At 41.9% G+C, this 288,358-nt stretch overlaps 1 protein-coding gene across 1 annotated transcript; it reads left to right on the top strand.

The window, feature by feature from the left end:
- The first annotated feature begins 62,844 nt into the window (after positions 1 to 62,844).
- LOC128654739 (zinc finger protein 37A) lies at positions 62,845 to 193,532 on the top strand. Its single transcript, XM_053708835.1, has 6 exons — positions 62,845 to 65,224; positions 78,132 to 78,258; positions 92,884 to 92,991; positions 114,267 to 115,414; positions 143,210 to 143,389; positions 191,310 to 193,532. Exons 1-6 carry the CDS (start codon positions 65,216 to 65,218, stop codon positions 192,156 to 192,158), a joined length of 2,421 nt encoding a protein of 806 aa, XP_053564810.1. The 5' UTR covers positions 62,845 to 65,215; the 3' UTR covers positions 192,159 to 193,532.
- Positions 193,533 to 288,358: the final 94,826 nt, after the last annotated feature.

Below are 288,358 nucleotides of genomic sequence, written 5' to 3'. Positions count from 1 at the left end.
TTTCTCTTTCTTTCCAAGGTAATAATTTATTTGGTTCTCTATTTGGTTCTCTATTATTTCAACTATCACTGGGGGAAAAGGAGTTTTTCTGCCTCAGGATAAAAAACCTAAGGGTAAATCTAAGGCTTCTAACCGTTTTCGTTCCTTTCATCAGAATAAGGAACAAAAACTTAATCCTCCCCCCCAAGGAATCTGCTTCCAATTGGAAGCCTTCCTCAAATTGGAATAAATCCAAGCCATTTAGGAAACCAAAGTCAGCTCCTAAGTCCGCATGAAGGTGCGGCCCTCATTCCAGCTCAGCTGGTAGGGGGCAGATAAAGGTTTTTCAAGGATTTTTGGATAAAATCTGTCCAAAATCATTGGATTCAGAGCATTGTCTCTCAAGGGTATCAAATAGGATTCAGAGTAAGACCTCCTGTGAGAAGATTTTTTCTCTCACTTATCCCTGTAAATCCAGTAAAAGCTCAGGCTTTTCTGAAGTGTGTTTCAGACCTGGAGTCTTCAGGGGTAATCATGCCAGTTCCTCCTCAGGAACAAGGTTTGGGGTTTTATTCAAACCTATTCATTGTACCAAAGAAAGAAAATTTATTCAGAGTATTCAGAAAATTTATTCAGATGTAAGAGTACCAACTTTCAAGATGGTGACTATAAGGACTATTCTGCCTTTTGTTCAGAAAGGACATTATATGTCCACAATAGACTTGCAGGATGCATACCTTCATATTCCGATTCATCCAGAACACTATAAGTTTCTGAGATTCTCTTTTCTAGACAAGCATTACCAATTTGTTGCTCTTCCATTTGACCTAGCAACAGCTCCAAGCATCTTTTTCAAAGGTTCTGGGTGCCCTACTCTCTGTAATCAGAGAACAGGGTATTGTGGTGTTTCCTTATTTGGACGATATCTTGGTACTAGCTCAGTCTTTACGTACTGCAGAATCTCACACGAATCAACTAGTGTTGTGTCTTTGGAAACATGGTTGGAGGATCAATTTACCAAAAAGTTTCTTGATTCCTCAGACAAGGGTCACCTTTTTAGGCTTCCAGATAGATTCAGTGTCCATGACTCTGTCTCTAACAGACAAGAGGCGTTTAAAATTGGTTGCAGCATGCCCGCACCTTCAGTCTCAGTCATTCCCTTCAGTGGCTATGTGCATGGAAATTTTAGGTCTCATGACTGCAGCATCGGACGCGATCCCCTTTGCTCGTTTTCACATGAGACCTCTACAGCTTTGTATGCTGAATCAATGGTGCAGGGATTATACAAAGATATCACAATTAATATCCTTGAATCCCAATGTACGACACTCTCTGACATGGTAGATAGATCACCATCGTTTGGTTCAAGGGGCTTCTTTTGTTCGGCCAACCTGGACTGTGATCTCAACAGATGCGAGTCTTTCAGGTTGGGGAGCTGTTTGGGGATCTCTGACAGCACAAGGGGTTTGGAAATCTCAAGAGGCGAGATTACCAATAACTATTTCTTTCATGTAATTAGCAAGAGTCCATGAGCTAGTGACGTATGGGATATACATTCCTACCAGGAGGGGCAAAGTTTCCCAAACCTTAAAATGCCTATAAATACACCCCTCACCACACCCACAATTCAGTTTAACGAATAGCCAAGAAGTGGGGTGATAAAAAAGGAGCGAAAGCATCAAAAAAATAAGGAATTGGAATAATTGTGCTTTATACAAAAAAAATCATAACCACCACAAAAAGGGTGGGCCTCAAGGACTCTTGCTAATATGAAAGAAATGAATTTATCAGGTAAGTTCTTACATAAATTATGTTTTCTTTCATGTAATTAGCAAGAGTCCATGAGCTAGTGACGTATGGGATAATGACTACCCAAGATGTGGATCTTTCCACACAAGAGTCACTAGAGAGGGAGGGATAAAATAAAGACAGCCAATTCCTGCTGAAAATAATCCACACCCAGAATAAAATTTTTAATGAAAAAACATAAGCAGAAGATTCAAACTGAAACCACTGCCTGAAGTACGTTTCTACCAAAAACTGCTTCAGAAGAAGAAAATACATCAAAATGGTAGAATTTAGTAAAAGTATGCAAAGAGGACCAAGTTGCTGCTTTGCAAATCTGATCAACCGAAGCTTCATTCTTAAACGCCCAGGAAGTAGAAACTAACCTAGTAGAATGAGCTGTAATCCTTTGAGGCGGAGTGTTACCCGACTCAACATAGGCATGATGAAATAAAGATTTCAACCAAGATGCCAAAGAAATGAAAATTGAGAAAATTGAGTTTTAAAAAATCCAGAGAGTGCAAGTTTTCTTTACTGCTGTTGTATATATATACCAGTCTTTTCTTTCATGTAATTGGCAAGAGTCCATGAGCTAGTGACGTATGGGATATACATTCCTACCAGGAGGGGCAAAGTTTCCCAAACCTTAAAATGCCTATAAATACACCCCTCACCACACCCACAAATCAGTTTTACAAACTTTGCCTCCTATGGAGGTGGTGAAGTAAGTTTGTGCTAGATTCTATGTTGATATGCTCTCCGCAGCAGGTTGGAGCCCGGTTTTCCTCTCAGCGTGCAGTGAATGTCAGAGGGATGTGAGGAGAGTATTGCCTATTTGAATGCAGTGATCTCCTTCTACGGGGTCTATTTCATAGGTTCTCTGTTATCGGTCGTAGAGATTCATCTCTTACCTCCCTTTTCAGATCGACGATATACTCTTATATATACCATTTCCTCTACTGATTCTCGTTTCAGTACTGGTTTGGCTTTCTACTACATGTAGATGAGTGTCCTGGGGTAAGTAAGTCTTATTTTCTGTGACACTCTAAGCTATGGTTGGGCACTTTTTATATAAAGTTCTAAATATATGTATTCAAACATTTATTTGCCTTGACTCAGGATGTTCAACATTCCTTATTTCAGACAGTCAGTTTCATATTTGGGATAATGCATATGAATAATTCATTTTTTTCTTACCTTAAAAATTTGACTTTCCCTGTGGGCTGTTAGGCTCGCGGGGGCTGAAAATGCTTCATTTTATTGCGTCATTCTTTCCGGCGTCATTTTTGACGTTCTTTTGCGCCAAAAGTGTCGGCGTTCCGGATGTGGCGTCATTTTTGCCGCCAAAAGCATTTAGGCGCCAAATAATGTGGGCGTCTTTTTTGGCGCGAAAAAATATGGGCGTCACTTTTGTCTCCACATTATTTAAGTCTCATTGATTTTTTGCTTCTGGTTGCTAGAAGCTTATTCTCTGGCATTTTTTTCCCATTCCTGAAACTGTCATTTAAGGAATTTGATCAATTTTGCTTTATATGTTGTTTTTTCTATTACATATTGCAAGATGTCCCACGTTGAAGCTGAGTCAGAAGATACTTCTGGAATATCCCTGCCTGGGGCTGGAGCTACCAAAGCTAAGTGTATCTACTGTAAACTTATGGTATCTGTTCCTCCAGCTGTTGTTTGTACTGTTTTGTCATGACAAACTGTTTATGCAGATAATATTTCCTTTAAGTACTGTTACATTACCTGTTGCTGTTCTGTCAACATCTAATACTCAGAGTGTTCCTGATAACATAAGAGATTTTGTTTTTTAAATCCATTAAGAAGGCTATGTCTGTTATTCCTCCTTCTAGTAAATGTAAAAAGTCTTTTAAAACTTCTCATTTTTCAGATGAATTTTTAAATGAACATCATCATTCTGATTCTGATAATGGTTCTTCTGGTTCAGAGGATTCTGTCTCAGAGGTTGATGCTGATAAATCTTCATATTTATTTAAAATGAAATTTATTTGTTCTTTACTTAAAGAAGTTCTAATTGCATTAGAAATTGAGGATTCTGGTCCTCTTGATACTAAATCTAAACGTTTAGATAAGGTTTTTAAATCTCCTGTAGTTATTCCAGAAGTTTTTTCCTGTCCCTAGTGCTATTTCGGAAAGTAATTTCCAGGGAATGGAATAATTTGGGTAATTCATTTACTCCTTCTAAACGTTTTTAAGCAATTATATCCTGTGCCATCTGACAGATTAGAGTTTTGGGACTAAATCCCTAAAGTTGATGGGGCTGTCTCTACTCTTGTTAAGCGTACTATTCCTACGGCAGATGGTACTTCCTTAAGGATCCTTTAGATAGAAAAATTGAATCCTTTCTAAGAAAAGCTTACTTGTGTTCAGGTAATCTTCTTAGACCTGCTATATCTTTAGCGGATGTTGCTGCAGCTTCATCTTTTGGTTAGAAGCTTTAGCGCAACAAGTAACAGATCATAATTCTCATAGCATTTTTATTCTTCAACATGCTAATAATTTTATTTGTAATGCCATCTTTGATATCATTAGAGTTGATGTCAGGTATATGTCTCTAGCTATTTTAGCTAGAAGAGCTTTATGGCTTAAGACTTGGAATGCTGTTATGTCTTCTAAGTCTACTCTGCTTTCCCTTTCTTTCCAGGGTAATGATCGTTTTCATTCCTTTTTTCACAACAAGGAACAAAAACCTGATCCTTCATCCTCAGGAGCGGTATCAGTTTGGAAACCATCTCCAGTCTGGAATAAATCCAAGCCTTTTAGAAAATCAAAGCCAGCTCCTAAGTCCACATGAAGGTGCGGCCCTCATTCCAGCTCAGTTGGTAGGGGGCAGATTACGTTTTTTCTAAGAAATTTGGATCAATTCCGTTCACAATCTTTGGATTCAGAACATTGTTTCAGAAGGATACAGAATTGGCTTCAAGATGAGGCCTCCTGCAAAGAGATTTTTTCTTTTGAGATTGTGTTTCAGATCTAGAGTTGACTGGAATAATTTTGCCAGTTCCAGTTCTGGAACAGGGACTGGGGTTTTTATTCAAATCTCTTCATTGTACCAAAGAAGGAAAATTGAAAATTGAATCGTTATGTAAGGATACCAACATTCAAAATGGTAACTGTAAGGACTATCCTGCCTTTTGTTCAACAAGGGCATTATATGTCTACTATAGTTTTACAGGATGCATATCTGCATATTCCGATTCATCCAGATCACTATCAGTTTCTGAGATTCTCTTTCCTAGATAAGCATTACCAGTTTGTGGCTCTGCCGTTTGGCCTAGCTACAGCTCCAAGAATTTTTTACGAAGGTTCTCGGTGCCCTTCTGTCTGTAATCAGAGAACAGGGTATTGTGGTATTCCTTATTTGGACGATATCTTGGTACTTGCTCAGTCTTCATATTTAGCAGAATCTCATTCAAATCGACTTGTGTTGTTTCTTCAACATCATGGTTGGAGGATCAATTTACCAAAAAGTTCATTGATTCCTCAGACTTAGGTAACCTTTTTAGGTTTTCAGATAGATTCAGTATCCATGACTCTATCTTTGATAGACATGAGACATCTAAAGTTGATATCAGCTTGTCGAAACCTTCAGTCACAATCTTTCCCTTCGGTAGCCTTATGCATGGAAATTCTAGGTCTTATGACTGCGGCATCGGACGCGATCCCCTTTGCTCGTTTTCACATGCGGCCTCTTCAGCTCTGTATGCTGAACCAGTGGTGCAGGGATTACACAAAGATATCTCAATTAATATCTTTAAAACCGATTGTACAACACTCTCTGACGTGGTGGACAGATCACCATCGTTTAGTTCAGGGGGCTTCTTTTGTTCTTCCGACCTGGACTGTAATTTTAACAGATTCAAGTCTTACAGGTTGGGGAGATGTGTGGGGGTCTATGACAGCACAAGGGGTTTGGGAATCTCAGGAGGTGAGATTACCGATCAATATTTTGGAACTCCGTGCAATTTCAGAGCTCTTCAGTCTTGGCCTCTTCTGAAGAGAGAATCGTTCATTTGTTTTCAGACAGACAATGTCACAACTGTGGCATACATCAATCATCAAGGAGGGACTCACAGTCCTCTGGCTATGAAAGAAGTATCTCGAATTCTGGTTTGGGCGGAATCCAGCTCCTGTCTAATCTCTGCGGTTCATATTCCAGGAATAGACCATTGGGAAGCGGATTATCTCAGTCGCCAAACGTTGCATCCGGGCGAATGGTCTCTTCACCCAGAGGTATTTCTTCAGATTGTTCAAATGTGGGAACTTCCAGAAATAGATCTGATGGCTTCTTATCTAAACAAGAAACTTCCCAGGTATCTGTCCAGATCCCGGGATCCTCAGGCGGAGGCAGTGGATGCATTATCACTTCCTTGGAAGTATCATCCTGCCTATATCTTTCCGCCTCTAGTTCTTCTTCCAAGAGTAATCTCCAAGATTCTGAAGGAATGCTCATTTGTTCTGCTGGTAGCTCCAGCATGGCTTCACAGGTTTTGGTATGCGGATCTTGTCCGGATGGCCTCTTGCCAACCGTGGACTCTTCTGTTAAGACCAGACCTTCTGTCGCAAGGTCCTTTTTTCCATCAGGATCTCAAATCCTTAATTTAAAGGTATGGAGATTGAACGCTTGATTCTTGGTCAAAGAGGTTTCTCTGACTCTGTGATTAATACTATGTTACAGGCTCGTAATTCTGTATCTAGAGAGATATATTATAGAGTCTGGAAGACTTATATTTCTTGGTGTCTTTCTCATCATTTTTCCTGGCATTCTTTTAGAATTCCGAGAATTTTACAGTTTCTTCAGGATGGTTTAGATAAAGGTTTGTCCGCAAGTTCCTTGAAAGGTCAAATCTCTGCTCTTTCTGTTCTTTTTCAAAGAAAGATTGCTAATCTTCCTGATATTCATTGTTTTGTACAAGCCTTGGTTCGTATTAAACCTGTCATTAAGTCAATTTCTCCTCCTTGGAGTTTGAATTTGGTTCTGGGGGCTCTTCAAGCTCCTCCGTTTGAACCTATGCATTCATTGGACATTAAATTACTTTCTTGGAAAGTTTTGTTCCTTTTGGCCATCTCTTCTGCCAGAAGAGTCTCTGAATTGTCTGCTCTTTCTTGTGAGTCTCCTTTTCTGATTTTTCATCAGGATAAGGCAGTGTTGCGAACTTCTTTTGAATTTTTTACCTAAGGTTGTGAATTCCAACAACATTAGTAGAGCACTTGTAGTTCCTTCATTATGCCCTAATCCTAAGAATTCTAAGGATAAATCATTGCATTCTTTGGATGTTGTTAGAGCTTTGAAATATTATGTTGAAGCTACTAAGATTTTCCGAAAGACTTCTAGTCTATTTGTCATCTTTTCCGGTTCTAGAAAAGGCCAGAAAGCTTCTGCCATTTCTTTGGCATCTTGGTTGAAATCTTTAATTCATCATGCCTATGTTGAGTCGGGTAAAACTCCGCCTCAGAGGATTACAGCTCATTCTACTAGGTCAGTTTCTACTTCCTGGGCGTTTAGGAATGAAGATTCGGTTGATCAAATTTGCAAAGCAGCAACTTGGTCTTCTTTGCATACTTTTTCTAAATTCTACCATTTTGATGTGTTTTCTTCTTCTGAAACAGTTTTTGGTAGAAAAGTACATAGCAGCTGTTTCAGTTTGAATCTTCTGCTTATGTTTTCATTTAAACTTTATTTTGGGTGTGGATTATTTTCAGCAGGAATTGGCTGTCTTTATTTTATCCCTCCCTCTCTAGTGACTCTTGCGTGGAAAGATCCACATCTTGGGTAGTCATTATCCCATACGTCACTAGCTCATGGACTCTTGCTAATTACATGAAAGAAAACATAATTTATGTAAGAACTTACCTGATAAATTAATTTCTTTCATATTAGCAAGAGTCCATGAGGCCCACCCTTTTTTGTGGTGGTTATGATTTTTTTGTATAAAGCACAATTATTCCAATTCCTTATTTTTTATGCTTTCGCGCTTTTTTCTTATCACCCCACTTCTTGGCTATTCGTTAAACTGATTTGTGGGTGTGGTGAGGGGTGTATTTATAGGCATTTTGAGGTTTGGGAAACTTTGCCCCTCCTGGTAGGAATGTATATCCCATACGTCACTAGCTCATGGACTCTTGCTAATATGAAAGAAATGAATTTATCAGGTAAGTTCTTACATAAATTATGTTTTTAGAACTCTGTGAAATTCTCAGGGCTCTTCAGTTCTGGCCTCTGCTAAAGAGAGAACTGTTCATTTGTTTTCAGACAGACAATATCACAACTGTGGCATATGTCAATCATCAGGGTGGGACTCACAGTCCTCTGGCTATGAAAGAAGTATCTCGAATTCTGGTTTGGGCGGAATCCAGTTCCTGTCTAATCTCTGCGGTGCATATCCCAGGTGTAGACAATTGGGAGGCGGATTATCTCAGCCGCCAGACTTTACATCCAGGGGAGTGGTCTCTCCATCCAGATGTGTTTTCTCAGATTGTTCATATGTGGGGTCTTCCAGAGATAGATCTCATGGCCTCTCATCTAAAAAAGAAACTTCCCAGATACCTGTCCAGGTCCAGGGATGTTCAGGCGGAAGCAGTGGATGCGCTGACACTTCCTTGGTGTTATCATCCTGCTTACATCTTCCCGCCTCTAGTTCCCCTTCCAAGAGTGATCTCCAAGATCATCATGGAACAGTCTTTTGTGTTGCTGGTGGCTCCAGCATGGCCACACAGGTTTTGGTATGCGGATCTGGTTCGGATGTCCAGTTGCCCGCCTTGGCCACTTCCGTTACGGCTGGACCTACTATCTCAAGGTCCATTTTTCCATCAGGATCTCAAATCATTAAATTTGAAGGTATGGAAATTGAACGCTTAGTTCTGAGTCATAGAGGTTTATCTGAATCAGTGATTAATACTATGTTACAAGCTCGTAAATCTGTCTCTAGAAAGATTTATTATAGAGTTTGGAAGACTTACATTTCATGGTGTTCTTCTCATAAATTCTCCTGGCATTCTTTTAGAATTCCTAGAATTTTACAGTTTCTTCAGGATGGTTTGGATAAGGGTTTGTCTGCAAGTTCCTTGAAAGGACAAATCTCTGCTCTTTCTGTTTTATTTCACAGAAAGATTGCTATACAGGTGGCCCTTGTTTTACAACGGTTCAATTTAAACCGTTTCAGAATAACAACCTTTTTTTCCAGTCATGTGACTGCTATTAAAAAGCTTTGAGAAGCAGTGCATTTATTAAAATAGCCAGTAGGTGGAGCTGTCCGCTTGTGTTGCAGTAAAGCCAAGCAAGCTGAAATTAATCAGTTTAACCAGACCTGAGCTATCGAGCAGATTTCAAAGGAACAAGATCTTCCTGTCTATAACTCAGTCCAGATTGGAATGCATAGAAAGAACTGTTTGCAGAAAAATGTGAAATCTTTGTTGTGTGATTATTTTATTAGGTTTATAATGCTGTTTAGCAAATGTTTTTGTTCATTTAACTTAGTTTAATTATATATTTTGTGTTGTGTGATTATTTTATTAGGATTATAATGATGTCTAGCATTTAAAGTCTTCATTTCAAAGCTTTAAAAAGAATGTATTAAGTGTTACTTATGACAATTTTGAGAGGGGGCTGGAACCTATCTCCCTCACTTCCCATTGACTTACATTATAAACTGGGTTTCAATTTACAACGGTTTCGATTTACAACCATTCCTTCTGGAACCTAACCCCGGCGTAAACTGAGGGCTACCTGTACTTCCTGATATACACTGTTTTGTACAGGCTTTAGTTCGTATTAAGCCTGTCATTAAATCAATTTCTCCTCCTTGGAGTCTTAATTTGGTTCTGAAGGCTTTACAGACTCCTCCATTTGAACCTATGCATTCTTTGGACATTAAACTACTTTCTTGGAAAGTGTTGTTTCTTTTGGCCATATCTTCTGCTAGAAGAGTTTCTGAGTTATCTGCTCTTTCTTGTGAGTCTCCTTTTCTTTCATGTAATTAGCAAGAGTCCATGAGCTAGTGACGTATGGGATATACATTCCTACCAGGAGGGGCAAAGTTTCCCAAACCTCAAAATGCCTATAAATACACCCCTCACCACACCCACAATTCAGTTTTACAAACTTTGCCTCCTATGGAGGTGGTGAAGTAAGTTTGTGCTATGCGCTCCGCAGCAAGTTGGAGCCCGGTTTTCCTCTCAGCGTGCAGTGAATGTCAGAGGGATGTGAGGAGAGTATTGCCTGTTTGAATGCAGTGATCTCCTTCTACGGGGTCTATTTCATAGGTTCTCTGTTATCGGTCGTAGAGATTCATCTCTTACCTCCCTTTTCAGATCGACGATATACTCTTATTTATATACCATTACCTCTGCTGATTTTCGTTTCAGTACTGGTTTGGCTTTCTACAAACATGTAGATGAGTGTCCTGGGGTAAGTAAATCTTATTTTCTGTGACACTCTAAGCTATGGTTGGGCACTTTATTTATAAAGTTCTAAATATATGTATTCAAACATTTATTTGCCTTGACTCAGGATGTTCAACTTTCCTTATTTTCAGACAGTCAGTTTCATATTTGGGATAATGCATTTGAATCAATTTTTTTCTTACCTTAAAATTTGACTCTTTTTTTCCCTGTGGGCTGTTAGGCTCGCGGGGGCTGAAAATGCTTCATTTTATTGCGTCATTCTTGGCGCTGACTTTTTTGGCGCAAAAAATCTTTTCTGTTTCCGGCGTCATACGTGTCGCCAGAAGTTGCGTCATTTTTTTTTTGACGTCCTTTTGCGCCAAAATTGTCGGCGTTCCGGATGTGGCGTAATTTTTGGCACCAAAAAGCATTTAGGCGCCAAATAATGTGGGCGTCTTATTTGGCGCCAAAAAATATGGGCGTCGCTTTTGTCTCCACATTATTTTAGTCTCATTTTTTCTTTGCTTCTGGTTACTAGAAGCTTGTTTTTTGGCATTTTTTCCCATTCCTGAAACTGTCATTTAAGGAATTTGATCAATTTTGCTTTATATGTTGTTTTTTCTCTTACATATTGCAAGATGTCTCACGTTGCATCTGAGTCAGAAGATACTTCAGGAAAATCGCTGTCTAGTGCTGGAACTACCAAAGCTAAGTGTATCTGCTGTACACTTTTGGTAGCTATTCCTCCGGCTGTTGTTTGTATTAATTGTCATGACAAACTTGTTAAAGCAGATAATATTTCCTTTAGTAATGTACCATTGCCTGTTGCAGTTCCTTCAACATCTAAGGTGCAGAATGTTCCTGATAACATAAGAGATTTTGTTTCTGAATCCATCAAGAAGGCTATGTCTGTTATTTCTCCTTCTAGTAAACATAAAAAATCTTTTAAAACTTCTCTCTCTACAGATGAATTTTTATATGAACATCATCATTCTGATTCTGATGACTCTTCTGGTTCAGAGGATTCTGTCTCAGAGATTGATGCTGATAAATCTTCATATTTATTTAAAATGGAATTTATTCGTTCTTTACTTAAAGAAGTACTAATTGCTTTGGAAATAGAGGATTCTGGTCCTCTTGATACTAATTCTAAACATTTAGATAAGGTATTTAAATCTCCTGTGGTTATTCCAGAAGTTTTTCCTGTTCCTAATGCTATTTCTGAAGTAATTTCCAGAGAATGGGATAAATTGGGTAATTCATTTACTCCTTCTAAACGTTTTAAGCAATTATATCCTGTGCCGTCTGACAGATTAGAATTTTGGGACAAAATCCCTAAAGTCGATGGGGCTATTTCTACCCTTGCTAAATGTACTACTATTCCTACGTCAGATGGTACTTCGTTTAAAGATCCTTTAGATAGGAAAATTGAATCCTTTCTAAGAAAAGCTTATCTGTGTTCAGGTAATCTTCTTAGACCTGCTATATCATTGGCTGATGTTGCTGCAGCTTCAACTTTTTGGTTGGAGACTTTAGCGCAACAAGTAACAGATCATGATTCTCATAATATTATTCTTCTTCAGCATGCTAATAATTTTATCTGTGATGCCATTTTTGATATTATCAGAGTTGATGTCAGGTTTATGTCTCTAGCTATTTTAGCTAGAAGAGCTTTATGGCTTAAAACTTGGAATGCTGATATGGCTTCTAAATCAACTCTACTTTCCATTTCTTTCCAGGGTAACAAATTATTTGGTTCTCAGTTGGATTCTATTATCTCAACTGTTACTGGTGGGAAAGGAACTTTTTTGCCACAGGATAAAAAATCTAAGGGTAAAAACAGGGCTAATAATCGTTTTCGTTCCTTTCGTTTCAACAAAGAACAAAAGCCTGATCCTTCATCCTCAGGAGCAGTTTCAGTTTGGAAACCATCTCCAGTCTGGAATAAATCCAAGCCTTCTAGAAAGGCAAAGCCTGCTTCTAAGTCCACATGAAGGTGCGGCCCTCATTCCAGCTCAGCTGGTAGGGGGCAGGTTACGTTTTTTCAAAGAAATTTGGATCACTTCTGTTCCCAATCTTTGGATTCAGAACATTGTTTCAGAAGGGTACAGAATTGGTTTCAAGATGAGACCTCCTGCAAAGAGATTTTTTCTTTCCCGTGTCCCAGTAAATCCAGTGAAAGCTCAAGCATTTCTGAATTGTGTTTCAGATCTAGAGTTGGCTGGAGTAATTATGCCAGTTCCAGTTCTGGAACAGGGGATGGGGTTTTATTCAAATCTCTTCATTGTACCAAAGAAGGAGAATTCCTTCAGACCAGTTCTGGATCTAAAAATATTGAATCGTTATGTAAGAATACCAACGTTCAAAATGGTAACTGTAAGGACTATCTTGCCTTTTGTTCAGCAAGGGCATTATATGTCCACAATAGATTTACAGGATGCATATCTGCATATTCCGATTCATCCAGATCATTATCAGTTCCTGAGATTCTCTTATCTGGACAAGCATTACCAGTTTGTGGCTCTGCCGTTTGGCCTAGCTACAGCTCCAAGAATTTTTACAAAGGTTCTCGGTGCCCTTCTGTCTGTAATCAGAGAACAGGGTATTGTGGTATTTCCTTATTTGGACGATATCTTGGTACTTGCTCAGTCTTTACATTTAGCAGAATCTCATACGAATCGACTTGTGTTGTTTCTTCAAGATCATGGTTGGAGGATCAATTCACCAAAAAGTTCATTGATTCCTCAGACAAGGGTAACCTTTCTGGGTTTCCAGATAGATTCAGTGTCCATGACTCTGTCTTTAACAGACAAGAGACGTCTAAAATTGATTTCAGCTTGTCGAAACCTTCAGTCACAATCATTCCCTTCGGTAGCCTTATGCATGGAAATTCTAGGTCTTATGACTGCTGCATCGGACGCGATCCCCTTTGCTCGTTTTCACATGCGACCTCTTCAGCTCTGTATGCTGAATCAATGGTGCAGGGATTACACAAAGATATCTCAATTAATATCTTTAAAACCGATTGTACGACACTCTCTAACGTGGTGGACAGATCACCATCGTTTAATTCAGGGGGCTTCTTTTGTGCTTCCGACCTGGACTGTAATTTCAACAGATGCAAGTCTCACAGGTTGGGGAGCTGTGTGGGGATCTCTGACGGCACAAGGAGTTTGGGAATCTCAGGAGGTGAGATTACCGATCAATATTTTGGAACTCCGTGCAATTTTCAGAGCTCTTCAGTCTTGGCCTCTTCTGAAGAGAGAATCGTTCATTTGTTTTCAGACAGACAATGTCACTACTGTGGCATACATCAATCATCAAGGAGGGACTCACAGTCCTCTGGCTATGAAAGAAGTATCTCGAATTCTGGTTTGGGCGGAATCCAGCTCCTGTCTAATATCTGCGGTTCATATCCCAGGTATAGACAATTGGGAAGCGGATTATCTCAGTCGCCAAACGTTGCATCCGGGCGAATGGTCTCTTCACCCAGAGGTATTTCTTCAGATTGTTCAAATGTGGGAGCTTCCAGAAATAGATCTGATGGCGTCTCATCTAAACAAGAAACTTCCCAGGTATCTGTCCAGATCCAGGGATCCTCAGGCGGAAGCAGTGGATGCATTATCACTTCCTTGGAAGTATCATCCTGCTTATATCTTTCCGCCTCTAGTTCTTCTTCCAAGAGTAATCTCCAAGATTCTGAAGGAATGCTTGTTTGTTCTTCTGGTAGCTCCAGCATGGCCTCACATGTTTTGGTATGCGGATCTTGTCCGGATGGCCTCTTGCCATCCATGGACTCTTCCGCTACGACCAGACCTTCTGTCGCAAGGTCCTTTTTTCCATCAGGATCTCAAATCCTTAAATTTAAAGGTATGGAGATTGAACGCTTGATTCTTGGTCAAAGAGGTTTCTCTGACTCTGTGATTAATACTATGTTACAGGCTCGTAAATCTGTATCCAGAGAGATATATTATAGAGTCTGGAAGACTTATATTTCTTGGTGTCTTTCTCATCATTTTTCTTGGCATTCTTTTAGAATTCCGAGAATTTTACAGTTTCTTCAGGATGGTTTAGATAAAGGTTTATCCACAAGTTCTTTGAAAGGACAAATCTCTGCTCTTTCTGTTCTTTTTCACAGAAAGATTGCTAATCTTCCTGATATTCATTGTTTTGTACAAGCTTTGGTTCGTATAAAACCTGTCATTAAGTCAATTTCTCCTCCTTGGAGTTTGAATTTGGTTCTGGGGGCTCTTCAAGCTCCTCCATTTGAACCTATGCATTCATTGGACATTAAATTACTTTCTTGGAAAGTTTTGTTCCTTTTGGCAATCTCTTCTGCCAGAAGAGTTTCTGAATTATCTGCTCTTTCTTGTGAGTCTCCTTTTCTGATTTTTCATCAGGATAAGGCAGTGTTGCGAACTTCTTTTGAATTTTTACCTAAAGTTGTGAATTCTAACAACATTAGTAGAGAAATTGTGGTTCCTTCATTATGTCCTAATCCTAAGAATTCTAAGGAGAAATCATTGCATTCTTTGGATGTTGTTAGAGCTTTGAAATATTATGTTGAAGCTACTAAGTCTTTCCGAAAGACTTCTAGTTTATTTGTTACCTTTTCCGGTTCTAGAAAAGGCCAGAAAGCTTCTGCCATTTCTTTGGCATCTTGGTTGAAATCTTTAATTCATCTTGCCTATGTTGAGTCGGGTAAAACTCCACCTCAAAGGATTACAGCTCATTCTACTAGGTCAGTTTCTACTTCCTGGGCGTTTAGGAATGAAGCTTCGATTGATCAGATTTGCAAAGCAGCAACTTGGTCCTCTTTGCATACTTTTACTAAATTCTACCATTTTGATGTATTTTCTTCTTCTGAAGCAGTTTTTGGTAGAAAAGTACTTCAGGCAGCGGTTTCAGTTTGAATCTTCTGCTTATATTTTTCATTAAACTTTATTTTGGGTGTGGATTATTTTCAGCAGGAATTGGCTGTCTTTATTTTATCCCTCCCTCTCTAGTGACTCTTGCGTGAAAAGATCCACATCTTGGGTAATCATTATCCCATACGTCACTAGCTCATGGACTCTTGCTAATTACATGAAAGAAAACATAATTTATGTAAGAACTTACCTGATAAATTCATTTCTTTCATATTAGCAAGAGTCCATGAGGCCCGCTCTTTTTTTGGGGTGGTTATGATTTTTGTATAAAGCACAATTATTCCAATTCCTTATTTTATATGCTTTCGCACTTTTTTATCACCCCACTTCTTGGCTATTCGTTAAACTGAATTGTGGGTGTGGTGAGGGGTGTATTTATAGGCATTTTGAGGTTTGGGAAACTTTGCCCCTCCTGGTAGGAATGTATATCCCATACGTCACTAGCTCGTGGACTCTTGCTAATATGAAAGAATTGAATTTATCAGGTAAGTTCTTACATAAATTATGTTTTCTGATTTTTCATCAGTATAAGGCAGTTTTGCAGACTTCTTTTCAATTTTTACCTAAGGTTGTGAATTCTAACAACATTAGTAGAGAAATTGTTGTCTCTTCCTTATGTCCTAATCCTAAGAATTCTTTGGAAAGATCTTTACATTCTTTGGATGTGGTAAGAGCTTTGAAATATTATGTGGAAGCTACTAAAGATTTCTGGAAGACTTCCAGTCTATTTGTTTTATTTTCTGGTCCTAGTAAAGGTCAGAAGGCTTCTGCTATTTCCTTGGCTTCTTGGTTGAAACGTTTGATTCCTCAAGCTTATTTGGAGTCGGGTCAGGCCCCGCCTCAGAGAATTACAGCTCATTCTACTAGATCGGTCTCCACTTTGTGGGCTTTTAAGAATGAAGCTTCAGTTGTTCAGATTTGCAAAGCAGCAACTTGGTCCCCTTTGCATACATTTACTAAATTCTACCGTTTTGATGTATTTGCTTCTTCGGAAGCAGTTTTTGGTAGAAAAGTTCTTCAGGCAGGTTTCAGTTTGATTCTTCTGCTTTTGATTTAAGTTTTTTTCTTTCAGAAAATAAACTTATTTTTTTGGGTTGTGGATTAATTTTTCTTTCATGTAATTGGCAAGAGTCCATGAGCTAGTGACGTATGGGATATACATTCCTACCAGGAGGGGCAAAGTTTCCCAAACCTCAAAATGCCTATAAATACACCCCTCACCACACCCACATTTCAGTTTTACAAACTTTGCCTCCCATGGAGGTGGTGAAATAAGTTTGTGCTAGATTTCTATGTTGATATGCGCTTCGCAGCAGGCTGAAGACCGGTTTTCCTCTCAGAGTGCAGTGAATGTCAGAGGGATGTGAAGAGAGTATTGCCTATTTGAATACCATGGTCTTCCTCTAGGGGATCTATTTCATAGGTTCTCTGTTATCGGTCGTAGAGATTTCTTCTCCTACCTCCCTTTTCAGATCGACGATATACTCTTATATACCATTACCTCTACTGATTCTCGTTTCAGTACTGGTTTGGCTATCTACTATATGTAGATGAGTGTCTTAGGGTAAGTAAGTCTTATTTTATTCATGACACTCTAAGCTATGGTTGGGCACTTTATATGTAAAGTTCTAAATATATGTGTTAAACTTATATTTGCCATGATTCAGGATAATCAGTATTCCTTCTTTCAGACTGTTTTTGGGAAAATACATATGAATTTATATTTTTCTTACCTTAAAAATTTTCAATTGACTTTTTTTCTAAATTGCGGGCTGTTAGGCTCGCGGGTGCAGAAAATGCTTCAATTTATTGCGTCATTTTTGGCGCGAGACTTGGCGCAAAAATGTTGTAATTTCACGTGGTTGCGTCGTTTTTTACGTATGTGTGTTGCGGACGTTTTTGGCGCCAAAAAAATATGGGCGTCATTCTTGGCGCCAAAAAATGTGGGCGTTATACTTGGCGCCAGTTTTTTTCACATTATTTCAGTCTCACTTTTTAGTTGCTTCTGGTTTCTAGAGGCTTGCTTTGTTTTGCATTTTTCCCCATTCCATTAATTTAAGGAATTTGATAATTTTGCTTTATATGTTGTTTTTTCTATTGCATATTGCAAGATGTCACTACCTGACCCTGGATCAGAATCTACTTCTGGAAAGACGCTGCCTGATGTCGGTTCTACCAAAGCTAAGTGCATTTGTTGTAAACTTTTGGTAACTGTTCCTCCGGCTGTAGTTTGTGATAGTTGTCATGATAAACTATTAAATGCAGATAATATTTCTATTAGTAATAATCCATTACCTGTTGTTGTTCCTTCAACATCTAATGTTCAGGATGTTCCTGTTAATGTAAGAGAATTTGTTTCTAATTCTATTCGAAAGGCTCTGTCTGTTATTCCTCCTTCTAGTAAACGTAAAAGGTCTTTTAAAACTTCTCATATTTCAGATGAATTTTTAAATGACCGCAATCATTCTGACTTGATGAGGATCTATCTGGTTCAGAAGATTCTGCCTCAGATATTGACACTGATAAATCTTCATATTTATTTAACATGGAGTTTATTCGTTCTTTACTTAAAGAAGTGTTGATTGCATTAGATATAGAGGAGTCTAGTCCTCTTGATATTAAAACTAATAAGCGTTTAAATTCAGTTTTTAAACCTCATGTAGTTATTCCAGAAGTTTTTCCAGTTCCTGATGCTATTTCAGAAGTTATTTCTAGGGAATGGAATAGTCTGGGTACTTCATTTACTCCTTCTACAAGGTTTAAGAAATTGTACCCTTTGCCATCTGATAGATTAGAGTTTTGGGTCCCCAAAGTTGATGGGGCTATCTCTACTCTTGCTAAACGTACTACTATTCCTATGGCAGATAGTACTTCTTTTAAGGATCCTTTAGATAGGAAGCTTGAATCCTTTCTAAGGAAGTCTTATTTATGTTCAGGTAATCTTCTCAGGCCTGCTATTTCTTTGGCTGATGTTGCTGCAGCTTCTACCTTTTGGTTGGAGGCTTTAGCGCAACAAGTGTCAGACCATAATGCTTATAGCATTGTTAAACTTCTTCAACATGCTAATAACTTTGTTTGTGATGCCATTTTTGATATCATTAGAATTTATGTCAGGTATATGTCTTTAGCTATTTTAGCTAGAAGAGCTTTATCGCTTAAGTCTTGGAATGCAGATATGACTTCTAAGTCAACGTTGCTTTCTTTCCAAGGTAATAAATTATTTGGTTCTCAGTTGGATTCAATAATTTCAACTGTTACTGGGGGGAAGGGAGCTTTTTTGCCTCAGCACAAAAAGTCTAAAGGTAAATATAGGGCTGCTAATAGTTTACTTTCCTTTCGTCAGAATAAGGAACAAAAACCTGACCCTTCCCCTAAAGGAACAGTTTCCGTCTGGAATAAATCCAAGCCTTTTAGAAAGTCAAAACCAGCTCCCAAATCCGCATGAAGGTGCGGCCCTCATTCCAGCACAGCTGGTAGGGGGCAGGTTACGATTTTTCAAAGATGTTTGGATCAATTCGATTCAAAGTCTTTGGATTCAGAACATTGTTTCACAAGGGTACAGAATAGGTTTCAAGGTAAGACCGCCTGTGAGAAGATTTTTTCTCACGCATTTCAGTAAACCCAGTAAAGGCTCAGGCGTTTCTGAAATGTGTTTCAGACCTAGAGTCGGCTGGGGTAATTGTGCCAGTTCCAGTTCTGGAACGGGGTCTGGGGTTTTACTCAAATCTGTTCATTGTACCAAAGAAGGAGAATTCCTTCAGACCAGTTCTGGATCTAAAAATATTGAATCGTTATGTAAGGATACCAACATTCAAAATTGTGACTATAAGGACTATTCTGCCTTTTGTTCAGCAAGGGCATTATATGTCTACAATAGACTTACAGGATGCATATCTTCATATTCCAATCCATCCAGATCACTATCAGTTTCTGAGATTCTCTTTTCTAGACAAGCATTACCAGTTTGTTGCTCTTCCGTTTGGCCTAGCAACAGCTCCAAGGATCTTTTCAAAGGTTCTCGGTGCCCTTCTCTCTGTAATCAGAGAACAGGGTATTGCGGTATTTCCTTATATGGACGATATCTTGGTACTTGCTCAGTCTTTACATTCTGCAGAATCTCATACGAATCAACTTGTGTTGTTTCTTCAAAGACATGGTTGGAGGATCAATTTACCAAAGAGTTCCTTGATTCCTCAGACACGGGTAACCTTTTTGGGTTTCCAAATAGATTCAGTGTCCATGACTTTGTCTCTAACAGAAAAGAGACGTCTGAAATTGCTTTCAGCTTGTCGAAACCTTCAGTCTCAATCATTCCCTTCGGTAGCTTTGTGCATGGATATTCTAGGTCTCATGACTGCTGCATCGGACGCGATCCCTTTTGCTCGTTTTCACATGAGACCTCTCCAGCTTTGTATGCTGAACCAATGGTGCAGGGATTATACAAAGATATCACAATTAATATCCTTAAATCCCAATGTTCGATCTTCTCTGACTTGGTGGTTGGATCACCATCGTTTAATTCAAGGGGCCTCTTTTGTTCGTCCAACCTGGACTGTGATCTCAACAGATGCGAGTCCTTCAGGTTGGGGAGCTGTATGGGGATCTCTGACAGCACAGGGGGTTTGGGAATCTCAGGAGGCGAGATTACCAATCAACATTTTGGAACTCTGTGCGATTTTCAGAGCTCTTCAGTTCTGGCCTCTTCTGAAGAGAAAATCGTTTATTTGTTTTCAGACAGACAATGTCATAACCGTGGCGTATGTCAATCATCAAGGTGGGACTCACAGTCCTCAGGCTATGAAAGAAGTATCTCGGATACTTGTATGGGCGGAATCCAGCTCCTGTCTAATTTCTGCGGTTCACATCCCAGGTATAGACAATTGGGTAGCGGATTATCTCAGTCGCCAGACGTTACATCCGGGCGAATGGTCTCTTCACTCAGAGGTATTTCTTCAGATTGTTCAAATCTGGGGACTTCCAGAAATAGATCTGATGGCTTCTCATCTAAACAAGAAACTTCCCAGGTATCTGTGCAGATCCAGGGATCCTCAGGCGGAAGCGGTGGACGCGTTGTCACTTCCTTGGAATTATCAACCTGCCTATATCTTTCCACCTCTAGTTCTTCTTCCAAAAGTGATTTCCAAAATCCTAATGGATCATTCGTTTGTACTGCTGGTGGCTCCAGAATGGCCACACAGGTTTTGGTATGCGGATCTTGTTCGGATGGCCAGTTGCCAACCTTGGACACTTCCGTTAAGGCCAGACCTTCTATCTCAAGGCCCATTTTTCCATCAGGATCTCAAATCATTAGATTTGAAGGTATGGAGATTGAACGCTTAATACTTAGTCATAGAGGGTTCTCTGATTCAGTGATTAATACTATGTTACAGGCTCGTAAATCAGTGTCTAGAAAGATTTATTACTGAGTTTGGAAGACTTACATTTCTTGGTGTTCTTCTCATAAATTCTCTTGGCATTCTTTTAGAATTCCTAGAATTTTACAGTTTCTTCAGGATGGTTTGGATAAGGGTTTGTCTGCAAGTTCCTTGAAAGGACAAATCTCTGCTCTGTCTTTCTGTACTTTTTCACAGAAAGATTGCTAATCATCCTGATATTCATTGTTTTGTACAGGCATTGGTTTGTATTAAGCCTGTCATTAAGTCAATTTCTCCTCCTTGGAGTCTTAGTTTGGTTCTGAGGGCTTTACAGGCTCCTCCGTTTAAACCTATGCATTCTCTGGATATTAAATTACTTTCTTGGAAAGTTTTATTACTTTTGGCCATCTCTTCTGCTAGAAGAGTTTCTGATTTATCTGCTCTTTCTTGTGAATCTCCTTTTCTGATTTTTCATCAGGATAAGGCGGTGTTGCGGACTTCATTTAATTTTTTACCTAAAGTTGTGAATTCTAACAACATTAGTAGAGAAATTGTTGTCCCTTCTTTGTGTCCTAATCCTAAGAATTCTCTGGAGAGATCTTTACATTCTTTGGATGTGGTAAGAGCTTTGAAATATTATGTTGAAGCTACTAAAGATTTCAGGAAGACTTCTAGTCTATTTGTTATCTTTTCTGGTTCTAGGAAAGGTCAGAAGGCTTCTGCCATTTCTTTGGCATCTTGGTTAAAGTCTTTGATTCATCATGCTTATGTGGAGTCAGGTAAATCCCCGCCTCAAAGAATTACGGCTCATTCTAATAGGTCAGTTTCTACTTCCTGGGCTTTTAAGAATGAAGCTTCTGTTGATCAGATTTGCAAAGCAGCAACTTGATCTTCTTTGCATACTTTTACTAAATTCTACCATTTTTATGTTTTTTCTTCTTCTGAAGCAGGTTTTGGTAGAAAAGTACTTCAGGCAGCTGTTTCAGTTTGATTCTTCTGCTTATAATTTCATTTTTTTCATTATAAGATTAAAACTTTTTGATTTGGGTTGTGGATTATTTTTTCAGCGGAATTGGCTGTCTTTATTTTATACCTCCCTCTCTAGTGACTCTTGCGTGGAAGTTCCACATCTTGGGTATCTGCTATCCCATACGTCACTAGCTCATGACTCTTGCCAATTACATGAAAGAAAACATAATTTATGTAAGAATTTACCTGATAAATTCATTTCTTTCATATTGGCAAGAGTCCATGAGGCCCACCCTTTTTGTGGTGGTTATGATTTTTTTGTATAAAGCACAATTATTATAATTCCTTGTTTGATGCTTTCGCTCCTTTCTTATCACCCCACTTCTTGGCTATTCGTTAAACTGAATTGTGGGTGTGGTGAGGGGTGTATTTATAGGCATTTTGAGGTTTGGGAAACTTTGCCCCTCCTGTTAGGAATGTATATCCCATACGTCACTAGCTCATGGACTCTTGCCAATATGAAAGAAATGAATTTATCAGGTAAGTTCTTACATAAATTATGTTTTTGCGGACTTCTTTTCAATTTTTACCTAAGGTTGTGAATTCTAACAACATTAGTAGAGAAATTGTTGTCCCTTCCTTGTGTCCTAATCCTAAGAATAGTAGAGAAATTGTTGTCCCTTCCTTGTGTCCTAATCCTAAGAATTCTTTGGATGTGGTAAGAGCTTTGAAATATTATGTGCTACTAAAGATTTCAGGAAGACTTCCAGTCTATGTGTTTTATTTTCTGGTCCTAGGAAAGGTCAGAAGGCTTCTGCTATTTCCTTGGCTTCTTGGTTAAAACTTTTGATTCGTCAAGCTTATTTGGAGTCTGGTCAGGCCCCGCCTCAGAGAATTACCGCTCATTTTACTAGATCAGTCTCCACTTCGTGGGCCTTTAAGAATGAAGCTTCAGTTGATCAGATTTGCAAAGCGGCAACTTGGTCCCCTTTGCATACATTTACTAAATTCTACCGTTTTGATGTATTTGCTTCTTCAGAAGCAGTTTTTGGTAGAAAAGTTCTTCAGGCAGCTGTTTCAGTTTGACTCTTCTGCTTTTGATTTCAGTTTTTCATTTGTGAGAATAAACTTATTTTTTTGGGTTGTGGATTAATTTTTTCAGCGGAAAATAGCTGTTTTTATTTTTATCCCTCCCTCTCTAGTGACTCTTGCGTGGAGTTCCACATCTTGGGTATCTGCTATCCCATACGTCACTAGCTCATGGACTCTTGCCAATGACATGAAAGAAAACATAATTTATGTAAGAATTTACCTGATAAATTCATTTCTTTCATATTAGCAAGAGTCCATGAGGCCCACCTTTTTTATGGTGGTTATGAATTTTTGTATAAAGCACAATTATTTCCAAATTTCTTTTGTTGATGCTTTTTACTCCTTTCTTTATCACCCCACTGCTTGGATTTTCGTTAAACTGATTTGTGGGTGTGGTGAGGGGTGTATTTATAGGCATATTGAGGTTTGGGAAACTTTGCCCCTTCTGGTAGGAATGTATATCCCATACGTCACTAGCTCATGAACTCTTGCCAATATGAAAGAAATGCATTTATCAGGTAAGTTCTTACATAAATTATGTTATAACGATAAGGCTGCCCAGACGGCAGTCTATGTTTAAAAACTACAACCCCCCAAGCTAAAGTTACAAAAAATAAAAAAGTAAAATTTAAACCTAAACTAATACCCCTAATAATGCAAACGAAACAGTACAATAAAGGAAAACTGGCCAAATAGTGACTCAAATGCAATCTGCGGATAACACATCAGTGTATACTAACCTAGCGTGGCAATCACAAGAGTAAACTGCTGAAAGGTTGTGTGCTGACCGATACACTGAGGGACTGCAGACTATCCACTCCCACCCTCCACTACGTGTATGCATTTCAGCTATAGCGGTCATCCACACACCAAGCCAAGATCACATCCATACTAGTCACCTCCTGTGCAACGGATTAAGCCCTCTTTATGTAATTCACTCACAGCAGATATCATATGCCCAGACCTGCTCTGCAAAACTTCACACAAGACCCTACCTGCAACTGGTGAAGCAGACAGATGTTCATAGGCCATATTTAAGTAACTTTAATGGACATGGAAATAAATCTCATCTCAAGATGAGCAATACGCTATCTGAAGCCCTCTGTGAATAATGTTTATTCAAGGACTCGGAATATAGAAGGCACTGTTATGTTAGGTGCAAGTATTTAATATCCTTAACTGCAGGACCACTCAGTCTCACACCAAACCTTTAGGTTCATTAGATGTAATCAAGAACCTAGTTTTTGCTCATAGATCTGAGGGTCACTGCTGCATGGATGCAGAGTGAAAGAAATGAGATTTAAAGGTATATTATCCCGATTGCAAAACCAGGTTGCAATATGCAGATAATTATAGAGATAGTAGATAAATGAAAGATATAGGTAAGATTAAGTATTAGTAGGTGAATGTCAGCCTCAAATAACACAGGTTGCAACCAGGAGGTGTTTCTATATAAAGTAAGCAGGAGAGCTCTATAACAGGTTATGTTGTTTTTAGTTAACAGGCAGTCCTTAGTTAGTCTATAACGTTGTTACTATTCATATAAACAGCAGGCAGTCTTTCACAACCAACAGTATGATTATTTGATAAAGCACATAGAATAATTAAGCACAGTTCATCAAGCTGAATCGAAAGATATTACAGGCAATCAGAATGTTAACGGTAGCTGTATTTGCATAAGCGTCACACTGTAAAACATGCAGGAAAGTCCTTCAAAGTAGTAAGTGAATTAAGGTGTAATACGTTACCAACTTCAGAGAGTAAGGAATAGTAACGGTTACCGCAGCTTCAAGGTGAGTTGCTATTAAGCACAGGAGTTGGTTGTTTGCAGCCAGAGTGAGAGAGAGCTCCAGAGACTTACGGTGACGTCAGACGCCGATACACGGCTTCAATGTAGAAGCCGGGAGAAACAGTAATAACAAGTAAGAGATACTTTAAGGATTCCGGACAAAACAAGGAAACCTGGTATATGACGATCCAAAGTTGAAAAGCACACAGCAGTTGTAGTTATTATGAGTAAATTCCTTGGTTAGGAATATCAGCAAGGTGTCTTCGTTGTTGCTCAGCTTATAGCTAAGTGAATACAAATTACCAAGCATAGGTAGACTGGAGGAGGGGCCTTATATAGGGATGTGAATACCTGAACATCCTGATTTAAAGGGACAGGAACATAACAGGCACACACGTAACTCAATTGCTCTCACACAGACTTGATTGACAGCTTCAAAACATCATTACACTACTATGTGTTTTTAAAGCGCTCAGCTAAATCTCCCTGGGTTTGATAGCTTTTGTGCAAAGAACAGTTACCTAGGGTGAAAAGAGTAATCTGCTTCAGTATCTCATTCCTTCAATGCCTTAACTGAGCCGTCAACCATTCTGCTGGGTATAGCTGCATCATTCTGAACCACTCACTGTGATATACAGATAACCAGCGCCATGGCATTAAGAAGAAATAGTAAAGCTGATAAAAATATAAAGCAAGGCAACACCGGTAACCCTATGAGCACATTCTTTAAGAACACAGATCGGGCTAAAAAAGCCGAAACCATGCAGGCGGGATGCGATGAAGAATGACTGCCGGAACACCCAGACAATTCGCAAGATCTCCAGGTGACTCCTACAAGACAAAATCACGATGAACCTGTGACTCTCAAAGCAATGGAGGCACTTATAAATCAAGTAAAATCATGCATTAAGTCCGAATGCGCAGACCTCAAAAATGATATAAATGACCTGGGTCACCGAGTGGGATCCTGGAAGAAAATCGAGAGGAAATATCTCAAGAAGTTACAGACATGGCCCACTCGATTGAGACTCAACAAGCACAGATCCTGGAGCTTGAGAATAAGTTAGATGACATTGAAAATAGAACACAGAGATGCAACCTCCGATTCCGAGGAATACCTGAATCCATTAGCAGAGAAGATATACCAGTACATCTACAAAACCTCTTTCAATCCCTGGCCGTAGCAAATCAGAGAGTTATCGAAGAGATACCACTAGAAAGAGCCCATCGGGCCCTGAGACCTAAGCCTAAAGACAACCAACCCCCCAGAGACATCATTGCATGCTTCCAGAGCTTTAAAGATAGAGAGAGGATCTACCAAATGGCTAGAGCACAATCATCCTTCTCTTTTATGGGGGCCAAAATCCAGATATTCCAGGACCTCTCAATACGCACCCTACAAGGCCAGAGAATTTGCATTTCTCACGCAACATCTTCGCTCGTTAAAAATCCCGTACAGATGGGGATTCCCAGTGTCAGTACAAGTCATCAAAGATGGAAAGAGGCATGAATGCAACACTCTGGATAATGTTCCGACCTTCTGCGGACATCTGGACATCCCTCTTCCTGAGGCGCCTGAAACGTCCCTCTCAAAGAACACAAACACACCTGCAAGACCTCAAAGTAAGCTGTGGTCAGAGATTGCTGGACAACAAACAAGGAAAAGACATAGCCCAGTTCCGTTAGCTCAACAAAGTACAACCGGCCCCCAGACTTGAGATGTTGCTCCCAAAGGACTCCGTGAGTAAGACCGCGAGGTATAACCTTGTGTAACCCACAGTTTAAAGACTAGAATTGCTTCTCATATCAAGAGACTGTTGTTTGCATGGTCTGGTAGACTCAGGACCTCTAAGTACTCTCATACACACTAGGTCAAACTTTGCTATATATGACTCTATTTAGAATCATTTTAGAATATACTGCCCCGAACAAACTTAAGGACTGTGGTATGATGTCAATAATTGTAGACCTATAAGGAAACTGTCACCCTATCTAGGTAGAGTGCTTTTTTAGACGCTCTTTCTGACACACATATTACTGAGTTACCTTCGGCCCGAGATTGCTCATTAAGAGCGGTTGCAATAATAAAAATAATGTTAACTTTTTGCCCCAGTCAGGGATTTAGATATCTGAAGTTTTTTGAGGTTTCAAAGTTTTAAGCTTGCCTTATGTTATGTATTTTTCTCTTTTTTAAATATGAACGACTGTCCACCAGTCCTTGGGTGGGCAATCATTACAAATGAAAGACATGTCACAGTGATGTTTATTATAATGTTAACTTTTGCTTTAATTTAGGTATGTGATGTTTATGAAGGTTCCTGAAAGAGGTTTTTTTTTTTCCTTTTTTTTGAATATATATAGTGTTCATTTTTAAAAAAAGTCAATGGTCGATCTCCACCCAATTAGATCATAGTTTGAACTCTCGATCACCATTGCACAGTTCTCCCCTTTATTTTCTCAGTCTTATACATGTTGGGGAGGGCTCCGTTGAGCCGAACTCCTCCGCTCTATTCTCATTCTCTGAACTTGTTCTTAAATCTCCTCTTTGGACTCTGTTCCATTATTGTTTCTCTTCCTCTCTCTTTCCCCTTGCCTTTTCTCCCACTTTCCCCCTTCCCCTTTTTTTTTTTCTTTTTTTCTCTTGATTATTGTTTTATTCCCCCTCCACATACAAACCGTGTTTTAACCAGCACAGAGCTTATAACAGCAGCAACTGCATCAGTTACTTTCGATCATATACGAAAGACACTTTTCACACTCAGATTATAAGGTAACCTAAGGATATATGGCAAATCACTCAGTAGCCGGTCAATTTAGGATTGCCACACAAAATGTTAAGGGTTTTCTAACTCCCCAGAAACGTTCTATTGCGTTTCATGATTTTTTCAAAAAACAAATAGACATAATAATGATACAGGAGACACATTTTAAAAGGTCTAATGAACCCGCCCTTTCACATCTATACTATGACCAGCACTTCCTGAACTCAGGGCCAACAAAACATAACAGAGTGGGTATCTTTTTTAGAAGGAATTCCCCCTTCGCTCTCTTGGATAAATACCAGGACCGCGAGGGTAGAATACTAATTTTAGTTGGCCTGTACTATGGTAGACCTCTAACGTTAGCCAACATATATGCCCCTAACCGCCCATCATCTTCTTTCTTCCGCACAGTAGCCAATAAGCTCTTAGACATCTCAAAAGGCCCAATTCTACTAGGAGGCGACCTAAACTTCCCAATTAACCCAGCAATAGACACTTCGACAGGTACATTTTACATGCGACACGCCCAAATAAAAGCTAACTGGCAGGAGCTTAGGACAATCCCTTTCTTTGATACGTAGAGGATTACCCACCCCTCCACTAAAGATTTCACCTTTTTCTCCCACCCTCAACACTCCTCCTCTCGTATTGACTACATCTTCTGTGATCAGAGCACCCTCTCTACTCTAATTGACTCTAGGACACACCACACGTTGTCGCCCGACCATAGCATGGTCAGCTCCACTTTCTCTTGGCACTCTAGACCGCATCACCAGCAGCACTGGAAGCTTAATGATCACATATTTACAGAGTCACTACAGACATAACAGAAAAGACTGTTGAATTCTTCACTTTCAATGACCCAGACTGTACTTCAATTACCAATAATTGGGACGCCTACAAATGTTATATTAGAGGAGTGATAATGGGCCACACACACAAACTCCGCAAACAGAAAGCGGCACAGTACACACTCCTCATGACCAATTTTCAAGATGGTGAGGCAGCTCTGAAACAGAACCCCCATTGCCCACAAAGAATGGCACAGGCCTAACTAGCTAGAGAAGCCCTCAATCAATACCTAATTAAGAACGCTCAATTACGAGGACTAACATCTAAGTCCAAATTCTACACTGAAAGCAATAAAGCAGGCCGCTTACTGGCCAGATCTCTAAAAAAAAAAGACATAAGGCCTTTATCCCCAAGATTTCAGACTCTAATGGGACTCCCCATTCCCAAAATGCAGCAATAGTCAACCAATTTGCAACCTATTATTCCTCCCTATATAATCTCCCAACTCCACATCCCGACTCCAAACCGGACAAAATCAACGACTACTTCTCTCGAGTTCAGCTACCCACCCTTACAAAAGAGGAGGGGGAGTCACTTGACTCGCAATTCACCCCACAGGAGATTCTTGTAGCTATTAAGAATCTCCCCCAAGTTAAAGCTCCAGGCCCAGACAGGTTTACCCCCAAATTCTACCACCTATTTAAAACCCTACTGAGCCCCCACCATCTCAAATTGTTCAATTCCCTAGGTAAAGACAGCCCCCTCCCTCAATCCCTTTTAGAAGCTACTATAACAGTCATCCCTAAACCAGGAAAAGACGTAGAAAAGGTTTCCAACTATCGCCCCATTTCCCTAATTAATGTTGACATTAAACTTTACGCTAAATTAATAGCCTCCAGACTTAACAAAATTCTCCCCAGCCTCATCCATACGGATCAAGTTGGTTTTATTTTTCAAAGAGAGGCCAAAGACAACACTATTCGGGTCCTCCAGACCATACATACAGCAAATGCCACTAAAACCCCGGTAATCCTGCTCTCCACGGATGCGGAGAAAGCCTTCGACAGGGTGGACTGGGACTTACTATGGGCTGCCCTGTCAAGGTTTGGATTTTCAGAAGTATTTGTCTCCCGTATTAAAGCACATTACAATGACCCAGTAGCTAGAATTAGCGCTAATAGCACCTTGTCTCAAAAGATTCCTATTAAAAACTGTACGAGACAGGGATGTCCCCTCTCTCCCTTGCTGTTTGCCCTGACGGTAGAGGTTCTGGCCAACAAGATTAGGAGTAATGACCAGATTAAGGGTATGACCATGAACATGTCCCAGCAAAAATGCCTTTTATATGCGGACGATATCATATTCTCGGTCTGCTCCATATACACTTCACTCCCAGCTCTGCTTCATGAACTAGAGGAATACAAATTAGTCTTGAACTTCTCAATTAATATGGAGAAGTCCAATTTAATGCCCCTGCATGTCCCAGAGGATGAGATTGAGTTTATTAAAATGCAAACCTCCTTTCATATCACGAACAAAATACGCTACCTGGGAATAGATATCTCACCTTCGCAAACAGATCTATTCGACTTTAATTATACCCCTCTCCAAAGGGAAACCCAAATGACCCTTGAGACATGGCATAAAAGAGGCCATCTATCCTGGATGGGCCGGATAAATGCGCTCAAAATGAACCTCCTTCCCAAATTTTTATACCTGTTCCAAGTCCTCCCACTAGATATACCTAGCTCGTACCTGATACGACAGCAAAAAATGTTCGACTCCTTTATCTGGGCTCAGAAGCGCACAAGAGTAGCTAAAAACACCCTGTTTCTTTCATGTAATTAACAAGAGTCCATGAGCTAGTGACGTATGGGATATACATTCCTACCAGGAGGGGCAAAGTTTCCCAAACCTTAAAATGCCTATAAATACACCCCTCACCACACCCACAAATCAGTTTTACAAACTTTGCCTCCAAGGGAGGTGGTGAAGTAAGTTTGTGCTAGATTCTACGTTGATATGCGCTCCGCAGCAAGTTGGAGCCCGGTTTTCCTCTCAGCGTGCAGTGAATGTCAGAGGGATGTGTGGAGAGTATTGCCTATTGAATGCAGTGATCTCCTTCTACGGGGTCTATTTCATAAGGTTCTCTGTTATCGGTCGTAGAGATTCATCTCTTACCTCCCTTTTCAGATCGACGATATACTCTTATATTTACCATTTCCTCTACTGATTCTCGTTTCAGTACTGGTTTGGCTTTCTACAAACATGTAGATGAGTGTCCTGGGGTAAGTAAGTCTTATTTTCTGTGACACTCTAAGCTATGGTTGGGCACTTTATTTATAAAGTTCTAAATATATGTATTCAAACATTTATTTGCCTTGACTCAGAATGTTCAACTTTCCTTATTTCCAGACAGTCAGTTTCATATTTGGGATTACGCTTTAAATTATCATATTTTTCTTACCTCAAAAATTTGACTTTTTTCCCTGTGGGCTGTTAGGCTCGCGGGGGCTGAAAATGCTTCATTTTATTGCGTCATTCTTGGCGCGGACTTTTTTGGCGCAAAAAATTCTTTTCCGTTTCCGGCGTCATACGTGTCGCCGGAAGTTGCGTCATTTTTGACGTTATTTTGCGCCAAAAATGTCGGCGTTCCGGATGTGGCGTCATTTTTGGCGCCAAAAGCATTTAGGCGCCAAATAATGTGGGCGTCTTATTTGGCGCCAAAAAATATGGGCGTCGCTTTTGTCTCCACATTATTTCAGTCTCATTTTTCATTTGCTTCTGGTTGCTAGAAGCTTGATGTTTGGCATTTTTTTCCCATTCCTGAAACTGTCTTATAAGGAATTTGATCTATTTTGCTTTATATGTTGTTTTTTCTCTTACATATTGCAAGATGTCTCACGTTGCATCTGAGCCAGAAGATACTACAGGAAAACCTCTGCCTGCTGGATCTACCAAAGCTAAGTGTATCTGCTGTAAACTTTTGGTAGCTATTCCTCCAGCTGTTGTTTGTAATAATTGTCATGACAAACTTGTTAAAGCAGATAATATTTCCTTTAGTGATGTACCATTGCCTGTTGCAGTTCCCTCAACATCTAAGGTGCAGAATGTTCCTGATAACATAAGAGATTTTGTTTCTGAATCCATAAAGAAGGCTTTGTCTGTTATTTCTCCTTCTAGTAAACGTAAAAAGTCTTTTAAATCTTCTCTCTCTACAGATGAATTTTTAAATGAACACCATCATTCTGATTCTTTGGACTCTTCTGGTTCAGAGGATTCTGTCTCAGAGATTGATGCTGATAAATCTTCATATTTATTTAAGATGGAATTTATTCGCTCTTTACTTAAAGAAGTACTAATTGCTTTAGAAATAGAGGATTCTAGTCCTCTTGATACTAATTCTATACGTTTGGATAAGGTTTTTAAAGCTCCTGCGGTTATTCCAGAAGTCTTTCCTGTTCCTAATGCTATTTCTGCAGTAATTGCTAAGGAATGGGATAAATTGGGTAATTCATTTACTCCTTCTAAACGTTTTAAGCAATTATATCCTGTTCCGCCTGACAGGTTAGAATTTTGGGACAAAATCCCTAAAGTTGATGGGGCTATTTCTACCCTTGCTAAACGTACTACCATTCCTACGTCAGATGGTACCTCGTTTAAGGATCCTTTAGATAGAAAAATTGAATCTTTTCTAAGGAAAGCTTATCTATGTTCAGGTAATTTTCTTAGACCTGCTATATCATTGGCTGATGTTGCTGCAGCTTCAACTTTTTGGTTGGAAACTCTAGCGCAACAAGTAACAAATCGTGATTCTCATGATATTATTATTCTTCTCCAGCATGCTAATAATTTCATCTGTGATGCCATTTTTGATATTATTAGAGTTGATGTTAGATTTATGTCTCTGGCTATCTTAGCCAGAAGAGCTTTATGGCTTAAGACTTGGAATGCTGATATGGCTTCTAAATCAACTCTACTTTCCATTTCTTTCCAGGGAAACAAATTATTTGGTTCTCAGTTGGATTCTATTATTTCAACTGTTACTGGTGGGAAAGGAACTTTTTTACCACAGGATAAAAAGTCTAAAGGTAAAAACAGAGCTAACAATCGTTTTCGTTCCTTTCGTTTCAACAAAGAACAAAAGCCTGATCCTTCGTCCTCAGGAGTAGTTTCAGTTTGGAAACCATCTCCAGTCTGGAATAAATCCAAACCTGCCAGAAAGGCAAAGCCTGCTTCTAAGTTCACATGAAGGTACGGCCCTCATTCCAGTTCAGCTGGTAGGGGGCAGGTTACGTTTTTTCAAAGAAATTTGGATCAATTCTGTTCACAATCTTTGGATTCAGAACATTGTTTCAGAAGGGTACAGAATTGGTTTCAAGATGAGACCTCCTGCAAAGAGATTTTTTCTTTCCCATGTCCCAGTAAATCCAGTGAAAGCTCAAGCATTTCTGAATTGTGTTTCAGATCTAGAGTTGGCTGGAGTAATTATGCCAGTTCCAGTTCCGGAACAGGGGATGGGGTTTTATTCAAATCTCTTCATTGTACCAAAGAAGGAGAATTCCTTCAGACCAGTTCTGGATCTAAAATTATTGAATCGTTATGTAAGGATACCAACGTTCAAGATGGTAACTGTAAGGACTATATTGCCTTTTGTTCAGCAAGGGAATTATATGTCCACAATAGATTTACAGGATGCATATCTGCATATTCCGATTCATCCAGATCATTATCAGTTCCTGAGATTCTCTTTTCTAGACAAGCATTACCAATTTGTGGCTCTACCGTTTGGCCTTGCTACAGCTCCAAGAATTTTCACAAAGATTCTCGGTGCCCTTCTGTCTGTAATCAGAGAACAGGGTATTGTGGTATTTCCTTATTTGGACGATATCTTGGTACTTGCTCCGTCTTTACATTTAGCAGAGTCTCATACGAATCGACTTGTGTTGTTTCTTCAAGATCATGGTTGGAGGATCAATTTACCAAAAAGTTCTTTAATTCCTCAAACAAGGGTAACCTTTCTGGGTTTCCAGATAGATTCAGTGTCCATGACTTTGTCTTTAACAGACAAGAGACGTCTAAAATTGATTACAGCCTGTCGAAACCTTCAGTCTCAATCATTCCCTTCGGTAGCCTTATGCATGGAAATTCTAGGTCTTATGACTGCTGCATCGGACGCGATCCCCTTTGCTCGTTTTCACATGCGACCTCTTCAGCTCTGTATGCTGAACCAATGGTGCAGGGATTACACGAAGATATATCAATTAATATCTTTAAAACCGATTGTTCGGCACTCTCTAACATGGTGGACAGATCACCATCGTTTAATTCAGGGGGCTTCTTTTGTTCTTCCGACCTGGACTGTAATTTCAACAGATGCAAGTCTCACAGGTTGGGGAGCTGTGTGGGGATCTCTGACGGCACAAGGAGTTTGGGAATCTCAGGAGGTGAGATTACCGATCAATATCTTGGAACTCCGTGCAGTTTTCAGAGCTCTTCAGTTTTGGCCTCTTCTGAAGAGAGAATCGTTCATTTGTTTTCAGACAGACAATGTCACAACTGTGGCATACATCAATCATCAAGGAGGGACTCACAGTCCTCTGGCTATGAAAGAAGTATCTCGAATTTTGGTTTGGGCGGAATCCAGCTCCTGTCTAATCTCTGCGGTTCATATCCCAGGTGTAGACAATTGGGAAGCGGATTATCTCAGTCGCCAAACGTTGCATCCGGGCGAATGGTCTCTTCACCCAGAGGTATTTCTTCAGATTGTTCAATTGTGGGGGCTCCCAGAGATAGATCTGATGGCCTCTCATCTAAACAAGAAACATCCCAGGTATCTGTCCAGATCCCGGGATCCTCAGGCGGAGGCAGTGGATGCATTATCACTTCCTTGGAAGTATCATCCTGCCTATATCTTTCCGCCTCTAGTTCTTCTTCCAAGAGTAATCTCCAAGATTCTGAGGGAATGCTCGTTTGTTCTGCTAATAGCTCCGGCATGGCCTCACAGGTTTTGGTATGCGGATCTTGTCCGGATGGCATCTTGCCAGCCATGGACTCTTCCGTTAAGACCAGACCTTCTGTCACAAGGTCCTTTTTTCCATCCGGATCTGAAATCCTTAAATTTAAAGGTATGGAGATTGAACGCTTGATTCTTGGTCATAGAGGTTTCTCTGACTCCGTGATTAATACTATGTTACAGGCTCGTAAATCTGTATCTCGAGAGATATATTATAGAGTCTGGAAGACTTATATTTCTTGGTGTCTTTCTCATCATTTTTCTTGGCATTCTTTTAGAATACCGAGAATTTTACAGTTTCTTCAGGATGGTTTAGATAAGGGTTTGTCCGCAAGTTCTTTGAAAGGACAAATCTCCGCTCTTTCTGTTCTTTTTCACAGAAAGATTGCTATTCTTCCTGATATTCATTGTTTTGTACAAGCTTTGGTTCGTATAAAACCTGTCATTAAGTCAATTTCTCCTCCTTGGAGTTTGAATTTGGTTCTGGGAGCTCTTCAAGCTCCTCCGTTTGAACCTATGCATTCTTTGGACATTAAATTACTTTCTTGGAAAGTTTTGTTCCTTTTGGCCATCTCTTCTGCTAGAAGAGTTTCTGAATTATCTGCTCTTTCGTGTGAGTCTCCTTTTCTGATTTTTCATCAGGATAAGGCGGTGTTGCGAACTTCTTTTGAATTTTTACCTAAAGTTGTGAATTCCAACAACATTAGTAGAGAAATTGTGGTTCCTTCATTATGTCCTAATCCTAAGAATTCTAAGGAGAAATCATTGCATTCTTTGGATGTTGTTAGAGCTTTGAAATATTATGTTGAAGCTACGAAATCTTTCCGTAAGACTTCTAGTCTATTTGTTATCTTTTCCGGTTCTAGAAAAGGCCAGAAAGCTTCTGCCATTTCTTTGGCATCTTGGTTGAAATCTTTAATTCATCTTGCCTATGTTGAGTCGGGTAAAATTCCGCCTCAAAGAATTACAGCTCATTCTACTAGGTCAGTATCTACTTCCTGGGCGTTTAGGAATGAAGCTTCGGTTGACCAGATCTGCAAAGCAGCAACTTGGTCCTCTTTGCATACTTTTACTAAATTCTACCATTTTGATGTATTTTCTTCTTCTGAAGCAGTTTTTGGTAGAAAAGTTCTTCAGGCAGCGGTTTCAGTTTGAATCTTCTGCTTATGTTTTTTGTTAAACTTTATTTTGGGTGTGGATTATTTTCAGCAGGAATTGGCTGTCTTTATTTTATCCCTCCCTCTCTAGTGACTCTTGTGTGGAAAGATCCACATCTTGGGTAGTCATTATCCCATACGTCACTAGCTCATGGACTCTTGTTAATTACATGAAAGAAAACATAATTTATGTAAGAACTTACCTGATAAATTCATTTCTTTCATATTAACAAGAGTCCATGAGGCCCACCCTTTTTTGTGGTGGTTTTGATTTTTTTGTATAAAGCACAATTATTCCAATTCCTTATTTTATATGCTTCGCACTTTTTTTCTTATCACCCCACTTCTTGGCTATTCGTTAAACTGATTTGTGGGTGTGGTGAGGGGTGTATTTATAGGCATTTTAAGGTTTGGGAAACTTTGCCCCTCCTGGTAGGAATGTATATCCCATACGTCACTAGCTCATGGACTCTTGTTAATATGAAAGAAATGAATTTATCAGGTAAGTTCTTACATAAATTATGTTATTTGGACAGAGAGCACGGTGGACTGGGGGCCCCGAATCTTATGGCATACTATAAAGCAGCCCATCTAGCTAGGATCATTGCCTGGCAGTACTCCCCTCAAGAGAAACCTTGGGTTTAGTTGGAATCTTCCTTAACCTGGAGGACATTATTTAGGAGATGTGTGTTGGGTCATGCCCAACCACAGACCTCCAGAGGTATATACAAATTACTATGTGGCAGCTACGCTACGAGTCTGGGATAAAACATTATCCCTCGATAAACTTATCTCGACCATACCCTCTCCTCTCACACCTCTTCTTAACAATCCCCTTCTGTTGCATCGGCACTTCATAAAAACGCCGATAGTTGCAAATTCCCCTTCCAATATCCCGGCACATCTAGTACTCAATAAAGGACAAATTCGCCCTCAATTAGAACTCTCCCATCTACTGGGTCCCCCGTTTCATCTCTGGTTCCCCTATCTACAGCTGAGACATGCTATAACGAGCAGTCCAGTCTCTAAGGATCTCTCCAGACCCCTTACCCCCTTTGAAATCCTTTGTACAACCCTCACTATGTCAAGATCCCATATCTCCTTTCCAACTAAGAGACCCTCATATATATCTAAATGGGAGATAGAACTAGATACTGTCCTCTCTGAAGCACAATGGAATCACATCTTCACTGAAACTAAAAAGTCATCCATCTCGTTGGTCTTTGCTGAAATGAATTATAAGCTATTATCGAGATGGTACCTAACCCCACAGCGACTCCACAGTATCTTCCCAAACTCCTCCTACTCTTGTTGGAGGCGCTGAGGTGAAAGGGGAACTCTGTCGCATGTTTGGTGGCAGTGCCCTCGCATTAAGACATTCTGGACAGACATCACAAAATGCATAAACACGATTTTAGGGCTTAATATCACACTCACTCCTACTATGGTCCTACTACAAGACACTCCCCCCATTCACTGCTCCTACCGTAAATACTTATTTCGTTGTCTACTCAACTGCGCTAAGCGTCTAATACCTAGACTTTGGAAGACAACACAAACCCCCAGCCTCCAGATATGGCTGAGAGAAGTAGAACACATTTTAGCGATGGAACAGATTCATTACACCTATTTAGGTAAACAAGATTTTATTGCAGACATCAGGTTTATATGGGATCAGGGGAAACCCTCATTATAAAGAGGTGTTGATATGAAAATATCATACGACTAAGATAGCTCTGAATCAGTTTGCTGCAACTAAGGCCGGGACCCTCGTACATTTGCCATTAATGAAGAGATTTGCAAGATGAATATAGATCTTCCGCTAAACAAACAATAACAGATCAAAGTGCTGATGCAGATAACTATAACTTTTACCGCACCTTTTCATTGATGTACCTCTATTGCTAATCCGATGTAAATTAAGCTTCGTAATGTTTGTATGTATGACATCTTTGTATTTTTGTTTGTAAAACTTTCAATAAAAACAGTTGATTTAAAAAAAAAAAAGCTGTTAAAGGGACAGTTCACCCAAAAATGTTCTCCCCTTTAAATTATTCCCAATGATCCTTTTTACCTGCTAGAGTGTATTACATTGGTTACAAGTAGCTCATTTACTCCTATTTCAGCATTTGAAATAACTGATTTAGCCTGTGGTATGGCCACCTATACTGAAAGTTTTTATACTGGAGTATATGCTATTGACAAGCCTCGGTAAACACAGCCAGCAGAAGAAGTTACACTCTCAGTGGGGTGCAGGATAGTTAAGTAATAAAATGATAATTTTCCATTGTTCTCTCTATGTATTGAGCTTTGGTGTTCCAGACAAATATAAGATAAGGAAGCAAGTCTATGTACACAAAGTGATAACATAATGAGATCTGATATCACCTTTAAGTTCCACCCATTGTAATAGGCTGTGGTTTCAAAGCACAAAATCAGCTACTTGATTTTTGATATGTGAGAAATTGTATTTTCATGCTTATATGTGTATATGAAGTAGCCTACTTTATACACATATAAGCATAAAAATGCAATTTCTCAAATATTTTATACTCTGCAGTTGGTATAACAAGTTATTTAAAATACATTAATGGAAAAACAATTTTACAGTGTACTGTCCCTTTAGTTTCTTCAATCAAGAAGTTTTTTTATTTTAAATGGTACCGGTGAGTACTATTTTCCTCAGGGGGATATGGAAGAAGATTTCTGCCCTGAGGTTGATGATCTTAGCAGCTGTAACTAAGATCCACGCTGGTTCCCACAAGACTTCTGAAGGTAACCATGAGACATCTTCAGTGTGGAGACCGGTTTCATGCTACAAGCAGCATTGAGGTATGTGCAGCCTTTTTTTCTGAGGAGACTTGATATATCAGAACTGGCTGGCATTTATTTTCCTGTAAGGGAATGGGGTAAGCAGTAGACCTATTATACAGAGGGGTGTTACTGGAGACCTAAGTTTTTCTTTGCTGTTGACACTTTATAATGGGCATTATATGACACTATGGGAGAGGCAAAAAACTGCTGATCGGTTTTTTTTTTTTATTATTAAGATAACTGGTATGGCTTTGCTGGGATGTGTTTGGGGGTTACGTTCCACTTAGTTTTTGTTGCAAAACCGCTTCACCATGCAGTTGTTTTAGGCCTACTCCGGCTTTGGCCATAAGGGGCGGGGCTTGTTTTCGCACGCTTAGATGCGCACTTCCTCCTAGCTGAGAAGCAGCAAGCAGTAACTCCGGTTGCTCCTGGACAGTGATTCTCTGGTCCGGAGTGTTGCGAGTCATTTCGAAGTACCCTAGGGGCAGGTAGGCGCCACAGCAGAGCTGTGGCGAGGTGCAGGGGGTATTTTTGTGAAAATTGACATTATTATTATTTAAGTCAACTTTAGAGGTTCATTTCTCCCCTTACTAGTGGGGTGCAATAATTTTTGGAGCCATTAATAGGTTTCAGTCGATTTTTAAGGCTATTGTGATATCACCAGAGAAATTGTGTAAAATGGACAAATAACTAGAGGTGCCTACTTACACTGATGTTTTTCCGGTTCCTAAAAGAATTTCGGAAATTATAAAAAAGGAATGGGATAGACCAGGTATACCGTTTTCTCCCCCTCCTAATTTTAAGAAAATGTTTCCCATATCAGACACCATTCGGGACTCGTGGCAAACGGTCCCTAAGGTAGAGGGAGCTATATCTACCCTGGCTAAGTGTACAACTATACCCATCGAGGACAGTTGTGCTTTCAAAGACCCTATGGATAAAAAGTTAGAGGGTCTTCTAAAGAAATTGTTTATTAATCAGGGTTTTCTTTTACAACCTACGGCTTGCATTGTTCCAGTTACTACTGCAGCAGCCTTTTGGTTTGAGGCTCTGGAAGAGTCTCTAAAGGTTGAGACTTCGTTAGATGACATTTTGGATAGAATTAAAGCTCTTCAGCTAGCAAATTCTTTCATTACTGATGCTGCCTTTCAAATTGCTAAATTAGTGCCGAATAATGCAGGATTTGCTATTCTAGCGCGTAGAGCGTTGTGGCTTAAATCTTGGTCTGCTGATGTGTCATCAAAAACTAAGCTTTTAGCTATTCCCTTTAAAGGTAAGACCCTTTTCGGGCCTGAATTGAAGGAAATAATTTCTGACATTACTGGAGGCAAAGGCCATGCCCTACCTCAGGATAAGTCTGTTAAGATGAGGGGTAAACAAAATAATTGTTGCTCCTTTCGGAATTATAAAGGAGGACCCTCGGCTTCCTCTTCCTCCACAAAGCAGGAAGGGAATTTTGCCCACTCTGTCAGTCTGGAGACCCAACCTGACTTGGAATAAAGGTAAACAATCCAAGAAGTCCGCTGCTGCTACAAAGACAGCATCAAGGGGCGGCCCCCGATCCGGGACTGGATCTAGTAGGGGGCAGACTTTCTTTCTTTGCTCAGGCTTGGGCAAGAGATGTTCAGGACCCCTGGGCACTGGAAATCGTGACCCACGGGTATTAACTGGAATTAAAGGACTTTCTCCCTAGAGGGAGATGTCATCTTTCAAGATTATCTGTAGACCAGATTAAAAGAGAGGCGTTCTTACACTCTGTAAAAGACCTCTATACCATGGGAGTAATTTGTCCTGTTCCAAAACTGGAACAGGGACAGGGGTTTTACTCAAATCTTTTTGTGGGTTCCCAATAAAGAGGGACTTTTCAGACCCATTTTAGATCTCAAGTGTCTAAACAAGTTTCACAAGAAAAACACCCAGCGCCTGTTGGTTTTAACCCCTAGCTCGGATAAATTGACCCCTAGTGGTCAGTTAACAAACAATCCAAATTTAAAATTATATATCCAAGCGCCAACTAAAAGAGGCAGGGTCTTAGCTAAAATAAATTACTTAACAATGTTTATTTCAATATCCATTCCATTTCTGGATGGAAGTACAAAAATTGACAAGCAGTAAAAAGTGATAATAACAGTGTACTGTTTCCTATGTTCTACCTTGGTGTTTCCAAGTAAATAAAGTTGTTACGTGGTGACACTTGTTATTTATAAGGATTCAAGACAAATATCACATATAAATCAATATTAACCTTTCATTCCCTCATGGATCCATGTTTACAATCTAAAATAAGCTCACAATAAAAAATTTTTAGCAATAAAATGGAAATTGGGCTTTCACCTATTTCCTTATAAAAATAGGATTTTAAGCTCACCCGTTAAGGTGATAACAGGGATTCTTTGTACCCTAAATAATGTCTATGACTGACAGTATTGATTAATAACAACCTATTATTCAAATAGCTTTGATACAAGAGTGACTTTGAGATACAGCAGAATGAGCACAATTAGTGCTAACCTATAAAGTCTTTAGTGTCGACCTTTACATGAAGTATATGTGATTTGGTGATGTCTGGCGATTGCTCGCTCCTATTACCATATATTAATGTGATTTGGTGATATCTGGTGATTGCTCGCTCCTATTACCATATATTTATGTGATTTGGTGATATCTGGTGATTGCTCGCTCCTATTACCATATATTTATGTGATTTGGTGATATCTGGTGATTGCTCGCTCCTATTACCATATATTTATGTGATTTGGTGATATCTGGTGATTGCTCGCTCCTATTACCATATATTAATGTGATTTGGTGATGTCTGGCGATTGCTCGCTCCTATTACCATATATTTAACACTCAAAATCGCAAATCTCAAAACTTTGTGGTAACTGACAATTTCTAGTAGAAAGGTTGACAGCCACTAAGAAATCAGCTTATCTCATAAACTATGCACAATAACAAACACTCCTAAGATCTGAGCGAGTGCCGCTAGATCACAGCAGCTATCGCCACTTGAGTATGCTACTTATGATTATATATAATCAAAGCCTAGGCTCATTGGTGGAGCCTCAGCTCAGTATCTTTGCTGCTGACGGATACACCAGGGTTACCAGCGGGCTATTATTTAAATAACCGTGATACAGTGGTGACTAAACAATATTAATCCAGTGTGTCAAAATATAAAACAACAAGATGAACAAAATTGTGCTAACCTCTTAAAACTTAGTGTCGTGCTTTACAAAAGACATGTGATTGGGTGATTTCTAGTGATTGCTCACTCCTATAACCAGGTGTTTAACATAAAAAATATACAAAATCTCAAATAACTCAAAAAATACACAAATCTTATAGCTCTAAAAAACGCTATTATGTGAAAGAATTCGTAATCAATACAATCCAGGGGTATTATTATGCCGTGAAAAAAGTGAATCTAAAACTGGTAATAATACAACAACCTAAAAAATCTATATGCAAGTCTCTTCAGTGTTATGTGCGGCTAGCCATAATGCCTTAAACTTTCAAATGATACCAATGTCAGGTGATTAGACCTTAGTCCCCAGTTAGTTCGGTGTATCCCCAAGTGCTGTTAATTCCCCAGGACCAGTGAAGATGCCAATCCTCCTTCTCAGTTTGTCTAATGTGTGTCTGCAGTGGTGTGCGGCTCAGTTCCTTAGTTTCCAAAGTAAAAAACACGCTGCATGATTGATCCCTCTGTCAAAACAGATAAAAACAATAGTGTAGATTGCTAATGTCAGTTCTAATATAAGAAATATACTCACCAGCCAACGCGTTTCGGTCGTAAATCGACCTTTCTCAAGACTGGTTTTTGATCACAAACAGAGGTGTTCTTATACCTCTTTCATCCTGACCTTAATTTTGGTCCCGGAAGTGTTTGTCATAATCCCTTCGGTTTTAAAAGTTTTTTATTTATCGCTTTGTCTATTGTCTTCTATTACTCTCTACATTTGCCTTTATTTATTCTACTTATTTATTGTACTTGTTTCTTTTCGTATTTTATTGTATTTAAGACTTTGTTTCTTGTTCTACGTCCCGTTTTTCAGTCTTTTCTATTGGCTAGTCGGAGTTCCTTTTGTATTACGTAATTGGCCAGTTTTTTTGTGGGTGTGTGGTTTTCAATACTCCCTATTGGTTGTGGTGTGTAGCTTCAGTAGGTGATGTTGATTGGCCAGTTTTTTGTGGGTGTGTGGTTTTCAATACTCCCTATTGGTGGTTTACATCTTCAGTAGGTGATATTAAGCCTTTCGAATAATTTTAATTATTTTATCGATCATTTCTTATTCTTTTGTTTTCTTTTAGTTTGTGTAATCCTAATAGAGATCTTATCCGAGCTTTGAAAAACCTTTTCAACTACAGCTGTTATTTTTTCTGCAGGTATATTAGTACCCTCCGAGTTTTCAAAAATCCTTTTGACTGAAGCCGTTATTTTTTCTGCAGGTATATTAGTCCCCTTATATATCCGTTTATGATTTTTATCACCGCTTTTTCTTACAAGCTTTCCTTCCTCTGCCTCACTATGATTATTATGTTCAGATGCTTCTCTCTTTATTTTTGATATATAACAATTATCTAGATGAAAAAATGGTAAAAATGAAAAAACTACATTGTACTTCACTTTTCTATTGGAAATTTAGTGGGTGGCTCTCTTATATTTGCTTATATGTCTAAGCGAATCTTGCTCAGTTTTACTTGGTTAATACCTATACTTTTCTGTATTGCTAACTCCTTCTCTATCGCCCTACTTTGATCATCATTGGTGTTACTCTATTCCTTGTTGTTCCTAACTTATCTTATTCGTTTATTATAACATATTCCCAATATAATTCCTTTTTTCTAATATTTTCTTATTCTGTGGTATACAATGTAATATAATATATGTTATGTATTTTTTCATGGTAATTTCCCAGGGGCACGAAAGCAATTCCCATTGTCCTGGTGAATTAGCTTTTGAGGTTTTCCATTTCTGGAAAAAAATTATTATTATTATTGGTTTATCATTTTTAGAGGATTAAAAATTATGGATTTGTCATAAGTGTAGACTGCAAATTGGAAACTATTATTTAAAATGTTTTGGAATATTTATATAGGGACAATATATCCATATATATATATAACACGATGGATTCCTAGTGAAAATACACTTTGCACAGCTTTTGTTGTAATTTTTCTGTGCAATTTCCACTATTCTGTTATTATTGCTCTGTTATGTTCAGTCTTGTATTTTCTATATAGAGACTAGACAAGGCCACTAATCCTCATAGAGCGACCATATTTTATAAGTGATTCTTTCTTACAGTTCTTCTATAACATGTTATATATCATGTTTAGATATTACACTGTTTGCCTTAAACAGACTACTATGATTGAATCATATTCTTCTAATTTCAGAATCTTCTTGTAGTTCTTGTCCGGAAAGAATTTTTGGGATCACATTTTCTATGTAACGTTTAGGTCAGATCTTATCTTGTGGAGACTTTCCTTTTTATTCTATTTAGAGACAAGTTTGTTGGTTTAAAGTATGAGGGTTTTTTCTGTTCAAATTTTCTGGATATCCTTCCTGTATGGATATCTACATTTCAAAATTTCTTCAGTGAAGGTATTTTGTCGATGTCTTTTTTGTATCGGTATCTGCATTTCAGGTTTCTTCAGTGGAGGTTATAAGATCAGTTCTCCCTGTTTTTTTCTTTTTTCAAGAATTTTAGACCATTGGCATTCTGTATTTGAGGTTTTTTAGGTTTTTTAAAAGTGTTAGGTCAATTCTCTTTTTTCTTTTTCACAGAGGTTATTATGTTATTACATCTAGAATTTGTGTGTTTTAGGTTAGATTCCAAAGATGGGACAAGTCTTCTTTATTGTTTAACCCTCTTGGGTATAGACAGTCCATATGAAAGATCCATTTCGATTCTTCTATCAGAAGTCTTCTTTCGTGATCACCTCCTCTCCAATTTTTGTGAACCTTTTTTATTCCCATGTATTTCACAGATTTTACTTCTCCATGGTGTTTTTCAAAGAAATGGTTATATAGGGGGGTTTCTTTGCTTAACTTCTCAATACAGAGAAGGTGTTCACGTATTCGGTCCTTCAACTGTCTGGATGTCTGTCCAACGTATTGTAATCCACATGGGCATTGAAGTAGATAAATGACATTCCTATCATGGCATCGGATCAGTTCTTTTATTTTATACTTCTGTGTGTTGTGATTGGATTGAAATTCTGTAGTTTTTACTCCATTTTTACATGCTTTACATGTATGACATGGAAAAAATCCTTTCACCATCTTCCCAAATGGATCTTTAATCGTTGGCAGTTTCTTCTTTTGCGTGCTAGGTGCCAATCTGTTTTTTAAATTGTTGGCCCTTCGGTATACAAAAATTGGTTTTTCTGGGAGTTTTTCTCCTAAGATGTCATCATCTTTCAATATACCCCAATGTTTCTTGTAGATGTCTTCAATTATTCGGCAATTCTGACTGTATTCAGTAATTAGTGGAACCTTTACCATATTTTCATCATTTGTTGTTGACCTCTCTTTGTATTTAGTGAGGTTTTTTCTTTCCACTGTTCTTACTTCTTTATTTTTTGATCTAATACTTCTTCGTTGTAACCTCTGTCTAGAAACTTGGCCTTAATAGTCTGGGCTTGTTCCTCCCACTTCAAGGGATCGGAGCAGTTCTTTTTCATCCTAAGGAGTTGCCCTTTCGGGATGTTCCTTTTCCAGTTGTTGTGGTGACAACTCTTTTGGTGGACATAGTTGTTACTGTCCACCTTCTTGAAAAATGTAGATGTCTCAATCTTCCCTTCCTTCACTTCTATGTTTAAATCCAAATATGTTAGTGTTGTTTGACTCCATTCATACGTGAAATGTAAATTGGCATCATTCTTATTCATGATGCTGATGGTATATTCCAGATCTTCTTGTGACCCTCTCCATATTAAAATGATGTCATCAATATATCGGCGGTAGAGAACCAAGTCCGCGCCCGCCGGACAAGAGTCCCAGAATATCTCTTCCCATTTGGCCATATAGAGATTGGCATAGCTGGGCGTGAACCTGGTTCCCATCGCCGTACCACAAACTTGTCTATAGAACTTCCCATTGTTGCAAAAGTAATTGTGATTTAATATATAATGGATACTATCCAAAATAAAATCACATTGATTCGATGGAATTTCTGTGTCCTTCTCTAAAAAGAATTTTACAGCCTTCAACCCCTCATTATGGGGTATGCTGGTATATAGTGCGGTGACATCGCATGTTACCAGGATGAAGTTACTTTCCCATTTTAAATCTTCAAGAAGATTAATTATTTGAGTAGAGTCCCTTAAATAGGAAGGGCGCTCTTTGACATGCCGTTGTAGATGTCTGTCTACATATTCAGACAGATTACTGCTTAAAGAGCCAATCCCTGATATTATTGGTCTTCCGGGTGGCTTATTGAGATTTTTGTGGATCTTAGGAAGATGGTATATGATGGGTGTTCTTGGAAATTTGACATTTATATAGCTATATTCTTTATCATTTAGAATACCATCTTCCTTAGCTGCCTTCAGTAGATCCACTTGTTCTTTCTTGTATGTGTTTATTGGATTTTCACTCAATCTCTGGTACGTGTTTTCATCGCTTAAAATTCTTTCAGTTTCCTCGTTGTAATCTGACCTATTCATTACCACGATCCCTCCGCCCTTATCCGCTGATTTGATTGTGAGATTGTGGTTCTGTTCTAATTCCTTGATGGTTTCAAATTGTTTAGCAGTTAGGTTCTTGTTTCTCAATCTTAACTTTTTTGAATTGATGTCACGTATATCCCTACATACTATTGTTTCAAATGTCTCCAATGCATTTCCCTTGTGTGACAGGGGGTAGAATGTTGATTTTGGCTTAAGCTCAGTGTGTCTGTAGCCATCTTCCTGTTCTTTATATTCAAAATTACTTGATCCATACCCCATTTTTTCTAAGGGAGATTTAAGAAAGAACCTTTTCAGAGTCAGTTTCCTTATAAACTCCTTTGTATTCACAAAGGAGTTGAACTTATCCAAACTTTTGGATGGTGCGAATGATAAACCAAGTCCTAAAACTGATTTCTCGTTTTTACTTAACTCATAAGAACTTAGATTGAATATCCCATTTTCAATCACAGTGTCTTCTTCTTTTTTCTTTATTTTTGCCCCTCCCCTCTTCCCTCTGTGTTTCTTAATTTTGATCTCACTATTGGCTGGTTTTCCTCCCATTCTTTGTGATGGTGGCGGTCCAATCCTAAAAAAGTAGCAGAAGAAGAAGAGGGGGATTGTGATGGTTGGCTATCTTGCAATTTAAGCAATTTCTGTTCATGGTCTCCCATCCCTTTACTCTTCATGGATGTTTCTTCGTTGTTCACCCCCTTTTTTACCTCTTTTGGTCTTTCCATGTTCTGGTTATTTGATGATTTATGTTGTTTTCTCATCCTCGGTGTCTCAAATTCTTCCTCGTCTCTTCTGTTATATGTTCTTTCATTTTCGTAACCCCTCTTTTTATATGATCTTTCTTCTTCATAATTCCTTCTATGGTAAAATTGTCTCTCATCTCCATAGTTTTGTCCCCCTGTATACCCTCGATCTTTCCAATTTCTCTCTGGGTATTCGGGTTGGTTCCAATTCCTTTGTTCATATTTTTCCTAATGTTGGTGGCCATACTGTCTCTCTCCATATCCATATGGGGCTTGTGCATACTCTCTTCTTCCTCTTCTTGGTCCATTGTATTCGTTCCCCCTTCTTTGATCATTATATTGTCCATCATAGTGGCTCCTTTGGAATCCGTTATAAGCATATGGTCTCCCATGGTTATAATTCACTCGCTCATAGTTGTTCCTTATTTGTCTATTCTGGGTGTGTGAACCCACATAGTAGTGGTTATCATAACCATTTTCATTATATCTAAAATTCCTCGATCTTGGGTCATACGATCGAGTTTGAAATTCTTCCCTGGGATTCCTTGCTTTAGATGATATTTCTTCTTTGAAATTTCTTTGTGTAGTATTCTTTTCCAGATTTTTGTTATTTCTATGATTTTCTATACCTTTCTCATTCCTATTTTCCCTCCCATTTTCACTTTGTATTCCCTTGGCCCCTGTATTATGTTCTATATATGTGTTTCTTTCTCTAACTTCTACATCTTCCCCGACTGCCAAACCATTTTCTTCTTCTTCCTCTTTCTTTTTCTCTATTTCTCTCATTAGCTTTTTAGTTTTCTTCCTTATAATATCCTCCTTGGTCTTACTTACTTTTTTAATTAAAATTTCTTTCTTTTCTGCAATCTCCTTACTTTCTGGTCCTGAATTTTCTAGGTTTACTATAATAACCTCATTCTCTTTAATTCCAACATCTAAGTCAGTAATCAGAGTCTCCCTATATTCTATTATTAGTTGTATTAATTGTTTGGAGGTTTCGATTAGCACATTCCTCCATTTGGCTGCTATATTGTCTGATAAAGGAAAAGCACAATCTTTATGTACTAATAAACCTTTAGGAATCACTTCTAGTTCCAAACATTTCTTAAGGAACGAAATTTCTCCCTTGTATTTGACCTCTGAAGTTAAGAGTTTCTCAAGTTCTTTAAATATTAGCTGTACATCAATGGTATCTGTTCCTTCTTCTGACAAACTAACCTCATTGGCATTGTGAATTATACCAATATCAATTGGTTATCTTAAATTCTGGATCGAATTCATAATACTTGGTATATCCAACAGCTGCTTGGTGAATACTAGGCAGTGTTAGAAATTTCACAAGAAAAACACCCAGCGCCTGTTGGTTTTAACCCCTAGCTCGGATAAATTGACCCCTAGTGGTCAGTTAACAAACAATCCAAATTTAAAATTATATATCCAAGCGCCAACTAAAAGAGGCAGGGTCTTAGCTAAAATAAATTACTTAACAATGTTTATTTCAATATCCATTCCATTTCTGGATGGAAGTACAAAAATTGACAAGCAGTAAAAAGTGATAATAACAGTGTACTGTTTCCTATGTTCTACCTTGGTGTTTCCAAGTAAATAAAGTTGTTACGTGGTGACACTTGTTATTTATAAGGATTCAAGACAAATATCACATATAAATCAATATTAACCTTTCATTCCCTCATGGATCCATGTTTACAATCTAAAATAAGCTCACAATAAAAAAATTTTAACAATAAAATGGAAATTGGGCTTTCACCTATTTCCTTATAAAAATAGGATTTTAAGCTCACCCGTTAAGGTGATAACAGGGATTCTTTGTACCCTAAATAATGTCTATGACTGACAGTATTAATTAATAACAACCTATTATTCAAATAGCTTTGATACAAGAGTGACTTTGAGATACAGCAGAATGAACACAATTAGTGCTAACCTATAAAGTCTTTTGTGTCGACCTTTACATGAAGTATATGTGATTTGGTGATGTCTGGCGATTGCTCGCTCCTATTACCATATATTTAACACTCAAAATCGCAAATCTCAAAACTTTGTGGTAACTGACAGTTTCTAGTAGAAAGGTTGACAGCCACTAAGAAATCAGCTTATCTCATAAACTATGCACAATAACAAACACTCCTAAGATCTGAGCGAGTGCCGCTAGATCACAGCAGCTATCGCCACTTGAGTATGCTACTTATTATTATATATAATCAAAGCCTAGGCTCATTGGTGGAGCCTCAGCTCAGTATCTTTGCTGCTGACAGATACACCAGGGTTACCAGCGGGCTATTATTTAAATAACCGTGATACAGTGGTGACTAAACAATATTAATCCAGTGTGTCAAAATATAAAACAACAAGATGAACAAAATTGTGCTAACCTCTTAAAACTTAGTGTCGTGCTTTACAAAAGACATGTGATTGGGTGATTTCTAGTGATTGCTCACTCCTATAACCAGGTGTTTAACATAAAAAATATACAAAATCTCAAATAACTCAAAAAATACACAAATCTTATAGCTCTAAAAAACGCTATTATGTGAAAGAATTCGTAATCAATACAATCCAGGGGTATTATTATGCCGTGAAAAAAGTGAATCTAAAACTGGTAATAATACAACAACCTAAAAAATCTATATGCAAGTCTCTTCAGTGTTATGTGCGGCTAGCCATAATGCCTTAAACTTTCAAATGATACCAATGTCAGGTGATTAGACCTTAGTCCCCAGTTAGTTTGGTGTATCCCCAAGTGCTGTTAATTCCCCAGGACCAGTGAAGATGCCAATCCTCCTTCTCAGTTTGTCTAATGTGTGTCAGCAGTGGTGTGCGGCTCAGTTCCTTAGTTTCCCAAGTAAAAAACACGCTGCATGATTGATCCCTCTGTCAAAACAGATAAAAACAATAGTGTAGATTGCTAATGTCAGTTCTAATATAAGAAATATACTCACCAGCCAACGCGTTTCGGTCGTAAATCGACCTTTCTCAAGACTGGTTTTTGATCACAAACAGAGGTGTTCTTATACCTCTTTCATCCTGACCTTAATTTTGGTCCCGGAAGTGTTTGTCATAATCCCTTCGGTTTTAAAAGTTTTTTATTTATCGCTTTGTCTATTGTCTTCTATTACTCTCTACATTTGCCTTTATTTATTCTACTTATTTATTGTACTTGTTTCTTTTCGTATTTTATTGTATTTAAGACTTTATGTTTCTTGTTCTACGTCCTGTTTTTCAGTCTTTTCTATTGGCTAGTCGGAGTTCCTTTTGTATTACGTAATTGGCCAGTTTTTTTGTGGGTGTGTGGTTTTCAATACTCCCTATTGGTTGTGGTGTGTAGCTTCAGTAGGTGATGTTGATTGGCCAGTTTTTTGTGGGTGTGTGGTTTTCAATACTCCCTATTGGTGGTTTATATCTTCAGTAGGTGATATTAAGCCTTTCGAATAATTTTAATTATTTTATCGATCATTTCTTATTATTTTGTTTTCTTTTAGTTTGTGTAATCCTAATAGAGATCTTATCCGAGCTTTGAAAAACCTTTTCAACTACAGCTGTTATTTTTTCTGCAGGTATATTAGTACCCTCCGAGTTTTCAAAAATCCTTTTGACTGAAGCCGTTATTTCTTTCATGTAATTAACAAGAGTCCATGAGCTAGTGACGTATGGGATATACATTCCTACCAGGAGGGGCAAAGTTTCCCAAACCTTAAAATGCCTATAAATACACCCCTCACCACACCCACAAATCAGTTTTACAAACTTTGCCTCCGATGGAGGTGGTGAAGTAAGTTTGTGCTAGATTCTACGTTGATATGCGCTCCGCAGCAAGTTGGAGCCCGGTTTTCCTCTCAGCGTGCAGTGAATGTCAGAGGGATGTGAAGAGAGTATTGCCTATTGAATGCAGTGATCTCCTTCTACGGGGTCTATTTCATAAGGTTCTCTGTTATCGGTCGTAGAGATTCATCTCTTACCTCCCTTTTCAGATCGACGATATACTCTTATATTTACCATTACCTCTACTGATTCTCGTTTCAGTACTGGTTTGGCTTTCTACTAACATGTAGATGAGTGTCCTGGGGTAAGTAAGTCTTATTTTCTGTGACACTCTAAGCTATGGTTGGGCACTTTATTTATAAAGTTCTAAATATATGTATTCAAACATTTATTTGCCTTGACTCAGAATGTTCAACTTTCCTTATTTTCAGACAGTCAGTTTCATATTTGGGATTATGCATTGAATTATCATATTTTTCTTACCTCAAAAATTTGACTTTTTTCCCTGTGGGCTGTTAGGCTCGCGGGGGCTGAAAATGCTTCATTTTATTGCGTCATTCTTGGCGCGGACTTTTTTGGCGCAAAAATTCTTTTCCGTTTCCGGCGTCATCCGTGTCGCCGGAAGTTACGTCATTTTTTGACGTTATTTTGCGCCAAAAATGTCGGCGTTCCGGATGTGGCGTCATTTTTGGCGCCAAAAGCATTTAGGCGCAAAATAATGTGGGCGTCTTATTTGGCGCTAAAAAATATGGGCGTCGCTTTTGTCTCCACATTATTTCAGTCTCATTTTTCATTTGCTTCTGGTTGCTAGAAGCTTGATATTTGGCATTCTTTCCCATTCCTGAAACTGTCTTATAAGGAATTTGATCTATTTTGCTTTATATGTTGTTTTTTCTCTTACATATTGCAAGATGTCTCACGTTGCATCTGAGCCAGAAGATACTACAGGAAAATCACTGCCTGCTGGATCTACCAAAGCTAAGTGTATCTGCTGTAAATTTTTGGTAGCTATTCCTCCAGCTGTTGTTTGTAATAATTGTCATGACAAACTTGTTAAAGCAGATAATATTTCCTTTAGTAATGTACCATTGCCTGTTGCAGTTCCCTCAACATCTAAGGTGCAGAATGTTCCTGATAACATAAGAGATTTTGTTTCTGAATCCATAAAGAAGGCTTTGTCTGTTATTTCTCCTTCTAGTAAACGTAAAAAGTCTTTTAAATCTTCTCTCTCTACAGATGAATTTTTAAATGAACACCATCACTCTGATTCTTTGGACTCTTCTGGTTCAGAGGATTCTGTCTCAGAGATTGATACTGATAAATCTTCATATTTATTTAAGATGGAATTTATTCGCTCTTTACTTAAAGAAGTACTAATTGCTTTAGAAATAGAGGATTCTAGTCCTCTTGATACTAATTCTATACGTTTGGATAAGGTTTTTAAAGCTCCTGCGGTTATTCCAGAAGTTTTTCCTGTTCCTAATGCTATTTCTGCAGTGATTTCCAAAGAATGGGATAAATTGGGTAATTCATTTACTCCTTCTAAACGTTTTAAGCAATTATATCCTGTTCCGCCTGACAGGTTAGAATTTTGGGACAAAATCCCTAAAGTTGATGGGGCTATTTCTACCCTTGCTAAACGTACTACCATTCCTACGTCAGATGGTACCTCGTTTAAGGATCCTTTAGATAGAAAAATTGAATCCTTTCTAAGAAAAGCTTATCTGTGTTCAGGTAATCTTCTTAGACCTGCTATATCATTGGCTGATGTTGCTGCAGCTTCAACTTTTTGGTTGGAAACCCTAGCGCAACAAGTAGCAAATCATGATTCTCATGATATTATTATTCTTCTTCAGCATGCTAATAATTTTATCTGTGATGCCATTTTTGATATTATTAGAGTTGATGTTAGGTTTATGTCTCTAGCTATCTTAGCCAGAAGAGCTTTATGGCTTAAGACTTGGAATGCTGATATGGCTTCTAAATCAACTCTACTTTCCATTTCTTTCCAGGGAAACAAATTATTTGGTTCTCAGTTGGATTCTATTATTTCAACTGTTACTGGTGGGAAAGGAACTTTTTTACCACAGGATAAAAAATCTAAAGGTAAAAACAGGGCTAACAATCGTTTTCGTTCCTTTCGTTTCAACAAAGAACAAAAGCCTGATCCTTCGTCCTCAGGAGCAGTTTCAGTTTGGAAACCATCTCCAGTCTGGAATAAATCCAAGCCTGCTAGAAAGGCAAAGCCTGCTTCTAAGTTCACATGAAGGTACGGCCCTCATTCCAGTTCAGCTGGTAGGGGGCAGGTTACGTTTTTTCAAAGAAATTTGGATCAATTCTGTTCACAATCTTTGGATTCAGAGCATTGTTTCAGAAGGGTACAGAATTGGTTTCAAGATGAGACCTCCTGCAAAGAGATTTTTTCTTTCCCGTGTCCCAGTAAATCCAGTGAAAGCTCAAGCATTTCTGAATTGTGTTTCAGATCTAGAGTTGGCTGGAGTAATTATGCCAGTTCCAGTTCCGGAACAGGGGATGGGGTTTTATTCAAATCTCTTCATTGTACCAAAGAAGGAGAATTCCTTCAGACCAGTTCTGGATCTAAAATTATTGAATCGTTATGTAAGGATACCAACGTTCAAGATGGTAACTGTAAGGACTATATTGCCTTTTGTTCAGCAAGGGAATTATATGTCCACAATAGATTTACAGGATGCATATCTGCATATTCCGATTCATCCAGATCATTTTCAGTTCCTGAGATTCTCTTTTCTAGACAAGCATTACCAATTTGTGGCTCTACCGTTTGGCCTTGCTACAGCTCCAAGAATTTTCACAAAGATTCTCGGTGCCCTTCTGTCTGTAATCAGAGAACAGGGTATTGTGGTATTTCCTTATTTGGACGATATCTTGGTACTTGCTCAGTCTTTACATTTAGCAGAGTCTCATACAAATCGACTTGTGTTGTTTCTTCAAGATCATGGTTGGAGGATCAATTTACCAAAAAGTTCTTTGATTCCTCAAACAAGGGTAACCTTTCTGGGTTTCCAGATAGATTCAGTGTCCATGACTCTGTCTTTAACAGACAAGAGACGTCTAAAATTGATTACAGCTTGTCGAAACCTTCAGTCACAATCATTCCCTTCGGTAGCCTTATGCATGGAAATTCTAGGTCTTATGACTGCTGCATCGGACGCGATCCCCTTTGCTCGTTTTCACATGCGACCTCTTCAGCTCTGTATGCTGAACCAATGGTGCAGGGATTACACGAAGATATCTCAATTAATATCTTTAAAACCGATTGTTCGACACTCTCTAACGTGGTGGACAGATCACCATCGTTTAATTCAGGGGGCTTCTTTTGTTCTTCCGACCTGGACTGTAATTTCAACAGATGCAAGTCTCACAGGTTGGGGAGCTGTGTGGGGATCTCTGACGGCACAGGGAGTTTGGGAATCTCAGGAGGTGAGATTACCGATCAATATTTTGGAACTCCGTGCAATTTTCAGAGCTCTTCAGTTTTGGCCTCTTCTGAAGAGAGAATCGTTCATTTGTTTTCAGACAGACAATGTCACAACTGTGGCATACATCAATCATCAAGGAGGGACTCACAGTCCTCTGGCTATGAAAGAAGTATCTCGAATTTTGGTTTGGGCGGAATCCAGCTCCTGTCTAATCTCTGCGGTTCATATTCCAGGTGTAGACAATTGGGAAGCGGATTATCTCAGTCGCCAAACGTTGCATCCGGGCGAATGGTCTCTTCACCCAGAGGTATTTCTTCAGATTGTTCAAATGTGGGGGCTTCCAGAGATAGATCTGATGGCCTCTCATCTAAACAAGAAACTTCCCAGGTATCTGTCCAGATCCCGGGATCCTCAGGCGGAGGCAGTGGATGCATTATCACTTCCTTGGAAGTATCATCCTGCCTATATCTTTCCGCCTCTAGTTCTTCTTCCAAGAGTAATCTCCAAGATTCTGAGGGAATGCTCGTTTGTTCTGCTAATAGCTCCGGCATGGCCTCACAGGTTTTGGTATGCGGATCTTGTCCGGATGGCATCTTGCCAACCATGGACTCTTCCGTTAAGACCAGACCTTCTGTCGCAAGGTCCTTTTTTCCATCCGGATCTGAAATCCTTAAATTTAAAGGTATGGAGATTGAACGCTTGATTCTTAGTCAAAGAGGTTTCTCTGACTCTGTGATTGATACTATGTTACAGGCTCGTAAATCTGTATCTAGAGAGATTTATTATAGAGTCTGGAAGACTTATATTTCTTGGTGTCTTACTCATCATTTTTCTTGGTATTCTTTTAGAATTCCGAGAATATTACAATTTCTTCAGGATGGTTTAGATAAGGGTTTGTCCGCAAGTTCCTTGAAAGGACAAATCTCTGCTCTTTCTGTTCTTTTTCACAGAAAGATTGCTATTCTTCCTGATATTCATTGTTTTGTACAAGCTTTGGTTCGTATAAAACCTGTCATTAAGTCAATTTCTCCTCCATGGAGTTTGAATTTGGTTCTGGGAGCTCTTCAAGCTCCTCCGTTTGAACCTATGCATTCATTGGACATTAAATTACTTTCTTGGAAAGTTTTGTTTCTTTTGGCCATCTCTTCTGCCAGAAGAGTCTCTGAATTATCTGCTCTTTCTTGTGAGTCTCCTTTTCTGATTTTTCATCAGGATAAGGCGGTGTTGCGAACTTCTTTTGAATTTTTACCTAAGGTTGTGAATTCCAACAACATTAGTAGAGAAATCGTGGTTCCTTCATTATGTCCTAATCCTAAGAATTCTAAGGAGAAATCGTTACATTCTTTGGATGTTGTTAGAGCTTTGAAATATTATGTTGAAGCTACTAAATCTTTCCGAAAGACTTCTAGTCTATTTGTCATCTTTTCTGGTTCTAGAAAAGGCCAGAAAGCTTCTGCCATTTCTTTGGCATCCTGGTTGAAATCTTTAATTCATCTTGCCTATGTTAAATCGGGTAAGACTCCGCCTCAGAGGATTACAGCTCATTCTACTAGGTCAGTTTCTACTTCCTGGGCGTTTAGGAATGAAGCTTCAGTTGATCAGATTTGCAAAGCAGCGACTTGGTCCTCTTTGCATACTTTTACTAAATTCTACCATTTTGATGTCTTCTCTTCTTCTGAAGCAGTTTTTGGTAGAAAGGTACTTCAGGCAGTGGTTTCGGTTTGAATCTTCTGCTTATGTTTTTCATTAAACTTTATTTTGGGTGTGGATTATTTTCAGCAGGAATTGGCTGTCTTTATTTTATCCCTCCCTCTCTAGTGACTCTTGTGTGGAAAGATCCACATCTTGGGTATTCATTATCCCATACGTCACTAGCTCATGGACTCTTGTTAATTACATGAAAGAAAACATAATTTATGTAAGAACTTACCTGATAAATTCATTTCTTTCATATTAACAAGAGTCCATGAGGCCCACCCTTTTTTGTGGTGGTTATGATTTTTTTGTATAAAGCACAATTATTCCAATTCCTTATTTTATATGCTTCGCACTTTTTTCTTATCACCCCACTTCTTGGCTATTCGTTAAACTGATTTGTGGGTGTGGTGAGGGGTGTATTTATAGGCATTTTAAGGTTTGGGAAACTTTGCCCCTCCTGGTAGGAATGTATATCCCATACGTCACTAGCTCATGGACTCTTGTTAATATGAAAGAAATGAATTTATCAGGTAAGTTCTTACATAAATTATGTTTTTTTCTGCAGGTATATTAGTCCCCTTATATATCCGTTTATGATTTTTATCACCGCTTTTTCTTACAAGCTTTCCTTCCTCTGCCTCACTATGATTATTATGTTCAGATGCTTCTCTCTTTATTTTTGATATATAACAATTATCTAGATGAAAAAATGGTAAAAATGAAAAAACTACATTGTACTTCACTTTTCTATTGGAAATTTAGTGGGTGGCTCTCTTATATTTGCTTATATGTCTAAGCGAATCTTGCTCAGTTTTACTTGGTTAATACCTATACTTTTCTGTATTGCTAACTCCTTCTCTATCGCCCTCCTTTGATCATCATTGGTGTTACTCTATTCCTTGTTGTTCCTAACTTATCTTATTCGTTTATTATAACATATTCCCAATATAATTCCTTTTTTCTAATATTTTCTTATTCTGTGGTATACAATGTAATATAATATATGTTATGTATTTTTTCATGGTAATTTCCCAGGGGCACGAAAGCAATTCCCATTGTCTTGGTGAATTAGCTTTTAAGGTTTTCCATTTCTGGAAAAAAATTATTATTATTATTGGTTTATCATTTTTAGAGGATTAAAAATTATGGATTTGTCATAAGTGTAGACTGCAAATTGGAAACTATTATTTAAAATGTTTTGGAATATTTATATAGGGACAATATATCCATATATATATATGACACGATGGATTCCTAGTGAAAATACACTTTGCACAGCTTTTGTTGTAATTTTTCTGTGCAATTTCCACTATTCTGTTATTATTGCTCTGTTATGTTCAGTCTTGTATTTTCTATATAGAGACTAGACAAGGCCACTAATCCTCATAGAGCGACCATATTTTATAAGTGATTCTTTCTTACAGTTCTTCTATAACATGTTATATATCATGTTTAGATATTACACTGTTTGCCTTAAACAGACTACTATGATTGAATCATATTCTTCTAATTTCAGAATCTTCTTGTAGTTCTTGTCCGGAAAGAATTTTTGGGATCACATTTTCTATGTAACGTTTAGGTCAGATCTTATCTTGTGGAGACTTTCCTTTTTATTCTATTTAGAGACAAGTTTGTTGGTTTAAAGTATGAGGGTTTTTTCTGTTCAAATTTTCTGGATATCCTTCCTGTATGGATATCTACATTTCAAAATTTCTTCAGTGAAGGTATTTTGTTGATGTCTTTTTTTGTATCGGTATCTGCATTTCAGGTTTCCTCAGTGGAGGTTATAAGATCAGTTCTCCCTGTTTTTTTCTTTTTTCAAGAATTTTAGACCATTGGCATTCTGTATTTGAGGTTTTTTAGGTTTTTTAAAAGTGTTAGGTCAATTCTCTTTTTTCTTTTTCACAGAGGTTATTATGTTATTACATCTAGAATTTGTGTGTTTTAGGTTAGATTCCAAAGATGGGACAAGTCTTCTTTATTGTTTAACCCTCTTGGGTATAGACAGTCCATATGAAAGATCCATTTCGATTCTTCTATCAGAAGTCTTCTTTCGTGATCACCTCCTCTCCAATTTTTGTGAACCTTTTTTATTCCCATGTATTTCACAGATTTTACTTCTCCATGGTGTTTTTCAAAGAAATGGTTATATAGGGGGGTTTCTTTGCTTAACTTCTCAATACAGAGAAGGTGTTCACGTATTCGGTCCTTCAACTGTCTGGATGTCTGTCCAACGTATTGTAATCCACATGGGCATTGAAGTAGATAAATGACATTCCTATCATGGCATCGGATCAGTTCTTTTATTTTATACTTCTGTGTGTTGTGATTGGATTGAAATTCTGTAGTTTTTACTCCATTTTTACATGCTTTACATGTATGACATGGAAAAAATCCTTTCACCATCTTCCCAAATGGATCTTTAATCGTTGGCAGTTTCTTCTTTTGTAAATAACAAGTGTCACCACGTAACAACTTTATTTACTTGGAAACACCAAGGTAGAACATAGGAAACAGTACACTGTTATTATCACTTTTTACTGCTTGTCAATTTTTGTACTTACATCCAGAAATGGAATGGATATTGAACTAAACACTCTTTTTGTTGGCGCTTGGATATATAATTTTAAATTTGTCTAAACAAGTTTCTCAGAGTCCCATCATTCAAGATGGAGACTATACGAACAATCTTACCAATGATCCAGGAGGGTCAATATATGACTACCGTGGATTTGAAGGATGCCTCATATTCCTATTAACAAGGATCATCATCAGTTTCTAAGGTTTGCCTTCCTGGACAAACATTATCATTTTGTGGCTCTTCCCTTCGGGTTGGCCACAGCACCCAGAATCTTCACAAAGGTTCTAGGGTCACTTCTGGCGGTTCTCAGACCGCGAGGCATAGCAGTGGCGCCTTATCTAGACAATATTTCGATTCAGGCGTCAACTTATCAACTGACAAAATCTCACACGGATACAGTGTTGTCTTTCCTGAGAACTCAGGGTTGGAAGGTGAACATAGAGAAGAGTTCACTAGTTCCACAGACAAGGGTTCCCTTCTTGGGAACTCTGAAAGGCTCGGTAGACATGAAAATATTCCTGACGGAGGTCAGGAAAGCAAAGATTCTAAATACTTGCCAAGCACTTCAGTCCATTCCTCGGCCATCAGTGGCTCAGTGTATGGAGGTCATTGGATTAATGGTAGCGGCAATGGATATCATTCCGTTTGCTTGCTTTCATCTCAGACCACTGCAGCTGTGCATGCTCGTTCAGTGGAATGGGGATTATGCGGATTTATCTCCTCGGATAAATCTAGATCAGGAGACCAGAGACTCTCTTCTTTGGTGGTTGTCTGGATGCAGTCTGGAATTCCCTGAAGACTCAATGCACTTCAGGTGTGGCCTCAGTTGGCTTTGAACAAATTAATCAGATTCCAGTCAGACAACATCACGACTGTGGCATATATCAATCATCAGGGAGGAACAAGGAGTTCCTTAGCGATGATAGAAGTATCCAAGATAATTCGATGGGCGGAGGCTCACTCTTGTTATCTGTCAGCAATTTACATCCCAGGAGTAGAGAACTTGGAAGCGGATTTTCTAAGTCGACAGACCTTTCTTCTGGGGGAGTGGGAACTCCACCCGGAGGTGTTTGCCTCACTGATTCTCCGATGGGGCAGACCGGAACTGGATCTGATAGCATCTCGACAGAATGCCAAGCTTCCAAGATACGGATACAGGTCGAGGGATCATCAGGCAGAACTGATAGATGCCTTGACAGTGCCTTGGTCGTTCAGCCTAGCTTATGTGTTTCCACAGTTTCCTCTCCTTCCATGCGTGATTGTGCAAATCAAACAGGAGAGAGCTTCAGTAATCCACGCAGGACTTTGTATGCGGATCTAGTGGACATGTCCTCTCTGCCACCGTGGAAACTTCCTTTGAGACAGGACTTTCTCATTCAAGGTCCTTTCCAACATCCAAATCTAATTTCTCTGCAGCTGACTGTGTGGAGATTGAATGCTTGATTTTATCTAAGCGAGGATTCTCTGATTCGGTCATCAATACTTTGATACAGGCTAGAAAAATCTAACAAAACATATGGCGTAAATATCTTTTTTGTTGTGAATCCAAGAGTTACTCATGGAGTAAGTTAGGATTCCCAGGATTCTATCTTTTCTCCAAGCAGGATTGGAAAAATGGTTATCAGCAAGTTCCTTAAAGGGACAAATTTCTGCTTTGTCAATTTTGTTTCACAAACGTTTGGCAGATGTGCCAGTTCAGTCTTTTTGTCAGGCTCTAACTAGAATTAAGCCTGTATTTAGACCAATTACTCCTCCCTGGAGTTTAAATTTAGTTCTTCAAGGAGTTCCGTTTCTCGGCCACAAGCTCCTGGCCGTTTCATCAAGTACAAAGTATTATGTACTTGATGAAACGGCCAGGAGCTTGTGGCCGAGAAACGCGTCTAAAGCTCAAACAATAAATATTTTTAAAATATTTTAATACCACAGCCTGACTTGTTGTGGCGTTTTCATTCACATGCCAAGCCATTCTGTCACGGACAGATTATTTTTACTGTGAATTGTTTATTTTAAACATCGACCCGGGTGCCGAGTGTTACACACGCAGGGGAGAGTTGCTTGTCTTCTCCCACACAGCACGGCTCCATAGAATTCTGCCTCAGATTGTGGGGGAGAGTCCACGGCTGCATCGGCGGTGACCTGTTTGTCCATTATACAGCGTACTGACTGCTGAATAAACGTCAGCCTGCACATTTGCACCTTCTTCTTTAAGGGTGCCAATGCTCTTGTGAGTATATCTACATTTGACGTCCTCTGATGTGATTGCACACCCCTTTTTCTTTTGAAATTTATTTGCGCTATGAGGCGCTGTCTTCTCTTGTTCCATCTTTAGATTTGTTCTGATCAGACACCATTAAAGACCAGCTGCCTGCTGCACATTGAACACCTATATTGTGATAAGAACTCTCTATTCTCTTTACAGAGACTTTGACGGTTTAAGTCATTTTCTTCTGCATTACCGAATTGGGACTCAACTAAACGATAAGCACTTTTTTCTTTTATTTTTCATTATCATTGTTGCTTTTATATTTTTTTTCACCAATTTGTCGATATATTTTTTCACCAATTTCTAATGGAATATTGTTATTATTATTGAATGGGTTCACATATTATTTGTCTTTCTAATTTTGATGCCGTGTTGTAAAAATAACCATATGCCCAGAATGTGTTCCAGAGACTGGGTAGGTGCAAGAGCTTGGTGCTGTAATCTGTATAATAAACTATGGATAAGTCTAAATTATACTATTACTTTCAAATGGGTGTGTTTTGATTGTAGAACTGAGTGGGCGGAGCAGTTGAACAGTAGGTCGTCAATACTCCAGTAACCCGCTTGCTTGCTCTGCTGCAAAGTGTCCCTGGATTTTTTTTTTTAAATGTTGGCAACTATGAACTCCACGGGCGTGAGCACAGTGTTATCTATATGATACACATGAACTAGGACCCTCTAGTGGTGAAAAATTGTCAAAATGCCCTGAGAGAAGAGGCGGCCTTCAAGGGCTTAGAAATTAGCATATGAACCTCCTAGGTTTAGCTTTCAACTAAGAATACTAAGAGAACACAGCAAAATTGGTGATGAAAGTAAATTGGAAAATTATTTAAAATGACTTGCCCTATCTCAATCATGAAAGCTTATTTTGGACTGACTGTCCCTTTAATACTAAACAATAATGAATGAGTTATTCAGTAATACAAAGGCAATTATCTCATGCACACGAGTTACAATAAGATAAACACCCTGTGCACAGGGGTTTGCTGTAAATACTATGGGGCCACTGGTTGTCTCGGGATATTTCTAATTGCTACTGATGACTTCCCCATTATCAGCACATGGTCTCTCCCAGCCCCTCCCCCCCGCTCACTCTCACAGTGGTCTCTCCCTGCCTGCGTCTGAGTTTGCCGCAAAGCACTACTGGGAGATGGAGGGAGACTTGGGCTGGGAGGGTCTGAGAAACTGAGTGAAACATCTGTGTAACTGGGAGACTGCAGGGCTTGTGTGAGACGGCTGCTTGACTGTGTGTGACAGGGGGAGTGTAATGTGACAGCTGCAGGGAGAGGCTGAGAGCAGCAGGGAGAGACAGCACTGAGAGCTGCAGGGAGAGACAGCACTGAGAGCTGCAGGGAGAGACAGCACTGAGAGCTGCAGGGAGAGACAGCCTGAGAGCTGCAGGGAGAGACAGCCTGAGAACTGCAGGGAGAGACAGCCTGAGAGCTGCAGGGAGAGACAGCACTGAGAGCTGCAGGGAGAGACAGCCTGAGAGCTGCAGGGAGAGACAGCACTGAGAGCTGCAGGGAGAGACAGCACTGAGAGCTGCAGGGAGAGACAGCACTGAGAGCTGCAGGGAGAGACAGCACTGAGAGCTGCAGGGAGAGACAGCCTGAGAGCTGCAGGGAGAGACAGCACTGAGAGCTGCAGGGAGAGACAGCACTGAGAGCTGCAGGGAGAGACAGCACTGAGAGCTGCAGGGAGAGACAGCACTGAGAGCTGCAGGGAGAGACAGCACTGAGAGCTGCAGGGAGAGACAGCACTGAGAGCTGCAGGGAGAGACAGCACTGAGAGCTGCAGGGAGAGACAGCACTGAGAGCTGCAGGGAGAGACAGCCTGAGAACTGCAGGGAGAGACAGCACTGAGAACTGCAGGGAGAGACAGCACTGAGAGCTGCCGGGAGAGACAGCCTGAGAGCTGCAGGGAGAGACAGCCTGAGAGCTGCAGGGAGAGACAGCACTGAGAGCTGCAGGGAGAGACAGCCTGAGAGCTGCAGGGAGAGACAGCCTGAGAGCTGCAGGGAGAGACAGCCTGAGAGCTGCAGGGAGAGACAGCACTGAGAGCTGCAGGGAGAGACAGCACTGAGAGCTGCAGGGAGAGACAGCACTGATAGCTGCAGGGAGAGACAGCCTGAGAGCTGCAGGGAGAGACAGCACTGAGAGCTGCAGGGAGAGACAGCACTGAGAGCTGCAGGGAGAGACAGCACTGAGAGCTGCAGGGAGAGACAGCCTGAGAACTGCAGGGAGAGACAGCCTGAGAGCTGCAGGGAGAGACAGCCTGAGAACTGCAGGGAGAGACAGCACTGAGAACTGCAGGGAGAGACAGCACTGAGAACTGCAGGGAGAGACAGCACGGAGAGCTGCAGGGAGAGACAGCACTGAGAGCTGCAGGGAGAGACAGCACTGAGAGCTGCAGGGAGAGACAGCCTGAGAACTGCAGGGAGAGACAGCACTGAGAACTGCAGGGAGAGACAGCACTGAGAGCTGCAGGGAGAGACAGCACTGAGAGCTGCAGGGAGAGACAGCCTGAGAGCTGCAGGGAGAGACAGCACTGAGAGCTGCAGGGAGAGACAGCACTGATAGCTGCAGGGAGAGACAGCACTGAGAGCTGCAGGGAGAGACAGCACTGAGAGCTGCAGGGAGAGACAGCACTGAGAGCTGCAGGGAGAGACAACACTGAGAGCTGCAGGGAGAGACAGCACTGAGAGCTGCAGGGAGAGACAGCACTGAGAGCTGCAGGGAGAGACAGCACTGAGAGCTGCAGGGAGAGACAGCACGGAGAGACAGCACTGAGAGCTGCAGGGAGAGACAGCCTGAGAGCTGCAGGGAGAGACAGCATTGAGAGCTGCAGAGAGAGACAGCACTGAGAGCTGCAGGGAGAGACAGCACGGAGAGACAGCACTGAGAGCTGCAGAGAGAGACAGCACGGAGAGACAGCAATGAGAGCTGCAGGGAGAGACAGCACTGAGAGCTGCAGGGAGAGACAGCACTGAGAGCTGCAGGGAGAGACAGCACTGAGAGCAGAAGGGAGAGACAGCACAGAGCAGTAGGGAGAGACAGTACTGAGAGCTGCAGAGAGAGACAGGACTGAGAGTAAGAGAGACAGCTTGAGAGGGGGAGAGACCGCCTGAGAGCAGTAGGGAGAGACAGCACTGAGAGGAGAAGAAACAGCTTGAGAGCTGCAGGGACAGACTCTGCTAAGTTAATGTAAAGTGAGTGCTGAAGGAGAGAGACTGCAGTAACATCAGAAGGACAGGGATATCCTGTGTATTAAACTCTAACAGAGACACTGCTGGGCCTGTAATTGTTTTTTTTTTAGGACAGATTGAAACCCAGGAAGTGTTCAGAAACAGGAGAGGGGGAGAGACTGCACAGTTTGTAACGTGGGAGAAACTACAGAGTGTATAAGGTTTGGAAGATCTGCAGGAAAGGGTTAGTGGTCGTTGACTGAAAGCAAGAGTGAGACCTAAACAGAGAGAGTGATACCTAAGCTGAGAGAGAGTGAGACCTAAGCTGAGAGAGAGTGAGACCTAAGCTGAGAGAGAGTGAGACCTAAGCAGAGAGAGAGTGAGACCTAAACAGAGAGAGAGACCTATACAGAGAGAGAGAGAGTGAGTGAGACAGACCTATACAGAGAGAGAGTGAGACCTATACAGAGAGAGTGTGAGACCTAAGCAGAGAGAGAGAGAGACCTATACAGAGAGAGAGTGAGACCTAAGCAGAGAGAGAGACACCTATACAGAGAGAGAGTGAGTGAGACAGACCTATACAGAGAGAGAGTGAGACCTAAACAGAGAGAGAGTGAGACCTAAACAGAGAGAGAGACCTATACAGAGAGAGAGTGAGTGAGACAGACCTATATAGAGAGAGTGAGACCTATACAGAGTGAGAGATAGTGAGACCTAAACAGAGAGAGTGAAATATAAACAGTGAGACCTAAACTGAGATAGAGACCTATACAGAGAGAGATTGAGATCTATACAGAGAGAGAGTAAGACCTACACAGAGAGAGAGTAAGACCTACACAGAGAGAGAGTAAGACCTACACAGAGAGAGAGTAAGACCTACAGAGAGAGAGAAAGACCTACAGAGAGAGAGAGTAAGACCAACACAGAGAGAGAGTAAGACCTACACAGAGAGAGAGTGAGAGGTATACACAGATAGAGACCTATACAGAGCTATAAAGAGAGAGTGAGACCTAAACAGAGAGAGAGTGAGAGCTATACAGAGAGAGAGACCTATGCATTGAGAGTGAGACCTAAACAGAGAGACCTAAACAGAGAGAGAGAGTGAGAGCTATACAGAGAGAGAAACCTATGCATTGAGAGTGAGACCAAAACAGAGAGAGAGTGAGACCAAAACAGAGAGAGAGTGAGACCTAAGCAGAGAGAGAGTGAGACCTAAGCAGAGAGAGAGTGAGACCTAAGCAGAGAGAGAGTGAGACCTAAGCAGAGAGAGAGTGAGACCTAAACAGAGAGAGAGTGAGTGAGACAGACCTATACAGAGAGAGAGTGAGACCTAAACAGAGAGAGAGTGAGCGAGACAGACCTATACAGAGAAAGAGTGTGACCTAAACAGAGAGACAGGTGCAATTAGGCATCATAGTGCTCAGAGGGTGAGAGAGGAATCTACAGGAAAGTAACAGTCTGCTCAGTGCACAAGAGAGGAAGAAGTGCAGGAAAGAGACAGATTAAGCAATGAGATAGTTACAAGAAGGAGGTTTGGGAAAGAGATATCATTTCTGGAGTGAGAACTAAATTACAAACTGACATTAGCAATAATAAAGCAGTTTGCAGGAGAGCTAGTGCTAGACAGAACTACTGAGGAGTAGAGTGCCCTGAGGGACATGTGACATCTCATCTGTGACAATACTATGAACATGGGCAGTCAGGGATTTAATAGCAAGAAACAGGAAGAGCACAAACTATGTGTGGTGACATTATTGAGTGTTTGCAGTCTGAAGAGATAGCGTGTGACTGTGTATGAGACAGACACAAAATGGAAAAAGTGAAATAAAGACTTCTGGAGGAGCTGAAGAAAAATTGTGCAGTTTTATGCAAATTCACAAAAGGACTAGAAGATCCTGATCAGATTTGGACATCTGGAGAAGGTTGTCAGAGACTGCTCCATATATACAGCCATGCTGCAGGTGACTGGGTATCTGAGACTGCTGCGCAGAGGTTACACGCACACACATGACTTTATACTGCCCAATAGTTCCACACCACAATATACAAAGATACGGCATGTGTATATTCTCTATGCTAAATATATAATCCAATTCTCATATACTCATGGCCACAGTGCCATATAAATACGCTGTCGCATACGCTTGTTGCTGCATACACAGCGGCACAAACTGACACTGCCCCACTGATACTGTTTGCTGCATCTGGTTTGGCGCATGCCTCCCTACATTATTGTTAACTTAGTTCCCCAGAACACAGACTCATTTGTTCATGTAGTTTACGTTCCTGACGTTGCTGCCTCGTGCATGTGCATTTTGCACCTGTTCCGTGTAGTCTGCTCTTCTGTACCAGTATGGTCTTCCTGGCCACACGTTATGATTGTTGCTGTCTTTCTCACCTGGTTTCACCTTTTCCTGTCTCTACCTGCTGATTAGCTTCTTTATATTGCCTCCATCTTTGTCTCTTGCCGCAATCTTCAGCTAGACATTCACTAGGCCTTCACTCTGAGCCTACAGAAGATTACCTGCAAAGATGCATCTGCTTCTTCAGGGTCCCTTTTTCTTTTCAGGTTTTGTGAAGGCTTCTGATGTGCAGATGTCTGAGGCTGTGACTGTGTGTTCCTCTACCTGTTTTTTCTAAGACTTGTTCCCAATAATGAGTTAATTTCCTACCAACACTTTGCTGGGGGGTCACAGTCATTTTTACACACTATGTCACATTTCTTAAAGCTATGGTACTTGACTACAGTGATCCCCTTTGTATTCTGCTCTTGGGTTGATGGACAACTGTATACTATTGGACTGCTACTAATACTGTAAGATAATATTTTCTTGCTATGTCCTTACCAGCTTGAATTAGACCACACTATAGTGTCAGTGTCACCTGAAAAGATGAGCTTGTATGAATTCAATTTCCCACATATGAGTTTGAGATGTTCTCCATCCAGCTTTACTGCAGTCTTTGAGGAAGAATATTAAGGAGAATACTTGATCCACTGGAAAGAAAATTGTCCTGTAAAGCTTCCCTGGACACATTTATCAAATTGAGCACAGTTATTTGTCTGCCTCCTGTTGATTGTGTTTTGGAGCTGCCAGAGATTATTATTATTCTTTATTTATAAAGCGCCAACAAATTCCACGCTTTATAAATAAAGAATAATAATATTGCAATAAGATTACACATTGTAGTGCGGTTGATATTTGTATTAATCTACAACTTAAAATGGTACAATTCTGTTTCTTACACATTTTTGGTAGCCTCTTTTTGTTGTTTTGTTCTTCTCTGAGTGTTTATCTAAGGTTATTCTACTGTACTTTCTTTATGGTTTCTGAAATTTTCCTTGCTATGATCTTTGACACTTTCTCTGAAAATTGTTTTTTGTTTAAACCTATCTTTGTTGATTTGATTTATATTTTGCTTTGGAATTTTGGCTGCTTTTATCTTTGTTTCTGCCACTCAAGTTTATCATACAGTGCTTGATATATACACTGCTATATGCAACGTGACACACATGTAAAACCAGGAGCTCAGTCAGTACAAGCTGCAGGTCTTCAGGCAACATGTATCTAGGAGCTCAGTCAGTACAAGCTGCAGGTCTTCAGGCAACATGTATCTAGGAGCTCAGTCAGTACAAGCTGCAGGTCTTCAGGCAACATGTATCTAGGAGCTCAGTCAGTACAAGCTGCAGGTCTTCAGGTAACATGTATCTAGGAGCTCAGTCAGTACAAGCTGCAGGTCTTCAGGTAACATGTATCCAGGAGCTCAGTCAGTACAAGCTGCAGGTCTTCAGGCAACATGTATCCAGGAGCTCAGTCAGTACAAGCTGCAGGTCTTCAGGCAACATGTATCTAGGAGCTCAGTCAGTACAAGCTGCAGGTCTTCAGGCAACATGTATCCAGGAGCTCAGTCAGTACAAGCTGCAGGTCTTCAGGCAACATGTATCCAAGAGCTCAGTCAGTACAAGCTGCAGGTCTTCAGGCAACATGTATCCAGGAGCTCAGTCAGTACAAGCTGCAGGTCTTCAGGCAACATGTATCCAGGAGCTCAGTCAGTACAAGCTACAAGTCTTCAGGTAACATGTATCCAGGAGCTCAGTTAGTACAAGCTGCAGGTCTTCAGGCAACATGTATCCAAGAGCTCAGTCAGTACAAGCTGCAGGTCTTCAGGCAGCATGTATCCAGGAGCTCAGTCAGTACAAGCTACAAGTCTTCAGGTAACATGTATCCAGGAGCTCAGACAGTACAAGCTACAAGTCTTCAGGTAACACGCATCCAGAAACTCAGTCAGTACAAGCTGCAGGTCTTCAGGTAACATGTATCCAGGAGCTCAGACAGTACAAGCTGCAGGTCTTCAGGTAACATGCTTCCAGGAGCTCAGTCAGTACAAGCTGCAGGTCTTCAGGTAACATGTATCCAGGAGCTCAGTCAGTACAAGCTGCAGGTCTTCAGGTAACATGTATCCAGGAGCTCAGTCAGTACAAGCTACAAGTCTTCAGGTAACAAGCATCCAGGAGCTCAGTCAGTACAAGCTGCAGGTCTTCAGGTAACATGCTTCCAGGAGCTCAGTCAGTACAAGCTGCAGGTCTTCAGGTAACATGTATCCAGGAGCTCAGTCAGTACAAGCTACAAGTCTTCAGGTAACATGTATCCAGGAGCTCAGTCAGTACAAGCTACAGGTCTTCAGGCAACATGTATCCAGGAGCTCAGACAGTACAAGCTGCAGGTCTTCAGGTAACATGCTTCCAGGAGCTCAGTCAGTACAAGCTGCAGGTCTTCAGGCAACATGTATCCAAGAGCTCAGTCAGTACAAGCTGCAGGTCTTCAGGCAGCATGTATCCAGGAGCTCAGTCAGTACAAGCTACAAGTCTTCAGGTAACATGTATCCAGGAGCTCAGACAGTACAAGCTACAAGTCTTCAGGTAACAAGCATCCAGAAACTCAGTCAGTACAAGCTGCAGGTCTTCAGGCAACATGTATCCAGGAGCTCAGTCAGTACAAGCTACAAGTCTTCAGGTAACATGTATCCAGGAGCTCAGTCAGTACAAGCTGCAGGTCTTCAGGCAACATGTATCCAGGAGCTCAATCAGTACAAGCTGCAGGTCTTCAGGTAACATGTATCTAGGAGCTCAGTCAGTACAAGCTGCAGGTCTTCAGGTAACATGTATCTAGGAGCTCAGTCAGTACAAGCTGCAGGTCTTCAGGTAACATGTATCCAGGAGCTCAGTCAGTACAAGCTGCAGGTCTTCAGGCAGCATGTATCCAGGAGCTCAGACAGTACAAGCTGCAGGTCTTCAGGTAACATGTATCTAGGAGCTCAGTCAGTACAAGCTGCAGGTCTTCAGGCAACATGTATCCAGGAGCTCAGTCAGTATAAGCTGCAGGTCTTCAGGTAACATGTACAACCAGGAGCTCAGTCAGTATAAGCTACAGGTCTTCATGTAATATGTATCCAGGAGCTCAGTCAGTACAAGCTGCAGGTATTCAGGTAACATGCTTCCAGGAGCTCAGTCAGTACAAGCTGCAGGTCTTTAGGTAACACGCATCCAGGAGCTCAGTCAGTACAAGCTGCAGGTCTTCAGGCAACATGTATCCAGGAGCTCAATCAGTACAAGCTGCAGGTCTTCAGGTAGCATGCTTCCAGGAGCTCAGTCAGTACAAGCTGCAGGTCTTCAGGTAACAAGCATCCAGGAGCTCAGTCAGTACAAGCTACAGGTCTTCAGGCAACATGTATCCAGGAGCTCAGTCAGTACAAGCTGCAGGTCTTCAGGTAGCATGCTTGCAGGAGCTCAGTCAGTACAAGCTGCCGGTCTTCAGGCAACATGCTTCCAGGAGCTCAGTCAGTACAAGCTGCAGGTCTTCAGGTAACAAGCATCCAGGAGCTCAGTCAGTACAAGCTACAGGTCTTCAGGCAACATGTATCAAAGAGCTCAGTCAGTACAAGCTGCAGGTCTTCAGATAACATGCTTCCAGGAGCTCAGTCAGTACAAGCTACAAGTCTTCAGGCAACATGTATCCAAGAGCTCAGTCACTACAAGCTGCAGGTCTTCAGGCAACATGTATCCAGGAGCTCAGTCAGTACAAGCTACAGGTCTTCAGGCAACATGTATCCAGGAGCTCAGTCAGTACAAGCTACATGTCTTCAGGCAACATGTATCTAGGAGCTCAGTCAGTACGAGCTACAGGTCTTCAGGTAACAAGCATCCAGGAGCTCAGTCAGTACAAGCTACAGGTCTTCAGGCAACATGTATCCAGGAGCTCAGTCAGTACAAGCTGCAGGTCTTCAGGTAACATGCTTCCAGGAGCTCAGTCAGTACAAGCTGCAGGTCTTCAGGTAACATGCTTCCAGGAGCTCAGTCAGTACAAGCTGCAGGTCTTCAGGTAACACGCATCCAGGAGCTCAGTCAGTACAAGCTACAGATCTTCAGCTGCATGTATCCAGGAGCTCAGTCAGTACAAGCTGCAGATCCTCAGGCAGCATGTATCCAGGAGCTCAGTGAGTACAAGCTACAGGTCTTCAGGCAGCATGTATCCAGGAGCTCAGTCAGTACAAGCTGCAGGTCTTCAGGCAACATGTATCCAGGAGCTCAGTCAGTACAAGCTGCAGATCCTCAGGCAGCATGTATCTAGGAGCTCAATCAGTACAAGCTGTAGGTCTTCAAGCAGCATGTGTCCAGGAGCTCAGTCAGTACAAGCTGCAGATCCTCAGGCAGCATGTATCTAGGAGCTCAGTCAGTACAAGCTACAGATCTTCAGCTGCATGTATCCAGGAGCTCAGTCAGTACAAGCTGCAGATCCTCAGGCAGCATGTATCTAGGAGCTCAGTCAGTACAAGCTGTAGGTCTTCAAGCAGCATGTATCCAGGAGCTCAGTCAGTACAAGCTGCAGGTCTTCAGGCAACATGCTTCCAGGAGCTCAGTCAGTACAAGCTGCAGATCCTCAGGCAGCATGTATCCAGGAGCTCAGTCAGTACAAGCTACAGGTCTTCAGGCAGCATGTATCCAGGAGCTTAGTCAGTACAAGCTGCAGGTCTTCAGGCAACATGTATCTAGGAGCTCAGTCAGTACAAGCTGCAGGTCTTCAGGCAGCATGTGTCCAGGAGCTCAGTCAGTACAAGCTGCAGGTCTTCAGGCAGCATGTATCCAGGAGCTCAGTCAGTACAAGCTGCAGGTCTTCAGGCAACATGCTTCCAGGAGCTCAGTCAGTACAAGCTGCAGGTCTTTAGGTAACATGCTTCCAGGAGCTCAGTCAGTACAAGCTGCAGGTCTTTAGGTAACATGCTTCCAGGAGCTCAGTCAGTACATGCTGCAGGTCTTTAGGTAACATGCTTCCAGGAGCTCAGTCAGTACAAGCTGCAGGTCTTTATGTAACATGCTTCCAGGAGCTCAGTCAGTACAAGCTGCAGGTCTTCAGGTAACATGCTTCCAGGAGCTCAGTCAGTACAAGCTACAGGTTTTCAGGCAGCATGTATCCAGGAGCTCAGTCAGTACAAGCTACAGGTCTTCAGGCAGCATGTATCCAGGAGCTCAGTCAGTACAAGCTACAGGTCTTCAGGCAGCATGTATCCAGGAGCTCAGTCAGTACAAGCTACAAGTCTTCAGGCAACATGTATCCAGGAGCTCAGTCAGTACAAGCTACAGGTCTTCAGGCAACATGTATCTAGGAGCTCAGTCAGTACGAGCTACAGGTCTTCAGGTAACATGCTTCCAGGAGCTCAGTCAATACAAGCTGCAGGTCTTCAGGTAACATGTATCCAGGAGCTCAGTCAGTACAAGCTGCAGGTCTTCAGGCAGCATGTATCTAGGAGCTCAGTCAGTACAAGCTGCAGGTCTTCAGGCAGTATGTATCCAGGAGCTCAGTCACTACAAGCTACAAGTCTTCAGGTAACATGTATCCAGGAGCTCAGTCAGTACAAGCTGCAGGTCTGCAGGCAGTATGTATCCAGGAGCTCAGTCAGTACAAGCTGCAGGTCTTCAGGTAACATGTATCCAGGAGCTCAGTCAGTACAAGCTGCAGGTCTGCAGGCAGTATGTATCCAGGAGCTCAGTCAGTACAAGCTGCAGGTCTGCAGGCAGCATGTATCCAGGAGCTAAGTTAGTACAAGCTGCAGGTCTTCAGGTAACAAGCATCAGGTCTTCAGGCAACATGTATCCAGGAGCTCAGTCAGTACAAGCTGCAGGTCTTCAGGCAGCATGTATCCAGGAGATCAGTCAGTACAAGCTGCAGGTCTTCAGGCAACATGTTTCCAGGAGCTCAGTCTGTATAAGCTGCAGGTCTTCAGGCAGTATGTATCCAGGAGATCAGTCAGTACAAGCTGCAGGTCTTCAGGCAACATGTATCTAGGAGCTCAGTCAGTACGAGCTACAGGTCTTCAGGTAACATGCTTCCAGGAGCTCAGTCAATACAAGCTGCAGGTCTTCAGGTAACATGTATCCAGGAGCTCAGTCAGTACAAGCTGCAGGTCTTCAGGCAGCATGTATCTAGGAGCTCAGTCAGTACAAGCTGCAGGTCTTCAGGCAGTATGTATCCAGGAGCTCAGTCACTACAAGCTACAAGTCTTCAGGTAACATGTATCCAGGAGCTCAGTCAGTACAAGCTGCAGGTCTGCAGGCAGTATGTATCCAGGAGCTCAGTCAGTACAAGCTGCAGGTCTTCAGGTAACATGTATCCAGGAGCTCAGTCAGTACAAGCTGCAGGTCTGCAGGCAGTATGTATCCAGGAGCTCAGTCAGTACAAGCTGCAGGTCTGCAGGCAGCATGTATCCAGGAGCTAAGTTAGTACAAGCTGCAGGTCTTCAGGTAACAAGCATCAGGTCTTCAGGCAACATGTATCCAGGAGCTCAGTCAGTACAAGCTGCAGGTCTTCAGGCAGCATGTATCCAGGAGATCAGTCAGTACAAGCTGCAGGTCTTCAGGCAACATGTTTCCAGGAGCTCAGTCTGTATAAGCTGCAGGTCTTCAGGCAGTATGTATCCAGGAGCTCTTTTAGTACAAGCTGCAGGTCTTCAGGCAGCATGTATCCAGGAGCTAAGTTAGTACAAGCTGCAGGTCTTCAGGTAACAAGCATCCAGGAGCTCAGTCAGTACAAGCTACAGATCTTCAGCAGCATGTATCCAGGAGCTCAGTCAGTACAAGCTGCAGGTCTTCAGGCAACATGTATCCAGGAGCTCAGTCAGTACAAGCTGCAAGTCTTCAGGTAACATGTACAACCAGGAGCTCAGTCAGTACAAGCTACAGGTCTTCAGGCAGCATGTATCCAGGAGCTCAGTCAGTACAAGCTGCAGGTCTTCAGGCAGCATGTATCCAGGAGCTCAGTCAGTACAAGCTGCAGGTCTTCAGGCAACATGCTTCCAGGAGCTCAGTCAGTATAAGCTGCAGGTCTTCAGGCAACATGCTTCCAGGAGCTCAGTCAGTACAAGCTGCAGGTCTTTAGGTAACATGCTTCCAGGAGCTAGTCAGTACAAGCCGCAGGTCTTTAGGTGACATGCTTCCAGGAGCTCAGTCAGTACAAGCTACAGATCTTCAGGTAACATGCTTCCAGGAGCTCAGTCAGTACAAGCTGCAGGTCTTCTGGTAACATGCTTCCAGGAACTCAGTCATTGCAAGCTACAGGTCTTCAGGTAACATGTATCAAGGAGCTCAGTCAGTACAAGCTACAGGTCTTCAGGCAACATATGCCCAGGAGCTCAGTCAGTACAAGCTACAGGTCTTCAGGCAACATGTATCTAGGAGCTCAGTCAGTACAAGCTACAGGTCTTCAGGTAACATGCTTCCAGGAGCTCAGTCAGTACAAGCTGCAGGTCTTCAGGTAACATGTATCCAGGAGCTCAGTCAGTACAAGCTGCAGGTCTTCAGGGAGCATGTATCCAGGAGCTCAGTCAGTACAAGCTACAGGTCTTCAGGCAACATGTATCTAGGAGCTCAGTCAGTACAAGCTACAGGTCTTCAGGCAACATGTATCTAGGAGCTCAGTCAGTACAAGCTACAGGTCTTCAGGTAACATGTATCCAGGAGCTCAGACAGTACAAGCTGCAGGTCTTTAGGCAACATGTATCCAGGAGCTCAGTCAGTACAAGCTGCAGGTCTGTAGGCAACATGTATCTAGGAGCTCAGTCAGTACAAGCTACAGGTCTTCAGGTAACATGCTTCCAGGAGCTCAGTCAGTACAAGCTGCAGGTCTTCAGGTAACATGTATCCAGGAGCTCAGTCAGTACAAGCTACAAGTCTTCAGGTAACATGTATCCAGGAGCTCAGTCAGTACAAGCTGCAGGTCTTCAGGTAACATGTATCCAGGAGCTCAGTCAGTACAAGCTGCAGGTCTTCAGGTAACATGCTTCCAGGAGCTCAGTCAGTACAAGCTGCAGGTCTTCAGGTAACATGTATCCAGGAGCTCAGTCAGTACAAGCTACAAGTCTTCAGGTAACATGTATCCAGGAGCTCAGTCAGTACAAGCTGCAGGTCTTCAGGTAACATGTATCCAGGAGCTCAGTCAGTACAAGCTGCAGGTCTTCAGGTAACATGCTTCCAGGAGCTCAGTCAGTACAAGCTGCAGGTCTTTAGGTAACATGCTTCCAGGAGCTAGTCAGTACAAGCCGCAGGTCTTTAGGTGACATGCTTCCAGGAGCTCAGTCAGTACAAGCTACAGATCTTCAGGTAACATGCTTCCAGGAGCTCAGTCAGTACAAGCTGCAGGTCTTCTGGTAACATGCTTCCAGGAACTCAGTCATTACAAGCTACAGGTCTTCAGGTAACATGTATCAAGGAGCTCAGTCAGTACAAGCTACAGGTCTTAAGGCAACATATGCCCAGGAGCTCAGTCAGTACAAGCTACAGGTCTTCAGGCAGCATGTATCCAGGAGCTCAGTCAGTACAAGCTACAGGTCTTCAGGCAACATGTATCTAGGAGCTCAGTCAGTACAAGCTACAGGTCTTCAGGTAACATGCTTCCAGGAGCTCAGTCAGTACAAGCTGCAGGTCTTCAGGTAACATGTATCCAGGAGCTCAGTCAGTACAAGCTGCAGGTCTTCAGGGAGCATGTATCCAGGAGCTCAGTCAGTACAAGCTACAGGTCTTCAGGCAACATGTATCTAGGAGCTCAGTCAGTACAAGCTACAGGTCTTCAGGCAACATGTATCTAGGAGCTCAGTCAGTACAAGCTACAGGTCTTCAGGTAACATGTATCCAGGAGCTCAGTCAGTACAAGCTGCAGGTCTTCAGGGAGCATGTATCCAGGAGCTCAGTCAGTACAAGCTACAGGTCTTCAGGCAACATGTATCTAGGAGCTCAGTCAGTACAAGCTACAGGTCTTCAGGCAACATGTATCTAGGAGCTCAGTTAGTACAAGCTGCAGGTCTTCAAACAGCATGTATCCAGGAGCTCAGTTAGTACAAGCTGCAGGTCTTCAAACAGCATGTATCCAGTAGCTCAGTTAGTACAAACTACAGGTCTTTAGGCAGCATGTATCCAGAAGTTCAGTCATTAAAATCTGCAGGTATTCAGGCAGCATGTATCCAGGGCCTCAGTCAGTACAAACTGCAGGTCTTCAGGCAGCATGTATCCAGGAGCTCAGTCAGTACTAACTGAGCTCCTGGATACATGCTGCCTGAAGACCTGTAGCTTGTACTGACTGAGCTCCTGGATACATGCTGCCTGAAAACCTGCAGTTTGTACTGACTGAGATCCTGGATACATGCTGCCTGAAGACCTGCAGTTTGTACTGACTGAGATCCTGGATACATGCTGCCTGAAGACCTGCAGTTTGTACTGACTGAGATCCTGGATACATGCTGCCTGAAGACCTGCAGTTTATAAAGACTGAGCTTCTTTCATAAGATAGTGAGAGTCCACAACCAATTACTCCTGGGATTCAACTCCTGGCCACTAGGAGGAGGCAGTACAAGCTACAGGTCTTCAGGCAGCATGTATCCAGGAGCTCAGTCTTTATAAACTGCAGGTCTTCAGGCAACATGTATCCAGGAGCTCAGTTAGTACAAGCTGCAGGTCTTCAGGTAACGTATCCAGGAGCTCAGTCAGTACAAGCTACAGGTCTTCAGGCAACATGTATCCAGGAGCTCAGTGAGTACAAGCTGCAGGTCTTCAGGCAACATGTATCCAGGAGCTCAGTCAGTACAAGCTGCAGGTCTTCAGGTAACATGTATCTAGGAGCTCAGTCAGTACAAGCTGCAGGTCTTCAGGCAACATGTATCCAGGAGCTCAGTCAGTATAAGCTGCAGGTCTTCAGGTAAAATGTATTCAGGAGCTCACTCTTTATAAACTGCAGGTATTCAGACAGTATGTATCCAGGAGCTCAGTCAGTACAAGCTGCAGGTCTTCATGCATCATGTATCCAGGAGCACAGTCTGTACAAGCTGCAGGTCTTCAGGCAGGATGTATCCAGGAGCTCAGTCAGTAGTTAGTACAAGCTGCAGGTCTTCAGGCAGGATGTATCCAGGAGCTCAGTCAGTAGTTAGTACAAGCTGCAGGTCTTCAGGCATCATGTATCCAGGAGCTCAGTTAGTACAAGCTGCAGGTCTTCAGGCAGTATGTATCCAGGAGCTCAGTTAGTACAAGCTGCAGGTCTTCAGGCAGTATGTATCCAGGAGCTCAGTCAGTACAAGCTGCAGGTCTTCAGACAGCATGTATCCAGGAACTCCGTTAGTACAAGCTGCAGGTCTTCAGACAGTATGTATCAATTAGCTCAGTACAAGCTGCAGGTCTTTAGGGAACATGTATCCAGGAGCTCAGTCAGTACAAGCTACAGGTCTTCAGGCAACATGTATCCAGGAGCTTCAGGTAACATGTATCCAGTAGTACAGTCAGTGTAGATCTATGGGTGTCCAGTAGTACAGTCAGTGTAGATCTGTGGGTGTCCAGTAGTACAGTCAATGTAGATATGCAAGTCAGTGTAGATCTCCAGTATTGTCTGCAGGTCTCCAATAGTACAGTCAGAGTAGATCTGCAGGTCTCAAGTAGAGCAGTCATTGTAGATTTCAAGCAGTACAGTCATTGTAGATCTACAGGTCTCCAGTAGTACAGTCAGTGCAGAGCTGCAGATCTCCAGGAGTTCTGTTTAGGCTGCAGAACTACTGAAAATGATTGTAGTTACAATTTATGCTAAAACTTCCAGAACCTATGCACACCTATGCATTATTTCCAGAATTCAACCCTTCCTTACTCAATAAACTACAAAAATACTAATTAATTTCCTCATTTAGTCAATCATTGACTACTGCAATCTCTGCCCTCCAAACTATTATGAATGCTTCAGCTAAGCTGAACTACATGAGATTCTCCACTCTGCCGTTCTCTACTCTGGCTTCCCATATACTCCCAAATACAATTCAAAGTATTTATGCTAACCTTTAAAGCACTGAACAGCCTTGTTCCCAATTATATTTCCTCTCATCTCCAAATACTCCCCGAGTCGTCCTCTTCAATCAACCTCTGACCTATGTCTCTCCCGCTCCTGTCCTCTGGAACTCTACCCCGCTCCATATGACTGTCTCCAACCTTGTATATCATCAGACGCTCTTTGAAAACCCACCTATTCAGAGAGGCTTAACATCTCTTCTCTGTTTTTCATCCTACCCAAAATAAATCTTGAACTGCTATGACTCACTGCTGCAAATCCCCCTCTTGTACTAGATTTATTTAGTCTGTTACCTATTTGTATCTTATCACATATCCTTGTCATTGTATACCTGTATCTCCGGTACACAGCGCTACTTTTTTTGCAGTGCTATACAAATAAATGATACTAATAACCTTGTGTGCAGAAAACATCAGTTCAGAACGACTCCCAGTTAGAAGTAAGGATAAGACTCATTCACTTTCAGATAGATAAAATTATACAGTTTAAAGGGACAGTTCACCCAAAAACTTTCTCCCCTTTAAATTATTCCCAATGATCCTTTTTGCCTGCTAGAGTGTATTAAATTGGTTGCAAGTAGCTCCTTTACTCATATTTCAGCATTTGAAATAGCTGATTTAGCTTGTGGTTTCCCAACCTATACTGAAAGTTTTGATACTGGCGTATACGCTATTGAATAGCCTAAGTAAACACAGCCAGCAGAATAGATTACACCCTCAGTGGGGGGCATGATAGTTAAGTAATAAAATGATAATTTTCCTTTGTTCTCTCTATGTATTGAGCTTTGGTGTTCCAGACAAATATAAGATAAGGAAGCAAGTCTGTGTACATAAAAGTGATAACATAATGAGATCTGATATTACCTGAAGCTCAACCCATTGTAATAGGCTGTGGTTTCAAAGCACAAAACCAGCTACTTCAGATACACAAATAAACCCGAAAATGCAATTTATCCAATATTTTATACTCTGCAGTTGGTATAACAAGTCATTTAAAATACATTTATGGAAAAACAATTTTACAGTGTACTGTCCCTTTAAGCTTCCAGTGTCCTGAAGGTCCTAAAGTGGTCTGTTAAGGTGGCAGGTATCTACAGTAGAGTCGGTTTTGTATATGGGGAAATTGGTTTATTTTATAAGCTTAAGTTACAGGTGAAAAGTTAACTCTGTGAGGTAGGTCTATGTTACAATACGAGTTTCTTGACGTGTTACCTGACCGCTATTCATCAGAAACAAATGAATCAGTTTATGGTAAAATTCTGTGGGACCAGTCAAGCCAAGTGTATACTGAATAGGGCTCCGGATCACCTGGAGTTTAAACCATATGTATCAAGAAGGGAAGACAATTTTGTAGACAAACAAGTCAGTTTAGGTTGCTGAGCCTTATGAAATGTGTTTATTGACCACATAGCTTCTATAAGTCAGATAAAGTCCTCCTGTTCAGGTTGCTAGGCTGCTTGAGGTGTGACTTGAGCAAGCATACTAAATGAAGGTTCATGTTTCAGGTCCCAGTAACGTTTGATGACGTTGCAGTGTGCTTCTCTGAAGAAGAATGGAAAGGTTTACAGCAATCACAGAAAGATCTTTACAGGGAGGTGATGAATGACAATTATCAGAATCTGACTTCGCTAGGTGAGAAATCCAAAGACTTTTCTCTATCAGTGCAGAATAATTGCAGAATGACAAGAGTAACTTGTACTTAGTGGGGTATTAATAGAGTTAATTTATAATAAAGTAGCAGGATTACTGCTGATGTATTGTTCAGTTCTGGGGTCCACATATGCAGAAGGACATAACAGGTTGGGAAAGGTACAAATATGACACACAATTCTCCTGTGTCCTACATTACAAAACAAAAAAACCTATCCTATTCCTTTGGGTAGTAAATTGTAATTCTTGTGATATCCCCTAAGTGCGCCACTTTGCTGGAGCACAAAACAGGGCTCATTGAAGTTGGAAAATCTGTGTCACAAAGCACATCTAGAAAACCTTAATATGACATGTCAGGGGAAAGAAAAGAACAGAGATTCTATCTTATTGAGAGCTCCGGAATCGGACAGTAGTCTTTACAAGTCATAGACAGGGTGTGGGTAATCTTACTATAAAATGTATTGTTGATTTGTTTGTTAATAATAACAATCAGTTTGTATTCTATTTCCTAGGGGCTGCAGAGGAGCATCTGGTGAGCAGCTTAATTTTTGTTTATTTTAATTTTAGTAGATAGTGCTAGTGCTACAAGCCAGCAGCAGAGCAAAAACATATATATTTTTAAATTATTATTATTTTAATAGGGGGCAGGACTGGCTAAGAGCAAAAGTGAACCTACATATTCCTTTCTTTCTAATGACACGGCGAGTCCACGGATCATCATAATTACTGTTGGGGAATATCACTTCTGGCCAGCAGGAGGCGGCAAAGAGCACCACATCAAAGCTCTTAAATATCTCTCCCCTACCCACAATCCCCCAGTCATTCTATCTGCCTGTTTTGCAAGGAAGTGGTAAAGTCTAGGTGTCTGAAAGAAGTTTCTTCTATAAAGAGTTTGTTATTTTGAAGCAGGGCAGGTTTGCTCTGTCTTCCTGGGGGTTTAGCCATAGTCCATGTCCGTCCCTTCACTAGGGCAGTGGTGGCTTTTAAGCATCTGGGAACTTGTGGGGTATAATCCTCACTGCACCTCCCAATTTGTTGTTGCTGCCCTTTTTTTGGAAGCCTGTGTAGGTTTATTCAATCTTCCTTTTCTTCCACAGGTCCATGAGAGGGTGGAGGTCTCTCAAACCGGGTGTGCTGCTGCCGGGAAGCTGTAAATTCAGGTAAGTGCCTTACTTTACTTTCTGGCTCAGGAATTTAGGCACTTGTACTTTTATGTGGGACACGTTTTGGAATCCTATTTTTGGTAATAGGATGGATGGCAGTGAATGGATGCAGGCACTGGGGATTTAGGAGATTGTGGCTCAGTTTTTATGTATGTTAAGGCAGCCTGTGTTTTTTTTTTACTGTTTGTGCTGCTGTTGGAGGGACTCAGTTGTTCCGTTGCCGGCTTCTTTGTAATGGCGGCCGTGTTTGCTATGCTAGGAGACGCCCACGACGGGCGGGCTTTTGCTGTGGCGGCAAGTAGTTTGCACGCCTTCCGGTTTCTCTTCATTTGGCCAATTCCTTTATTACGGATGCTTCCTTACAGGTCATCAAGTTGGGAGCAAAAATTTCTGGATTTGCTGTTCTGGCACGCAGAGCCTTGTGGTGGAAGTCTTGGTCTGCGGATGTGTCATCTAAGTCTAAGCTTTTGTTAATTCCTTACATGGGTAAAACCTTGTTTGGGCCTGGTTTGGCTGAAATTAGTTTAGATATTACGGGAGGAAAGGGTCATTCTCTCCCTCAGGATAAGAGAAATAAGCAGAAAGAGCGTCAGAGTAATTTTTTTTCCTTTCAAAACTTTTCAGGTAAGCCTTCCCTCTCCTCTTCCAAGCAGGTACAGTCCAAGTCCTCCTGGAAGTCCAATCAGTCTTGGAACAAGGGGAAGCAATCTAAGAAGCCTGTTACTGACTCAAAGTCAACATGAAGGATCTGCCCCCAATCCGGGAGCGGATCTTGTAGGGGGCAGACTTTCCTTTTTGCTCAAGCCTGGATTCGGGATGTTCCGGATCCCTGGGCGGTGGACATCGTTTCCCAGGGGTACAAATTAGAGTTCAAAACCTTTCCACCCAGGGGCAGGTTCCTTCTCTCAAGGTTATCTGTAGACCAGATAAAGAGAGAGGCGTTCTTACGTTGTGTCAAGGATCTTTCCGACCTGGGAGTGATAGTTCCTGTTCCAATACAGGAGCAGGGTCTGGGATTCTTTTCCAATCTGTTTGTAGTTCCCAAAAAGACCTATTTTAGATCTCAAGAGCATAAACAAGTTTCTCAGAGTTCCATCTTTCAAGATGGACACTATTCAGTCTATTCTTCCTTTGGTTCAGGAGGGTCAGTTTATGACCACAGTGGATTTAAAGGATGTATATCTGCATATTCCTATCCACAGGGACCATCACAAGTTTTTGAGGTGTGCGTTCCTAGACAGACACTTTCAGTTTGTGGCTCTTCCACTCAGTCTTGCAACAGCTCCCAGAATTTTGGCAAAGGTCCTGGGAGCGTTGTTGTCAGTGCTTAGGTTGCGGGGTGTTGCAGTGGTGCCTTATCTGGACGACGTTTTGGTTCAGGCGTCATCTTTTCAACTAGCAAGCTTCCACACAGAGTTGTTGTTGTCTTTTTTGCGCTCCCACGGATGGAAGGTGAATTTAGGAAAACGTTCCTTGATTCCAGCTACAAGGGTGGTGTTCTTGGGAACCATAATAGATTCTCTGGAAATGAAGATTCTTCTGACAGAGGCCAGAAGAACAAAGATCTTCAACTCTTGTCTTGTCCTTCAGGCCTCTCCTCGGCCGTCAGTGGCTCAGTGTATGGAGGTTATTGGTCTGATGGTGTCAGCTATGGACATCATTCTATTTGCTCGGTTCCATCTCAGGCTTCTGCAGTTATGCATGCTCAGACGATGGAACAGGGATTATGTGGATCTGTCTCCGCAAATTGTTTTGGATCAGGCAACAAGAGATTCTCTTCCGTGGTGGTTGTCTCAAGATCCCAGAGGCAGAACTTTTTTTCATTTTCTGCAATGAGATTTTTTTTTAGTGAAAAATTTTCTGTAGTGTCTGAGGAGCCAGTGTTGCGTTCTTTGCCCTTACTCGGTGTGCATGAGGACAGTGTCAATCTGCCTGGGAACCTGCCCTACTGTACTGCTGGGGTCTATATGCTTATTTTGGAGGGGCTGCTGCTCCATGTTTATACTGCTGATGTAAAAAAAAAATATATATATATATATATATACATACACACACTAATACAGATACACAACCACAGATTAACACACACACGCATTAAAACACACATTCACACACAAACACACACACACACACACATTAAAACACACATTCACGCACAAACACATACACACAACACACACACATTAAAACACACATTCACGCACAAACACATACACACAACACACACACATTAAAACACACATTCACGCACAAACACATACACACAACACACACACATTAAAACACACATTCACGCACAAACACATACACACAACACACACACATTAAAACACACATTCACGCACAAACACATACACACATTAAAACACACATTCACACACATATTAAAACACACACACATTAACACACACACATACATTCTAACACACTAACACACATTAACACACACACACATAAAATAACACACACACACACACATTAACACCCACACACATTAACACACACATATTAAAACACAGACACACACACACACACATTAACACACACACTAACACACTACACACACACATTAACACACACACACTAACACACATACATTAACACACATACATTAACACACATACATTAACACACACACACTAACACACATACATTAACACACATACATTAACACACACACACTTCTATATATTAACACACATTTATTTAAAAAAAACTAAATCTGTCTGCTAAGTATTTTGGTTGGCTCCTTTACTGCTAGAATACATTTGTTAAGCCCTGACTTACCTTTTCTGCAATGGGCTGTTTCCCTGTACCGCACTGGAGTTCAGGAAGTGATAGGAATTTGAAAAGAGAGGAATGTAGTAAATATTAACACTGTGATAGAACGGAACAGTGACACCTGAAATTAAAAGTGCAGCCATTTTTGTTTTTTACTGTCACGGCCGGTCTTTCTGCAGACACACTACAGTTTCTGCAATGACATCGCAGATCGCACACTGTTCTGCCTTGGGGCTCAAGATCTTCTCTCCCAGGGAACCTGCTTTCGCAGACCTATCTGGGTGATTGTGACCACGGATGCCAGTCTGCTGGGATGGGGAGCTGTCTGCGGTTCGTTAAGGGCTCAGGGTTTATGGACTCAGGAGGAGTCGATTCTTTCCATAAATATCCTAGAGTTGAGAGCAATCTTCACACACACATTAAAACACACGCACATTAACTCACACACTAACTCTCACACATTAACACACATACATTAACACACACACATTAACTCACACACATTAAAACTCACACACATTAAAACACACACACATTAACACACATACATTAACACACACACATTAACTCACACACATTAAAACACACACACATTAACTCACACACTAACTCTCACACATTAACACACACACATTAACTCACACACATTAAAACACACACACACATTAACTCACACACTAACTCTCACACATTAACACACACACATTAACTCACACACATTAACTCACACACTAACTCTCACACATTAACACACACACATTAACTCACACACATTAAAACACACACACATTAACTCACACACTAACTCTCTCACACACACACACACACACACACACACACACACACATTAACTCACACACTAACTCTCACACATTAACACACATACATTACACACACATTAAAACGCACATTCACACACATTAAAACACAAACACACATTAAAACACACAAACACACATTAAAACACACAAACACACACAAGCACACACACATTCACACACAAACACACACACATACAGACATTAACACACACATTAACGCACACATACACATTAACACACACACACACATTAACACACACACACATTAACACCCACACACATTAAAACACACACACACATTCACACACACACATACATACTAACACACACATTAACACACATTAAAACACACACACACTAACACACACAGACAAACATTAACACACACAGACAAACATTAACACACTCACACAATAACACACACACACACACATTAACACCCACACACATTAACACACACACACACACACACACTCATACATACACACACACACACATTAACACACACACACTAACACACACACACATATTAACACACACACTTCTATATATTAACACACATTTACAGACATCCCAACTCTCCCTGAAGGGAATGCCCTTGGAGACTCACAACTGCTGTCTGTCTGCGATCCACATTCCAGGGGTGGACAATTGGGAAGCAGATTTTCTGAGCAGACAGACTTTTCATCCGGGGGAGTAGGAACTTCATCCGGATGTGTTTTCCAGCTTGATTCTCAAATGGGGACAGCTGGAGTTGGATCTCATGACATCTCGTCAGAATGCCAAGCTCCCGAGGTACGGGTCGAGGTCAAGGGATCCTCAGGCTGTACTGGTAGATGCTCTGGCAGTTCCTTTGAATTTCAGTCTGGCATACGTGTTTCCTCCATTTGCTCTTCTTCCTTGGGTCATTGCTTGGATCAGACAGGAGAGGGCATCAGTGATTCTCATTGCACCAGTGTGGCCTCGCAGAATCTGGTATGCAGATCTGGGGGAGATGTCATCTCTTCCACCTTGGAGACATCCGCTGAGGAGGGACCTTCTACTTCAGGGGCCCTTCCTTCATCCAAATCTCGTTTCTCTGAAGCTGACTGCTTGGAGATTGAACGCTTGATATTATCTAAGCGGGGGTTTTCTGAGTCCGTAATTGAGACTTTGACCCAGGCTCGCAAGCCTATAACTAGAAAGATTTACTATAAGATAGGGCATAAATATCTGTATTGGTGTGAATCCAGAGGGTTCTCTTGGAGTAGAGTTAGGATTCCTAGGATTTTGTCTTTTCTCCAAGATGGTCTGGAGAAGGGTTTATCTGCAAGCACCTTGAAGGGTCAAATTTATGCTTTTTGTTACACATGCGTCTGGCGGATGTGCCAGATGTTCTTTTTGTCAGGCCCTAGTCAGAATCCGGCCTATGCTTAAGTTACTCCTCCTTGGAGTCTTAATTTGGTTCTTAGAGTTCTTCACCAGGCTCCGTTTGAGCCTATGCATTCTTTGGATATCAAGATGTTATCCTGGAAGGTTTTATTTTTGGTTGCTATTTCTTCGGCTCAAAGAGTTTCGGAGCTTTCAGCGTTGCAGTGTGAAACTCCTTACCTTAGTTTTCATTCTAATAAGGTAGTCCTGCGTACAGCCTTAGGTTTCCTTCCCAAAGTGGTTTTGAATAGGAATATTAATCAGGAAATTGTTCCTTCTTTGTGTCCTAATCCTTCTTCTCATAAGGAGTGTTTGTTGCACAATCTGGATGTGGTTTGTGCGTTGAAATATTATTTGCAGGCGACTAAAGATTTTCATCACTCTTCTTCTTTGTTTGTTGTTTTTTCTGGAAAAAGCAAGGGTCAGAAAGCTACGGCTATTTCTCTTTCTTTTTGGCTGAGTCGTATTCGCTTGGCATATGAGACTGCCGGACAGCAGCCTCCTAAGAAAATCACAGCTCATTCCACAAGGGCTGTTTCATCTTCTTGGGCCTTCAAAAATTAAGCTTCTGTGGAACAGATTTGCAAAGCTGCCTCTTGGTCATCTTTACATACTTTTTCTAAATTTTACAAGTTTAATGTTTTTGCTTCGGCTGAGGTTTCTTTTGGGAGAAAGGTTCTTCAAGCAGTGGTGCCTTCTGTTTAGGCCAACCGTCTTGTCCCTCCCTTATCATCCGTGTTCTCTGGCTTGGGTATTGGTTCCCAACAGTAATTATGATGATGCGTGGACTCACCGTGTTATTAGAAAGAAAATAAAATGTATGCTTACCTGATAAATTTATTTCTTGACTCAGTGAGTCCACGGCCCGCTCTGTATTTCTCAGACAGTTTATTTTTCTATAAACCTCGGGCACCTTTGCACCTTATGTTGCTTCCTTTCTCCTTTCCCTTTGGTCGAATGACTGGGGGATTGTGGGTTAGGGAGTGATATTTAACAGCTTTGCTGTGGTGCTGTTTGCCACCTCCTGCTGGCCAGGAGTGATATTCCCCAACAGTAATTATGATGATTTGTGGGCTCACTGTGTCAATAAATAAATACATTTATCAGTGAAGCATAAATTTTCTTTTTCTGACACAACGTACAAGGATATTGCTAAATCGATATAAAAAGTGTATAGTTGAACTTTTTGCCTTTCTCATCTGCAAGAAGACTTTCCCCCTGTAGAGTAACAGTTTTAACCGTGGGAATGGAAATGATATCTGCATGCTTAAATGATTCTGTCTCTTTGTCTCTAGATCTTACTCTCTCTTAGGCATGAATTTGTTTTTGGAGGAATGTAAAAAAGAAAGAATACATTTTCCATATTTATTGCATTAGTGTGAAAACGATAAACTGCCCTTTAATAATGAAAAACATAAGAACTGAATAAAATCAAAACAAAAAATTTGATTTGTTTGTTATTAAAACGGTTGCTCTAATGGAGGTAAAGTTAAAATATACACTATACAATTAGGATTAACCAGTTGGTTCTGTCAACTATGTATGTAAGCTTCACTTTATTCTTGGTTTCAATCCTAACCTTATTAAAAAATCTGTTTTATTTGTGCTGTAGCACTAGATACTTCTTTAATTTGATTTAAGTTTAAGATGCTGCCCTTCTGCTCCTCTGCAGCACTGAAGGTGCAGAGAAAATATTTTTTAACAAAAAAACCCTAAATGATTTAATTAAAAATTTGAAATAAATATTTTGTCTGTGCACATATCTATTTTCTCTTCTCTCTCACTCCCTCTTTTTTCTATCTCTCTGGGCCCGATGATCAATGGATTCTCCAGCTTGGAGAGAAATTGTAGTGCAGACTTCACAGAAGCTGAACCCACTGAATGCTAAAAGAAAAAGGACAGAACTCTCCAGCACTGTGAGATCTCTCTCATTTCTCTATTTGAAGGAGAGACCAGCCCAGTGCAATATAGCACTGCATGATATGAGAGTTTTGTTACATGTAATATTTGTGCTTTGTATTTTATATTACTTTACACTTCCGATTGGGTCCTTTCAGTATTATTACATTTAAGATTTGCACTTTCTATTTTATATTTTAATACATTTAGATTTAGATACAGCAGCACAGTGATTTTTACAAATTCTGATTATGTTTTTAAAGTTTCTGTGTTACTTTAACAAATAAGGATCATACTTTGTAAAAGATAAACAGAAATGTACAAATTACATACACTTTGTATTTGCTCCATTGTAAACTAAAACTGCCAATTTCAGAAAGTGGGAGGGACAGGGCAGTTCCCTGGGCTGAAAAGGGGAGTTCCCAGGGTATGTCTGAAGCTCACTCAGAATTCTTGTGAAATTATGTAAGCATTTTAAACAAGCTGGTCTCACTGATTTGTCTCGCCAGCTGTATGCAGGTGAAGTTTTACTGTATTACTGGGTGTGCTATTTCCATTCTTGTTTCAGCCGTTCTCTGTGTTGGACCACTGCTTGTTCGATCTTTGGCCTTAACTTACCTGGATTTTGTTTCGTCCTCTGGATTTCTCAGGTCTTGGGTCAAACCCTCCGTGCTGGGGCAGTGTGTCTCATTGTCACTTCCCAAACTCAGGATTCTTTCCTGGACTGACTTTACTTTTCTTGTGACACCCATGTGAAATTCTGTATCCCAGAGAGCTTCATTACTTTCTAGGGAAGGCAGCGTTCATCTCTCTGGGACTTCCAGCTTCCGCCCCTTTTCTTAGAAAATACAGGGAGTTCAGCCCCTGTAAAATCTGCACCATCATTTCTCTCCAAATTAGAGAATTTGTGATTATCTAGCCCATAGAAATGAATGAAGCTCTCTGGGAAACTGAAGCTGATCATTTTTAAGTTTTATTTTAGAACAGAAGAAATCAATGTGCAATTTAATTTGTAAAATATTTACATAAATATACAAAGCATGAGCCTAATTTGTTAGTCACACAAACCGTGAAAGCATAATGAGATTTTGTAAAATCACAATCCTAAATACATTGCTGTATACAAAATAAAATAAAATAGAAAGTGTAAAGTTTAAATGTAATAACATTTAATCTGAAGTGTAAAGTGATATAAAATACAAAGCACAAAGTGTAAATGCAGCAGAACTGTCATGTTATGCAGTGCTATATTGCACTGGGCTTGTCTATCCTTCGCATACAGAAATGCAGGGAATGCCCTTGGAGAAGTAAAGCAAAATCTGCCTTTTAAGAATTTCATTAGAGAACTCGCAGTGCTGGAGGGTCCTTTTATATCCTCTGGTCTGAGCAGAGAGGTTTGTATCATCAGGCTCTCTGTCTCCTTCCTGCTGGCTCCTGACTTTTTGGGTTACAGCACATATACCTGTATAGAAATACCCATGACTAGCTCTAAATTCTTGCTCTCCTACATCTGAATTTCATTACAACAATAGATAAGTTTTGTTTGGCCATCTGACTTAGGTTTCACATTTGATGGTACACATGACAGCTCAATCATCTCTCTCTCTCTCTTACTAAAAAAAATATGTATGCTGAGTGTGCATATATACTGAGTGAGTGTGTATGTATGCTGAGTGTGCATGTATACTGAGGGAGTGTGTATGTATGCTGAGTGTGTATATATACTGAGTGAGTGTGTATGCTGAGTGTGCATGTATACTGAGTGAGTTTGTATGTATGCTGAGTGTGTATATATATATATATATACTGAGTGAGTGTGCATGTATACTGAGTGAGTTTGTATGTATGCTGAGTGTGTATATATACTGAGTGAGTGTGTATGCTGAGTGTGCATGTATACTGAGTGAGTTTGTATGTATGCTGAGTGTGTATATATATATACTGAGTGAGTGTGCATGTATACTGAGTGAGTTTGTATGTATGCTGTGTGTATATATACTGAGTGAGTGTGTATGCTGAGTGTGCATGTATACTGAGTGAGTTTTTTATGTATGCTGAGTGTGTATATATACTGAGTGAGTGTGTATGCTGAGTGTGCATGTATACTGAGTGAGTTTGTATGTATGCTGAGTGTGTATGCTGAGTGTGCATGTATACTGAGTGAGTTTGTATGTATGCTGAGTGTGTATATATACTGAGTGAGTGTGTATGCTGAGTGTGCATGTATACTGAGTGAGTGTGTATGTATGCTGAGTGTGTATATATACTGAGTGAGTGTGTATGCTGAGTCTGCATGTATACTGAGTGAGTTTGTATGTATGCTGAGTGTGTATGCTGAGTGTGCATGTATACTGAGTGAGTTTGTATGTATGCTGAGTGTGTATATATACTAAGTGAGTGTGTATGCTGAGTGTGCATGTATAATGAGTGAGTTTGTATGTATGCTGAGTGTGTATATATACTTAGTGAGTGTGTATGCTGAGTGTGCATGTATACTGAGTGAGTTTGTATGTATGCTGAGTGTGTATATATACTAAGTGAGTGTGTATGCTGAGTGTGCATGTATAATGAGTGAGTTTGTATGTATGCTGAGTGTGTATATATACTGAGTGAGTGTGTATATATACTGAGTGAGTTTTTTATGTATGCTGAGTGTGTATATATACTGAGTGAGTGTGTATGTTGAGTGTGCATGTATACTGAGTGAGTTTGTATGTATGCTGAGTGTGTATATATACTGAGTGAGTGTGTATGCTGAGTGTGCATTTATACTGAGTGAGTTTGTATGTATGCTGAGTGTGTATATATACTGAGTGAGTGTGTATGCTGAGTGTGCATATATACTGAGTGAGTGTGTATGCTGAGTGTGCATGTATACTGAGTGAGTTTGTATGTATGCTGAGTGTGTATATATACTGAGTGAGTGTGTATGCCGAGTGTGCATATATACTGAGTGAGTGTGTATGCTGAGTGTGCATGTATACTGAGTGAGTTTGTATGTATGCTGAGTGTGCATATATACTGAGTGTGTATGCTGAGTGTGCATATATACTGAGTGAGTGTGTATGCTGAGTGTGCATGTATACTGAGTGAGTGTGTGTGTATACTGAGTGTGTATACTGAATGTGTGTGTATGCTGGGCGTGTAGGTATACCTAGTGAGTGTGTGTGTGTTTACTGAGTGAGTGTGTATGTATACCGAATGTATGTGTGTATGCTGGGTGTGTAGGTATACTGAGTGTGTATGCTGAGTGTGTATGTATACCGAATGTATGTGTGTATGCTGGGCGTGTAGGTATACTGAGTGTGTATGCTGAGTGTGTATGTATACCGAATGTGTGTGTGTATGCTGGGTGTGTAGATATACTGAGTGTGTGTGTTTGTGTATGAATAGAGTGTATGCATACTGAGTGTGTGTGTGTGTGTTTACCGAGTGAGTGTGTATGTATACTGTGTGTGTGTGTACTGAGTGAGTGTATGATGAGTGTATATGTATTCAGAGTGAGTGTGTATACTGAGTAAGTGTGTATGCGGAGTGAGTGTGTATGCTGAGTGTGCATATATACTGAGTGAGTGTGTATGCTGGGTGTGCATGTATACTGAGTGAGTGTGTCTGTCTCTCTCTCTCTCTCTCTCTCTCTGTCTCTCTCTCTCTCTCTCTCTCTCTCTATTGAACTTTTGTGAAAACATTTATTATCAATAGTAATACAAATAATTTGAGAGAGGTTTTATTTTGAGAAATATATATAAAAAAAATGCAGTCAATACAATTAGTAGCTACTTGTGGAGTATCTAGGTAGCAAGTCTCACTTTTGATCATTGGTCAGGCTGCAGATCTGAAGAACAAATGAGACAAGGAAGAATAAAGCGCTTTCTACAGCAGTAAGAGATGCAATACTCACATTACATCAGTTAGGAGAAAGATAAAAAGTAATATCAAAGCTGTTGGGCATCCCAGTCAGGACTGTTCAGTTTTCCTGAAGTTGTGGTCACATCACACCCCTCAAACACAGCTGAGAAAAAGGTTTGTTCTCAAACACTCAGCAACCAAGCAAGGAGAAGACTTGTGAAGTCACTGGGACTGGAGTAAATATGCACTTCATCAAGCTGGTGGCAATATAGAAGCCATTTCTTGACTTGACTCACATATGGTAAAAGGTTTCATGCTCATATGAGACCAAGATAAATAGATACATTTATAAATGTGCCCACTCCACAACAAAATGTGTATGCTGAGTGTGCATGTATACTGAGTTAGTGTGTATGCTGAGTGTGCATGTATACTGAGTTAGTGTGTATGCTGAGTGTGCATGTATACTGAGTGAGTGTGTATGCTGAGTGTGTGTGTATGCTGAGTGTGTGTGTATGCTGAGTGTGCATGTATACTGAGTGAGTGTGTATGCTGAGTGTGCATGTATACTGAGTGAGTGTGTATGCTGAGTGTGCATATATACTGAGTGAGTGTGTATGCTGAGTGTGCATATATACTAAGTGAGTGTGTATGCTGAGTGTGCATGTCTACTGAGTGAGTGTGTTTGCTGTGTGCATGTATACTGAGTGAGTGTGCATGCTAAGTGTGCATGTATTCTGAGTGAGTGTGTATGCTTAGTGTGCATGTATACTGAGTGAGTGTGTATGCTAAGTGTGCATGTATACTGAGTGAGTGTGTATGCTAAGTGTGCATGTATACTGAGTGAGTGTGTATGCTGAGTGTGCATGTATACTGAGTGAGTTTTTTTATATATGCTGAGTGTGTATATATACTGAGTGAGTGTGTATGCTTAGTGTGCATGTATACTGAGTGAGTGTGTATGCTGAGTATTCATGTATACTGAGTGAGTTTGTATGTATACTGAGTGAGTGTTTATGCTAAGTGTGCATGTAAGTTGTGTATGTGTATGCTAAGTGTGCATGTATACTGAGTGAGGTTGTATGTATACTGAGTGAGCGTGTATTCTGGGTATTCATGTATACTGAGTGAGTTTGTATGTATAGTGAGTGAGTTTGTATGTATACTGAGTGAGTTTGTATGTTTACTGAGTGTGTATGCTGAGTGTGCATGTATACTGAGTTAGTGTGTATGCTAAGTGTGCATATAAACTGAGTGAGTCTGTATGCTGAGTGTGCATGTATACTGAGTGAGTATTTATGTATACTGAGTGTGCATGTATACTGAGTGAGTGTGTATGCTGAGTGAGTTTGTATGTATACTGAGTGAGTGTGTATGCTAAGTGTGCATATATACTGAGTGAGTGTGTATGCTAAGTGTGCATGTATACTGAGTGAGTGTGTATGCTGAGTGTGCATGTATACTGAGTGAGTGTGTATGCTAAGTGTGCATGTATACTGAGTGAGTGTGTATGCTGAGTGTGCATGTATACTGAGTGAGTGTGTATGCTGAGTGTGCATGTATACTGAGTGAGTGTGTGTGTGTGTGTATGCTGGGTGTGTAGGTATACTGAGTGAGTGTGTATGCTGAGTGTGCATGTATACTGAGTGAGTGTGTGTGTGTATGCTGGGTGTGTAGGTATACCGAATGTGTGTGTGTATGCTGGGTGTGTAGATATACTGAGTGTGTGTGTTTGTGTATGATTAGAGTGTATGTATACTGAGTGTATGTGTGTTTACCGAGTGAGTGTGTATGTAAACTGTGTGTGTGTACTGAGTGAGTGTATGATGAGTGTATATGTATTCAGAGTGAGTGTGTATACTGAGTGAGTTTGTTTACTGAGTTTGTGTGTATACGGAGTGAGTCTGTATGCTGAGTGTGCATATATACTGAGTGAGTGTGTATGCTGACTGTGCATGTATACTGAGTGAGTGTGAATGTATACTGAGTGTGTATACTGAATGTGTGTGTATGCTGGGAGTGTAGGTATACCTAGTGAGTGTGTGTGTGTTTACTGAGTGAGTGTGTATGTATACTGAATGTATGTGTGTATGCTGGGTGTGTAGATATACTGAGTGTGTGTGTTTCTGTATGATTAGATTGTATGCATACTGAGTGTGTGTGTTTACCGAGTGAGTGTGTATGTATACTGAGTGTGTGTGTGTGTACTGAGTGGGTATGATGAGTGTGCATGTATACTGAGTGAGTGTGTATGTATACTGAGTGTGTATACTGAATGTGTGTGTGTAGGTATACTGAGTGAGTGTGTATGCTGAGTGTGTATGTATACCGAATGTGTGTGTGTGTGTGTGTTTGTGTATGAATAGAGTGTATGCATGCCGAGTGAGTGTGTATGTATACTGAGTGTGTGTGTGTACTAAGTGAGTGTGTATGATGAGTGTATATGTATTTAGATTGAGTGAGTTTGTATACGGAGTGAGTGTGTGTGTAAGTGTGAAGTTAAACTGTTTGGATGGTATATTTTCATTCCTATGTATTTCCTTCTGCTTTATTGCTGCATATAATGAGGTGTAACCTCTTGTTTGCGTCTTTCAGTCTGACGGCTGGGAGTACGTTTCTTTATGATTATTTAGACATTGCAGCCTTTTGTAAGATAAAATCCCATCACTCTTCTTGCACTACAGGATTTGCTGTTACCAAACCAGAGATTGTTGTGAAGATTGAGAGAGGGGAGGATCCATTTGTCAGCTCCCGTTGGGATTTTACGGCTCTACACCGCAAGACTTCCAGATGTGAGTCTGTTGTGCCGCGTTCTGGTGAAGCGCACTGATGAAGTGGCACTCATAGATTGGTCTAGCAATATGGGATATTGAAATGCGTTTCACATGCAACTAACGAGTACCCCAGCAGACAGGTCCGATACGCTCGTGTAGTAATAAATATACCCGCTCACCCCGAACCCCAGCAGACAGGTCCGATAAGCTTGTGTAGTAATAAATATACCCGCTCACCCCGAACCCCAGCAGACAGGTCCCATACGCTTGTGTAGTAATAAATATACCCGTATGCTTGTGTAATAATAAATATACCCGCTCACCCCGAACCCCAGCAGACATGTCCCATAAGTTTGTGTAGTAATAAATATACCCGCTCACCCCGAACCCCAGCAGACATGTCCCATAAGTTTGTGTAGTAATAAATATACCCGCTCACCCCAAACCCCAGCAGACAGGTCCCATAAGCTTGTGTAGTAATAAATATACCCGCTCACCCCAAACCCCAGCAGACAGGTCCGATACGCTCGTGTAGTAATAAATATACCCGCTCACCCCGAACCCCAGCAGACATGTCCCATAAGTTTGTGTAGTAATAAATATACCCGTATGCTCGTGTAGTAATAAATATACCCGTATGCTTGTGTAGTAATAAATATACCCGCTCACCCTGAACCCCAGCAGACAGGTCCGATACGCTCGTGTAGTAATAAATATACCCGTATGCTTGTGTAGTAATAAATATACCCGCTCACCCTGAACCCCAGCAGACAGGTCCGATACGCTTGTGTAGTAATAAATATACCCGTATGCTTGTGTAGTAATAAATATACCCGCTCACCCCAAACCCCAGCAGACAGGTCCTATAAGCTTGTGTAGAAATAAATATACCCGCTCACCCCAAACCCCAGCAGACAGGTCCTATAAGCTTGTGTAGAAATAAATATACCCGCTCACCCCGAACCCCAGCAGACAGGTCCCATACGCTTGTGTAGTAATAAATATACCCGTATGCTTGTGTAGTAATAAATATACCCGCTCACCCCAAACCCCAGCATACAGGTCCTATAAGCTTGTGTAGTAATAAATATACCCGTATGCTTGTGTAGTAATAAATATACCCGTATGCTTGTGTAGTAATAAATATACCCGCTCACCCCAAACCCCAGCATACAGGTCCTATAAGCTTGTGTAGTAATAAATATACCCGTATGCTTGTGTAGTAATAAATATACCCGCTCACCCCAAACCCCAGCAGACAGGTCCCATAAGCTTGTGTAGTAATAAATATACCCGCTCACCCCAAACCCCAGCAGACAGGTCCGATACGCTCGTGTAGTAATAAATATACCCGCTCACCCCGAACCCCAGCAGACATGTCCCATAAGTTTGTGTAGTAATAAATATACCCGTATGCTCGTGTAGTAATAAATATACCCGTATGCTTGTGTAGTAATAAATATACCCGCTCACCCTGAACCCCAGCAGACAGGTCCGATACGCTCGTGTAGTAATAAATATACCCGTATGCTTGTGTAGTAATAAATATACCCGCTCACCCTGAACCCCAGCAGACAGGTCCGATACGCTTGTGTAGTAATAAATATACCCGTATGCTTGTGTAGTAATAAATATACCCGCTCACCCCAAACCCCAGCAGACAGGTCCTATAAGCTTGTGTAGAAATAAATATACCCGCTCACCCCAAACCCCAGCAGACAGGTCCTATAAGCTTGTGTAGAAATAAATATACCCGCTCACCCCGAACCCCAGCAGACAGGTCCCATACGCTTGTGTAGTAATAAATATACCCGTATGCTTGTGTAGTAATAAATATACCCGCTCACCCCAAACCCCAGCATACAGGTCCTATAAGCTTGTGTAGTAATAAATATACCCGTATGCTTGTGTAGTAATAAATATACCCGTATGCTTGTGTAGTAATAAATATACCCGCTCACCCCAAACCCCAGCATACAGGTCCTATAAGCTTGTGTAGTAATAAATATACCCGTATGCTTGTGTAGTAATAAATATACCCGCTCACCCCAAACCCCAGCAGACAGGTCCCATAAGCTTGTGTAGTAATAAATATACCCGTATGCTTGTGTAGTAATAAATATACCCGCTCACCCCAAACCCCAGCAGACAGGTCCCATAAGCTTGTGTAGTAATAAATATACCCACTCACCCCGAACCCCAGCAGACAGGTCCCATAAGCTTGTGTAGTAATAAATATACCCGCTCACCCCGAACCCCAGCAGACAGGTCCGATACGCTTGTGTAGTAATAAATATACCCACTCACCCCGAACCCCAGCAGACAGGTCCCATACGCTTGTGTAGTAATAAATATACCCGTATGCTTGTGTAGTAATAAATATACCCGTATGCTTGTGTAGTAATAAATATACCCGCTCACCCCGAACCCCAGCAGACAGGTCCGATACGCTCGTGTAGTAATAAATATACCCGTATGCTTGTGTAGTAATAAATATACCCGCTCACCCCGAACCCCAGCAGACAGGTCCCATACGCTTGTGTAGTAATAAATATACCCACTCACCCGAACCCCAGCACACAGGTCCCATAAGCTTGTGTAGTAATAAATATACCCGCTCACTCCAAACCCCAGCAGACAGGTCCGATACGCTCGTGTAGTAATAAATATACCCGCTCACCCCGAACCCCAGCAGACAGGTCCCATACGCTTGTGTAGTAATAAATATACCCGCTCACCCCAAACCCCAGCAGACAGGTCCCATAAGCTTGTGTACTAATAAATATACCTGCTCACCCGAACCCTAGCAGACAGGTCCCAAAAGCTTGTGTAGTAATAAATATACCCGCTCACCCCAAACCCCAGCAGACAGGTCCCAAAAGCTTGTGTAGTAATAAATATACCCGCCCCCCGAACCCCAGCAGACAGGTCCCAAAAGCTTGTGTAGTAATAAATATACCCGCCCCCCGAACCCCAGCAGACAGGTCTCATAAGCTTGTGTAGTAATAAATATACCCACTCACCCCAAACCCCAGCACACAGGTCCCATAAGCTTGTGTAGTAATAAATATACCCGTATGCTTGTGTAGTAATAAATATACCCCAGCAGACAGGTCCCAAAAGCTTGTGTAGTAATAAATATACCCGCTGACCCTGGACCCCAGCAGACAGGTCCCATAAGCTTGTGTAGTAATCAATATACCCGCTCACCCGAACCCCAGCAGACAGGTCCCATAAGCTTGTGAAGTGCTAAATATACCCGCTTACCCCGAACCCCAACAGACAGGTCCCATACGCTTGTGTAGTAATAATTATACCCGCTCACCCGAACCCCAGCAGACATGTCCCATAAGCTTGTGTAGTAATCAATATACCCGCTCACCCGAACCCCAGCAGACAGGTCCCATACGCTTGTGTAGTAATAAATATACCCGCTCACCCCAAACCCCAGCAGACAGGTCCCATAAGCTTGTGTAGTAATAAATATACCCGCTCACCCCAAACCCCAGCAGACAGGTCCCATAAGCTTGTGTAGTAATCAATATACCCGCTCACCCGAACCCCAGCAGACATGTCCCATACGCTCGTGTAGTAATAAATATACCCACTCACCCAAACCCCAGCAGACATGTCCCATACGCTTGTGTAGTAATAAATATACCCGCTCACCCCGAACCCCAACAGACAGGTCCCATAAGCTTGTGTACTAATAAATATACCCGCTCACCCCAAACCCCAGCAGACATGTCCCATAAGCTTGTGTAGTAATCAATATACCCGCTCACCCGAACCCTAGCAGACAGGTCCTATAAGCTTGTGTAGTAATAAATATACCCGCTCACCCCGAACCCCAACAGACAGGTCCCATAAGCTTGTGTACTAATAAATATACCTGCTCACCCGAACCCTAGCAGACAGGTCCTATAAGCTTGTGTAGTAATAAATATACCCGCTCACCCCGAACCCCAACAGACAGGTCCCATAAGCTTGTGTACTAATAAATATACCTGCTCACCCGAACCCTAGCAGACAGGTCCTATAAGCTTGTGTAGTAATAAATATACCCACTCACCCCGAACCCCAGCAGGCAGGTCCCATAAGCTTGTGTAGTAATAAATATACCCACTCACCCAAACCCCAGCAGACAGGTCCCATACGCTTGTGTAGTAATAAATATAACCGCTCACCCCGAACCCCAGCACACAGGTCCCATAAGCTTGTGTAGCAATATTGCACGTGCGATAACCTATTCCCCAATAGAATTCAACAGAGCAAAAAAGTGGAAAAAAAGCACTCTATTCACGCACAAACCCGGTCGCATATTCTCAAGTGCACTATCACGACATGAAAATAACATAATTTATGTAAGAACTTACCTGATAAATTCATTTCTTTCATATTGGCAAGAGTCCATGAACTATTGACATATGGGATATACAATCCTACCAGGAGGGGCAAAGTTTCCCAAACCTCAAAATGCCTATAAATACACCCCTCACCACACCCACAATTCAGTTTAACGAATAGCCAAGCAGTGGGGTGATAAAGAAAGGAGTAGAAAGCATCAACAAAGGAAATTTGGAAATAATTGTGCTTTATACAAAAAATCATAACCACCATAAAAAGGGTGGGCCTCATGGACTCTTGCCAATATGAAAGAAATGAATTTATCAGGTAAGTTCTTACATAAATTATGTTTTCTTTCATGTAATTGGCAAGAGTCCATGAGCTAGTGACATATGGGATATCAATACCCAAGATGTGGAGTCTTCCACTCAAGAGTCACTAGAGAGAGAGGGAATAAAAATAAAAACAGCCATATTTCGCTGAAAAAATTAATCCACAACCCCAAAAAAAATAAGTTTATTTTCATTTTTGAAAGAAAAAAACTTAAATCAAAAAGCAGAAGAATCAAACTGAAACAGCTGCCTGAAGAACTTTTCTACCAAAAACTGCTTCCGAAGAAGCAAATACATCAAAACGGTAGAATTTAGTAAATGTATGCAAAGAGGACCAAGTTGCCGCTTTGCAAATCTGATCAACTGAAGCTTCATTCTTAAAAGCCCACGAAGTGGAGACTGATCTAGTAGAATGAGCTGTAATTCTCTGATGCGGGGCCTGACCCGACTCCAAATAAGCTTGATGAATCAAAAGTTTCAACCAAGAAGGCAATGAAATAGCAGAAGCCTTCTGACCTTTCCTAGGACCAGAAAATAAAACAAATAGACTGGAAGTCTTCCTGAAATCTTTAGTAGCTTCCACATAATATTTCTCTTGTAAAGGTGTATCCAGTCCACGGGTTCATCCATTACTTGTGGGATATTCTCCTTCCCAACAGGAAGCTGCAAGAGGACACCCACAGCAGAGCTGTCTATATAGCTCCTCCCCTAACTGCCACCCCCAGTCATTCTCTTGCAGCTCTCGACAAGAAAGGAAGTATCAAGAGAGATGTGGTGACTTAGTGTAGTTTTTACCTTCAATCAAAAGTTTGTTATTTTTAAACGGTACCGGTGTTGTACTGTTTCTCCAACATTGGTGTGTCCGGTCCACGGCGTCATCCTTACTTGTGGGAATATCTCTTCCCCAACAGGAAATGACAAAGAGTCCCAGCAAAGCTGGCCATATAGTCCCTCCTAGGCTCCGCCCACCCCAGTCATTCTCTTTGCCGTTGCACAGGCAACATCTCCACGGAGATGGTTAAGAGTATGTGGTGTTTAGTTGTAGTTTTTTTATTCTACTATCAAGAGTTTGTTATTTTAAAATAGTGCTGGTATGTACTATTTACTCTGAAACAGAAAAAGATGAAGATTTCTGTTTGTGAGAGGAAGATGATTTTAGCAGACAGTAACTAAAATCGATTTCTGTTTACACATAGGACTGTTGAGATGAAGTAACTTCAGTTGGGGGAAACAGTTAGCAGACTTTTCTGCTTAAGGTATGACTAGCCATATTTCTAACAAGACTGTGTAATGCTGGAAGGCTGTCATTTCCCCTCAAACAGAATAAAGGGCTTAACATGGGCTATAAAACTGGTAGACACTTTTATGGGCTAAATCGATTGCTTTATTTGGACATTTTATACATGTTTATGCTGATAATTCACACTTATAAACTTGGGGAACGTTTTTTAACGTCAGGCACTATGTTAGACACCTTTTCCAGTCAGGAAGGGCCTTCCCAGTTGTAGGCTGAGCCTAATTTTCGCGCCATTACTGCGCAGTTGTTTTTGAGAGCAAGACATGCAGATGCATGTGTGAGGACCTGACAGTAGTTGGAAAAGTTCCTAGAAGGCGTCATTTGGTATCGTATTCCCCTCTGGGCTTGGTAAAGTCACAGCAAAGGCTGTAGCTGGGACTGTATAGGGGTTAAATCTGTAACCGGCTCCAGTTTTGTTATTTTAAGGGTTAAAGCTCTGAAAATTGGTGTGCAATACTTTTAATGCTTTAAGACACTGTGGTGAAATTTTGGTAAATTTTGAACAATTCCTTCATATTTTTTCACATATTCAGTAATAAAGTGTGCTCTGTTTAAAATTTAAAGAGACAGTAACGGTTTTGTTTTAAAACGGTTTTTGTGCTTTATTGACAAGTTTAAGCCTGTTTAACATGTCTGTGCCTTCAGATAAGCTATGTTCTATATGTATGAAAGCCAATGTGTCTCCCCCTTCAAAATTGTGTGATAATTGTGCCATAGCGTCCAAACAAAGTAAGGACAGTACTGCCACAGATAATGAAATTGCCCAAGATGATTTCTCAGATGAAGGGAGTAGACATGGTTCTACATCATCTCCTTCTGTGTCTACACCAGTTTTGCCCACGCAGGAGGCCCCTAGTACTTCTAGCGCGCCAATGCTTATTACCATGCAACAATTGACGGCTGTAATGGATAACTCCATAGCAAATATTTTATCCAAAATGCCTGCATATCAGAGAAAGTGCGATTGCTCTGTTTTAAACACTGAAGAGCAGGAGGGCGCTGATGAAGGGGCCATGAGGGAGGTTTTGTCAGATGGGGAAATTTCAGATTCAGGAAAAAATTCTCAACAGGCTGAACCTGATGTTGTGACATTTAAATTTAAATTAGAACATCTCCGCTCACTGCTTAAGGAGGTGTTATCTACTCTGGATGATTGTGACAACTTGGTCATTCCAGAAAAATTATGCAAGATGGACAAGTTCCTAGAGGTTCCGGTGCACCCCGACGCTTTTCCTATACCCAAGCGGGTGGCGGACATAGTGAATAAGGAGTGGGAGAAGCCCGGCATACCTTTTGTTCCCCCTCCTATATTTAAGAAATTATTTCCTATGGTCGACCCCAGAAAGGACTTATGGCAGACAGTCCCTAAGGTCGAGGGGGCAGTTTCCACTCTAAACAAGCGCACTACTATTCCTATCGAGGATAGTTGTGCTTTCAAAGATCCTATGGATAAAAAATTGGAAGGTTTGCTTAAAAAGATTTTTGTACAGCAAGGTTACCTTCTACAACCCATTTCGTGCATTGTTCCTGTCACTACAGCAGCGTGGTTCTGGTTCGAGGAACTAGAAAAGTCATTCAGTAGAGAGACTCCATATGAGGAGGTTATGGACAGAGTTCACGCACTTAAGTTGGCTAACTCTCTTTTATTTTAGATGCCGCTTTGCAATTAGCTAGATTAGCGGCGAAAAATTCAGGGTTTGCAATTGTGGCGCGCAGAGCGCTTTGGCTAAAGTCTTGGTCAGCGGATGTATCATCCAAGACAAAATTGCTTAACATCCCCTTCAAGGGTAAAACTCTCTTTGGACCAGAATTGAAAGAGATTATCTCAGACATCACTGGGGGAAAGGGCCACATCCTCCCACAAGATAGGCATTTCAAGGCCAAGAATAAGTCTAATTTTCGTTCCTTTCGTAATTTCAGGAACGGACCGGCCTCTAATTCTGCATCCTCTAAGCAAGAGGGTAATGCCTCACAGTCCAAACCAGCCTGGAAACCGATGCAAGGCTGGAACAAGGGTAAGCAGACCAAGAAGCCTGCTACAGCTAACAAAACAGCATGAAGGAGTAGCCCCCGATCCGGGACCGGATCTAGTGGGGGGCAGACTCTCTCTCTTTGCTCAGGCTTGGGCAAGAGATGTTCAGGATCCCTGGACGCTAGAAATAGTTTCTCAGGGTTATCTTCTGGAATTCAAGGAACTACCCCCAAGGGGAAGATTCCACATGTCTCACTTATCCTCAAACCAAATAAAGAGACAGGCGTTCTTACATTGTGTAGAAGACCTGTTAAAGATGGGAGTGATACACCCAGTTCCAATGACGGAACAAGGAATGGGATTTTACTCAAATCTGTTCGTAGTTCCCAAAAAAGAGGGAACCTTCAGACCAATTCTGGATTTAAAGATCCTAAACAAATTTCTCAGGGTACCATCGTTCAAAATGGAAACCATTCGAACGATTCTACCCACTATCTAGGAAGGTCAATTTATGACTACCGTGGATCTAAAGGATGCGTACCTACATATTCCTATCCACAAAGAACATCATCAGTTCCTAAGGTTCGCCTTTCTGTACAAACATTACCAGTTTGTGGCCCTCCCATTCGGATTAGCCACTGCTTCAAGGATTTTCACATAGGTACTCGGGTCCCTTCTAGCGGTTCTAAGACCGAGGGGCATTGCAGTAGTACCATACTTGGACGACATTCTAATACAAGCGTCGTCCCTTTCAAAAGCAAAGGCTCATACAGACATCGTTCTGGCCTTTCTCAGATCTCACGGATGGAAGGTGAACATAGAAAAAAGTTCTCTGTCTCTGTCAACAAGAGTTCCCTTCTTGGGAACAATAATAGATTCCTTAGAAATGAGGATTTTTCTGACAGATGTCAGAAAGTCAAAACTTCTAAGCGCTTGTCAAGTTCTTCATTCTGTTCCACGTCCTTCCATAGCTCAGTGCATGGAAGTAGTAGGGTTGATGGTTGCAGCAATGGACATAGTTCCTTTTGCGCTAATTCATCTAAGACCATTACAACTGTGCATGCTGAAACAGTGGAATGGGGACTATACAGACTTGTCTCCAGTGATTCAAGTAGATCAGAAGACCAGAGATTCACTCCGTTGGTGGATATCCCTGGACCACCTGTCCCAGGGAATGAGCTTCCGCAGACCAGAGTGGGTCATTGTCACGACCGACGCCAGTCTAGTGGGCTGGGGTGCGGTCTGGGAATCCCTGAAAGCTCAGGGACTATGGTCTCGGGAAGAGTCTCTTCTCCCGATAAACATTCTGGAACTAAGAGCGATATTCAATGCTCTCAGGGCTTGGCCTCAGCTTGCAAAGGCCAGATTCATAAGATTCCAATCAGACAACATGACGACTGTTGCGTATATCAATCATCAGGGGGGGAACAAGGAGTTCCCTGGCGATGAAAGAAGTGACCAAAATAATACAATGGGCGGAGAATCACTCCTGCCATCTATCTGCGATCCACATCCCAGGTGTGGAAAACTGGGAAGCGGATTATCTGAGTCATCAGACATTCCATCCGGAGGAGTGGGAACTCCACCCGGAGATTTTTGCCCAGTTGACTCAATTATAGGGCATTCCAGACATGGATCTGATGGCGTCTCGTCAGAACTTCAAGGTTCCTTGCTACGGGTCCAGATCCAGGGATCCCAAGGCGACTCTAGTGGATGCACTAGTAGCGCCTTGGACCTTCAACCTAGCTTATGTGTTCCCACCGTTTCCTCTCATTCCCAGGCTGGTAGCCAGGATCAAACAGGAGAGGGCCTCAGTGATCTTGATAGCTCCTGCGTGGCCACGCAGGACTTGGTATGCAGACCTGGTGAATATGTCATCGGTTCCACCATGGAAGCTACCTTTGAGACAGGACCTTCTTGTTCAGGGTCCATTCGAACATCCAAATCTGGTCTCCCTCCAGCTGACGGCTTGGAGATTGAACGCTTGATTCTATCAAAGCGTGGGTTTTCAGATTCTGTGATAGATACTCTGGTTCAGGCCAGAAAACCGGTAACTAGAAAGATTTACCATAAAATATGGAAAAAGATATATCTGCTGGTGTGAATCCAAGGGATTCCCATGGAATAAGATAAAAATTCCTAAGATTCTTTCCTTTCTGCAAGAAGGTTTGGATAAAGGATTATCTGCAAGTTCTCTAAAGGGACAGATTTCTGCTTTATCTGTCTTACTACACAAACGACTGGCAGCTATGCCAGATGTTCAAGCATTTGTTCAGGCTCTGGTTAGGATCAAGCCTGTTTACAGACCTTTGACTCCTCCCTGGAGTTTAAATCTAGTTCTTTCAGTTCTTCAAGGGGTTCCGTTTGAACCTCTACATTCCATAGATATTAAGTTGTTATCTTGGAAAGTTTTGTTTTTGGTTGCTATTTCTTCTGCTAGAAGAGTTTCAGAGTTATCTGCTCTGCAGTGTTCTCCGCCCTATCTGGTGTTCCATGCAGATAAGGTGGTTTTGCGTACTAAGCCTGGTTTTCTTCCAAAGGTTGTTTCTAACAAAAATATTAACCAGGAGATAGTTGTACCTTCTTTGTGTCCGAATCCAGTTTCAAAGAAGGAACGTTTGTTACACAATTTGGACGTAGTCCGTGCTCTAAAATTCTATTTAGAAGCTACAAAAGATTTCAGACAAACATCTTCTCTGTTTGTCGTCTATTCTGGTAAAAGGAGAGGTCAAAAAGCGACTTCTACCTCTCTTTCCTTTTGGCTTAAAAGCATCATCTGATTGGCTTACGAGACTGCCGGACGGCAGCCTCCTTAAAGAATCACAGCTCACTCCACTAGGGCTGTGGCTTCCACATGGGCCTTCAAGAACGAGGCTTCTGTTGATCAGATATGTAAGGCAGCGACTTGGTCTTCACTGCACACTTTTGCCAAATTTTACAAATTTGATACTTTTGCTTCTTCGGAGGCTATTTTTGGGAGAAAGGTTTTGCAAGCCGTGGTGCCTTCCGTTTAGGTAACCTGATTTGCTCCCTCCCTTCATCCGTGTCCTAAAGCTTTGGTATTGGTTCCCACAAGTAAGGATGACGCCGTGGACCGGACACACCAATGTTGGAGAAAACAGAATTTATGCTTACCTGATAAATTACTTTCTCCAACGGTGTGTCCGGTCCACGGCCCGCCCTGGTTTTTTAATCAGGTCTGATGAATTATTTTCTCTAACTACAGTCACCACGGTACCATATGGTTTCTCCTATATTTTTCCTCCTGTCCGTCGGTCGAATGACTGGGGTGGGCGGAGCCTAGGAGGGACTATATGGCCAGCTTTGCTGGGACTCTTTGCCATTTCCTGTTGGGGAAGAGATATTCCCACAAGTAAGGATGACGCCGTGGACCGGACACACCGTTGGAGAAAGTAATTTATCAGGTAAGCATAAATTCTGTTTTTTACTCTCAGGCAGAAATTGGAAGAAGACTTCTGCCTGGAGGTTTGATGATCTTAGCGGTTTGTAACTAAGGTCCATTGCTGTTCTCACACATAACTGAAGAGTATGGAAAGAAAACTTCAGTTGGGGGGGACGGTCTGCAGATTGCCTGCTTTGAGGTATGTTCAGTATATTTTTTTCTAGAGAGATGATAAGGTCTAGAAAATGCTGACAGTGCCTGGTATATTTAAGGTAAGCCTGATACAGTGATTTAACAACAACTGGGATCATGCTTGCAAAAAGGGATAATATTCATGTTAATATCTATATTACTTAGTTTAAAAACGTTTGCATGATTTATAAATAAAAACTTTTTTTCTCTGAGGGTGATAAATCTATATTTGGGGCCTAGTTTCCACATGGCTTGTTAGATTACTCCTAGGAGTACTTTTTAAGGCCCTCTGACTTTGAGTGCATGGTGGGAGGGGCCTATTTTCAGTCTGAGACATCCAGCTTCCCTGAAGGAGTCCTCTGGCTTATAGGACCTCTATAGAGGGTTTTGTTCCTGCAAAAATCGTTTTTAAGGGCAGGTAGGAGCCACATTAGAGCTGTGGCAGTGTGTTTGTATTTTTGTTAACAGGTTTAATGTTTTTCTAATTCGTTTTTGGGCCTGAGGGGTTAATCATCCATTTGCAAGTGGGTGCAATGCTGCTTTAGTCCCTTATACACACTGTAAAAATTTCGTAGAGTTTACTACTTTTTTTCACTGTTTTGCAGTTTATGTGGTAGTTTTTTTCTCTTAAAGGCACAGTACCGTTTTTTATTATTGTTTTTTTCACATTTATTAAAGTGTTTTCCAAGCTTGCTGGTCTCATTACTAGTCTGTTAAACATGTCTGACATAGAGGAAACTCCTTGTTCATTATGTTTAGAAGCCATTGTGGAACCCCCTTTTAGAATGTGTACCAAATGCACTGACCTTTCTATAAGTTATAAAGACCATATTATGGCTTTTAAAAATTTATCACCTGAGGTTTCTGAGACTGACAAAAGGGAGGTTATGCCATCTAGCTCTCCCCACGTGTCAGAACCTATAACTCCCGCTCAAGGGACGCCAAGTACATCTAGCGCGTCCAATGCGTTTACTTTACAAGACATGGCGGCAGTTATGAATCATACCCTCACAGAGGTATTGTCCAAACTGCCAGGGTTACAAGGAAAGCGGGACAGCTCTGGGGCTAGAACAAATACAGAGCTCTCTGACGCTTTAGTAGCTATGTCTGATATACCCTCACAATGTGCAGAAGTTGAAGCAGGAGAGCTTCTATCTGTTTTCAGAAATGATTACTAAGGAATGGGATAGACCAGGTGTGGCGTTCTCTCCCCCTCCTGCTTTTAAGAAAATGTTTCCTATAGATGCCGCTACACGGGACTTGTGGCAGATGGTCCCTAAGGTGGAGGGAGCAGTCTGTACCCTAGCTAAGCGTACAACTATTCCTGTCGAGGACAGTTGTGCTTTCCTAGATCCTATGGATAAGAAATTAGAGGGTTTCCTTAAGAAAATCTTTATACAACAAGGTTTTATTCTCCAGCCTCTTGCATGCATTGCCCCAGTCACTGCTGCAGCGGCTTTCTGGTTCGAGTCTCTGGAGGAGGCTTTACAGGTAGAGATCCCGTTGGATGATATCCTTGACAGGCTTAAAGCTCTTAAGTTAACCAATTCATTTATTTCTGACGCTGTTTTTCATTTAACCAAGCTAACGGCTAAAAATTCAGGTTTTGCCATTCAGGCGCGTAGGGCGCTATGGCTTAAATCCTGGTCAGCTGATGTCACTTCAAAGTCTAAACTTCTCAAGATCCCCTTCAAAGGGCAGACCCTATTTGGGCCTGGACTGAAGGAGATCATTTCTGATATTACTGGAGGAAAAGGCCACGCCCTTCCCCAGGATAGGTCCAACAAGTTAAGGACCAAACAGACTAATTTTCATTCCTTTCGAAACTTCAAGAGTGGCGCAGCTTCATCTTCCTCTTCTACAAAAAAAGAGGGAAATTTTGCCCAGTCCAAGCCAGTCCAGAGACCTAAACAAGCTTGGAACAAGGGGAAACAGGCCAAAAAGCCTGCTGCTGCCTCTAAGACAGCATGAAGGAGTAGCCCCCGATCCGGGACCGGATCTAGTGGGGGCAGACTTTCTCTCTTCGCCCAGGCTTGGGCAAGAGACGTCCAGGATCCCTGGGCTCTGGAGATTGTTTCTCAGGGATATCTTTTGGATTTCAAAGCTTCATCTCCAAAGGGGAGATTTCATCTCTCACAATTATCTGCAAACCAGATAAAGAGAGAGGCATTCTTACATTGCGTTCAAGACCTACTAGTTATGGGAGTGATCCACCCAGTTCCAAAGGAGGAACAGGGGCAGGGCTTCTATTCAAATCTGTTTATAGTTCCCAAGAAAGAGGGAACTTTCAGACCAATCTTGGATCTCAAGATCCTAAACAAATTTCTCAGGGTCCCATCCTTCAAAATGGAGACTATCCGAACCATCCTCCCTATTATCCAGGAGGGTCAATATATGACTACCGTGGATTTAAAGGATGCTTATCTACATATTCCGATACACAGGGATCATCATCAGTTTCTCAGGTTCGCCTTCCTAGACAGGCATTACCAGTTTTGTGGCTCTTCCCTTCGGGTTAGCCACGGCACCAAGAATCTTTACGAAGGTTCTAGGGTCCCTTCTGGCGGTTCTAAGACCGCGGGGTATAGCAGTAGCCCCTTACCTAGACAACATCCTGATACAGGTGTCAACTTTTCATATCGCCAGGTCCCATACGGACATTGTTCTGGTATTCCTAAGGTCTCACGGGTGGAAGGTGAATGAAGGAAAGAGTTCTCTTCCTAGGATCTCTGATAGATTCAGTAGAAATGAAGATTTATCTGACAGAGGTCAGGTTGTCAAAACTTCTAACTTCCTGCCGTGCTCTTTATTCCATTTCTCGTCCGTCAGTGGCTCAGTGTATGGAGGTAATCGGGTTAATGGTAGCGGCAATGGACATAGTTCCGTTTGCCCGCCTACATTGCATGCTCAATCAGTGGAATGGGGATTACACAGATTTGTCCCCTCTACTAAATCTGGATCAAGAGACCAGGGATTCTCTTCTCTGGTGGCTATCTCGGGTCCATCTGTCCAAGGGAATGAGTTTCCGCAGGCCAGAATGGACTATAGTAACGACAGATGCCAGCCTTCTGGGCTGGGGTGCAGTGTGGAACTCCCTGAAGTCTCAGGGTTCGTGGACTCAGGAGGAGGCCCTCCTTCCGATAAACATTCTGGAACTAAGAGCGATATTCAATGCTCTTCAGGCTTGGCCTCAGCTAGCTGCGGTCAGGTTCATCAGATTTCAGTCGGACAACATCACGACTGTAGCCTATATCAACCATCAGGGGGGAACAAGGAGCCCCCTGGCAATGTTGGAGGTTTCAAAGATAATTCTATGGGCAGAGGTTCACTCTTGCCATCTCTCAGCTATCCATATCCCAGGAGTAGAGAACTGGGAGGCAGATTTTCTAAGTCGGCAGACTTTTCATCCGGGGGAGTGGGAGCTCCAATCCGGAGGTATTTGCCCAGTTGATCCAACTTTGGGGCAAACCAGAACTGGATCTCATGGTGTCTCATCAGAACGCCAAGCTTCCTTGTTAGGGTCCAGGTCCAGGGATCCCAAGGCAGCGCTGATAGATGCTCTAGCAGAGCCCTGGTCCTTCAGCCTGGCTTATTTGTTTCCACTGTTTCCTCTGCTCCCTCGTCTGATTGCCAAGATCAAGCAGGAGAGAGCTTCGGTGATCTTGATAGCCCCTGCGTGGCCACGCAGGACTTGGTATGCAGATCTGGTGGACATGTCATCCTTTCCACCATGGACTCTGCCGCTAAGACAGGACCTTCTACTTCAAGGTTTCTTCAAACATCCAAATCTAATTTCTCTACGTCTGACTGCTTGGAGATTGAACGCTTGATTCTATCAAAGCGTGGTTTTTCCGAATCAGTCATTGATACCTTAATTCAGGCTCGAAAGCCTGTCACCAGGTAAATCTATCATAAGATATGGTGTAAATATCTTCATTGGTGTGAATCCAAGGGTTACTCATGGAGTAAGGTCAGGATTCCTAGGATATCATCTTTTCTCCAAGAAGGATTGGAGAAGGGATTGTCAGCTAGTTCCTTAAAGGGACAGATTTCTGCTCTGTCTATTCTTTTGCACAAACGTCTGGCTGAGGTTCCAGACGTTCAGGCGTTTTGTCAGGCTTTAGTTAGAATCAAGCCTGTGTTTAAACCTGTTGCTCCGCCATGGAGTTTAAATTTAGTTATTAAAGTTCTTCAAGGGGTTCCGTTTGAACCTTTGCATTCCATAGATATTAAGCTTTTATCTTGGAAAGTTCTATTTTTAGTAGCTATCTCCTCGGCTCGAAGAGTTTCGGAGTTATCTGCTTTACAGTGTGATTCCCCTTATCTGATTTTCCATGCAGATAAGGTAGTGTTACGTACCAAATCTGGGTTTCTGCCTAAGGTGGTATCTAATAGGAATTTCAATCAGGAGATTGTTGTTCCTTCCCTATGTCTTAATCCTTTTTCAAAGAAGGAATGTCTATTACACAATCTTGATGTGGTTCATGCTGTAAAGTTTTATTTACAAGCTACGAAAGATTTTCGTCAAACATCTGCTTTGTTTGTTGTCTACTCTGGACAAAGGAGAGGCCAAAAGGCTTCAGCAACTTCTCTTTCATTTTGGCTAAGAAGCATAATTCGCTTAGCTTATGAGACTGCTGGCCAGCAGCCTCCTGAAAGAATTACAGCTCATTCTACTAGAGCAGTAGCTTCCACATGGGCTTCTAAACATGAGGCCTCTGTTGAACAGTTTTGTAAGGCGACGACTTGGTCTTCGCTTCATACCTTTTATAAATTCTATAAATTTGATACTTTTGCTTCTTCGGAGGCTATTTTTGGGAGAAAGGTCTTACAGGCAGTGGTGCCTTCCGTTTAAGTTCCTGCCTTGTCCCTCCCTTCATCCGTGTCCTAAAGCTTTGGTATTGGTATCCCACAAGTAATGGATGAACCCGTGGACTGGATACACCTTTACAAGAGAAAACAAAATTTATGCTTACCTGATAAATTTATTTCTCTTGTGGTGTATCCAGTCCATGGCCCGCCCTGTCATTTTAAGGCAGGTGTTTTTTATTTTTAAACTACAGTCACCACTGCACCCTATAGTTTCTCCTTTTTTTCTTGCTTGTCTTCGGTCGAATGACTGGGGGTGGCAGTTAGGGGAGGAGCTATATAGACAGCTCTGCTGTGGGTGTCCTCTTGCAGCTTCCTGTTGGGAAGGAGAATATCCCACAAGTAATGGATGAACCCATGGACTGGATACACCACAAGAGAAATAAATGTATCAGGTAAGCATACATTTTGTTTTCAAAGCTCTTACCACATCCAAAGAATGTAAGGATCTCTCCAAAGAATTCTCAGTATTAGGACACAAGGAAGGGACAACAATTTCTCTACTAATGTTGTTAGAATTCACAACCTTAGGTAAAAATTGAAAAGAAGTCCGCAAAACTGCCTTATCCTGATGAAAAATCAGAAAAGGAGACTCACAAGAAAGAGCAGATAGCTCAGAAACTCTTCTAGCAGAAGAGATAGCCAAAAGGAACAACACTTTCCAGGAAATTAGTTTAATGTCCAAAGAATTCATAGGCTCAAATGGAGGAGCCTGTAAAGCCTTCAGAACCAAATTAAAACTCCAAGGAGGAGAAATTGATTTAATGACAGGCTTAATACGAACTAAAGCCTGTACAAAACAGTGAATATCAGGAAGTATAGCAATCTTTCTGTGAAATAAAACAGAAAGAGTGGAGATTTGTCCTTTCAAGGAACTTGCAGACAAACCCTTATCCAAACCATCCTGAAGGAACTGTAAAATTCTAGGAATTCTAAAAGAATGCCAGGAGAATTTATGAGAAGAACACCATGAAATGTAAGTCTTCCAAACTCTATAATAAATCTTTCTAGAGACAGATTTACGAGCTTGTAACATAGTATTAATCACTGAGTCAGAGAAACCCCTATGACTTAGAACTAAGCGTTCAATTTCCATACCTTCAAATTTAATGTTTTGAGATCCTGATGGAAAAACGGACCTTGAGATAGTAGGTCTGGCCATAACGGAAGTGGCCAAGGCGGGCAACTGGACATCCGAACCAGATCCGCATACCAAAACCTGTGTGGCCATGCTGGAGCCACCAGCAACACAAATGACTGTTCCATGATGATTTTGGAGATCACTCTTTGAAGGAGAACTAGAGGCGGGAAGATGTAAGCAGGTTGATAACACCAAGGAAGTGTCAGCGCATCCACTGCTTCCGCCTGAACATCCCTGGACCTGGACAGGTATCTGGGAAGTTTCTTGTTTAGATGAGAGGCCATGAAATCTATCTCTGGAAGCCCCCACATCTTAACCATCTGAGAAAACACATCTGGATGGAGAGACCACTCCCCTGGATGTAAAGTCTGGCGGCTGAGATAATCCGCCTGCCAATTGTCTACGCCTGGGATATGCACCGCAGAGATTAGACAGGAGCTGGATTCCGCCCAGGCAAGTATCCGAGATACTTCTTTCATAGCTTGGGGACTGTGAGTCCCACCCTGATGATTGACATAAGCCACAGTTGTGATATTGTCTGTCTGAAAACAAATGGACGGTTCTCTCTTTAGCAGAGGCCAGAACTGAAGAGCCCTGAAAATTGCACGGAGTTCTAAAATATTTATTGGTAATCTCGCCTCTTGAGATTTCCAAACCCCTTGTGCGGTCAGACATCCATAAACAGCTCCCCAACCTGAAAGACTCGCATCTGTTGTGATCACAGTCCAGGTTGGGCGAACAAAAGAAGCCCCTTGAACCAAACGATGGTGATCTATCCACCATGTCAGAGAGTGTCGTACATTGGGATTCAAGGATATTAATTTTGATATCTTTGTATAATCCCTGCACCATTGATTCAGCATACAAAGCTGTAGAGGTCTCATGTGAAAACGAGCAAAGGGGATCGCGTCCGATGCTGCAGTCATGAGACCTAAAACTTCCATGCACATAGCCACTGAAGGGAATGACTGAGACTGAAGGAGCCGGCATGCTGTGACCAATTTTAAACGTCTCTTGTCTGTTAGAGACAGAGTCATGGACACTGAATCTATCTGGAAGCCTAAAAAGGTGACCCTTGTCTGAGGAATCAAGAAACTTTTTGGTAAATTGATCCTCCAACCATGTTTCCGAAGAAACAACACTAGTTGATTCGTGTGAGATTCTGCAGTATGTAAAGACTGAGCTAGTACCAAGATATCGTCCAAATAAGGAAACACCTCAATACCCTGTTCTCTGATTACAGATAGAAGGGCACCCAGAACCTTTGAAAAGATTCTAGGAGCTGTTGCTAGGCCAAATGGAAGAGCAACAAATTGGTAATGCTTGTCTAGAAAAGAGAATCTCAGAAACTGAAAGTGTTCTGGGTGAATCGGAATATGAAGGTATGCATCCTGCAAGTCTATTGTGGACATATAATGTCCTCGCTGAACAAAAGGCAGAATAGTCCTTATAGTCACCATCTTGAAAGTTGGTACTCTTACATAACGATTCAAAATTTTTAGATCCAGAACTGGTCTGAATAAATTTTCTTTCTTCGGTACAATGAATAGGTTTGAATAAAACCCCAAACCTTGTTCCTGAGGAGGAACTGGCATGATTACCCCTGAAGACTCCAGATCTGAAACACACTTCAGAAAAGCCTGAGCTTTTACTGGATTTACAGGGATGCATGAGAGAAAAAATCTTCTCACAGGAGGTCTTACTTTAAATCCTATTCGATACCCTTGAGAGACAATGCTCTGAATCCAATGATTTTGGACAGATTTTATCCAAAAATCCTTGAAAAACCTTAATCTGCCCCCTACAAGCTGAGCTGGCATGAGGGCCGCACCTTCATGCGAATTTAGGGGCTGACTTTGGTTTCCTAAATGGCTTGGATTTATTCCAATTTGAGGAAGGCTTCCAATTGGAAGCAGATTCCTTGGGGGAAGGATTGAGTTTTTGTTCTTTATTCTGACGAAAGGAACGAAAACGGTTAGAAGGCTTAGATTTACCCTTAGGTGTTTTATCCTGAGGCAAAAAAACTCCTTTTCCCACAGCGATAGTTGAAATAATAGAATCCAACTGAGAACCAAATAAATTATTACCTTGGAAAGAAAGAGATAGTAATCTAGATTTAGATGTCAAAATGATTAGCATGTTGCAGTAAGTAAACAACGCTAGATATGTCAGAATCCAATTCGTGTTGCGCTAAATTTTCCAACCAGAAAGTTGATGCAGCCGCAACATCAGCCAAAGAAATAGCAGGTCTGAGAAGATGACCTGAATATAAATAGGCTTTCCTTAGATAAGATTCAAGCTTCCTATCTAAAGGATCCTTAAAGGAAGTGCTATCTTCCATAGGAATAGTGGTACGTTTAGCAAGAGTAGAAATAGCCCCATCAACTTTGGGGATTTTTTTTCCCAAAACTCTATAGATTTTGCTGGTCGATCTGAAAATGGAGGAAGGAGATGAATCTCTACGACCGATAACAGAGAACCTATGAAATAGACCCCCGTTAGGGAAATCATCATATTCAAATAAGTGATACTCCCTTCACGTCCCTCTGACATTCGCTGTACTCTGAGAGGAATCGGGCTTCAACAATGCTGAGAAGCGCATATCAACGTAGAAATCTTAGCACAAACTTACTTCACCACCTCCATAGGAGGCAAAGTTTGTAAAAACTGAATTGTGGGTGTGGTGAGCAGTGTATTTATAGGCATTTTGAGGTTTGGGAAACTTTGCCCCTCCTGGTAGGATTGTATATCCCATACGTCACTAGCTCATGGACTCTTGCCAATTACATGAAAGAAATGAATATTTCAGATTCCAATGTTCTATTTATTCATAATTATACATATTTCTATATTTAGTTGATGTTTTTTTGCACAGATATATATTTATACCTATATATAGATGATTATATATAGGTATAGATATATGTGAATATCTATTTATAAATACATAGAACATATTCTGCTATGTGCAGGACATCAGAATGTGAAATATTTACAGTAAATACGCAGTATAACACTTTATTAAATGATTATTGTTTAAATACGTTTTCCAATGCACTTATATGTATATCTATATGTGTACATATGTATTTATGTGTTTATATGCGTGTAGATGTCTGTAAATACATACAGTATATACACATATATACATACATATAAATATTTTAAAATATGGATGTATGTATCTCTATATAGTGTTATTATGAGTGTAACTGTACTTTTGATGACACTTTTTTGTTTTGCGAAACAGTTAACCAGAGCTCTGAGGTTGCTTTAACAAGAAGCTCGTTTTCTTTAATTGTGCTCAAGCGATCGTGTCTACTTTCAACTTGTAATACGAGCGAAAAACCAGACGCTCGCAAATACCTGTGATAATCACCTTTTGGCATATGTGTAACTGTTAGTTTACTACTCGGAATGTGACCCTTAGTGTTTATAAAACAAACCTTTTCAGTTTCCTGGTAATTTGCTTCTCAGTATTCCTGCTGGCTCTTGTGCTGATACAGATCATTACTAATTAAAGCAAAGCAGAGATCAAGGGCCCGAATAGAGACCATGTGATTATTTAAATCCCATTACAAAATGCTGTATGGGGTTTGTGCCTAAAAGCTGATATTTAGTCTACAATTTTATAGACAAGAAAAGAAACTCTATAATATTTATAATATGTAACTACCTCATAAGCAATGGAATAAATTCCATGTATATTGTTCCTCAGTCTTTTTGTTTGCCATTTGCAGGTCGTAAGCCAAAAAAGATTGTCATTGTAGAGGCATCAGAGATTGGGAACCCAAAGCAGCCAGTGCCAAGTCAAAACAAACCTGGAACTCTTCATGATAATCATAATCCAGGGCAGAAGCATTTCCAAATAAAACAATCTGAGACTACAAACAAGCAACATTCAGCAAAGAGCAAAACTATCAAATCTTTCACTATGACTCTGAGAAAACCAGCAAGAAAAGTATGCAAAAGCAAAGCTTCATCTGCACACAAAGTGATAGTTCCATTCATTGATTCTTTTGGCCGCACTTACATGGAATGCAACGGTGAAATAGAAAGTGGCAGCACTATTGAACATACAGGTGTAAATGACAGTGCAGCTTGTAAGGATATTGAGCAGCAGAACCAGCAAGTTGTGCAACCAGAAAATAAACAAAGAGATAAGAACCACAATGTATGTAAGGAAAGCACAGGTCAGAAGGACAATGGTGTTACCCAGGAGAATCCAACTCACACAATATGTAGTAGAGGTTTGGAAGAAATCTACAAATGCATTAAAGAGGAAGTTGATCAGGAGACACCACAGTTTCCAGAATTGCAAGAAAGCTATACCGGACTCTTCATAAATGCCCAGTCTGAAGAGAAAAGGAATCAGTCCATGGACTTTTTATCCCAACAGATGGGGACATGTCCAGATCGGCCATATAGCTGCAATGTATGTTCAAAAACCTTTGTGAAAAAGCAACACCTGACGGCTCACAGGAGAACCCACACAGGGGAGAGGCCCTTCACATGTGGTCAGTGTGGAAGGAGTTTCCGCCAGAACTCTACACTCACCACGCATCTCTGGAGCCATGCTGGCCACAAGCCTTTTCACTGCAACTGTTGCCCAAAGAGCTTCAGCCGTAAAACAGACTTGATTGCCCACATAAGAAGACACACAGGGGAGCGTCCTTATGAATGTACTTTTTGCTGGGAGAGGTTTATACGGAAGAAGTCTCTAAAGAGACACCTCGAGAAACATACCGCTGGAAAGCTGGCGCCTCGCTGGGTGAATAACCATCCTAAAGTGGAGCCGAGCAGCAGCGTTGGAATAATGATACCAAAGTACGAGGAATGTCCTACTGAGGGGCCACCAACTCTTGCATTATCTGAACTCACAGCACAGGTAATAGATATGTTACGTATATATTTGTACTATGTATATTTATATTGTGCCCATTTGTACTAACTGTATTTTCTACAAGTCTAAATGACTTCTTGACCCTTAGCAGTGAGTTGTGAATACATATTTGCAAATATCTTGGGGATCCAATCTGTGGGATGCAGATAGCTCTAATGGTAGCAACATCCCCAATAGTAGATGACGGACAGTTTTGCATGTTCCATGTTACTGTTATCTATACAATATGTCCTGTCCTGCACATGGACATTATTCTCATTAGATTAATCACACTTTATTCAAATTAAAATGAATTGGTCTGTCCAATCCTGTGAGTTTATGAGTAGGTAACATGGATTATGTGTTAGAAGTTAATGAAATTAGTTGCATTTCCATGGTATCTGAAACAAGAAAACAGAGAAGCTTTTTACTCAATCCCCTCTTACCAAAGACACCTCTGATTTAAGTATCTTGGTTGAAAGTAACCCATAGCATATGATGAACTATCTAACCATTGGTTTTACTAATATAAATTCTATCTGACCTCTCATGTTGTGTTGGGCTCCAGTGAAGCATAAATAGGGCAACTGTTCCTCTAACTCCCTGTAGTGCCCCTGTTATTATCATATCTTCCAACAACAATGACCCTAACAGCTAGCAGTTGTCTCCCCAAGATCTGTACATGTAGGTGCAGCTTCTGGGTCCTGTAATGGTCTGTATATGTCTTCTCTTTATACCATTTCACAACATACTATCTATAGAGCTCCTTACATTTCATTTGGTTTAGAATCTGACACTGTATATTTGTGTTTAGACAAATCCTTATTTCTTTCATGTAATTGGCAAGAGTCCATGAGCATAGTGACGTATGGGATATACATTTCTACCAGGAGGGGCAAAGTTCCCAAACTTCAAAATGCCTATAAATACACCCCCTCACCACACCAACAATTCAGTTTTACAAACTTTGCCTCCTGTGGAGGTGGTAAAGTGAGTTTGTACTTGATTTTTATGATTTCTTCTTTGATTAGCACTTCTAAGCATTCTGAAGCCCAATTCCTCTCAGAGTACAGTGTTTGTCAGAGGGATGTGAAGAGAGTATCAACTATTTGATTTCTTTTTAAAGATACGATGAGTCCACGGATTTCATCCTTACTTGTGGGATATCGCCTCTTGGTCAGCAGGAGGAGGCAAAGAGCACCACAGCAGAGCTGTATATATAGCTCCTCCCTTCCCTCCCACTCCAGTCATTCTCTTTGCCTGTGTTAGTGATTGGAAGAGGTAAAGTGAGGTGTTAGTTTAGATCTTGAATCAAGAGTTTATTATTTTTAAAAATGGTGCCAGTGAGTGCTATTTTATTTCGGGGTGTAGCCGTATTCCTTGTCAGCCTCTAGAGTAGAGCTACAGGTGGCTTTTAAGCAATGGGAACTGGGGGGATTCACATTCTCTCAGCATCTCCCATACTATGTGTTGCCCTGCAGATGATGGTCTTAGCAGATATTATCTAAGACCCTGTTTGTTCCCACAGAATTACTGGAGGAGAAGAGGAACCTCTGGATCGTGTGGGACAAGTCATGCTGTCGCTCAGCATAGAGGTAGGTGCAGCATTTTATTTTCTGGGATACCCCTTAACTCAGAACCGGCTGTGCCTATACCATATCTATCAGTGGGGGGAATAGTCATTTTAGGGTTTCCCCCATTGCTGTGTGACATTTCTTCTTTCAGGACTAGAAAAGATGTGTGGGACCTGAGTCACGATGGAGGAATAATTTATTAAGACTCCTACTGTGACTGTTTTCATTTTGTTCCAGTACATTGGGCAGGATGCTGGGAGTATTCTATTAGAGGAGCTGTTTATATAAACTCCGATTTAGGGCTGTGTGTGAGCGTCTGGCAAGTCTACTGATGAGATTCAGAGTATGCCGCAACTTTCTCCCCAAACGTCACAGCCCTTAACGCCCGCTCAAGCGGAGCCAAGTACCTCTGCAGCCTCTGCTGCAATTACTTTAAAGGACATAGCGCAGAAGGAAGGAAGCTCACTTAGTTAATACAGCTTCTGATACTTTAATGGCGATCTCAGATATACCCTCACACACCTCTGAATTGGAGGCTATGGAGGTCCTATCCGAAGGTGAACTTTCTGACTCTGGAAGTGTCTTGCCACTGAGAGATTCAGAAGTGGTTTCCTTCAGGTTTAAACTTGAACACCTCCGCCTTTTATTAAGGGAGGTTTTGGTTACTCTGGATGACTGTGATTCAATTGTGGTTCCTCCAGAAAAAATAAGTAAGTTGAACAGATATCTAGAAGTCCATTCTTATTCTGATGTTTTTCCAGTTCCTAAAAGAACTTCAGAAATTATTGCTAAAGAATGGGAGAGACCAGGTATTCCCTTTTCTCCTTCTACCGTTTTCAAGGAAATGTATCCTATAGCTAACGCTATTAGGGATTCTTGGCAGACGGTCCCTAAGGTGGAAGGAGCTATTTCTACCTTGGCCAAACGAACTACTATTCCTATCGAGGATAGTTGTGCTTTCAAAGACCCTATGGATAAGAAATTAGAGGGTCTCTTTAAGAAAATCTATGTTCATCAAGGGTTGCTATTGCAGCCGGCAGCTTGCATTGTTACGGTTACAAGTGCAGCTGCTTATTTTTTTGATGCTCTGGAAGAATCTCTTAAGACTGAGACTTCTTTGGAAGTGATACAAGATAGGATTAAAGCTCTTAAATTAGCTAATTCATTTATTACTGACGCTTCCCTGCAGATTACCAAATTGGCGGCTAAGAGTTCGGGGTTCTCCATCTTAGCACGCAGAGCCTTATGGTTGAAATCTTGGTCTGCGGATGTATCTTCCAAGTCTAAACTTTTGGCTATCCCTTACAAGGGGAAGACCTTGTTCGGACCTGACTTGAAGGAAATTATTTCTGACATCACGAGGGGCAAGGGTCATTTCCTCCCTCAGGATAAGAGATCCAAACAGAGGGGTCGACAGAGTCATTTTCGTTCCTTTCGAAATTTCAAGGGAACTCCCTCTTCCTCTAAGCAGGAAGGGAACTATCCACAAACCAAGTCTACCTGGAGACCCAACCAGTCTTGGAACAAGGGTAAACAATCCAAGAAACCTGCTGCTGCTCCCAAGTCAGCATGAAGGGTTGGCCGCCGATCCGGGACCGGATCTAGTAGGGGGCAGACTGTCTTTCTTCATCCAGGCTTGGATGAGAGATGTTCAGGATCCCTGGGCAATAGATATAGTGTCTCAGGAATACAAACTGGAATTCAAAAATTCTTCCCCCTGAGGAAGTTTTCTTCTTTCACGATTATTTGTAGACCAGATAAAAAGAGAGGCGTTCTTACGCTGTGTAAGAGACCTATCCCCCATGTGAGTAATCTGTCCCGTTCCAATTCAGGAGCAGGGACAGGGGTTTTACTCAAATCTGTTTGTAGTTCCCAAAAAAGAGGGAGCTTTCAGACCTATCTTAGATCTCAAGAGTCTAAACAAGTTTCTCAGAGTTCCATCTTTCAAGATGGAAACTATTCGTACCATTCTTCCATTGATCCAGGAGGGTCAATTTATGGCGACAGTGGATCTAAAGGATGCATACCTTCATGTTCCCATCCACAGAGATCATTACAAGTTCCTGAGATTTGCATTTCTGGACAAACACTTTCAGTTCGTGGCTCTTCCTTTCATTCTAGCCACAGCACCCAGAATCTTCACAAAGGTTCTGGGGTCTTTACTGGCAGTTCTAAGGCCGCAGGGCATTGCACTGGCGCCTTATCTGGACGATAAACTGATCCAGGCGTCAACATTTCCACTAGCAAGGTCCCAATACCGACATTGTGCTTTCCTTCCTAAGGACCCACGGGTGGAAGGTAAACCTGGAAAAGAGTTTGTTAGTTCCTCAGACAAGGGTGCCCTTTCTGGGAACTGTATTCAACTCTATTTCAATGAAGATTTTTCTGACGGAGGTCAGAAAGTTAAAAATTCTGAATACATGTCGAGCCATTCAGTGCAATCCTCGTCCGTCAGTGGCTCAGTGCATGGAGGTAATCGGATTGATGGTGGCGGCAATGGACATTGTACCGTTTGCACGGTTTCATCTAAGACCTCTGCAATTGAGCATGCTCAGGCAGTGGAATGGAGATTATACAGATCTGTCTCCTCTAATATTTCTAGATCAAGAGACAAGGGATTCTCTTCTATGGTGGTTGTCACTGGATCATCTGTCCCAGGGGAAATGCTTCCGCAGACCCTCATGGGTAATAGTGACAACGGATGCCAGTCTGTTAGGTTGGGGAGCAGTTTGGAACTCCCTAAGGGATCAGGGTGTGTGGACTCGGGCGGAGTCTCTACTTCCCATCAATATTCTGGAGTTGAGAGCAATATTCAATGCTCTTCAGGCTTGACCTCAGTTGGCTTAGGCCCAATTCATCAGATTTCAGTCGGACAACATAACGACGGTAGCTTACATCAATCAGGGAGGAACAAGAAGTTCCTTGGCGATGACAGAGGTTGCCAAGATTATACAGTGGGCGGAGTCTCACTCTTGCCATCTGTCAGCGATCTACATCCAAGGGGAGGAAAACTGAGAGGAAGACTTTCTGAGTAGGCAGACATTTCATCCAGGAGAGTGGGAACTCCATCCGGAGATATTTTCCAACTGGATTCTCAGATGGGGCAGGCCGGAGTTGGATCTCATGGCATCTCGTCAGAATGCCAAGCTTCCGAGATACGGGTCCAGGTCCAGGGATCCACAAGTGGAGCTGATAGATGCCCTGGCAGTGCTTTGGTCTTTCATCCTAGCTTATGTATTTCCTCCGTTTGCTCTTCTTTTCAGGGTGATTGCTCGAGTCAAACAGGAGAGGGCATCGGTAATCCTCATCGCCCCTGCATGGCCTCGCAGGATTTGGTATGCGGATCTGGTGGAGATGTCATCTCAGCCACCGTGGAAGCTACCATTAAGAAAGGACCTTCTCATTCAAGGTCCCTTCCATCATCCGAATCTAGTTTCTCTACAACTGACTGCCTGGAGATTGAACGCTTAATTTTATCTAAGCAAGGTTTTTCTGATTCGGTTATAGATACTTTAATTCAGGTACGTAAGCCTGTTACTAGGAAGATTTACCATAAGATATGGCGTAAATATCTTTATTGGTGTGATTCCAGGGGCTACTCATAGAGTAGGGTTCGGCTTCCCAGGATTTTGTCCTTTCTCCAAGAAGGATTGGAGAAGGGGATGTCAGCAAGTTCCTTAAAGGGACAGATTTCTGCTTTATCTATTTTCTTACACAAGCGTCTGGCAAGTGTTCCAGATGTACAATCTTTTTGTCAGGCTCTGACTAGAATCAGGCCTGTATTTAGACCTATTGCTTCTCCTTGGAGTTTAAATTTAGTTTTTAGAGTTCTTCAAGGGGTTCCATTTGAACCTATGCATTCCGTAGATATTAAGTTATTATCTTGGAAGGTTTTATTTCTGGTTGCTATTTCATCTGCTCGCAGAGTATCTGAGCTTTTGGCATTGCAATTTGATTCTCCTTATCTTATTTTCCATGCAGATAAGGTGGTGTTACGTACTAAACCTGGTTTTCTTCCTAAGGTTGTTTCAAATAGGAATATCAATCAGGAGATTGTTGTTCCTTCTTTGTGTCCTAATCCTTCTTCTAATAAGGAACGTTTGTTACATAATTTAAACGTAGTCCGTGCTTTAAAGTTTTACTTAAAAGCGACTATGGATTTTCGACAATCGTCTTCTTTGTTGTTTTTTCAGGGAAACGTAGGGGTCAGAAAGCTACAGCTACCTCTCTTTCTTTTTGGCTGAGGAGTGTTACGGTTGCCTCCAGGCTGGCTGGAAGTTGGACCGTAGAAAAGGATGCTCCTAGCGCTCACCAAAGGATCATCAGCACCGTAGACACTATAACTACTACGTAGCCACCATACGTAATGCAGACTCTACGAACCACCGCTGCTGGGCTGGTATCTCGCCATCTGCTCTGCGCCCTGGACCTACGACCAGGCTCCAGTAGGTGAACCTCTTCCTTCTGTACAGCAAAGCAGGATCAGGAACAAGAGCTGTTACAAGAGCTCAGTAGCTAAGGGAGTATATAGAGCATAGCAATCCCTGTAGTGATTATAGCTGTCCCCTACAAACATGAGTCAAAGCTGCAAGTTAGAGGGTCAGAAAAGGTCTGATGTGCTGGAACACACAGCCTGCTTTTTATTGAGGTTACATGCAAAAAGGACACTCTCAGGGGGAGGCATAAAATCCCCAATCACACATTTGATACATTTAGATAGAGACAACGCCCTTTGACAGGCCACAACATTACTTCAGCAGATAACAAGTTACACACAATAAAACAATGCAGTCCACCTTATCACTAGCAGTCTGATTAGGCAATGGGAATGTTTATCACTAAACTTAATTAGAGCTGATCCCAGCAAACTTGTATTTAGAATAGGTTCTTGAAGCTGAACAAAATTAACTCTTAATGGCACACAATGAAAACTAATGCTTTTGTAACAGTGCTCCCTTTCTGTGGAACACTCTGCCTGTGTGGTACTTGGTTCAGTAAGCCCTATTTACTGAACCAAGTGGGAGAAGCCAGGGACAAGTTATTTTACAGGTCTGGGGACATAGTCTTAAAGGGGCATTGTTCACCAAAGTCACAATATGTCCCCAGACGGTTCTTAAAGGGCCATACACACCCAATAAAAGTTAATAGGTTTTCAGGGGCACAATCTTCCAGGGGCCATAGTCATGAGGAAGGAGGCTGGCAAATAGGCTTCTCCACGATCCATGGAAGCAGGGCAATTTTTCATTTAAAGGGCCAATTACAAATAGCAGTTTGTAACATATCTCCCCTTTTGGAGGGAGACTAACCAGGCACCTGACCTTCTGTCGGTCAGTGCCTAAGTTAGTCTCACAACCCACCCACAAATAAACATTAGCAGCAAAGTAGCCCCCCCACAATAAGTAGTACTGGCCTGTAGGTTTCAGGTTGTAGGATGAAAGTGTAGCATCCTCGGCCTTCCTGGCGCAGCTGGGCAAATAGCTGGTGGTACTTGGGGGGCAGAGGCCAGCGGCTGCGGCTGGGGAGAGAGACCGGTTGTCTCCTCTCCCTGGAAGGCACACTCCGGCTGGGGAGGGAGGTCAATGCTCTCCCCTCCCTGTAGCTGGGTCTGTCGCTGGGGATCTGGGCCGCCTGCCCAGCATCCCTGTAGGGCCGGTAGAGAGACTGCGGTCCCATCTCCACCTGCCGGCTGGGGGTCCTCCCAGGACCAGTCTATGAGGCCTGCTGCCTCTGGTATCTCTGGTTGGGGTTGGGGAAGGAGACCGGTTGTCTCTTCCCTCTGCACGGTATACTGCCGCTGGGGAGGGAGGTCGCTGCTCTCCTCTCCCTGTAACTCACTTTCTCGCTGGAGACCAGGTGTCCATACCCTCAAACTCCACAGTTGGCGCTCAAAGGCTCGTGCCGCTTCGTTCTCAGTATCCAATTCCCGGATGATGCGACTGACTACCTCCTGCGCAGGGTCTGGACCATATCGGACTAGCCGCCTCTTTACCTCTGGAACGAAATCAGCGCCCTCATAGTGACGGATCCGGTTGAGGTGCTCTTCACAGGGTTCTGACCAGTATCTTGTCAGCTCCATGCTGCTGTAGGTAGGGACGCTGCGCAGTGGCTAGCGTTGCCCTCAATAACTCTCATACGATACCAGTGCTGTTGGGGTGCTGCTCCTTGCGCTAGGACGCCATCCCACCGCTGCCACCAAATGTTACAGTTGCCTCCAGGCTGGCTGGAAGTTGGACCGTAGAAAAGGATGCTCCTAGCGCTCACCAAAGGATCATCAGCACCGTAGACACTATAACTACTGCGTAGCCACCATACGTAATGCAGACTCTACGAACCACCGCTGCTGGGCTGGTATCTCGCCGTCTGCTCTGCGCCCTGGACCTACGACCAGGCTCCAGTAGGTGAACCTCTTCCTTCTGTACAGCGAAGCAGGATCAGGAACAAGAGCTCTTACAAGAGCTCAGTAGCTAAGGGAGTATATAGAGCATAGCAATCCCTGTAGTGATTATAGCTGTCCCCTACAAACATGAGTCAAAGCTGCAAGTTAGAGGCTCAGAAAAGGTCTGATGTGCTGGAACACACAGCCTGCTTTTTATTGAGGTTACATGCAAAAAAGGACACTCTCAGGGGGAGGCATAAAATCCCCAATCACACATTTGATACATTTAGATAGAGACAACGCCCTTTGACAGGCCACAACATAACTTCAGCAGATAACAAGTTACACACAATAAAACAATGCAGTCCACCTTATCACTAGCAGTCTGATTAGACAATGGGAATGTTTATCACTAAACTTAATTAGAGCTGATCCCAGCAAACTTGTATTTAGAATAGGTTCTTGAAGCTGAACAAAATTAACTCTTAATGGCACACAATGAAAACTAATGCTTTTGTAACAGTGCTCCCTTTCTGTGGAACACTCTGCCTGTGTGGTACTTGGTTCAGTAAGCCCTATTTACTGAACCAAGTGGGAGAAGCCAGGGACAAGTTATTTTACAGGTCTGGAGACATAGTCTTAAAGGGGCATTGTTCACCAAAGTCACAATATGTCCCCAGACGGTTCTTAAAGGGCCATACACACCCAATAAAAGTTAATAGGTTTTCAGGGGCACAATCTTCCAGGGGCCATAGTCATGAGGAAGGAGGCTGGCAAATAGGCTTCTCCACGATCCATGGAAGCAGGGCAATTTTTCATTTAAAGGGCCAGTTACAAATAGCAGTTTGTAACAAGGAGTATCATCCGTTTTGCTTATAAGACTGCTGCGAATTACGGCTCATTCCACTAGGGTTGTGGCTTCCTCATGGGCATTCAAAAATGATGCTTCTGTTGAACAGATTTGTAAAGCTGCAACTTGGTCGTCTCTTCACACTTTTTCCAAATTTTCCAAATTTGATACTTTTGCCTCGGCTGAGGCTGCTTTTGGGAGAAAGGTACTTCAAGCAGTGGTTCCTTCCGTTTAGGTTCCCTGTCTTGTCCCTCCCTTATAATCCGTGTACTATTGCTTTGGTATTGTATCCCACAAGTAAGGATGAAATCCGTGGACTCATCGTATCTTTAAAAACAAAATTTATGCTTACCTGATAAATTTGTTTCTTTTTAGATACGATGAGTCCACGGCCTGCCCTGTTTTTATAAGACAGGTATTTATTTTTGTTAAACTTCAGTCACCTCTGCACCTTGGCTTTTCCTTTCTCTTCCTAACTTCGGCGATATCCCACAAGAAAGGATGAAATCCGTTGACTCATCGTATCTAAAAAGAAACAAATTTATCAGGTAAGCATAAATTTTCTTTTTATGGTTTCCCTCATGGGAATGCTGTTATTTATTGCATCATTCTTGGCGCAAGAAATTTTTTTGACGCAAGTTCGTCATTTCCTGCATCTTAGTTGATGCTAGGTTGTTTGGCGTGGAATTGTGTTTGTTATGACGCGAGTTGCGTCATTTCCGGATGTTTGTTGGCGGCAAAAAATGTCTCAACTTCCTTTTGCGTTGTGCGTCATTCTTGGCACCAAAAAATTTAGTTTTATTTTACCTCACTTCCTATATGCTCCTTGCCTTCTTTATGCTAAACTGCTATATGTGGAAATAAGATTTACAAGATGTCTCAATCTGATTCTGTCTCAGAAGCTGCTGTAGGAACCATGCTGGCTGAACACTGTTCTACCAAAGGTAAGTGTATCTGTTGTAAGCTAGTGGAGATTATATCTCCAGCTGTAGTATGTAACAGTTGTCATGATAAGCTTTTGCATGCAGAAAGTTTCTATTAGTGCTAGTACAGTATCTGTTATTCCTTCAACATCTAAAGTACATGATATCCCTGTTGATATGAAAAATTATATTGCTGAGGCGATACAGAAGGCTATGGCTGCTATACCGCCTTCAAATAAATGTAAAAGGTCTTTTAAAACTTCTCATAATACTGATGAAATTTGTAATGACCTACAGCATACTAATATATCCTCCTCTGATGAGGATCTCTCTGACTCAGAAGATCCTACTTCAGACATTGACACTGATGTATCATCTTATCTTTTTAAGATTGAGTATATTCGTTCTTTGTTAAAAAAAAGTGTTAATAACTTTGGATATTGAGGAGTCTCATCCTCTTGATAATAAATCCAGTAAACATTAAAATTTAGTCTTTAAACCTCCTGTGACTACTCCTGAGGTTTTTCTTGTTCCTGATGCTATTTCTGATGTGATTGCTAAGGAATGGTCTAAGCCTGGTACTTCTTTTGTTCCTTCTTCAAGGTTTAAAAAGTTGTATGCTTTGCCAGTGGCTAAATTAGAGTTTTGGGAAAAAGTCCCTTAGGTTGATGGGGCTATTTCTACTCTTGCTAAACATACTACTATTCCTATGGAAGATAGTACCTCTTTTAAGGATCCTTTAGATAGGAAGATTGAATCTTATCTAAGGAAAGCTTATTTGCATTCTGGCTATATGCTCAGACCTGCTATTTCTATGTCTGATGTTGCGGCTGCATCAACTTTTTGGTTGGATAGCTTAGCACAACGGAAAAAAAGACTCTGATTTGCATAGCATTGTTTGTTTGCTTCAACATGCTAATCATTTTATCTGTGATGCTAGTTTTGATATCATCAAGATTAATGTTAAATCTATATCTTTGGCTATTTTAGCTAGAAGAGCTTTATGGCTCAAATCATGGAATGCTAACATGGTATTTAAATCTAGGTTACTATCTCTATCATTCCAAGGTAATAATTTGTTTGGTTCCCAGTTGGATTCTATTATTTCCACTATTAGTGGGGGGAAGGGAGTTTTTTTGCCTCAAGATAAAAAGTCTAAAGGCAAATCTAAAGCTTCTAATCGGTTTTGTTCCTTTTCATCAGAATAGAGAAAAGAAAACTACTCCTTCCCCTAAAGACTCTGGCTCCAATTGGAAGCCATCCTTGAGTTGGAATAAATCCAAGCCTTATAAGAAACCAAAGCCAGCCCCCAAGACTGCATGAAGGTGCGGCCCTCAATCCAGTTCTGCTGGTGGGGGGCAGATTAAAATTATTTCAAGACATTTGGGCAGGTTCCATTCAGAATCATTGGATTCAGAATATTGTCTTTTTTTCTCTCACACATTCCCAGAAATCCTGTGAAAGCTCAGGCTTTTCTGAAGTGTGTTTCAGATCTAGAGCTTTCAGGAGTGATTGTACCATCTCCAATTCTGGAACAGGGTCTGGATTTTTATATAAATCTATTCATTATCCCGAAGAAGGAAAATTCTTTTAGACCAGTTCTGGATCTGAAGCTTTTGAATCATTTGGAAGAATCCCATCTCTCAAGATGGTGACTATAAGGACTATTCTGCCTTTTGTTCAGCAAGGTCATTACATGTCCTCAATAGACTTGGATGCGTATATTCATATTCCAATTCATCCAGACCATTATCGGTTTCTGAGATTCTCTTTTCTAGACAAGCATTACCAGTTTGTTGCTCTTCTATTTGGCCTAGCAACAGCTCCAAGAATCTTTTTGAAGGTTCTCGGTGCCCTTCTATCTGTAATCAGAGAGCAGGGTATTGCGGTGTTTCCTTATTTGGACAATATCTTGGTACTGGCTCAATCTTTTCATTTAGCAGAATCTCACACAAATCAACTTGTGTTGTTTCTTCAAAGACATGGTTGGAGGGTCAATTTACCAAAGAGTTCCTTGATTCCTCAGACAATGGTCCCCTTTTTAGGTTTCTAGATAGATTCAGTTTCCATGACTCTGTCTTTAACAGACAGACGAATAAAATTGGTTTCTGCCTGTCGAAACCTTCAGTCTCGATCATTCCCTTCAGTGGCTATGTGCATGGAAGTTTTAGGTCTCATGACTGCAGCATCGGACGCAATCCCCTTTGCTCATTTTCATATGAAACCTCTGCAGCTTTACATGCTGAATCAATGGTGCAGGGATTTGACTTGGATATCACAGTTGATATACTTAAATCCCAACATTCAACTCTCTCTGTCCTGGTGTTTAGTCCATCATTGGATTATTCAAGCGGCCTCTTTTGTTCGTCCTGCCTGGACTGTGATTTCAACAGATGCAAGTCTCACAGGTTGGGAGCTGTCTGGGGGTCTCTGACAGCACAAGGAGTTTGGAATCCTCAAGAGGCGAGGTTAGCAATCAATATTTTAGAACTCCGTGCTATTTTCAGGGCTCTTCAGGCTCGGCCTCTATAAAAGAGAGAATGATTCATTCGTTTTCAGACAGACAATATCACAACTGTGTTATATGTCAATCATCAAGGGGGGACTCGCAGTCCTTTGGCAATGAAACTCCTGTCTAATTTCTGCGATACATATCCCAGGTGTAGACAATTGGGAAGCGGATTATCTCAGTCGTCAGTCCTTACATCCAGGGGAGTGGTCTCTCCATTCAGATGTATTTTGTCAGATTGTACAGATGTGGGGTAGATCTGATGGCTTCCCATCTAAACAAGAAGCTTCCCAGGTACCTTTCCAGGTCCAGGGATCCTCAGGCGGAGATGGTGGAAGCCTTAGCATTTCCTTGGTTTTACCAACCTGCTTACATTTTTCTGCCTCTAGTAGTTCTTCCAAGGGTGATCTCCAATATCATATTGGAACAATCGCATGGCCTCACAGGTTTTGGTATGCAGATCTTATCTGGATGTCCAGTTGCCAACCTTGGTCACTTCCTTTAAGGCCGGACCTTCTGTCTCAAGGGCCGTTTTTCCATCAGGATCTCAAATCGCTAAATTTGAAGGTATGGAGATTGAACGCTTAGTACTTGGTCATTGAGGTTTCTCTGACTCAGTGATTAATACTATGCTACAGGCTCGTAAGTCTGTTTCAAGGAAGATTTACTATTGGGTTTGGCAAACCTATTTTTCATGGTGTTTTTCTCATAAATTCTCTTGGCTTTCTTAAGGATGGTTTGGATAGAGATTTGTTGCAAGTACCTTGAAGGGACAAATCTCTGCTCTTTCTGTTTTATTTCATAGAAAGATTGCTAAACTTCCTGATATTCACCGTTTTGTTCAGGCTTTGGTTCGTATCAAGCCTGTTGTTAAATCAATCTCTCCTCCTTGGAGTCTTAATTTGGTTTTGAAGGCTTTGCAGGCTCCACCTTTTGAGCCTATGCATTCGTTGGATATTAAATTACTTTCTTGGAAAGTGTTGTTTCTTTTGGCCATCTCTTCAGCTAGAAGAGTTTCTGATTTTCCATCAGGATATGGCTGTTTTGCGGACTTCATTTAAATTTCATCCTAAGGTTGTGAATTCTAACAACATTAGTATGGAAATTGTTGTTCCTTCCTTGTGTCCTAATCCCAAGAATTCTCTTTAAAGATCTTTACATTCTTTGGATGTTGTAAGAGCTTTGAAATATTATGTTGAAGCTACTAAAGATTTCAGGCAGACTTCTAGTCTATTTGTTATATTTTCTGGTCCTAGGAAAGGTCAGAAAGCTTCTGCCATTTCTTTGGCATCTTGGTTAAAGCTTTTGATTCACAAGGTTTATTTAGAGGTGGGACAGTCTCCACCTCAGAGAATTTTTGCTCATTCTACTAGATCAATCGCCACTTCTTGGGCTTTTAAGAATGACGCTTCTGTTGATCAGATTTGCAAAGCAGCAACTTGGTCTTTTTTGCATACGTTTACAAAATGTTACAATTTTTATGTATTTGCTTCTTCTGAAGCAGTCGTTGGTAGAAAAGTTCTTCAGGCAGCTGTATGTTTGATTCTTCTGCTTATGATTTAAGTTTTTTTCTTGAAATTTATGTGAAATTTACAAGAAAGACTTATTTTTTTGTTGATTTAATTTTTTTAGCGGAAATAGCTGTTTTTATTTTATCCCTCCCTTTCTAGTGACTCTTCTGTGGTCTCCCACATCTTGGGTATTTCTATCCCATACGTCACTAGCTAATGGACTCTTGACAATTACATGAAAAAAAACATAATTTATGTAACAATTTACCTGATAAATTAATTTCTTTCATATTGGCAAGAGTCCATGAGGCCCACCCTTTTTTATGGTGGTTATGATTTTTGTATAAAAGCACCATTATTTTTCCAGAACCTCTTTTTTTATGCTTTTTTACTCCTTATTTTATCACCCCACAACTTGGCTATTGGTTAAACTGAATTGTGGGTGTGGTGAGGGGTGTATTTATAGGCATTTTGAGGTTTGGGAAACTTTGCCCCTCCTGGTAGGATTGTATATCCCATACGTCACTAGCTCATGGACTCTTGCCAATATAAAAGAAATTAATTTATCAGGTAAATAATAATTGCTTGTGGCACCTTGTATAAGAGGCACCAAATTATCCAATTAGAATTGGTTACATGGCACGGCATGAGCGGTGGGCAACAAATGTAAATATCTATTATGTGTTTATATTTGTATCTACACATAGTAACACATAAATATATATGTATATGCACATAGTAACACATAAATATATATGTATATGCACATAGTAACACATAAATATATATGTATATACACATAGTAACACATACTCATATATGTATATAATATATTAAAGGGAACACACAGTTCCCATAGACCACTATGTAAAGGAACACAGATAATAGGATATATAGGAGCGCCGCTGGCTAAGATATACCACAGGAGTCAAAATTTAAAATCAAATAATTGTACAAATATTTAATAGAATCTACATAAACATAAAAAACTAACAAAAATTAACAAAAATGGTAAGATCAGGTTATTTTGACCAAAATGGTGAACTCACTGGAGTACAATTCCTAGGGGTAGTCACCCTTTGATTCCTAATGTATGAATACAATCTAATAATAAATTGGTACAGCTCTTATGTTTAAAAATACGATCGTGAACAATATGTGTCAAACCAAAAATTGAAATCACAAAAATCCAATAAAGGATTTTCTTAGTGCGAGACCCCTGGATGTGGGTCTAAAGTGTTATATTATTAATAAATATAAATGAAAATAAAAATGAAAAATGAAAGAATGACATATAATTGTGAGGATAAGAATCCAATAAAGGATTTCTTTCATGTAATTAACAAGAGTCCATGAGCTAGTGACGTATGGGATATACATTCCTACCAGGAGGGGCAAAGTTTCCCAAACCTTAAAATGCCTATAAATACACCCCTCACCACACCCACAAATCAGTTTTACAAACTTTGCCTCCAAGGGAGGTGGTGAAGTAAGTTTGTGCTAGATTCTACGTTGATATGCGCTCCGCAGCAAGTTGGAGCCCGGTTTTCCTCTCAGCGTGCAGTGAATGTCAGAGGGATGTGAGGAGAGTATTGCCTATTGAATGCAGTGATCTCCTTCTACGGGGTCTATTTCATAAGGTTCTCTGTTATCGGTCGTAGAGATTCATCTCTTACCTCCCTTTTCAGATCGACGATATACTCTTATATTTACCATTTCCTCTACTGATTCTCGTTTCAGTACTGGTTTGGCTTTCTACTAACATGTAGATGAGTGTCCTGGGGTAAGTAAGTCTTATTTTCTGTGACACTCTAAGCTATGGTTGGGCACTTTATTTATAAAGTTCTAAATATATGTATTCAAACATTTATTTGCCTTGACTCAGAATGTTCAACTTTCCTTATTTCCAGACAGTCAGTTTCATATTTGGGATTATGCTTTAAATTATCATATTTTTTCTTACCTCAAAAATTTGACTTTTTTCCCTGTGGGCTGTTAGGCTCGCGGGGGCTGAAAATGCTTCATTTTATTGCGTCATTCTTGGCGCGGACTTTTTTGGCGCAAAAATTCTTTTCCGTTTCCGGCGTCATACGTGTCGCCGGAAGTTGCGTCATTTTTGACGTTATTTTGCGCCAAAAATGTCGGCGTTCCGGATGTGGCGTCATTTTTGGCGCCAAAAGCATTTAGGCGCCAAATAATGTGGGCGTCTTATTTGGCGCCAAAAAATATGGGCGTCGCATTTGTCTCCACATTATTTCAGTCTCATTTTTCATTTGCTTCTGGTTGCTAGAAGCTTGATGTTTGGCATTTTTTTCCCATTCCTGAAACTGTCTTATAAGGAATTTGATCTATTTTGCTTTATATGTTGTTTTTTCTCTTACATATTGCAAGATGTCTCACGTTGCATCTGAGCCAGAAGATACTACAGGAAAACCACTGCCTGCTGGATCTACCAAAGCTAAGTGTATCTGCTGTAAACTTTTGGTAGCTATTCCTCCAGCTGTTGTTTGTAATATTTGTCATGACAAACTTGTTAAAGCAGATAATATTTCCTTTAGTGATGTACCATTGCCTGTTGCAGTTCCCTCAACATCTAAGGTGCAGAATGTTCCTGATAACATAAGAGATTTTGTTTCTGAATCCATAAAGAAGGCTTTGTCTGTTATTTCTTCTTCTAGTAAACGTAAAAAGTCTTTTAAATCTTCTCTCTCTACAGATGAATTTTTAAATGAACACCATCATTCTGATTCTTTGGACTCTTCTGGTTCAGAGGATTCTGTCTCAGAGATTGATGCTGATAAATCTTCATATTTATTTAAGATGGAATTTATTCGCTCTTTACTTAAAGAAGTACTAATTGCTTTAGAAATAGAGGATTCTAGTCCTCTTGATACTAATTCTATACGTTTGGATAAAGTTTTTAAAGCTCCTGCGGTTATTCCAGAAGTCTTTCCTGTTCCTAATGCTATTTCTGCAGTAATTGCTAAGGAATGGGATAAATTGGGTAATTCATTTACTCCTTCTAAACGTTTTAAGCAATTATATCCTGTTCCGCTTGACAGGTTAGAATTTTGGGACAAAATCCCTAAAGTTGATGGGGCTATTTCTACCCTTGCTAAACGTACTACCATTCCTACGTCAGATGGTACCTCGTTTAAGGATCCTTTAGATAGAAAAATTGAATCTTTTCTAAGAAAAGCTTATCTATGTTCAGGTAATCTTCTTAGACCTGCTATATCATTGGCTGATGTTGCTGCAGCTTCAACTTTTTGGTTGGAAACTCTAGCGCAACAAGTAACAAATCGTGATTCTCATGATATTATTATTCTTCTCCAGCATGCTAATAATTTCATCTGTGATGCCATTTTTGATATTATTAGAGTTGATGTTAGATTTATGTCTCTGGCTATCTTAGCCAGAAGAGCTTTATGGCTTAAGACTTGGAATGCTGATATGGCTTCTAAATCAACTCTACTTTCCATTTCTTTCCAGGGAAACAAATTATTTGGTTCTCAGTTGGATTCTATTATTTCAACTGTTACTGGTGGGAAAGGAACTTTTTTACCACAGGATAAAAAGTCTAAAGGTAAAAACAGGGCTAACAATCGTTTTCGTTCCTTTCGTTTCAACAAAGAACAAAAGCCTGATCCTTCGTCCTCAGGAGCAGTTTCAGTTTGGAAACCATCTCCAGTCTGGAATAAATCCAAGCCTGCTAGAAAGGCAAAGCCTGCTTCTAAGTTCACATGAAGGTACGGCCCTCATTCCAGTTCAGCTGGTAGGGGGCAGGTTACGTTTTTTCAAAGAAATTTGGATCAATTCTGTTCACAATCTTTGGATTCAGAACATTGTTTCAGAAGGGTACAGAATTGGTTTCAAGATGAGACCTCCTGCAAAGAGATTTTTTCTTTCCCATGTCCCAGTAAATCCAGTGAAAGCTCAAGCATTTCTGAATTGTGTTTCAGATCTAGAGTTGGCTGGAGTAATTATGCCAGTTCCAGTTCCGGAACAGGGGATGGGGTTTTATTCAAATCTCTTCATTGTACCAAAGAAGGAGAATTCCTTCAGACCAGTTCTGGATCTAAAATTATTGAATCGTTATGTAAGGATACCAACATTCAAGATGGTAACCGTAAGGACTATATTGCCTTTTGTTCAGCAAGGGAATTATATGTCCACAATAGATTTACAGGATGCATATCTGCATATTCCGATTCATCCAGATCATTATCAGTTCCTGAGATTCTCTTTTCTAGACAAGCATTACCAATTTGTGGCTCTACCGTTTGGCCTTGCTACAGCTCCAAGAATTTTCACAAAGATTCTCGGTGCCCTTCTGTCTGTAATCAGAGAACAGGGTATTGTGGTATTTCCTTATTTGGACGATATCTTGGTACTTGCTCCGTCTTTACATTTAGCAGAGTCTCATACGAATCGACTTGTGTTGTTTCTTCAAGATCATGGTTGGAGGATCAATTTACCAAAAAGTTCTTTGATTCCTCAAACAAGGGTAACCTTTCTGGGTTTCCAGATAGATTCAGTGTCCATGACTTTGTCTTTAACAGACAAGAGACGTCTAAAATTGATTACAGCCTGTCGAAATCTTCAGTCTCAATCATTCCCTTCGGTAGCCTTATGCATGGAAATTCTAGGTCTTATGACTGCTGCATCGGACGCGATCCCCTTTGCTCGTTTTCACATGCGACCTCTTCAGCTCTGTATGCTGAACCAATGGTGCAGGGATTACACGAAGATATATCAATTAATATCTTTAAAACCGATTGTTCGGCACTCTCTAACGTGGTGGACAGATCACCATCGTTTAATTCAGGGGGCTTCTTTTGTTCTTCCGACCTGGACTGTAATTTCAACAGATGCAAGTCTCACAGGTTGGGGAGCTGTGTGGGGATCTCTGACGGCACAAGGAGTTTGGGAATCTCAGGAGGTGAGATTACCGATCAATATCTTGGAACTCCGTGCAGTTTTCAGAGCTCTTCAGTTTTGGCCTCTTCTGAAGAGAGAATCGTTCATTTGTTTTCAGACAGACAATGTCACAACTGTGGCATACATCAATCATCAAGGAGGGACTCACAGTCCTCTGGCTATGAAAGAAGTATCTCGAATTTTGGTTTGGGCGGAATCCAGCTCCTGTCTAATCTCTGCGGTTCATATCCCAGGTGTAGACAATTGGGAAGCGGATTATCTCAGTCGCCAAACGTTGCATCCGGGCGAATGGTCTCTTCACCCAGAGGTATTTCTTCAGATTGTTCAATTGTGGGGGCTCCCAGAGATAGATCTGATGGCCTCTCATCTAAACAAGAAACTTCCCAGGTATCTGTCCAGATCCCGGGATCCTCAGGCGGAGGCAGTGGATGCATTATCACTTCCTTGGAAGTATCATCCTGCCTATATCTTTCCGCCTCTAGTTCTTCTTCCAAGAGTAATCTCCAAGATTCTGAGGGAATGCTCGTTTGTTCTGCTAATAGCTCCGGCATGGCCTCACAGGTTTTGGTATGCGGATCTTGTCCGGATGGCATCTTGCCAGCCATGGACTCTTCCGTTAAGACCAGACCTTCTGTCACAAGGTCCTTTTTTCCATCCGGATCTGAAATCCTTAAATTTAAAGGTATGGAGATTGAACGCTTGATTCTTGGTCATAGAGGTTTCTCTGACTCCGTGATTAATACTATGTTACAGGCTCGTAAATCTGTATCTCGAGAGATATATTATAGAGTCTGGAAGACTTATATTTCTTGGTGTCTTTCTCATCATTTTTCTTGGCATTCTTTTAGAATACCGAGAATTTTACAGTTTCTTCAGGATGGTTTAGATAAGGGTTTGTCCGCAAGTTCTTTGAAAGGACAAATCTCCGCTCTTTCTGTTCTTTTTCACAGAAAGATTGCTATTCTTCCTGATATTCATTGTTTTGTACAAGCTTTGGTTCGTATAAAACCTGTCATTAAGTCAATTTCTCCTCCTTGGAGTTTGAATTTGGTTCTGGGAGCTCTTCAAGCTCCTCCGTTTGAACCTATGCATTCATTGGACATTAAATTACTTTCTAGGAAAGTTTTGTTCCTTTTGGCCATCTCTTCTGCTAGAAGAGTTTCTGAATTATCTGCTCTTTCTTGTGAGTCTCCTTTTCTGATTTTTCATCAGGATAAGGCGGTGTTGCGAACTTCTTTTGAATTTTTACCTAAAGTTGTGAATTCCAACAACATTAGTAGAGAAATTGTGGTTCCTTCATTATGTCCTAATCCTAAGAATTCTAAGGAGAAATCATTGCATTCTTTGGATGTTGTTAGAGCTTTGAAATATTATGTTGAAGCTACGAAATCTTTCCGTAAGACTTCTAGTCTATTTGTTATCTTTTCCGGTTCTAGGAAAGGCCAGAAAGCTTCTGCCATTTCTTTGGCATCTTGGTTGAAATCTTTAATTCATCTTGCCTATGTTGAGTCGGGTAAAATTCCGCCTCAAAGAATTACAGCTCATTCTACTAGGTCAGTATCTACTTCCTGGGCGTTTAGGAATGAAGCTTCGGTTGACCAGATCTGCAAAGCAGCAACTTGGTCATCTTTGCATACTTTTACTAAATTCTACCATTTTGATGTATTTTCTTCTTCTGAAGCAGTTTTTGGTAGAAAAGTTCTTCAGGCAGCGGTTTCAGTTTGAATCTTCTGCTTATGTTTTTTGTTAAACTTTATTTTGGGTGTGGATTATTTTCAGCAGGAATTGGCTGTCTTTATTTTATCCCTCCCTCTCTAGTGACTCTTGTGTGGAAAGATCCACATCTTGGGTAGTCATTATCCCATACGTCACTAGCTCATGGACTCTTGTTAATTACATGAAAGAAAACATAATTTATGTAAGAACTTACCTGATAAATTCATTTCTTTCATATTAACAAGAGTCCATGAGGCCCACCCTTTTTTGTGGTGGTTATGATTTTTTTGTATAAAGCACAATTATTCCAATTCCTTATTTTATATGCTTCGCACTTTTTTTCTTATCACCCCACTTCTTGGCTATTCGTTAAACTGATTTGTGGGTGTGGTGAGGGGTGTATTTATAGGCATTTTAAGGTTTGGGAAACTTTGCCCCTCCTGGTAGGAATGTATATCCCATACGTCACTAGCTCATGGACTCTTGTTAATATGAAAGAAATGAATTTATCAGGTAAGTTCTTACATAAATTATGTTTTGTTTCTTAGTGAAAGACCCGTATTATGAGTCTGAAGTGATAATTTTCTTATCAAATGTAAATAAAATATGATAAAAAATATGTTTTATAAGAACAAATCAAATTCCTTATAATATATAATAATAATCCTGTGCATAAAGTGCAATAATTCAATACAGTTAAAAACGAGTGGGTTTACCACTTTTAGACCTAAAACTAAACTAAACTGGTACCAGCTACAATTAATGAACTAGTGTTATTACCAAAAGACAAAATGAAATGAGTTGTATTTCAATCAACTTGTGGACACAGCGGTCCGTTCTAATAATTAGACTTCCCAATATATTAACTCCAATATGAGATATATACCTAGTTATAAAATCATGTTATATGACAATTTATAAAACAATCATGTAATATGACAATTGAAAAACACTTATATAATCGATGTAGACAATTGAATAAAAAAGAATGAATAATAAAATGTCCGAAATCTATCGAATCCTGATGAAATGTAAATAATTTCTTCCTTGAAATGTCTAATTTGAATTAAAATCCTTGAGTGTGATGAGGTCCAATGTCCTAGTCCTTAGATAAAAGTATATATATATATAGATACCTAAAAAGGAAAAAAAAGAAAAAGTGCACTAAACAAATGTGCTTCTAGGGTATGGACTATTGGAAATAGTCTTACCATTCAAAGCCCGGTCCTGGATATGATTAGCCTCTCAATCTTTGTTACTGGATAGTCGTCTACGTGTTTCGGCCCTCTAGGGGCCTTTTTCAAGACATGTGGAGGCTAAATCAGTACTGACCTTTTATATTTTTGAAATGGGAGTTTGTTTGCCATAATTACGCCAAAAAATCGCGCCAAAAATTGGGTCCGATATTATTAGATTGTCTGTTGCCGCAGTACTGATTTAGCCTCCACATGTCTTGAAAAAGGCCCCATCTAGAGGGCCGAAATGCGTAGACGACTATCCAGTAACAAAGATTGAGGGGCTAATCCTATCCAGGACCGGGCTTTGAATGGTAAGACTATTTCCAATAGTCCATAGCCTAGAAGCACATTTGTTTAGTGCACTTTTTCCTTTTTTTCCTTTTTAGGTATCTATATATATATACTTTTATCTAAGGACTAGGACATTGGACCTCATCACACTCAAGGATTTTAATTCAAATTAGACATTTCAAGGAAGAAATTATTTACATTTCATCAGGATTCGATAGATTTCGGACTTTTTATTATTCATTCTTTTTTATTCAATTGTCTACATCGATTATATAAGTGTTTTTCAATCGTCATATTACATGATTGTTTTATAAATTGTCATATAACATGATTTTATAACTAGGTATATATCTCATATTGGAGTTAATATATTGGGAAGTCTAATTATTAGAACGGACCGCTGTGTCCACAAGTTGATTGAAATACAACTCATTTCATTTTGTCTTTTGGTAATAACACTAGTTCATTAATTGTAGCTGGTACCAGTTTAGTTTAGTTTTAGGTCTAAAAGTGGTAAACCCACTCGTTTTTGACTGTATTGAATTATTGCACTTTATGCACAGGATTATTATTATATATTATAAGGAATTTGATTTGTTCTTATAAAACATATTTTTTATCATATTTTATTTACATTTGATAAGAAAATTATCACTTCAGACTCATAATACGGGTCTTTCACTAAGAAACAAATCCTTTATTGGATTCTTATCCTCACAATTATATGTCATTCTTTCATTTCTAATTTTTATTTTTATTTTCATTTATATTTATTAGTAATATAACACTTTAGACCCACATCCAGGGGTCTCGCACTAAGAAAAATCTTTATTGGATTTTTGTGATTTCAATTTTTGGTTTGACACATATTGTTCACGATCGTATTTTTAAACATAAGAGCTGTACCAATTTATTATTAGATTTTATTCATACATTAGGAATCAAAGGGTGACTACCCCTAGGAATTGTACTCCAGTGAGTTCACCATTTTGGTCAAAATAACCTGATCTTACCATTTTTGTTAATTTTTGTTAGTTTTTTATGTTTATGTAGATTCTATTAAATATTTGTACAATTATTTGATTTTAAATTTTGACTCCTGTGGTATATCTTAGCCAGCGGCGCTCCTATATATCCTATTATCTGTGTTCTGTTTTTTAGACCTATTAGGGGGTCTTCATTATAGTGAGCAGATATCAGTCCTAGGCGCTGGTTACTTATCTATAATAGTCACTATGTAAAGGAACTTTTCTTTCCAATGGCATGAAGAGTCCATGAATCTGTTCTAATTACTAGTGGGAATTCAACTCCTGGCCACCAGGAGGAGTCAAAGAACACCCCAGCAAAGCTTTAAGTATCCCTCCCACTTCCCATAATCCCCAGTCATTCTTTGCCTTTGTACATCAAGGAGGTGTGCGAAGATGGTGTCTGAACAAAATTAAGTTTTATCCTTTAATGGGTAGTTTCCCTGCAAGCAAGGATTGGGGTAAAGCTGTGTCCATGCAATCTTCTTGAGTAAGAGTTGTGGTGTCTGTTAGCTGTTGGAGGTCGGCAGGGTAGTCCTTGCTCATCCTCCAACAATTTATGCTATTGTTAGCCCCTATATGGAAAACCAGGGCTGGTTACTCTGCTTTTCCTCTTTCTCCAGGTCCGTGTCCGAAGTCGTCTGGATCTGTCAGATCTGGGGTTTTGTGCCTGCCCCACAGCTGTAGCTCCAAGGTAAGTGCTTTCTTCCTTCTTAGTTTTAGAAGGCTCAAGCACTGGGGGATAATACTCCCTACATGTAATCTGGGGACAATTTATAAATCTCTTCAGGTTGGGATTTCATTGGGCAGTATTCAGGGCACTAGTGTATTATAAAGATGTGACGCATAAGTTATGTTTATTCACATGCTTTTTGTTCTGAAGCTGTCAGGAAATCTGAGGCATAATACCACGATTACAACTCAATAATAAAAAGGGGCTCATAATTTTTAAGCAGTATTTTTTTTTTATTTATGGGGGCATGCTTTAGGTGACTTTACAGTGGAGATAGATTATTCTATTTAGCTCTGTGTCCTCGCACGCTTTTGTTGTGGTGCACGTGACAACCGCACGTCTCCTCTTCCATGTTCAGCGTTCATTGCAACAGGTAAGCTCTGTGACTGTGGAGAGAATTTATTGTGTGTATTTGTAGGTTTAATACTGCAGCATCTGCTGAGAGTATAGAGGTGCATTGTTTTTCTTCTCTTTTATTATTAAGGGGAAGATTCTTGTCGTTTTTTTTCCTATGGGCTAAGGGTTATTTACCTTGGGAATATTCTTTTGATGTAAATTCTTATGAATTTTTTTGATTGTTAGGGTCAAAAATTGATCTTTGCCCAGTTTTTTCTCTCTAGCTGTTTTAAAGGTTTTTAGAGTTAATCTTAGATTCCTGGAGATTGTGATTTTTTTCTATAAATATCTGTCACAATGGAAAGGGACCAGGATTTATCTGCTGATTTTGACAAATTCCTGTATTGTTTGGAAGCCCAGGTTATACCCCCTGTAAACTTTGCTCCACGTGCCCAGCTAATATGTTGCAGTAAAAAGGATTCTTCTTTAACCCCTCAGAGCCTGCTTCCTCTCAGGAGTGTGTTTCCCTTCACATGCCTCAGCTTTCTGCTCAGTCCCCGTCCCTAGCTGTTACACAAGCAGTGCCTTACCTATCTCAGGTAAGAGTAAAATATATCCTCTAACTCAGGTATATCTTACACAAGGTTACTCACACAATATATTTCATAAGGTTTGGCGCACATACCTTTACTGATGCGAATCTCGTACGTATTTTGTCTTTTCTCCAGGAAGGTCTGGAGAAGGGTTTGTCAGTCAGTTTTCTGAAGTGTCAGATTTCTGCCCTTTTCTGTTCTTTTACATAAATGTTTGTCCGACTTACCAGATGTTCAGTCCCTTGTTCAGGCCCTGGTCAGAATCAGGTCTAATATGTTGCAGTAAAAAGGATTCTTCTTTAACCCCTCAAAGCCTGCTTCCTCTCAGGAGTGTATTTCCCTTCACATGCCTCAGCTTTCTGCTCAGTCCCCGTCCCTAGCTGTTACACAAGCAGTGCCTTACCTATCTCAGGTAAGAGTAAAATATATCCTCTAACTCAGGTATATCTTACACCGCCAAGTCTGCATTGGTCAGTTTATCCCAGTTATCGAAAGATGACCATTTTTGAAACCATCTTGGAAAATTGTGTCTACTGATGCCAGCCTTTCAGGCTGGGGAGCAGTTTGAGGTTCCTTAAGAGCTCAGGGGACATGGACTCAAGTGGAGTCCGTTCTCCCAATCATTATCTTAGAATTGAGAGCAATCTTCAATGCCCTAATACCATGGCCTCAACTGAGTTCGGTCCAGTTTATCAGATTCCAGTCGGACAACATAACATTGGTGGCTTATATGAACCAGAAGAAGAAAACAAGGAAAGTCCAGCACTCCTGCCAATGGTTGCAAGCTGAAGGGCACCGTACTCACCCCAGCAATATCAGAAAAGTCCAAAACAGCAGCACTTCAAAGTATCAAAAATACTTTATTTCAACAGTGCAACAGACAAAAAAATCCACAATGTTTCGGTCAGCAGACCTTAATCATGGGATTTAAACTGACCGAAACGTTGTGGATTTTTTTGTCACTTGCTCTGTTGAAATAAAGGCTTATATGAACCATCATGGAGGAACGAAGAGTTCCTTAGAGATGAAGGAGGTGTCTCGCATCCTTTGGTGGGCGGAGTCTCACAACTGTCACATTTCTGCCATTCACATCCCAGGTGTGGATTACTGAGCAGGCAGATGTTTCACCCAGGGGAGTGGGCTCCTTATGGAGCTTGATGCCCCTTGTCCGCCTCCTCTGAGCCTGTGGACAGAAATCAACCCGATCAAATACGATCGGGTTGATTGGCACCCCTTGCTATCGGCCGATTGGCCGCAAATCTGCAGGGGGCGGCATTGCACCAGCAGTTCACAAGAACTGCTGGTGTAATGATAAATGCAGACAGCGTATGCTGTCAGCATTTATCGATGTGCGGCGGACATGATATGCTACATCGTATCATGTCCGATTGCACATTAATAAATATGACCGCTAGTCTTGTCTAGACAAGGTTACTCACACAATATATTTCATAAGGTTTGGCGCACATACCTTTACTGATGCGAATCTCGTACGTATTTTGTCTTTTCTCCAGGAAGGTCTGGAGAAGGGTTTGTCAGTCAGTTTTCTGAAGTGTCAGATTTCTGCCCTTTTCTGTTCTTTTACATAAATGTTTGTCCGACTTACTAGATGTTCAGTCCCTTGTTCAGGCCCTGGTCAGAATCAGGTCTTTGTTTAAATCTGTTGCTCCACCTTGGAGCCTTAATCTTGTTCTTAGAGTTTTGCAGCAGGCTCCGTTTAAGCCTATGCAAACTGTTGATATTAAATTGTTGTCTTGGATAGTTTTGTTCTTGTTGGCTATTTCTTCTGCTCGTAGAGTCTCAGAACTTTCAGCTCTACAGTGTGACCCCCCTTATCTTATTTTCCATGCGTATAAGGCGGTCCTTCGTACCAAATTGGGATTTCTTACTAAGGTGGTTTTCAGCCGCAATATCTAGCAGGAAATTGTCGTTCCTTCTTTGTGTCCTAATCCTTCTTTTCAGAAAAAACGTCTGTTACATAATCTGAATGTGGTTCATGCTCTAAAATTGTATCTCCAGGCTACTAAGTATTTTCGTCAATCTTCTGCCCTTTTTGTAGTATTTTCTGGCAAACGTAAGGGCCAGAAGGCCACGTTAACTACTCTTTCTTTTTGGTTGAGGAGTGTCATTCGGTTGGCTTATGAGACATCTGGACAACAACCTCCTGAGAGGATTACGGCTCATTCAACTAGGGCTGTTTCTTCTTCCTGGGCCTTTAAAAAATGAGGCTTCTGTGGAGCTAATTTGCAAGGCGGCCACTTGGTCCTCGTTACATACATTTTCTAAATTTTACAAATTCAATGTTTTTGCCTCAGCTGAGGCTTCCTTTGGGAGAAAGGTTCTTTGAGCGGTGGTGCCCTCAGTTTAGGTCCGCCTGTCTTGTTTCTCCCTCCCTTTCCATTCTGTGTTCTCTAGCTTGGGTATTGCATCCCACTAGTAATTAGAATGGATTTGTGGACTCTCCATGGGATTGGAAAGAAAATATAAATTTATACTTACCTGATAAATTCTTTTCTTTCCTGGCATGGAGAGTCCACGACCCGCCCTTGTCTAAATTTAACACAGCTTATTATTTTTGTTTTTTCTAAACTTCAGGCACCTCTATACCCTTTGTGTCTCTTCTCATTCCTTATTCCCTCGGCTGAATAACTGCGGGTTATGGGAAGTGGGAGGGATACTTAAAGCTTTGCTGGGGTGTTCTTTGCCTCCTCCTAGTGGCAAGTAGTTGAATTCCCACTAAAAATTAGAATGGATTTGTGGACTCTTCATGCCAGGAAAGAAAATAATTTATCAGGTAAGCATAAATTATGTTTTCAATGTCGTTTTGTTTTCTAACACCCCAATGCCACCAAATTTAGCCCACAAAAACTGCTATTTGCAGTTTTTTTTTTTTAAATGCTACATTTTAATAAACCATTAAAACAAAAACCTAACACTTAAGTTTGGCGGCATTTGGGGGACATTTATAATATTACCCAGAGCTCTTATAATAGCTGAAATTTGCCAGTTTGTGGGGGCCTGATAAATTAGCCTAATATTGTTACTTTGCATGCTGTGCCTAGGCAGTATTGAACCAGTATTATCATCCCACTAAGGAGCACATAACAGTGATTCTTTTTCTCTGGGTGTAGGGTCATTTGTTATACAGGATACATTATTAACTGTGTAACTTGCTTCCTGCCCAGCTCTGCTTTAAGTGGAACGCTGACGAGCAGCAGGTGGAAGCAGACAGGGCCACAGTTCTGCCGATGAGCCACGGAACAGCCTCGTGTGTATCTACAGAGCGGGTGAAGGTGGAGGAGCAGGTAGAGGAGAAGCACATTCGCCAGGAAGTTAACAGGAAGCACCAAACCACCCAGACAGCGGTAGGTACATGTGATCCTTAATCATGCACTTGTAATGAGCGGATGCCACATGGACATTTATTGCAATCAGTGACGCATTATCGGTTATTTGTAAAGTGCCAATAGGATTCTGCAGATTCAGTGTGTAAATAGGAACTGAATTATTGCAATCAGTGGCGCATCAGTATGTGAATAGGAACTGACTTTATTGCAATCAGTGGCGCATCAGTATGTGAATAGGAACTGACTTTATTGCAATCAGTGGCGCATCAGTGTGTGAATAGGAACTGACTTTATTGCAATCAGTGGCGCATCAGTATGTGAATAGGAACTGACTTTATTGCAATCAGTGGCGCATCAGTATGTGAATAGGAACTGACTTTATTGCAATCAGTGGCGCATCAGTATGTGAATAGGAACTGACTTTATTGCAATCAGTGGCGCATCAGTGTGTGAATAGGAACTGACTTTATTGCAATCAGTGGCGCATCAGTATGTGAGTAGGAAATAACTTTATTGCAATCAGTGGCGCATCAGTGTGTGAATAGGAACTGACTTATTGCAATCAGTGGCGCATCAGTGTGTGAATAGGAACTGACTTTATTGCAATCAGTGGCGCATCAGTATGTGAGTAGGAAATAACTTTATTGCAATCAGTGGCGCATCAGTGTGTGAATAGGAACTGACTTTATTGCAATCAGTGGCGCATCAGTGTGTGAATAGGAACTGACTTATTGCAATCAGTGGCACATCGGTATGTGAATAGGAAATAACTTTATTGCAATCAGTGGCGCATCAGTATGTGAATAGGAACTGACTTTATTGCAATCAGTGGCGCATCAGTGTGTGAGTAGGAAATAACTTTATTGCAATCAGTGGCGCATCAGTGTGTGAATAGGAACTGACTTTATTCCAATCAGTGGCGCATCAGTGTGTGAGTAGGAAATAACTTTATTGCAATCAGTGGCGCATCAGTGTGTGAGTAGGAAATAACTTTATTGCAATCAGTGGCGCATCAGCATGTGAATAGGAACTGACTTTATTGCAATCAGTGGCGCATCAGTGTGTGAGTAGGAAATAACTTTATTGCAATCAGTGGCGCATCAGCATGTGAATAGGAACTGACTTTATTGCAATCAGTGGCGCATCAGTGTGTGAATAGGAACTGACTTTATTGCAATCAGTGGCGCATCAGTGTGTGAATAGGAACTGACTTTATTGCAATCAGTGGCGCATCAGTATGTGAGTAGGAAATAACTTTATTGCAATCAGTGGCGCATCAGTATGTGGGTAGGAAATAACTTTATTGCAATCAGTGGCGCATCAGTATGTGAGTAGGAAATAACTTTATTGCAATCAGTGGCGCATCAGTATGTGAGTAGGAAAGGACTTTATTGCAATCTGTGACGCATCAGTATGTGAATAGGAAATGACTTTATTGCAATCAGTGGCGCATCAGTATGTGAGTAGGAAATAACTTTATTGCAATCAGTGGCACATTAGTATGTGAGTAGGAAATAACTTTATTGCAATCAGTGGCGCATCAGTATGTGAGTAGGAAAGGACTTTATTGCAATCTGTGGGCCATCAGTGTGTGAATAGGAACTGACTTTATTGCAATCTGTGGCACATCAGTATGTGAATAGGAAATAACTTTATTGCAATCAGTGGCGCATCAGTATGTGAATAGGAACTGACTTTATTGCAATCAGTGGCGCATCAGTATGTGAGTAGGAAAGGACTTTATTGCAATCAGTGGCGCATCAGTGTGTGAATAGGAACTGACTTTATTGCAATCAGTGGTGCATCAGTGTGTGAATAGGAACTGACTTTATTGCAATCTGTGGTGCATCAGTATGTGAATAGGAACTGACTTTATTGCAATCTGTGACGCATCAGTGTGTGAATAGGAACTGACTTTATTGCAATCTGTGACGCATCAGTATGTGAATAGGAAATTACTTTATTGCAATCAGTGGCGCATCAGTGTGTGAATAGGAAATGACTTTATTGCAATCAGTGGCGCATCAGTGCGTGAATAGGAACTGACTTTATTGCAATCAGTGGTGCATCAGTATGTGAATAGGAACTGACTTTATTGCAATCAGTGGCGCATCAGTATGTGAATAGGAACTGACTTATTGCAATCAGTGGCACATCAGTATGTGAATAGGAAATAACTTTATTGCAATCAGTGGCGCATCAGTATGTGAGTAGGAAAGGACTTTATTGCAATCAGTGGCGCATCAGTGTGTGAATAGGAACTGACTTTATTGCAATCAGTGGCGCATCAGTGCGTGAATAGGAACTAACTTTATTACAATCAGTGGCGCATCAGTATGTGAATAGGAACTGACTTTATTGCAATCAGTGGCGCATCAGTATGTGAATAGGAACTGACTTTATTGCAATCAGTGGCGCATCAGTATGTGAATAGGAACTGACTTTATTTCAATCAGTGGCGCATCAGTATGTGAATAGGAACTGACTTTATTGCAATCAGTGGCCCATCAGTATGTAAATAGGAACTGACTTATTGCAATCAGTGGCACATCAGTATGTGAATAGGAAATAACTTTATTGCAATCAGTGGCGCATCAGTATGTGAGTAGGAAAGGACTTTATTGCAATCAGTGGCGCATCAGTATGTGAGTAGGAAAGGACTTTATTGCAATCAGTGGCGCATCAGTGTGTGAATAGGAACTGACTTTATTGCAATCAGTGGCGCATCAGTGTGTGAATAGGAACTGACTTTATTGCAATCAGTGGCGCATCAGTGTGTGAATAGGAACTGACTTTATTGCAATCAGCGGCACATCAGTGTATGAATAGGAACTGACTTTATTGCAATCAGCGGCACATCAGTGTATGAATAGGATCTGACTTTATTGCAATCAGTGGCACATCAGTATGTGAATAGGAAATAACTTTATTGCAATCAGTGGCGCATTATCGGTTATTTGTAAAGTGCCAATAGGATTCTGCAGATTCAGTGTGTAAATAGGAACTGAATTATTGCAATCAGTGGCGCATCAGTATGTGAATAGGAACTGACTTTATTGCAATCAGTGGCGCATCAGTATGTGAATAGGAACTGACTTTATTGCAATCAGTGGTGCATCAGTGTGTGAATAGGAACTGACTTCGCATCAGTATGTGAATAGGAACTGACTTTATTGCAATCAGTGGTGCATCAGTGTGTGAATAGGAACTGACTTTATTGCAATCAGTGGTGCATCAGTATGTGAATAGGAACTGACTTTATTGCAAACAGTGGCGCATCAGTGCGTGAATAGGAAATAACTTTATTGCAATCAGTGGTGCATCAGTATGTGAATTGGAACTGACTTTATTGCAATCAGTGGCGCATCAGTGTGTGAATAGGAAATGACTTTATTGCAATCAGTGGCGCATCAGTGCGTGAATAGGAACTGACTTTATTGCAACTAAAACATGATTTTAGTTTGTTAATTTAGTCCTAAATCTGTTGTACTGTTATCCAATGTGTTATTTCTAATGTTCATTCAATTGCCATGTGATGTTCAATCCTTATCAATACTTGCTATTATTCACTGCACTCTGGTGTTTTTTACTCTCCTGTAACTATCTTCTGGTACAATCAGTGACGCATCAGTGTGTGAATAGGAACTGACTTTATTGCAATCAGTGGTGCATCAGTGTGTGAATAGGAACTGACTTTATTGCAATCAGTGGTGCATCAGTGTGTGAATAGGAACTGACTTTATTGCAATCTGTGACGCATCAGTGTGTGAATAGGAACTGACTTTATTGCAATCAGTGGCGCATCAGTGTGTGAATAGGAACTGACTTATTGCAATCAGTGGCGCATCAGTGTGTGAATAGGAACTGACTTTATTGCAATCAGTGGCGCATCAGTGTGTGAATAGGAACTGACTTTATTGCAATCTGTGACGCATCAGTGTGTGAATAGGAACTGACTTTATTGCAATCAGTGGCGCATCAGTGTGTGAATAGGAACTGACTTTATTGCAATCTGTGACGCATCAGTGTGTGATTAGTAACTGACTTTATTGCAATCTGTGGTGCATCAGTGTGTGAATAGGAACTGATTTTATTGCAATCAGTGGTGCATCAGTGTGTGAATAGGAACTGACTTTATTGCAATCAGTGGTGCATCAGTGTGTGAATAGGAACTGATTTTATTGCAATCAGTGGTGCATCAGTGTGTGAATAGGAACTGACTTTATTGCAATCTGTGACGCATCAGTGTGTGAATAGGAAATTACTTTATTGCAATCAGTGGCGCATCAGTGTGTGAATAGGAACAGACTTTATTGCAATCAGTGGCGCATCATTGTGTGAATAGGAACTGACTTTTTGCAATCAGTGGCGCATCAGTGTGTGAATAGGAACTGACTTTATTGCAATCAGTGGCGCATCAGTATGTAAATAGGAACTGACTTTATTGCAATCAGTGGCGCATCAGTGTGTGAATAAGAACTGACTTTATTGCAATCAGTGGCGCATCAGTGTGTGAATAGGAACTGACTTTATTGCAATCAGTGGCGCATCAGTATGTGAATAGGAACTGACTTTATTGCAATCAGTGGCGCATCAGTGTGTGAATAGGAACTGACTTTATTGCAATCAGTGGCGCATCATTGTGTGAATAGGAACTGACTTATTGCAATCAGTGGCGCATCAGTATGTGAATAGGAACTGACTTTATTGCAATCAGTGGCGCATCAGTATGTAAATAGGAACTGACTTTATTGCAATCAGTGGCGCATCAGTGTGTGAATAAGAACTGACTTTATTGCAATCAGTGGCGCATCAGTATGTGAATAGGAACTGACTTTATTGCAATCAGTGGCGCATCAGTGTGTGATTAGTAACTGACTTTATTGCAATCAGTGGCGCATCAGTGTGTGATTAGTAACTGACTTTATTGCAATCAGTGGCGCATCAGTGTGTGAATAGGAACTGACTTTATTGCAATCAGTGGCGCATCAGTATGTGAATAGGAACTGACTTTATTGCAATCAGTGGCGCATCAGTGTGTGATTAGTAACTGACTTTATTGCAATCAGTGGCGCATCAGTGTGTGAATAGGAACTGACTTTATTCCAATCAGTGGCGCATCAGTATGTAAATAGGAACTGACTTTATTGCAATCAGTGGCGCATCAGTATGTGAATAGGAACTGACTTTATTGCAATCAGTGGCGCATCAGTGCGTGAATTGGAACTGACTTTATTGCAATCAGTGGCGCATCAGTATGTAAGTAGGAACTGACTTTATTGCAATCAGTGGCGCATCAGTATGTGAATAGGAACTGACTTTATTGCAATCAGTGGCGCATCAGTATGTGAATAGGAACTGACTTATTGCAATCAGTGGCACATCAGTATGTGAATAGGAAATAACTTTATTGCAATCAGTGGCGCATCAGTATGTGAGTAGGAAAGGACTTTATTGCAATCAGTGGCGCATCAGTGTGTGAATAGGAACTGACTTTATTGCAATCAGTGGCGCATCAGTGCGTGAATAGGAACTAACTTTATTACAATCAGTGGCGCATCAGTATGTGAATAGGAACTGACTTTATTGCAATCAGTGGCGCATCAGTATGTGAATAGGAACTGACTTTATTGCAATCAGTGGCGCATCAGTATGTGAATAGGAACTGACTTTATTTCAATCAGTGGCGCATCAGTATGTGAATAGGAACTGACTTTATTGCAATCAGTGGCCCATCAGTATGTAAATAGGAACTGACTTATTGCAATCAGTGGCACATCAGTATGTGAATAGGAAATAACTTTATTGCAATCAGTGGCGCATCAGTATGTGAGTAGGAAAGGACTTTATTGCAATCAGTGGCGCATCAGTGTGTGAATAGGAACTGACTTTATTGCAATCAGTGGCGCATCAGTGTGTGAATAGGAACTGACTTTATTGCAATCAGTGGCGCATCAGTGTGTGAATAGGAACTGACTTTATTGCAATCAGCGGCACATCAGTGTATGAATAGGAACTGACTTTATTGCAATCAGCGGCACATCAGTGTATGAATAGGATCTGACTTTATTGCAATCAGTGGCACATCAGTATGTGAATAGGAAATAACTTTATTGCAATCAGTGGCGCATTATCGGTTATTTGTAAAGTGCCAATAGGATTCTGCAGATTCAGTGTGTAAATAGGAACTGAATTATTGCAATCAGTGGCGCATCAGTATGTGAATAGGAACTGACTTTATTGCAATCAGTGGCGCATCAGTATGTGAATAGGAACTGACTTTATTGCAATCAGTGGTGCATCAGTGTGTGAATAGGAACTGACTTTATTGCAATCAGTGGCGCATCAGTATGTGAATAGGAACTGACTTTATTGCAATCAGTGGCGCATCAGTGTGTGAATAGGAACTGACTTTATTGCAATCAGTGGTGCATCAGTGTGTGAATAGGAACTGACTTTATTGCAATCAGTGGTGCATCAGTGTGTGAATAGGAACTGACTTTATTGCAATCTGTGACGCATCAGTGTGTGAATAGGAACTGACTTTATTGCAATCAGTGGCGCATCAGTGTGTGAATAGGAACTGACTTATTGCAATCAGTGGCGCATCAGTGTGTGAATAGGAACTGACTTTATTGCAATCTGTGACGCATCAGTATGTGAATAGGAACTGACTTTATTGCAATCAGTGGCGCATCAGTGTGTGAATAGGAACTGACTTATTGCAATCAGTGGCGCATCAGTGTGTGAATAGGAACTGACTTTATTGCAATCAGTGGCGCATCAGTGTGTGAATAGGAACTGACTTTATTGCAATCAGTGGCGCATCAGTGTGTGAATAGGAACTGACTTATTGCAATCAGTGGCGCATCAGTGTGTGAATAGGAACTGACTTTATTGCAATCAGTGGCGCATCAGTGTGTGAATAGGAACTGACTTTATTGCAATCTGTGACGCATCAGTGTGTGAATAGGAACTGACTTTATTGCAATCAGTGGCGCATCAGTGTGTGAATAGGAACTGACTTTATTGCAATCTGTGACGCATCAGTGTGTGATTAGTAACTGACTTTATTGCAATCTGTGGTGCATCAGTGTGTGAATAGGAACTGATTTTATTGCAATCAGTGGTGCATCAGTGTGTGAATAGGAACTGACTTTATTGCAATCAGTGGTGCATCAGTGTGTGAATAGGAACTGACTTTATTGCAATCAGTGGTGCATCAGTGTGTGAATAGGAACTGACTTTATTGCAATCAGTGGCGCATCAGTGTGTGAATAGGAACTGACTTATTGCAATCAGTGGCGCATCAGTGTGTGAATAGGAACTGACTTTATTGCAATCTGTGACGCATCAGTATGTGAATAGGAACTGACTTTATTGCAATCAGTGGCGCATCAGTGTGTGAATAGGAACTGACTTATTGCAATCAGTGGCGCATCAGTGTGTGAATAGGAACTGACTTTATTGCAATCAGTGGCGCATCAGTGTGTGAATAGGAACTGACTTTATTGCAATCAGTGGCGCATCAGTGTGTGAATAGGAACTGACTTATTGCAATCAGTGGCGCATCAGTGTGTGAATAGGAACTGACTTTATTGCAATCAGTGGCGCATCAGTGTGTGAATAGGAACTGACTTTATTGCAATCTGTGACGCATCAGTGTGTGAATAGGAACTGACTTTATTGCAATCAGTGGCGCATCAGTGTGTGAATAGGAACTGACTTTATTGCAATCTGTGACGCATCAGTGTGTGATTAGTAACTGACTTTATTGCAATCTGTGGTGCATCAGTGTGTGAATAGGAACTGATTTTATTGCAATCAGTGGTGCATCAGTGTGTGAATAGGAACTGACTTTATTGCAATCAGTGGTGCATCAGTGTGTGAATAGGAACTGATTTTATTGCAATCAGTGGTGCATCAGTGTGTGAATAGGAACTGACTTTATTGCAATCTGTGACGCATCAGTGTGTGAATAGGAAATTACTTTATTGCAATCAGTGGCGCATCAGTGTGTGAATAGGAACAGACTTTATTGCAATCAGTGGCGCATCATTGTGTGAATAGGAACTGACTTTTTGCAATCAGTGGCGCATCAGTGTGTGAATAGGAACTGACTTTATTGCAATCAGTGGCGCATCAGTATGTAAATAGGAACTGACTTTATTGCAATCAGTGGCGCATCAGTGTGTGAATAAGAACTGACTTTATTGCAATCAGTGGCGCATCAGTGTGTGAATAGGAACTGACTTTATTGCAATCAGTGGCGCATCAGTATGTGAATAGGAACTGACTTTATTGCAATCAGTGGCGCATCAGTGTGTGAATAGGAACTGACTTTATTGCAATCAGTGGCGCATCATTGTGTGAATAGGAACTGACTTATTGCAATCAGTGGCGCATCAGTATGTGAATAGGAACTGACTTTATTGCAGTCAGTGGCGCATCAGTATGTAAATAGGAACTGACTTTATTGCAATCAGTGGCGCATCAGTGTGTGAATAAGAACTGACTTTATTGCAATCAGTGGCGCATCAGTATGTGAATAGGAACTGACTTTATTGCAATCAGTGGCGCATCAGTGTGTGATTAGTAACTGACTTTATTGCAATCAGTGGCGCATCAGTGTGTGATTAGTAACTGACTTTATTGCAATCAGTGGCGCATCAGTGTGTGAATAGGAACTGACTTTATTGCAATCAGTGGCGCATCAGTATGTGAATAGGAACTGACTTTATTGCAATCAGTGGCGCATCAGTGTGTGATTAGTAACTGACTTTATTGCAATCAGTGGCGCATCAGTGTGTGAATAGGAACTGACTTTATTCCAATCAGTGGCGCATCAGTATGTAAATAGGAACTGACTTTATTGCAATCAGTGGCGCATCAGTATGTGAATAGGAACTGACTTTATTGCAATCAGTGGCGCATCAGTGCGTGAATTGGAACTGACTTTATTGCAATCAGTGGCGCATCAGTATGTAAGTAGGAACTGACTTTATTGCAATCAGTGGCGCATCAGTATGTGAATAGGAACTGACTTTATTGCAATCAGTGGCGCATCAGTGCGTGAATAGGAACTGACTTTATTGCAACTAAAACATGATTTTAGTTTGTTAATTTAGTCCTAAATCTGTTGTACTGTTATCCAATGTGTTATTTCTAATGTTCATTCAATTGCCATGTGATGTTCAATCCTTATCAATACTTGCTATTATTCACTGCACTCTGGTGTTTTTTACTCTCCTGTAACTCTCTTCAAGCACGTGAATAGAGACCCTGTCAATCTGCAACTATTCACTGCACTCTGGTGTTTTTTACTCTCCTGTAACTATCTTCTGGTACAATCAGTGGCGCATCAGTGTGTGAATAGGAACTGACTTTATTGCAATCTGTGACGCATCAGTGTGTGAATAGGAACTGACTTTATTGCAATCAGTGGCGCATCAGTGTGTGAATAGGAACTGACTTTATTGCAATCAGTGGCGCATCAGTGTGTGAATAGGAACTGACTTTATTGCAATCTGTGACGCATCAGTGTGTGAATAGGAACTGACTTTATTGCAATCTGTGGCGCATCAGTGTGTGATTAGTAACTGACTTTATTGCAATCAGTGACGCATCAGTGTGTGAATAGGAACTGACTTTATTTTAATCTGTGACTCATCAGTGTGTGAATAGGAACTGACTTTATTGCAATCAGTGGCGCATCAGTGTGTGAATAGGAACTGACTTTATTGCAATCAGTGGCGCATCAGTGTGTGAATAGGAACTGACTTTATTGCAATCAGTGGCGCATCAGTGTGTGAATAGGAAATTACTTTATTGCAATCAGTGGCGCATCAATGTGTGAATAAGAACTCACTTTATTGCAATCAGTAGCGTATCAGTGTGTGAATAGGAACTGACTTTATTGCAATCAGTGACGCATCAGTGTGTGAATAGGAACGGACTTTATTGCAATCAGTGGCGCATCAGTGTGTGAATAGGAACTGACTTATTGCAATCAGTGGCGCATCAGTGTGTGAATAGGAACTGACTTTATTGCAATCAGTGACGCATCAGTCTGTGATTAGTAACTGACTTTATTGCAATCAGTGGCGCATCAGTGTGTGATTAGTAACTGACTTTATTTCAATCAGTGACACATCAGTGTGTGATTAGCAACTGACTTTATTGCAATCAGTGACGCATCAGTGTGTGATTAGCAACTGACTTTATTGCAATCAGTGACGCATCAGTGTGTGAATAGTAACTGACTTTATTGCAATCAGTGGCACATCTACACGTAAGCAAGAGTTGTATACAACTGCCCCCAAAATATACACAATATCTTATAGAGAGGATGACACCTGAAAATCAGGGAAAAGAGCATTAAATTCTTCTGCGATCAGATTCTTCTCATAGGGAAACATTGGCCAGTGCTTCTCTATGAGAAAACTCACTACAATAGTTCTCTCAATACTGAGCTGACAGCCAGGGGGGCATTCCCATCCGTTTTATTAAAGTGCCTTCTCAAGAAATAGGCAAGACTAAGGGCACCTCCTAAACACCCCAAAAGCACTTCAGCCAGGGGGTCATTCCCATCCGTTTTATTAAAGTGCCTTCTCAAGAAATAGATACATGGATTTATTGCATGTGGCCTTGGGGTTAACGTGCACACCAAAATGGCTGAAGGTGCTATATCTAATACAATTAATAATGCACAGCTGGGACCTATGGTGTTTGGGTATGATGAGGAGACAGCCCAACATATCAATGCCACAGTACTGGGTAACAGAGACTTTCTAAACATCACTCCCTCTTAAACTACAGGAAGACTCCTAGAAAAAGAGAGTAAGAAAAATATGGTTCTTGAACTGCATGCCATAACCTTGTCAGAGTACCACAAAGTCCAACGTATCCCCAGGGGGTTAAGAATGTCCACTTGTCCAACTTTGTTTGCTGACAGGAAGGAATACACAGACAAATTTGAGAGTATACTCAACAAGTGTTCCTTCGATATTATTACTTGGACAGTCGAGTTTGCTCAACAAGAAATAAATGCATATAAAGACAAGATCAATGTGCAAAAAGAACAACTCATGAAAAGCTTACCCCTGGATGAGTACAAGAAGTTGGTGATGGATGTGGAGAAGTCCGTGAACGACTATAGGAAACAGCTTGAGAGCCGCAAACGCCAAAAGTTCATTCGAGATGAGCAGGACTACAGTCATGGAGTAGTCTACAGGTGGCGTCAGAGTGCAGGATCCAACAAGAACCCCAATGGTCAGGTGCGGGGACAGAGAAGATTTGCCAGACAGACCTCGACCCAAGGAGATGGCCATAGTGGCTCCAAATCCTCCACCAGTTTTTTAACCGAAGATTCGGATATCGATACCACCGGGCCGGGAGGAAACATAGGAAACAGCGGAGTCGGCCTAGCGATGATGTCACAGCGTCAGCGCCCACGCCGCACAAGTGGGATGCAGAGAGGCGGCTACCGGTACTGACGGAAGACGGATCGGAGGAGACGGGAGACCAGCCAAACAGAAGCAGCAGGTATGAGAAGCCGAATAACACACTAGCTAACATACCGACACATTACAATAACACACTGGCTGGCACCCGGGGCCGATCACTAATAGAAGATACATCGAGGGGGATAACAAATAGAGCTGCATTTGATAATTCAACACTGGGCGAATATATAATTGGCGATGAGACTGGCAATGTAAATAATGTGGACGATTTAAAAAGATGTACACAGAAATCCCTTGATAAGAATAAGTGTGATGTTGTTTGCAAGAGTGACTCTCTGAACAAAGTATTGTTGGGACATTTTACTTCGGAATCTAACACTAATCACGATGTTTCACAGGGTGCTAGCCCACAGCTAGCATCCGAAGTATTGCACGATAATGTTTTGTTTGACACTAATAATTTAGTAACTAATTTATCTAATTATGTCCTCAGCAATGAGGAATTTTCAGTATTAAATAAGGGTTTATCGTATTGTTTGGATGACACTTTGAATGATTTTACTGTTTTTCAGGATTTGCATAGATTTTTTAGGAAATTAAAATTAAGGATATATTTTTCTTTACAGAAAGATGTTGATCACAAGCTCACTAAAGATGCACAAGAAAACAACATTAGATTTGATAATGTTAAAGATTTTGGAATTAACAAAAAAAGTAAATTTACACCCACAACCACTCATAGTGTCACAACCTACATGAATCTTGTTCAGAGAGAAATTAATAATCTGTTAAAAAAAAAAAAAAAAAAAAAAAAAGAAACAAAAAGGAAGTTGGTACAAAAAAATAAAAAAGACAAATTAGGAATACAATCACTAAAGGATAACACTGATATAATCATCAAGGAGGCGGACAAGGGTGGGGCTGTGGTTATACTTAATAGATCAGACTATATACAAGAGATTGAACGTCAACTAGCAGATAGTCAGGTATATGAAAAGCTAACCAGGGACCCTACTATTCAGATAAACAAGGAGATAGAGAGTATATTGCAACTAGCAGTTAAGAGGGATATCATTTCAGAAAAATTCAAGGATGCTTTATTTGAGAAATATCCTATTAGACCTGTTATTTATGTGCTACCCAAAATCCATAAAGCTATTAATAAACCCCCTGGGGGCCCTATTGTGGCCGGGATAGGTTCTGTGTTCTCAAATATTTCTGTTTTTCTAGATAAAGTATTACAACCCTTAATACAGAAAACAACCTCTTATAAAAGGGACACAAATGATTTTTTGTCCAAACTTAAAGATCTGGGACAGGTTGGAGACAAATGCATATTGTTTACACTGGATGTTTCCAGCTTGTATACCTCTATTAGGCATACAAGTGGAATTGCAGCAGTAGAAAATATATTAAAATCCAGTAGCAATTATACTCCCAAAGAGATTTAATTTTTAATGAATTTGTTGACGGTCATATTGTACCAAAATTTTTTATTCATGGACTCTTACTACCTTCAGAAACAGGGTACAGCGATGGGCTCCAACGTCGCCCCCACATACGCCAACATATTTATGAGTAGTTTTGAGGAACATTTTGTATAATCAAATACAAATTTTCAAACATATTGTATCTCCTGGTGGAGATTTATCGATGATGTGTTTGACGTGTGTGGGGGCGACGTTGGTAGCCTATTATCATTCATAGAAGATCTTAATTGCTCAGTAAATGGATTAAAGTTCAGTCTAAACATGAGTGAGGTAGGAGTAGAGTACTTGGATACCTATGTCTATAAGGATAAAGGTTTCTTGGAGACTGACCTGTACACGAAAAAGACGGATAAGAATAATTTATTGCAATATGGCAGTTGCCACCCAGAGAGCGTGTTCAGGGCAATACCCAAGAGCCAGTTCACCAGAGTAAAGAGGATTGTCTCAGATGGCAATAAATGCAAACAGAGATTGGGAGAAATGGCCAATAAGTTTATTACTAGAAACTATCCAAGAGAGCTAGTAGTATAACAGTTGGCGAATGTTAAGGAGGGTTCTGGACAAGGCCAAAAACAAACAGGCAAAAAAAGTGAGAACAATATGATATTTGTAACACAACTTAACAGGTTGAGTGGAAAGATTGCTGGTGTCTTAAAAAAACACTGGCACATAATAAGGGAATGTAATCCACAGGTTGAAGAATTTAAAAAGGAACCGATGATTGCATATAAGAGAAATAGAAGGATTAGGGATTGGGTTGTACATACTGACATAGGCCCTGGGAAGAGGAATATTCAATCAACAATAGGTAGCAGCAACAATGGCTGCTATCCATGCTTGAATTGTAGCCATTGTAGCTCCATGATAAAAGGCAAATACTTCTATCATCCAACTAGTGGAAGGAAGTTCACAATAAATAAACATTTTACATGCAGATCAACTTATGCTATTTACATGATTAAATGTCCATGTGGACTTATTTACATTGGCGAGACCCGCAGAGAGGTAAGGGAGAGGATAACAGAACATAAATCTAACATAAGGTGCAAAAATAAGGAAGCACCGGTATCCTCTCACTTCCTCTCTGCAGGTCACAATATTAGTCAGCTTAGATTCTTAGTTATAGACCAGGTGATGAAACCAAGGAGGGGGGGGGGGGCGATAGAGAGCATCTCCTAAAAATTAGGGAGATGTTCTGGATTTATAAACTAGATTGCCTTATCCCCAAGGGTCTTAATAAAGACTTTGATTGGAGTCTGTTTTACTAGGTATTCTAAGAAAAATCATACATGGATAGATTAGGATTATATGCCTGGCATATATATATGTTGATTATGGGCACATAAAAGAGCTTGTGGATAGCAGGTTGTTTTATAATGTTAGAATGTGAGAATAATGAATTAAGTGAAATAAGGAAGTAGAAAAAGTGCTTTCTTTAAAGTAGGATTTTCTCAATAAAAATACATTCTGCAAAGAAATAAACATTTTTTGATTGATGTAAATGTACTCTGTAGACTGTGTTGACATTGTAGATGTTTGGATTTTATGCTCCTCTTTTAAATTGTATATAGGTTTTTATGTTTTATATTTTAAATGATATACAGATACTGTTCACCCATTCTATTGAAAAACAAAGAGACATCAGAAATAAAGAATTATGTACTATATATTATAACCACTAGATGTCACTGTTGCAATTGCAATAGTTGTGTTTTTCATATAAAGGGTTAATGAACAGCAGATGAATAATTAACAGGTGAGGGTATAAAAAGCAGGAACCTGTAATTAAGATGTACATGATTAAGAGCCATGTTGGCTTGAAACGTTGTATGCTTGGACCCAGGATAAGATAATAAAGGTCTTTTAAATGAAGATGGTGGCTGGAGTTTTTTGAAGTTTGTGGATTCTCAAGAAATAGGCAAGACTAAGGGCACCTCCTAAACACCCCAAATGCACTTCAGCCAGGGGGGCATTCCCATCCGTTTTTATTAAAGTGCCTTCTCAAGAAATAGGCAAGACTAAGGGCACCTCCTAAACACCCCAAAAGCGCTTCAATGGAAATTAGACTTTCTCTCTGGTACTATGACTTAGTAGGAGGATTAAAGGAGACAGAATAACATTCTTAGTTTTTTTAAATATGTTTTTACTATCACAGTGACATTAACATATATAAAGCAAATTTTCACAGTCATAAAATAAATTCAGATACCAGGTAAAATGTAATTAAGAGTGTGCAGTCTATTTGCAAGGTGGATAATCCTTTTTATGAAGGAGCTTTACAAACATAAACCGTGTCCAAATAAACAAAATAAAGTAAAAGAAAATAAATACAATAAAGAAACATCAACCGTGTAGTTATTGCATTTATGAAAAAGCTGTTAGCGAAACCAACAAGTGCAATATTTTTGTATCCAAGAGCCTCTAATACCAGTAACATTAAACCAAGTCAATTAGTATTTCTATGCTCCTCAAAATCTAACATCCATTCTCCTCTCAGTTGAGCATTTAGGAAATATTCTGTATTTCGCAGAGCATAGAGTAATTGTATTTGTAAGTGTTGTGATAAGCTGAGTAGGTAACAATCCCATTTATGCATAGTAGTTCTATGTGTCATATCTCCCACAGTGGGGGGGGGGGGGGGTATGTACAGTGTGGAATTAGATATTTCCACCAGTTACATCATTCCCCCATGTACATACTCCCCCCCCCCCACACACACAAGAGAGTAATGAAAAGGATATATCGTGGCTTCTACAGTGATTCAGTTTCAAAACTTGAATAGCTACAAGATTCAACCTATAGTCAGAAGTAGTTTGTCAAGAGACTTTAGTGGTTTATTCGAGCTCATGGTAGCTCATCAGTATCCACTTGATCATCCAGAGCAGCGTCCAACCTATTTCTTTCATGTAATTGGCAAGAGTCCATGAGCTATTGACGTATGGGATATACAAACCTACCAGGAGGGGCAAAGTTTCCCAAACATCAAAATGCCTATAAATACACCCCCACCACACCCACAATTCAGTTTTACAAACTTTGCCTCCTATGGAGGTGGTGAAGTAAGTTTGTGCTAAGATTTCTACGTTGATATGCGCTTCTCAGCATTTTGAAGCCCGTTTCTTCTCAGAGTACAGTGAATGTCAGAGGGATGTGAAGGTAATATCACCTATTAAATACAATGGTTTTCCTCGCGAGAGATCTATTTCATAGGTTCTCTGTTATCGGTCGTAGAGATTCATCTCCTACCTCCCTTATTCAGATCGACGATATACTCTCATATTCCATTACCTCTACTGATAACTGTTTCAGTACTGGTTTGGCTATCTGCTATATGTGGATGGGTGTCTTTTGGTAAGTATGTTTTCATTACTTAAGACACCTCAGCTATGGTTTGGCAATTTATGTATTAATGTAAAGTTCTAAATATATGTATTGTACTTATATTTGCCATGAGTCAGGTTTATGTATATTTCCTTTTGCAGACCATCAGTTTCATATTTGGGGAAAAACATATTTAGGAAAATATTTTTCTTACCTGGGGTATAGTCTTTTCTTCTGTTAAGTGTGATCAGTCCACGGGTCATCATTACTTCTGGGATATTATCTGCTCCCCTACAGGAAGTGCAAGAGGATTCACCCAGCAGAGCTGCATATAGCTCCTCCCCTCTACGTCACTCCCAGTCATTCTCTTGCACCCAGCAACTAGATAGGTCGTGTGAGAGGACTATGGTGATTATACTTAGTTTTATATCTTCAATCAAAAGTTTGTTATTTTAAAATAGCACCGGAGTGTGTTATTACCTCTCTGGCAGAGTTTGAGGAAGAATCTACCAGAGTTTTGCTATGATTTTAGCCGGAGTAGTTAAGATCATATTGCTGTTCTCGGCCATCTGAGGAGTGAGGTAAACTTCAGATCAGGGGACAGCGGGCAGATGAATCTGCATAGAGGTATGTAGCAGTTTTTATTTTCTGACAATGGAATTGATGAGAAAATCCTGCCATACCGATATAATGTCATGTATGTATACTTTACACTTCAGTATTCTGGGAGAATGGTACTTCACTAGAATTACACTGTAAGAAGGACATAAAGCTGTTTAATAACTAGAGATTATGTTTAACGTTTTTGCTGGAATGTAAAATCGTTTTCATTTGCTGAGGTACTGAGTGAATAAATGTTTGGGCACCATTTTTCCACTTGGCAGTTGCTTAAATCTGTTTTTTCTGTCAGTTTCTGTTCTCCCTCACTGCTGTGTGTGTGGGGGAGGGGCGCTTTTACTATGCATCAAATATTTCAGTCAGCAACTCATTGTATTCCCTGCATGATCTGGTTCATCTCTACAGAGCTCAGGGGTCTTCAAAACTTATTTTGAGGGAGGTAATTTCTCTCAGCAGAGCTGTGAGAATTATAGTTTGACTGAAATAAAAACTTTTATTCTGTAATTTGTTTCCTGCTTTCAGAAATTGTTATCTTTGCTAATGGGATTAAACCTTTGCTAAAGTTGTGTTGTTTACAAGGATTGAGGCTATAACTGTTTCAATTTATTAATTTTTAACTGTCATAGATCTTCTGTGCTTCTTAAAGGCACAGTACGTTTTAATATTATTCTATTTGAATTGTATTTCCAAGTTGCAAGTTTATTTGCTAGTGTGTTAAACATGTCTGATTCAGAAGATGATACCTGTGTCATTTGTTGCAATGCCAAAGTGGAGCCCAATAGAAATTTATGTACTAACTGTATTGATGCTACTTTAAATAAAAATCAATCTGTACAAATTGAACAAATTTCACCAAACAACGAGGGGAGAGTTATGCCGACTAACTCGCCTCACGTGTCAGTACCTACATCTCCCGCTCAGAGGGAGGTGCGTGATATTGTAGCGCCGAGTACAGCTGGGCGGCCATTACAAATCACATTACAGGATATGGCTACTGTTATGACTGAAGTTTTGGCTAAATTACCAGAACTAAAAGGTAAGCGTGATCACTCTGGGGTGAGAACAGAGTGCGCTGATAATATTAGGGCCATGTCAGACACTGCGTCACAGGTGGCAGAACATGAGGACGGAGAACTTCATTCTGTGGGTGACGGTTCTGATCCAAACAGACTGGATTCAGATATTTCAAATTTTAAATTTAAACTGGAAAACCTCCGTGTATTACTAGGGGAGGTGTTAGCGGCTCTGAATGATTGTAACACAGTTGCAATACCAGAGAAAATGTGTAGGTTGGATAAATATTTTGCGGTACCGACGAGTACTGAGGTTTTTCCTATACCTAAGAGACTTACTGAAATTGTTACTAAGGAGTGGGATAGACCCGGTGTGCCGTTCTCACCCCCTCCGATATTTAGAAAAATGTTTCCAATAGACGCCACCACAAGGGACTTATGGCAAACGGTCCCTAAGGTGGAGGGAGCAGTTTCTACTTTAGCTAAGCGTACCACTATCCCGGTGGAGGATAGCTGTGCTTTTTCAGATCCAATGGATAAAAAGTTAGAGGGTTACCTTAAGAAAATGTTTGTTCAACAAGGTTTTATATTGCAACCCCTTGCATGCATTGCGCCGATCACGGCTGCAGCGGCATTCTGGATTGAGTCTCTGGAAGAGAACATTGGTTCAGCTACTCTGGACGACATTACGGACAGGCTTAGAGTCCTTAAACTAGCTAATTCATTCATTTCGGAGGCCGTAGTACATCTTACTAAACTTACGGCGAAGAATTCAGGATTCGCCATTCAGGCACGCAGGGCGCTGTGGCTAAAATCCTGGTCAGCTGATGTTACTTCTAAGTCTAAATTGCTTAATATACCTTTCAAAGGGCAGACCTTATTCGGGCCCGGGTTGAAAGAGATTATCGCTGACATTACAGGAGGTAAAGGCCATGCCCTGCCTCAGGACAAAGCCAAAGCCAAGACTAGACAGTCTAGTTTTCGTTCCTTTCGTAATTTCAAAGCAGGAGCAGCATCAACTTCCTCTGCACCAAAACAGGAAGGAGCTGTTGCTCGCTACAGACAAGGCTGGAAACCTAACCAGTCCTGGAACAAGGGCAAGCAGACTAGGAAACCTGCTGCTGCCCCCAAAACAGCATGAATTGAGGGCCCCCGATCCGGGATCGGATCTAGTGGGGGGCAGACTTTCTCTCTTCGCCCAGGCTTGGGCAAGAGATGTTCAGGATCCCTGGGCGCTAGAGATAATATCTCAGGGATACCTTCTGGACTTCAAATACTCTCCTCCAAGAGAGAGATTTCATCTGTCAAGATTGTCAACAATCCAGACAAAGAAAGAGGCTTTTCTACGCTGCGTACAAGAGCTCTTGTTAATGGGAGTAATCCATCCAGTTCCACGATCGGAACAGGGACAGGGGTTTTACTCAAATCTGTTTGTGGTTCCCAAAAAAGAGGGAACTTTCAGACCAATCCTGGACTTAAAGATCCTAAACAAATTCCTAAGAGTTCCATCGTTCAAGATGGAGACTATTCGGACAATTTTACCTATGATCCAAGAGGGTCAGTACATGACCACTGTAGATTTAAAAGATGCTTACCTGCACATACCGATTCACAAAGATCATTACCGGTACCTAAGGTTTGCCTTCCTAGACAGGCATTACCAGTTTGTGGCTCTTCCATTCGGATTGGCTACAGCGCCAAGAATCTTCACAAAGGTTCTGGGTGCTCTTCTGGCGGTACTAAGACCGCGGGGAATCTCGGTAGCTCCATACCTAGACGACATTCTGATACAAGCTTCAAGCTTTCAAACTGCCAAATCTCATACAGAGTTAGTGCTGGCATTTCTAAGGTCACATGGATGGAAGGTGAACGAAAAGAAAAGTTCACTCGTTCCACTCACAAGAGTTCCCTTCCTGGGGACTCTTATAGATTCTGTAGAAATGAAGATTTACCTGACAGAGGACAGGCTATCAAGACTTCAAAGTGCTTGCCGCACTCTTCATTCCATTCAACACCCGTCAGTGGCTCAATGTATGGAGGTAATCGGCTTAATGGTAGCGGCAATGGACATAGTACCCTTTGCACGCTTACACCTCAGACCACTGCAACTGTGCATGCTAGGTCAGTGGAATGGGGATTACTCAGACTTATCCCCTTCTCTGAATCTGGATCAAGAGAACAGAAATTCTCTTCTATGGTGGCTTTCTCGGCCACACCTGTCCAGGGGGATGCCATTCAGCAGACCAGACTGGACAATTGTAACAACAGACGCCAGCCTTCTAGGTTGGGGTGCCGTCTGGAATTCCCTGAAGGCTCAGGGACTATGGAGTCAGGAGGAGAGTCTCCTGCCAATAAACATTCTGGAATTGAGAGCAGTTCTCAATGCCCTCCTGGCTTGGCCCCAGTTGACAACTCGGGGGTTCATCAGGTTTCAGTCGGACAACATCACGACTGTAGCTTACATCAACCATCAGGGAGGGACAAGAAGCTCCCTAGCTATGATGGAAGTATCAAAGATAATTCGCTGGGCAGAGTCTCACTCTTGCCACCTGTCAGCAATCCACATCCCGGGAGTGGAGAACTGGGAGGCGGATTTCTTAAGTCGTCAGACTTTTCATCCGGGGGAGTGGGAACTTCATCCGGAGGTCTTTGCCCAAATACTTCGACGTTGGGGCAAACCAGAGATAGATCTCATAGCGTCTCGACAGAACGCCAAGCTTCCTCGTTACGGGTCCAGATCCAGGGATCCAGGAGCAGTCCTGATAGATGCTCTGACAGCACCTTGGGACTTCAGGATGGCTTACGTGTTTCCACCCTTCCCGTTACTTCCTCGATTGATAGCCAGAATCAAACAAGAGAGAGCATCAGTGATTCTAATAGCACCTGCGTGGCCACGCAGGACTTGGTATGCAGACCTGGTGGACATGTCATCCTGTCCGCCTTGGTCTCTACCTCTGAAACAGGACCTTCTGATACAGGGTCCCTTCAAACATCAAAATCTAACTTCTCTGAAGCTGACTGCTTGGAAATTGAACGCTTAATTTTATCAAGACGTGGGTTTTCTGAGTCAGTTATTAGTACCTTAATACAGACTAGGAAACCTGTTACCAGAAAGATTTACCATAAGATATGGCGTAAATACCTACATTGGTGTGAATCCAAAGGTTACTCTTGGAGTAAGGTTAGGATTCCTAGGATATTGTCTTTTCTACAAGAAGGTTTAGAAAAGGGTTTTTCTGCTAGTTCATTAAAGGGACAGATCTCAGCTCTGTCCATTCTGTTACACAAACGTCTGTCAGAAGTTCCTGACGTCCAGGCTTTTTGTCAGGCTTTGGCCAGGATTAAGCCTGTGTTTAAAACTGTTGCTCCACCATGGAGTTTAAACCTTGTTCTTAATGTTTTACAGGGCGTTCCGTTTGAACCCCTTCATTCCATTGATATAAAGTTGTTATCTTGGAAAGTTCTATTTTTAATGGCTATTTCCTCGGCTCGAAGAGTCTCTGAATTATCAGCCTTACATTGTGATTCTCCTTATTTGATTTTTCATTCGGATAAGGTAGTCCTGCGTACTAAACCTGGGTTCTTACCTAAGGTAGTTACTAACAGGAATATCAATCAAGAGATTGTTGTTCCTTCTTTATGCCCAAATCCTTCTTCAAAGAAGGAACGTCTACTGCACAACCTGGATGTAGTCCGGGCTCTAAAATTTTACTTGCAGGCAACTAAGGAATTCCGACAAACGTCTTCTCTGTTTGTCATTTACTCTGGGCAGAGGAGAGGTCAAAAAGCTTCCGCTACCTCTCTTTCTTTTTGGCTTCGTAGCATAATTCGTTTAGCTTATGAGACTGCTGGACAGCAGCCCCCTGAAAGAATTACAGCTCATTCTACTAGAGCTGTGGCTTCCACTTGGGCCTTCAAGAATGAGGCCTCTGTTGAACAGATTTGCAAGGCTGCAACTGGGTCTTCGCTTCATACTTTTTCCAAATTTTACAAATTTGACACCTTTGCTTCATCGGAGGCTATTTTTGGGAGAAAGGTTCTTCAGGCAGTGGTTCCTTCTGTATAAAGAGTCTGCCTATCCCTCCCGTCATCCGTGTACTTTTGCTTTGGTATTGGTATCCCAGAAGTAATGATGACCCGTGGACTGATCACACTTAACAGAAGAAAACATAATTTATGCTTACCTGATAAATTCCTTTCTTCTGTAGTGTGATCAGTCCACGGCCCGCCCTGTTTTTAAGGCAGGTAAATATTTTTTAATTTATACTCCAGTCACCACTTCACCCTTGGCTTTTCCTTTCTCGTTGGTCCTTGGTCGAATGACTGGGAGTGACGTAGAGGGGAGGAGCTATATGCAGCTCTGCTGGGTGAATCCTCTTGCACTTCCTGTAGGGGAGCAGATAATATCCCAGAAGTAATGATGACCCGTGGACTGATCACACTACAGAAGAAAGGAATTTATCAGGTAAGCATAAATTATGTTTTTTCAATTGACTGCTTTTTCATTAAATTTCACGGGCAAAATTAGGCTCGCGAGGGCACAAAATGCCAAAGTTTATTGCGTCCTTGGCGTGAGAATTTTTTTGGCGCGAATTCGTCATTTCCGGCGTCTTAGTTGACGCCAAGTTCCTTGCACAAGGTTGCGTCTACAATGACACGGGTGTGTGATTTCCGGATGTTGTTAGCGGCAAAAAAACATTCAGTTTGCGTTGTGCGTCATACTTGGCGCCAAATAATTTCATTACTTAAAACCCCATGCCTATATGCCTCTTTCCTTTTTGTCAGAGGGCTATGCTGTTTGCATTTTTTTCCTATTCCTGAAACTGCCATATAAGGAAATTGATCATTTTGCTTTATATGTTGTTTTTTCTCTTACATTTGCAAAATGTCTCAATCTGATCCTGTCTCAGAAACCACTGTTGGATTCCTGCTGCCTTATAACAGTTCTACCAAAGCTAAGTGTATCTGTTGTAAATTAGTTGAGATTATATCTCCAGCGGTAGTATGTAACAGTTGTCATGATAAACTTTTACATGCAGAGAATGTGTCCATCAGTAATAGTACTATGCCTGTTGTTCCTTCAACATCTAATGTACATGATATACCTGTGAATATAATTTTTTTATTGCTGATGCGATTCAGAAGGCTTTGTTTGCCATCCTGCCTTCTAATAAATGTAAAAGGTCTTTTAAAACTTCTCATAAAGTTGATGAAATTTCAAATGACCGAATTATCCTCCTCTGATGAGGATCTATCTGATTCAGAAGATCCTTCCTCAGATATTGACACTGACAAATCTGCTTATTTATTTAAAATGGAGTATATTTGTTCCTTGTTAAAAGAGGTGTTGATTACATTGGATATTGAGGAAACTAGTCCTCTTGATATTAAAACTAGTAAACGTTTAAATTCTGTTTATAAACCTCCTGTGGTTACTCCAGAGATTTTTCCAGTTCCTGATACTAATTCTGATATGATTTCTAAGGAATGGAATAGGCCTGGTACTTCTTTTATTCCTTCTTCAAGGTTTAAAAAATCGTATCCTTTGCCAGCAGTTATATTGGAGTTTTGGGAAAAGATCCCCAAAGTTGATGGGGCTATTTCTACTTTTGCTAAACGTACTACTATTCCTATGGAAGATAGTACTTTTTTTAAAGACTCTTTAAATAGGAAACTTGAATCTTATCTAAGGAAAGCTTATTTATATTCTGGCTATCTTCTCAGGCCTGCCATTTCTATGGCTGATGTTGTAGCTGCATCAACTTTTTGGTTGGAAAGTTTAGTGCAACAGGAAATGGATCCTGATTTTTCTAGCATTGTTCGCTTGCTTCAACATGCTAATTATTTTATCTGTGATGCCATTTTTGATATCATCAAAATTGATGTTAAATCTTTGTCTTTAGCTATTTTAGCTAGAAGAGCTTTGTGGCTCAAATATTGGAATGCTGACATGGTATCTAAGTCTAGATTACTATCTCTTTCTTTCCAAGGTAATAAGTTATTTGGTTCTCAGTTGGATTCGATTATTTCAACTGTCACTGGGGGAAAGGGAGTTTTTTTGCCTCAGGATAAAAGACCTAAGGGTAAATCTAAAGCTTCTAACCGTTTTCGTTCCTTTCGACAAAATAAGGAACAGAAACCTAATCCTTCCCCCAAAGACTCTGGTTCCAATTGGAAACCTTCTTCAAGTTGGAGTAAATCCAAGCCGTTTAAGAAACCAAAACCAACCCCCAAGTCTGCATGAAGGTGCGGCCCTCATTCCAGCTCAGCTGGTAGGGGGCAGATTAAGATTCTTCCAAAACATTTGGGCAGATTCTGTCCAAAATCAATGGATTCAGAGTATTGTCTCTCAAGGGTACGCGAAAAGGGTTCAGAGTAAGTCCTCCTGTGAGAAGATTTTTTCTCTCATGCATCCCAGCAAATCCAGTAAAGGCTCAGGCTTTTCTGAAGTGTGTTTCAGACCTGGAGCTTTCAGAGGTAATCATACCAGTTCTGTTTCAGGAACAGGGTCTGGGGTTTTATTCAGATCTATTCATTGTCCCAAAGAAAGAAAATTCATTCAGGCCAGTTCTGGATCTGAAAATTTTGAATCGTTATGTAAGAGTGCCAACTTTCAAAATGGTGACACTAAGGACTATTCTGCCTTTTGTTCAGCAAGGGCATTATATGTCCACAATAGACTTACAGGATGCATATCTTCATATTCCGATTCATCCAGACCACTATCAGTTTCTGAGATTCTCTTTTCTAGGCAAGCATTACCAATTTGTCACTCTTCCATTTGGCCTAGCGTCAGCTCCAACAATCTTTTCAAAGGTTCTCAGTGCCCTACTCTCTGTAATCACAGAACGGGGTATTGCGGTGTTTCCTTTTTTGGATGATATCTTGGTACTAGCTCAGTCTTTACATTCTGCAGAATCTCACACGAATCAACTAGTGTTGTTTCTTCAAAGACATGTTTGGAGGATCAATTTACCAAAAAGTTTTTTGATTCCTCAGACAAAGGTCACCTTTTTAGGTTTCCAGATAGATTCAGTGTCCATGACTCTGTCTCTAACAGACAGGAGACGATCAAAATTGGTTTTAGCTTGTCGGAGCCTTCAGTCTCAATGATTCCCTTCAGTAGTTTTGTGCATGGAAGTTTTAGGTCTCATGACTGCAGCATCGGACGCGATCCTCTTTGCTCTTTTGATATGAGACCTCTCGAGCTTTGTATGCTGAACCAGTGGTGCAGGGGTTATACAAAGATATCACAATTAATATCCTTAAATCCCAATGTTCAACCCTCTCTGACTTGGTGGTTAGATCACCATCGTATAGTTCAAGGGGCCTCTGCGTTGTGATCACAACAGATGCAAGTCTTTCAGGTTGGGGAGCTGTCTGGGGATCTCTGACAGCACAAGGGGTTTGGAAATCTCAAGAGGCGAGGTTACCAATCAATATTTTAGAACTCTGTGCTATTTTCAGGGCTCTTCAGGTTTGGCCTCTGTTGAAGAGAGAACCGTTCATTTGTTTTCAGACAGAAAATATCACAACTGGGGCATATGTCAATCATCAGGGTGGGACTCACAGTCCTCAAGCTATGAAAGAAGTATCTCGAATACTTGCTTGGGCGTAATCCAGCTCCTGTCTAATTTCTGCGGTTCATATCCCAGGTATAGACAATTTGGAAGCGGATTATCTCAGCCGTCAGACTTTACATCCGGGGGAGTGATCGCTCCATCCAGATGTGTTCTCTCAGATTGTTCAGATGTGATGTCTTCCAGAAATAGATCTGATGGCTTCCCATCTAAACAAGAAACTACCCAGGTACCTGTCCAGGTCCAGGGATCCTCAGGTGGAAGCAGTGGATGTGTTAACAGTTCCTTGGTGTTACCAACCTGCTTATATTTTCCCGCCTCTAGTTCTTCTTCGAAGAGTGATTTCTAAAATCATCATGGAACAATCGTTTGTGTTGCTGGTAGCTCCAGCATGGCCTCCCAGGTTTTGGTATGCGGATCTTGTTCGGATGTCCAGTTGCCAACCTTGGCCACTTCCATTAAGGCCAGACCTTCTGTCTCAAGGTCCATTTTTCCATCAGGATCTCAAATCATTAAATTTGAAGGTATGGAAATTGAACGCCTAGTGCTTAGTCATAGAGGTTTCTCTGACTCAGTGATTAATACTATGTTACAGGCTCATAAATCTGTTTCTAGAAAGATTAATTATCAAGTTTGGATGACTTATATTTCATGGTGTTCTTCTCATAAATTCTCCTGGCATTCTTTTAGAATTCCTAGAATTTTACAGTTTCTTCAGGATGGTTTGGATAAAGGTTTGTCTGCAAGTTCCTTAAAGGGACAAATCTCTGCTCTTTCTGTTTTATTTCACAGAAAGATTGCTAAGCTTCCTGATATTCACTGTTTTCTACAGGCTTTGGTCCGTATCAAGCCTGTCATTAAATTAATCTCTCCTCCTTGGAGTCTTAATTTAGTTTTGAAGGCTTTACAGGCTCCTCTGTTTGAGCCTATGCATTCTTTGGACATTAAACTACTTTCTTAGAAAGTTTTGTTTCTTTTGCCCATCTCTTCTGCTTGAAGAATTTCCGAATTATCTGCTCTTTCTTGTAAATCTCCTTTTCTGATTTTCCATCAGGATAAGGCAGTTTTGCGGACTTCAATAAAATTTCTACCTAAGGTTGTAAATGCTAACAACATTAATAGAGAAATTGTTGCCCCTTCTTTGTGTCCTAATCCTAAGAATTATTTGGAGAGAGCCTTACATTCTTTTGATGTGGTAAGAGCTTTAAAATATTATGTTGAAGCTACTAAAGATTCCAGGAAGACTTCTAGTCTATTTTTTATCTTTTCTGGTTCTAGGAAAGGTCAGAAGGCTTCTGCCATTTCCTTGGCATCTTGGTTAAAGCTTTTGATTCATCAGGCTTATTTGGAGTCGGGTCAGGCCCCGCCTCAGAGAATTACAGCTCATTCTACTAGATCAGTCTCCATTTCGTGGGCTTTTAAGAATGAAGCTTCAGTTGATCAGATTTGCAAAGCAGCAACTTGGTCTTCTTTACATACATTTACTAAATTCTAGCGTTTTGATGTATTTGCTTCTTCGGAAGCAGTTTTTGGTAGAACATTTTTCAGGCAGCTGTTTCAGTTTGATTCCTCTGCTTATGTTTACGTTTTTTCTTTTCATTATGAGAATACACTTATATTTTGGGTTGTGGATTATTTTTTTTCAGCGGAAAATGACTGTTATTATTTTATCCCTCCCTCTAGTGACTCTTGTGTGGAGTTCCACATCTTGGGTATTACTATCCCATACGTCACTAGCTCATGGACTCTTGCTAATTACATGAAAGAAAACATAATTTCTTTTACAAAGATATGACAAGTCCACGGATTTCATCCTTACTTGTGGGATATTAACCTCCTGCTAACAGGAAGTGTCAAAGAGCACCACAGCAGAGCTGTATATATAGCCCCTCCACTTCCCCTCCACCCTTAGTCATTCTCTTTGCCTGTGTTATACTAGGAAGATATGGTAAAGTGAGGTGTTAGTTTTAGTTTCTTCAATCAAGAAGTTTTTTATTTTAAATGGTACCAGTGTGTACTATTTTCCTCAGGGGGATATGGAAGAAGATTTCTGCCCTGAGGTTTGATGATCTTAGCATTTGTAACTAAGATCCACGCTGGTTCCCACAAGACTTCTGAAGGTAACCATGAGACATCTTCAGTGTGGAGACCGGTTTCATGCTACAAGCAGCATTAAGGTATGTGCAGCCTTTTCTCTTGTAAGGTGTATCCAGTCCACGGATCATCCATTACTTGTGGGATATTCTCCTTCCCAACAGGAAGTTGCAAGAGGACACCCACAGCAGAGCTGCTATATAGCTCCTCCCCTAACTGCCATATCCAGTCATTCTCTTGCAACTCTCAACAAGCATGGAGGTAGTAAGAGGAAAGTGGTAAAATATAGTTAGTTTTTTCTTCAATCAAAAGTTTGTTGTTTTTAAATGGTACTGGAGTTGTACTATTTTATCTCAGGCAGTATTTAGAAGAAGAATCTGCCTGCGTTTTCTATGATCTTAGCAGCTTGTAACTAAGATCCACTGCTGTTCTCACATATGTCTGAGGAGTGAGGTAACATCAGAGGGAGAATGGCGTGCAGGTTATCCTGCTATGAGGTGTGTGCAGTTATAAGTTTTTCTAGGGATGGAATTGCTAGAAAATGCTGCTGATACCGGATTAATGTAAGTTAAGCCTGAATACAGTGATTTAATAGCGTCTGGTATCATGCTTACTATCAGAGATAAATACTCTTATGAAATTGCAATATAAAACGTTTGCTGGCATGTTTAATCGTTTTTATATATGCTTTGGTGATAAAACTTTATTGGGGCCTAGTTTTTTCCACATGGCTGGCTTGATTTTTGCCTAGAAGCAGTTTCCTGAGGCTTTCCACTGTTGTAGTATGAGTGGGAGGGGCCTATTTTAGCGCTTTTTTGCGCAGTTAAAATTACAGACTGAGACATTCAGCTTCCCTCAGCAGTCCCCTGAATGCTATAGGACATCTCTGAAGGGCTCTAAAGGCTTCCAAAGTCGTGTATTGAGGAAGGTAGGGCCACAGCAGAGCTGTGGCAGTTGTTGTGACTGTTAAAAAACATTTATTTCGTTTTTTTGATCTGTTTTTTTTTAATTAAGGGGTTAATCATCCATTTGCAAGTGGGTGCAATGCTCTGTTAGCTTTTTACATACAGTGTAAAAATTTCGTTTGATTTACTGCTTTTTTTCACTGTTTTTCAAATTTTGACAAAATTTGTTTCTCTTAGGCACAGTACAGTTTTTTATATTTGCTTGTTAACTTGATTTAAAGTGTTTCCCAAGCTTGCTAGTCTCATTGCTAGTCTGTACAAACATGTCTGACATAGAGGAAACTCCTTGTTCATTATGTTTAAAAGCCATGGTGGAACCCCATCTGAGAATGTGTACTAAATGTATTGATTTCACTTTAAACAATAAAGATCAACTTTTATCTTTAAAAAATTTATCACCAGAGGATTCTGACGAGGAGGAAGTTATGCCGACTAACTCTTCCCCACGTGTCAGATCCTTTGACTCCCGCTCAAGGGACTCACGCTCAAATGGCGCCAAGTACATCAAGGGCGCCCATAGCGTTTACTTTACAAGACATGGCGACAGTCATGGATAATACACTGACAGCGGTATTAGCCAGACTGCCTGAATTTAGAGGAAAGCGTGATAGCTCTGGGGTTAGACGTAATACAGAGCATACAGACGCTTTAAGATCCATGTCTGATACTGCCTCACAAAATGCAGAAGCTGAGGAAGGAGAGCTTCAGTCTGTGGGTGATATTTCTGACTCAGGGAAGATGATGCAACCTAATTCTGATATTTCTACTTTTAAATTTAAGCTTGAGAACCTCCGTGTATTGCTTAGGGAGGTTTTAGCTGCTCTGAATGACTGTGATACAATTGCAGTGCCAGAGAAATTGTGTAGACTAGATAAATACTATGCAGTGCCGGTGTGTACTGATGTTTTTCCAATACCTAAAAGGTTTACAGAAATTATTAATAAGGAATGGGATAGACCCGGTGTGCCGTTTTCCCCCCCTCCTATTTTTAGAAAAATGTTTCCAATAGACGCCACCACACGGGACTTATGGCAGACGGTCCCTAAGGGGGAGGGAGCAGTTTCTACTTTAGCAAAGCGTACTACTATCCCTGTTGAGGACAGTTGTGCTTTTTCAGATCCAATGGATAAAAAATTAGAGGGTTACCTTAAGAAAATGTTTATTCAACAAGGTTTTATCCTGCAGCCCCTTGCATGCATTGCTCCTGTCACTGCTGCTTCGGCATTCTAGTTTGAGTCTCTGAAAGAGGCTTTACAGGTAGCGACTCCATTGGATGACATACTTGACAAGCTTAGAGCACTTAAGCTAGCCAATTCTTTTGTTTCTGATGCCATTGTTCATTTGACTAAACTAACGGCTAAGAATTCTGGATTTGCCATCCAGGCGCGCAGGGCGCTATGGCTTAAATCATGGTCAGCTGACGTGACTTCTAAGTCTAAACTACTTAACATTCCCTTCAAGGGGCAGACCCTATTCGGGCCTGGTTTGAAGGAGATTATTGCTGACATTACTGGAGGAAAAGGTCATGCCCTTCCTCAGGACAGGTCCAAATCAAGGGCCAAACAGTCTAATTTTCGTGCCTTTCGAAACTTCAAGGCGAGTGCAGCATCAACTTCCTCTAATACAAAACAAGAGGGAACTTTTGCTCAGTCCAAGACGGCCTGGAAACCTAACCAGACCTGGAACAAAGGTAAGCAGGCCAAAAAGCCTGCTGCTGCCTCTAAGACAGCATGAAGGAACGGCCCCCTATCCGGTAACGGATCTAGTAGGGGGCAGACTTTCTCTCTTCGCCCAGGCGTGGGCAAGAGATGTTCAGGATCCCTGGGCGTTGGAAATTATATCTCAGGGATATCTTCTGGACTTCAAAGCTTCCCCTCCACAAGGGAGATTTCACCTTTCACGATTATCTGCAAACCAGATAAAGAAAGAGGCATTCTTACACTGTGTGCAAGACCTCCTAGTTATGGGAGTGATCCATCCAGTTCCAAAGGAGGAATAGGGACAGGGATTTTACTCAAATCTGTTTGTGGTTCCCAAGAAAGAGGGAACCTTCCGACCAATTTTGGATCTAAAGATCTTAAACAAGTTCCTCAGAGTTCCATCATTCAAAATGGAAACTATTCGGACCATCCTACCTATGATCCAGGAGGGTCAATATATGACCACAGTGGATTTAAAGGATGCTTACCTTCACATTCCGATACACAAAGATCATCATCGGTTCCTAAGGTTTGCCTTTCTAGACAGGCATTACCAGTTTGTAGCTCTTCCTTTTGGGTTAGCTACAGCCCCAAGAATTTTTACGAAGGTTCTGGGGTCGCTTCTGGCGGTCCTAAGGCCGCGGGGCATAGCAGTGGCCCCTTATCTAGACGACATCCTGATACAGGCGTCAAACTTCCAAATTGCCAAGTCTCATACGGACATAGTCCTGGCATTTCTAAGGTCGCATGGGTGGAAAGTGAACGAGGAAAAGAGTTCGCTATCCCCACTCACAAGAGTTTCCTTCCTAGGGACTCTAATAGATTCTGTAGAAATGAAAATTTACCTGACGGAGTCCAGGTTATCAAAGCTTCTAAATTCCTGCCGAGTTCTCCATTCTATTCCGCGCCCTTCGGTGGCTCAGTGCATGGAAGTAATCGGCTTAATGGTAGCGGTAATGGACATAGTACCGTTTGCGCGCCTACATCTCAGACCGCTGCAACTATGCATGCTCAGTCAGTGGAATGGGGATTACACAGATTTGTCCCCTCTACTAAATCTGGATCAAGAGACCAGGGATTCTCTTCTCTGGTGGCTATCTCGGGTCCATCTGTCCAAAGGTATAACCTTTCGCAAGCCAGATTGGACAATCGTAAAGACAGATGCCAGCCTTCTAGGTTGGGGTGCAGTCTGGAACTCCCTGAAGGCTCAGGGATCATGGATTCAGGAGGAGAAACTCCTTACAATAATTATTCTGGAATTGAGAGCGATATTCAATGCTCTTCAAGCTTGGCCTCAGTTAGCAACTCTGAGGTTCATCAGATTTCAGTCGGACAACATCACGACTGTGGCTTACATCAACCATCAAGGGGGAACAAGGAGTTCCCTAGCGATGTCAGAAGTTTCAAAGATAATTCGCTGGGCATAGAGACACTCTTGCCACCTATCAGCTATCCATATCCCAGGTGTAGAGAACTGGGAAGCGGATTTTCTAAGTCGTCTGACTTTTCATCCGGGGGAGTGGGAACTCCATCCGGAGGTGTTTGCTCAATTGATTCTTCGTTGGGGCAAACCAGAACTGGATCTCATGGCGTCTCGCCAGAACACCAAGCTTCCTTGTTACGGATCCAGGTCCAGGGACCCCGAAGCGACGCTGATAGATCCTCTAGCAGCGCCTTGGTCTTTCAACCTGGCTTATGTGTTTCCACCGTTTCCTCTGTTTCCTCGACTGATTGCCAAAATCAAGCAGGAGAGAGCATCTGTTATCTTGATAGCGCCTGCGTGGCCACGCAGGACCTGGTATGCAGACCTAGTGGACATGTCATCCTTTCCACCTTGGACTCTGCCGTTAAGACAAGACATTCTACTACAAGGTCCTTTCAATCATCCAAATCTAATTTCTCTGAGACTGACTGCCTGGAGATTGAACGCTTGATTTTATCAAAGCGTGGCTTCTCCGAGTCAGTCATTGATACCTTAATACAGGCTTCGCTTCATGCTTTTTCAAAATTCTTGATAGCGCCTGCGTGGCCACGCAGGACCTGGTATGCAGGCCTAGTGGACATGTCATCCTTTCCACCTTGGACTCTGCCGTTAAGACAAGACATTCTACTACAAGGTCCTTTCAATCATCCAAATCTAATTTCTCTGAGACTGACTGCCTGGAGATTGAACGCTTGATTTTATCAAAGCGTGGCTTCTCCGAGTCAGTCATTGATACCTTAATACAGGCACGAAAGCCTGTCACCAGGAAAATTTACCATAAGATATGGCGTAAATATCTTTATTGGTGTGAATCCAAGGGTTACTCATGGAGTAAGGTTAGGATTCCCAGGATATTATCTTTTCTCCAAGAAGGTTTGGAAAAAGGATTGTCAGCTAGTTCCTTAAAGGGACAGATTTCTGCACTTTCTATTCTTTTGCACAAGCGTCTGGCAGATGTTCCAGACGTTCAGGCATTTTGTCAGGCTTTGGTTAGAATCAAGCCTGTGTTTAAACCTGTTGCTCCCCGTGGAGCTAAAATTTGGTTCTTAAGGTTCTTCAAGGTGTTCCATTTGAACCTCTTCATTCCATAGATATCAAACTTTTATCTTGGAAAGTTCTTTTTTTGGTGGCTATTTCCTCGGCTCGTAGAGTCTCCGAGTTATCTGCTTTACAATGTGATTCTCCTTATCTGATCTTCCATGCAGATAAGGTAGTTCTGCGTACCAAACCTGGGTTTTTACCTAAGGTGGTATCTAATAAGAATATCAATCAAGAGATTGTTGTTCCATCATTGTGTCCTAATCCTTCTTCAAAGAAGGAACGTCTATTACATAATCTGGACGTGGTTCGTGCTTTAAAGTTTTACTTACAAGCTACTAAAGATTTCCGCCAAACATCTGCTTTGTTTGTTGTATACTCTGGACAAAGGAGAGGTCAAAAGGCTTCGGCAACCTCTCTTTCTTTTTGGCTAAGAAGCATAATCCGCTTAGCCTATGAGACTGCTGGACAGCAGCCTCCTGAAAGGATTAGAGCTCATTCTACTAGAGCTGTGGCTTCCACTTGGGCCTTTAAAAATGAGGCTTCTGTTGAACAGATTTGCAAGGCGGCGACTTGGTCTTCGCTTCATGCTTTTTCAAAATTCTACAAATTTGATACTTTTGCTTCTTCAGAGGCTATTTTTGGGAGAAAGGTTTTACAGGCAGTGGTACCTTCCATTTAAGTACCTGCCTTGTCCCTCCCTTCATCCGTGTACTTTAGCTTTGGTATTGGTATCCCACAAGTAATGGATGATCCGTGGACTGGATACACCTTACAAGAGAAAACACAATTTATGCTTACCTGATAAATTTATTTCTCTTGTGGTGTATCCAGTCCACGGCCCGCCCTGTCATTTTAAGGCAGGTTAAAAATTTAAACTACAGTTACCACTGCACCCTATGGTTTCTCCTTTCTCGGCTTGTTTTCGGTCGAATGACTGGATATGGCAGTTAGGGGAGGAGCTATATAGCAGCTGTGCTGTGGGTGTCCTCTTGCAACTTCCTGTTGGGAAGGAGAATATCCCACAAGTAATGGATGATCCGTGGACTGGATACACCACAAGAGAAATAAATTTATCAGGTAAGCATAAATTGTTTTTTTTTCTGAGGAGACTTGGTGTATCAGAACTGGCTGGCATTATTTCCCTGTATGGGAATGGGGTAAGCAGTAAAACCTATTTTAATAAGAGGGGTGTTACTGGAGTCCCTATTTTATATTTACCATTAGTTGATATTTGGGCTTTATGTGACATGGGAGACAATATAAAAAACAATGTTTTATGTTTTTTTATTTTTGGCACTTAAAACTTATTGGTTTTATGCTTGAGGGTTATTTTGTGTGTGTATTTTTACTTCAGTGCAAAACTGCATTTCCATGCGGTGTTGTTTGGGCCTACTCCGACTTTTGAGCAAGGGGTTCCGTTTGAACCTATGCATTCCATAGATATTAAACTATTACCTTGGAAAGTTCTGTTTTTGGTTGCTTGAATAGTTTCTGAGCTTTCAGCATTACAGTGTGATTCGCCTTATCTCATATTTCATTCTGATAAGGATTTTTTTACGTACCAAACCTGGGTTCCTTCCTAAGGTTGTTTCGAATAAGAATATTAATCAGGAAATTGTTGTTCCTTCCTTGTGTCCTAATCCTTCTTCTAAGAAGGAGGGTCTGTTACATAACTTGGACGTGGTCCGTTCCTGAAAGTTTTACTTACAGGCAACTAAGGTTTTCCGTCAATCATCTTCATTATTCATTGTTTATTCTGGAAAGCGTAGGGGTCAGAAAGCTATGGCTACCTCTCTTTCTTTTTGGCTGAGAAGTATCATCCACCTGGCATATGAGACTGCTGGACAGCAGCCTCCTGAAAGAATTATGGCTCATTCTACTAGGGCTGTGGCTTCCACATGAGCATTTATAAACGATGCATCTGTGGAACAGATTTGTAAGGCTGCGACTTGGTCGTCCCTTCACACTTTTTCCAAATTTTACAAATTTTATATTTTTGCTTCTTCTGAGGCTATCTTTGGGAGAAAGGTTCATCAAGCAGTGGTGCCTTCCATTTAGGTTCCTGTCTTGTCCCTCCCTTTCATCCGTGTCCTATTGCTTTGGTATTGGTTTCCCACAAGTAAGGATGAAATCCGTGGACTCGTTATATCTTTGTAAAAGAAAACTAAATTTATGCTTACCTGATAAATTACTTTCTTTTACGATATGACGAGTCCACGGCCCACCCTGTTTTTTTTAAGACAGTTTTTCTTTATATTTTTTGTAAACTTCAGTCACCTCTGCACCTTTTAGCCTTTCCTTTTTCTCTTCCTATACCTTCGGCCGAATGACTAAGGGTGGAGGGGAAGGGGAGGGGCTGGGGAGGGGCTATATATACAGCTCTGCTGTGGTGCTCTTTGCCACTTCCTGTTAGCAGGAGGTTAATATCCCACAAGTAAGGATGAAATCCGTGGACTCGTCATATCGTAAAAGAAAGTAATTTATCAGGTAAGCATACATTTAGTTTTATGTAAGAACTTACCTGATAAATTAATTTCTTTCATATTGGCAAGAGTCCATGAGGCCCACCCTTTTTATGGTGGTTATGATTTTTTTTGTATAAAGCACAATTATTTCCAAATTCCTTTGTTGATGCTTTTTACTCCTTTCTTTATCACCCCACTACTTGGCTATTCGCTAAACTGAATTGTGTGGTGAGGGGTGTATTTATATGCATTTTGAGGTTTGGGAAACTTTGCCCCTCCTGGTAGGAATGTATATCACATACGTCACTAGCTCATGGTCTCTTGCCAATATGAAAGAAATGAATTTATCAGGTAAGTTCTTACATAAATTATGTTTTTCAGTATCCTCATTTTGTAGAAAAAGCTGCTTTGGTGTGTCAAAGAACGTTGAGCCATTAGCCATCTGTAACATCAGCTTGGCAGGGAACAGTAACGTCACAGTTCTTCCCTTGTTCATCAGTTGCTTGCAGTAAGGGGAAAATTATCAGCGTTTCTTTGTAACCTCTAGAATAATCTTGGAATATAAGCACTTTTCTTCCTTCAAAAATAAGAGGCCCCATTTTCATATAGAATCGTAGTATTTTGATTTTATCTTTAAAGTTAAGATATTTAACGTGGTTGGCCCACCCCTCTTTCCGTTACACAAGGGATATTCATCTCTGGCAATTTAAGTAATTGTGGAAGTGTTGTTTTGGCAAATTGCAGCAATATTGAACTCTGCACTGACTTAGGTAGTCCTACAATGCGCAAGTTGTTCCTGTGGGACCTGTTTTCTAGATCATCTAGTCGTGCCTTTAGTTCTATATTCTGTTTCTGTAAATAAGTGACAGTTGTAGAGATTTCACGATGACAATCTTCATGTTCAGATACAGAATGTTCAACATGGGTGACCCGTCTGGATAGTTGTTTAAAGTCTGCAGATAAGGATTCAACCCCGTCTGTAACTGTTCTTTTTTAGCAAGAAACAAAGCAGATAACTGGTTGACTATAGGATGCGTATCTTGTAAGGCATGGGTCTCGTCAGTGGTAAGGCATGGGTCTCGTCAGTGGTAGAGTAAACATCAGCTGTATGTCTCTTCTGTCTGTATTTTTCTTTTTCAACGCCATTTTGTCAGTGGTCTTATGAAAGCTGTTACTTCTGCATACGTCAAGGTTACAAATCAAGAATATTGACATTTCTTAGAGGAAGTTTCTTAAATGTGTTGAAAAAAACCACACCTGCCAATGAACAATATCATAAGAAACTCAACCATCCGGTAGAGGTTATTACTATAGACAGTTCTGGTACTTTGCATATAACAAACGGGAGGAAGGAAACATATGTTTTCAGGTAAGATCATATCTGCAATAATGTAGTTGTAATCAACCTCAGAATGCCTTGGTACACAAAATACCCAGATGGAACATTAGGTGGTAGCAGAGGACCAGCTTAGAAGTCCCATGCAGAGTAACACAATCTGCATGCAATTTATGTGAGGAATTACCTTGCTAGTAAACTTCAGCAAGGATATAGTCATGCCAGCAATAGTAATTCAAAGCAATGATACAGAGACTTGCAAAGCAAAAGAAAGTGGATGTAAGAGGTCTCAAACCACCTCAGTAATGTCCCAGTATTTTCAAAACAGGCATTGGTAGTAGTAAACAGCATGTATACAGCGTAGAGAGTAGGTACATATCCTACTGATCAATGTATATAAACAGTAAGTTTTACGCCTCCTATGTAGCCTGTGTGGTGCAGAATCTCGCCACGGATAAACTCCAAACAGTTTTGCCGGAGCAAGTAGAGAAGGCGCTGCACATATGATAGGGGCTGGAGAGTCATGGCGTTAACAAGACTGTGGGCATGGAATTCATATCTGTGTCTTGCTGTTCCTTGGTGTTTTTGTTCCTTAATATTCTTGTATGTTAGTCATTAATAGTTTGGCTTCCTGTGTCCATTTACATTACTTTTCATTGACGTTGGTTTCTATACCAGATGTGTTGTTTTATCGAGCTGATAGTTTTACCTTAATGTTTTTATTACAATAAGGGTTCCCTATGCACTGTCTAAGACTTACTGCTTGGCAACCAAAAACCATTATCCTAAAGCCAGAGGTTCCAGTGCCATCATTTTATTTCTTAGGAGAGAGGTTTGGCCAGTGGCAAGGATTGCCAAGAGCAGGCAGTAAGGCATCTTAAGCATCTGCAGATTACTCATACAAGGGATTGAGGGTGATTCTGGATTTGATGGCTTCCACTTCATGTGGTCCCAACAGCATAAGTTAATCACAGTGTTGCAGTTGATATTTTGTAAAGCTGATAATTCCCAAGCTTGCCTTAAAGAATTAATCTCTCTTCTAACAAGGAATTTCTTAGGTTGAAAAGGCTCAGGTCCTCTATGGGAAGAAGTTTTCTTCAGCCAATCTAAACGGTCTTCTCCACAGATGCAAGTCCTTTTAATTGTGGTGTAGTTTATCAATTTAAACTTCAGGGGAGGTGATTTCCTCAATCCTATAAATGTTTTAGAGTTTGGATAAATGTTTCTAGCTGTAAGGATATGGGCTCCATCAATGTCAGCAGGATATTTGTATGCACAATGGTAGAAGGGAGCTGTAATGTAATAACTAGCTATTTAACTTGACTTAGTTCTAACTGGTGTCAATACACAATGTTGCACCTGCTCTGAGCGGTCTCAGTAGTGGAAGTGCAAGTTATGATAAGTTACAAAGTATCTTAAGTTTGTGTCACAAAGTCAACTGCAGCAATAAGTTACTGAGTGTTGACTCTGTGACTTATTATTGCCAGGGAAACAGATTCATAACATATGGACTAATGTCAGAAGTAGGATTACTTGACAAGAGCGACAGGTAATGCTACACAACACAGGAATATTGAGTATCAAGCATACAGCAGTCAAAGTCCTAAGTGCGTGTAGCCATAGACAAAACCAACTGTGTAAAGTTGAAGGTTTAGGCTGCTACTAATGCGAGAGAGGTACTTGAGTCCTTGTCAGGCAAATAAATACAATCCACATAAGATTCTGCAACATACAACCTGTCAGGATGTGAGTCAGTTCTGGAATACCCGGAGCGGCTGCAAGCGGTGCTGTGTACGGCTGTGGGGAGACAGGAGTGAGCGGTGGTAGCTGATGACGTAAGCAGCTGGATGCAAGTAACGGCTCTCCGTGCTGATCTGATACCTGAGCTGTGTAGGTGAGCACTTACAGTGTGAGGATTGACAGTGTCGCTATGTACCTGAATACAGGGAGTAGGTGGCTTGGAGTCCAGTCCAGGAGTAGCTAATTGCATCTTGGCAAAGCTTAGGGCTTGAATAACCCGCAAAAGGGCTAGTGATAATGCAGAACACAAGTTCCAAGTTACCACATTAATCTAGCAATGAGAGTAGAGTGGAAGGAGCTTAAAAAGTGGAACAAATTGCTATAGAGGTTACTTAAAGTGATAGGTACCTAAAGGCATGTAGGAGGAAATGGATATGACATAGTCCCCCCAGAAGGAAACCTCAGCAAGGTTTCAAGGGGACGGCCTCTCCGGATGTCGTCTGTGAAAAAGGGAAACCAGTTTGGGGGCAGAGAGGTTAATAGCAGGCTCCCAGGAGTCATCTGCATGATCGAAGCCGAGCCAATAAATGAGGTATTCCAGCTGCCCGTTGCCTGGAATTCAGGATGCTGTGTATCTCAAACTCGGGATCACTGGAAGGATCCAGGAGGTCCGGAGTAATGTAAGAAGATGTAGATGAGGCGACATGGAAAGTTGGATGAATCTTGTAGGAGTGAGGCAGTTGTAAGGTCACTGTAACTGGATTTGGCAGAGCTAATATGGGGAAAGGACCTATGAACAGTTTTCCCAATTTCTTGGATGGTACATGTAGTTTCAGGTTCTTTGTAGAGAGCCAAACTTTTTGTCCTATTTGATAGGTTGGTTGTGATCTATGGCGGATCATAATACCTTTTATATGTAGCTTGAGTGAGTTTGATATTATGTTCGATTATAGAGAAGGCTTGTGAGATCTCTTTAATGTTATTATTTACTTGAGGACAAGAGGACTCAATCCTTGGGAAGTAATGGAAGCGGGGATGTACCCCATAATTAATGAAGAAGGGAGTATGACCAGTGGAGGAGTTAGTTGTATTATTGTAGGCAAATTCAGCAAGTGGAAGGTATGAGGACCAAGAATCCTGTTGTTGCGTACATAAGCAATGAAGGTACTGTTCGAGCCATTGGTTTGTTCTCTCCATTTGGCCGTTGGTCTGTGGATGGTAAGAGGTGGTCAGCTTTTGGGTGATATGTAAGCATTTACAAAGCTCCCTCCAGAACCTGGAGGTGAACTGGGATCCTCTGTCAGTGAGTATTGAAGTAGGGAGGCCATGCAGACGAACAACCTCCTTAATGAAGTAGTGCGAAGTTTGATCCGCAGTGGGAATTGAGGCTGTAGGAATGAAATGTGCCATTTTTAAGAAAATATCAACGACTACCATTATGCAGGTATAGGAGGAGGTTTTCGGAAGACCCACAATCAAATCCATTGCAATGTTGGTCCAAGGTTTGCTGGGTACTGGGTACGGCTGAAGTAGACCTACTGGTTTCATGTGGGAGGATTTGGAACAAGAACAGAGAGAACAATCTGAGACATAACGGATGACAGAGGATGTAAGGGAAAGCCACCAGAACGAATGCTGAACAAGATCTAAGGTTTTCTGGATGCCCAAATGACCAGCAAGGGGAGTGTTGTGGACAGATTGCATGGTTGAGGTTCTTAGATCCGGAGGTATGTAAAGTCGTTGGTTGTGATAGAGCAATCCATAACGTCCTTTAGTGAGTAGAGTCCTGTAGTTGACTATTCTTTAGATCGCAGGGATGCACTGTGATTGAAGCAAGTATGTTATGAGGAGGTACCACTGTTGAAGGAGGTGCAGTTGTTACTGGTTTACACTGCAACCGAGACAAGGCATCAGCCTTGGCATTTCTTGTACCAGGTCGGTATGTGATAACATATTGGAAGCGTGAGAAGTATAAACTCCATCTAAGCTGTCGAGCCGAGAGAGACCTATTTGTTTGTAAATATTGAAGGTTTTTATGGTCTGTATATATGACAATGGGTAAGGAGGTACCCTCCAGAAGATGACGCCACTGCTCAAAGGAACACTTAATGGCTAACAGTTCCTTCTCGCCAACTGGGTAATTAAGTTCAGCGGGAGTCATAAGTCTGGAGAAGTATGCCACTGGATGAAGAGGATGTTTATAAGATTTACGTTGTGAGAGTATTGCACCCAGAGCAAAATCAGAGGCGTCAACCTCCAGCACGAACTGAAGGTTAGAATCTGGGAACTGGAGTATTGGGGCAGTGGTAAAACTTGTCTTGAGTAAATCAAAGACATCTTGTGCACGCTGTGTCCAATGAAATTTAGTGTGTAGTTTAGTGAGATCGGATAGAGGTTTGGTGATGGCTGCAAAATGGTGTATGAATTTACGATAAAAGTTAGCGAAACCTAATAACCTCTGGACATCTTTTTTAGATTTAGGTATGGGCCAGTCACAAATCGCACTAACTTTAGACTCTTCCATACTAATACCAGTGTCAGTGATGTGGTAGCTTAGGAAGGAGACTTCATTGGTGTGAAAAGAACATTTTTCTAGTTTGGCGTAGAGGCTATGACAACGTAAATGAGCCAGGACAGTTTTAACATGGGAAATATGTTGTTCTAGGTTTTGTGAGAAGATTAAAATGTTGTCCAAATAAACCACTATGTAGGTGTCGAGAATATCCATAAATATATAATTAATAAAGTTTTGAAATGTAGCCGGTGCATTACATAAGCCGAATAGCATAACAGTATATTCAAATAACCCATATTGGGTTCTGAAAGCTGTCAGCCATTCGTCACCGGCTCTGATTCTGACGAGATTATAGGCGCCTCTGAGGTCCAACTTTGTAAGACCTTCGCACCACGTAATCTCTCTATCAGTTCTGGGATGAGGGGCAGAGGATACCTGTTCTTTTTTGTTATTTTGTTTAGCTGTCTACGGTCAATTATCGGTCTGAGGGGTTGGTCCTTGTTCCTAACAAAAAAAATACCAGCGGCAGCGGGTGAGGTGGAAGGTCTGATAAACCACTTGTCTAAGTTCTCCTGTAAGTATTTTTTTAAATGATCAAGCTCAGGTTTAGATAGTGGGTAGATATGGTCAGAGGGGATTGAAGAACAAGGTAGGAGGTCTATAGGGCAATCATAGGATCTATGAGGTGGAAGGGACTGAGCCTGTGTCTTGCTAAAAACATCAGAGAATCTGTTATAACAGGAGGGTAATGAGGTATCTTCCACTAGGGTAAAGAGAGAGTTAGGGTAGCAATTAGTAGAACAGTAATTAGAGGAAAGAGATATAGACATGTCATCCCACAGAAGGGAAGGCTGGTGCAACCGTAACCATGTTATACCTAAAATGACTGGGAAAACTGGGGAGGATATTACATCAAAACATATTTGCTCAGTATGGCCATGAGTGGAAGACCGGCCCAGAGGAGAGAGGGGTACCATCAACAACATTGAAGGACACAGGTGAACATTTTGCCACAATGGGAATTTTATTAGCTCTCACAAACTTTAGATCTATAAAATTCCTGCACGCCCCAGAATCGACTAAACCTTCAGCTCTGACCGAGTGTCGACGCCACTGTAAAGAGAAAGACAAGAGAAAATAAGGTGCATTTTGTTTCTTTGGAGATATACTGAGGCAATAAGCGGAGGACGTACCAGTCTTCTGTTTTAGCAGAATAGGGCAGTGTTTGACTTTGTGATCCTTTGAGGCGCAATACATGCACAAATTTAGTAGCCGTCTCCTGTTCTTTTCATGGGATGTGAGCGGTCCTTTAATGAAGCCAATCTCCATAGGTGCAGGTGTGGGGGATGTTTATCTTCTGGAGGTGCTACAGCCACCGGCCTTTTCCAAGCGGCGTTCTCTGAAACGTCTGTCAATAGTGATAGATAACGTGTACAATTCATCTAGGGTCTGGGGAATCCCAATTCTTGATAACTCATCTTTAATTTCATCTGTGAGTCCTAGGCGAAAATGATTCTTCAGGGATGGTTCGTTCCATAAGGAGTCCTTGGCATGAATCTTAAACTGAGCAAAGTAATCTTCAACTGGTAGGCGATTCTGTTTCAATGCTCTTATGGCAGATTCAGCCATGCTTTGCTTGAAGGGGTCATCGTAAAGAGATGACATCTCTTTAAGGAACTCATCCAAGGAGTTTAGTATAGGATCTTGTAATTCATAGAATATATCGGCCCAAGCACGGGGCTCCGCCCTCAGGTAGGAAATAATGGTTAAGACTTTTAGTCTATCGGGGGAATAGGTCCTAGGTTTGAGCTCGAAAAGAAGTAGGTAGGCATTCTTGAATTCCCTAAATTGGGTTCTGTTGCCTGAGAATTTGTCTGGAGGACTTGTGGCTCTGGCAGATTGTCTGCAGATGGGACCTTGGCAGCATATAAATCTCTTAAAGAAGTTTTCACGGTCTCATTATTACTTTGCAAGTCCCTGATAGTTTGAGTCAAACTATCCAGTCTCTGTGACAAATCAACAACTTGTTGTGTTACTTCGTCAGAAGACATTTCCTGTTTTATGGCTAGATTAATATGTAAAGTAATAACTAGCTATTGAACTTGAGTTAGTTCTAACTGATGTCAATACACAATGTTGCGCCTGCTCTGAGCGGTCTCAGTAATGGAAGTGCAAGTTATGATAAGTTACAAAGTATCTTAAGTTTGTGTCACAAAGTCAACTGCAGCAATATGTTACTGAGTGTTGACTCTGTGACTTATTATTGCCAGGGAAACAGATTCATAACATATGGACTAATGTCAGAAGTAGGATTACTTGGCAAGAGCGACAGGTAATGCTACACAGGAATATTGAGTATCAATCATACAGCAGTCAAAGTCCTAAGTGCATGTAGCCATAGACAAAACCAACTGTGTAAAGTTGAAGGTTTAGGCTGCTACTAATGCGAGAGAGGTACTTGAGTCCTTGTCATGCAAATAAATACAATCCACATAAGATTCTGCAACATACAACCTGTCAGGATGTGAGTCGGTTCCGGAATACCCGGAGCAGCTGCAAGCAGTGCTGTGTCCGGCTGTAGGGAGACAGGAGTGAGCGGCGGTAGCTGATGACGTAAGCAGCTGGATGCAAGTAACGGCTCTCTGTGCTGATCCGATACCTGAGCTGTGTAGGTGAGCACTTACAGTGCGAGGATTGACGGTGTCGCTATGTACCTAAGTACAGGGAGTAGGTGGCTTGGAGTCCAGTCCAGGAGTAGCTGATTGCGTCTTGGCAAAGCTTAGGGCTTGAATAACCAGCAAAAGGGCTAGTGATAATGCAGAGCACAAGTTGCAAGTTACCATATTAATCTAGCAATGAGAGTAGAGTGGGAGGATCTAAAATAGCGGAACAAATTGCTAGAGAGGTTACTTAAAGTGACAGGTACCTAAAGGCATGTAGGAGGAAAGGGACATGACAGGAGTTGTCTGTATACTCAGATTGGCAGAACTACAGCTCAGTGTGATTTATGTAATATACAATGTAGGGTTACAACCTCAGCCATATCTTCCTGGACAGCTATGATCTACACATGCTGCAGGGTTGTCAATAGTGCTGTCAAGAGGTACAATGCATGTTCCTCCCCACATGGGTAACTCATCACTGTGCAGGAAAACACGGCCAAGATGGCAACTATAATTCAAGGTCATTTAAGATTCATAACAAGGTTTGTCCAGGAGGATGTTTTTCTGGAAGTTTCACAGAAATGAGAGTGTGTGAAAGTCATGGATATGGCGGTAGTTCCTCTGAAGTGCAGACCAGTTTATATTCAGTTGACCTGTAAATGATGCAAAACGTCCAAGGGGCAGAAAGTTAGCAATTCCTCCTGTCTGGCCCTAGACAACTTGATTTTGGGGACTTTTTGTTAGGGGCTTTACTTAAGCGCTTGCACTGGTTGGTTGCTGAATCCTTGATACTCTGTCATTAACTAGGAAGTGCTGAGAACCTATTACAGCTAAGGCAGATCATTAGGTTTTTCTCACCTTTTGAGACTTTCTGTTGTTCAGATTTTGTCTTCTCTAATATGTCCCTGTAATGGTTTTATCTGTTAGTTCCATAAATGTTCAGGTTTCCACAGACTGTGCTCATCCTGATGGAGTGACAGACTTCATTGTTAAGCATTTGTTCTGTCTTCAGTGGTCTTATTGCCCCGTGAGATCTAAATGGGGCCCTGCAGGGTTTTCAGCATTGTCTTTATAAATACATTTATGTCTTGAAAAAGGCCCTATATAAGGGCTGAAACGCGTTGACCAGTATCCCCATTTGTGAGGCTTTTTTATTTCTCTAAGGATCATTTAACCTATAAACGGCATTTTGTACACAGTTTTTTCTTTTTTCTTTTCTTTTTTAGGATTGTATTGTTTATTACTAGTTATTATCCCAGCAGCGTGACCTCTTAGATATCGAGTTTGGACACAGGAATCACTACTTATGATAATAACACTTATTTGGACACTTGGATTGTATCATCAGTACTATAATACCACTGGACACATACGCATATTTATATATTTTTGGGGTATTATATACATATTATCATTGGAATTATACCTTTGGATTTTTTTTTCTTAATTTTGATTTGGACACTTTAATATAATATATAATTTTTCACGTAATGATTTTAACATTTTAATTTTTGATTTATATATATATATATATATATATATATATATATATATATATATATATATATATATATTGCATTTTTGGCCATCTTTTGACTGTATTTTCCACAGTTTACCACCTTTTATTGCACGTGTACACGTTTGCATAGGTAACCAACCGGTATCCTTACTGGACATCTATCCAGACATTGCACTATTTTGATCCTCTGAGATTGTCTCTTCTATTAGTGTATTCATTTTTTGCACTTTATATCTATTACATTGTATACCAATTGTATTATATGTATTTCTATAGCATTGAATCCGATTGTATTGTATTTTATCTGAACAGTTTTTGAATGACTTAATATATAAGTGAGAGCGACCATTTCTGAGTCACTCCATGTTTATTATAAAAAAATAATTTTTTATATAAGTTTTTAATATAAATAAATAGTTTTAAGCATTTTTTTGAAGCTACTAGTTTCTATACGTATTTGCCTATATAGAAAGACCAAGTGTAGGTGTTATATTATATATTATACATTATTAGATATACCATTGTCATAATCACCCTCCTTTTCAGTCAGCTTTATTCCTGATCTATCCTGTTTTATAAATACTTTACCCAGCTTTGGTGCTCCTATTGCCTTTTTCGGTACTTTGAATCCAAGATCCAGTTAGGGGGTCTTTTATAGTGTAGCCTGTGTATATATAAATCTAGGCGCAGTTCTCTACAACCACATACATCTAAAGAAAACCAAGCAACCTCTGTAACCCATCATGAGCAATATCTGTCACCTTATTGTTATACATGACAAAATACGACTATATCTTCACATACAATTATATACTGTACATGGTCCTTTGTACCACCTATTGGGGACAATCTGTGTATTCGCTATTCTCCAGTACAATCCACTGCTGGTCTTTAAGCCATTACAATACAAAATAACATTAGAAAATAGCATGACTTGTAGACCTTTGTTTTATCTCTCACAGTGATAGCAAAGAGAGAACAATGAAACGTTAACAACATCTTGTACAGATCACAAGAGAACCTGAGTGTAAAGGAGACATATAATATAAATTAGCCATGGATGCAGAAGACTCTGTGCTTCTAGAGAATAATATAAATTAGCCATGGATGCAGAAGACTCTGTGCTTCTAGAGAATAATATAAATTAGCCATGGATGCAGAAGACTCTGTGCTTCTAGAGAATAATATAAATTAGCCATGGATGCAGAAGACTCTGTGCTTCTAGAGAATAATATAAATTAGCCATGGATGCAGAAGACTCTGTGCTTCTAGAGAATAATATAAATTAGCCATGGATGCAGAAGACTCTGTGCTTCTAGAGAATAATATAAATTAGCCATGGATGCAGAAGACTCTGTGCTTCTAGAGAATAATATAAATTAGCCATGGATGCAGAAGATTCTGTGCTTCTAGAGAATAATATAAATTATCCATGGATGCAGAAGACTCTGTGCTTCTAGAGAATAATATAAATTAGCCATGGATGCAGAAGACTCTGTGCTTCTAGAGAATAATATAAATTAGCCATGGATGCAGAAGATTCTGTGCTTCTAGAGAATAATATAAATTATCCATGGATGCAGAAGACTCTGTGCTTCTAGAGAATAATATAAATTAGCCATGGATGCAGAAGACTCTGTGCTTCTAGAGAATAATATAAATTAGCCATGGATGCAGAAGATTCTGTGCTTCTAGAGAATAATATAAATTATCCATGGATGCAGAAGACTCTGTGCTTCTAGAGAATAATATAAATTAGCCATGGATGCAGAAGACTCTGTGCTTCTAGAGAATAATATAAATTAGCCATGGATGCAGAAGATTCTGTGCTTCTAGAGAATAATATAAATTATCCATGGATGCAGAAGACTCTGTGCTTCTAGAGAATAATATAAATTAGCCATGGATGCAGAAGATTCTGTGCTTCTAGAGAATAATATAAATTATCCATGGATGCAGAAGACTCTGTGCTTCTAGAGAATAATATAAATTAGCCATGGATGCAGAAGACTCTGTGCTTCTAGAGAATAATATAAATTAGCCATGGATGCAGAAGACTCTGTGCTTCTAGAGAATAATATAAATTAGCCATGGATGCAGAAGACTCTGTGCTTCTAGAGAATAATATAATCGTAAACACTAGTTACAACTGTAGCTTACAAAATTGTGCCACATAAATATTTAACAACGATTTTTTTGTTTGGATAAACCTGTGTTGTGTTTGCAATTGTTTGATATCCATGAGAGCAGAATATTTTTGTGTATTTTTATTTTACAAAAGATCAAAAGGTTAAACAATAAAGACAAAGTTCCACAGCCTTCTTTGCTCATATGTACCAAGAGTGCCTGTATATTTAAATACAGTAGATATAGAGCACGAAGATCATGTTTTTTTATTGTTCTAAAGAATCTGTTTAAAGGACCAGTCAACACGGTAGATTTGCATAATCAGCAAATGCAAAATAACAAGACAATGCAATAGCATTTAGTCTGAACTTCAAATGAGTAGTAGATTTTTGTTTCTGACAATTTTAAAAGTGATGTCTTTTTCCACTTTCCCTGTACCATGTGACAGCCATCAGCCAATCAGAAATGCATACACGTACCACGTGACAGCCATCAGCCAATAAGAAATGCATACACGTACCATGTGACAGCCATCAGCCATTCACAAATGCATACACACTTATTCTTGCACATGCTCAGTAGGAGCTGGTGACTCAAAAAGTTTAAATATAAAAAGACTGTGCACATTTTGTTAATGGAAGTAAATTGGAAAGTTGTTTAAAATTGTGTACTCTATCTGAATAATTAAAGTTTAATTTTGATTGAGTGTCCCTTTAATGGGAATTATTTAAGACTGCATGAAGCCCATATAGTTTTTAACAGGGATAAACTGTGACATTGCTTTGTTTCACTTTCATTCACAGAAAAAGAGAATGGTACAAGGGTACCAAGTGGTGCTGAAGGAGTTAAGAAGAGTGCGGAGAAACTCAGCCCGGGTGCAGCAGGAATGGAGAACCATGAAGTCAAAGCTGGACCAGCTAAGTGAAGAGATGAAGGAGCTTAAGGAGATGGTGGGCACGCTATGCGCTGCAAAAACCTTGACAAACGCGGGAAGATCTACAGCAGAACCAAGTACTCCGGTGCTGTCTACACCATGCCCAGTGTGGAGTAACTGTGAGCGGATTTCTGGTCTCCAGTCTGAAGACAGGCTGTCCATACCTTCAGGCAGGGCCTCTCCTGAGAGCAGCTTGCAGGATGCATATGATTTTCCGGTAGGGACCCTCACTGAGGAGCACAGGGAACAGGGCTCATGGATTTATGTCACCTCTTCAAATGAAGAAGATGATTTGATGCCCTCTGCAACAGCAGTGTACCCAGTGAAGACTGAGGATGAGAGTGAGCCAATTTCACCACCGTATTCGGCACTGTATCGGGTGGGGGAACGATTGCCTAATATCACCATGCTTCCTTTGAGTGCAGAACGGGAGTGGTCCCTGCTTTCGAGGTGTGGGGGGAAGCCAGGCAGGTTTGCTGCACTGATTTTTCGAGCTATTGTACCATTTGACATTTACAAGGGGTGGGTGAACCACGTGAACCTGGATGGATTGAGGGGCAGAAAGGGTATTCCGCTCAATGTTAAGAACCAGATGATGGGAATTGTGGAGCGTCACTTCAATCTGAGAAAGTCTGAGCACTGTGAGATCCGCAATAGAATCAATGAGCAGCTGCGAACCAGACGTAAAAGTGACAAACATCCCAATTCATTATACTGACAATCCTTACAATGGAACAGCTGAATAAAATGTACTTAGTGCCAGTAAATGCTGCGCGCTTCAATATTAGTGCCTAAGGAGGTCTGTAACTCACCGCAGACGCTAATTCGGTTCTGTGCTACGGCCTTTACGGTTTAGAGATTTAATCACATATTGCTCCTTTGCTCACTACAGTTTGAGGATGTTGTGCAGCGAGGTTTCATCATATCTTATAATGTCACATAGTTTGTATGCAGCAATTTAGCACATGGCGTGACAGAGCTGCCGCTACTATAGCACAAGGCACTTATATTGGACACATTATGTGGCTTCCTGAGCAAATGAAAAAAGAGGGCTAGTGTCATAAAAACATAAAGTGAATAAATACGTTATTGTAACTTGAGCCATATGTGAGCAAAGCTAGATGTGATACAGGTTAGAGAAATAGAACTTAAAGGGACATTAAACCCAAAAATTTTCATTCACGATTCAGATAGAACATGCAATTTTAAACAACATTCCAATTTACTTCTATGATCTATTTTGTTTCATTCTTTAGATATCCTTTGTTGAAGAAATAACAATGCACATGGATGAGCCAATCACACGAGGCAACTATGTGCAACCATCAATCAGCAGCTACTGAGCCTATCTAGCTATGCTTTTCAGCAAAGTATATCAAGAGAATGAAGCAAATTAAATAATAGAAGTACATTTTTAAAATAGCATGATCTTTCTAAAGCATGTAGTGTAGCTAAGGATTCTGGGTAATAATACATACAATATGTTTTTGCATCTGTTCGCTTCAAACATAGATATGCTGCAAGCTTGTCGCTAGTGCCAGAATCCGTAGTTGGTTCGAAGGAAATGTGAACTTATGTGCCGTTGGGTTTGAGACCGGTAGATTCTACATTTTATTTTTCTCAATGAATTTCCCCCCACAATTTTTGGTCCAGTAAAACGTGTCATTTACCACAACCATCATGATTCAACCGGGTAAAGCTAAAATGTCTGCGTTTTTACAGATCATTTACAGCATGGTACAGCAAGGTTCAAGGGTGAACATCTACAGAATTAAAAGCACCATACTGCTCTCTACCACTTTATTTTTTGCAGTAAAACTAAATGACTTTACCAGCATCTCTGCTGAAATGGCACAGACAGTTGTTCCAGGTCAGTAGAAAAAGATCTGCAAGGAATTAATTCAGGAAGAGAAATTCAGAAAAAACGTGTTTTATTCTCTGACCATTTTTATATGTTTATGTTTATATTTCCTTTATACTCTATAATCTTTTTGTTTATCCAGAGTGACTGAGCCCTATAAAGTGTGGTAACGTGGTTAGTACTCATTTGCTTGTGGAATTTGCCATAAAGTTCGATACCAAAGACAAAAAAGGCTCCTTCATTTTTTTGTTAGTTTCAATATGAATTGTGTGATTGATGCTATCATGGTTAAACTCTCTGTACAGTTAATTGGTGCTGAGCTTTTTGTTTGGAGATAGATGCTGGGTTCTCATTATTAAGGGACGTAACCTGGGCTCTTATAATCACAGACACACTCTGTGTTTTCACAATCAGAGACACACTCTGTGTTTTCACAATCAGGGACACACTCTGGGCTCTTACATTCAGGGACACACTCTGGGCTCTCACAATCACGGACACACTCTGTGCTCTGACAATAAGGGACACACTCTGTGCTCTGACAATAAGGGACACACTCTGTGCTCTGACAATAAGGGACACACTCTGTGCTCTGACAATAAGGGACACACTCTGGGCTCTTACAATCATGGACACACTCTGGGCTCCAACAATCAGGGACACACTCTGGGCTCTGACAATCATGGACACACTCTGGGCTCCAACAATCAGGGACACACTCTGGGCTCTCACAATCAGGGACACACTCTGTGCTCTGACAATAAGGGACACACTCTGTGCTCTTACAATAAGGGACACACTCTGTGCTCTGACAATAAGGGACACACTCTGTGCTCTTACAATAAGGGACACACTCTGTGCTCTGACAATAAGGGACACACTCTGGGCTCTGACAATCAGGGACACACTCTGTGCTCTGACAATAAGGGACACACTCTGTGCTCTGACAATAAGGGACACACTCTGGGCTCTTACAATCAGGGACACACTCTGTGCTCTTACATTCAGGGACACACTCTGTGCTCTCACAATCAGGGACACACTCTGGGCTCTTACAATAAGGGACACACTCTGGGCTCTTACAATAAGGGACACACTCTGGGCTCTCACAATCAGGGGCACACTCTGGGCTCTTACAATAAGGGACACACTCTGTGCTCTCACAATCAGGGGCACACTCTGGGCTCTTACAATAAGGGACACACTCTGTGCTCTCACAATCAGGGACACACTCTGGGCTCTGACATTCAGGGACACACTCTGTGCTCTTACAATCAGGGACACACTCTGGGCTATTACAATCAGGGACACATTCTGTGCTCTTACAATCAGGGACACACTCTGGGCTCTCACAATCAGGAACACAATCTGGGCTCTTACAATCAGGGACACACTCTGGGCTCTTACAATCAGGGACACACTCTGTGCTCTGACAATCAGGGACACACTCTGGGCTCTCACAATCAGGAACACAATCTGGGCTCTTACAATCAGGGACACACTCTGGGCTCTTACAATCAGGGACACACTCTGGGCTCTCACAATCAGGAACACAATCTGGGCTCTTACAATCAGGGACACACTCTGGGCTCTTACAATCAGGGACACACTCTGGGCTCTCACAATCAGGGACACACTCTGTGCTCTGACAATAAGGGACACACACTAGGCTCTGACATTCAGGGACACACTCTGTGCTCTCACAATCAGGGACACACTCTGGGCTCTCACAATCAGGGACACAATCTGGGCTCTTACAATCAGGGACACACTCTGGGCTCTTACAATCAGGAACACAATCTGGGCTCTCACAATCAGGGGCACACTCTGGGCTCTTACAATCAGGGACACACTCTGGGCTCTCACAATCAGGGACACACTCTGGACTCTTACAATCAGGGACACACTCTGGGCTCTCACAATCAGGGACACACTCTGGGATCTTACAATCAGGAACACAATCTGGGCTCTTACAATCAGGAACACACTCTGGGCTCTCACATTCAGGGACACACTCTGTGCTCTGACAATAAGGGACACACACTAGGCTCTGACATTCAGGGACACACTCTGTGCTCTCACAATCAGGGACACACTCTGGGCTCTCACAATCAGGGACACACTCTGGGCTCTCACAATCAGGGACACACTCTGGGCTCTCACAATCAGGGACACACTCTGGGCTCTCACAATCAGGGACACACTCTGGGCTCTTACATTCAGGGACACACTCTGGGCTCTCACAATCAGGGACACACTCTGTGCTCTGACAATAAGGGACACACTCTGGGCTCTCACAATCAGGGACACACTCTGGGCTCTCACAATCAGGGACACACTCTGGGCTCTCACAATCAGGGACACACTCTGCTCTCACAATCAGGGACACACTCTGGGCTCTGACAATCAGGGACACACTCTGGGCTCTTACAATCAGGGACACACTCTAGGTTCTCACAATCAGGGACACACTCTGGGCTCTTACAATCAGGGACACACTCTGGGCTCTTACAATCAGGGACACATTCTGGGCTCTTAAAATCAGGGACACACTCTGGGCTCTCACAATCAGGGACACACTCTGGGCTCTGACATTCAGGGACACACTCTGGGCTCTTACAATCAGGGACACATTCTGGGCTCTTACAATCAGGGACACACTCTGGGCTCTTACAATCAGGGACACACTCTGGGCTCTCACAATCAGGGACACACTCTGGGCTCTTACAATCAGGGACACACTCTGGGCTCTCACAATCAGGGACACACTCTGGGCTCTTACAATCAGGGACACACTCTGGGCTCTCACAATCAGGGACACACTCTGTGCTCTCACAATCAGGGACACACTCTGGGCTCTTACAATCAGGGACACACTCTGGGCTCTTACAATCAGGGACACACTCTGGGCTCTCACAATCAGGGACACACTCTGGGCTCTTACAATCAGGGACACACTCTGGGCTCTCACAATCAGGGACACACTCTGGGCTCTGACATTCAGGGACACACTCTGGGCTCTTACAATCAGGGACACATTCTGGGCTCTTACAATCAGGGACACACTCTGGGCTCTTACAATCAGGGACACACTCTGGGCTCTCACAATCAGGGACACACTCTGCTCTGACAATAAGGGACACACTCTGTGCTCTTACAATCAGGGACACACTCTGGACTCTTACAATCAGGGACACACTCTGGGCTCTTACAATCAGGGACACACTCTGGGCTCTTACAATAAGGGACACACTCTGGGCTCTCACAATCAGGGACACACTCTGGGCTCTTACAATCAGGGACACACTCTGGGCTCTTAAAATCAGGGACACACTCTGGGCTCTTACAATAAGGGACACACTCTGGGCTCTGACATTCAGGGACACACTCTGGGTTCTCACAATCAGGGACACACTCTAGGTTCTCACAATCAGGGACACACTCTGTGCTCTCACAATCAGGGACACACTCTGTGCTCTTACATTCAGGGACACACTCTGGGCTCTCACAATCAGGGACACACTCTGGGCTCTCACAATCAGGGACACACTCTGGGCTCTTACAATCAGGAACACACTCTGGGCTCTCACAATCAGGGACACACTCTGGGCTCTTACAATCAGGGACACACTGTGCTCTCACAATCAGGGACACACTCTGGGCTCTTACAATCAGGGATACACTCTGGGCTCTCACAATCAGGGACACACTCTGAGCTCTGACAATAAGGGACACACTCTAGGCTCTGACATTCAGGGACACACTCTGGGCTCTTACATTCAGGGACACACTCTGTGCTCTTACATTCAGGGACACACTCTGGGCTCTCACAATCAGGGACACACTCTGGGCTCTCACAATCAGGGGCACACTCTGTGCTCTGACAATAAGGGACACACTCTGGGCTCTCACAATCAGGGACTCATTCTGGGCTCTCACAATCAGGGACTCATTCTGGGCTCTCACAATCAGGGACACACTCTGTGCTCTCACAATCAGGGACACACTCTGTGCTCTCACAATCAGGGACACACTCTGGGCTCTTACAATCAGGGACACACTCTGGGCTCTCACAATCAGGGACACACTCTGGGCTCTTACAATCAGGGACACACTCTGGGCTCTCACAATCAGGGACACACTCTGTGCTCTCACAATCAGGGACACACTCTGTGCTCTCACAATCAGGGACACACTCTGGGCTCTTACAATCAGGGACACACTCTGTGCTCTTACAATCAGGAACACAATCTGGGCTCTTACAATCAGGGACACACTCTGGGCTCTTACAATCAGGAACACAATCTGGGCTCTCACAATCAGGGGCACACTCTGGGCTCTTACAATCAGGGACACACTCTGGGCTCTCACAATCAGGGACACACTCTGGACTCTTACAATCAGGGACACACTCTGGGCTCTCACAATCAGGGACACACTCTGGGCTCTTACAATCAGGAACACACTCTGGGCTCTCACAATCAGGGACACACTCTGGGCTCTCACAATCAGGGACACACTCTGGGCTCTCACATTCAGGGACACACTCTGTGCTCTGACAATAAGGGACACACACTAGGCTCTGACATTCAGGGACACACTCTGTGCTCTCACAATCAGGGACACACTCTGGGCTCTCACAATCAGGGACACACTCTGGGCTCTTACATTCAGGGACACACTCTGGGCTCTCACAATCAGGGACACACTCTGGGCTCTCACAATCAGGGACACACTCTGGGCTCTTACATTCAGGGACACACTCTGGGCTCTCACAATCAGGGACACACTCTGTGCTCTGACAATAAGGGACACACTCTGGGCTCTCACAATCAGGGACACACTCTGGGCTCTCACAATCAGGGACACACTCTGGGCTCTCACAATCAGGGACACACTCTGCTCTCACAATCAGGAACACACTCTGGGCTCTGACAATCAGGGACACACTCTGGGCTCTTACAATCAGGGACACACTCTGGGCTCTTACAATCAGGGACACACTCTGGGCTCTTACAATCAGGGACACATTCTGGGCTCTTAAAATCAGGGACACACTCTGGGCTCTCACAATCAGGGACACACTCTGGGCTCTGACATTCAGGGACACACTCTGGGCTCTTACAATCAGGGACACATTCTGGGCTCTTACAATCAGGGACACATTCTGGGCTCTTACAATCAGGGACACACTCTGGGCTCTTACAATCAGGGACACACTCTGGGCTCTTACAATCAGGGACACACTCTGGGCTCTTACAATCAGGGACACACTCTGGGCTCTTACAATCAGGGACACACTCTGGGCTCTCACAATCAGGGACACACTCTGCTCTGACAATAAGGGACACACTCTGTGCTCTTACAATCAGGGACACACTCTGGACTCTTACAATCAGGGACACACTCTGGGCTCTTACAATCAGGGACACACTCTGGGCTCTTACAATAAGGGACACACTCTGGGCTCTCACAATCAGGGACACACTCTGGGCTCTTACAATCAGGGGCACACTCTGGGCTCTTACAATCAGGGACACACTCTGGGCCCTTACAATAAGGGACACACTCTGGGCTCTGACATTCAGGGACACACTCTGGGTTCTCACAATCAGGGACACACTCTAGGTTCTCACAATCAGGGACACACTCTGTGCTCTCACAATCAGGGACACACTCTGTGCTCTTACATTCAGGGACACACTCTGGGCTCTCACAATCAGGGACACACTCTGGGCTCTCACAATCAGGGACACACTCTGGGCTCTTACAATCAGGAACACACTCTGGGCTCTCACAATCAGGGACACACTCTGGGCTCTTACAATCAGGGACACACTCTGGGCTCTCACAATCAGGGACACACTCTGGGCTCTTACAATCAGGGATACACTCTGGGCTCTCACAATCAGGGACACACTCTGAGCTCTGACAATCAGGGACACACTCTGGGCTCTGACATTCAGGGACACACTCTGGGCTCTGACATTCAGGGACACACTCTGGGCTCTTACATTCAGGGACACACTCTGTGCTCTTATATTCAGGGACACACTCTGGGCTCTCACAATAAGGGGCACACTCTGTGCTCTGACAATAAGGGACACACTCTGGGCTCTCACAATCAGGGACTCATTCTGGGCTCTCACAATCAGGGACTCATTCTGGGCTCTCACAATCAGGGACACACTCTGGGCTCTCACAATCAGGGACACACTCTGGGCTCTGACATTCAGGGACACACTCTGGGCTCTTACAATCAGGGACACATTCTGGGCTCTTACAATCAGGGACACACTCTGGGCTCTTACAATCAGGGACACACTCTGGGCTCTCACAATCAGGGACACACTCTGCTCTGACAATAAGGGACACACTCTGTGCTCTTACAATCAGGGATACACTCTGGGCTCTTACAATCAGGGACACACTCTGGGCTCTTACAATAAGGGACACACTCTGGGCTCTCACAATCAGGGACACACTCTGGGCTCTTACAATCAGGGACACACTCTGGGCTCTTACAATCAGGGACACACTCTGGGCTCTTACAATAAGGGACACACTCTGGGCTCTGACATTCAGGGACACACTCTGGGTTCTCACAATCAGGGACACACTCTAGGTTCTCACAATCAGGGACACACTCTGTGCTCTCACAATCAGGGACACACTCTGTGCTCTTACATTCAGGGACACACTCTGGGCTCTCACAATCAGGGACACACTCTGGGCTCTCACAATCAGGGACACACTCTGGGCTCTTACAATCAGGAACACACTCTGGGCTCTCACAATCAGGGACACACTCTGGGCTCTTACAATCAGGGACACACTGGGCTCTCACAATCAGGGACACACTCTGGGCTCTTACAATCAGGGATACACTCTGGGCTCTCACAATCAGGGACACACTCTGTGCTCTGACAATAAGGGACACACTCTAGGCTCTGACATTCAGGGACACACTCTGGGCTCTTACATTCAGGGACACACTCTGTGCTCTTACATTCAGGGACACACTCTGGGCTCTCACAATCAGGGACACACTCTGGGCTCTTACAATCAGGGACACACTCTGGGCTCTCACAATCAGGGGCACACTCTGTGCTCTGACAATAAGGGACACACTCTGGGCTCTCACAATCAGGGACTCATTCTGGGCTCTCACAATCAGGGACTCATTCTGGGCTCTCACAATCAGGGACACACTCTGTGCTCTCACAATCAGGGACACACTCTGTGCTCTCACAATCAGGGACACACTCTGGGCTCTTACAATCAGGGACACACTCTGGGCTCTCACAATCAGGGACACACTCTGGGCTCTTACAATCAGGGACACACTCTGGGCTCTCACAATCAGGGACACACTCTGTGCTCTCACAATCAGGGACACACTCTGTGCTCTCACAATCAGGGACACACTCTGGGCTCTTACAATCAGGGACACACTCTGTGCTCTTACAATCAGGAACACAATCTGGGCTCTTACAATCAGGGACACACTCTGGGCTCTTACAATCAGGAACACAATCTGGGCTCTCACAATCAGGGGCACACTCTGGGCTCTTACAATCAGGGACACACTCTGGGCTCTCACAATCAGGGACACACTCTGGACTCTTACAATCAGGGACACACTCTGGGCTCTCACAATCAGGGACACACTCTGGGCTCTTACAATCAGGAACACAATCTGGGCTCTTACAATCAGGAACACACTCTGGGCTCTCACAATCAGGGACACACTCTGGGCTCTTACATTCAGGGACACACTCTGGGCTCTCACAATCAGGGACACACTCTGTGCTCTGACAATAAGGGACACACTCTGGGCTCTCACAATCAGGGACACACTCTGGGCTCTCACAATCAGGGACACACTCTGGGCTCTCACAATCAGGGACACACTCTGCTCTCACAATCAGGGACACACTCTGGGCTCTGACAATCAGGGACACACTCTGGGCTCTTACAATCAGGGACACACTCTGGGCTCTTACAATCAGGGACACACTCTGGGCTCTTACAATCAGGGACACATTCTGGGCTCTTAAAATCAGGGACACACTCTGGGCTCTCACAATCAGGGACACACTCTGGGCTCTGACATTCAGGGACACACTCTGGGCTCTTACAATCAGGGACACATTCTGGGCTCTTACAATCAGGGACACATTCTGGGCTCTTACAATCAGGGACACACTCTGGGCTCTTACAATCAGGGACACACTCTGGGCTCTTACAATCAGGGACACACTCTGGGCTCTCACAATCAGGGACACACTCTGGGCTCTTACAATCAGGGACACACTCTGGGCTCTCACAATCAGGGACACACTCTGGGCTCTTACAATCAGGGACACACTCTGGGCTCTCACAATCAGGGACACACTCTGTGCTCTCACAATCAGGGACACACTCTGGGCTCTTACAATCAGGGACACACTCTGGGCTCTTACAATCAGGGACACACTCTGGGCTCTCACAATCAGGGACACACTCTGGGCTCTTACAATCAGGGACACACTCTGGGCTCTCACAATCAGGGACACACTCTGGGCTCTGACATTCAGGGACACACTCTGGGCTCTTACAATCAGGGACACATTCTGGGCTCTTACAATCAGGGACACACTCTGGGCTCTTACAATCAGGGACACACTCTGGGCTCTCACAATCAGGGACACACTCTGCTCTGACAATAAGGGACACACTCTGTGCTCTTACAATCAGGGACACACTCTGGGCTCTTACAATCAGGGACACACTCTGGGCTCTTACAATCAGGGACACACTCTGGGCTCTTACAATAAGGGACACACTCTGGGCTCTCACAATCAGGGACACACTCTGGGCTCTTACAATCAGGGGCACACTCTGGGCTCTTACAATCAGGGACACACTCTGGGCCCTTACAATAAGGGACACACTCTGGGCTCTGACATTCAGGGACACACTCTGGGTTCTCACAATCAGGGACACACTCTAGGTTCTCACAATCAGGGACACACTCTGTGCTCTCACAATCAGGGACACACTCTGTGCTCTTACATTCAGGGACACACTCTGGGCTCTCACAATCAGGGACACACTCTGGGCTCTCACAATCAGGGACACACTCTGGGCTCTTACAATCAGGGACTCATTCTGGGCTCTCACAATCAGGGACACACTCTGGGCTCTTACAATCAGGGACACACTCTGTGCTCTGACAATAAGGGACACACTCGGTGCTCTTACAATCAGGGATACACTCTGGGCTCTCACAATCAGGGACACACTCTGGGCTCTTACAATCAGGGATACACTCTGGGCTCTCACAATCAGGGACACACTCTGAGCTCTGACAATCAGGGACACACTCTGGGCTCTGACATTCAGGGACACACTCTGGGCTCTGACATTCAGGGACACACTCTGGGCTCTTACATTCAGGGACACACTCTGTGCTCTTATATTCAGGGACACACTCTGGGCTCTCACAATAAGGGGCACACTCTGTGCTCTGACAATAAGGGACACACTCTGGGCTCTCACAATCAGGGACTCATTCTGGGCTCTCACAATCAGGGACTCATTCTGGGCTCTCACAATCAGGGACACACTCTGGGCTCTCACAATCAGGGACACACTCTGGGCTCTGACATTCAGGGACACACTCTGGGCTCTTACAATCAGGGACACACTCTGGACTCTTACAATCAGGGACACACTCTGGGCTCTTACAATCAGGGACACACTCTGGGCTCTTACAATAAGGGACACACTCGGGGCTCTCACAATCAGGGACACACTCTGGGCTCTTACAATCAGGGGCACACTCTGGGCTCTTACAATCAGGGACACACTCTGGGCCCTTACAATAAGGGACACACTCTGGGCTCTGACATTCAGGGACACACTCTGGGTTCTCACAATCAGGGACACACTCTAGGTTCTCACAATCAGGGACACACTCTGTGCTCTCACAATCAGGGACACACTCTGTGCTCTCACAATCAGGGACACACTCTGGGCTCTCACAATCAGGGACACACTCTGTGCTCTCACAATCAGGGACACACTCTGTGCTCTCACAATCAGGGACACACTCTGGGCTCTTACAATCAGGGACACACTCTGTGCTCTTACAATCAGGAACACAATCTGGGCTCTTACAATCAGGGACACACTCTGGGCTCTTACAATCAGGAACACAATCTGGGCTCTCACAATCAGGGGCACACTCTGGGCTCTTACAATCAGGGACACACTCTGGGCTCTCACAATCAGGGACACACTCTGGGCTCTTACAATCAGGGACACACTCTGGGCTCTCACAATCAGGGACACACTCTGGGCTCTTACAATCAGGAACACAATCTGGGCTCTTACAATCAGGAACACACTCTGGGCTCTCACAATCAGGGACACACTCTGGGCTCTTACATTCAGGGACACACTCTGGGCTCTCACAATCAGGGACACACTCTGTGCTCTGACAATAAGGGACACACTCTGGGCTCTCACAATCAGGGACACACTCTGGGCTCTCACAATCAGGGACACACTCTGGGCTCTCACAATCAGGGACACACTCTGCTCTCACAATCAGGGACACACTCTGGGCTCTGACAATCAGGGACACACTCTGGGCTCTTACAATCAGGGACACACTCTGGGCTCTTACAATCAGGGACACACTCTGGGCTCTTACAATCAGGGACACATTCTGGGCTCTTAAAATCAGGGACACACTCTGGGCTCTCACAATCAGGGACACACTCTGGGCTCTGACATTCAGGGACACACTCTGGGCTCTTACAATCAGGGACACATTCTGGGCTCTTACAATCAGGGACACATTCTGGGCTCTTACAATCAGGGACACACTCTGGGCTCTTACAATCAGGGACACACTCTGGGCTCTTACAATCAGGGACACACTCTGGGCTCTCACAATCAGGGACACACTCTGGGCTCTTACAATCAGGGACACACTCTGGGCTCTCACAATCAGGGACACACTCTGGGCTCTTACAATCAGGGACACACTCTGGGCTCTCACAATCAGGGACACACTCTGTGCTCTCACAATCAGGGACACACTCTGGGCTCTTACAATCAGGGACACACTCTGGGCTCTTACAATCAGGGACACACTCTGGGCTCTCACAATCAGGGACACACTCTGGGCTCTTACAATCAGGGACACACTCTGGGCTCTCACAATCAGGGACACACTCTGGGCTCTGACATTTAGGGACACACTCTGGGCTCTTACAATCAGGGACACATTCTGGGCTCTTACAATCAGGGACACACTCTGGGCTCTTACAATCAGGGACACACTCTGGGCTCTCACAATCAGGGACACACTCTGCTCTGACAATAAGGGACACACTCTGTGCTCTTACAATCAGGGACACACTCTGGACTCTTACAATCAGGGACACACTCTGGGCTCTTACAATCAGGGACACACTCTGGGCTCTTACAATAAGGGACACACTCTGGGCTCTCACAATCAGGGACACACTCTGGGCTCTTACAATCAGGGGCACACTCTGGGCTCTTACAATCAGGGACACACTCTGGGCCCTTACAATAAGGGACACACTCTGGGCTCTGACATTCAGGGACACACTCTGGGTTCTCACAATCAGGGACACACTCTAGGTTCTCACAATCAGGGACACACTCTGTGCTCTCACAATCAGGGACACACTCTGTGCTCTTACATTCAGGGACACACTCTGGGCTCTCACAATCAGGGACACACTCTGGGCTCTCACAATCAGGGACACACTCTGGGCTCTTAAAATCAGGAACACACTCTGGGCTCTCACAATCAGGGACACACTCTGGGCTCTTACAATCAGGGACACACTCTGGGCTCTCACAATCAGGGACACACTCTGGGCTCTTACAATCAGGGATACACTCTGGGCTCTCACAATCAGGGACACACTCTGAGCTCTGACAATCAGGGACACACTCTGGGCTCTGACATTCAGGGACACACTCTGGGCTCTGACATTCAGGGACACACTCTGGGCTCTTACATTCAGGGACACACTCTGTGCTCTTATATTCAGGGACACACTCTGGGCTCTCACAATAAGGGGCACACTCTGTGCTCTGACAATAAGGGACACACTCTGGGCTCTCACAATCAGGGACTCATTCTGGGCTCTCACAATCAGGGACTCATTCTGGGCTCTCACAATCAGGGACACACTCTGTGCTCTCACAATCAGGGACACACTCTGTGCTCTCACAATCAGGGACACACTCTGGGCTCTTACAATCAGGGACACACTCTGGGCTCTCACAATCAGGGACACACTCTGGGCTCTTACAATCAGGGACACACTCTGGGCTCTCACAATCAGGGACACACTGTGTGCTCTCACAATCAGGGACACACTCTGTGCTCTCACAATCAGGGACACACTCTGTGCTCTCACAATCAGGGACACACTCTGGGCTCTTACAATCAGGGACACACTCTGGGCTCTCACAATCAGGGACACACTCTGGGCTCTTACAATCAGGGACACACTCTGGGCTCTCACAATCAGGGACACACTGTGTGCTCTCACAATCAGGGACACACTCTGGGCTCTTACAATCAGGGACACACTCTGGGCTCTTACAATCAGGGACACACTCTGTGCTCTCACAATCAGGGACACACTCTGGGCTCTTACAATCAGGGACACACTCTGGGCTCTTACAATCAGGGACACACTCTGGGCTCTTACAATCAGGGACACACTCTGGGCTCTTACAATCAGGGACACACTCTGGGCTCTTACAATCAGGGACACACTCTGGGCTCTTACAATCAGGGACACACTCTGGGCTCTCACAATCAGGGACACACTCTGCTCTGACAATAAGGGACACACTCTGTGCTCTTACAATCAGGGATACATTCTGGGCTCTCACAATCAGGGACACACTCTGGGCTCTCACAATCAGGGACACACTCTGCTCTGACAATAAGGGACACACTCTGTGCTCTCACAATCAGGGACACACTCTGTGCTCTCACAATCAGGGACACACTCTGGGCTCATACATTCAGGGACACACTCTGGGCTCTTACAATCAGGGACTCATTCTGGGCTCTCACAATCAGGGACACACTCTGTGCTCTCACAATCAGGGACACACTCTGGGCTCTCACAATCAGGGACACACTCTGTGCTCTCACAATCAGGGACACACTCTGGGCTCTTACAATCCGGGACACACTCTGGGCTCTTACAATCAGGGACACACTCTGGGCTCTTACAATCAGGGACACACTCTGGGCTCTTACAATCAGGGACACACTCTGGGCTCTCACAATCAGGGACACACTCTGCTCTGACAATAAGGGACACACTCTGTGCTCTTACAATCAGGGATACATTCTGGGCTCTCACAATCAGGGACACACTCTGGGCTCTCACAATCAGGGACACACTCTGCTCTGACAATAAGGGACACACTCTGGGCTCTCACAATCAGGGACACATTCTAGGCTCTCACAATCAGGGACACACTCTGTGCTCTTACAATCAGGGACACACTCTGCTCTGACAATAAGGGACACACTCTGGGCTCTCACAATCAGGGACACATTCTAGGCTCTCACAATCAGGGAAACACTCTGGGCTCTCACAATCAGGGACACACTCTGGGCTCTTACAATCAGGGACACACTCTGGGCTCTCACAATCAGGGACACATTCTGGGCTCTTACAATCAGGGACACACTCTAGGCTCTCACAATCAGGGAAACACTCTGGGCTCTCACAATCAGGGACACACTCTGGGCTCTTACAATCAGGGACACACTCTGGGCTCTCACAATCAGGGACACATTCTGGGCTCTTACAATCAGGGACACATTCTAGGCTCTCACAATCAGGGACACACTCTGTGCTCTTACAATCAGGGACACACTCTGCTCTGACAATAAGGGACACACTCTGGGCTCTCACAATCAGGGACACATTCTAGGCTCTCACAATCAGGGAAACACTCTGGGCTCTCACAATCAGGGACACACTCTGGGCTCTTACAATCAGGGACACACTCTGCTCTGACAATAAGGGACACACTCTGGGCTCTCACAATCAGGGACACATTCTGGGCTCTTACAATCAGGGACACACTCTAGGCTCTTACAATCAGGGACTCATTCTGGGCTCTCACAATCAGGGACAAATTCTGGGCTCTTACAATCAGGGACACACTCTGGGCTCTCACAATCAGGGGCACATTCTGGGCTCTTACAATCAGGGACACATTCTGGGCTCTTACAATCAGGGACACACTCTGGGCTCTTACAATCAGGGACACACTCTGGGCTCTTACAATCAGGGACTCATTCTGGGCTCTCACAATCAGGGACTCATTCTAGGCTCTCACAGTCAGAGAAACACTGGGCTCTCACAATCAGGGACACACTCTGGGCTCTTACAATCAGGGACACACTCTGTGCTCTGACAATAAGGGACACACTCGGTGCTCTTACAATCAGGGACACACTCTGTGCTCTGACAATAAGGGACACACTCTGTGCTCTGACAATAAGGGACACACTCTGTGCTCTGACAATAAGGGACACACTCTGTGCTCTGACAATAAGGGACACACTCTGTGCTCTTACAATCAGGGACACACTCTGGGCTCTTACAATCATGGACACACTCTGGGCTCTTACAATCAGGGACACACTCTGGGCTCTTACAATCATGGACACACTCTGGGCTCTTACAATCAGGGACACCCTCTGGGCTCTCACAATCAGGGACACACTCTGGGCTCTCACAATCAGGGACACACTCTGGGCTCTTACAATCAGGGACACATTCTGGGGTCTTACAATCAGGGACACACTAGGCTCTCACAATAAGGGACAAACTCTGGGCTCTCACAATCAGGGACAAACTCTGTGCTCTCACAATCAGGGACACACTCTGTGCTCTCACAATCAGGGACACACTCTGGGTTCTCACAATCAGTAACACAATCTGGTCTCTCACAATCAGGGACACATTTTGGTCTCTTACAATCAGGGGCACACTCTAGGCTCTCACACTGAGGGACACACTCTGGTCTCTCAGTTTCCTGGACACACTTTGGGCTCTCACAATCAGGGACACACTCTGGTCTCTCACAATCAGGGACACAATCTGGTCTCTCTTACAATCAGGGACACATTCTGGGGTCTTACAATCAGGGACACACTGTAGGCTCTCACAATAAGGGACAAACTCTGGGCTCTCACAATCAGGGACAAACTCTGTGCTCTCACAATCAGGGACACACTCTGTGCTCTCACAATCAGGGACACACTCTGGGTTCTCACAATCAGTAACACAATCTGGTCTCTCACAATCAGGGACACATTTTGGTCTCTTACAATCAGGGGCACACTCTAGGCTCTCACACTGAGGGACACACTCTGGTCTCTCAGTTTCCTGGACACACTTTGGGCTCTCACAATCAGGGACACACTCTGGTCTCTCACAATCAGGGACACAATCTGGTCTCTCACAATCAGGGACACATTCTGGTCTCTCACAATCAGGGGCACACTCTAGGCTCTCACACTGAGGGACACACTTTGGGCTTTCACAATCAGGGTCACTCTGGGCTCTCACAATCAGGGATACACACGTTGCTCTCACAATCAGGGACACACTCTGGACTCTCACACTGAGGGACACACTTTGGGCTCTCACAATCAGGGTCACTCTGGGCTCTCACAATCAGGGATACACGCGTTGCTCTCACAATCAGGGACACACTCTGGACTCTCACACTGAGGGACACACTTTGGGCTCTCACAATCAGGGGCACACTCTGGGCTCTCACAATCAGGGACACACTCTGGGCTCTCACAATCAGGGACGCACTCTGGACTCTCACAATCAGGGACACACTCTGGGCTTTCACAATCAGGGACACTCTCTGGGCTCTCACAATCAGGGACACACTCTGGGCTCTCACAGTCAGGGACAGACTTTGGGTTCTCACAATCAGCGACACTCTGGGCTCTCACAATCAGGGACACACTCTTGGCTCTCACCATCAGGGGCATACTCTGGGCTCTCACAATCAGGGACACACTCTGGGCTCTCACAATCAGGGACACACACTAGGCTCACACAAACAGGGACACATTCTGGGATCTCACAATCAGAGACACACTCTAGGCTCTTACAATCAGGGACAAATTCTCGGCTTTCACAATCAGGGACACACTCTGCGCTCTCACAATTAGGGACACACTCTGGGCTCTTACAATCAGGGACAAATTCTGGGCTTTCACAATCAGGGACACACTCTGGGCTCTCACAATCAGGGACACACTCTGGGCTCTTACAATCAGGGACACACTCTGGGCTCTTACAATCAGGGACACACTCTGGGCTCTTACAATCAGGGACACACTCTGGGCTCTTACATTCAGGGACACACTCTGGGCTCTTACAATCAGGGACACACTCTGGGCTCTTACAATCAGGGACACACTCTGGGCTCTTACAATCAGGGACACACTCTGGGCTCTTACAATCAGGGACACACTCTGGGCTCTTACATTCAGGGACACACTCTGGGCTCTTACAATCAGGAACACAATCTGGGCTCTCACAATCAGGGACACACTCTGGGCTCTTACAATCAGGGACACACTCTGGGCTCTTACATTCAGGGACACACTCTGTGCTCTCACAATCAGGGACACACTCTGGGCTCTTACAATCAGGGACACATTCTGGGCTCTTACATTCAGGGACACACTCTGTGCTCTCACAATCAGGGACACACTCTGGGCTCTTACAATCAGGGACACATTCTGGGCTCTTACATTCAGGGACACACTCTGTGCTCTCACAATCAGGGACACACTCTGGGCTCTCACAATCAGGGACACACTCTGGGCTCTCACAATCAGGGACACACTCTGCTCTCACAATCAGGGACACACTCTGGGATCTCACAATCAGGGACACACTCTGGGCTCTTACAATCAGGGACACACTCTGGGATCTCACAATCAGGGACACACTCTGGGCTCTCACAATCAGGGACACACTCTGGGCTCTCACAATCAGGGACACACTCTGGGCTCTTACAATCAGGGACACACTCTGGGATCTCACAATCAGGGACACACTCTGGGATCTCACAATCAGGGACACACTCTGGGATCTCACAATCAGGGACACACTCTGGGCTCTTACAATCAGGGACACACTCTGGGATCTCACAATCAGGGACACACTCTGGGCTCTTACAATCAGGGACACATTCTGGGCTCTTACAATCAGGGACACACTCTGGGCTCTTACAATCAGGGACACACTCTGGGCTCTTACAATCAGGGACACACTCTGGGCTCTTACAATCAGGGACACATTCTGAGCTCTTACAATCAGGGACACACTCTGGGCTCTTACAATCAGGGACACATTCTGAGCTCTTACAATCAGGGACACATTCTGGGCTCTTACAATCAGGGACACACTCTGGGCTCTTACAATCAGGGATACACTCTGGGCTCTTGCAATCAGGGACACACTCTGGGCTCTTACATTCAGGGACACACTCTGGGCTCTTACAATCAGGGACACACTCTGTGCTCTTACAATCAGGGACACACTCTGGGCTCTTACAATCAGGGACACACTCTGAGCTCTCACAATCAGGGACACACTCTGGGCTCTCACAATCAGGGACACACTCTGGGCTCTCACAATCAGGGACACACTCTGGGCTCTTACATTCAGGGACACACTCTGGGCTCTTGCAATCAGGGACACACTCTGGGCTCTCACAATCAGGGACACACTGTGGGCTCTCACCATCAGGGATATAGTCTGGGCTCTCACAATCGGGGACACATTCTAGGCTCTCACAGTCAGGGAAACACTGGGCTCTCACAATCAGGGACACACTCTGGGCTCTCACAGCCAGGGACACACTCTGGGCTCTCATAATCAGGGACACACTCTGGGCTCTCACAATCAGGGACACACTCTGGGCTCTTACAATCAGGGACACACTCTGGGCTCTTACAATCAGGGACACACTCTGGGCTCTTACAGTCAGGGACACACTCTGGGCTCTTACAATCAGGGACAAACTCTGGGCTCTCACAATCAGGGACACACTCTGGGCTCTCACAATCAGGGACACACTCTGGGCTCTTACAATCATTGACAAATTCTCGGCTTTCACAATCAGGGACACACTCTGCGCTCTCACAATTAGGGGCACACTCTGGGCTCTCACCATCATGGACACATTCTGGGCTCTTACAATCAGGGACACACTCTGGGCTCTGACGATAAGGGACACATTCTGGGCTCTGACAATAAGGGACACACTTTGGGCTCTGACGATAAGGGACACATTCTGGGCTCTGACAATCAGGGGCACACTCTGGGCTCTTACAATCAGGGACACATTCTGGGCTCTTACAATCAGGGACACACTCTGGGATCTCACAATCAGAGACACACTCTGGGCTCTTACAATCAGGGACACACTCTGGGCTCTTACAATCAGGGACACACTCTGGGCTCTTACAATCAGGGACACACTCTGGGCTCTAACAATCAGGGACACACTCTGGGCTCTCACAATAAGGGACACACTCTGTGCTCTCACAATCAGGGACACACTCTGTGCTCTTACAATCAGGGACACACTCTGGGCTCTTACAATCAGGGACACACTCTGGGCTCTTACAATCAGGGACACACTCTGTGCTCTCACAATCAGGGACACACTCTGTGCTCTCACAATCAGGGACACACTTTGGGCTCTGACGATAAGGGACACATTCTGGGCTCTGACAATCAGGGGCACACTCTGGGCTCTTACAATCAGGGACACATTCTGGGCTCTCACAATAGGGGACACACTCTGGGATCTCACAATCAGGGACACACTCTGTGCTCTTACAATCAGGGACACACTCTGGGCTCTTACAATCAGGGACACACTCTGGGCTCTTACAATCAGGGACACACTCTGGGCTCTAACAATCAGGGACACACTCTGGGCTCTCACAATAAGGGACACACTCTGTGCTCTCACAATCAGGGACACACTCTGTGCTCTTACAATCAGGGACACACTCTGGGCTCTTACAATCAGGGACACACTCTGGGCTCTTACAATCAGGGACACACTCTGTACTCTCACAATCAGGGACACACTCTGTGCTCTTACAATCAGGGACACACTCTGGGCTCTCACAATAAGGGACACACTCTGTGCTCTTACAATCAGGGACACACTCTGGGCTCTCACAATAAGGGACACACTCTGGGCTCTCACAATAAGGGACACACTCTGTGCTCTTACAATCAGGGACACACTCTGTGCTCTTACAATCAGGGACACACTCTGGGCTCTTACAATCAGGGACACACTCTGGGCTCTTACAATCAGGGACACACTCTGTGCTCTTACAATCAGGGACACACTCTGGGCTCTCACAATAAGGGACACACTCTGTGCTCTTACAATCAGGGACACACTCTGGGCTCTCACAATAAGGGACACACTCTGGGCTCTCACAATAAGGGACACACTCTGTGCTCTTACAATCAGGGACACACTCTGGGCTCTCACAATAAGGGACACACTCTGGGCTCTTACAATCAGGGACACACTCTGTGCTCTCACAATCAGGGACACACTCTGTGCTCTTACAATCAGGGACACACTCTGGGCTCTCACAATAAGGGACACACTCTGTGCTCTTACAATCAGGGACACACTCTGGGCTCTCACAATAAGGGACACACTCTGGGCTCTCACAATAAGGGACACACTCTGTGCTCTTACAATCAGGGACAAACTCTGGGCTCTCACAATCAGGGACACACTCTGGGCTCTCACAATCAGGGACACACTCTGGGCTCTTACAATCATTGACAAATTCTCGGCTTTCACAATCAGGGACACACTCTGCGCTCTCACAATTAGGGGCACACTCTGGGCTCTCACCATCATGGACACATTCTGGGCTCTTACAATCAGGGACACACTCTGGGCTCTGACGATAAGGGACACATTCTGGGCTCTGGCAATAAGGGACACACTTTGGGCTCTGACGATAAGGGACACATTCTGGGCTCTGACAATCAGGGGCACACTCTGGGCTTTTACAATCAGGGACACATTCTGGGCTCTTACAATCAGGGACACACTCTGGGATCTCACAATCAGAGACACACTCTGGGCTCTTACAATCAGGGACACACTCTGGGCTCTTACAATCAGGGACACACTCTGGGCTCTTACAATCAGGGACACACTCTGGGCTCTAACAATCAGGGACACACTCTGGGCTCTCACAATAAGGGACACACTCTGTGCTCTCACAATCAGGGACACACTCTGTGCTCTTACAATCAGGGACACACTCTGGGCTCTTACAATCAGGGACACACTCTGGGCTCTTACAATCAGGGACACACTCTGTGCTCTCACAATCAGGGACACACTCTGTGCTCTCACAATCAGGGACACACTTTGGGCTCTGACGATAAGGGACACATTCTGGGCTCTGACAATCAGGGGCACACTCTGGGCTCTTACAATCAGGGACACATTCTGGGCTCTCACAATAGGGGACACACTCTGGGATCTCACAATCAGGGACACACTCTGTGCTCTTACAATCAGGGACACACTCTGGGCTCTTACAATCAGGGACACACTCTGGGCTCTTACAATCAGGGACACACTCTGGGCTCTAACAATCAGGGACACACTCTGGGCTCTCACAATAAGGGACACACTCTGTGCTCTCACAATCAGGGACACACTCTGTGCTCTTACAATCAGGGACACACTCTGGGCTCTTACAATCAGGGACACACTCTGGGCTCTTACAATCAGGGACACACTCTGTACTCTCACAATCAGGGACACACTCTGTGCTCTTACAATCAGGGACACACTCTGGGCTCTCACAATAAGGGACACACTCTGTGCTCTTACAATCAGGGACACACTCTGGGCTCTCACAATAAGGGACACACTCTGGGCTCTCACAATAAGGGACACACTCTGTGCTCTTACAATCAGGGACACACTCTGGGCTCTTACAATCAGGGACACACTCTGGGCTCTTACAATCAGGGACACACTCTGTGCTCTTACAATCAGGGACACACTCTGGGCTCTCACAATAAGGGACACACTCTGTGCTCTTACAATCAGGGACACACTCTGGGCTCTCACAATAAGGGACACACTCTGGGCTCTCACAATAAGGGACACACTCTGTGCTCTTACAATCAGGGACACACTCTGGGCTCTCACAATAAGGGACACACTCTGGGCTCTTACAATCAGGGACACACTCTGTGCTCTCACAATCAGGGACACACTCTGTGCTCTTACAATCAGGGACACACTCTGGGCTCTTACAATCAGGGACTCATTCTGGGCTCTCACAATCAGGGACACACTGTAGGCTCTCACCATCAGGGATATAGTCTGGGCTCTCACAATCTGGGACACATTCTAGGCTCTCACAGTCAGGGAAACACTGGGCTCTCACAATCAGGGACACACTCTGGGCTCTCACAATCAGGGACACATTCTGGGCTGTCACAGTCAGGGACACACTCTGGGCTCTCACAGTCAGGGACACATTCTGGGCTGTCACAGTCAGGGACACACTCTGAGCTCTCACAGTCAGGGACACACTCTGGGCTCTCACAGTCAGGGACACTCTCTGGGCTATCCCAGTCAGGGACACACTCTTGGCTCTTACAATCAGGGACTCATTCTGGGCTCTCACAATCAGGGACACACTGTAGGCTCTCACCATCAGGGGCACATTATGGGTTCTCACCATCAGGGACATGTTCTGGGATCTCACAATCAGAGACACACTCTAGGCTTTCACAATCAGAGACACACTCTGGGCTCTCACCATCAGGGACACACTCTGGGCTTTCACAATCAGAGACACATTCTGGGCTCTCACAATCAGGGACACACTCTGGGCTTTCACAATCAGGGACACACTCTGGGCTCTCACAATCATTGACACACTCTGGGCTCTTACAATCAGGGATACACTCTGGGCTCTCACAATCAGGGACACACTCTGGGCTCTCACAATCAGGGACACACTCTGGGCTCTTACAATCAGGGACTCATTTTGGGCTCTCACAATCAGGGATACACTCTGGGCTCTCACAATCGGGGACACAATCTGGGCTCTTACAATCAGGGACTAATTTTGGGCTCTCACAATCAGGGACACACTCTGGGCTCTCACAATCGGGGACACAATCTGGGCTCTCACAATCGGGGACACAATCTGGGCTCTCACAATCGGGGACACAATCTGGGCTCTCACAATCAGGGACACATTCTGGGCTCTCAAATCAGGCACACACTCTGGGCTTTCACAATCAGGGACACTCTCTGGGCTCTCACATTCAGGGACACACTCTGTCCTCTCATAATCAGGGACACTGGGCTCTCGCAATCAGGGACACTGGGCTCTCACAATCAGGGACACACTCTTGGTTCTCACAATCAGGGACAAATTCTGGGCTCTCACAATCAGGGATACATTCTGGGCTCTCACAATCGGGGACTCAATCTGGGCTCTCACAATCGGGGACAGAATCTGGGCTCTCACAATCAGGGACACATTCTAGGCTCTCAAATCAGGGACACATTCTAGGCTCTCAAATCAGGGACACATTCTGGGCTTTCACAATCAGGGACACATTCTAGGCTCTCAAATCAGGGACACATTCTGGGCTTTCACAATCAGGGACACACTCTGGGCTTTCACAATCAGGGACACTCTCTGGGCTCTCACATTCAGGGACACACTCTGTCCTCTCATAATCAGGGACACTGGGCTCTCACAATCAGGGACACTGGGCTCTCACAATCAGGGACACACTCTTGGTTCTCACAATCAGGGACAAATTCTGGGCTCTCACAATCAGGGATACATTCTGGGCTTTCACAATCAGGGACACTCTCTGGGCTCTCACATTCAGGGACACTGTGCTCTCACAATCAGGGGCACATTCTTGGCTCTCAAAATCAGGGACACAATCTGGGTTCTCACAATCAGGGACACACTCTGGGTTCTCACAATTAAGGACACACTCTGGGCTCTCAGTTTCCTAGACACACTCTGGTCTCTCACAATCAGGGACACACAATGGGTTCTCACAATTAGGGACACACAATGGGTTCTCACAATCAGGGACACACAATGGGTTCTCACAATTAGGGACACACAATGGGTTCTCACAATCAGGGACACACTCTGGGCTCTCACAATCAAGGACACACTCTGGGCTCTCACAATCAAGGACACACTCTGGGTTCTCACAATCAGGGACACACTCTGGGCTCTCAGTATCCTGGACACACTCTGGGCTCTCACAATCAGGGACACACTCTGGGCTCTCACAATCAGGGACACACTCTGGGCTCTCACAATCAAGGACACACTCTGGGTTCTCACAATCAGGGACACACTCTGGACTCTCAGTATCCTGGACACACTCTGGGCTCTCACAATCAGGGACACACTCTCGGCTCTCAGGGACACACTCTGGGCTCTCACAATGAAGGAAACCCTCTGGGCTCTTACAATAAGGGGCACATTCTGGGCTCTCTCAATCAGGGACTCACTCCAGGCTCTCACAATCAGGGGCACACTGGGCTCTCACAATCAGGGGCACACTAGGCTCTCACAATCAGGGACACATTCTGGGCTCTCACAATCAGGGACAAATTCTGGGCTCTCACAATCAGGGACACACTCTGGGCTCTCACAATCAGGGACACACTCTCGGCTCTCAGGGACACACTCTGGGCTCTCACAATGAAGGAAACCCTCTGGGCTCTTACAATAAGGGGCACATTCTGGGCTCTCTCAATCAGGGACTCACTCCAGGCTCTCACAATCAGGGGCACACTGGGCTCTCACAATCAGGGGCACACTAGGCTCTCACAATCAGGGACACATTCTTGGCTCTCAAAATCAGGGACACAATCTGGGTTCTCACAATCAGGGACACACTCTGGGTTCTCACAATTAAGGACACACTCTGGGCTCTCAGTTTCCTAGACACACTCTGGTCTCTCACAATCAGGGACACACAATGGGTTCTCACAATTAGGGACACACAATGGGTTCTCACAATCAGGGACACACAATGGGTTCTCACAATTAGGGACACACAATGGGTTCTCACAATCAGGGACACACTCTGGGCTCTCACAATCAAGGACACACTCTGGGCTCTCACAATCAAGGACACACTCTGGGTTCTCACAATCAGGGACACACTCTGGGCTCTCAGTATCCTGGACACACTCTGGGCTCTCACAATCAGGGACACACTCTGGGCTCTCACAATCAGGGACACACTCTGGGCTCTCACAATCAAGGACACACTCTGGGTTCTCACAATCAGGGACACACTCTGGACTCTCAGTATCCTGGACACACTCTGGGCTCTCACAATCAGGGACACACTCTCGGCTCTCAGGGACACACTCTGGGCTCTCACAATGAAGGAAACCCTCTGGGCTCTTACAATAAGGGGCACATTCTGGGCTCTCTCAATCAGGGACTCACTCCAGGCTCTCACAATCAGGGGCACACTGGGCTCTCACAATCAGGGGCACACTAGGCTCTCACAATCAGGGACACATTCTGGGCTCTCACAATCAGGGACACATTCTGGGCTCTCACAATCAGGGACACACTCTGGTCTCTCACAATCAGGGACACACACTAGGCTCACACAAACAGGGACACATGGGACTCACACAAACAGGGACACACTCTGTGCTCTTAGAATCAGGGACACACTCTGGGCTCTCAGTATCCTGGACACACTCTGGGCTCTCACAATCAGGGACACACACTCGGCTCTCAGGGACACACTCTGGGCTCTTACAATAAGGGGCACACTGGGCTCTCACAATCAGGGGCACACTGGGCTCTCACAATCAGGGGCACATTCTGGGCTCTCACAATCAAGGACACACTCTGGGTTCTCACAATCAAGGACACACTCTGGGTTCTCACAATCAGGGACACATTCTGGGCTCTTACATTCAGGGACACACTCTGGGCTCTTACAATCAGGGACACACTCTGGGCTCTTACAATCAGGGACACACTCTGGGCTCTTACAATCAGGGACACACTCTGGGCTCTTACATTCAGGGACACACTCTGGGCTCTTACAATCAGGGACTCATTCTGGGCTCTCACAATCAGGGACACACTGTAGGCTCTCACCATCAGGGATATAGTCTGGGCTCTCACAATCAGGGACACACTCTGGGCTCTCACCATCAGGGACACACTCTGGGCTCTCACAATCAGGGACACACTCTGGGCTCTCACAATCAGTGACACACTCTGGGCACTCACAGTCAGGGACACACTGGGCTATCCCAGTCAGGGACACACTCTTGGCTCTTACAATCAGGGACACACTCTGGGCTCTCACCATCAGGGGCACATTAGGGGATCTCACAATCAGAGACACACTCTGGGCTCTCACAGTCAGGGACACACTGGGCTATCCCAGTCAGGGACACACTCTTGGCTCTTACAATCAGGGACACACTCTGGGCTCTCACCATCAGGGACACATTCTGGGATCTCACAATCAGAGACACACTCTAGGCTCTTACAATCAGGGACAAAATCTGGGCTCTCACAATCAGGGACACACTCTGCGCTCTCACAATTAGGGGCACACTCTGGGCTTTCACAATCAGGGACACACTGGGCTCTCACAATCAGGGACACATTCTGGGCTCTCACAATCAGGGACACATTCTGGGCTCTCACAATCAAGGACACACTCTGGGCTTTCGCAATCAGGGACACGCTCTTGGTTCTCACAATCAGGGGCACACTCTGGGTTCTCACAATCAGGGACACACTCTAGGCTCTCACAATCAGGGACACAACAAACAGAGACACACTCTTTGCTCTCACAATCAGGGGCATACTCTGGGCTCTTACAATCAGGGACTCATTTTGGGCTCTCACAATCAGGGACACACTCTAGGCTCTCACCATCAGGGATATACTCTGGGCTCTCACAATCGGGGACACAATCTGGGCTCTCACAATCAGGGACAAACTCTGGGCTCTTACAATCAGGGACTCATTTTGGGCTCTCACAATCAGGGACACACTCTGGGCTCTCACAATCAGGGAAACACTCTGGGCTCTCACAATCAGGGGCACACTCTTTGCTCCCACAATCAGGTGAATACTCTGGGCTCTTACAATCAGGGACACACTCTAGGCTCTCACAATCAGAGACACACTCTGGGCTCTCACAATCAGAGACACACTCTGGGCTCTCACAATCGGGGACACAATCTGGGCTCTCACAATCAGGGACACATTCTGGGCTTTCACAATCAGGGACACACTCTGGGCTCTCACAATCAAGGACACACTCTGGGCTTTCACAATCAGGGACACTCTCTGGGCTCTCACATTCAGGGACACACTCTGTCCTCTCATAATCAGGGACACTGGGCTCTCACAATCAGGGACACACTCTGGGCTCTCACAATCAGGGACACACTCTGGGCTCTCACAATCAGGGACACACTCTAGGCTCTCACAATCAGGGACACACTCTTGGTTCTAACAATCAGGGACAAATTCTGGGCTCTCACAATCAGGGATACATTCTGGGCTTTCACAATCAGGGGCACTCTCTGGGCTCTCACATTCAGGGACACTGTGCTCTCACAATCAGGGACACACTCTGGGCTCTCACAATCAGGGGCGCATTCTGGGCTCTCACAATCAGGGAAACACTCCGGGCTCTCACAATCAGGGGCACACTGGGCTCTCACAATCAGGGGCACATTCTTGGCTCTCACAATCAGGGACACAATCTGGGTTCTCGCAATCAGGGACACACTCTGGGTTCTCACAATAAAGGACACACTCTGGGCTCTCAGTTTCCTAGACACACTCTGGTCACTCACAATCAGGGACACACAATGGGTTCTCACAATTAGGGACACACAATGGGTTCTCACAATCAGGGACACACTCTGGGCTCTCACAATCAAGGACACACTCTGGTCTCTCACAATCAAGGACACACTCTGGGCTCTCACAATCAGGGACACACTCTGGGCTCTCAGTATCCTGGACACACTCTGGGCTCTCACAATCAGGGACACACTCTGGGCTCTCACAATGAAGGAAACCCTCTGGGCTCTTACAATAAGGGGCACATTCTGGGCTCTCACAATCAGGGACACACTCCGGGCTCTCACAATAAAGGGCGGGCACACTGGGCTCTCACAATCAGGGGCACACTAGGCTCTCACAATCAGGGGCACCTTCTTGGATCTCACAATCAGGGACACATTCTGGGCTCTCACAATCAGGGACACACTCTGGGTTCTCACAATCAGGGCCACACTCTGGGTTCTCACAATCAAGGACACACTCTGGGCTCTCAGTTTCCTGGACACACTCTGGGCTCTCACAATAAGGGACACACAATGGGTTCTCACAATCAGGGACACACTCTGGTCTCTCATAATCAGGGACACACTCTGGGTTCTCACAATCAGGGACACACTCTGGGTTCTCACAATCAAGGACACACTCTGGGCTCTCACCAACAGGGACACGTTCTGGGATCTCACAATCAAGGACACATTCTGGGCTTTCACAATCAGGGACACATTCTGGGCTCTCACAATCAAGGACACATTCTGGGCTCTCAAAATCAGGGACACACTCTAGACTCTCAAAATCAGGGACACATTCTGGGCTCTTACAATCAGGGACACATTCTGGGCTCTCACAATCAGGGACACACTCTGCGCTCTCATAATTAGGAGCACACTCTGGGCTCTCACAATTAGGGGCACACTCTGGGCTCTCACAATCAGGGACACACTCTGCACTCTCACAATTAGGGGCACACTCTGGCCTCTCACAATCAGGGGCACACTCTTGGCTCTCACCATCAGGAGCATACTCTGGGCTCTCACAGTCAGGGCCATACTCTGGGCTCTCACCATCAGGAGCATACTCTGGGCTCTCACAGTCAGGGACATACTCTGGGCTCTCACCATCAGGGGCATACTCTTGGCTTTCACAATCAGTGAGACTCTCTGGGCTCTCACAATCAGGGACACACTCTGGGCTCTCACAATCAGGGACACACTCTGGGCTCTCACAGTCAGGGACACACTCTGGTCTCTCACAATCAGGGACACTGGGCTCTCACAATCAGGGATACACTCTGGGCTCTCACAGTCGGGGACACACTCTGGGCTCTCACAATCAGGGGCACACTGGGCTCTCACAATCAGGGTCACATTCTTGGCCCTCACAATCAGGGACACATTCTGGGCTCTCACAATCAGGGACACATTCTGGGCTCTCACAATCAGGGACACACTCTGAGTTCTCACAATCACAAACACTGCCTCCTGCTCTCCAACCCCCTCCAGCAGACAGATAGCTGACACCAGCCCTTTACCCAAACAAGAGACAGAATTCCAGTTCAAGTAAAACCAAAAGGAATAGCATTTATTGAAGGGAGTACATTCATTTTATAGACTTTCAGGGACATCCCCCCTTTAACTGGGTAATCAACTCACTCAAGGGAAGAATGGGAATACACAATAGGACAGACAGATAACACTCAGCTTGTCTCTGGGCACGTAGGCTTAGTGGCGCCTTAATGTCTGGGACAAGTTTTCCTGATAAGGGGATAAGTAGTTACAAGAATCCCCCACACTGCCTCCCTTGTCTCTGTGCTGGGATTAATGTACACTGTAAGTCCTGAGTAGCCTGGACGTGCCCCCCAAATGCCCAAAAACAGTTCCACAGTCCCAGCTCCCTTCGGTGCCCTGACCGAGTAAATAGGGCAAAATCCCTGGTCTCTTCAATGGGCCATAATCAGTGGGCAGAAGGCTAGCCCACAGCCCCCTCCCCAAGCCCCAGTGATGGTAGGTTCGGTCACAATACCACTACAGGATTAACAATTAGAGTAACATAGAAAGACGAATGAGACAAAGAGGAACTATAGACAACTGTACCTTTTTATCTACAGCTGCAGACTGAACTGGAAAAGCTGTAAATGCCAATGTAAGGCAGTGTCACATTACTTAAGAAATTGTGATCAGAAATAAGGGAATATGTAAAAACAAAACTTGTAATAGTGTTTCATATACTAGTGAAACAAACTCTTAACTTGCATATGACCGATTATCTAAAAGTCTCTGGGCTGGTGAGATTCTATAAGAATGCACCAGTACTTCTATTTCCTGGGAAGAAGGTCGCATGGATGAAAACTTCTGACCGGTAAGTCCTTGGAATCCATTATCCCCTCTATGACTTGTTGTCTAGTTTGTGGGGAACTTTCACTACCTAGGGGTTGGGGACATCTTTTCTTTAATGTAATTGGCAAGAGTCCATGAGCTAGTGACATATGGGATATACAATCCTACCAGGAGGGGCAAAGTTTCCCAAACCTCAAAATGCCTATAAATACACCCCTCACCACACCCACAATTCAGTTTTACAAACTTTACCTCCTATGGAGTTTACCAATCAATATTTTAGAACTCCGTGCTATTTTCAGGGCTCTTCAGGCTTGGCCTCTATTAAAGAGAGAATCATTAATTCGTTTTCAGACAGACAATATCACAACTGTGGCATATGTCAATCATCAAGAGGGGACTCACAGTTCTTTAGCGATGAAAGAAGTATCTTGGATCCTTTCTTGGGCAGAATCCAACTCCTGTCTAATTTCTTCAATACATATCCCAGGTGTAGACGATTGGGAATCGGATTATCCCAGTCGTCAGTCTTTACATCCAGGGGAGTGGTCTCTCCATCCAGATGTATTTTGTCAGATTGTACAGATGTGGGGTCTCCCCGAAATAGATCTGATGGCTTCCCATCTAAACAAGACGCTTCCCAGGTACTTTTCCAGGTCCAGGGATCCTCAGGCGGAGATGGTGGATGCGTTTGCAGTTGCTTGGTTTTACCAACCTGCTTACATTTTTCCGCCTCTAGTTCTTCCAAGGGTGATCTCCAAGATCATATTGGGACAATCGCATGTGTTTCTGAAAGCACCCGCATGGCCTCACAGGTTTTGATATGCGGATCTTGTCCGGATGTCCAGTTGCCAACCTTGGCCACTTCCTTTAAGGCCAGACCTTCTGTCTCAAGGGCTATTTTTCCATCAGGATCTCAAATTGCTAAATTTGAAGGTATGGAAATTGAACGCTTAGTACTTAGTCATAGAGGTCTCTCTGACTCAGTGATTATTACTATGCTACAGGCTCGTAAGTCTGTTTCAAGAAAAAAAATATTATTGGGTTTGGAAAACCTATATTTCATGGTGTTTTTCTCATAAATTCTCTTGCATTCTTTTAGAATTCCTAGAGTTTTACAATTTCTTCAGGATGGTTTGGATAAAGTTTTGTCTGCAAGTACCTTGACGGGACAAAGCTCTGCTCTTTCTGTTTTATTTCATAGAAAGATTGCTAAACTTCTTGATATTCACTGTTTTGTTTAGGCTTTGGTTCGTATCAAGCCTGTTGTTAAATCAATTTCTCCTTCTTGGAGTCTTAATTTGGGTTTGAAGGCTTTGCAGGCTCCTCCTTTTGAGCCTATGCATTCTTTGGATGTTAAACTACTTTCTTGGAAAGTGTTATTTCTTTTGACTATCTCTTCAGCTAGAGGAGTTTCCGAATTGTCTGCTCTCTCTTGTGAGTCTCCTTTTCCGATTTTCCATCAGGATAAGGCTGTTTTGCGGACTTGGTTTAAATTTCTTCCTAAGGTTGTGAATTCTAACAACATTTGTAGGGAAATTGTTGTTCCTTCCTTGTGTCCTAATCCCAAGAATTCTCTTGAAAGATCTTTACATTCTTTGGATGTTGTAAGAGCTTTGAAATATTATGTTGACGCTACTAAAGATTTCAGGCAGACTTCTAGTCTATTTGTTGTTTCTTCTGGTCCTAGAAAAGGTCAGAAAGCCTCTGCCATTTCTTTGGCATCTTGGTTAAAGCTTTTGATTTACAAGGTTTAATTAGAGGCGGGACAGTCTCCTCCTCAGAGAATTAAAGCTTATTCTACGAGATCAATCGCTACTTCTTGGGCTTTTATGAATGAAGCTTCAGTTGGTCAGATTTGCATACATTTACAAAATTTTACCATTTTGATGTATTTGCTTCTTCTGAAGCAGTCTTTGGTAGAAAAGTTCTTCAGGAGGCTGTCTCAGTTTAATTCTTCTGCTTATGATTTAAATTTATAAGAAACTTACGCCTAGATTACGAGTTTTGCGTTAGAGGCTGTGCGGTGCTAACGAGAAGTTTATGCTCACCGCTCACTTACAGACAGCGCTGGTATTACGGGTTTTTAGAAACCCGGCGTTAACCGCAAAAAAGTGAGTGAAGAGCAAAATTTTGCTTTACATCTCACCTCAATACCAGCGCTGCTTACGTTAGCGGTGAGCTGGTAAAACGTGCTAGTGCACGATTTCCCCATAGGAATCAACGGGGAGAGCCGGCTGAAAAAAAACCTAACACCTGCAAAAAAGCAGCGTTTAGCTCCTAACGCAGCCCCATTGATTCCTATGGGGAAATACATTTATGTCTACACCTAACACCCTAACATGAACCCTGAGTCTAAACACCCCTAATCTTACACTTATTAACCCCATAATCCGCCGCCCCCGACTGCCAATCGGAATTGAAGGGACTCCATCTTGGATGACGTCATTTAAAGGAACCTTCATCAGTCATCGGCCGTGGAAAGAAGAGGATGCTCCATGTGGGATGTCTTGAAGATGGACACGCTCCGCGCAGGATGGATGAAGATAGAAGATGCCGTCTGGATGAAGACTTCTGCCCTTCTGGAGGACAACTTCTGCCCGGTTGGATGAAGACTTCTCCCGCCTTCGTTGAGGACTTCGGCCCGCTTGGGTGAAGACATCTCCCGGTAAAGTGATCTTCAGGAGGTTAGTGTTTGTTTTTTTTAAGGGGGGATTGGGTGTGTTTTAGAGTAGGGTTGGTTGTGTGGGTGGTGGGTTTTAATGTTGGGGGGGTATTTGTACTTTTTACAGGTAAAAGAGCTGATTACTTTGGGGCAATGCCCCGCAAAAACAAAATTTATTCTTACCTGATAAATTTATTTCTCTTGTGGTGTATCCAGTACACGGGTTCATCCATTACTTGTGGGATATTCTCCTTCCCAACAGGAAGCTGCAAGAGGACACCCACAGCAGAGCTGTCTATATAGCTCCTCCCCTAACTGCCACCCGCAGTCATTCGACTGAAGACAAGCAAGAAAAAAAGGGGAAACTATAGGGTGCAGTGGTGACTGTAGTTTAAAAAAAAAAAAAAACACCTGCCTTAAAATGACAGGGCGGGCCGTGGACTGGATACACCACAAGAGAAATAAATTTATCAGGTAAGCATAAATTTTGTTTTCTCTTGTAAAGGTGTATCCAGTCCACGGGTTCATCCATTACTTGTGGGATACCAATACCAAAGCTTTAGGACACGGATGAAGGGAGGGACAAGGCAGGAACTTAAACGGAAGGCACCACTGCCTGTAAGACCTTTCTCCCAAAAATAGCCTCCGAAGAAGCAAAAGTATCAAATTTATAGAATTTAGAAAAGGTATGAAGCGAAGACCAAGTCGCCGCCTTACAAATCTGTTCAACAGAGGCCTCATGTTCAAAAGCCCATGTGGAAGCTACTGCTCTAGTAGAATGAGCTGTAATTCTTTCAGGAGGCTGCTGGCCAGCAGTCTCATAAGCTAAGCGGATTATACTTCTTAGCCAAAAAGAAAGAGAAGTTGCCGAAGCCTTTTGGCCTCTCCTCTGTCCAGAGTAGACAACAAACAATACAGATGTTTGACGAAAATCCTTTGTAGCTTGTAAATAAAACTTTAAAGCACGAACCACATTAAGATTGTGTAATAGACGTTCTTTCTTTAAAGAAGGATTCGGACATAATGAAGGAACAACAATCTCCTGATTGATATTCTTATTAGATACCACCTTAGGAAGAAACCCAGGTTTGGTACGTAACACTACCTTATCTGCATGGAAAATCAGATAAGGGGAATCACACTGTAAAGCAGATAACTCTGAAACTCTTCGAGCCGAGGAGATAGCTACTAAAAACAGAACTTTCCAAGATAAAAGCAATAATAAAAAACGGTACTGTGCCTTTAAGAGAAAAAAACTACCACATAAACTGCAAAACAGTGAAAAAAAGTAGTAAACTCGATGAAATTTTTACAGTGTGTATAAGGGACTAAAGCAGCATTGCACCCACTTGCAAATGGATGATTAACCCCTCAGGCCCAAAAACGAATTAGAAAAACTTAAAACCTGTTAACAAACAAACACACTGCCACAGCCCTGCTGTGGCTCCTACCTGCCCTTAAAAACGATTTTTGCAGGAACAAAACCCTCTATAGAGGTCCTATAAGCCAGAGGACTCTTTCAGGGAAGCTGGATGTCTCAGACTGAAAACGAAAATAGGCCCCTCCCACCATGCACTCAAAGTCAGAGGGCCTTAAAAAAGTACTCCTAGGAGTAATCTAACAAGCCATGTGGAAATTAGGCCCCAAATAAAGATTTATCACCCTCAGAGAAAAAACGTTTTTATTTATAAATCATGCAAACGTTTTTACACTAAGTAATATAGGTTTTAAGATGAATATTATCCCTTTTTGCAAGCATGATCCCAGTTGTTGTTAAATCACTGTATCAGGCTTACCTTAAATATACCAGGCACTGTCAGCATTTTCTAGACCTTATCATCTCTCTAGAAAAAAATATACTGAACATACCTCAAAGCAGGCAATCTGCAGACCGTCCCCCAACTGAAGTTTTCTTTCCATACTCTTCAGTTATGTGTGAGAACAGCAATGGACCTTAGTTACAAACCGCTAAGATCATCAAACCTCCAGGCAGAAGTCTTCTTCCAATTTCTGCCTGAGAGTAAAAACAGTACAACGCCGGTACCGTTTAAAAATAACAAACTTTTGATCTTTTGATTGAAGGTAAAAACTACACTAAGTCACCACATCTCTCTTGATACTTCCTTTCTTGTCGAGAGCTGCAAGAGAATGACTGGGGGTGGCAGTTAGGGGAGGAGCTATATAGACAGCTCTGCTGTGGGTGTCCTCTTGCAGCTTCCTGTTGGGAAGGAGAATATCCCACAAGTAATGGATGAACCCATGGACTGGATACACCTTTACAAGAGAGAGGCCCTTTTAAGGGCTATTTGTAATTTAGTGTAGGGTAGGGCTTTTTTTTTTATTTTGGGGGGGGCTTTTTTTATTTTGTTAGGGGGATTAGATTAGGTGTAATTAGTTTAATAATCTTGTAATTTCTTTATTATTTTCTGTAATTTAGTGGGTTTTTTTTTTTTGTACTTTAGATAATTGTATTTAATTGTAATTAATTGTATTTAATTGTAATTAATTGTATTTAATTGTAATTAATTGTATTTCATTTAGTTAATTTATTTAATTATAGTGTAGTGTTAGGTGTAATTGTAACTTAGGTTAGGTTTCATTTTACAGGTAAATTTGTCTTTATTTTAACTAGGTAGTTATTAAATAGTTAATAACTATTTAATAACTATTCTACCTAGTTAAAATAAATACAAAGTTGCCTGTAAAGTAAAAATAAACCCTAAGCTAGATACAATGTAACTATTAGTTATATTGTAGCTAGCTTAGGGTTTATTTTATAGGTAAGTATTTAGTTTTAAATAGGAATTATTTAGTTAATTGTAGTAATTTTATTTAGATTTATTGTAATTATATTTAAGTTAGGGGGGTTAGGGTTAGACTTAGGTTTAGGGGATAATACATTTAATATAGTGGCGGCGACGTTGGGGGCGGCAGATTAGGGGTTAATACATGTAGGTAGGTGGTGGCGATGTTAGGGACGGCAGATTAGGGGTTAATAATATTTAACTAGTGTTTGCGATGCGGGAGTGCGGTGGTTTAGGGGTTAATATATTTATTATAGTGGCGGCGATGTCCGGTTCGGCAGATTAGGGGTTAAAATATTTATTTTAGTGTTTGCGATGTGGGGGGGCCTAGGTTTAGGGGTTAATAGGTAGTTTATGGGTGTTAGTGTACTTTTTAGCACTTTAGTTAAGAGTTTTATGCTACTACTGACTTTAAAATGCGGTATCAGGCTTGACAGGAGAGGGTCTACTGCTCACTTTTTGTCAGACTTGTAATACCGGCGCTATGCAAGTCCCATTGAAAATATAGGATACGCAATTGACGTAAGTGGATTTGCGGTATTTCCGAGTCTGGCCAAAAAAAGTGAGCGGTGAGCCTCTACCTGCAAGACTCGTAATACCAGCGGGCGTTAAAAAGCAGCGTTGGGACCTCTTAACGCTGCTTTTTAAGGCTAACGCACAACTCGTAATCTAGGCCTTATTTTTTTGTGGATTTAATTTTTTCTGCGGTATTAGCTGTTTTATTGTAGCCTTTCTAGTGACTCTTCTGTGGTCTCCCACATCTTGCGTATTTCTATCCCATACGTCACTAGCTCATGGACTCTTGCCAATTACGTGAAAGAAAACATTTATGTAAGAACTTACCTGATAAATTCATTTCTTTCATATTGGCAAGAGTCCATGAGGCCCACCGTTTTGTTTTTTTTTACTCCTTATTTCTTCACCCCACTACTTGGCTATTCATTAAACTGAATTGTGGGTTTGGTGGGGGGTGTATTTATAGGCATTTTGAGGTTTGGGAAACTTGTATATCCCATACAACACAAGCTCATGGACTCTTGCCAATATGAAAGAAATGAATTTATCAGGTAGTTTCTTACATAAATTATGTTTTTTCTTTTGCTGGGTAGCCCCCAGTGGGGGTTGGCAATTCACAGAAATGACAGCAAAAAGGAATACTGTAATGTTAACACTGTGTTCACAGACTGTTTTATAGCCACTGTTCATGCAGCGGTAGGGAGGGATATATAGACGCTTAAAGGGACAATCTGCAATAGAATTTTTATTGTTTTAAAAGTTACATAATCCCTTTATTACCCTTTCCCCAGTTTTGCATAACCAACACAGTTATATTAATATACTTTTTACCTCTGTGATTACCCTGTATCTAAGCCTCTGCAGACTGCCCTTATCTCAGTTATATTAATACACTTTTTTACCTCTGTGATTACCTTGTATCTATGCCTCTGCAGACTGCTCCTTATCTCAGTTATATTAATATACATTTTACCTTTGTGATTACCTTGTATCTAAGCCTCTGCAGACGGCGTCCTTATCTCAGTTATATTAATATACTTTTTACCTCTGTGATTACCCTGTGTCTAATGCTCTGCAGACTGCTCCTTATCTCGGTTATATTAATATACGTTTTACCTCTGTGATTACCCTGTATCTAAGCCTCTGCAGACTGCCCCGTATCTCAGTTATATTAATATACGTTTTACCTCTGTGATTACCCTGTATCTAAGCCTCTGCAGACTGCCCCGTATCTCAGTTATATTAATATACTTTTTACCTCTGTGATTACTTTTTATCTAAGCCTCTGCAGACTGCCCCTTATCTCAGTTATATTAATATACTTTTTACCTCTGTGATTACCTTTTATCTAAGCCTCTGCAGACTGCCCCCTTATCTCAGTTATATTAATATACTTTTTACCTCTGTGATTACCTTGTGTCTAAGCCTCTGCAGACTGCCTCGTATCTCAGTTATATTAATATACTTTCTTTCATGTAATTAGCAAGAGTCCATGAGCTAGTGACGTATGGGATATACATTCCTACCAGGAGGGGCAAAGTTTCCCAAACCTCAAAATGCCTATAAATACACCCCTCACCACACCCACAATTCAGTTTTACAAACTTTGCCTCCTATGGAGGTGGTGAAGTAAGTTTGTGCTAGATTCTACGTTGATATGCGCTCCGCAGCAAGTTGGAGCCCGGTTTTCCTCTCAGCGTGCAGTGAATGTCAGAGGGATGTGAAGAGAGTATTGCCTATTGAATGCAGTGATCTCCTTCTACGGGGTCTATTTCATAGGTTCTCTGTTATCGGTCGTAGAGATTCATCTCTTACCTCCCTTTTCAGATCGACGATATACTCTTATATTTACCATTTCCTCTGCTGATTCTCGTTTCAGTACTGGTTTGGCTTTCTACAAACATGTAGATGAGTGTCCTGGGGTAAGTAAGTCTTATTTTCTGTGACACTCTAAGCTATGGTTGGGCACTTTGTTTATAAAGTTCTAAATATATGTATTCAAACATTTATTTGCCTTGACTCAGGATGTTCAACGTTCCTTATTTTCAGACAGTCAGTTTCATATTTGGGATAATGCATATGAATAATTCAATTTTTTCTTACCTTAAAATTTGACTTTTTTTCCTGTGGGCTGTTAGGCTCGCGGGGGCTGAAAATGCTTCATTTTATTGCGTCATTCTTGGCGCGGACTTTCTTGGCGCAAAACTTTTCTTGTCATTTCCGGCGTCATACGTGTCGCCGGAAGTTGCGTCATTTTTTTGACGTTTTTGCGCCAAAAAATGTCGGCGTTACCGGATGTGGCGCCATTTTTGGCGCCAAAAGCATTTAGGCGCCAAATAATGTGGGCGGCTTTTTTGGCGCTAAAAAATTTGAGCGTCATTGTTGTCTCCACAATATTTAAAGTCTCATTGTTTATTGCTTCTGGTTGCTAGAAGCTTGTTCATTGTCATTTTTTTCCCATTCCTGAAACTGTCATTTAAGGAATTTGATCAATTTTGCTTTATATGTTGTTTTTTCTATTACATATCGCAAGATGTCTCAACTGGACTCTGAATCAGAAGCCACTTTTGGAAAAACGCTTAACTGAGTTTCAGTTCTACCAAAGCTAAGTTCATTTATTTTAAATGTTATAAATGTTTATCTTTAGCTATGGTTTGTAATAAGTTATTATGTTATACTTTTACATGCGGAATCCATTAGTATTTATGCTTTATATATTTTCTTTTCTTACAAGAAATATTTAGAAGACTTATAAGAAATATTTTTCTGATTCTATGTTAAAGGGTTTGTCTGACTTCGTGCCTTCTAATAAAATGTTTAGGTCTTTTTCACTTCTTTTTTAATTATTGAAGTTTCAAATGACCAACAACATACTGATTTATCCTTCTCTGATGATGTTTTTTTCAGAAATTTTCTTCATCAGATATTGACACTAACAAATCTACTTTTTTATTATTTTTCAATTATTAAAGTACATTTGTTCTTTGTTGAAAAGGTGTTGATTATTTTGGATATTAAGGTAACTAGTTCTTTAAGACTAGCTGACATTATTTCTGCCTATTTATTTCTTTACAGGTTTTCTTTCCAATTCCCTATACTAGGGAATGGAATAGGCTGAGAATTTTCTTTTATTCCTTCTTCAAAGGTTTTAAACTATATTCTTTACCAGCAGTTAAACTCAATTTGGAGGGTTCTCCAATTTATTGGGGCTATCTCTAATTCTACTAATTTTGCTATTTTTTCTATAGCAAAATAGTATTTATTTTCCTTTAGATAGTTGTATCTTATTTATGGAAAATTATTTAGTTTCAGGTACTTTTCTTGGTCCTGTGATTTATTTGGATATTGCAATTGCTTCATTTTCTCTGTTTACTTTAAGATCAAGTATCAGATTATGATTTATTTTCGCATTGTTAAAGGGACAACATTTACTAGACTAGGTGCTGTTGCATTTGTCTTGTTGTTTTGGATTTATTGATTATGCAAGTCCACTGTATTGGCTGGTCCTTTAAACTGGACTATCATGCTAATAATTTAATTTGTGTCTTCATTTTATTGAATATTTTCGCAAATGAGGGTTAATCTATGTCTTTAGCTTTTTTAGCTAGAAGAATTTTGTGAATTTTTTAAAAAAAATAAAAAAATCCATATTTCCTTTGTTCTAAGATAATCAATTATTTGTTTTATAATTGGATTCAATTCTTAACTGTTACTCTGGGCTTCAAGGTTGAGTTCTAAGACTAAAACTTTAAGCTTATACTAGTTTGGTTGTTCTTATTAAGGAACGAATTCCTGAGTTCTTTCCCAAGTAATATGTCTATAATTGGAGTTCGAAATCAGCTCCCTAATTTTGCGATGTACGTGCTGTATTCCAGCTTGGCTGGTAAGGGGCAGGTTAAGGCTTCTTTGAAATTTATTTTGTCCAAATTTCTTTGATTTTATTCCAGCAAGGATAACAATTTCTTTAACTGTGTTTCTGTCCTATATATTTTGGGTACTGTTGAAGCATGGCTGGGCACCCATGGGGTTCAAGCGCTGCTCAGACCTGGAATCTTCTGGGGTATTTCTTCCAGTTTCTTTTGAGGAACCGGGTTTTGGAGTTTTATTCAAACTATTTTGCCTTTTTATGGTCTTTGATAGCATTATTTGTTTTCATTAGATACAATAAATGCATATTTTCATTTTTCTGTTTTCATTCAGATTATTTTCTGAGGATGCGGAATCTCATATGATTCACTTACTCTTCAGGACATAGTTAGAGGATCTTCTTTTCTAAAGCTCTTGATTCCTCACACAAGGGTCACCTTTTTTAGGTTTCCAGATAGTTTGTGTCACTGTCTCTATCAGACAAGGGATAATGTTATTGGGTTCCATCTATCGGTACCTTTAGTCTCTATTATTTCCTTCAGTTGCTATATATGCATAGAAGTTTTAGGTCTTATGGCCACAGCATTGGATTCAATTCCCTTTGCTCATTTTCTCTAGAAAGAACCTTTCCAGTCTTTTATAAGTGTTGTTTCTTCACGAACATGGTTGGAGGATCAATTTACCAAAAAGTTTGTTTGATTCTTCAGACAAGGGTAACCTTTTTAGGTTTCCTGATAGATTCAGTGTTCTTGATTCTGTCTCTGACGGACAAGAGGCGTCTGAAATTGGTTTCAGCTTATCGAAACCTTCAGTCTCAATCATTCCCTTCGGTAGCCTTATGCATGGAAATTCTAGGTCTTATGACTGCTGCATTGGACGCGATTCCCTTTGCTCGTTTTCACATGCGACCTCTTCAGCTCTGTATGCTGAACCAGTGGTGCAGGGATTATACAAAGATATATCAATTAATATCTTTAAAACCGATTGTTCGACACTCTGACGTGGTGGACAGATCACCATCGTTTAGTTCAGGGGGCTTCTTTTTGTTTCTCCAACCTAGACTGTGATCTCAACAGATGCAAATCTGACAGGTTGGGGAGCTGTATGGGGGTTTCTGACAGCACAAGGGGTTTGGGAATCTCAGGAGGTGAGATTACCAATCAACATTCTTGGAACTCCGTGCAATTTTCAGAGCTCTTCAGTCGTGGCCTCTTCTAAAGAGAGAGTCGTTCATTTGTTTCTAGACGGACGATGTCACAACCGTGGCATATGTCAATCATCAAGGAGGAACTCACAGTCCTCTGGCTATGAAAGAAGTCTCTCGAATACTTGTATGGGCGGAATCCAGCTCCTGTCTAATTTCTGCGGTTCATATACCAGGTATAGACAATTCGGAAGCGGATTATCTCAGTAGCCAAACACTACATCCGGGCGAATGGTTTCTTCACCCAGAGGTATTTCTTCAGATTGTTAAAATATGAGGACTTCCAGAAATAGATCTGATGGCTTCTCATCTAAACAAAAAGCTTCCCAGGTATCTGTCCAGATCCAGGGATCCTCAGGCGGAAGCAGTGGATGCATTGTCACTTCCTTGGAAGTATCATCCTGCTTATATCTTTCCGCCTATAGTTCTTTTTCCAAGATTCTAAAGGAACGTTCGTTTATTCTGCTGGTGGCTCCAGCATGGCCTCACAGGTTTTGGTATGCGGATCTTGTCCGGATGGCCACTTGCCAACCGTGGACTCTTCCGTTAAGACCAGACCTTCTATCGCAAGGTCCTTTTTTCCATCAGGTTCTCAAATCCTTAAATTTGAAGGTATGGAGATTGAACGCTTGATTCTCAATCATAGAGGTTTCTCTGACTCTGTGATTAATACTATGTTACAGGCTCGTAAAACTGTATCTAGGAAGATATATTATCGAGTCTGGAAGATTTTCATTTCTTGGTGTTTTTCTCATCATTTTTCTTTTACAATTCCTAGAATTTTACAGTTTCTTCAGGATGGTTTGGATAAGGTTTGTCTGCAAGTTCCTTGAAAGGTCAAATCTCTGCTCTTTCTGTTCTTTTTCACAGAAAGATTGCTAGTCTTCCTGATATTCATTGTTTTGTACAAGCTTTGGCTCGTATAAAACCTGTTATTAAGTCAATCTCTCCTCCTTGGAGTTTGAATTTGGTTCTGGGGGCTCTTCAAGCTCCTCCGTTTGAACCTATGCATTCGCTGGACATTAAATTACTTTCTTGGAAAGTTTTGTTTCTTTTGACCATCTCTTCTGCTAGAAGAGTTTCTGAATTATCTGCTCTTTCTTGTGAGTCTCCTTTTCTGATTTTTCATCAGGATAAGGCGGTGTTGCGAACTTCTTTTAAATTTTTACCTAAGGTTGTGAATTCTAACAACATTAGTAGAGAAATTGTGGTTCCTTCATTGTGTCCTAATCCTAAGAATTCTAAGGAAAACTCGTTGCATTCTTTGGATGTAGTTAGAGCTTTGAAATATTATGTTGAAGCTACTAAGGATTTCCGAAAGACTTCTAGTCTATTTGTTATCTTTTCCGGTTCTAGGAAAGGTCAGAAGGCTTTTGCCATTCCTTTGGCATCTTGGTTAAAATCTTTGTTTCATCATGCCTATGTTGAGTCGGGTAAAACTCCGCCTCAAAGGATTACAGCTCATTCTACTAGGTCAGTTTCTACTTCCTGGGCGTATAGGAATGAAGCTTCAGTTGATCAGATTTGCAAAGCAGCCACTTGGTCTTCTTTGCATACTTTTACTAAATTCTACCATTTTGATGTGTTTTCTTCTTCTGAAGCAGTTTTTGGTAGAAAAGTACTTCAGGCAGCTGTTTCAGTTTGATTCTTCTGCTTATAATTTCAGTTTTTTTCATTATAAGATTTAAACTTTATTTTGGGTGTGGATTATTTTCAGCGGAATTGGCTGTCTTTATTTTATCCCTCCCTCTCTAGTGACTCTTGTGTGGAAGATCCACATCTTGGGTAGTCATTATCCCATACGTCACTAGCTCATGGACTCTTGCCAATTACATGAAAGAAAACATAATTTATGTAAGAACTTACCTGATAAATTCATTTCTTTCATATTAGCAAGAGTCCATGAGGCCCACCCTTTTGTGGTGGTTATGATTTTTTTGTATAAAGCACAATTATTCCAATTCCTTATTTTTTATGCTTTCGCACTTTTTTCTTATCACCCCACTTCTTGGCTATACGTTAAACTGATTTGTGGGTGTGGTGAGGGGTGTATTTATAGGCATTTTGAGGTTTGGGAAACTTTGCCCCTCCTGGTAGGAATGTATATCCCATACGCCACTAGCTCATGGACTCTTGCTAATATGAAAGAAATGAATTTATCAGGTAAGTTCTTACATAAATTATGTTTTTTACCTTTGTGATTACCTTGTGTCTAAGCCTCTGCAGACTGCCTCGTATCTCAGTTATATTAATACACTTTTTACCTCTGTGATTACCTTGGAACCTTCTTCCAGCCCCCGGATCACATGACTGTGACTGTTATTATCTATTGACTTACATTTAGTATTGTCTTGTGGTAAATCTTAAAAAACTCCCCGTCCGTTAACACAGTGTTATCTATATGGCCAACATGTACTTTCAGTCTCTTGTTGTGAAAAGCAATTTAAAAAGCATGTGATTAGAGGCAGCCCTCAAGGGCTTAGAAATTAGCATATGAGCCTACCTAGGTTTAGTTTTAACTAAGAACACCAAGAGAACAAAGCAAATTTGATGATAAAAGTAAATTGGAAAGTTGATTAAAATGGCAAGTCTCTGTTCATTATGACCATTTATTATTTTACTTATTTAAGTTTGGATTTAAAGAAAACTTTCACCTAGATTAGGAGTTTTGTCGGTAATACTGTGCGGTGCTTACTTGCAGACAGCGCTGGTATTACGGGTTTTTACAAACCCGACGATAGCCGCAAAAAAGTGAGTGTAGAGCAAAATTTAGCTCCACATCTCACCTCAATACCAGCGTTGCTTACGGTAGCGGTGAGCTGGCAAAACGTGCTCGTGCACGATTTCCCGATAGGAATCAATGGGGCAGAGCCGGCTGAAAAAAAATCTAACACCTGCAAGAAAGCAGCGTAAAGGTACTAACGCAGCCCCATTGATTCCTATGGGGAAATACATTTTATGTCTACACCTAACACCCTAACATGAACCCCGAGTCTAAACACCCCTAATCTTACACTTATTAACCCCTAATCCGCCGCCCCCGACATCGCCGACACCTACATAATATTATTAACCCCTAATCTGCCGCTCCGGACACCGCCGCCACCTACATTATACTTATGAACCCCTAATCTGCTGCCCTCAACATCGCCGACACCTACATTTTAACCCCTAATCTGCCGCCCCAATGTCGCCGCCACCTATCTACACTTATTAACCCCTAATCTGCCGCCCCAACGTCGCCACCACTATAATAAAGTTATTAACCCCTAAACCTAAGTCTAACCCTAACCCCCCTAACTTAAATATAATTTAAATATATCTAAATAAATATTACTATCATTAACTAAATAATTCCTATTTAAAACTAAATACTTACCTATAAAATAAACCCTAAGATAGCTACAATATAACTAATAGTTACATTGTAGCTATTTTAGGGTTTATATTTATTTTACAGGTAACTGTATTTATTTTAACTAGGTGTTTGTGTTTAGCTGCAATGTTTGTGTTTAGCTGTAATTTTCCTCTTACTCATTTACTGTACCCACACATATTATATACCGTTTTTCTCGCCATTATATGGACTTTCAAAAGATACCATTATTTTCATCATATCTTATAATTTACTATAAAAAAATTATAAAATATGAGGAAAAGGGGGCGGAGCTAGCCTGAGACCAGAGCAGACGTGTTTTCATTGAGCTCCTGCATTTTTATACCAAACTTCAGACTAAAAACCCTTTTTTTTTTTTCTTTTAATTGTTTCTCAGCCTACCTAAAGTTCTAGTAAGCTGATTAGACTAGCCTGTTGTTAGTTGCTGCGGGACAATTACTGAAGGGCGCTAGCTGGTATCCCCTATCAGAGACTCCTGGAGAAGTGCCTTTCCGCCCGGAAAGCTATCTCACCACAAAGGACTAGTACACCCCATCAAAGGTGCTCCGATTGCTGAGGACGGCACCCGGTTCCCAATCATATCTGGCGGTGTGCAGATATAGTACCCATATTACCTATACATCTGTGGGGACTTAGAAGCCAAAAGGCGCGAAGACCGCCATTCCGGAGTGACGTCACCAGAAGGCTGCGGGGAAGACAGAGACAGCCCGACTTGTGAAGTGGCAGCGGTGCTGCAGTCCGAGACATTTGCGGAGGCTCTTCTGCTGAGACGCTGCTGGGCAGGTTGGAGACCACTGTGAGAGAATAAAGAAGACCAGGAGGGGTGAGTGACTTTAGCACACTGTGTTCCGGAGGGTCGGGGCTCCGCTCCGGAACGCTCACCCACGTGACAACTACACTTTGAGACAATAATAACCTCCCTGTACATCGGAGGTGCTCACCGGTCTGCCCTATTAAGCCTACCGCAGCCATAACTTAGGTCACAGATACGGAGAACTACACAAACCCTTACTTGCAGTCACTGAGAGGTGGGTTCAGGAAACTCGGCTCTGCTGCCGCCTTAACTTTTGCAGCGCCTGAATTACAACCACAGTGTTGAGCCCCATTAGAACCCCGGCTGCATTTATTACAACTAGTCGCCCTGGGCCCAAACTTAACTCCTGCTGCCCCAGATACTATACCTAATCACTCTATCTGGAGTTATCTATCCATTTAACACTGAGGGGTTTACTAAGAAAAACAGGACAGAACTTTCCTCTCTCAAACACTCCTAGCTTAACTATTGATATTAGCCTGAGTGGCAGCAACGCACTGATAGCTTTGGAAGCCACCCACCTCTTACTTTAAATCATGAATACCACTGTGTGCCTTGTGTCACCACCCGCAATTTACAGCAGATTTTCCCATCAAAATAACTGCAGATACTGAGGCTCTATCTTCCACAATTGCGGCACTCCCTGTGGTCACCCCCTCCACCCAGAAATAGAAGTTTTCTATCTTTACCCACAATAGCCCGTGGGCTCAGAGACTCACTGCAACATCCCACATCACTCTGAACTTCCTGGCTTGCCACAATCTAAAAGCCAAGATCCCTCTATACATCCCAGACTGCCACTGCTCTATAGTGTCTCTCCTCCTCCTTTCCCGCTCTGCTCCCCGGAGCGGGTCATAACCTACATCCCTTTCCCGACTGTGCCCAGTGGTGGCATTTTCCCCTGAGGAGAGACACACTCTATCAAGGCTCGCTGCTCACAGAAACCACCTGACCTCTACACTACTGTCTGCTTGTCCTGCGGCCAACCGCTGAATCAGCTTCTATAAAAAGTACTTCTCTTAGCTACCTGGCATAAGCAACATAGCCATGATTTGCTAAATCCTGTGGCACCCCTCCCTACCGGTGTAAGCCAGCTGAACCTGCCAGGTTTTCCTCCTGAGACCCTTTCCCTGCAACTACCTATTGACATACCACCCACTATCTGTTACAATATCTGGTATACAATGTCACAGCAAGCCAAGAAGAAGTCAAAAGGACTGAACTCTTCAAAGCATACAGTTCGGGACCATTTTCAACCTATCAGGGACCCACTACCGGACATCTCAGACGATGATAGATCTGTCTCACCTCCTTTATCAGAGGGGAGGGCTAGTGTGAGGAGCTCACCACCCTCTCACAGGCAATCTGAAACGATCACCATGGATTCCATGAAACTACTACTAGATCAGCAGACTCAGTCATTCACGAAAAGATTTGACAAACTGGAGAGGTCCTTTGATGACCTCAGAAAGGACATAGTTACAGTTAATGAACGAACAGACATAATAGAACGCAAACAGGAAGACCTGTTAGTGGACCACACAAACTGGGTCAGCTATACACAAAATCTGGCGGATCAGGTGTCCTCTTTGGAGGCGAAACTAGCAGACCTGGAAGATCGTTCCAGGCGGAACAACGTTAGAATCCGGGGAATTCCAGAGTCTGTGGGTCCTCAGGAACTAGAAAAATTTGCCCAAGCACTATTTAGATCTATCATAGGTCCATCAGGGGAAAAAGATGCAAGAATCGATAGAATACACAGGGCTGCTAGGCCGCAAAACCTCCCTATGGATAAACCCAGAGATACCATAGCTAGGTTGCACTATTTCTCCTTCAAGGACAGACTCTTGAAAGTCACCCTGAGACAACCCCAGCTCCCGGATCAGTTTAAGGACATCTCACTATACCCTGATCTGTCCTCATTCACGCTTCAACAAAGAAGAAGTTTCAATGAAGCCACTAGAGCTCTGAGGGCCCACCAAATTCGATATAGATGGGGATTCCCTACTAAATTAATCATCACCAAAGATGGTACCCAGCACACTGCTCTTACTCCACGTCAGGCGCAGGACCTGCTAAGAGTCTGGAACTTACCTTCTGTAAATGGAATTGAAGACCCTCCCCGACCACAGAGAGCAGGACCCCTACTGAGAGTGGGGGCCCAAGCATGGAACCCGGATAGACAAGAGGCACCTCGACAAGATCCTGGTCGATGATCCTTATTTTCCTATAACATCTGAATTAGCCTCATGATTGCCTACCTACCCCTCTGGGGGTGTTGTGAAGATTCCCCATTATTGCCTAAATCCCGAAAGGCTTGAGTCATCTCCTGGCGCCATAGTGGTGCTGAAGAGCTGGTAATGTACAATTGATTGACACTCTTGTATATTACTCCCTGCTTCTTTCCTTTCCCCATCCCAAGCTGCTAGAGCTCTGCCTGACTTGTTCCCTCACCTCCAGTAGATTGAGTTATGGAACGCTTGTATTAGCTCATTCCTCCAAGAGGACTGTTATTGCTACCGAGACCTGGAGGTGGCCAGGGAACTGGTAAAGTACATGTGAAAGACCATCTAGCTCAAGTTAAAATGTTTACTGTTAATATAAGTTAAAGTTGCAATGTTTGTTTTATTTGATGTCTCACCTATGATGCCAAATCAATGTCTTACATAGTGGTGCCTCTGATGACTGTGTCGCTTTCCCCTGACTCTCCTCCTCTCTATCATCTTTCCCTTAACCCCCTTCCCCCACACCCTGCTCTATCCACAACCCTCCTGACTCTATTACCTCCCCTACTATCCTAGTCCCTCTTTTCCCTAAAAGTCCTCCCTTTCCACCTGGAATGTTGGTACCCCCTACCAACCGCATACACCCACTACCTTCCCCTCTGCCCTTCCCACCTCCCTAATCCTGCTGCCCCATTCCTTCTTTCCTTTTTCGCCTTCCCTCCTCCCTTTGCCTGGGCCTTTCTTCGCTCAACTTTCACACTTCGCCAATGTTGTTTGTCCAACCTACTATCGCTTCCTCTAGACATGGGAGATCACTGCCCTGGCGGGAGGTACTGGGGAAGTGATATGGTACATTGACATTGTGAAATGCCAAGAGCAGCTGTATTTATGGTCTATATAGGTTTGACTTACACTGTTGGTCTTGTATAGTGCTCCATCGATGATTTCAGGTTAATGTTTTACATAAAGGTGCTTTTGATGGTTATGTTTTCCTCTCCCATCTCTTTCTATCTTTACCATCTCTCCCCATTTCTCACCCCCTCCCTATACCCTGCCCCCCCCCCCTCACTACCCTTCTCAGCTCCAATACCCTCTTACTATCATATTCCCTTCTCTCCCTCATCTCTCCCCCCTTCCCTGGATTGTTGATGGCTTGCCGCCCGCCTATCCCTTCCCTATCCCTCTGCTCGCTCCTTCTTTCCTTCCTCCCCTTCCCTTCTCACTTCCCCTCAACCTTTCATCGCTCAACTCTTCCATTCTTGCCAATGTTATTGCTCAACCCATTATCACTCCCTCTGGATTTGAGAGAGGACTGTCCTTGTGGGAGCGACGAGGAAGAGATTTGTTTTATGGATAATGTTGAAAGTCGAGTACAGATTGTATTTAAAATCTCTATGAGTTTAATTTGCACTGTTAATTTTATATAATGCTCCACTGATGATGTTTTACAAATTGGTGCTTTTGATGTTGGTATTTCTCTTTCTATCTCTCCTCATCTCCATCATCTTTCCCTCTGCTTTCCCCTTTCCTCTGTACTCGCTCATCTTACTACCTTCCCCAGTGCCAATACCTTTCCTACAACCACATCATCTCCTTCTCCACGTCTCCCTCCCTCCTGGATTGCTGATGGTTTCCTACCATCCGCCTATCCCTCCCCTCTCATTCTGCTCTCTACTACTTTCCTACCTCTACTCCCTTCCCCTTCCACTGCTCTGCCCCCTGACTCTTTCTTTTAACCTCTCTCACCCAACCTCCCTGTTTCTTTACTAGTGATGTTTGCTCAGTCCATCGACGTTCCTCATGGACTTAAGGGGGGAATCTCCTGGTGGGAGGTGCTGGGGAGGAGATCTGCCATATGAATATTATCAATGTGGGGAACATATTGTTTTTAATGTATATTCAGATTTATTGCATCATCTGTTACCCTCTAGATATTGCTTCTTTACACCCTACCTCTTCTCGCCCACTTTTTCACCCCTGACCTCACCCCAACCCCATCATCAAGATCCGCCCCATCCCGCTTCTCCTTTTTAGGTACTATTACCCTGTGCCCACTTCGGACCTCCTCATTACCTTTTACCACTTGGTGATATTACAAATCATGTGTTAAAATGACAGCTGTCCATATACATACTCGTACCTACCCATTCTTTAAGACCTATCTGACCCCTGATGCAGGCCTTCAGCACCCTTTAGACTCTCCACCCCTTACATTCACTTGTAGCCCGATATATAACATAAGTACATTGCACTTTCCTAACCTACCTGGACTCTCTGACACCTTCCCTCTCCCCTTCCTCCCCCTCGTATTTTCCCATTCTTCTTTTTCCTTTTCCACCACGCCCTTAAGATAACCTGGCCACAGGTTCCTATGTAGGATGATTAGTGACATATAACACACACCGGTAGTGGAGGGGAGCCTTCAAGCTCTCTCCTTCTACACTACCTTTTCCCCCCCTCCCCCCCACGGGGGCTGTATTCTTGGTGCGGTTAGGGATTATTTATTTTATCCTCCGCACTCCCTATTTGGCAGAGTGTAGTAGTCTCTGCCCAACCCGGAGAACCTGGTGAAATCTAGTGCATACCCTCCCTTACCTCCCATAGTTTTTACCTCACACCCTTATTCCCCCCCCCCCTTCCCCCCCTTTTTTTTTCTTTTTTCTCTCCACTCACAATGAAAGTGGGCACGCTGAACGTTAGAGGCCTGAACTCCCCCACTAAGAGAAGTTTACTCCTCAAATTTTTGAAAACCCAACGTCTCGACGTTGTATACTTACAGGAGACTCACTGGACGGACTCTCGGGCCGCCATGTTCCACCCCAGGGATTTCCCGATTCGCTTGTCCTCCACGTTCCACAAAAAAGCCAGGGGAGTTACTGTCTTAATTGGTAGACATGTCTCCTACGAGCCCATCTACCTTGAAACGGACCCTTCTGGCCGTTACATAATATTTGTCTGCCGATTGGATAATAATCTGGTCACGCTAGTCGCTCTGTATTCCCCCAATGTCAACCAGACTCGCTTCCTTGGCAACCTGTTGGGTAAAGTAAGCCGACTTAAACAGGGCCATGTTATTATAGGTGGTGACTGTAATCTGGTGTGGGACCCGCGCAGGGATAGAAAGTCACAAAGAAAGGGACCCCCACACCGAGGAGAAGAACATTACTCTCACCTCTTCAGGAATGTTGTCTCACAACACTCATATCACGATGTCTGGAGGGCCCTGCACCCTGATGTCGATGACTACACTTGTTATTCGACCCCCTTTCTGTCTTTTTCTCGGCTTGATTATTTTTTTTGTCACTCATGGACATTACAGACAGTAGTTGTAGATATCACTTTCTCTCCCTCTGGGGAGGGTAGACACTCTTGGCGTCTACCAGAACACCTTCTCGCGGACCCACAAATCCCACTTTGGATACGGGAAATAGAGGGGTTTTTGAATATCAATGATACGGGAACTACATCTGCGCTAACCCTGTGGGCGTCGCTTAAGGCCTATCTCCGCGGACTCTTCATGCAGAAGTCCTCAGAGATTAGACGACACAGAGGAGCCAGCCTAGCCCAACTGTATCATGACTACTCTATCTCTAGGACTCAACTCAGAAAAGCTAGAACAGACTCCTTGGTCAGGAGGGTTCAGAATCTCAAAAAGCATATTGAAACTTATGAACTAGAGAGGGTCCAGAGAGGACTTTATCTCCTGAAGCAGAGATACTACCACAAAGGAGACAGAGCGGACCGACTCCTGGCCCACAAACTTCAACAGAAAACCTTATTGAACAAGATAGCTTATATCAAAAGAGATAGCAGAAAATTTTATTCTCCTAGTGATATAGGAGATGTCTTTGCAGACTACTACAGTGGTCTATACCAGATATCTGCTGACCCCTGTTCCCACTATAGGCCGGCACACGCCATCCCCAAGTTTCTACACAAACTTCAACTGCCGCAGGTTCCAGATGATATGAGAGATCTTCTCATTGCCCCTATCACAGTGGAGGAGATTGAGAAGACGATCAAAAGTCTTAAGGCACATAAATCTCCTGGGCCGGATGGCTTCGATGCCATGTTTTATAAAAAATGTATTACCCCATTATGTCCTCTTCTTCCCCGAGTGTTTGGTGAGGCCATGGATGCTGGTAGCTTCCCCCGGGAATTCCTAGAGGCATCAATCATAACTATACCCAAACCTGGGAAGAGCCCTGACCTATGTGAGAATTACCGCCCAATATCTCTTATTAATGGAGATGTTAAACTATACGCAAAAATTTTAGCCTCAAGGCTGAATAAAACCCTTCCAGGTCTGATCCACCAAGATCAGGTGGGATTTACTCCGGGACGACAAGGCTCAGACAATACCAGGCGCCTGTTGAATATCTTCTCTGAGACAGCCGCACTTAAGATCCCACTGGTTACCCTGTCGTTAGATGCTGAGAAAGCATTCGACAGGGTCCGGTGGGAATATATGATTGAGGTCCTGCGTTCTTTTGGATTCCCCTCTGCGTTTATCACAGCGGTAATGGCCCTATACTCAGGCCCATCCGCTAGAGTCAGAGGACTGGGGTTTGTATCTAGAGCTTTTGAGATTAAGAACGGCACGAGACAGGGGTGTCCCCTGTCGCCACTTCTTTTTGCTCTCATGATGGAACCGCTGGCAACGAAACTTCGAGCACCCCCCTCTATACAACCCCTGGTGTTGCATGATATTCCGCAAGTCCTAGCACTATTCGCGGATGACTTGACAATCTTTTTAGCAAACCCTGAGGAGTCGCTCCCTGAATTGTTCAAGATCTTGACCGAGTTTGCTAACCTAACATATTACAAGCTCAACTACACCAAGACTGAAGCCTATGCTATTGGTCTAGACGAGACCACTCTGGAGATCCTGAGAAGAACATATCCATTTAAATGGTCAACCGAAGGACTGAAGCACCTGGGGGTAGTGCTCTCTCATGACCCTAAACGAATAGTGACTGCAAATTACGGGTCACTACTCAAGGAATTCCAACAGACTGTCTCTAGTTGGAAGGTGCCGGAGGTCTCCTGGACGGGTAGAGTTGCGGCTGTAAAGATGCTCTTACTCCCAAAGCTGATCTATTTCTTTCGGTGCCTCCCGGTTCCTGTTCCGGCATATCTTCTCAACCACTTTCAATCCATCTTTACTAAATACGTGTGGAAGGGACGCCACGTGCGGCTTCCCCTGACCCAACTACAAAAGCCAAAACGATGCGGAGGCTTGTCGATGCCAAACATTACATTATACTATAAGGCTGCTATGCTCTCGCATATTACCGCCTGGGGGGTGAGGGATTGCTCTGCAAGATGGTACCAAATAGAGCAGGGCTCATTGCCCGCTGGTGTGGACTTGGCCAATCTCATATGGATCCCAGATCACGCAGAAGTACTGAGCGGAATACATTGCCGCACAATCAGGACCTGTCTGAAGCTTTGGAGAGAGCTGCGATCTCTTGATTCGGTGGCCCCGCACCCCTCCCCTATACACTCCATCAAAGCTTTAATGCAGTGCCTTCCTGAATCGCACCCCAGGAAATGGGAAGCCCTAGGGATCAGACTACTCTCAGATCTATATAGGGGAGACGCTCTGGCTATCCCACCCCAAGCTTATCCGACGGACAACTTCCCTAGAGAGTTGCAATTTGAATATCTCCGCTTAGTTTCGCTCCTTTTATCCTGGGGATTTCAGAAAACTAACATGAGAGTGCTCACCAACTGGGAGAGGAGGTGGTTGGGTGGTAGGCCTCTACGTGGCTCCCTATCGTTCCACTACAGAATCCTCCTTAACTCCCCTCACTTCTTAAAAACCCGGACTACAGAGGACTGGGAGAGAGACTTGGGGGTAGTGACATCAGACGATAAATGGCAGCGTGCTCTCCAGGATGTTGGTGCAGCGGTGCGCTGCTCCAACCTCTTCGAACTATATCTTAAAATCCTACTTCGGTGGCATTGGGTCCCAACCAGGCTGCACAGAATATATCCCTCCAAATCAGCGGACTGTTGGAGAGGATGCGCCCAGCGAGGTACCCACCTACATATCTGGTGGGAATGCCCCAAACTGAACCAATTTTGGACTCAGATAGCGAGCCTGCTCCGGAGATTGGGTCTGGTGGATGACCTCACGGGAGATACGGCGCTCTTTCATCTTGGATTGCAGAGCCTCCCAAGGTCATCCCGCCTACTAGGTGTTGTAATCCTTTTGGCGGCAAAACTAGTTATAGCTAGGCAATGGATGAAACAAACCCCGGTTACACTTACCCCAGTCCTTGAGTCCTTGGATTACATTCAAAACATGGAAGAATACGCGTTAAGGGTCGAAGGTCGTTATGACTTCTATTGCTCTATATGGTTGACATGGGAAGAGTTTAGGAGACCTAACAATGCCGACGCTTTGGGGGACGAACAGATAGCTGGACAACTCTAACCCTGGGTTGTGGTCTTGGCGGCCCGGTTACTCCTCCACCCTTCAGTGATCCTCCGCTCTCCCCCCCCCCCTTTTTTTTTTTTTTTTTTTTCCCACTCCCTTCCCCCCCCCCTACCCCACTTCTTTTCCTACCTTTCCCTCCCCCCACCTCTTGACCTTGGTTCTCGGGGAAATACCCCTTCACTGTAATCATAAGCTGTCCTCCAGATGTTCCCCCCTTCAGAACCTAACAAATATCACAATGTCTGTCTTAAGATGATGACAATTACTCAAAACTCAGTTTCCTCTCTATATGTCCTATATTGCGAACCCTTGATCCTGAGAGTTTTTGTCTCCCGATAAGTACCAGTTTACAGGGCCCATAAGTGGTCCTAAGTTACACTGTTGACGCTTGCATGTTATGTTAACTTATTATAAGAAAAGAGGCATTATTAAGGTCAATACCATGTTCCCATTATTGCTCAATGTACCTATGTTTGATAGAAGGAATTATTGTCATATAATACTGTTTGAGATATTGTCCTTGCTACTGTGATTGTAATTTGACTTATTTCATTGCCTCAATAAAAATAAAATTTTTAAAAAAATATGAGGAAAAAAATGGAATAAAACACACTTTTCCAACTTTGACCCCCAAAATCTGTTACACATCTACAACCACCAAAAAACACCTATGCTAAATAGTTTCTAAATTTTGTCCTGAGTTTAGAAATACCCAATGTTTACACGTTCTTTGCTTTTTTGCAAGTTATAGGGCAATAAGTACAAGTAGCACTTTGCTATTTACAAACCACTTTTTTTTTCAAAATTAGCGCTAGTTACATTGGGACACTGATATCTGTCAGGAATCCCTGAATAGCCATTGACATGTGTATATATTTTTTTTTAGAAGACATCCCAAAGTATTCATCTAGGCCCATTTTGGTATATTTCATGCCACCATTTCACCGCCAAATGCGATCAAATAAAAAAAATTGTTCACTTTTTCACAAACTTTAGGTTTCTCACTGAAATTATTTATAAACAACTTATGCAATTATGGAATCAATGGTTGTAAATGCTTCTCTGGGATCCCCTTTGTTGATAAATAGCAGTCATATATGGCTTTGGCTTTGCTTTTTGCTAATTAGAAGGCTGCTAAATGCCGCTGCACACCACACATGTTTTATGCCCAGCAGTGAAGGGGTTCATTAGGGAGCATGTAGGGAGCTTCTAGGGTTAATTTTAGCTTTAGTGTAGTAGAGAACCACAAGTATTGATCTAGGCCCATTTTGGTATATTTCATGCCACCATTTCACCGCCAAATGCGATCAAAATAAAAAAAACATTAATTTTTTCACAATTTTAGGTTTCTCACTGAAATTATTTACAAACAACTTATGCAATTATGGCACAAATGGTTGTAAATGCTTCTCTGGGATCCCCTTTGTTCAAAAATAGCAGACATATATGGCTTTGGCGTTGCTTTTTGGTAATTAGAAAGTCGCTAAATGCTGCTGCGCATCACACGTGTATTATGTCTAGCAGTGAAGGGGTTAATTAGGTAGTTTGTAGGGAGCTTGCAGGGTTAATTTTAGCTTTAGTGTAGAGATCAGCCTCCCACCTGACACATCAGACCCCCTGATCCCTCCCAAACAGCTCCCTTCCCTCCCCCACCCCACAATTGTCCCCGCCATCTTAAGTACTGGCAGAAAGTCTGCCAGTACTAAAATAAAAGGTATCTTTTTTTTGGGGGGCATATTTACATATGCTGCTTTGTAGAATCCCCCATAGCTCACCAACCTCCATGATCCCCCCAAACAGCTCTCTAACCCTCCCCTCTGCCTTATTGGGGGTCATCTTGGGTACTGGCAGCTGTCTGCCAGTACCCAGTTTGCAGAAAAAAATGTTTTTTTCTCCCGTTTTTATTTCTGTAGTGTAGCTTCCCTCCTTCCACAGAGCAACCCAACACCCCTTGATGACCCTTTTTTTGTTTTTATTTACCTCCCCCCTTTTTTCCCCACTAATCAGTTGAAATTTTCTGTAGTGTAGCGGTTCCCACCCGCTCCCTCCCCGTGCATGCGCCGCCCCCATCTCCCCATGCACGTGCGTGCCCCCGGACATCCCCGCCCATGATCCCGCCCCCGTCCACATCACCTGGGCCATCGATGGCCGCCACCCGCCTCCCACACAGGCTCCCACCCACCAACAATGAAAGCCATAGATGTCCGGTGCCGAGAGTGCCACAGGGTGCACCAGATGGCTACAAAAGGTTATTGCAGGATGCCTCAATATCGAAGGCATCACTGCAATAACCGGAAAGCAGCTGGAAGCGAGCAGGATCGCTTCCAGCTGCTTTCCACAACGAGGACGTGCAGGGTACGTCCTTGGTCGTTAAGTGACTTTTTTTAGAGGACGTACCCTGCACGTCCTCGGTCGTTAAGGGGTTAATAGCAACCTAGTTAAAATAAATTCAAATTTACCTGTAAAATAAATCCTAACCTAAGTTACAATTACACCTAACACTACACTATCAATAAATTAAAAAGAAGGAAGAGGGCGACTCCTAGTGCAGATCAATCATTCAAATGGGCACCCACTGGTAGCTACCAATAAAATGGATACTCACTTGGCCTAAAGCACACTATAGTGCTAGTGAAGCAGACTGGGTCTATTGTGGTGGCCCAGCGCACATAAAATCCTAGGTTGTGGTCTTATTCCAGGAACATCAGTAAGAAACAGGAGACTTCAGTATGTAAAAAAAAATTTCTTTATAATCCAAGAAAGTTCATGTACAATAATAAAAATGAAAGTGATATAAAATCAGTAAAACACGCTACGCGTTTCTCAGAGCTAACCACGCTGTTTCCTCAGGCAGGTAGTACTGATGTTAACTGAAGTCTCCTGTTTATGCTGCCTCTAGCTAATGGTGCAGCAGGCTCCACCCTAGTGCAACCTTAATTGGCAGGTGTTACAATCATTAATTGTTTAGATATATTCCTTTTTAAAAAAACACAAAACATCTCAAATGTTAACAGACAAATTAAAAACAAATTCATCAAAAGCAACAATTGTCTACAAATGACATATGCATAACACAGATCACTGCATAAAATTAAACAATATGTAAAAACCGCATATGGTAATACATACACACAAAAAAAGAAAAAAATGCAATGAAACAAATGTAGTTGTTATTACCTTGTGTTCTGTGAGCCATGTTTTTAAGAGACATAAGATCTACTTTCTTATTGGCCCCCTTTCCCCTCTCCTCTTTTGTTAACCGATCACTGTTAGTTAATTTATCTATCAGCTGTTAGATGAGAAGTTACAGCAGTGTTTGTAAGCTAAAGTCTGGGCGTTAAATGAACCAGTCTGTGTCTTTGTTATTGAAATCTTGTATGTTTCAAAAGCATTCTTCTATGAACGGCTATTCCTAACAGCTTTGACTTGGATTTTATAGCTATATTATAATATTAAGGTTCAGCTGATAGATCAACTAATCGTGATCTAAAATCCTCTAAGAGTGTATGTTTAAAAGTTCTTGCTGTTGGAGTGCCAATCAGATGGTTTCTATTGGAGGTGTGTTTCTTTAAACCAATAGTTGTATACTCATTTTTAGCTTCTTGAAATCAAACTGCCAATGGGATAGTTCCTATTGCAGGTGTGTTTATTTAGGCCGATGGATGTCTGTTAAATACTGCTACAAAAAACATCGATAATCAAATGCATATTTCGAGTAAACTCTCTGATGTATATAATAAAATAACTACATTGATAAAGAACAAAATAAATGCTAACGATTCTCAAATTAAATTATCGTGTTGCTGTGCAATTTTATCCGGACACAGAGTGGGTGTTTCCGGCTAGACCAATGGTATCGCTAGAGATTAGTAACAAATGAAGCTTTCTCGGTTGTGAAATGCCCTGATCTATAACATGGCCAGCGCTCATGGGGGTGTGCCGCCCTCGACCAATGGTGTTATTTAAATGCCGTGCTGATGTAAAATACCTCAATGGCAACTAGCTAATAGCACATTTTTTATATATATATAAATCAAAGTGTGTTATTCCTCAACTTCGCTAGTGTCAATGTATGAGTCTCCTATATTATTAGGATAACACTAAGTTTTTAAACATGTAATAAAGGCACAGTGTGCCTATGTTATTGGGAAGAAGCTGGGTTTTTAGACAAAAATACTAAAAAGCTAAAAAAGCTACATTGTCTCACATGTTATGCAATATGAAAATTCCTATAAACATATTATTATTAATGTTTTGTAGAGTGGTGGTAGATTTAAGAATACGTGTCAAATAGTTCAGCTTGATTTTAGTTATCATACCTTGTGTGATCTATGTTAAATGAAAATATTATTCAATAGTTTACCAGACTTAACATTCTTTTTCTAACCCATGTGCAATCTTTATTAAACCATTTTATATCTATAATTATGTTCATGATAAACTAAATAAAACTAATATGTGATGTTTTAGTGCCATTCTCCTATGATTAATAATGAAATCCAAAAAACGTCATATGTGACTGTTAGTGTTACAGAGTTATTGTGATTCCTAAGATATGAATTGTGAATTAAATAATAAACTATATATGTATATATGTGAACCTATGTGTTTACTAATAAAAATCAGACCTAAAAAGGTGATGCTGCTAATCTCTATAGACCATATAGATAAATTAATTACCTAAACTAAATACACTTAAATACAATTTAAATAAATTATCTAAAGTACGAACCCCCCCCCCCACTAAATGACAGAAAATAATTAGAAGTTTTTTAAACTAATTACACCTAATCTAATCCCCCTAATAAAATAAAAAGCACCCAAATATAATAAAAAGCCCTACCCTATACTAAATTACAAATAGCCGGCATTGCCCCAAAGTAATCAGCTCTTTTACCTGTAAAAAAAAGTACTATACCCCCCAACATTAAAACCCACCACCCATACACCCAACCCTACTCTAAAACCCACCCAATACCCCTTAATAAAACCTAACACTAACCCCTTGAATATCACCCTACCTTGAGAAGTCTTCACCCAACCGGGCCGAAGACCTCAACGAAGCCGGGCGAAGTGGTCCTCCAGACGGGCAGAAGTCTTCATAGAAGCCGGGAAGAAGAGGTCTTCCAGACGGGCAGAAGTCTTCATCCAGGCGGCATCTTCTATCTTCATCTATCCGGCGCGGAGCGGCTCCATCTTCAAGACATCCGAAGTGGAGCATCCTCTTCAAACGAAGTCCAACTGAAGAAAGAAGGTTGCTTTAAATGACGTCATCCAAGATGGCGTCCCTTGAATTCCGATTGGCTGATAGAATTCTATCAGCCAATCGGAATTAAGGTAAAAAAATCCTATTGGCTGATGCAATCAGCCAATAGGATTGAGCTTGCATTCTATTGGCTAATCCAATCAGCCAATAGAATGCCAGCTCAATCCTATTGGCTGATTGGATCAGCCAATAGGATTGAACATTGCGGTTTAGGGGTTAATATATTTTTTATAGTGGCGGCGATGTCCGGTTCGGCAGATTAGGGGTAGTGATGTTGCGAACTTAAAAATTTCGGTTCACTAGGCAGGCGAACTTTAAAACCTACAAGGACTCTTTCTGGCCACAATAGTGATGGAAAAGTTGTTTCAAGGGGACTAACACCAGGACTGTGGCATGCTGGAGGGGGATCCCTGGCAAAACTCCCATGGAAAATTACATAGTTGATGCAGAGTCTGCTTTTAACCCATAAAGGGCCTAAATCCCCTAACATTCCCAAATTGTTTGCAATAACGTGCTTTAAAACATCAGTTATGATGTCGTATCTATCAGGTAGTGTAAGGGTTACGGCCGCTTCACAGTGACAGAGCAAACTCCAAGTGTAACGCACCGCAAACAACCGCAAACAGTCCATTTGCACAACCACGAGATAGATTTGATAGATAGATACATAGATTACATAGCTCAATTGATACAATATAAATATGATCGATACAAATTACATAGATCAATAAATGCAATATACATTTGATAGATACGAATTACATCGATCAATAGATGCAATATCCATTTGATAGATACGAATGTTATCGATCCAAAGATGCAATATACATTTGATAGATACGAATTACATCAACCAAAATATGTAATATACATTTTATAGATACGAATTACATCGATCAATAGATGCAATATACATTTGATAGATATGTTTGATAGTTAGATCGATTTGATAGATAAATAGATAGATTTTAAATATATATAATTTCTCTGTTAGAGTATAACAATAAGACATGCGGTCTGTGACCCGTGGTGTGTTAAGTAGTACTATTCTTAGCAGTTTACTACAACCTGTTACTCCCCCTATCGGGGGAGGTCTATATGGCCTTCATTTTTGGAACCGGGAGATGGAAGAAGATGATTGGTCTGTCCTCCTACTTCAAATTTGTCCAAAACACAAGTGGCTGTCTCAAAACAGTCCGGACAGAAGATAGATAGATAGGATAGATAGATATACATAGATTGATAGTTAGATAGAATCGATAGAAGAGAAATAGATAGATTTGTTAGTTATATAATTACCCTGACAAAGTATAATAATTAAACATGCGGTCTTGGACCCATGGTAACTAGGTTGTGTTAAGTAGTACTATTGTTAGCACTTTCAGCCCTGTAACTCCTGCTAGTAAAACTTTTCTTAGGACTTTAATCCCTCTTACTCCCCCTTTTCGGTGGAGTTCTATATGGCCTGCATGATTACCCTGACAAAGTATAATAATTAAACACGCGGTCTGGGACCCATGGTAACTAGGTTGTGTTAAGTAGTACTATTCTTAGCACTTTAATCCCTGTTACTCCCCCTATCTGGGAGGTCTATATGGCGTGCCTGATTATCCTGGCAAAATATAACAACAAGACATGCGGTCTGTGAACCACTGTTAACTAGGTTGTGTTGACTTTTACTATTCTTAGCACTTTAATCCCTGTTCCTCCCCCTATCGGGGGCGGTCTATATGGCCTGGCTGATTATCCTGGCAAAATCTAATAACAAGACATGCGGTCTGGGAACCACTGTTAATGTTAACTAGGTTGTGTTAAGTTGTACTATTCTTTGCACTTTAACCCCTGTTACTTCCCCTATCAAGGGAGGTCTATATGGCCTGCATGATTACCCTGACAAAGTATAACAACAAAACATGTGGTCTGGGACCCATGGTTGTACTGGTATAACTAGGTTTTCTTAAGTATTACTATTCTTCACAGTTTAATCCCTGTGATTGGTCTGTCCTCCTACTTCAAATTTGTCCAAAGCACAAGTGGCTGTCTCCAAACAGTCTGGACAGAAGATAGATAGATAGGATAGATAGATATACATAGATTGATAGTTAGATAGAATCGATAGAAGAGAATTAGATCGATTTGTTAAATATATAACTACCCTGACAAAGTATAATAATTAAACATGCGGTCTGGGACCCATGGTAACTCGGTTGTGTAAAGTAGTACTATTCTTAGCACTTTCATCCCTGTAACTCCTCCTATCGGGGGAGGTATATATGGCCTGCATTATTACCCTGACAAAGTATAACAACAAGACACGCGGTCTGGGACCCATGGTAACTAGGTTGTGTTAAGTAGTACTTTTCAAAGCACTTTAATCCCTGTTACTCCCCTTATTGGGGGAGGTCTGTATGGCCTGCATGATTACCCTGACAAACTATCATAACAAAACATGCGGTCTTGGACCCATGGTGGTTCTGGTATAACTAGGTTTTCTAAAGTATTACTATTCTTCGCAGTTTAATCCCTGTGATTGGTCTGTCCTCCTACTTCAAATTTGTCCAAAACACAAGTGGCTGTCTCAAAACAGTCCGGACACAAGATAGATAGATAGGATAGATAGATATACATAGATTGATAGTTAGATAGAATCGACAGAAGAGAAATAGATAGATTTGTTAGATATATAATAACCCTGACAAAGTATAATAATTCAACATGCGGTCTGGGACCCATGGTAACTAGGTTGTGTTAAGTAGTACTATTCTTAGCACTTTAATCCCTGTTACCCCCCCTATCGGGGGAGGTCTATATGGCCTGCCTGATTACCCTGACAAAATATAATAATAAGACATGCGGTCTGGGACCCATGGTAACTAGGTTGTGTTTTAAGTAGTACTATTCTTAGCACTTTAATACCTGTTACTCACCCTATCGGGGGAGGTCTATATGGCCTGCATGATTACCCTGACAAAGTATAACAACAAGACACGCGGTGTTGGACCCATGGTAACTAGCTTGTGTTAATTAGTACTTTTCTTAGCACTTTAATCCCTGTTACCCCCCCTATCGGGGGAGGTCTATATGGCCTGCCTGATTACCCTGACAAAATATAATAATAAGATATATAATATATATAATATAACTAGGTTTTCTAAAGTGTTACTATTCTTCGCAGTTTAATCCCTGTGATTGGTCTGTCCTCCTACTTCAAATTTGTCCAAAACACAAGTGGCTGTCTCAAAACAGTCCGGACAGAAGATAGATAGATAGGATAGATAGATATACATAGATTGATAGTTAGATAGAATCAACAGAAGAGAAATAGATAGATTTGTTAGATATATAATTACCCTGACAAAGTATAATAATTCAACATGCGGTCTGGGACCCATGGTAACGTTGTGTTAAGTAGTACTATTCTTAGCACTTTAATACCTGTTACTCACCCTATCGGGGGAGGTCTATATGGCCTGCATGATTACCCTAACAAAATATAATAATAAGACATATGCTCTGGGACCCATGGTAACGTTGTGTTAAGTAGTACTGTTCTTAGCATTTTAATACCTGTTACTCACCCTATCGGGGGAGGTCTATATGGCCTTGATGATTACCCTTACAAAATATAATAACAAGACATATGCTCTGGGACCCATGGTAACTAGGTTGTGTTAAGTAGTACTGTCCTTAGCATTTTAATACCTGTTACTCACCCTATCGGGGGAGGTCTATATGGCCTGCATGATTACCCATACAAAATATAATAATATGACATCTGCTCTGGGTCTGGGACCCATGGTAAGGTTGTGTTAAGTAGTACTGTTCTTAGCATTTTAATACCTGTTACTCACCCTATCGGGGGAGGTCTATATGGCCTGCATGATTACCCTAACAAAATATAATAACAAGACATGCGGTCTGGGACCCATGGTAACTAGGTTGTGTTAAGTAGTACTCTTCTTAGCATTTTAATACCTGTTACTCACCCTATCGGGGGAGGTCTATATGGCCTGCATGATTACCCTAACAAAATATAATAATAATACATATGCTCTGGGACCCATGGTAACATTGTGTTAAGTAGTACTGTTCTTAGCATTTTAATACCTGTTACTCACCCTATCGGGGAAGGTCTATATGGCCCTCATGATTACCCTTACAAAATATAATAACAAGACATATGCTCTGGGACCCATGGTAACTAGGAGCGCCAATGAAGGCTAAAGTAAACTACAGGTACCTTAATATACAGATGACATCTGTATATTAAGGTACCTGTAGTTTACTTTAGCCTTCATTGGCGCTCCTATAATTCTTTGTACTGTTAAACTCCCAAGGACCTATTAGGGGGTCCTTTATAGTGCAGCAGGTAAACAGATCTAGGCGCTGTTCTGAACTCCACATCTACCCATGGTAACTAGGTTGTGTTAAGTAGTACTGTCCTTAGCATTTTAATACCTGTTACTCACCATATCGGGGGAGGTCTATATGGCCTGCATGATTACCCTAACAAAATATAATAACAAGACATGCGTTCTGGGACCCATGGTAACTATGTTGTGTTAAGTAGTACTGTCCTTAGCATTTTAATACCTGTTACTCACCCTATCGGGGGAAGTCTATATGGCCTGCATGATTACCCTAACAATATATAATAATAAGACATATGCTCTGGGACCCATGGTAAGTTTGTCTTAAGTAGTACTGTTCTTAGCATTTCAATACCTGTTACTCACCCTATCGGGGGAGGTCTATATGGCCTGCATGATTACCCTAACAAAATTTATTTATTTTATTTATTTATTTATAAAATATTTTACCAGGAAGGATACATTGAGATTTCTCTCGTTTTCAAGTATGTCCTGGGATCACAAAACATTGCATTGATACAGTAGGGTACAATAAAATACAAAAACAATAATAATACATGATATATGCACAAACATTTAACATAGAGCAGGTAGGAAATATTTAATCAACCATGAGAGGAGCATTCTGTTTTGAGATATGTAGAGAGGGATCTCTTAAAGGATTTTAGGCTTGGGGAAGTTTTTAAAGTGTGAGGGAGGTTGTTCCATAACTGTGGCGCTCTGTAGGAAAAGGAGGATCGAGCTGCTTTCTTTTTGTATTGAGGCAAGCTAAATAATGTGCTGTTATTGGATCGGAGGTTATAGGAGGTGGGAATAGCAGGGGAGAGCATTCTGCTCAGGTAGGGTGGGAGCTTCCCAGAAAGGCTCTTAAAGACAAGGCAGGAAAGATGGAGGGTGCGTCTGGATTCCAGCGACAGCCAGTTTAGTTCTTTTAGCATGTCACAGTGGTGGGTCCTGTAGTTACATTGTAGCACAAAGCGGCAGAACGAGTTATATAACGTATTTAGTTTATTAAAGTGAGTTTGCGGAGCAGGTGCATATACTATGTCCCCATAATCCAAGATAGGCATCAGCATTTGCTGTACAATCTTTTCCTTTACTGTAGGGCTGAGGCAAGATTTGTTTCTGTACAGGGCACCTAGTTTTGGATAAAGTTTAGATGCAATTTTTTCTATGTGGAGTCCAAAAGATAGATTGGGGTCTAACAACATACCTAAGTATTTAAAAGAGTGGACTGCGGTCAGCGTGCAATTGGATTTTGTTTTGATGCGAAGATGGGAATTTTGTAATTTATGTATTTTAGGTCCCGTTCCAAAGATCATTGTGACCGTTTTGTCAGTGTTTAGGAAGAGTTTGTTTTTCAAGATCCACTTTTCTACCTCTGTGAACTGGTCTTGGAGCACTGTTTCAAGCTGCAGCAGATCAGATTTGTTTGCATAGATTACCGTGTCGTCTGCGTACATGTGTACAGTTGAGGATTTGCAGACATTAGGCAAATCATTTATAAATAATGTGAATAGTAGGGGGCCGAGAATGGAACCTTGGGGAACACCACACGTGACTGGGAGAGGGAGGGAGTCACTGTTAGAGACAGAGACATATTGTGATCGATCCGATACATATGATTTAAACCAGGTTAATGGGTGATCAGCAATACCAGAGTTTCTTTCATGTAATTAACAAGAGTCCATGAGCTAGTGACGTATGGGATATACATTCCTACCAGGAGGGGCAAAGTTTCCCAAACCTTAAAATGCCTATAAATACACCCCTCACCACACCCACAAATCAGTTTTACAAACTTTGCCTCCAAGGGAGGTGGTGAAGTAAGTTTGTGCTAGATTCTACGTTGATATGCGCTCCGCAGCAAGTTGGAGCCCGGTTTTCCTCTCAGCATGCAGTGAATGTCAGAGGGATGTGAGGAGAGTATTGCCTATTGAATGCAGTGATCTCCTTCTACGGGGTCTATTTCATAAGGTTCTCTGTTATCGGTCGTAGAGATTCATCTCTTACCTCCCTTTTCAGATCGACGATATACTCTTATATATACCATTACCTCTGCTGATTCTCGTTTCAGTACTGGTTTGGCTTTCTACAAACATGTAGATGAGTGTCCTGGGGTAAGTAAGTCTTATTTTCTGTGACACTCTAAGCTATGGTTGGGCACTTTATTTATAAAGTTCTAAATATATGTATTCAAACATTTATTTGCCTTGACTCAGAATGTTCAACTTTCCTTATTTCCAGACAGTCAGTTTCATATTTGGGATTATGCTTTAAATTATCATATTTTGTCTTACCTCAAAAATTTGACTTTTTTCCCTGTGGGCTGTTAGGCTCGCGGGGGCTGAAAATGCTTCATTTTATTGCGTCATTTTTGGCGCGGACTTTTTTGGCGCAAAAATTCTTTTCCGTTTCCGGCGTCATACGTGTCGCCGGAAGTTGCGTCATTTTTTGACGTTATTTTGCGCCAAAAATGTCGGCGTTCCGGATGTGGCGTCATTTTTGGCGCCAAAAGCATTTAGGCGCCAAATAATGTGGGCGTCTTATTTGGCGCCAAAAAATATGGGCGTCGCTTTTGTCTCCACATTATTTCAGTCTCATTTTTCATTTGCTTCTGGTTGCTAGAAGCTTGATGTTTGGCATTTTTTTCCCATTCCTGAAACTGTCTTATAAGGAATTTGATCTATTTTGCTTTATATGTTGTTTTTTCTCTTACATATTGCAAGATGTCTCACGTTGCATCTGAGCCAGAAGATACTACAGGAAAACCACTGCCTGCTGGATCTACCAAAGCTAAGTGTATCTGCTGTAAACTTTTGGTAGCTATTCCTCCAGCTGTTGTTTGTAATAATTGTCATGACAAACTTGTTAAAGCAGATAATATTTCCTTTAGTGATGTACCATTGCCTGTTGCAGTTCCCTCAACATCTAAGGTGCAGAATGTTCCTGATAACATAAGAGATTTTGTTTCTGAATCCATAAAGAAGGCTTTGTCTGTTATTTCTCCTTCTAGTAAACGTAAAAAGTCTTTTAAATCTTCTCTCTCTACAGATGAATTTTTAAATGAACACCATCATTCTGATTCTTTGGACTCTTCTGGTTCAGAGGATTCTGTCTCAGAGATTGATGCTGATAAATCTTCATATTTATTTAAGATGGAATTTATTCGCTCTTTACTTAAAGAAGTACTAATTGCTTTAGAAATAGAGGATTCTAGTCCTCTTGATACTAATTCTATACGTTTGGATAAGGTTTTTAAAGCTCCTGCGGTTATTCCAGAAGTCTTTCCTGTTCCTAATGCTATTTCTGCAGTAATTGCTAAGGAATGGGATAAATTGGGTAATTCATTTACTCCTTCTAAACGTTTTAAGCAATTATATCCTGTTCCGCCTGACAGGTTAGAATTTTGGGACAAAATCCCTAAAGTTGATGGGGCTATTTCTACCCTTGCTAAACGTACTACCATTCCTACGTCAGATGGTACCTCGTTTAAGGATCCTTTAGATAGAAAAATTGAATCTTTTCTAAGAAAAGCTTATCTATGTTCAGGTAATCTTCTTAGACCTGCTATATCATTGGCTGATGTTGCTGCAGCTTCAACTTTTTGGTTGGAAACTCTAGCGCAACAAGTAACAAATCGTGATTCTCATGATATTATTATTCTTCTCCAGCATGCTAATAATTTCATCTGTGATGCCATTTTTGATATTATTAGAGTTGATGTTAGATTTATGTCTCTGGCTATCTTAGCCAGAAGAGCTTTATGGCTTAAGACTTGGAATGCTGATATGGCTTCTAAATCAACTCTACTTTCCATTTCTTTCCAGGGAAACAAATTATTTGGTTCTCAGTTGGATTCTATTATTTCAACTGTTACTGGTGGGAAAGGAACTTTTTTACCACAGGATAAAAAGTCTAAAGGTAAAAACAGGGCTAACAATCGTTTTCGTTCCTTTCGTTTCAACAAAGAACAAAAGCCTGATCCTTCATCCTCAGGAGCAGTTTCAGTTTGGAAACCATCTCCAGTCTGGAATAAATCCAAGCCTGCTAGAAAGGCAAAGCCTGCTTCTAAGTTCACATGAAGGTACGGCCCTCATTCCAGTTCAGCTGGTAGGGGGCAGGTTACGTTTTTTCAAAGAAATTTGGATCAAATCTGTTCACAATCTTTGGATTCAGAACATTGTTTCAGAAGGGTACAGAATTGGTTTCAAGATGAGACCTCCTGCAAAGAGATTTTTTCTTTCCCATGTCCCAGTAAATCCAGTGAAAGCTCAAGCATTTCTGAATTGTGTTTCAGATCTAGAGTTGGCTGGAGTAATTATGTCAGTTCCAGTTCCGGAACAGGGGATGGGGTTTTATTCAAATCTCTTCATTGTACCAAAGAAGGAGAATTCCTTCAGACCAGTTCTGGATCTAAAATTATTGAATCGTTATGTAAGGATACCAACGTTCAAGATGGTAACTGTAAGGACTATATTGCCTTTTGTTCAGCAAGGGAATTATATGTCCACAATAGATTTACAGGATGCATATCTGCATATTCCGATTCATCCAGATCATTATCAGTTCCTGAGATTCTCTTTTCTAGACAAGCATTACCAATTTGTGGCTCTACCGTTTGGCCTTGCTACAGCTCCAAGAATTTTCACAAAGATTCTCGGTGCCCTTCTGTCTGTAATCAGAGAACAGGGTATTGTGGTATTTCCTTATTTGGACGATATCTTGGTACTTGCTCCGTCTTTACATTTAGCAGAGTCTCATACGAATCGACTTGTGTTGTTTCTTCAAGATCATGGTTGGAGGATCAATTTACCAAAAAGTTCTTTGATTCCTCAAACAAGGGTAACCTTTCTGGGTTTCCAGATAGATTCAGTGTCCATGACTCTGTCTTTAACAGACAAGAGACGTCTAAAATTGATTACAGCTTGTCGAAACCTTCAGTCACAATCATTCCCTTCGGTAGCCTTATGCATGGAAATTCTAGGTCTTATGACTGCTGCATCGGACGCGATCCCCTTTGCTCGTTTTCACATGCGACCTCTTCAGCTCTGTATGCTGAACCAATGGTGCAGGGATTACACGAAGATATCTCAATTAATATCTTTAAAACCGATTGTTCGACACTCTCTAACGTGGTGGACAGATCACCATCGTTTAATTCAGGGGGCTTCTTTTGTTCTTCCAACCTGGACTGTAATTTCAACAGATGCAAGTCTCACAGGTTGGGGAGCTGTGTGGGGATCTCTGACGGCACAAGGAGTTTGGGAATCTCAGGAGGTGAGATTACCGATCAATATTTTGGAACTCCGTGCAATTTTCAGAGCTCTTCAGTTTTGGCCTCTTCTGAAGAGAGAATCGTTCATTTGTTTTCAGACAGACAATGTCACAACTGTGGCATACATCAATCATCAAGGAGGGACTCACAGTCCTCTGGCTATGAAAGAAGTATCTCGAATTTTGGTTTGGGCGGAATCCAGCTCCTGTCTAATCTCTGCGGTTCATATCCCAGGTGTAGACAATTGGGAAGCGGATTATCTCAGTCGCCAAACGTTGCATCTGGGCGAATGGTCTCTTCACCCAGAGGTATTTCTTCAGATTGTTCAATTGTGGGGGCTCCCAGAGATAGATCTGATGGCCTCTCATCTAAACAAGAAACTTCCCAGGTATCTGTCCAGATCCCGGGATCCTCAGGCGGAGGCAGTGGATGCATTATCACTTCCTTGGAAGTATCATCCTGCCTATATCTTTCCGCCTCTAGTTCTTCTTCCAAGAGTAATCTCCAAGATTCTGAGGGAATGCTCGTTTGTTCTGCTAATAGCTCCGGCATGGCCTCACAGGTTTTGGTATGCGGATCTTGTCCGGATGGCATCTTGCCAGCCATGGACTCTTCCTTTAAGACCAGATCTTCTGTCACAAGGTCCTTTTTTCCATCCGGATCTGAAATCCTTAAATTTAAAGGTATGGAGATTGAACGCTTGATTCTTGGTCATAGAGGTTTCTCTGACTCCGTGATTAATACTATGTTACAGGCTCGTAAATCTGTATCTCGAGAGATATATTATAGAGTCTGGAAGACTTATATTTCTTGGTGTCTTTCTCATCATTTTTCTTGGCATTCTTTTAGAGAATTTTACAATTTCTTCAGGATGGTTTGGATAAGGGTTTGTCCGCAAGTTCTTTGAAAGGACAAATCTCTGCTCTTTCTGTTCTTTTTCACAGAAAGATTGCTATTCTTCCTGATATTCATTGTTTTGTACAAGCTTTGGTTCGTATAAAACCTGTCATTAAGTCAATTTCTCCTCCTTGGAGTTTGAATTTGGTTCTGGGAGCTCTTCAAGCTCCTCCGTTTGAACCTATGCATTCATTGGACATTAAATTACTTTCTTGGAAAGTTTTGTTCCTTTTGGCCATCTCTTCTGCTAGAAGAGTTTCTGAATTATCTGCTCTTTCGTGTGAGTCTCCTTTTCTGATTTTTCATCAGGATAAGGCGGTGTTGCGAACTTCTTTTGAATTTTTACCTAAAGTTGTGAATTCCAACAACATTAGTAGAGAAATTGTGGTTCCTTCATTATGTCCTAATCCTAAGAATTCTAAGGAGAAATCATTGCATTCTTTGGATGTTGTTAGAGCTTTGAAATATTATGTTGAAGCTACGAAATCTTTCCGTAAGACTTCTAGTCTATTTGTTATCTTTTCCGGTTCTAGGAAAGGCCAGAAAGCTTCTGCCATTTCTTTGGCATCTTGGTTGAAATCTTTAATTCATCTTGCCTATGTTGAGTCGGGTAAAACTCCGCCTCAAAGAATTACAGCTCATTCTACTAGGTCAGTATCTACTTCCTGGGCGTTTAGGAATGAAGCTTCGGTTGACCAGATCTGCAAAGCAGCAACTTGGTCTTCTTTGCATACTTTTACTAAATTCTACCATTTTGATGTATTTTCTTCTTCTGAAGCAGTTTTTGGTAGAAAAGTTCTTCAGGCAGCGGTTTCAGTTTGAATCTTCTGCTTATGTTTTTTGTTAAACTTTATTTTGGGTGTGGATTATTTCAGCAGGAATTGGCTGTCTTTATTTTATCCCTCCCTCTCTAGTGACTCTTGTGTGGAAAGATCCACATCTTGGGTAGTCATTATCCCATACGTCACTAGCTCATGGACTCTTGTTAATTACATGAAAGAAAACATAATTTATGTAAGAACTTACCTGATAAATTCATTTCTTTCATATTAACAAGAGTCCATGAGGCCCACCCTTTTTTGTGGTGGTTATGATTTTTTTGTATAAAGCACAATTATTCCAATTCCTTATTTTATATGCTTCGCACTTTTTCTTATCACCCCACTTCTTGGCTATTCGTTAAACTGATTTGTGGGTGTGGTGAGGGGTGTATTTATAGGCATTTTAAGGTTTGGGAAACTTTGCCCCTCCTGGTAGGAATGTATATCCCATACGTCACTAGCTCATGGACTCTTGTTAATATGAAAGAAATGAATTTATCAGGTAAGTTCTTACATAAATTATGTTTTTTTAGTTTGAGAAGTAGTAGGTCATGGTCCACTGTGTCAAAAGCCTTTGCAAAATCAAGGAAAATAGCTCCAGTTAGGTCTCCTTGTTCCATGGCAGTTTGGATGTCATTGCAAACTTTTAGGAGGGCAGTTGTAGTGGAGTGATTTGGTCTGAAACCTGATTGATCAGGGGTCAGATAGTTAGAAAGTTGATAATACTCGCATAATTGTGTATGGACGCATTTTTCTAGGATTTTTGACAATACAGGGAGCAGTGATATAGGACGATAGTTAGAAACCAAGGTTAACTCCCCACTTTTATGAATAGGCACTACTCTTGCAGTTTTCCAGAGTTTGGGTATGTATTTGTAATTTGTATCTACCTCTGGCTCACAGGATTGGAGGACTCTGACTAGTCAGGTCACGTGATGCACACAGCTCACGGCTCGTTTTTTCATAACTGCTACTAACGGCTAACAGATTGGACTCACTCGATATTTGCTCCTGATACAAGAGCGGTTTGACACTATTAGCTCTTTGTTACTATACTGTTTTTTGGCTGATCGATATATTGCCTTTATTTACATCTCTGCCTAATCAAAGCTATATTTATGTTTTAGATACTTATGCTACAATATTGCATTTATTGTTTTTTAAATAGTTACATTGAATGTATATAGCTTAATTCTCAGCTATATTTTAACTCAATTGATGCCGGCATCTTATATGTATTTTTAACCATCTGTGTATAGTGTATATTATGGTATTCATTACTACGATATCCACATATGAATAATACATATTTTTTATTAAAACCTTTTATATATCACTTGGCTTTATTCTTTTTAAACTAACAGAACAAATTACCACAGACATTCGTATCTGGTGAGCTCCCATATAGAGCGCTTATCCCCCCCCCCCTTTCTCATATTACACATCTATAGTCAGTATATGGAGATTTACTAGACTATTTAAGGGATTTAAGCTTACACCATTGTTTAGCACTCACACCACAACTCTTTTCTTTTATGTATCCAGACACCAAGGATTCGTTAATTAGGGTTGCAACAGGCTTAGCAATTGCCGGCGCACTGAGCTTCAACAGCATTGCTGGGATTTGATCAGGTCCTGACTGGTTTTTCATTTTTAGATTATCGAGGTGTTTCTTAATGACATTGAAGGGTACAGGTCTAAAATTGAACTTTTCTATATTGGGTCTTTGCTGTTTTAGTGGGGCCTGATCCACATTTGTAGCTTCAGGATGTGTGCCATTTATTAGTTTGTCAATCAGGGTGGTGGAGCATCCTACAAAATAATTGTTAAAGGCATTTGCTACTTCTAAGGGGAGTTGCAGGTTTTGGTTATCCACATTGACAGTGGAGGGTTGGGAGTGGATTGGTGGATTTTGTAAGTTATTTATGAGTTTCCAAAACTTTCTAGGGTTACATATATTATTGTTCAGATTTTCACAGAAATATTGCGCCTTAGCCAATTTTGTTTGTTTAGTACATATATTTCGCCAATTTCTATATACACAGTGATCATTCATAGAGCCAGTATGCTTGAACTTTGACCACAATGAATCCCGAAATTGGTACATTTGAATGAGGTCAGCTGTGATCCAATTCAAGTGTGCTCCTTTTACTCTCACCTTACGCAGCGGTGCATGTAAATTCCAAACTTGTAGGAGTTCAGACTGAAAGAATTCAACTGCAGAGTCTAGGTCTGGGATTAGGTTTAATCTGTGCCAGGGGAGGTTCTTGATGTCATTTAGAAATGATTGAAGATTAATTTTTTTCAAGGACCTGGTGATTTTAACCTTGGGAGAGGATTTAGTTGCCTTTATTTTGCGCACGCAGTACACTAAGCAGTGGTCACTGAAATTGTTAGGGAGAACACCTGCCTCCTGGATTCGGTCGGGAGAAGTGGAGAGAATCCAGTCGAGCAGGGTATGATTATGGCTTTTGATGTTTATGCGAGTTGGGGAGGAGATTAATTGCATTAGCTGCAAAGATTTAAACAGCGAGCGACAACTGTTATTTTTTGGATTCAGCCAATCGATGTTAAAATCTCCAAAAACCAAAATTTCACTTTTTGGGTTTTGAGTTATGGATTCACTAAGGAGCTGTGCTATGTCCGAAATGGAATGCACAGGGGAGCTTGGTGGGCGGTAGATTCCTGCAACAATGATTGATTTACTGCACGGGATCTCAATTTTGCCAGAAAGGAAATCAAAGGTGGCAGGAGAGCTAGTTTTTTGTATGGGGGTGAACTTTGTGGAGTTGTCAACATAAATTACAATGCCGCCTCCTCTCTTTGCTCTGTCAATTCTATGGCATGAATACCCAGGTATTGCAATGGCAGAGTCAGGTATTTTTGCAGTTAGCCATGATTCAGAGATAACAATGATTTTTGGCTTGTATTGTAAACACCAAGCTTGCAGTGCATCGATTTTTGGAAATAAGCTGCGTATATTACAGTGCACAAAGGAGAAGCCTTTTTTAGCTGGAAGGCTAGGAATGGAATTTGCTGGGGGACCAGGGTTAGACTCTACATCATTTGCAAGGGCAAGTAGCATAAGGAATAGGAATTTGGACTTAGTTTTTGTTTGGCTATATAGTGAATGGCATACTTTATAATTTTGTGAGGTGGGGGTAGGAGGGCTATTTTTTATAACTCTCCACCAGCACTCAGCAGATAAGTTACAGCAACAGAGCAGGCCATGGTGTATGATAATTTGTTTTCCAGTTTGAGGTGGGTGATTATGGTGGCAATGAAGTGAACAAAATTGGAGTGAGAAAACAGTTGTCACGAATATCAGTATGGTCATATTTTGATACATGTTAGTGCTATGAGGTGTGTAGGTGAAAATAAATCAAGAATAGTACAATATAAAAAAGAAATATATATATGTATACATACATACACACACATACACATATATATTCACACACTATTGATGTGGGATATATAGCTATTTTTAGGGGGAGAGGGTATGTATTCTAAAGGGTTAAGTGAATGGAAGGATGAGCTGATTAGTGTTTGCAGCTGTCAGTTTGGGAGAATGAAAGGTGTGTGGGAGACTATCTATAAATTGGGGAATGAACCTGGGGTGGGTGGGGTGAGGGGCAGGGTGGGAGGGTAACTATCTTGCTGTAACTACCTGATGCAGAGAGCAGTGTCAGCTGCAAATGTGGGTCTGTGAATGTTCCTTAGACTTGTTGTGAGTATACTTTAAGTCAGCTGGGGGGGAAGATAAATTAGTGTTATATTGGTCTGCAAAAAAAGTTAAGGGAGGGTGCTAGGGGTCATACAGGCCAAAAAGAAAATAAAAACCAAGAAAAAAACACAGAGAAAGATCACAAATTAAAGAGATAAGAGAGGTATCCATTGAGGAAAATAAAACCATTTAACAAACAAGATAAATGGCCCATCAGTGTGCTCCAGTATGCATTTAAAATACAGAATACAAATAATAGCAAATACATATTACAACATACACATTATTAGAAAACAGGGGTGAAATATAATAAGATGACTATCTTCCTGTAACTACCTGATGCAGAGAGCAGTGTCAGCTGCAAATGTGGGTCTGTGAAAATATAATAACAAGACATGCGGTCTGGGACCCATGGTAACTATGTTGTGTTAAGTAGTACTGTCCTTAGCATTTTAATACCTGTTACTCACCCTATCGGGGGAGGTCTATATGGCCTGCATGATTACCCTAACAAAATAAAATAATAAGACATATGCTCTGGGACCCATGGTAAGTTTGTGTTAAGTAGTACTTTTCTTAGCATTTCAATACCTGTTACTCACCCTATCGGGGAAGGTCTATATGGCCTGCATGATTACCCTTACAAAATATAATAATAAAACATATGCTCTGGGACCCATGGTAAGTTTGTGTTAAGTAGTACTGTTCTTAGCATTTCAATACCTGTTACTCACCCTATCGGGGGAGGTCTATATGGCCTGCATGATTACCCTTACAAAATATAATAATAAAACATATGCTCTGGGACCGATGGTAACTAGGTTGTGTTAAGTAGTACTGTTGTTATTAGTTTAATACCTGTTACAACACCAAATGGTGGGAGGTCTATTAGGCCTGCATGATTAGCCGCACCCAACCCCAAAAAAAAGCCATGCGGTCTTGGACTAAGACCCATAGCTAACTTGGTTGTTTAAAGTAGTACTATTCTTAGCACTTTCATCGCACTTTCATACCTGTTACTTCAAGGCCTCTCGGGGGTGGTCTACATGGCCATCATGATTATCCTAACAAAATACAACAATAAAACCTTGGCTCTTTATAGCCCGTTAATTGGCTGTATTTTGGTAGTACTGTTCTTATTAGTTTAATACCTGATACAACACCGAATGGTGGGAGGTCTATATGGCCTGCATGATTAGCCGCACCCAAACCAAAAAAAAGCCATGCTTTCTTGGACTAAGACCCATGGCTAACTCGGTTGTTTAAAGTAGTACTATCCTTAGCACTTTCATCCCTGTTACTTCCAGGCCTCTCGGGGGTGGTCTACATGGCCATCATGATTATCCTAACAAAATACAACAATAAAACCTTGGCTCTTGATAGCCCGTTAATTGGCTGTATTTTGGTAGTACTGTTGTTATTAGTTAAATACCTGATACAACACCGAATGGTGGGAGGTCTATATGGCCTGCATGATTAGCCGCACCCAAACCAAAAAAAAGCCATGGACTAAGACCCATGGCTAACTCGGTTGTTTAAAGTAGTACTATTCTTAGCACTTCCATCCCTGTTACTTCCAGGCCTCTCGGGGGTGGTCTACATGGCCATCATGATTATCCTAACAAAATACAACAATAAAACCTTGGCTCTTGATAGCCCGTTAATTGGCTGTATTTTGGTAGTACTGTTGTAATTAGTGTAATACCTGATACAACACTGAATGGTGGGAGGTCTATATGGCCTGCATGATTAGCCGCACCCAACCCAAAAAAAAGCCAAGTGGTCTTGGACTAAGACCCATGGCTAACTCGGTTGTTTAAAGTAGTACTATTCTTAGCACTTTCATCCCTGTTACTTCCAGGCCTCTCAGGGGTGGTCTACATGGCCATCATGATTATCCTAACAAAATACAACAATAAAACCTTGGCTCTTGATAGCCCGTTAATTGGCTGTATTTTGGTAGTACTGTTGTTATTAGTTAAATACCTGATACAACACCGAATGGTGGAAGGTCTATATGGCCTGCATGATTAGCCGCACCCAAACCAAAAAAAAGCCATGGACTAAGACCCATGGCTAACTCGGTTGTTTAAAGTAGTACTATTCTTAGCACTTCCATCCCTGTTACTTCCAGGCCTCTCGGGGGTGGTCTACATGGCCATCATGATTATCCTAACAAAATACAACAATAAAACCTTGGCTCTTTATAGCCCGTTAATTGGCTGTATTTTGGTAGTACTGTTCTTATTAGTTTAATACCTGATACAACACCGAATGGTGGGAGGTCTATATGGCCTGCATATGGCCTGCATATGGCCTTGGTAGTACTGTTGTTATTAGTTAAATACCTGATACAACACCGAATGGTGGGAGGTCTATATGGCCTGCATGATTAGCCGCACCCAAACCAAAAAAAAGCCATGGACTAAGACCCATGGCTAACTCGGTTGTTTAAAGTAGTACTATTCTTAGCACTTCCATCCCTGTTACTTCCAGGCCTCTCGGGGGTGGTCTACATGGCCATCATGATTATCCTAACAAAATACAACAATAAAACCTTGGCTCTTGATAGCCCGTTAATTGGCTGTATTTTGGTAGTACTGTTGTTATTAGTTAAATACCTGATACAACACCGAATGGTGGGAGGTCTATATGGCCTGCATGATTAGCCGCACCCAAACCAAAAAAAAGCCATGGACTAAGACCCATGGCTAACTCGGTTGTTTAAAGTAGTACTATTCTTAGCACTTCCATCCCTGTTACTTCCAGGCCTCTCGGGGGTGGTCTACATGGCCATCATGATTATCCTAACAAAATACAACAATAAAACCTTGGCTCTTTATAGCCCGTTAATTGGCTGTATTTTGGTAGTACTGTTCTTATTAGTTTAATACCTGATACAACACCGAATGGTGGAAGGTCTATATGGCCTGCAAGATTAGCCGCACCCAAACCAAAAAAAAGCCATACGGTCTTGGACTAAGACCCATGGCTAACTCAGTTGTTTAAAGTAGTACTATTCTTAGCACTTTCATCCCTGTTACTTCCAGGCCTCTCAGGGGTGGTCTACATGGCCATCATGATTATCCTAACAAAATACAACAATAAAACCTTGGCTCTTGATAGCCCGTTAATTGGCTGTATTTTGGTAGTACTGTTCTTATTAGTTTAATACCTGATACAACACCGAATGGTGGGAGGTCTATATGGCCTGCATGATTAGCCGCACCCAACCCAAAAAAAAGCCAAGCGGTCTTGGACTAAGACCCATGGCTAACTCGGTTGTTTAAAGTAGTACTATCCTTAGCACTTTCATCCCTGTAACTTCCAGGCCTCTCGGGGGTGGTCTACATGGCCATCATGATTATCCTAACAAAATACAACAATAAAACCTTGGCTCTTGATAGCCCGTTAATTGGCTGTATTTTGGTAGTACTGTTGTAATTAGTGTAATACCTGATACAACACTGAATGGTGGGAGGTCTATATGGCCTGCATGATTAGCCGCACCCAACCCAAAAAAAAGCCAAGTGGTCTTGGACTAAGACCCATGGCTAACTCGGTTGTTTAAAGTAGTACTATTCTTAGCACTTTCATCCCTGTAACTTCCAGGCCTCTTGGGGGTGGTCTACATGGCCATCATGATTATCCTAACAAAATACAACAATAAAACCTTGGCTCTTGATAGCCCGTTAATTGGCTGTATTTTGGTAGTACTGTTCTTATTAGTTTAATACCTGATACAACACCGAATGGTGGGAGGTCTATATGGCCTGCAAGATTAGCCGCACCCAAACCAAAAAAAAGCCATACGGTCTTGGACTAAGACCCATGGCTAACTCAGTTGTTTAAAGTAGTACTAATCTTAGCACTTTCATCCCTGTTACTTCCAGGCCTCTCAGGGGTGGTCTACATGGCCATCATGATTATCCTAACAAAATACAACAATAAAACCTTGGCTCTTGATAGCCCGTTAATTGGCTATATTTTGGTAGTACTGTTCTTATTAGTTAAATACCTGATACAACACCGAATGGTGGGAGGTCTATATGGCCTGCATGATTAGCCGCACCCAAACAAAAAAAAAGCCATGCGGTCTTGGACTAAGACCCATGGCTAACTCGGTTGTTTAAAGTAGTACTATTCTTAGCACTTTCATCCCTGTTACTTCCAGGCCTCTCGGGGGGGGGGGGGTCTACATGGCTATCATGATTATCCTAACAAAATACAACAATAAAACCTTGGCTCTTGATAGCCCGTTAATTGGCTGTATTTTGTTAGTTCTGTTCTTATTAATTTAATGCCTGATACAAAACCAAATGGTGGGAGGTCTATATGGCCTGCATGATTAGCCGCACCCAAACAAAAAAAAAGCCATGCGGTCTTGGACTAAGACCCATGGCTAACTCGGTTGTTTAAAGTAGTACTATTCTTAGCACTTTCATCCCTGTTATTTCCAGGCCTCTCGGGGGTGGTCTACATGGCCATCATGATTATCCTAACAAAATACAACAATAAAACCTTGGCTCTTGATAGCCCGTTAATTGGCTGTATTTTGGTAGTACTGTTTTTATTAGTTTAATACCTGATACAACACCGAATGGTGGGAGGTCTATATGGCCTGCATGATTAGCCGCACCCAACCCAAAAAAAAGCCAAGCGGTCTTGGACTAAGACCCTGTCAGGATTCCACAATGTCCCTTTAAGTTAGAAGAACAATCTGTTTGGCAGCAATACCTTTAAATCCTAACCACTTCCTTTTACTCATTGCTTAGTAATTTTACCTGCAGCCTACCTGATCCAGGTTTCCTGAATCAATTGGGGAATACTTAAGCTTACTAACGCTATCTTAACAAATAAGTTATTGTTGTTTTTTCAACTTACAGAAGCCTCATAACCTGCTTATCTTGTGCAGCTTGGAAAAACTAAAACGAGTTAAGTGATCAACAACAGATCTACTTATTCCTTCTAACCACTTAATACCTGCAAGCTCTGTCCGGACATCTCAGATAAAACATCTTTTCACTTCCTTGCCTTGTTCGTTGCCTGTAAGGAATCGGCAAACAGACCGGACCGGACCAACGGCTCTGCATTCTCCTCCCCTCTGTGACGTCAGACGCTACCGATCGCGGTAAGAGTAATATCTCCTTATTCCTCCTCTCACAGAGAGACCGCTGCAGCTTCTGTACTACCAATAGAAACTTCCTCCAAATTCTACTAGCAACTATCGGCTACAGCCTCCTGCAACTTCTAACACCGAATGGTGGGAGGTCTATATGGCCTGCATGATTAGCCGCACCCAACCCAAAAAAAAGCCAAGCGGTCTTGGACTAAGACCCATGGCTAACTCGGTTGTTTAAAGTAGTACTATTCTTAGCACTTTCATCCCTGTTACTTCCAGGCCTCTCAGGGGTGGTCTACATGGCCATCATGATTATCCTAACAAAATACAGCAATAAAACCTTGGCTCTTGATAGCCCGTTAATTGGCTGTATTTTGGTAGTACTGTTTTTATTAATTTAATACCTGATACAACACCGAATGGTGGGAGGTCTATATGGCCTGCATGATTAGCCGCACCCAACCCAAAAAAAAGCCAAGCGGTCTTGGACTAAGACCCTGTCAGGATTCCACACTGTCCCTTTAAGTTAGAAGAACAATCTGTTTGGCAGCAATACCTTTAAATCCTAACCACTTCCTTTTACTCATTGCTTAGTAATTTTACCTGCAGCCTACCTGATCCAGGTTTCCTGAATCAATTGGGGAATACTTAAGCTTACTAACGCTATCTTAACAAATAAGTTATTGTTGTTTTTTCAACTTACAGAAGCCTCATAACCTGCTTATCTTGTGCAGCTTGGAAAAACTAAAACGAGTTAAGTGATCAACCACAGATCTACTTATTCCTTCTAACCACTTAATACCTGCAAGCTCTGTCCGGACATCTCAGATAAAACATCTTTTCACTTCCTTGCCTTGTTCGTTGCCTGTAAGGAATCGGCAAACAGACCGGACCAACGGCTCTGCATTCTCCTCCCCTCTGTGACGTCAGACGCTACCGATCGCGGTAAGAGTAATATCTCCTTATTCCTCCTCTCACAGAGAGACCGCTGCAGCTCCTGTACTACCGATAGAAACTTCCTCCAAATTCTACTAGCAACTATCGGCTACAGCCTCCTGCAACTTCTAACAGATCTGGGACCACAGCGGTTAGGGGTGAGAATAAAAGAGCAAGCAAGCAAGGTAAACAAAGACTTTTTATTTAAAGTATCTGAATTGATTGAATAATACAAAGACTGTTTCTCAAGCCTGAAAAGTACAGATTCATTCATTCAAAGGACTGATTATCAAATACTTCCTCTAATTTAAAGTTTAATTATTACAGTATTACATGAGTATTACTTAATTTGCTGCATAATCCCTGGACTTTGGTTTCTGTTATTTTTCTCTAGTTTAGGAGTATAAACTAGAGTTCTTTGTATATGAAGTAATATACAGAGTTAATCCTTTATTAAACTTCACTTTATATTTACTGAATCCTTTTCCCTATAAAGGATTTCACATTATTCAGTGATACACTGCAAAATTTAAAGGTACAGCAGTTGTGTTCCTTAAAAGGTTTTAACACCTCATATAATTACTAAGCCCTAAAAATATGGAACCAGCTGACCTCCCACAAATTGTCTACAACCTTTCCCAAAAGGTAGACCAACTTACTCAAGCAGTTCGTGATGTACAGGTTGAAAATCAATCCTTAAGAACCATTATAAGAGACTCTATTGCAGTAAAAACCTCTCAACAAGAGATTTCTCCAGAACCACAGGTGTCTATGCCTGAGACTTTTTCAGGGAATAGAAAGCTATATAGACAATTTAAAAATTCCTGTCAATTATTATTTAACCTCAGACCCAGGACATACCCCACCGAGAGAGTAAAAGTTTTAAGCACCATCTCTTTTCTCAGAGGGGAACCCAGGACCTGGGCAGACAACCTTTGTGAGAATGATGATCCTTTGTTAGGATCGTTAGAAGATTTTTTTACAGCATTGGATGAGCTATATCAAGACTCTGATGTCCAGATTACAGCAGAAGCCTCCATGAGGAATTTAAAACAAGGGAAAAGACCTGTGGAGGACTACATCACAGAGTTCAAGATGTATGCAGCTGATTCCCAATGGAACCAAATCTCATTAAGGAACCAGTTCCGTCTAGGACTAGCTGACAACCTTAAAGACGAATTAGCACGTTTCGAATTGCCCAAAACATTAGATGCCCTGATGAGATCCTCTGTCCAACTAGATCATAGATTACGTGAACGCAGAGCAGAACGCTACTCTTCAGAGATTCGTCCTAAGACATCAAATTATCCCCAGGTTCATAATTTCACGCCTACTACTAAACCTATTTCTGAACCTATGGAGATAGGAGTGCTCAGAGGACCTTTAACTCCAGAAGAAAGGCTCCGCAGGAGAGTTAAAAGTTTATGCATGTATTGCGCAAATCCAATGCATACCGTGCAAGATTGTCCATTACTTCAAAAATCCAAAAGAAGTAAGTTTACATATCTTAATACCTCAATACAGACTACCAACCAATCATCTTTTAACATTTTATCTATCTCTCTACAGTGCCACCAAAGACAACTGAAGGTTGATGGCATCATCGATTCTGGGGCTTATGGAAACTTCATAGATTATCACACTGTAGTTTCTAATAAAATTCCTTTAATTTGCAAAACTAAACCTATTTGTGTACGTGTCATTGATGGTTCAACTATTTCCACTGGACCTATTACACATCACACAGAACCACTTCTTATGTCTTTTTTAGGACACACAGAACTTCTGTCTTTCGATGTGATTCCTTCACCTCAATTCCCTATTATCCTAGGTATTACCTGGCTCTAACTTCATAATCCACACATAAATTGGGATCCTTTCACAATTACTTTCCCCTCTACATATTGTAGGAAACAATGTATTCCAGAGCCTTTAATTTTACAGGTTGATTCCCTAGAAGAAACCTTACCGAAAGAATATGAACAATACCAAGATGTGTTCAGTAAAACGGAAGCGGAGAACCTCCCTCCTCATCGACCATACGATTGTCCCATTGAACTACAACCTGGGGCCAGCATCCCATATGGACATCTCTATCCTATGAGCCAACCTGAATTAGACTACCTAAAACAATATCTCGACGACAACCTAAGGAAAGGCTTTATAAGAACTTCAACTTCCCCAGCAGGAGCAGGGATGTTTTTTGTCCGCAACAAAGATTCAACTATCAGACCAATAATAGACTATCGTGAGCTCAACAAGAGAACCATAAAAAACAGGTATCCCCTTCCGTTAATACCGGAATTAATCGAACGTCTTTCGCAAGCCACTATCTACTCCAAGTTAGACCTGAGAGGAGCTTACAATTTGGTTCGCATAAAGGAAGGACACGAATGGTTAACAGCATTCAGAACGAGATATGGGCTCTACGAATATCTAGTCATGCCTTTTGGATTGTGCAACGCACCCGCCACTTTCCAACATTTTATTAATGATGTCTTCCGTGATCTTTTGGATATTTGCCTTGTAGTATACCTGGATGACATACTCATTTACTCAAACAATAAGACAGAACACATTGAACATGTCAGAAAGGTGCTTCAAAGGTTAAGAGAGAACAAATTGTATGCTAAATTGGAAAAATGCCTTTTTCACACAAACAAAGTTTCTTTCCTTGGTTACAACATTTCACCTCTGGGAATAGAAATGCAAAAAGAAAAAGTTGAAGCAGTAGAAGACTGGCCTACTCCCAGAAACAAAAAAGAGCTTCAAAAATTTCTAGGATTCACCAATTACTATAGAAAATTTATAAAGGATTGTTCGAAAATTGCAAAACCTCTTACACGTTTAACCAGCACTTTAATTCCTTATCATTGGGACGCCGAAGCTTCTGCTTCCTTTACAACATTAAAAAACCGGTTCACCACCGCTCCCATATTGAAATTCCCAAACTCAAATCTACCATATATACTAGAAGTGGACTCCTCTGATTTTGCTTTAGGAGCTGTACTGTCGCAACAAGAAACACTTAATAGCCCTATTCACCCTGTTTCATTTCTTTCCAAAATGATGACTCCGGCAGAAAGAAATTACCCCATAGGGGAAAAAGAACTTTTGGCCATTAAACAATCTTTCGAACATTGGAGACATCTGTTGGAGGGTACTACATTCCCTATTAACGTCATACTGACCACAAAAACCTCCAATATTTACAATGCAACAAAACTCTATCTGCAAGACAGGTCCGTTGGAGCCTCTATTTTGCTAGGTTTAATTTTAATATCATATATAGACCAGCAAGTAAGAATGGCAAAGCCGATGCCCTGTCACGATTACCAGACAAACCTCAAGACCTTAACAACAATTTCCCCATCATTCCTACGGAACAGTTCATTGGTTTCACAAACCTATTCCTTGAAGATGTAAGGAAATTTACAAATCAAGAACCAAATCCTCCACATCAATCACTCATTAAGAGAGAAAATGATTACTATCATGGAGAGAAACTATATGTTCCTGAAGCAATGAGATCACAAATTCTCAAAACATTCCACGACACTCCTCTAGCAGGACATCCAGGAATCTTACGTACAACTGAATTAATAAAAAGGGATTTCTGGTGGCCAAATATGCAGAAGACTATACAAGATTATATCCAAACTTGTCTGATCTGTACAACCTCAAAATCAGAAAAAAGACCTCCATATGGCCTACTCATGCCATTACCTACTCCCACTAGACCTTGGCACCATTTATCAATGGACTTTATCGGTGATTTGCCTATCTCGAATAATCAAAACACCATTTTTGTAGTAATAGATATCTTCTCAAAAATGGCTCACTTTATTACGTATCATAAGCTGCCAACTTCTTCCGAAACAGCTCATCTTTTCATCAATAGATAGTGTATTTATAAGTAGCGCCTTACTTACAAATATATTGCACTTAATCTGAACTTCAAATGAGTAGACTACTCATTTGAAGTTCAGATTAAGTGCAATATATTTTTATCATGCATTTGTTGATTATGCAGACCTACTATATTTACTAGTCCTTTAAGACATCCCCTGCCCATTAACAGAATTTACTTTCCTGGTACTCACCTGGTGATTCCTGGTGATTCTCTAGTGCAAAGAAAGAACCCGGATCAGCTACCAGCCGAGCAGGCTATTTGATACTCTGCGCAGAGTTCTGAGATATAAAATCCGGATGATTACCATTGGCATCTAGAGAAAGAGGTATACAAGCAGGTTACCGGCACACCTACAGCGAAGTGGATACCTGGAGAGACCGGAGTGGCAATACCCGTTACGGATGAAAATTGCTGGCATCACTATATCAAGGTGAGAGCGTTATCCGACAGGTCGACACAGGGCCCAAAGGACGCCAAAAACATCCACGTCAGAGATCGCAAACCAAGGGTGACCGGTAAAGTATACCTGCCTGTAATTACCTATCCTGCACTGAACTTTACAGCACTGAGAGTGTATAGAGTGTATATAATTTAAAGGCAAATATTTTTTACACGGAATAACGATCAAAGTGTTTCTTGGAGCTACACATTTACTTGCTACACATTTGTTTACTAGCCACCAGAGACTGTGTAAAAACAACTAATAACTTTCTTTCAAACACATCAAGTACATGAATCACTCTTACGCATATGAATGCAAAAAATTTTTTTAAGAAACGAAATTTGACCTCCATTGCAACATTGCAAAGCACATTGTAACAGAATAAGAGACTTGCAACTTAGTAAAGGTGGAGTGCCATTAATCTTAAGCATAGCACACTGCCCTCTGAAGATTTTTTGCAACATTCTTTGCAACATTGTAAAATATACTACAAAGAAGTGACTTGCAACTAGATAAAGGTGGAACGCTACTATTTCCATTGCTCTTTGGGAATTTTTGTCTGAGGAGGTGGAGACGTCCTCTCCTCTGTATATCTACCTAGGAAGTTATTTACAATTTTTTTCTTCCTATGAACGATCCATCTATAAATGTTTTTAATCTGATTTTATTTTGATTGTTTTTATATATACTAATAGTATGCATATGTATGTATTGTTTTGAGAAATTAAATATTAAGATATTTTACTCATATGTATTCACATCTATTTCATTATTATTTATTGACCAATTGATATACATCCCTAGCTATCCTATATTTATATATAGGTAAAGCGCTGTTTATATTTTCCCTTTATCATCTTTTCATCAATAACATCGTCAAACTCCATGGTATCCCTCCAATTCTAACAACTGACAGGGGTTCTCAATTCACCTCACATTTCTGGAGGAACCTCTGTAAAATAACAGGCATTGAACATAGATACACCACAGCTTTCCACCCTCAAACCAACGGACAGGCTGAACGTCTTAACCAATGGTTGGAACAATATCTAAGGTGTTTCTGTTCTTATCACCAAAACGACTGGATGAAATTTATTACAATGGCTGAGTTTGCTTACAATAATTCCTTAAATTCCTCAACTAAACTCACTCCTTTCTACGCAAATTATGGTTTTCATCCACCGATCAATATAAGTTCTCAAGAGATTACTAATTCACCCCTTGTTGAAGATTTTCAGAATTCCCTTTTGGACAACTTTACCTTCATCCATAACAATATCAAAAAAGCACAAACCGTACAGAAATCCTATTATGACCTTCGTAGAAGGGTTCCTCCTTCCTATAAGATTGGAGACAAGGTTTGGTTATCCACCAAGAATCTAAAATTACAGATACCCAGTAAAAAGTTGGCAACCTTATTCCTTGGACCTTTTCCCATAATACGGGTTGCTAATAACAACGCTGTTACCCTTCAACTACCTGACAGTATCAAAGTCCATCCCACCTTCCATGTATCTCTTCTGAAACCTTATGTGAGTACGAGACAGACCACTGCTATTCTACCTCCATTGCCACAGACCTTGGACCCTGATGAGTATGAAGTCCACTCGATACTGGATTTTAGATACCATTTGGGTGAACTTCAATATTTAGTCCGGTGGAAAAACTACTCCCCTGATGATGATACATGGGAACCGGCTTCTAACCTCAGAGCCCCTAGGTTACTCTCTATCTTTCATCGCAGACATCCGGACCGTCCTAGACCTACAGCTGTGGGACAGCTGCCTTGAAGGGGGGGTCATGTCAGGATTCCACACTGTCCCTTTAAGTTAGAAGAACAATCTGATTGGCAGCAATACCTTTAAATCTTAACCACTTCCTTTTACTCATTGCTTAGTAATTTTACCTGCAGCCTACCTGATTCAGGTTTCCTGAATCAATTGGGGAATACTTAAGCTTACTAACGCTATCTTAACAAATAAGTTATTGTTGTTTTTTCAACTTACAGAAGCCTCATAACCTGCTTATCTTGTGCAGCTTGGAAAAACTAAAACGAGTTAAGTGATCAACCACAGATCTACTTATTCCTTCTAACCACTTAATACCTGCAAGCTCTGTCCGGACATCTCAGATAAAACATCTTTTCACTTCCTTGCCTTGTTCGTTGCCTGTAAGGAATCGGCAAACAGACCGGACCGGACCAACGGCTCTGCATTCTCCTCCCCTCTGTGACGTCAGACGCTACTGATCGCGGTAAGAGTAATATCTCCTTATTCCTCCTCTCACAGAGAGACCGCTGTAGCTCCTGTACTACCGATAGAAACTTCCTCCAAATTCTACTAGCAACTATCGGCTACAGCCTCCTGCAACTTCTAACAGATCTGGGACCACAGCGGTTAGGGGTGAGAATAAAAGAGCAAGCAAGCAAGGTAAACGAAGACTTTTTATTTAAAGTATCTGAATTGATTGAATAATACAAAGACTGTTTCTCAAGCCTGAAAAGTACAGATTCATTCATTCAAAGGACTGATTATCAAATACTTCCTCTAATTTAAAGTTTAATTATTACAGTATTACATGAGTATTACTTAATTTGCTGCATAATCCCTGGACTTTGGTTTCTGTTATTTTTCTCTAGTTTAGGAGTATAAACTAGAGTTCTTTGTATATGAAGTAATATACAGAGTTAATCCTTTACTAAACTTCACTTTATATTTACTGAATCCTTTTCCCTATAAAGGATTTCACATTATTCAGTGATACACTGCAAAATTTAAAGGTACAGCAGTTGTGTTCCTTAAAAGGTTTTAACACCTCATAGACCCATGGCTATCTCAGTTGTTTAAAGTAGTACTATTCTTAGCACTTTCATCCCTGTTACTTCCAGGCCTCTCGGGGGTGGTCTACATGGCCATCATGATTATCCTAACAAAATACAACAATAAAACCTTGGCTCTTGATAGCCCATTAATTGGCTGTATTTTGGTATTACTGTTCTTATTAGTTTAATACCTGATACAACACCGAATGGTGGAAGGTCTATATGGCCTGCATGATTAGCCGCACCCAAACCAAAAAAAAGCCAAGCGGTCTTGGACTAAGACCCATGGCTAACTCGGTTGTTTAAAGTAGTACTATTCTTAGAACTTTCATCCCTGTAACTTCCAGGCCTCTCGGGGGTGATCTACATGGCCATCATGATTATACTAACAAAATACAACAATAAAACCTTGGCTCTTGATAGCCCGTTAATTGGCTGTATTTTGGTAGTACTGTTCTTATTAGTTTAATACCTGATACAACACCGAATGGTGGGAGGTCTATATGGCCTTTATGATTAGCCGCACCCAACCCAAAAAAAAGCCAAGCGGTCTTGGACTAAGACCCATGGCTAACTCGGTTGTTTAAAGTAGTACTATTCTTAGAACTTTCATCCCTGTAACTTCCAGGCCTCTCGGGGGTGGTCTACATGGCCATCATGATTATCCTAACAAAATACAACAATAAAACCTTGGCTCTTGATAGCCTGTTAATTGGCTGTATTTTGGTAGTACTGTTCTTATTAGTTTAATACCTGATACAACACCGAATGGTGGGAGGTCTATATGGCCTGCATGATTAGCCGCACCCAAACCAAAAAAAAGCCATACGGTCTTGGACTAAGACCCATGGCTAACTCGGTTGTTTAAAGTAGTACTATTCTTAGCACTTTCATCCCTGTTACTTTCAGGCCTCTCGGGGGTGGTCTACATGGCCATCATGATTATCCTAACAAAATACAACAATAAAACCTTGGCTCTTAATAGCCCGTTAATTGGCTGTATTTTGGTAGTACTGTTCTTATTAATTTAATACCTGATACAAATCAAAATGGTGGGAGGTCTATATGGCCTGCATGATTAGCCGCACCCAAACCAAAAAAAAGCCATGCGGTCTTGGACTAAGACCCATGGCTAACTCGGTTGTTTAAAGTAGTACTATTCTTAGCACTTTCATCCCTGTTACTTCCAGGCCTCTCGGGGGTGGTCTACATGGCCATCATGATTATCCTAACAAAATACAACAATAAAACCTTGGCTCTTGATAGCCCATTAATTGGCTGTATTTTGGTATTACTGTTCTTATTAGTTTAATACCTGATACAACACCGAATGGTGGAAGGTCTATATGGCCTGCATGATTAGCCGCACCCAAACCAAAAAAAAGCCAAGCGGTCTTGGACTAAGACCCATGGCTAACTCGGTTGTTTAAAGTAGTACTATTCTTAGAACTTTCATCCCTGTAACTTCCAGGCCTCTCGGGGGTGATCTACATGGCCATCATGATTATCCTAACAAAATACAACAATAAAACCTTGGCTCTTGATAGCCTGTTAATTGGCTGTATCTTGGTAGTACTGTTCTTATTGGTTTAATACCTGATACAACACCGAATGGTGGGAGGTCTATATGGCCTGCATGATTAGCCGCACCCAAACCAAAAAAAAGCCATGCGGTCTTGGACTAAGACCCATGGCTAACTCGGTTGTTTAAAGTAGTACTATTCTTAGCACTTTCATCCCTGTTACTTCCAGGCCTCTCGGGGGTGGTCTACATGGCCATCATGATTATCCTAACAAAATACAACAATAAAACCTTGGCTCTTGATAGCCCGTTAATTGGCTGTATTTTGGTAGTACTGTTCTTATTAGTTTAATACCTGATACAACACCGAATGGTGGGAGGTCTATATGGCCTGCATGATTAGCCGCACCAAACCCAAAAAAAAGCCAAGCGGTCTTGGACTAAGACCCATGGCTAACTCGGTTGTTTAAAGTAGTACTATTCTTAGCACTTTCATCCCTGTAACTTCCAGGCCTCTCGGGGGTGGTCTACATGGCCATCATGATTATCCTAACAAAATACAACAATAAAACCTTGGCTCTTGATAGCCCGTTAATTGACTGTATTTTGGTAGTACTGTTCTTATTAGTTTAATACCTGATACAACACCGAATGGTGGGAGGTCTATATGGCCTGCATGATTAGCCGCACCCAAACCAAAAAAAAGCCATGCGGTCTTGGACTAAGACCCATGGCTAACTCGGTTGTTTAAAGTAGTACTATTCTTAGCACTTTCATCCCTGTAACTTCCAGGCCTCTCGGGGGTGGTCTACATGGCCATCATGATTATCCTAACAAAATACAACAATAAAACCTTGGCTCTTGATAGCCCGTTAATTGGCTGTATTTTGGTAGTACTGTTCTTATTAATTTAATACCTGATACAAATCCAAATGGTGGGAGGTCTATATGGCCTGCATGATTAGCCGCACCCAAACCAAAAAAAAGCCATGCGGTCTTGGACTAAGACCCATGGCTAACTCGGTTGTTTAAAGTAGTACTATTCTTAGCACTTTCATCCCTGTTACTTCCAGGCCTCTCGGGGGTGGTCTACATGGCCATCATGATTATCCTAACAAAATACAACAATAAAACCTTGGCTCTTGATAGCCCATTAATTGGCTGTATTTTGGTATTACTGTTCTTATTAGTTTAATACCTGATACAACACCGAATGGTGGAAGGTCTATATGGCCTGCATGATTAGCCGCACCCAAACCAAAAAAAAGCCAAGCGGTCTTGGACTAAGACCCATGGCTAACTCGGTTGTTTAAAGTAGTACTATTCTTAGAACTTTCATCCCTGTAACTTCCAGGCCTCTCGGGGGTGATCTACATGGCCATCATGATTATACTAACAAAATACAACAATAAAACCTTGGCTCTTGATAGCCCGTTAATTGGCTGTATTTTGGTAGTACTGTTCTTATTAGTTTAATACCTGATACAACACCGAATGGTGGGAGGTCTATATGGCCTTTATGATTAGCCGCACCCAACCCAAAAAAAAGCCAAGCGGTCTTGGACTAAGACCCATGGCTAACTCGGTTGTTTAAAGTAGTACTATTCTTAGAACTTTCATCCCTGTAACTTCCAGGCCTCTCGGGGGTGGTCTACATGGCCATCATGATTATCCTAACAAAATACAACAATAAAACCTTGGCTCTTGATAGCCCGTTAATTGGCTGTATTTTGGTAGTACTGTTCTTATTAGTTTAATACCTGATACAACACCGAATGGTGGGAGGTCTATATGGCCTGCATGATTAGCCGCACCCAAACCAAAAAAAAGCCATATGGTCTTGGACTAAGACCCATGGCTAACTCGGTTGTTTAAAGTAGTACTATTCTTAGCACTTTCATCCCTGTTACTTCCAGGCCTCTCGGGGGTGGTCTACATGGCCATCATGATTATCCTAACAAAACACAACAATAAAACCTTGGCTCTTAATAGCCCATTAATTGGCTGTATTTTGGTATTACTGTTCTTATTAGTTTAATACCTGATACAACACCGAATGGGGGAAGGTCTATATGGCCTGCATGATTAGCCGCACCCAAACCAAAAAAAAGCCAAGCGGTCTTGGACTAAGACCCATGGCTAACTCGGTTGTTTAAAGTAGTACTATTCTTAGAACTTTCATCCCTGTAACTTCCAGGCCTCTCGGGGGTGATCTACATGGCCATCATGATTATCCTAACAAAATACAACAATAAAACCTTGGCTCTTGATAGCCTGTTAATTGGCTGTATCTTGGAAGTACTGTTCTTATTGGTTTAATACCTGATACAACACCGAATGGTGGGAGGTCTATATGGCCTGCATGATTAGCCGCACCCAAACCAAAAAAAAGCCATGCGGTCTTGGACTAAGACCCATGGCTAACTCGGTTGTTTAAAGTAGTACTATTCTTAGCACTTTCATCCCTGTTACTTCCAGGCCTCTCGGGGGTGGTCTACATGGCCATCATGATTATCCTAACAAAATACAACAATAAAACCTTGGCTCTTGATAGCCCGTTAATTGGCTGTATTTTGGTAGTACTGTTCTTATTAGTTTAATACCTGATACAACACCGAATGGTGGGAGGTCTATATGGCCTGCATGATTAGCCGCACCCAACCCAAAAAAAAGCCAAGCGGTCTTGGACTAAGACCCATGGCTAACTCGGTTGTTTAAAGTAGTACTATTCTTAGCACTTTCATCCCTGTAACTTCCAGGCCTCTCGGGGGTGGTCTACATGGCCATCATGATTATCCTAACAAAATACAACAATAAAACCTTGGCTCTTGATAGCCCGTTAATTGACTGTATTTTGGTAGTACTGTTCTTATTAGTTTAATACCTGATACAACACCGAATGGTGGGAGGTCTATATGGCCTGCATGATTAGCCGCACCCAACCCAAAAAAAAGCCAAGCGGTCTTGGACTAAGACCCATGGCTAACTCGGTTGTTTAAAGTAGTACTATTCTTAGCACTTTCATCCCTGTAACTTCCAGGCCTCTCGGGGGTGGTCTACATGGCCATCATGATTATCCTAACAAAATACAACAATAAAACCTTGGCTCTTGATAGCCTGTTAATTGGCTGTATTTTGGTAGTACTGTTCTTATTAGTTTAATACCTGATACAACACCGAATGGTTGGAGGTCTATATGGCCTGCTTGATTAGGCGCACCCAACCCAAAAAAAAGCCAAGCGGTCTTGGACTAAGACCAGGCTCTTCCGTTTGAGCATGTGCTTTCTTTGGACATTTAAATTACTTTCATGGAAAGCATTGTTCCTTTTAGACATCTCTTCAGCTAGAACAGTTTTTGAATTATCGGCTCTTTCTTGTGAGTCTCCTTTTTCTGATTTTTCATCAGGATAAGGTGGTTTTGCTGTCTTCTTTTCAATTTTTACCTAAAGTTGTGAATTTTTAACAACATTAGTAGAGGAATTATTGTCCCTTCCTTGTGTCCTAATACTAAGAATTCTTTGGAGAGATTCTTACATTCTTTGGATGAGGTAAGAGTTTTCAAATTATGTTGAAGCTACTCAGATTTCAGAAAGACTTCTAGTCTATTTGTTATTTTTTCTGGTTTTAGGAAAGGTCAGAAGGCTTCTGCCATTTCTTTGGCATCTTGGTTAAAGCTTTTTGATTCATCTTGCTTATTTGGAGTCGGGTTAATCCCCGCCTCAGAGGATTACGGCTCATTCTACTAGGTCATTTTCTACTTCCTGGACTTTTAAGAATGAAGCTTCTGTTGATCAGATTTGCAAAGCAACGACTTGGTCTTCTTTGCATACTTTTTTCTACCATTTTGATGTTTTCTCTTCTTCAGAAGCAGTTTTTGGTAGAATAGTACTTCAAGCAGCTGTTTCAGTTTGATTCTTCTGCCTATAACTTCAGTTTTATTCATTATAAAAATTGAAACTTTTGATTTGGGTAGTGGATTAATTTTTCAGCGGAATTTGCTGTCTTTATTTTATCCCTCCCTCTCTAGTAACTCTTGTGTGGAAGTTCCACATCTTGAGTATTGCTATCCCATACGTCACTAGCTCATGGACTCTTGCTAATTACATGAAAGAAAACATAATTTATGTAAGAACTTACCTGATAAATTCATTTCTTTCATATTAGCAAGAGTCCATGAGGCCCACCCTTTTTGTGGTGGTTATGATTTTTTTGTATAAAGCACAATTATTCCAATTCCTTATTTTTTGATGCTTTCGCTCCTTTCTTATCACCCCACTTCTTGGCTATTCGTTAAACTGAATTGTGGGTGTGGTGAGGGGTGTATTTATAGGCATTTTAAGGTTTGGGAAACTTTGCCCCTCCTGATAGGAATGTATATCCCATACGTCACTAGCTCATGGACTCTTGCTAATATGAAAGAAATGAATTTATCAGGTAAGTTCTTACATAAATTATGTTTTTGCACTTCTCGTCTCATTCTGATTCCTGGCACCCTGACATTACACCCTGAATCCTGATGGTGCTAATAATCCACCTTTACCTGCCATAATTTCCAGGATGGATGAACAGGATCACTGCTTGGATCAATTTGCACTAGCCCTGCAAACCCTGCTGACTCACACTGCACATTTGGACCAAATTGTCCCGCAAGTTATGGCTGCTACTGTTTCCGCTGCTGCACCTAGTCCTACCGGGAGTATGTCTGGTTCTGCACCTCTACCTCAGCGATATGGAGGTGATCCTAATCAGTGCAGAGGGTTTTTGAACCGGGTGGGCATTTGCTCTGAGATGTTACCTCAGGCATTTCCCTCTGACAGAGCTAAGGTGGGATTTCTCATCTTGTTACTCTCTGACACAGCTCTTGCCTGGGCTAATCCCTTGTGGGAGACTAATAAACCTGTGATTTCAAATTACCCTGAATTTGTGTCCTCCTTTAGAAGGGTATTTGATGTTCCGGCTCTCTCCTCCTCTGCTGCTAAACGACTCATGTCCATTCAGCAAGTTACAAGATCTGTTGCTCAGTATGCCATTGAGTTCCGTACGCTTGCCGCAGATGTAGGTGGGAACAATGAAGCCCTTGTTGCCGCCTTCTTTAATGTGCTCTCTGATGCGATTAAAGACGTAGTTGCTGCCAGAGATTTACCATAAGATCTCGAGACATTGGTGTCTTTTTTGATCCTAATTGACAGACTAAGTGAGAGGCCCTCTTTCAAGGAGCGCTTGCGGAAGCCTCCTGTTCCATTGTCTCCTACGTGTTCATTCCCACCTCCTTCTCCTCCCATGCCTCCTGGTCCCAGGTCACCAGGTACTGCTGAGCCGATGCAGTTGGGATTCATGCGTCTCTCTGCGGCAGAGAGGGCCTTTAGGAGGAGGGAGGGGCTCTGCCTCTATTGTGGGTTACAGGGCCACCATTTGAAGTCTTGTCCTACACGGCCGAGAAACACTCACACCTAAGGTCCTGTCGGGGGCAGACCTTGGGTGGTTTATCCTCGTCCCCAGAACCGCTAAAGGAGAAACCTTTGGTCACGGTTGTCCTTTCCTTGGTGGACTCCTCCATAGTCACCCAGGCTCTTGTTGACTCCAGTGCTGCAGGCTATTTCATTGACAGTGCTTTAGTATCAAAGCACTCCATTCCTGTTTTGCCTTGGTCCATTCCGCTTGCTATTGAGACCATTGATGGCAGGCCCCTTCAGACCGCACTCGTTACTCATAAAACTGCTCCGTTATCCATGGCTGTTGGGGCTCTCCATTTTGAAACCCTCCAGTTCCAGGTGATAAACTCTCCACATTTTCCAGTTGTTCTGGGTTATCCCTGGCTCCAAAAGCACAATCCCAGTCTCGACTGGCGCAGGTCCGAAATTTTGTCATGGTCTCCGCAATGTATTTACACTTGTCTTCAGAAACCAGTTAAAGTCTTGTGCACTTCTTCAGTATCTCAATTGCCAGAGGCATACCAAGAGTTCCTAGACATTTTTGACAAGGTGCATGCCGGTACGTTGCCTCCTCACCGGTCTTATGATTGTGCAATAGACCTGCAACCCGGAGCCATTCCTCCTCGGGACCGGGTTTACCCTCTGTCTGTTGCGGAGAATTGTGCTATGGAGGAGTTTTTTGCCGATGCTCTGTCGCGGGGATCATCCGCAAATCCTGCTCTCCTGCAGGGGCTGGCTTCTTCTTTGTGAAGAAAAAGAGTGGCAAGTTAAGACCATTCATAAATTATAGGGGTCTTAATCCTCTTACCATTAAGAATGCTTACCCTATTCCGCTCATTACGGAACTCTTTGACCGCCTCAAGGGAGCTACAGTCTTTAGTAAACTTGATTTGAGAGGAGCCTACAATCTCGTTAGGATCAAGGAGGGCCACGAATGGAAAACAGCATTTAACACCAGGAGCAGGCATTATGAGTATCTTGTAATGCCCTTTGGCCTATGTAATGTTCCTGCTGTTTTCCAGGAATTTATTAATGATGTCTTACGAGATATGTTGCAACAGTGTGTTGTGGTATACTTAGACGACATCCTCATACACTCACCCACACTTAAGGCTCATCGTTCTGATGTTACACGGGTTCTTCAGAGACTACGTGAGAACGGCCTGTTTTGTAAACTCGAGAAATGTGAGTTCCATCAGA

The sequence above is a fragment of the Bombina bombina genome, chromosome 3 (genome assembly GCF_027579735.1).
Source record: "Bombina bombina isolate aBomBom1 chromosome 3, aBomBom1.pri, whole genome shotgun sequence".
Taxonomy (NCBI): Eukaryota; Metazoa; Chordata; class Amphibia; order Anura; family Bombinatoridae; genus Bombina; species Bombina bombina.
This window is presented reverse-complemented; position numbering and strand designations above follow the sequence as displayed.

Excerpts from the sequence above, each read along its gene's own strand:
- LOC128654739 (XM_053708835.1), top strand. Across the intron at positions 78,259-92,883 it reads TCAGAATCTGACTTCGCTAG|GATTTGCTGTTACCAAACCA; the intron begins GTGAGAAATCCA and ends CTTGCACTACAG. Across the intron at positions 115,415-143,209 it reads TATCTGAACTCACAGCACAG|CTCTGCTTTAAGTGGAACGC; the intron begins GTAATAGATATG and ends CTTCCTGCCCAG.